This window comes from Trichosurus vulpecula (genome assembly GCF_011100635.1).
Source record: "Trichosurus vulpecula isolate mTriVul1 chromosome X unlocalized genomic scaffold, mTriVul1.pri SUPER_X_unloc_1, whole genome shotgun sequence".
Classification (NCBI taxonomy): domain Eukaryota; kingdom Metazoa; phylum Chordata; class Mammalia; order Diprotodontia; family Phalangeridae; genus Trichosurus; species Trichosurus vulpecula.
In genome coordinates this window covers 3,154,948-3,412,171 of record NW_023494377.1, presented here as the reverse complement: position 1 = coordinate 3,412,171, position 257,224 = coordinate 3,154,948, and the positions used below count along the sequence as shown (strand labels likewise).

The following is a 257,224-nucleotide window of genomic DNA, read 5'->3' as shown; positions in this document are numbered from 1 at the left end:
TGAGCTCCTTGAGGGCAGGGCCTGCCTTTTGCCTTTCTTTGTCTCTCCAGCACTTTTAAGCACCTAATAAATGCTAATTGACATAGTAAATTCCTGTTGACTGACTGTATCCATTAGGAACTTCTGCAATATGGCATAAAGTGTTGGTGTAAAACTAATTTCTGCCAGATTGCTGTCCAGTTTTCTCAACTATTCTTTCCAACTGAGGAGCACTTTCCCCAATAGCCTGTGTTCATGGCATCATTGGGCATTCTTACTACATCTCATTACTTCCAGATCTTGCTTACATAGTCTGTTCACTTGGTCCATTTGTTCGGTTTTTTCACCTGTATCATATAGTTTTGATGGTTTCTGCTTTATAACATAGCTTCAGAACTGATACTGCTCTGACTCCTTTGTTTTTTTTTTTTCATCATTTCTCTTTAGATTTTTGGCCTTTGCTTCCTCCAAATGGATTTTGTTGTTGTTTTTGTCAGTTTCTATAAAGAATGCTTTATAGTTTTATTCATTTGAGTCTTGAGTATGCATTGATTGGTAGGCTAACTTCCAGATATTTTTATCTTTTTCTGCATTGTATAGTAATTTTGAAGGGAATTTCTTTCCTCCTGCTGGGTTTTGTTAATCAGCCTTTTTTTGTATATTATCATTTTGGGGGAGGATATTTTATATCTTGTTACTTTACTGTTTCCATTTTTTGTTTTTACAAAAAAGATCTTTATAGACCTTTTCTATTTCTTCCTTCCAGTTTAATATTTAAATGTCTTCAGAGTGAATTGGTTTAATTGGTTTTCTCATCAACTTTGTGTTGGGTTGTTTTTTCCCCGCTGCTGCTTCTAGCTGGTTTTAGAGGTAACACTGCTCATAATCTTTTACCATCTCTGTCCTTAAGATTTTATAAAAGAGTGTATATACTAAACAGGTTTTGCCCTTGACTGCTAGATTTCTCCTCATGACAAAGAGACAATGTGTTTGCTGGCTGAGGCTGCGTCTAGGTTCATTTGAGCTCCTTGTTGTGGCAGTTGACTCCAATTGCTTAAACTTCCTTTGGAAATGGTGATAGTCTGTGTCATTGTCTGTCCTTTTATTCATTTCCTATTTTGGCATCAGCTGCTTCTTTAAGTCAGTTTGGAGATGCTTCAGTTAGATACCACATCTTTTGATTTTTGTTCTCATTCTTATTGATTTTTATCCTTGTTGTACCAATTTGATGGTCTAGCTGTACACACATTTGATTCAGACATGGCTACTGAGTCTGTAACCAGTCATATTCTGTCTGAATATAATGAATTAAAGCTTTTTGCATTGTTTGGCACTCTGTCCAGAGACTTCCAATTCTCTCTTTAAAGAAAATATGCATGATATATAGACATGAATCTTCTCTGTGGTCTGGATGATAGAAGCTACCAGTTTTCCAGCTTTATGAAATAATGGCCCCATTTTCTGCAAAAAAGTTTTGCTTCTCTACTTATTATAATTTTTGCTACTCCACAAATCTTAAACGTACAAGAAAAATAACCCTACACAAACTTTATAGTTTTCATGGTTATGGCCTATAAAATTGTAACTGTAATCATGTTATTATTAATGCGATGAGTGGACTTGGGTTTTGGGAGAAAACATTTCTCAAAACTTAGTATCTTGGGTATTATCACTCATAATTCTTTTCCAGCTCTAATATCAATATGATTGCACATGTGTAACCTCTAATTGCTTAACATCTCAGGAAGGGGGGAAAGGAAGATGGAAAAGGGAGAAAATTTGGAACTGAAAAACTTTAAAAAGAATGTTAAAATTGTTTTTGTAATGTAAAATGTAATTGAGGAAAAATAAAATATTATTAATATATATTGTAATATAAAATACATTATATAATATATTATCTATGTTAATATATAATAAAGATAAATAATAAAATAAAATATTATTAAGAAAAAGAAAAATAATTAATAATAATAATTAATAATTAATTACCACATTATATCATTTTCATTAAAAAATTAATCAACTGTAGTGAAATTTTCCCCTGAGGTGACATTACTGTCAACAAGTTTGCAAAGTAACAAATCTTCTTTAACATCAGTTCCAATGATGCGTCAAACATATGTAATCAACTAAGTATTTTTAACTATATCTGTTGCTTCATCCATTTTGAATGTAAAGCAGGATGATTTTTAGTTTTTGAGTCGATTGCTAAGGTTTTCAAACGTGGACAGTTCTCACCATTTATCTGCAAGTGGAACCATTTGCGTCTGCTTTGTACTGTTTCAACTATAACATTAGCTGCAGCTAATATTAATAATCTCTCTACTATGGACTGAAACTTTTTTACACTGTGCCTTCTATAAACAACCTTTTATGATGCAGTCTTTTAGAGTCATAAATGTGGTATTTGAAAAAAAGTTTCTTTTTGCTGATTAAAAGCATCTAATTTTCCCTGGAAAAATTCTTGTGTTGCCAATATAGTCTGCATTTTCTTTCAAGATTTCATTACAATTTAATTGGCTTCATTTATTTTCCTTAATTTAGTGGATTTAATGCTACTTCTGCTAAAGCATTGGTCCAAGCAAACACCACTGTCATTCTTCCCCATCAGTAACAGTACTTGTGAGTTCCAGTGATAGAAATTGTAGCAGATCATGCTTTCTGGATTTGGGCTTTTTATTTCTGCTATGTATTGCCACCTTTGTCTTTGCTTAGACTAGTTTTTGTACCTTCGTTGGGTTGTCCTTTCCAAGCAAGTTATGTGTTTATCCTCGTTAAAGGATATTTCCTTTTAAAAAAAATTAGAGACAGCAAAGTAAAGGCAATTACATTTAATTGTTGAAAATTTCAGATGATTAACCATTCTTGAGCTCTTCTGATTTTCTTAAAAGAAGTTGCAGTTTTGGAGGCGGCCAGTTTATGATGATGTACTTGCCAAAGTTAACAGTATTGAGAAATATAACAGCTCTTATAGCACTTTTGACTTCTGCACACAGATTGTTTAACTTGAGGGTCACACTCTTCCTATTGAAATGCAGCAGGCACCTGTTAATAAAAGGATGGGCACTGGGGCCCATCACACCCACTTTGATTGGACAGAAACTGACTTAAATATGACCTCATTTGTTCATACTGTATAATGGTTGCTCTGGGTTCCCCATCAGTTGGAGGCAATTCCCTCTTGTTAACTTTGATTTGAACTTTGTTTTCATTGAATAAAAATTGATGTATTTGGATAGGAGTACTCAAGTCCCTAATCACTTGAACCATTGGTTTGTAGCCTGCCCCCTAGAGGAGGGAGGACTGTGCCTCCCAGTTTAGATAAACACTAAGTCTTACTTCTGAACTGCATTTTCTATTGTATTTTGGTCATCTTCTTCTCCCTGTCATTGTATTGAAGTCATTGAATATCAGACTAGATGTCGACTTAAATTGGGGGGCCAGGTGGGAGCGGAGTGTTTTATCAAGCTTCCACGTCCTCTTCATCCTCTGTCACATGTTGGCCCGTAGTCTGCAATTGTCTTCGCTGAGATCTTTTTGTACTCGCTTTTTGCAGGGCTTTGTGATTGATAGGAGATGACCATGTGTTCCACGAAATGATGATTTTTGTTGCTTTTGGATGCATAATAAAATTACCTCGCCCATTTCAGAGTACCAGGGTTGTAAGGGACTTCAGAGGTCATCTAGTCCAACTACTACATGAACAGAACTTCCCTTTTACCCTGCTGCTAACAAGAGGGAGCCTACTATTTCCTGATGGAGCCCATCCTGTTTGGAGACAGCTCTAATCTTTAGGAAATTTGTCCTCACGACAAACCTAAGTCTGTCGGTGGAACTTGTACCCATTGCTCCTATTTCAGGGGCCAAATAGAACAAGGCTGCTCCCTCTTCCTGATGATTCCCTTTTCAAAAGCTTAATGCCCCTGAATCTTCTCTTTTAAAGGTTAAACATTCTTTCCTTAAACTATGACATGACTTTGAGCCCCTTTGGTATCCCTCCTTGGTCTTCCTAAAATGTGGTGACCAAATCTGAATATAATATTTAACATTTGTCCTGACCAAAGAGGAGTATAGGAGTAATTATGATAATGATAATAGTAATGGTGATGATGATGGTGATGGTGATGGTGATGGTGATGATGATGGTGATGATGATGGTGATGGTGATGGTGATGGGGATGATGATGATGATGATAGTGATGATGATGATGGGGATGGGGATGATGATGATGATGGTGATGATGATGATGGTGATGATGATGATGGTGATGATGATGATGATGGTGATGGTGATGGGGATGGTGATGATGATGGTGATGGTGATGATGATGGTGATGATGATGGTGGTGATGATGATGGGGATGGTGATGGGGATGATGATGGTGGTGATGATGATGATGATGGTGATGGTGATGGGGATGATGATGGTGATGGTGATGGGGATGATGATGATGATGGTGATGATGATGATGATGGTGATGATGATGGTGATGGTGATGATGATGGTGATGGTGATGGTGATGGGGATGATGATGATGATGGTGATGATGATGATGATGGTGATGGTGATGATGATGGTAATGGTGATGGTGATGATGATGATGGTTAGCATTTCTGTAGCACCTTAAGGTTTGCAAATTGCTTTACATCTACTATCCCATTTGAACAAGAGCCCTGGGAGGTAGGTGCTATTATTATTTCCATTGTACTGATGAGGAAACTGAAGCAGAGAGTGACTCACCCAGAGCCACACAGCTACTAAGTATCTGGGCTGGGATTCACACTTGGGTCTTACAGACTCCCAAGACCAGTGCTCTATCCACTACACCACTTAACTTCTGAGCCCAGCTCTAGATCGAGAGATATCAAACCAGCCCTATCCATATTCCTTAGATCTGAAGCTAGACTCTGTTGGGAATATACAGGCCCTCAGCAATATAGGAAATGAAGAGGATCTTTTGTCGGGGGGACTTTTTGGGAACTCCTATTGAGGAAACTTTCTGGCTATACAGCTTGGCACCTGTCCTATAACTTAGAGAGGTTGCAAAGTTTCACAGAGCAATGAGAAGTTAAATGAGTTGGCCAAGGTCATACAGCTAGTATATGTCAGAGATCAGGCTTGAGCCCAGCTCTTCCTGATCCCAAGTCCTCTCTCCGTTATTCTACATGGCCTCTCAGGCTACCTCATCTTCTGAAAAGTCTCTTCTGTTCTCTGCAATACAAAGGAGCTCACAAGGAGCACAGTTCCTGGTACCTAGTAGGTACTTAATAAATGCTTGCTGTTTGATGGATTAATGAATGGTTCCATAAAATCAGCTCGGACCCAGATTACAGGTTATGTGTCAATGGCAGGAGCTGTCTGAACAACAAACACAGGAATGGAGGGTAAGCAGGATTTCATAGGTGTCAGAGGTCACCCTCTTCAGGTCATCAGTCAGCCTGGCTTTTAAGGGCTGCCTGGCCCACCCTGGCTCCTAGAAGGGAAAGGGCTTGTTTGAGCCAGACCACAGCATTCTTTTCCTTGGTTCCTTGGTCCATAATATACAAAGATGCAGCTATTTAGTCTCCTTAAAGTACATTTCAATCAGCAGTCATTTATTGAGTTCCTACTGTGTGCCAGACTGTGGTAGGCACCAAAAATAGATACAATGACAAAAAATAGTATTAGTTCTTAAGGAGCTCATATTTCTAATGGGGAAGACAACATGCACATATCTAAGTATATGCAAAATAAATACCAGGTTGTTAGAGGAGGGAAGATGCTAGTAATGGGAAGGGGAAGTGGGAGGGCCATAGTGCCAAGGTAGTGCCTGAGCTACGTCATAAAGGGAAAGGGGGACCCTTAGCCTAAGGCAAGGAAGGAGTATGTTCTAGGCATTTGGGACTGTCTGTACAAAGACCTGGAGACTGTAGATGGAGGATCCTTGCGTGAGGAACAGAGAGAAGGTCAGTTTTTGTCTGGATCTCAGAGTGTAAGTCTGGAAGTAATGTCCAATGAGGTGTATTAGCAAGCCCCCTAGCATACCCAGGATGGCTGCTAGCACAGGTTCTTTGATCTGCTTTTAAAGGAAAGCAACTTTAAAGGGGTCAACAATCTTCTTTAATTACATTCACTAGTTCAGGGGAAGTCAGCACCCTGAACATGGAGAAAATACAAGCAGAGAAAATACAAATAGAGAAATTAGACCAACAGACAGGGCTCTGACTGCCTGAATCAAAGCAATATTGCTATATACTTTACATACACTACTGGATAGAGAGAGCCTTTACATCTGAGCAGTTGGGGAGCTCTGAACATATGGCTACTCAGAGTCTTGACCAGGGAATCACAAGGTCCTTCTCATAAGTGAGCCCCCAAAGCAGAGTACCAACTCAGAGTATACATACACTTCTCAGAGCCAGAAGGCATCACATCCCTGTTACTCAGTGCCTAAGCAAGCCTCTCCCAAGCAAGCTTCCCTTAATGGGCTCCACGTGAGGCCTGTCAATGGGCAGGGAAGATCTTCATACCCCATTAACATTACATGAAGCTAGAAAGATTGATTGGGGCCAGGTTGTCTAGGCCTTTTAAAAGCTAAACAACGGAGTTGGTATTTTATCCTAAAGGAAATAAGAGAAAACACCATAGTTGGTTGAGTAGAGGAGTAATGTTGTCAGATCTTCACTTAAGGAAAATTACTTTGGCAACAGGCAGAGGGTGCAGTAGAGTGGGAAGAGACTTGAGACTAGGCGAGAGACCTGAGCTAAGGTGGTGGCCGTGTGCGTGGAGAGAAGGGGTCCTATTCAAGAGATGTGAGGGGAGCAAGGGCAAGATTGGATGACTGAGTATATTTGTGGGGCAAGGGAGAGTGAAGAGTCTAGGATGACACCGAGTTTATGACCTTCTATGGTGGGCGTTCCATAGAAATAGGGAGGTTTGCAAGAGAGAAGTGTTTAGGTTGAAAGAATCATGAGTTCAGTTTTAATTTCTTGATTTCTCATAAAGTCATTAGCTTCCATTTGCTCCATTGTAATTTTTAAGGCATTATTTTCTTCAGTGATCTTTTGGAGCTCCTTTTCCATTTGGCCAATTCTGCTTTTCAAGGCATTTTTCTCCTCGTTGGCTTTTTGGAGTTCTTTTGCCATTTGGGTTAGTCTATTTTTTAAGGTATTATTTTCTTCAGTATTTTTTGGGGTCTCCTTTAGCAAGCTGGTGACTCGTTTTCATGATTTTCTTGTATCACTTTCATTTCTCTTCCCAAGTTTTCCTCTACTTCTCTTACTTGATTTTCAAAATCCTTTTTGAGCTTTTCTGTGGCTTGTGACCAACTCATATTTTTCTTGGAGGCTTTGGATGTAGGAGCTTTAATTTGCTGTCTTCTTCTGGTTGTATGTATTGATCTTCTTTGTCACCAAAGTAAGATACTATAGTCCAAGTTTTTTATGATGAGTTCAGTTTTAAATGTGAGGTTTGAGATGTTTCTAGTTTGAAATATGCAGTAGGCAATTGGTGATCCAAGACCGAAGCTCACGGGAGACCGGGGCTAGGTATATGGATCTGGGAGTCATCTGTCTAGAGATGATAATTAAAGTCATGGGAGCGGATGAGCTCAACCAAGAGATGTCATAGATCCCTTTGGCAGTCTGTCTGGGGAAAGATTCCTCAGAATAATGTCTCTAAATGTATTAAATAAAATACAGAGGATTGCGAAGGGAGCCAGTTATTCTGAAATAAAGATGTATTTTCCCTCCATACCCCTTGAAATCTGTACACAGACCTAAGAGTTAAGAACCCTTGGTGAAGAGGGTCCAGGACAGAACCCTGGGGAGTGCCCCAAGTAGGGGGCCTGATATAGGTTAGATGAGGTGCCAGCAAAGATTGTTCAGATAAGGAGGAGGAGAGCTAGGAGAGAGTAGGGTTGCCAAAACCCAGGGAGGAGAGAGTGGTTAGTAGCATCAAATGCAGTAGAGAGGTGGATAAGGATGAAGACTGAGAAAGGACCATCAGATTTGTCAATGGAATGATCATTTGTGACTCTGGAGAGAGCATTTTCAGTTGAATGATGAGGTCAAAGGCAACTTGCAGAAGGCTAAGGACGAAGTGAAAAGAAAAGAAGGGGAGGAAGGCAATGAGTTTAGACAACTTTTTCAAGGAGTTTGGCTGAGAAAGGGACATGAGAGATATGTAGTGTAATGATTTGCTGCTATGGTAGGGTCTAGTGAAGGTATTTTAAGATGGGGAAAACTTGGGTTTTTTGAAACCGGTAGGAAAGAAACCAGTTGATAGGAAGAGGTTGAAGTCAAGAGACGGGATGGTCAGGAGGGCAGTCTGCTGGAGAAGATGGGAGTGCATGGTGTAAAGTGCACGTGCAAAGAAGCTTGGCCTTGGCAAAGAGAAGGACCGCACTTCTGGCAGATACTGAGGGAAAGGGTTTTCGTGTTTGTCTTTCGTTTTCGAAGAGGACCATGACATCAGGGAAATGATGACATGACTTGCAGTTGACTTTGATTTGAGTGAGGGAGGGCTGTGCAAGGTCACTAGCCTCACTTTCTCTTCCAGAGCCATCAGGGTCCAGTGGCCAGATATTCATCAGGATGACTGAGGGAAAGGAGGAGCAAATAGGAGATGGGTTGGGAGATGAAGAGAATGGGAGATGGATCTTCCATTGAGTCACCTCAATTTTTTTCATTGACAGTTGGTATGGTCCTCAGAGAGAAAAGAGGAGAGGAGAAGAGGAAGTATAGGAAGCCTGAGGAGGGAAGAGAAGGTTTGGAAGAAGAGCAATGTAAAAGGCTAGAAAGTTAAGTTCTAATCAGGTTATGAAGGACTTAAAATCTCAAACAGAAGAGTTTGAATTTGACCCCAAATGTAGTAAGGAGCCGCTGGAATTTATTGGTCAGGGGTCTGCTATTGGTTCTGACAGAAGCTATCCACTTCCCACAAAGAGGAGGGCAGTCATTTTCCTGGTCACGGCAATTTCCTTTTGTTACCTAGTTTCATTTGTAGGGAGATTGTCATGTCAATGTCGATGTGATTCAGCTCCCCCAGAGATATGTCTATGACATGCTTGACAAGGTCACCCACTGGCCAAGGGTTTCACATTAGGAGTACCAATAGTTAAGTGAATATTTAAATGGGCTAAACCTTGGGATTCTTAGCACACTCAGTCCTATTTTCTGCTCCCCCCTGCTATTGCCGAAGTGGAAGGACGCAGAATGAGGGCCATTTTGTATTGTTCTTTGTTAAGTGAGTGGCCATGGTCAAATCCCTCAGGTGGTAACCAGCCTCTCTCCCAGTGGTGAACCTCCAGATTTAGCTAGGCTGGACCTTGAAAAGTGAACTCAATCCATTGCTAGGACTGTACCTTTCCAGCAGGGGAGACCCTGCCAGAGTTTGGACTATGCTAGCACAGCCCTTGAGAATCCAGGGTCACCTTCATGGTGTAATGAGGATTGGTAAAGGACAAGGGAAGTGACAGGGAGGAACCATACACTTCCAATTTCTAGCTCTCAGGCGGATGTACTAAGCATTTTGGGATCTCAGCAGCCATCCAGTCCCACCTGAATTGGTCAAGAATCCCCCCATGACATCGTGCAAGGTGGTCGTGCAGCCTTTGGACATTCTCAGGTTCCTTCTCTGTAATAAAATGAGAGACTTAGACTAGGTAACAGGTCCTTCGTGGCTCTAAATATATGATACCCTGAACACCCAGCGAGAGGAAACCCACCAACTCCAGGGGTAACCTCTTCTCCTTTGGACAGCTCTAATGTTAAGAAATGTCTCCAAATACTGAGCCTAAATTTGCCTCTTTGCCTCTTCTCCCCATTGCTCCCAGTTCACTAGCATAGGACCAACTGAGCTTTTTTGGGGTGCTATGTTTCACTGTTGACTCACGTAGAACTCACAGGTAGCTACAACCCCCAGATATTTTTCGGGCAAGCTACTCTCCAGCTATGCCTCCCCACCTTGTAGAATGAATTGTTTTGACTCAGTATAAGACAGTATTTGTTTCTATTAAATTTCATTGGATTCTATTAGGCCCAATTAGCTTGTCAAGATCTTGGCCTGATTTTGTCATAAACTGTTAGCTATCTCTCCTAGCTTTGTGTCATCTGAAAATGGGATTATCAGACCATCTATGCCTTTAAGTCATTAATGAAACTGTTCAGTGGCATTAGGCCAAATATTGATCCTTGTGGCCTTCTATGGAGACCTTCTGCCAAGTTGGCATTGGATCACTGGTGAAGGATTTCTCTTTGGTGCTAGTCATCCAGCCAGTCTCAAATCCACCTTATTGTAATTTCATCCAGCTTATACTTCCATGTCATTTTCCAAATATATAAAATAAGGTCTAGAAAGGGGTTTGCTTGAGGTCTCACAAGTAGTAAGTGTTAGGGTTGGAAGGCATCATAGGATGGTAGAACTGGCAAGGCCATTAGAGATATTCCAATCTAGTCTTTTAATTAATAAGGAAACTGAGGCCCAAGGCCATCTAGTGAGGTAGTAGCAAAGTCCTTAGTAGGGAATAAGCATTTAGGGGAAAGGAATAAGCATTTACTAAATGCCAACTATGTACCAGGCACTGTACTAAGGGCTTTATAAATGTCTCTTTTAGTCCTCACAACAACTGTGGGAGGTCGGTGCTATTATTATCCCCATTTTACAGTTGAGAAAACTGAGGCAAACAGAGATTAAGTGACTTGCCTAGGGTCACACAGCTACTGAGGCTGGATTTGAACTTAGAGTGAGTCCAGGGCTCTATTCACTATGTTGCCTAATTGTCTGTATATAAGGAAGTAATTCAAATTTATAAGAATAGGAGCCATTTACAATTGATAAATGGTAAAAGGATAGTAACAGGCAGAAGAAAGAATACTCCAAATCACAAATAATTAGATAAATAGAAATTAAAGCTACTCTGAGGTTCTACTTCACACTCATCCGATTAGCAAAGTTGACACAAAAATGGAAAATAAATTAGAGGGACTGCAAGAAAACAGGCACATAAATGCGTCATTTGTTGAGCTGTGAATTAGTCCAGCCATTCTAGAAAAATTTTTAACTGTGTCCCCAAAGTCACATACCATTTCACCAAGCCTGAGCCCAGGAAGGAAGAAGAGGAGCCATTTATACCTAAGTAATTAGAGCAGCAGTTTTTGTAGTATCAGAAGACTGAAAACTAAGGAGGTACCCATGAGTGGCTGAAGAAATTATGACATAGGAATGGAATGGAATACCATTGTGTCATAAGAAATGATGAAAGGGATGGTTTCAGAGAAACTGGGGAAGACTTGTATGAACTGATGCAGAAGGAAGTGGGTAGAACCAGGAGGGCAATTTACATGAAGACTGCAACAATGTGAAGGGAAACAGCATTGAAAGACTCAAGAACTTTGACTCATTGAATGACCCATCGTGTTTCTAGATATTGAAGCGTGATCCCCACCTCCTGACAGAGAGATGATGCGTCTGATGGACTTAAGGTGCACATGAGATTGAGATTTTGGAGTACAGCCAGTGTTGGAATTTGTTTTGCTTAACTACACATATTTGTCACATGGGTTTTGTTTTTCTTTGAAATTGGGGTGAGATGGAGAAAAAACTCAAAGCTTGTTAGGTTGATTTTTTTTTAAAGTAGTTACCCTCTCCAAAGTTATTAATGATCTTTTTCATTGCCAGATCTAATGGCCTTTTCTCAAACATCCTTCTTGACCTTTCTGCAACCTTTGACACCATTGATCACCTTCTGGTTACTCTCTCCTCTCCAGTGTTTGTGATACTACCATCTCCTGATTTTCCTACCTGTCTGACCACTCCTTTTCAATCTCCTTTGCTTGATCTTCATCCAGATCATGCCCACCAACTGCAGGTGTCCCTCAAGGCTCTTTCTTGGACCCTCTTCTATGCTTGGTGATCTCATCAGCTCCCACAGATTCAATTAGCTCTCTGCCTTGTGATCCCAGATCTATGCATCCAGCCTAAATCTCTCTCATCAGTAAATACACCACCTATTGGACGCATCCCACTGAATGTTCCAACAGAATTCATCATCTTCCCTCAGCTCTCCCCTTTCCTGCATTTCCCTATTCCAGACTGTCAAGGGAGCTATGTTCCTCCCACTGACGTGAGCCAGGCCAGGAACCTTGGGGTCATCTTCATCTCCTCTTACTCACCCCCATATGCCATTTGTTGGCAGATCTTGTTTCTGCCTCGGAATCATCTCTTGTATCCATCCTCTTCTCTCCTGACTGGGCCTTCATCACCTCACTCCTCTGTGGCAATGGCCTGCTGGGGAGTCCCCCAGCTTCATTCTCTCCCCACTCTGGTCCATCTTCCACTCAGCCACCCAAGTGATCTTCCTAAAGCCCAGGGCCCACCGTGTTACCTTGCTGTTTATTGAGCCTCACTGGTTCGCTCTCACCTCCAGCATCAAATACTGGTGTTCAAAGCCATTCCTGAGCAGCTCAGTCTTCTCTCTTTTTACTGCTCTGTGATCCCATGGCACCAGCCTCCTTATGTTCTTCTCACAAGACCCTCCATCTCCCAATTCTGGGCAGTCTCCCTGGATGCCTGGAATGCTCTTGCTCCTCACCTCCACCTGACTGCTTCCAGGTTCCAGCTTACATCCCACCTCCTGCAAGAAGCTTCTCCCTGCTAGTGCCTTCCCTCTGAGGTTACCTCACATTTACCCTGTAAATATCTTGTATGTACAATTGTTAGCATGTTGTCTCTCCCATTAGAATATGAGCTGTTTGAGGGCTGGGGTGGGGGAGGGAAGGGGCCAGGCACTCTGCTAAGCACTTTATAAGTGTCTTATTTGATCCTCCCAACAAGGTAGGCAATATTAGGATTCCCATTTTACAAATTAGGGAAATGAGGCAGGCAGAAATTAAGTGACTTGGCCAGGCTCACACAGGTAGTAAGTGTCTGAGGCTAGATCTGAACTCTGGTCTTCCTGACTTCCAGGTCCAGTGCTCTGTCCACTGCACCACCTAGCTACAGGTCAGACACCATGTTTTTACCTTTCTTTGTCTCCCCAGTGCTTAGCACAGAGCCTGGCCTGTAGTAAATTCTGGTGAGTGAATGACCAAGTCTAGGGCTTGAGTAGAAGGATATCCATTTTCCAGAAGAGGAAGGTGAATCTGTGAGATTACGTGACTTGCCCAAGGTCATCTAGCTCTTCCAAGTCTAGGGCCAGCCAGTGCTCTGCACTGTGCTACTTGGCTCAAGGAACCCTGGGAAGAAGAAGGCATGAGATTCATGGTGGAAGGGGTGGGGCACATGGACAGGCTTTGAGCTCTCCTGCCTAGGACACCAGACTGATTCAGAAAAGAGAGGCATTCCTAATGCCAGTAATGCTTCCCTGCTCCAGGTCATCTGTTAAGGAAGCCTGCAGCTTCCCTATCTCCAAGGAACCTCAAGCCCTTGCCTTCGCCTCAGCCCCCAGGCCCAGCCCTGCTCTAGGGTGAGCCTGAACTGTGGGGAGGAGGAGGATTTCCTGCCCCTTATCTCTGGCTGACCAGTGGCCCATCTCTGAGGAGCCTGAGATAGGATGATGCTGCAGGCCAGCCGGCCGTTTGGGGGCTTAAAGTCCATCAGAGAATGTGCCCCCTCCCACTTTTTTTCCTCATCTGGCTTCTTAATAAAAGCCTTTGGGGAGGTGGCCAAGTGTTGGGAAGAAGCCTTCATTCTCATATGGCAACCCCATGGAATGTGAAAGCTGGGAGGGGCGTTGGAAGGCTGAGGGAGCCTGTAGTCAGAGAAGCAAACTCCACACACCTCTCTGTTGTATTTCTGGCCATCCTCGGAAGCCCAGCTAAGTCCCATGCTGCCGCCGTCTCCGGTAAAGCTGCCCGGAACTTCCCGTGTCAGGAAAGGACTTCTCCCCCTGAGGGGCGGGATAGCCACCCCTCTGCGGAACTTGCCCATTTCTGCTGAGGACACACCATCCTAGCAGGCCCCCAGGTTCAGAGTGTCCATGTCCTCCCCTGGCTGTCCCTCAGCCATGAATATCCACCCAGCTGCTGACTCTCATCAATCCCGTCTTCCACACCCTTCACTGTCCTCACTCAGCAGCCACCCTTCTTCCAGCCTTATCACCTTTCACCTGGACACGCATGCGCGCACACACATACACACATAATTGATATAATAATCGTTAATATTCTTTTTTTGTAAAACCTCTTAGAGTGTCCTAATTGGTCTAGCCCCAGACCCATCCAGCTACCCCTCTACAGCCAAAATGCTCTTCCTAAAGTAAAAGCAAGTCTGAACATGCCCCCTCTCCCCCCCCAAAAAGTTGCATTTTATCTAGTTGGCTAAAATAGGGTAAATGTCCTGGCATTTAAAGGCCTTCACAGTTGGGCTCAAGCCCACCTTTCTTGGCATACATACCTGAGGACCCTTGCCATCCACCCTCCTCCATGCTGCTGCACCTGGCAACTTCTGGGTCTTTCTCTCCATTAGATGTGCTTTTCTCTGACCATGGGAGCTCCTTGGGTAGGGTCTCTGCCCACACTGATGAGGGAGCTGGCCCTTGGGTGAAGCCCCACTTCAGTGCTGTGAATTGCCATAAGCTGCCTTTGGGATCTCAAGAAAACAGGTGGGCTTGACAGGTCAGCACTGTATTAAGGCAGGGGCAAGATGTCTCTGGAGTCAAAGATCAAGGCTCTATTTATATCTGGAAGGGGCCTCAGAAGGTCCCCTAGTCCAGTCCCTTTATTTTACATATGAGGTAACCAAAGTGAAATGACTTGGCCAAAGTCATACAGGCAGTAAGAGGCAGGACCTTGGTTTAAATCCTGCTTCTGACTTAAACTCTGGGTAGGTCCTTTAACCTCCCTGGACCTCAGTTTCCCTTTCTCTAAAATGAAGGGATTCAATTAGTTGGGCTCTGGGGGCCCCTCCAGCCCTAGATCTGAGGTCCTTTGAGTCACTTTGGGTAAGTCCTTTAACCTCCCTAGACCTCAGTTTCCCTTTCTCTAAAATGAGGGCATTCAGTTAGTTGGAATGACTTTGGGTAAGTCCTTTAACCTCTCTATTCCTCGGTTTCCTTCTCTGTAAAATGAGGGGTTTGGGCTGAGTAGCTTCTGGGGTTCCCCTTTCCAATAGTCAGTGGAGGATCCTGGTCCAGCAGGGGTTCCTCTGGCCTGTGAGGCCCTGACGTCCTGCCTTGCTGCTCTATAAGGAAAAGAGAACCTTTGAGTCCTCTGACCAGTGGCGGGTTTTATGTAGTTTCATGTTGACAGCTCTGTTGATGACCGAGCTCCCGCTGACTAACCGCCTGGCCCCAGCTGCCTAATGAGGTCCTGGGCCTAAGAAAGTGGCCCTTGAGGGGTCTTCTGGGTGATAGACCCACAGTAGAGGCCATCTCTGGGCTAATAGCAAAACTGCTCTCTATTGATAGGTTAAGAAAATTGCAAAGGAATCCAGTGGCATCCTGGGATCCAGCCAGGGATGCCAGGAGTCTTGGCCCCTCCCCTCTTCCCCAGCATGGGGGGAGGGGGTGGGAGGGCAGCAGGAGCTGGTGGAGAGGAAGGGTAACTCACCCAGGCCCATTTCCTTTTTGACCAAGAGACAGTTTTCCCCAGATCGTGGGGTGTGGCCCGGCTCCTTAAAGGCATTTCCTGTCTGGGAATTTATATTTGGTTTAGCACTAAGGGAAAGGGAAGTAGAGAAGAGGCAGACTAGGGAAGTAGGGTGGAGGGATGGAGGGGGGGATCCTGGGGCAGTGGGTGGGGACAGGTGATTTCGATGTCAGCCAGCTATGCCATCTATAGGCAACCGAGGCAGAAGGAACTGTGGGGAGGGATGGGGAGAAGAGGGCCGTGCATGAAATCTACCATAGATCTGGAGGCGGAAGGGACCACGGAAGCCAGTTAGTGCAAACGGCTCTCTCTGATTTGGTGGGTGGAAGGAACTCTCAGGTGAGGACACGCCCTCCCCCAGTGTAAGGCAGCACCTGTTCTGCAGCTAGTTGGCTCAGAGAGTTGTTTAGGGAATGGATAGGTTGAAGGGCCTTGCCCAGGGTCACACAGCCAGACTCAAATCTGGCTCCTGGGATTCCAAATTGAATCCTTGGGGCCATATACCTATGTATACTTGAGTTGATCTGCCAAAGAGCTACAGAATTCCAAGGCTGGTGAGCAGGGCTTGGGGCTCAAAAGCCTTGGCCTGTTCTCTCCCCATCACTGGATGCCCCTTTTCTGGAAGCCACCCCTTTGTGTCTTCATCTGCTGTGGACACTGGCCCAGGCTGTCCTGTCCCACATCTTCTGTGTCTGATGTAACCCTGGGGTCTGGGCCTGTATGAAGTGGGAGGTCATACACACCCTGCCCCCATCCACTCTGTGGACTGGAAAACCACATGGACTAATAGAGTTTCAACTCAAAGGGGCCTTAGAGACCATGTAGTCTAATGGAAGGCAGTGTGACACAGTGAAGATTGTGCTGGGTTTGGAACCAGAGGACAGATACTTCTTACCTGTGTGGCCTTGGGCAAGTCCCTTCTCTCTGGCCTCAGTTTCCCCCTTTGTAAAATGAGGGGGTTGGACTAGATGGCCCCTGAGGTCCCTGCCAGCTCTAGACCTAGGGTCCTCTATGATGCCTTGGGCGAGTCCTTTCTTTTCCCTTGCCTCAGTTTCCTCCTGCCTCATTTCCCCCTCTGTAAAATGAGGGAGTTGGACTAGAGGGCCTCCAAAGTCCCTGCCAGCTCTAGACCTAGGATCTTCTCTGTGGCTTTGGGCAAGTCCCTTCTCCTCTGCCTCAGTTTCCCCCTCTGTAAAATGAGGGGGTTGGACTAGAGGCCCTCCAAAGTCCCATCAAGCTCTAGACCCTGGATCACATGTGTGACCTTGGGCAAGTCCCTTCCTCTCCCTGTGACTCAGTTTCCCCCTCTGTAAAGTGACAGAGTTGGACTAGAGGGCCTCCAAGGTCCCTGCCAGCTCTAGACCTAGGTTTCTCTGTGGCCTTGAGCAAGTCCTTTCTTTTCCCTTGCCTCAGTTTCCCCCACCTCAGTTTCCCCCTCTGTAAAATGAGGGAGTTCGACTAGAGGGCCTCTGAGATCCCTGCCAGCTCTAGACCTAGGATCCTCTGTGTGGCCTTGGGCCAGTCTTTTCTTTTTCCTTGCCTCAGTTTCCCCCTCTGTAAAATGAGGGTGTTGGACTAGAGGGCCCCTGAGGTCCTTTCCAGGTCTATTATCCTAACTCTAACCCCCTCATTTTGCATGGGAGTTCCCTTGTCCAAGGTTCCAGAGCGAGTGAGTGAGAGGAGCAGGAGAAAGCAGCTGCTGCCAGCCTGCTGTCTGATGAGGACCAGTTTGCCCAACCACGGGGTGGGGGGGTGGGGTGGGGGGTGGGGGTGGCATGTGAGCTTAGGAGAACACTTGGTTTTTTTCTTCTTTGCTGCTCTGACCTTCTCTGGGCACCTGGTGCTTTGAGGAAATCCAGTGACTGACCTGGGATGGGGGCTTTGGGGGGTGGGCTAGAACAACAGCGGAGGAGAACATGAGTTCAAATCCTGCCTGTTGCTTGTGATGTTGGGCCAGTGACTTCCCTTTTCTTGGCCTCAGTCACCAAGTCATTAAGTCCACTTAATAAATATGGATATAGAGAAGGGCCCAGATCCGGTCTCTCTCCCAAAGAGCTTCCGGTCTAAGGAGGGAGAGAACGTACAAATAGCTTCGTGCCAGGAAAGCTCTAGGCAGATTCGACTGGAGAAGATGGACCCAGGTAAAGCACTGGCATCATGATCAGGAAGGGGTCTGGACTTGGAGGAAGTGAGGTGGTGGGGAGAGAGAGGAGGAGAGAGAGCTTGATGAACCAAGGCAAGGCACTAGTGTCATGGGGGATCAGGAAGGGGTCTTGGACTTGAAGGAAGAGATGGGGGGAGAGACAAAGAGAGAGAGCCTGATGAACCCAGGTAAGGCATTGGCATCATGGGGGATCAGGAAGGGGTCTTGGAATTGAAGGAAGGGTGGGGGAGAGACAAGGAGAGAGAGCCTGATGAACTGAGGCACGGCACTAGCATCATGGGGGATCAGGAAGGGGTCTTGGACTTGAAGGAAGGGGGTGGGGAAGAGAGCCTGATGAACGTAGGCATGGCACTAGCATCATGGGGGATCAGGAAGGGGTCTTGGACTTGAAGGAAGTGGGGAGGGGGAAGAGATGAGGAGAGAGAGCCTGATGAACTGAGGCACGGCACTAGCGTCATGGCGGATTGGGAAGGGGTCTTGGACTTGAAGGAAGCAGGGGTGGGGGAAGATGAGGAGAGTGAGCCCTCCAGGCATGGGGGCAGCTGAAGGTGCCCCGGGCTAGGGGACAGCATGGCTTGTTGGCAGAACATGAGGAGGTGGGCTCACTGGAGCGCAGAGTACTCAGGGGAATTAGATGTAACCAGACTATAAAGGTAAAAGTAGGGGTGCCAAGTGACAAAGGGCTAAAAAAAACCAATAGAGGATTCTCTATTTGATCCTGGAGATGATAGGGAGCCAGTAGAGCTTACTGAAGAGGGCATGACGTGGCCAGATCTGGGCCTTGATGCTTGAGTGCCAAACAAACTGGAGTGGAGAGAGACTTGAAGCAGACAGAGCACTCAGGAGGTCATTGCAGTAGACCCAGCATGAGGTGATTAAGGCCTGTACTGGGGTGAGGGCCATATGGGGGAGCGATGTGAAAGCCACAGGCCTTGGCGCCATATTGGATGGAGGGGTGAGACTGAGGAGTCCAGGATGCCTCCTAGCTTGGGAGCCTGAAGGACTGGGAGGAAGGTGATGGCCTCCACGGTCAGAGGGAAATTCAGAAGCTGACACTGGATAACAATATTGACTCTGAGGTCCCTTCTTACGTGTTACCTTGAGCGAATCATTTTGCCTCCATTTCCCATTTGTAAAATGAGGAGGTTAAACTAGATGATCCTTTTATTGCTCTGAGCTCTAAGACCAGGGTGTGGATCTTAGCTCTCCTACTTACCATATGCCCTTAAACAAGTCATTTTGCTCTCTCAAGCCTGAGTTTCCTCTTCTGTAAAATGGTTGTGGTAGCTCAGAGGAAAGCACTTTGTAAGCCCTGTAGCTCCCTGTGAATAGGGGCTGTTTCTTGGTTTGTACTTGTACCCCCAGCACAGTGCCTAGCACATAGTAGGTGCTTAATAAATGCTTGGTGCTTGATTGCTGGAGAAATGGGAACCATCATCTAAATTCTGCTGAGCCCAGGGGAGCAGTTGGTGACTTCACTGAAGTGAAGGTCACTTCAGTGTTCCAGGGAAGTCCCTGCCTTGGCAGAGGGGCGGCAGCTGTCAGGATGGTCACTGCCCACGCCGCTCTACTGGCCAGGCAGCCAAGCTCAAGTTTCATCGGCCCCAGGGAACACAGCAAGGCAGGCCAAGGCCAGCAGGAATCCCAGGACCCTCCAAAGAATTGGAGAGATTCAGCGTAGGAAGGGGCCTTCGAGAGCATCTCATGCACACTCCCTGCCCCATACCTATCTTTACAGGAGAGGAAACTGAGGCCCACTTTGCCCAGGTCACAGGGCTCATGCCCAGATCCTCTGCCTGGGTCCTAGGCCAGGCCTCAGTGGGCTGAACACAGCGTGGGATGGTGGAAGTTTGGAGCCAGAGTGATGCCGTGAATGGGGGAGGGCACTAGACTTGGCATCCAAAAGGCCACCTCGGGCACTTAACACCGTCTAACCTCTGGTCCTCAGCTCTTCCGAATGAGGGGCCTTAGGTTGGGTGGCCTCTCAGAGTCCTTTAGGCTCCTGGTGTGGGGCACGCTGCAGAGAGCAGGGCCTGGAGTCAGGATGACCTGAGTTCAAATCCAGCCTCAGACACTTCACAGCTGTGTGACCCTGGGCCAGTCACTTCACCCTGTGTGCCTCAGTTTCTTCATCTGGCAGTTATCATGAGGGTTAAATGAGCTAACATTCATAAAGCACTTTGCAAATGGGAAACGCGTTCTCTGAATGCCAGAGGTTTATTAGCTCTGACCTGGGTTGGAATCCTAACTCCACTACTTGGCTAAGGCCCTTCCCTCCACTGAGCCTTAGTTTCCCCTTCTGTAAAAGGAGGAGGAACTGTTTAGTTTAGACTAAATGATCTGCACATGTGTTGGAAGGTCCTAACTTTTGTCCGCCACCCTCAGGAACCCCAGACCACAGCCAATCCTGTCAACCCACGCAGACACACCCATGGGCCTTGGAGATACACGTGGGTATGCCTGGAGGATGGGCAACACCTCCATTGACCCACTGTACTTCTGGGCAGATGGGCAAGTGTGCACCCTCAGAGCTAAGCTGCCCCACTCCCACCTGAGCAGGAGCCCTTCCATTGCCTTGCCAAGCATGGGGGGCACTGGGGCTTTGGCCCAATACTTCTGCTTCTGCCCCTGGCTTGGAAGTGAAGCTGAGGAGAGTTAAGTCAAGCTGTTCCCTTCTCCTCAGTGGAGGATGGGAGATGGGGTGGGGTGGGGGATGGGGCGGGAGCCTTGCTGTAGAGGAAGGAGTATCAGACCTGAGAGCCTAAATGTATATAGCATTTCCCATGTGCCCGGCACTACTCTAAGTGCTGTACAATCCTCACAACGACCCTGGGAGGTAGGTGCTGTTATGATCCCCATTTTAAGGATGGGGAAACTGAGGCAATTTACCCAGGATCACACAGCTAGTAAATATCTGAGGCAGGATTTGAACTCAGGGATTCCTGCTTCCAGGCCCGGCATTCTTTGCCCAACGCCATCTCTGACACTGCTCTGTGAGCCTGGGCATAACTTCTCTGAGCCTATTTGCTCGCTTGAAAGTGAGGATCCTGGTTACTGTACTTCATAGGGCTCTTGTCAAGAAAGTGCTTTGGAAGACATTAATGTCCCCTCTAAATGGGATCTGCTTTCATCTCCTGCCTCCTTCTTTCCTCTCTTCTCCTCCCTCCTTCATTCACAATGGGACCTGTAAACCAAGAGAGGCAGCTTCAGATGCCCCTTACCCCCCAGACTGTGCCATTGGAAGCTGAGTTTCTGGGGCCGTTGCTGCTGGCCGACTGCTCTGGGGAAAAAAACTGAGGGGCTTGGCCATGCCCTTCTCCTGTCCCTCATGTGGCCCAGGTTCTGGGCCCAGCAGAGTAGGGGGCATAGACGAGGCTGGAAAAGATGCCAGTCGAGGGCCCAGTGGGTTGGAGAGGTGCTGGTCTCAGACTATGGAGGCTCTGGCTAGTCTGGGGAAGCCCCTCAGAAAACCCAGCCCCCAGGGCTGGCGTTTCGCATGTCTGATTGAAGTTGTAGGCTTCTGGAATCAGGAGATCCTTTACAAGCCATCTAGTGCAACCTAGTCATTTCACTTCTGTGCCTTAGTTTCCCTCTCTGTAAAATGAGGGGGTTGGACTCGTGTGCCCTCTGAGAGTCTTTCCAGCTCTGGATCTCTGATTCTGTGATCCTCGATGTCCCCTGACATCCCATCCCTCTCTGACATTCTGTGCTTGATGACTCTTCGGTGTCCCAGTGGTCCGCACCAACCTGGTGCTTAGGAGACTGCTCCCCAAATGGCTTCTGAGGGAGTTGTTTTTCTAGGACACTTTAAAATTCCTAAGAGACAAAGAGAGCAAAGGGTTGTGTGTGTGTGTGTGTGTGTGTGTGTGTGTGTGTGTGTGTAGGGGTGTGTGTGTGTGTGTGTGTAGGGGTGTGTGTATGTTTATGTGTATATACAGGGGTATGTAGGGGTGTGTGTGTATATTTGTGTGTATGTGTATGTATAGGGGTGTGTGTATATGTGGGAGGGTGTGTATGTAGGGGTGTGTGTATGTGTATGTATGTAGGGGTGTGTGTGTTTTAGGGGAGGGTTACGTATACTCTCAATTCTCCAGCAACCTTCCTTGGCAGGAATACAGGAAATGGGATGGAATATTCCCAGGCAGGATGTCAGAGCTGCTGGCTCCCCGTAACATACCATCTCATGTGGGCCTTCGAGGTCTGGACTCTCCCTCCCAATTGGAGGAGCAAGGGACATCTGTCTGGGTAATTAAGGGTTGGGCCAGAAGGCCTGCCTCTGTTCTTCCCCCTCACACCGCCGGCCTGGGGTCTGTGTACCTGGGGCCGGTGCTGGGCTGGGCCCCCTCCTGCTGGCCTGTGGCCTGGCTTGTCCAGCAGGTAGAGCAATACTTGCACAGACAGAGGGAGGGGCAGGAATGTCCATGGCCCCTGGCCCTGCCCTGTGACCAGATGTGCAGACTCCAGGCCTCGCTTTGGCTAGGATCAAGATGTGCCTCCAGTTCAAGCCTGAAGCTGCCCTAAACTAGGTTAAACTGGTTTGCTCTAAGTAACACCCAGCTTAAAAGGGGGATCACAAGGCCCAATCTAACCAGGAGCTGAGAGGGACCCAGGGGAGAGCAGCTAGCTCCCGTGTGCTGGCTTGAGCTGGGCAAAGCCAGAGAGGCAAGGGCCAATCTGACCCTGGGATCAGAGAATGTAAGATCTGGAGGGGGCTGAGAGACCAGGGAAGGGACCTGCCCAAGGTAGTACACTCCACATTCCCTCTGTGGCCTTCTGCCAGCACCAAGATGGCAGCCAGAAACAGATTGAGCTGACAGTGGCCTCTCTCCCACCCCACAAAGTACATCTTGAAAAGGAAAACAAGGTATATTAACTGAGAAATAATACCAGGTGTGGGTACACACTCGGAATTTATATATCTGATCCAGGTTGGGGAGGGGGAGAGAATAGCCTAAGCATGTGGCTTGTGTGTGTGTGTGTGTGCGCACGCGCGTGCGTGTGCACGTGCACACACTTGCAGGCACAAGGTTGTCTGGGGAGGTTTCTGTCTTCAGCTCAGGTTGGAGGCTGAGGGTGACTGTGTGTGGGGATGGGTGGGTATGCACACATGTGTGTATGTGCATGTGTGTGTTTTATAGCTTATCTCTAGTTAGGATTCTGGTTTTAGGGGGAAAAGAGAAGTAATTTTCGAACACATCCTGGGAGGTGAGCTTCCTTGGTGATGAGTATGAATAACAGCCCCTATGCCACCCCCCGGCCCTCACCAGTAGCCTGGGCATCAAAGACAGCCGCCAGCTGAGCCCGCCCAAGCTCTCCCGAGAGCCCCCCCAGATGAGGGACCTGAGCCAGGTGGGCAGCAAGGTGCTGCTGGCAGCCCCCTGCCCACCCCGTCACCTCCCATGGACATCCACTGAATGTGACCCACTCCTCCTTCTGACAGAAGCTGGCTTGAAGGCTTGTGGATGTGGGTTGGCTGCAGATCGGTCCCCTGCTCTAATTGCTATCCCATGCTGCTGACCGTGTGCATGCATGGGCAAGCGTGTTGGGGAGGAGGGGGAGGAGGGGCATGCATTGGAAGATTATTTATTTAATCAAGAGTAGCTGCCTTTTTATTTTTAATTAAATTTTTTTTTCCAATTTAATATTTGCTTTCTGGCTTGCTTTCTACTCTGTCCAACCGCAATGCACTTTAGAATTGAGACAACAGGACCTGCTTTGGAATCAATTTTCCCACCAGCCTCTTTGCTCTCGCCACGCCGTCTGGACGGGCCAGTTTAGCACTGGCTTTCCTGCCTCTGCTAGGATAGTGTCATGGAAAACTGCTCTAAAGCGTCTCAGCTGTGTGACCCGGGCCAAGTCACCTGCCCTTTCTGAACCTTAGTTTATCACTTGCTAAAATGGGTTCTGAGCCTCAGTTTGTCACTTAAATGGAGATAATGGGGAGCTCACCTCTCCGAGCTGTGGTGAACACTGAATGGTAACTGAGCAGTGGAACCTGCTTCCCCACGAGGAGCAGAGACAGCGATCTAGAGGGTGAGTCTTCCAGTCTTAATGCTCACAGCTGCACAGGCTCTAGAAGGGGGTAGCTGAAGTCTATGCAGTTTCCCAAGGCCAACACTCCTGCATCCTTGGCCCGTATCCTGGCTGGGTGTCTCTGGGTGGGTCACTTACCCCCTTAAGGCTACAGACAGTTCATTCTCAAACACATAAAGGCAGAGGTGGTAAGAGTTTCCATTTTTATGGCTTTGATCTGGGAGTGGGGGAGAGGCTCACCTTATTAGATCCAGCACCAAGTGCTCACAGTAGCTCTAAGATGGATCCTTAACTCTTTTTGTACCCTGTGGGCCTTGGGCAGTCTAGTGCCTTCTTGGAATAATATTGTTATGTGTACAAAAATAAAATTCATAGCATTATAATGATATTGGAATACAGTTATCAAAAACACTTTTTTTAAGTTCTCAGACTCTGGTTTAAGACCCTAAGGTACAGAAAAGGAGACAGCCTGTCTTGGTAGAGGAAGTTCTCTCCATACCAAGAAATTCACCAGTCCAGTCCAAAGCATTATTATTTGGGGGGTTTGTTGCCTAGTTGTGTTGCAGAAAGGATTCTGGGGAGTTGAAGTCTTCATACAGGGACCACAGACTCTGCCTGTCTGCCATTGGAAGGCCACTCTGGTGAAGCTTAGAAAGTCAGATCACCAAGAAGTAGGCCGATGGCTGGGGGAAGTTTTTTCTTCCAGATACAGAAGCTCATAAAGACTAAGGTGTGGCCCGGCTGGGCTTGGCATCAAGGGAGGGGACCCCCACGTCGATGATTAAAATCACATGACCTTTAAGAAGGGTGTGTTGTGCTGATTTCCTCATGGCAAGCTCCCTAAGAAGACGCTCTGGCTTATACCATATTGACCCAAAGAGGTTGTACCTTTCCCCAGATAGGGCTGATGGAAAATTGGAGAGCACCTTGTAATCAGTGGGATTGTTCAGTGTGGAGGTGAAGCTTTCTTCCTTTCAAAGGGATCTCATTTTGCGTGTGACTGATAGGGTATGTCTCCACCCCACCCCCCAGACTGATGGGGTATGCCTCCTTCTCTCCCTACCTCCTCGCCGGTGTAGCAGCAAGAACAGGGCCCCAAATACTTGATCTATCCTGGTGCTGGGTAAATTGCTCTCCCAGATCTGACCATTGCACTCAGTTTCCACCACCATGCCGGGCTGGGCTCCAGGGGCTGGCGGGGCAGACTGGCTGTGTCAGGACAGGGGAAGGGGGAAAGGTTGAGACAAAACCAAGCCTCTCTAGCAACAAGCAAAACGGAGCCAGGGCCTTGGCTGGCAAACCAGGGGAACTTGAGAAAGGGCTGGCCACCTCGGTCGAGACACTGAATCTCTCTGCGTCCCCCTACATCCTCATGTATAGCTCACCTCTTGGCTGAGGCCTGGCCTTGTGTGAGGGGGGGCCCTGACTCAGAGCACCTCTGCAGGATGGAGGATCTGCTTGGACCTGGGAGGGGACCTTGGGAAATGGGACTTAGAGGCTGTAGTCCTGGCCCTGGGAAGCTGCTCAGACCAGAGCCCCCAGCGGCTTAGGGAGGGTATTAGGACAAAAAGACGTCCAGTCAGTCTCTGGCCTTTGTTTTCTGCTCTCTGCCCCTCTCATTGTTTCTGTCTGTTTCCATCTCTCTCTGTCTTTCTGTTTTTCCTTTTACCTCTGAGATTTATGAGATTTCAAGGGGCCTTAAGTATCTTCTAATCCAAGCCCCTCATTTTCCAGAGGAAGAAGAGAAGGCCTTGAGAGGTTGAATAAACATGACTGAGCAAGGGAGGGAGGTTGGGCCTGACTCAGCTGTGATCAGGGCTGGGGGTTCTGCCTTGGGAGATGAAGAGACTGCTATGGTGGGGGAGGTGGAGAAACCGAGTCTAGGAGTTTTTGAAGTGAAATGGGGTTGACTTTGAAGCCGACTTGAAGGGAAAGTAGCCAAATTTTTGACCTGGGCTGAGCTGCCAAGGCTGTCCCAGTTCCCACTGGGCTGGCTCTCACCTTCTGTTCCCCATTCCCTGGAAGCACATGCCCACCCGCCAGCCCCACCTAACAGACTATGGTTGGGAAGCCCAGGCCTTTATGGGACAGAAGGCCTAGTCTCAGGCTTCATTTGCATATCCCTTGGCTTCTCCCTCCCAGCTACCCTTTCCATTGTGGGCAAATCTGTGCCCCTCCCTGAAAGCTTGGTTGACAAACAAGGCCCAGGGTGGGACAGTAGAAACTGGGAATTGCATTTAGAGTCAGAAGACTTCAATTCGAATCCTGAAGCTTCTGTTTATCAGTTGTGTGACCTTGGGCAAGTCTCTTTCCTTTTTGAGCCTCAGCTTACCTCTGTAAATCTAGGAGGCTGGCCTAGGCTGTCTCAAAGATCCCTTTCGGCCCCAGGTCCTCCGCCTGTACTCCCTTCCAGATTTGTGGCCCTGAAGCACTTTCACACATTACCTGTTGCCCAGTGCCCCAAATTCCATGCTCTCAAGGATCAAGACCAGACTTGGGGAAAGCCCCCTACAGTCAACTCTCTGGCCCATTTCGCCCCTACCATGAGTTTCCTCTGTGAATTTCTGAACATAGGCTTCCAAAGATGTAGGTAAAAGAGCCCGGGCTCCCATGCAAGCACTTAAGGAACTTTCAGGAACGTCCACCACGTGGTTCGCCCCTCCATCTCTCAGGTTACACCACTACCTCCCCATGGTTGGGGTCCAGGAACTTTCTCAGGGTGAGAGGATGTTTAGATAGAATGGACCTCTGCCCTAGGCAGCGGCGGGTGGAGATGGTACAGATGCATGGAGTGTTTGCCCCTCCCAGCACCCAGGTGGACTTTTGGTCCTGCTGCTATTCTTTGGGCTGTGTTTAGCACTCTCAGGATCTCCCTGAAAAAGGCCTAGCCCTTTAAAAATAAATAAATATGTTTTAAGGATGCTTTTGTCTTTACATCAGTCATTTCCCCGCTCCCCCGAGATGAACCTTCCCTTCTGGCAAAGAAAAACAATTAAATTAAAACATCAGACACAGTGACTACATCTGACCAAGGATATAATGTTCTGTCCTAGCAGGCCTCCCACTCCATGTCCTAAGGGAGTAAGTTTGTTTCATTGTCTGTTAAACTGGATCATCATTGGTTTTTCCATTAACCAGAAATTACCTTCCTTTTATCGAGCTTTTCATTTAAATCATCGTAGTCATTGGCTCTTTTGCTCTCTGGGTTCTCCTCACTCTGCTCAGCATCAGTTCATATAAACCTTTTGGTGTTTCTCTAAATCCCTTGTAGGCATCATTTCTTACTGCCCAGTGATACTCCTTTGCATTCACAGATCATAGGTTTTTTCGGTCACTTCTTAATCATTGAGTGCCTTTTTGTGTCCACACGAAATACCGCTGTGAGGATTTTGAGGTATGTTAGGCCTCTGTTTCTGTCTTTGATTTCCTTGGAATATGCTGGCGTAAGGATATGGATCTATTAGTTGCTTTTCTTGCCTAATTCCAAATGGAAACCCCAATGACTGGCTGACTTCCCTGGCCCCATCGGCCCCTCCCACATCACCCGTAGCCATTTGTCAGTATCTTTGCCAGTTCGCGTATTGTCCAGTGAAAACTCAGTTGCTTTCCTCTGCATTTCTCTTGCTATAAGCCATTTGGGGCTTGTCCTATCTCCTTAATGTTCTTCAGTTGCCTCCCTTGAACTTTTTCAGGTGCAGGCAGTCGTTGGTGATAAATGATTAAAGGAGATAAACAAATAGTTTTCAAAAGAAGGATTGCAAACAATAACCAACTATTGTCATTGTCGGAGGAGTCCTGTTTAGAGCTGGGAAGTGGTCCAAGAAAAGCGACTAAATCACCCCTACCCTTTGACCCAGAAGATCCACTATGACTGGGCTTTTGTTGCAGACCAGACCCCCTGCAGGCTGGTCCAGTGGTTCAGGCTTGGGATTAGAACACAATGAGATACTCATAAACCATCCAACACTTAACTGAAAAAAGTTTACCTAACACTAGAATGATGGGGATAATAAAAGCTTGTTCGAAGAGGATGCAGTCCCCCTCTTCTCTGTGCAGAAAGAGATCTGGTTAGCAGGGATGTAAGATCAGAGGAATGTGGTGATTCTCATGGTGTCTGAGGGGCACTGACTCCTCATGGCCTGGCCAGTGGGCTACGTGATGGAGCGGTTATGTCATCCAGACCAATCAAGTCTCAGAACAGCCTTCCTGCCTCTTAGGGGAAAACTGACCCAGTCTTTGTCGCAGGGACCCTTGTAGATGTTACTTCTTCTACAGCAAGTGGGATCTCAAGTAAGTTAAAGATGGAAGCAAAGGTCCAACATGTACCACATCATTCCTAGCAGCCTTCTGTGGTACCAAAGAGCTGGAAGCAAAGTGGCTGCCCATCAGTGGGGGAATGGCTGAAAAAGCCATGGTCTATGAATGCGATGGCATATTATTCCACAGGCAGAAATGATGTGGAATTTAGAGAAACATGGGAAGATTTTTATGAGGGAGTGAAATAAGTAGAACCAAAGAGGAAAACACAAAATGAGTACAGTAATATAAGTGGAAAGATTGCTAAAAGGAAGCCGGGTCATGAAAAAAGCAGTGAGAAGAAACAATGAATAACATACCACCTCTCTCATGGTAGAGTGGTAGAGTCTGCCCTGGACAGAATGCTGTACACATTGTCAGATGAGATCACTGTAGTCTTAGTTTGTGGTTGTTTTTCACAAGGGAGGATGGGGGTGGGGTGGGGAAGGAAAGGAAAGGAATATGACATAAAAACAAAACAAAAAGGCATCAATACAGCATATTCTTTTTAAAGAAAAATTCTAAAAATAAAACGAAGGGAGATCTCTAAGGTTCATTCCAGATGCAGAGTATGAAGAAATTGGTGGAATGGAGGCTAAGAGAGGAAGTAACATGATCCTATGCCAAGCTCAGTGCCCTTTTTGAAAATCAAATTTTATTCTTTTAATTGACAAAAAGAAGTTTCTTCTTCCTCTCATTTCTTTACCCCCACCATTATAAAAAATGAAAAACAAAACTCTTGTAAACAAATATGCATAGTTGAGCAAAACAAATTCTCACATTGGCTGTGTCCAATCTGTCTCGTTCTTCACCCTGAATCCATCCCCTCTCCACCAGGAGGTAGAGAGCAGGCTTCATCATTGATTCTTTGAAATCCTGGTTGGTCATTGCATTGATCAACATTCTTAAGTCTTTCAAAGTTGTTTTTGCAGTATTATTTGTTCTCCTGGTACTGCTCACTTCAGTATGTATCAGTTCATGCAAGTTTTCTCAGGTTTCACTAAAACCATCCCTTTCATAATTTCTCATGGAACGATAGTATTCCATTACATTCATATACCATAATTTGTTCAGCCATTCCCAATTGATGGGAAACCTCTTAGTTTACAGTTCTTGGCTACCTCAAAAAGAGCTGCTATTGTTTTGCAGGAAAAGGTCCTTTTCTTGTTTCTTTGATAGTTGACTAGTAGTGGCATTGCTGGGTCAGAGGGTATGCAAAGCTTAGTGGCTTTTGGGACATAGTTCCAAATTGTTTTCCAAATGGATGGACCACAGCTCCCCATTAATGTGCCTGTTTTCTGACAGCCCCTCCAGCATCTGTCATTTTCCTTTTTTGTTGACTTTCCCAGCCTGATAGGTGTGCAGTGGAATCTCCAGGTTGTTTTCTCTAACTAAGTTTCTCTAACTATTAGTGATTTGGGGGAATCTTTTCATATGTTTTTTTTTTGTTTCCTCATTTTATTCTATTTTTTTTAGCATTTTTATTTAGTATTTTATTTTCCCCAGTTACATGTGAAAACAATTTTTAACATTCATTTCTAAAACTCTGAGTCCCAAATTCTCTCCCTTTCTTCTCCCCCCCCCCCCATTGAGAAGTCAAATAATTCGATACAGGTTGAACATGTGTAGTCATGCAAAGCACTTCCATAATAGTCATGTTGTGAAAGAAAACATAGACCAAAAAAAAAACTTCAAGAAAAATAAAGAAAAAAAATATGCTTCAATCTGCATTCAGACACCATCAGTTCTTTCTCTGGAAATGGAGAGCATTTTTCATCCTAAGTCTTTCAGAGTTGTCTTGGCTCATTGTATTGCTGAGAATCGCTAAGTCATTCACAGCTGATCATCTTCTAATATGGCTGTTACTTTGTATACAGTACATTTCACTTTGCATCAGCTCATATAAGTCTTTCCAGGTTTTTCTGAGAGCATCCTGCTCATCATTTCTTATAGTGTAATAGTATTCCGTCATAATCACATACCACAATTTGTTTAGCCTTTCCCCAATTGATGAGCATCTCCTCAATTTCTAATTCTTTGCTCCCAGAAGAGAGCTGTTATAAATATTTTTGTATATATAGATCCTGTTCTTTTTTGTTTTTTAATCTCTTTTGGACATAGACCTAGTAGTGATATTGCTGGGTCAAAGGGTATGCATGGTTTTATAGCCCTTTGGGCATAATTCCAAATTGCTCTACAGAATGGTTGAATCAATTCACAACTCCACCAACAGTGCATTAATGTCTCATTTTTTTTCCACATCCCCTCCAACATTTGTCATTTACCTTTTCTGTCCTGTTAGCCAATCTGATAGGTATGAGGCAGTACCTCAGAATTGTTTTAATTTGCATTTCTCTAATCAATACATATGGTTGTTTATAGCTTGGATTTCTTTCTTTGAAAACTGCCCTTTCATGTCCTTTGACTACTTTTTACTGTTTCCCGGAGAAAGAAAGTCAGGGTTCAGGTCATTAGCCCCTTGTTTATCTGCCAGCTAGCCCTGATTCTAGGGTTAAGCATCCTTTGCATGCAGCTGAAGGCTGGGATGAAGGAGCCCTCATACCCAAGTCCTTTTCTTGGCCCTGTGCCTTTTGCTCAGGCCCCCACCTCACCTCCTACTTCTTAAAGGAGAGGGATAGCATTGGAGAGAAGTAATATAGGCAAACAGGCTTTTCTGTTCACAGTCTCAGAGCTGGAAGGAGCCTTAGAGGGCCCCTATTTCCACCTCTACTTGGGCAGGTGTCTTTAATATGGTGACGCCTAACAGGCAACCATTGGCTTCTGGGAGGGGGACTCCACTATCTTTCAAGATAGCTCTTTATTGGAGAGTTTTTCATCACGTAGAACCAAAGTCTCCCTCTTTGTTATTTTGGTCCCACCAATCCTGGTTCTGCCCTCTAGGGCCCAAGACAGCTTGGTGGGAAGACTGAGCCTCTTCCACATGCCAGTTCTTTGAGCAGCTGAAATGCACTTCTCCTTTCCCGCTCCCTCCCATTTGCTTCTTCTCTGGGTAAACATTCCAAATTCTTTCTTCCGATCCGTGTGTAACATGGCGTCCAGCCACCCTTCTCTGGGTGCCATTCAGCCTATAAATGTCTTCCTCAAAGTATGGCACCTAGAATAGAAGACAAGCCTTAGATGTGGTCTGACCATGGACACAGGAGAGCAAAACCATCACCTTCTTTCTAGATACTCTGCTTCTATTAACAGCCTAAGGTCAAGCCTCCTGGTTGACTCAGTAAACTTTGAGCCTGCTTGGTTCACTGGGTATCCCTGGGCATTCTTTTTTGGTGAAGGGGTTTTATGACACCTATTTACCATTCATGGAAGTAAATACACATGCACGCACAGGTTAGGTACAAGTTGGACCAGATGGTTCCTTCCTCTCTGAGAGAAGAGCTGGGAGAACAGGCCTGGTAGCCATCCTCATGTATGGGAAGGACTGTGGAGGAAGGGCTAGGTTTGTTTGTCTGCCCTCTGGCCCATTAGACTGGGAGCTTCCAGAGGGCAAGGCTATTTGCTTGTTTATTTGGCTCCCTACAGCTCAGCACTGAGCTCTTCCTAAATTGAAGTCTAGGTTGGACGAGGTGGATATGCCACCCTCTGATTGTATGAGACTCTCTGGGGGGGTTTTCACATGGATTCATCATTGGCTGGCCGTGTTTTCCCAGGAAAGTTGTATTCTTATATAGTTGGTTTTTTTTAACCCAAGTGTAGGATTTTATTTAACAATCTGATAGCTACCAGTTCCTGGTGGGGCTTTTATATGGAGGGAGCTTGCTAGCTGTTTTCTGTCTCCACTGAAGACAGAACAATAGGGTTGAAATTTGGGCAGGAGAGATTGACGTTAGAACAGCTTTGGGGAGAGCCATTTGCATACGTTGGAGGGAAGGTGCAGCATTTCTTTTTTGGGGGGGGGGTAGGATTATATAACAGGACAACCACCCTCTTCAGACATGTTAGTGCAAGAACAGCCTTTTCTAGAAGGGCCTAACCAGAGTTGTGCTGGTAAATGTTTAACAACCAGCTGTGTGTGTGTGTGTGTGTGTGTGTGTGTGGTTTCATCTGCATTATTCACAGTTTCTCCATCACTTTCTTAAGTCTAGATACTCAACAAAACAATCAAGCCTTGATTGGTACCATTTCGATTTCCAAGCCATAACTACCCACACTGAAAATTTAACAATTGGCTCCATGACACCATTCTGTGATTCAGTAGTCCCTGATGTTTAGATTCCTAGAATTTCAAAGTAACAATTTTACTAAAATTTTTTTACTGATAACTTTTTATACTTTACCTTTATTTCCAACTATATCAACAGCGATGCTTATTTTATTTTGGTCTTCATTCGTTCAAGAGACACAGAATTCTGGATTTCGAGTCAGATGGCCTGGGTTCGGATCTTAACCTCTTGCTACTTGTGTGACTGAAAACCGGTTTCTCTCCCTGAGTCTCACTGCCCAACGAGGGGCCTCGAAATTCCTTTACAGCGCTAGCTAGATCTGTGACCAGCAATCAGGAGACGTGGTTTCCAGCCGTGTGACTGTGGAAGAGTCTCTGGTTTAGGTGGCCTCAGGTTCCTCGCCTAATGCTATCTAATCTCTAAGGCTCTATCTGGGCTCTTTCTTGTTCTAGTAGTCCACATGCTAAGAGCTGGAAAGGACCTTAGAACGTAAGCCATGGAATGTTGTTGTTTTAAAATGTGTTTCTTTATTTTCTCTCAATTGCATGTAATAGCAATTTATAATATTCATTTTTAAAACATTTTGTTTATTCTAAGGTAACCCCAAGCTCAGATGTTCTGTGTTCTAAAGTCCTTCCAAGCATTGGCATTTTATGTTCTAAGGGCCTTTCCAGCTTGGCTCTTCCACATCCTAAGGTCCCTCTCAGCTCTGCCAGTGTCAGGTCTTCATCAGAAACTCTAGGCACCATCTCTGGATCTGGGCATCCCTGGTGAAGTTTTATGATGCCTATTTACCAATCATGGAAGTAAATACACGCATGCACATGCATCTCCTTATCTGCTCTGATACCCACGCCATCTAAGAGTAGGCGCTGAACCCAAGGGCCAGACTTGAGGAACGGTTTCCTTCCTGTTGATGCCATCTGCAAGGGCCCCTACTTTGGAAGCTGAATCAATGAATGACAAGAAAGGAAGGAAGGAAGGAAGGGAGGAAGCATGAAAACATTTTATTAAATACATAGAAAAGAAAGAATTTTATTAAATATAGAGAAAGAAAGAAGGAAAGGAAGAATTTCTTTTATTACATACTTAGAATGTTGCACATATGGTGCTAAGCCTGGGGATAGAAATATTATTTTAAAAAACCCCAGGCAAACCACAAAACCTGCCCTGGGCCTGTCCAAGTGTCCTCCTTCCGACCTGGAGATCACATCTGTCTGTGACCTCTGCCTCAATGTCTTTGTTGCTCTTTTCCGATCCATTTCCTGACCTTGTCCTCCTCCTGCCCCCATCTACCCTCCGCCCCCCAGCAATTCCCTCCTCCATGGCTGCTGCCCAACTTCTCAGAAATACTGTCTTGTCTTGTCTGTTAGGCCTGGCTGCCAAGATCCCATCCTGGATTTCCTTTGGAGGGAGGGTATGGAAGGCAACGTTCTTCCGGTCTTGGAAAAAGTGATCTTTTCTCTTTGGGAGGCCACGCCTGACCCACCAGAAGGGCCTTGACCTTCGCAGTGGTGGGGCCAGCATAGCAAGGCTAGGCTCTGGGGGTGGGGAGAAGAGGAAAGGAAGTGCTTTGGGATGGATAGGGCCTCCATCCCCAGTGGGGATGTGTGGCTAGCAGGGGAGAAGCAATCTTCTGGCTGAGGGTTCTATTGTCAGGGCCCAGCTAAGGAGACCAGAGATTTCTATAACAATAGTGAGCAGTATATGGTTGTATATGTAATCAAAGGCTAATTTCTGCTGTCTAAACTAAATGCTAGAAAAAGAAGAAACCACCATGGGCCGAGGTGGGCAGGAAAGGCCACCTAGGGTGGATAGGGTTTGAGCAGGACCTTGGAGGATGGGGAAAATTTGAGGGGGGTGAGTGGGAACAGGGATAGGACAGTATCCCCAGACCAAAGGTATAGCCATGGTCATGGTATATATAGTAGACAGCAAGGAGATCAACCTGACCAGGGCAGGGGGAGAGAGACACAGAGACAGAGAAAGACTGTGTGGTGAGGTGGGAAGGGGGTGGGACAGTGGGGAAGGAGTCATAGGAGATAAAGTTAGACCCAATTAGAGAAGGCTTTGAAAGACTTGGAAAAGAGCTGAAACTTGATTCCCTAGGAAATACGGAGCCATTGATAGTTCTTGAGCAAAGGGAGTGATAATGAAAGTTTTATCCAAGGTCCTGGACTATCTATCGTGAAGGCCACATTCACTTCCATCTGTTCTCAGCTGTCCTCAATTTCTAATGACCTTGGAAGTCAGGCCCAGGATGCTTTGGGCCTCGACCAGACCTCAGATACTGTGTCATATGGTCCACATGATCATTAGGGGTCTAGCTTTCCTGTCCCCCAAATCCTCTCTATCCTTGCTTCATTGGTCAGCATCATAGATGTTGGCCTGAGATAGGAGAAACCAGGAGAAATCTAATGCTAGCGTATTTTCCATTCTTGGTTATTTTTTTTCCTTTTTGCTTGTTGGGTGATTTTGTTTTTAAAGAGGTCAGACCTGTGGGTGAATCCTACTCTCCATGCCAGTTTTGCTGTTTCCTTCACTGCAGGGAAGCGTATGGCCTAAGGGAAAGGACATACATAGGCATTGGAGTCAGAGGTCCTGGGTTCAATTCTACTGCTACTTGTATGACCAAGCAAGTCATTTCCTCTCTCTGGGCCTCAGTTTTCCCGATCTGTAAAATGATGGGATTTGACTAAATAGAGGCCAGCGTTCATTTTGCAGGGGGTGCTTTTCGGAGGCCCAGGCCCAAGATCACATGGGTATTTAGTGCCAGAGTCAGGGTTTGAATCTCGTTCCTATTTCTTTCTGTGGGCTTGAATTTGCCCTCTCAGCTCACCTGCTGAAGGGGCACAGGCTTGACCCTGCCAACATTGACCTTCTGTTTTCTTTCTTTCAGAAATTGAGGCTAAGAAGGCTTGTGACTGGCTGCGTGCAGCGGGTTTTCCCCAATATGCCCAGCTCTATGAAGGTAAGGGCACCTCTGGGGGCCCACTGAAAACCACCTCCTTTCCAGCCCTAATTTTCCACTGCTTGAGTACAAGAGGGCCCAGAGCTCAGGGAGAAAGCTGAGGGGCCAGTGCCTGGGGAATGGGTGCCAACTTGGACCACATTAGAAAGTGGCCCGAGAAGTCCCACCTCATATGTAACTGTGACCGTGGAAGGCTGAGGCAGGTGACATGAGGCTCTCTACCATCCCCTGTGCAAAGTGGTGGAGACCTAGAGCCCAGGTGGCTGACTCTAGAACTTGGATAGGCTGAGGGTCCAGGCTTCCAAGCTCCCATGCTCCAGGTGTAGTGACATCTGGGACCAAAGCCTCATCTCTCACTTGTGCTTCTGGGGCCAAGGGGAAGCCCAGGGCACAAGAGGGTTCCCTCCCCACAGAGCCTCCAAGGGGCAAGGGAGAGAGCTGATGAATAGCATGGATCAGTTTCACATTCCCACCCTGAAATTCCTTAAGGAATTCCTAGAAAAGTAAGCAGATACCAGGGACTGTTTGTCTGAAGGGTTCACTGACCACGTTGGGGGTCCCCCCCAGGCTCTGACACAGTACACGTTCTGGGGTCCCCCCCCAGGCTCTGACGCAGCCCACATTCTGGGATCCCTTCCCCCTGGCTCTAACACAGTCCATGTTCTGGGATCCCCCTCCTCCCTAAGCTCTAACACAGCCTATGTTCTAGGATCCCCCTCTTCCCCAGGCTCTAACACAATCTATCCCCCCCTCCCCAGGTGTTGACACAGCCCACATTCTGGGATCCCTTCCCCCTGGCTCTAACACAGTCCACATTCTGGGATCCCCCTCCTCCCCAGGCTCTAACACTGTCTATGTTCTGGGATCCCCCTTCCCCCCTGGCTCTAACACTGTCTGTTCTGGGATCCCCCTTCCCCCTGGCTCTAACACAGTCCACATTCTGGGATCCCCCTCCTCCCTAGGCTCTAACACTGTCTATGTTCTGGGATCCCCCTTCCCCCCCAGCTCTAACACAGTCTATGTTCTGGGATCCCCCCGCCCACCAAGGCTCATTCTGGGATCTCCCTCCTCCCTAAGCTCTAACACAGTCTATGTTCTGGGATCCCCCTCCTCCCCAGGCTCTAACACAGTCTATCCCCCCTCCCCAGGTGTTGACACAGTCCTCATTCTGGGATCCCTTCCTCGGGGCTCTAACACAGTCTGTGTTCTGGGATCCCCCTCCTCCCTGGGCTCTGACACAGCCCGCATTCTGGGATCCTTTCCCCCCAGCTCTAACACAGTCCACATTCTGGGATCCCCCTCCTCCCTAGGCTCTAACACTGTCTATGTTCTGGGATCCCCCTTCCCCCCCGGCTCTAATACAGTCTACGTTCTAGAATCCCCCAACCCACCAAGGCTCATTCTGGGATCTCCCTCCTCCCTAAGCCCTAACACAGTCTATGTTCTGGGATCCCCCTCCTCCCCAGGCTCTAACACAGTCTATCCCCCCTCCCCAGGCATTGACACAGTCCTCATTCTGGGATCCCTTCCTCCCGGCTCTAACACAGTCTGTGTTCTGGGATCCCCACCCCGCCACCAAGGGTCGTTCTGGGATCCCCCTCCTCCCTAGGCTCTAACATAGTCTATGTTCTGGGATCCCTCTCTTCCTGGTATCTTGCAGAGTCTGCTTTCTGTGGTTCTCCCTTGCCCCCAAGCTAGTCCTGAAAGTTCTTTTCTTACTGTGGCTTGTCTTCCCCCAGATTCCCTTTTCCCCCTGGACATCACCTCTGTGAAGAAGGACCATGGCTTTCTGGACCAGGATTCCCTGCGTGCCCTCTGCCGGTAAGGACAGGTGGAGAAAAGGCACCAGTTCTCATGGGGAAAACACCTTCTGAACTGAGAGGTGCTGAGGGTGTCAGTGCCAATGAAGGGGGGTTGGCATCAGAGAAGGGCTGGGTGGGTGAGTGCTTGTCCCTCTTACTCCTCCTTTGTAGGAGACTGATGACCCTGAACGCCTGCGCCTCGATGAAACTGGAGGTTCGCAGTCAGCGCAAACCGGTGAGGCTGGGCCCCTGCCACAGGGCCCGTGGGCAAGGTGGGGAGTGCCTAGCAAACGTGCTGCTTTTGGGAATCCTGCTTGGGTGTGGGGGGGCCTGGGTAGGGATGGGAAGTGGCTCCCTTTTCTGGCTAGGTGGGCAGCCTCTTTGAATGGGGCAGGGCCTGGGAGAATCTCAGGGGAAGAGACTGGTGAGCCTCAGTGGGCCACAACCAGAGCAGCTCACTCATTGTTGGCCCTCATGAGCAGATTCATTTTCCAGAGGAGACTGACCCCTACAGGGGAGGGGACTTGTCCAAGGTTACGCCACCAGTTGGTGGCATTCAGTCAATCAACAACATTCACTGAGTGCCTGCTGGGTGCCAGGCACTGTGCGTCAGAACTAAAGCACCCAGGCCTCCTGACTTCCACTGCTTTTTCCAGCAAAACCCAAGAGAGGGAATCCTTTATTCAGAGGGGTCTTGCCCCTCAGACAAGGGATTTCCCAAGCTAGACTTTGGGGATGGCAGAGGTGGCCTTGTCCCCAGGCTGGACCATTGAGCCAACTCCTGGGATCCTCTGCTCCTGGCTGGCCGTGGTGCTGTGGGTTAGCCCTATTTTAGTCTGTCTCTTCTAGAGGGTTGGTGGAGGCATGAAAAGGGCTTGGGGTCTTGGCCCCAAGCTCCCTGGGAGAGGGGGAAGGGCTAGTGGGGTTGGATTTGACCTAAGAGGCCCATAGACCTGGGCCTCCTCTGACTCGTGGGAGTCTTGTGCAGAATGAAGATCCTGAGGAGGAAGACTTGTGTGCCATTAGCAACAACTGGACCTTCCAACGGGATAGTCGGCGGTGGTCCCGCCTGGGCTCCCCAGACCTGGCAGTCTCCTCCGGAGCGGGCCTGTGGGCAGCTTCCAGCCACGAGAGCATACTCACCAACATCAGTGCCACATCCCAGACCAGCCAGGCTGGCAACATGGCTCGGGACACACTGGCTATTGTGGTGTCTCCCCCACCAGAGCCCCCAGACCAGGCTGTGGCCCAGCTTGAATCGCCCACTTGGGCCACCAGCCCCAGCTCCCTCCTCGGTCTTCCCCCAGATAAGCCCAGGAAACGCCGTACCCGAAGCTTTCTCCGGCACCTCGACTCTCTGCGAAGGAGGGAGAAGTCGGGAAGCCCTGAGGCCAGGCCAGCCTTGGGGGAACCAAGTACTCCCACCAAGGCCACCACCCCTGAAAAGCTTGGGAAGGCTTTCTCCTTCCACAGCCGCCGAAGCTTCCTCTCAGCTGGCTTCTATTCATCCAAGAGCCAGGATCCAGATGCAGAGGCTGAGGGGGCTAGGCCTCAGGGCTCAGGGCCCACACAAGAGTCAAGATGGCAGCAGCAGCAGCAGGGACGCTGGCAGGCCTGCTTGGTGCACGTGCCAGGTGACCACAAGCCTGGGACCTTCCCCCGGTCTTTGTCCATTGAGAGCCTGTGCCCCAAGGAGGGGCACCGCCTAGTGGACTGGCAGAAGCCAGGGAGCTGGGGCCCAGAGAAACGGCGGGGATCGTGCAGCTCGATGGACAGCCGCCTCAGCATCTATGACAATATGCCCGAGCTGGTGGGCAATGGGGAGGAGCCGAGAGACTCTGAGGCTGAGGCCAACTGTGCCCAACTTGATGACATCCTACAGGACATGTGGGGCCTACAGAAACACGTGGAGCTCTGGTCCCAGGCCGTGTGCCCAGACATGGGGCAGCCTAGACAGGAAGAGGAGGACGAAGAAGAAGAAGAAGAAGAGGAAGACACAGATTCAGTTGGAGAGCAGGCCTTCCCCTTCGGCCTACACCTGGAAGAGGAGCACTCCATGTCTGACATGGGCACTTCTGCCAGTGACTTCGACAGTACCGGAAACTCCCTGAACGAAACTGAGGAAACTGAAATACGAGAACGCCGGGACTCTGGTGTGGGAGCCTCGCTCACTAGGCCCTGCAGGTGGGTTACCTGAAGAACCATGGGAATTGGGTGTCAGAAGATGTCAGAACCCAGAATGTCAGAGCTGGGAGGAGCCTTAGAACAGGGAATGTCAGGGCTGGGAGGGCCCTTAGAACAGGGAATGACAGACCTGGGAGGGGCCTTAGAACAGGGAAGGTCAGGGCTGGGAGGGGCCTTAGAACAGGGAAGGTCAGGGCTGGAAGCAATAACATTGTCCACTCCCCTCATTTTATGGGTGTGAGAACTGAGAAGAAGTGATCAGTTGTGCAGGTAGCCAGTGGTAATAGAACTGGCAGCCAGGTGCCTTGGTTCTCTTAGCCAGAGGCTTGGAACCTTAGGGCCCTAGAGGGCTAGACTATCACCCTAGGCACAGGAAGTAGGGGGACCCCCCAGACATCTTCTGACCTCCCCCTTGCCCCCTCTACCCCGTCACACGGAGCGAGGTTCCCAGTCCCATGCAGACTCTGCACTCTCAGTGTGGGCTCTTCTAGCGCTTTGTTGAAAGTTTGGGGCAGGGGGAGTCAGATGGGCCATCCCAGTGTGTTTAGCCTTTCTCCCACACCTCAGGGGGCCTGAGCCAGTACCACTCAAATAGCCACTGAACAGTGGACTCTGATGCCCTCTAGTGGCTGCAGCCCAAGACGCCTCTGCAGGCTCATTGAATTTTTATTGACATGGGCCAAGGGAAGTTGGTATGGGAGCTGGGGGAAGACTTTTGAGCCTTACTTTGCTAAACCCTGGGAATCTGGGCTTGGGAATTGAAAGTGGAAAGCAGGTAGTGAGTCTGTAACACCTTTACCTTGTTGGAAAGTAGGGGCTTAGCCAAGTTTCTACACGGTAGGTGGGAAGCAGCAGGACAGGGAAAGAGCACTGAATTTGGAGTCCAAGGACCAGGTTCAAATCCCAGCTTTTCCACTTGTAGGAAACTTGGGTAGCTTACTTCCCCTCTGTGGGCCTCAGTTCCCTCTTCTGTAAAATGAGGGGATTGGACTTAAAAGGCCCCTGAGGTTTCCAGCTCAACATTATAGATGAGTCACTAAGGAAGGTGGTGTTGACCTTTGACCTTAGGGATGACAGATCACCTTCTCCAGCATGGCCCCATCAGAGCCAATATCCTGGATTAGAAAGGACAACCACATGACCCCAGGGGACATTCAGGTGTCAGTCAGTTATTTAAGCAGGTACTGTGTTTGAGGGCTGGGGAGCCCAAGAAAGACAAAAACACAGCCCCTGTCTTGAGGGTGGTCACAGTCTAAGGTGAGCAAGATAAGCATGGTACAAATGGGATGGGTGCCATTGGAGAGGAATCCAGGCAGGCAGTGCCTACCTCCACCCCTGAGCCCCACTTTTCTCTCTCCCTGCCAGGAAACTCCGCTGGCACAGCTTCCAGAACTCCCACCGGCCCAGCCTCAACTCGGCTTCCCTCGAGCTCAACCGCCAGTCTGTGGCTCAGCTCAACCTCCTCCACAAGGGTTCTCTTCTCCGGCTCACGGCCCTAATGGAGAAATACTCTGTGCCCCACAAGCAGACCTGGGCCTGGTGAGCCTCAGGGAGGGATGACCCCACAATACTGGTTTCAGGGGCACCAGGGGAGGCGTCTCAGGAAGGTGCCCAGCCCATGATGTACTTCTGGGGAGGAAAGTAGGGCCAAGACCTGTGTACTTGTCTTTTATGTGGGCAAAGTGGGTAAAAGACGTGTGTCAATGCATGACAGAACTGGTGTTAGCCACAGGACACTGGGCTTCTCCCTCAGTTACAGGCAGGTAGTTCCTCCAGATACCAGGCCCCAGCTTTGCCTGACCTCTAAGTGTGGCCTCCCCTCCCCTGACAGGTCAGTCCCCAAGTTCATGAAAAGGAGCAAAACTCCCAGTTACCAGGGCAAGAGCGTCTTTGGAGTGCCCCTCCTGATCCACATGCAGCGGACAGGCCAGCCTCTGCCTCAGAGCATCCAGCAGGCCATGCGTTATCTCCGGAGCCAGTGCCTGGACCAGGTGAGACATTGGATCTGGACCCACCTGGGGGGCGGGGCGTGCCTGAGGCTGAACCTGCATGGAGTTCCCGATGCCCTCTGTGTGGGAAGGGAGTTAGCCAAGTGCAAGGGAAGGGGCTGCTCTTGACCCTGGAGGCCGAGCCCAGCAGAGCCAAAGCCCCTCATTCTTCTGGGATTGCCCATGACTTGGGATGCCCATGGCTTGGAATGCCCATAGCTCTTCCCACTCTTCACTGTCTAGTCTCAGAATCCATTTTCTTCCTTGCCTCACTCCTCTCCTGGGCTCTTGTTTATAGTTTGATGCTTTCCTTAGCCTCTGTCATCTGCCCAAGTCCTCACTTTCTCTGCTCCCCTTCGCTCCCCGCCCCAGCATGCCCCAGGTCTGAGCCTTTTGGACTTTGCTGGGCCCCTACTGACCTCACATGCATCTCCTTCACCCATGTGTTGCCTGTTTTTATCATGTCCAGATGCTTTCCTTCTTCCCGCGATGTGGCTAGCACCCCAGTCTGAGCCCGTAGGATGGGGTGGCTGGCCCCCATCAGCCTGAAAGGGGGGCTGGTAGTCCTGCTCCGAGTAGCTGAGGCAAGCAAGGGCCTGCCTAGAGCAGCTTAGGCTGTTGGAGAAGCCCTCCTGAGGCTCAAAGTGGGACTTCTCACCCCTTGCCTCCTCTCCTCTGGCTGGGCCAGGTGGGCATTTTCCGCAAGTCTGGGGTGAAGTCCCGGATCCAGACCCTGAGGCAGATGAACGAGGCATCCCCAGAGCATGTGGTCTATGAAGGCCAGTCAGCCTATGATGTGGCAGACCTCCTGAAGCAGTACTTCAGGGACCTACCAGAGCCCATCTTCACCAGCAAGCTGACCACCACCTTTTTACGCCTCTACCAGTGTGAGTGAGCCTGCCTTGACTTACTGCTAGGGGAAGGGCCTCAGCATAGCTGGGTGCTCTGTGCTCTTGGCCAAGGTACTTGCCCATTTCCTCACTTGAAAAAGGAGGAGAATGATACTGACAGATAGGTCATACAAATATGATTAGCCCCATTTTACAGATAGGCAAACTTAAGCTCTGAGGGAAGTAGCATGGCTCTAGGGGAGGGAGAGTCGACTGTGAAGATCCCATTTGATGGGCTTCCAGACAGGGCACGGAAGAGGAGCAGCCCAAAGCTCAGATCTGCTCTTGTAACTTTGGGTGTCCATTTCCTCATCCGAAAAATGAAGTGTATGGAGTGTGGGATAGTAGAAAGAGAGCTGGATTTGGAATCAGCTACTTCTCCTTCCTGGGCCTCAGTTCCCTCCTCTGTGAAATGGGCAAGTTGGATATGATGGTCCCTTCCATCTTGAGATCTCGGAGCCAATGGATTCTCAGGCCCCTCCATCCAGATCCAGCCGTTGAGCACGAAATGGGGATGGGAAGGGGTCTTCAGACAAAGGCTGGGGCAGGGGCCGGGGGGAGCAGTGAAGGGAGGGAAGAGCCTTGGGGGCCAGGCCAGTGGCTCTGGGGAGGGTCACTTGGCTCCTCTTGCCCATCCCAGCAGTTGTCCCAAAGGACCAGCAGCTGTTGGCTGCTCAGGCAGCTGTGATCCTGCTGCCTGATGAGAACCGGGAGGTGCTTCAGACCTTGCTTTACTTCCTGAGCGACATTGCTGCTGCCCAAGAAAACCAAATGACCGCTGGGAACCTGGCCGTCTGCCTGGCACCCTCCATCTTCCACCTCAATGTCTCGAAGGATAGCACTTCACCCAGGTTGGGAATTAGGGCTGGGCTAGGGTGGGCTGCGGCATAGAGCGGTGACCAAATAATGAATGAATGCAGTCTGTGGGGCAGGAGGGGAGCAGGGAGAGGGGATGGTAGGGCAAGGGCCAACATGCACAGGATGGGTGGTGCCATACCGGCCGTGGAGCTGAGTCTAGGGCTTCGAAATCCAAGTTAAAGCCACCAGGGTGGGGGCATGTGCAGGGTGTCCCCAGGACTGAAAGGGGTACCCTTCCTGATACAAGAATGACAGCATCGGCAGGGAAGCTGAGGTTACTGTTTGGTGATGAGGTGAACCAAGATCTGGGGCTGGCTGGCTCCCATGAGCTCCCTCGGTCACCAGTCAAGGCAGCCCAGCTCAGCTCAAGCCAGCTCCCTGGGTGCCAGAGCTGAGTGGGTTAGGTCCCCCAGAGGAGAGGGGGAGGCCTGGTCTCTGCCGGACCAGGTGAGAAGCAGGGGAGAGCTGGGGCAGGGCAGATGCTAAGATTGCCAGAGTGGATGGCTGGATGGGATGTGCAAAGCAGGAGGAGTGCAGGAGAAGGGAGGGGGATCAGCTATTGGAGGGGGGAGGAGGAGGGGAGGCAGGTTCTTAGTCTTGTAGCCAAGCTCTAAGGGACCTTGAGCCTGACCTAGAAAGGAATCAGCTGTAGTTTCCGGGCTCACCACAAGGGGTCAGCCTGGCTATGTATGGCACCTATGCACCATGCCTGGATATCTCTCAGCAGATTTGGGGAGGGGGGTGAGGCCCTGCAAGCCCCCCAGAGCAGACTGTTTGACATATCCATACTGGGGGATCTTGGTCAAGGCTTCCTCTGAGCCTCAGCCTCCTCGTCTATAAAATGAGGATAATATGGCTGGGGAGAGCTAGGAACTATTATTTGTTTCTTTGCTTGTTTGTTTATCTCTCTACTCATTTGTTTATTCATTCCTTTGTTTTATCTCAGCCAGTCCTCTGACTGGGAAAACTCCCTTTCCCCATGTTGATTGGCACATTTTCCACAACTTGGGCTTTTAGAATTGTTTTGGGAACAGGGGGAAACCAAACTTGAGCCCAAGGCTATGAAGAGGTAGGAGGGCAGTGTCAGGCTAGGAGCCTCAGCCATTTTCCCTTCTGTTTCCTTCTCCAGAGTCATTCCCAGACGTGGCCAGTCAGGCAAGCCAGCACCAAGAGACCTGAGTGAGAACATGGCTGCCACCCAGGGCCTGTCCCACATGATCACTGACTGCAAGAAGCTCTTTCAGGTGGGGGGCTCGGCCCTGAGAACCCGGGTACTGGATGGGGGAAGGAAGCTCTCATGGTAGGCAGTGGCAAAGCTGGAGTGTTCCCACACTAATTCTAGAGTTGTGTGATCCCAGATAAGGACATCTTTCCCTCTTGGAGTCTGTTTCCTCGTCTGTAAAATGGGCACCTCACAGTGCTGATTTGAAGAAAGCATAGAAAACTGGAGTTATTCCCACATTTCTGGGGGGAGAGCAACACATACCCTCCCCCAGCATGGGCTGTCTTCATGGATCCCTACCTAGCCTCTTTCCTGAGTATCCTTACTCTCCACCCTTCTCCTTTCTTTTTTTAATAAGTTAATTTATTTATTTTTAGTTTTCAACATTCACTTCCATAAGTTTTAAATTTTCTCCGCCTCTCTTCCCAAGGCAGCATGCAATCCAGTATATACATACACATATGTATATACTCTACGTCTAATATTTTCACATTAGTCATGTTGTATAGAAGAATTAGAATGAGTAGGAGGAGCCATGAGAAAGAAAAACAAAACAAAACAAAAAAAGAGAACAAATAATCTGCTTCTATCTGTATTCAGACTCCATATTTCTTTTCCTGGATGTAGATGGCATTTTCCATCATGAGTCTTTTGGAATTGTTTTAGGTCCTTGCATTGCTGAGAAGAGCTAAGTCTATCAAAGTCAGTCATCGCACACTGTGGCTGTTACTATATACAGTGTTCTCCTGGTTCTGCTCACTTCACTCAGCATCAGTTCATATAAGTCTCTATAGGTTTTTCTGAAATCTGCCTGCTCATCATTTCTTATAGCACAATAGTATTCCATTACCTCCATATACCACAACTTGTTCAGCCATTCCCAATTGATGGGCACCCTTCTGCTTTCCAGAGACTTCTTGGTGCCGATCCTAGAGAGAGGGCCTTCAGGGGAAGAGCTCCTCACCAAATAAAGGTTAGAGAGGCTTGATTATAGGAGATAAAATGGACAATTTTGACAACATAAAATTGAAAAGATTTTGCACAAACAAAATCAATGCACTTAGAATTAGAAGGGAAACAATGAACTGGGGAAAAATTTTTGTAGCAAGTTTGATAAAGGTCTGATATCTATAATGCATAAATATATTAGAACAGAGCCATTCCACAATAGATAGATGGTCATAGGATGTGAACAGCCAGTTCTTCAAAGAGAGAAGGCCCTCCTCCCAAAGAGGGTACTGCCAGTGCTTCCTGCTCACAGGATGGGGGGCCCTTCCTTGGCTACTCTCACTTCCACCCTGATGGCCTTCTTCAGTTTTCTCCTTTTCCCCATGAGAACCCCTTTCTTTTTTCCTTTCTCCACCAAACGGGGCTACCAGAGTGGTTGTGGGATCCACTGATGTTTTGGCTGTCTCCAGGTGCCCCAGGACATGATGCTGCAGCTGTGTAACTCTTATGTGGTAACCAAGCCCAGCTCCCCTCCCCTGGCTCTTTCTGAGCTTCGGGACAAGCCTGGGGACTACTTGGAGGAGAGCGTGCAGAGCTTGCTTCAGGAGGCTGCTGAACGATTCAAGGGCTGGCTTAACATGCCTGGACCGCAGCACACAGAGCTAGCCAGTAAGAAGGTCAGTGGAGCCATGGTACCAGCAGGAGCAGGGAGGGAAGGACTTCCCTGGCCAGGCCAACCCACCAGCCTTGGGGCCAGGCCAGGGCCCATTCCCTAGTGGTCAGATCAGCTTGGGGCTAGCCCCATCAGTGAACCAGTACCTCCAGCCCCAGGGACACAGTAATAATGATGACAGGGATAGGAAGTGGGTCTGCTAGTTCAGTTTCATTGACATGGGGAACTCCCAGATGGGGAAACTCTGTCCACCCCTGCAGGTCAGTATCTTCTCTGGAACTTGTGGTCTTAAAGAGTTCCCTGAGGCATTATAAGAGGGTAAATGACATGCCACAGCCACTGTGTGTCAAGGGTGGGACTTGAACCCAGGACTTCCTGGTTTAGAGGTTGGCTCTCTTATCCACTTTGTCACACCGACTCTCAATAAGAACAATAAGCCTCTCTTCAGTGCTTTCAGGTTTGCTATATATCATGTGGTATCTCACTTGGTCCTTGAAACCCTGTGAGGTGGATGCTGTTATTATCCCCATTGCACAAATGTGGAGACTGAGGCTGAGAGGGGTTAGTGACTTACTCAGGGTCACACAGCTAGTAGGTGTCCAAGGTAGGATTCAAACTCAGGTCTTCCTTACTCCCAAGTCCTGTGCTTTCTCCATTAGTCCCCAAGAAATAGAACAGTAGGGGTGACTCAGGAAATCAGTGGGAATCAGAGAAAAAATGTCCCAGCTAGTCCCCTAATAGAACATTGCAGATATAGGAGATCTTAGAGAGAGTATAACCACCTACCCACTCATGCTACAGCTGAGGAAACTGAGGCCCAAGGAGGGGAAGGAGCCTAGGTCATACAAGCTAAGATGTAGAGTATCCTGAGTATGGGTCAGAGGTTGGGGGGAGAGGGAGGAGGGCTGGAAGAGAATGGGCAGCAAGGAGAGGAGGGCAGAGAGATCAGGTTTGAATTGGCATGGGAGAGGGGGCTTTGGGGGATCCTAGGGTGGTGACCGCTATGGGCAGGACAAGCTTTAGCCAGTCCCTGGCCAGGCTTGGGGGCCAGGGGAGGAGGGCAGCATTTCTTCAGGCCCAAGGTGAGTGGGTGGTGAGAGCTGAGCCCTGCAAGTGGGGACAGAGAGCGCTGGGACTCCTCAGAGTATCCCCGTAGGTTCGGGATGGCCACCCCCTGCGCCTGTGGAAAGTGACAACAGAGGTGGCGGCTCCACCTGTGGCTGTCCTGCATCGGGTGTTACGTGAAAGGGCCATGTGGGATGAAGACCTGCTGCGGGCTCATGTGCTGAAGTCCCTGGCCCCTGGTGTAGACGTCTACCACTATGTCACGGATAGCATGGCGCCTCAGCCCTCCCGAGACTTCGTGGTGCTCCGGTGAGCTTCTGGCCTGTGGTAGGGGGCAGGGGCGGGGGGGGCCTCCACCAACCAGGCTGCCTTTGGCTTATTGCCCCTTTCTCTTCCAGGATGTGGCGCTCAGATCTACCCCGAGGGGGCTGCCTGCTTGTGTCTCAGTCTTTGGAGCCTGAGGAGCCAATTCCAGAGTCTGGGGTCCGAGCCATGCTGCTCACTTCTCAGTACCTCATAGAACCCTATGGCCCAGGGCACTCCCGGCTCATCCACATTTGCAGGGCCGACCTCCGGTAAGAGTCCCATCTGTGGCTGCTCCCCCAGATCCCCTGGCCCTGGGATCCTCCAGCTCCCCTCCCTTCTTCTCCCCTGGCCCTGGGATTCTCTCTTCTGTACGTCCCTGGCTCCTTGTCGGAGTCAAGGCTTCTCCCTCAGGCCAAACTGAGCATCCTGGGGAGAAGCTGGAACATTCTGCCTGCTCAGACTTGCTGCTTTTACTTCTCCAGGGGCCATTCTCCTGACTGGTATAACAAGGTGTTTGGGCACCTGTGTGCCATGGAGGTGGCAAGGATCCGAGACTCCTTCGCCACCATGCGGCCTATCCCTGAGACGAAGCTGTGAACAGGTGGGACCGGTCAGGGCCCAGGGATGCTCTCTTTTGGGTCTTCCCAGCAAACAAATGTGGGCCCTGACCTTGGCCTACCAAGGGCCTCGCCACCCAGTGCGGCTATGTGTGACTTGGCACCCCCCCCCCCCGCTTTTCCTTTACCCCATCCCCCACCCCGTGACTGCCTCATCTTGAGGTGTAGAGAAGGGATGGGCTGGAGTGACCATGACAACTGCAGAGTTCTGGGATTCAGCCTTCACCCTATTTACCAGCCAGAAAATGCCAAGCACCCTTTGGAGGAGGTCACTGAAAGAGAGACAGAGAGAGAGAGAGAGAGGGGGAGAGAGAGAGAGAGAGAGAGAGAGAGAGAGAGAGAGCGAGCAAGTGAGATCAAGTGAGAGAGAGCAAGAGAGAGTGGGAACGAGAGAGAGCAAGAAGGAGAGAGAGTATGAGAGGGAGAGCGAGCAAGAATGAGAGTGAGCAAGAGAGACAGTGTGTGTGTGTGTGTGTGTGTGAGAGAGAGAGAGAGAGAGAGAGAGAGAGAGAGAGAGAGAGGAAGAGAGGAAGAGAAGATTGCAGGGAGCGAGGCGGGAGGTCTGCCTGGACTGGGCTAGACTGGGGGCTTTTGACTTTATCTGAATCAGCACAGGGCCAGCTCAGACTGGCTTAAGAGTCCCAGGGTCACTCTGTGGCAGGCAACACGCCAACCCCAGCCTGGGAAGGGTTGAGGGGGAGCCTCCCTGTGGCCTTCTCCCTCCCTCCAGTGCCCCACCCTATTGCCTGAAGCTTTCTCCCCACAGGGCTGGGCCCTCACCACCAGGACCTGGGTGGATGTCTCCTCCTAGAGTGGAGCCAGGCTATCATAAAGGACGGCAGAGGGCATTTTGTCCAGTGTTTGCCTGACATCCCTGACAAATGGTTATTCAACCTCTCTAGGAAGGCACCCCTTTCCCATAGGCCTGTGGAACCTACTATCCTGTGAGGCCACCCATCGACTTCCTTTGGTACAGTTCAGCTTGTTAGCAAGGTTTTCCTTGATATCAAGCTCAAATCAAGAGGCAGACAGAGAGTCAGGCCTTGGAGCCAGGAAGGCCTAGATTCCAGTCCTGCATCTGATCCATCCTGACTTTGTGACCCTGGGCAAGTCATTTGACCTCTAACTGAGACAGGTGGCAATCTGCCCTAGTGGAGGGACTTTTCTCAACTGGAAGGACCTTCCCCTCTGCCAGTGACATTACAGATCTAGTGCCAGTCACCTGGCCACGAGGACTATTGATTTCCTCCTAAGTACCAATCTAAGTTAACTGCCACCAGGTGAGCAATGGTGTCCAGGCTGCTCACCCAGCCCCAGATGGTATCACCTGGCAGCAGCTCATTCCACTTGCTACCCCAGTGGCTAGCTGGAAAATAACATCCAGCTTTCCATGCCATAGCAAAAGCAGAGGAGACGTAGGATCCCCCATGCCTCAGCTCCAGCCCCAGCATCCACCCTGCCCCTGGCTCCCATTGCAGCTAATTGTAGCAGGCTAGCATTCCCAGAACCCCAAGCAGTAGCACCATCACGCAGGTAACCCGACAAACCAGCTTAGCCAGCATTGTTGGAGCGCTTACTGTATACAAGACACTGCCTGTGCTGATCAGCTGGGACTTCACCTCCAAGTTCGTTAGTGCTAGAAAGGACCTTGAGGATAGGCCAGATGGGGGGAGGGGGCGGCCTTGCCCAAGATCATAAACAGCTAGTTAGGGGCAGAGCTGGGGCTCGAACTCAGGTCTCCCAAGTCTCAGGCCAGTGCTCTCTCTTGCCTTTCTTCTGATCTAGCCCTAACCACTCTTATCTATCTTTGGCATTTCAAATCCCACACCTTGGGTTTTGCTGCCTTTTTTCTAGAAGTAATTGGGATGGGGGGGAGGGGGAGGGGGGAGGGGAGCTATTAATCTAATAATTAATTACAGTTTTTAAGCCTGTCTCTTTTGTACCTATAAATACTGTACAGTCGGGATATATATTAATATATACATATGTATATGCATATCTCTATACATATATACACATATATATTGTGTATATATATCACGATATGTATTTGTGGTCTTGGGGGGGCAGTGGCATGAGGTGCTTAGGACAGGCAGGTATGGAGAGTGCAAAGATCCTTCACCCGGCAAATAAAGTATTCATGAGCATTATTTGTGTGTGGCTGTCCTCTTGTCGGCGAAGGGGATGGGGAAGGGCCAGAGTGCATGGTGGGGGTGGCTCGACGTTGGAATGGGCTGTCCCCATGTGCGTGCTGGACGGCATTTCATGTTTCAGCACCATAGGATAAGGGTTGGACTGGGCTGGCCTGTGTGCCTGTGGATGTGCAGGCTGCCCTTCCTCCCTTCTGGGGGAGAAGAGATGGTCTGGGGACGGTGGCCTATGTATGTGTGATTGGGACTTGGGGAAAAGGATGAGAGTTTGAATGGAATCCGGACGGTGGAGCTGAGGCCTGGACTTCTCTGTTAGGAGAAGCCAGCCCACTCCACTGTTCTCTTTCAGCATCCCCTAACCCAGGGGTGGGGAACCTGCAGCCTCAAGGCCACACGTGGCCATCTTGGTCCTCGGCTGTGGCCTTTTGACTGAGTCCAAGTCTGATAGAACAAATCCTTTAATTAAAGGGGTTCTGTGAAGTTTGGATCCAGTTCATTGGGCCACCCTTGAGGACCTAGAGGGGATTTGTTCTGTGACATTTGGGTTTAGTTCATAGGGTTGCACTTGAGGACCTAGAGGGCCACATGTGGCTTTGAGGCCACAGGTTCCCCACCCCTGCCCTAACCTCAGGGCAGTCGAGATGCTTCTTCCACTCATTCTTCTGTGGCCCGTGAACACCCTTCCCACCACTGACCATTGGTCTCACCAGTTCAACTCCTGGTACCAGTTTATGGTACCTCAGGGCAAACCCTATTGTTTAAATCACAGTTTTTGGAATTGAAGTTATTTTAATTGAAGGTGCTAGAAATGGTTAAATGGATAACACTAGACTAAAGTGGTTATTGAAGGGGGGGATGTCAAATGAGCAGGTTCCGTCAGAGCCTGGGCTGACCCCCTGTACCCTAGCTCACCCAGGATGGCCTGCCAGCACAGGTTCTTTGATCTGCTTTTCTAAAGGAAAGATAGCTTCAAAGGGGTTAAGAGCCTTACTTTAATTCAAGATATATAAGTAAAGAAGGTAAAAGTCATTCACTAGTTCAAGGGAAATGTTAGTACCCCGAACGTGGAGAAAATACAAGCAGAGAGAAATTAGCACAGAGATCCAATGGATGTAGCTCCAGCTGTCTAAACAAAGTAATAGATACACAGTCCCCAGACAGGGAGTGCCAGCATCTGGGTTCACAAAGCTGGGGGGCTCCTTAACAACAGCTACCCAGAGTCTCATCTGGCCAAATCACAAAGACCTCAGGTAAACATTCTTCCCATGAGTGAGCCCCAAAGCAAAATCTCACCTCAGAATATATATACTCTTTCGGCTAATAGACTCAGAGCCAGAAGGCATCACAACCCTCATGGCTCAGTGCCTAATTAGCTTAGTACCAACAGGTGTGAAAGTCTTCCTGCAAGCAAGCCTCCTCATAAGCAAGCTTCCTCTTCAGCAAGTTCCTCCCCCAGTGGGCTCTATGTGACTCAGGATATATCACAGCTGTGAACTGGATCAGAGCTCAAAGCAGCAAGACATCCGTGGTTGAAATACCTGTTTACCTTTAGGCCTGGGAATGTGGCCCCTGTTCCGAGATAAAAAGGAAATGCATGTGGTCACGTAGGCCTATTAGTGGACAGGGAAGATCTTATATTCCATTAACCTTGCACCTCTGGCCTCAGATTGTCACATTCAGGAGATGGGCTACAGGTCTCACTAATCAGAGGTTTGTGGTGACTCCCAGGACATTGCCCCAAGACTGAGCTGGCCTCATCACCCCAGCTCCCCACTCTCTAAGTAGATTCTGCAGACACACCCTCATGACCCCAGTTATATCCTTCAGAACTACCTGGGCCAGGCCCAAGCTAGCCTTTCTTAGCCCTCCCTAGTCTCCAGGGACTTTTCTTTCCTGCCCTCCATGTTTCCATTCTCATGTTTCCACACTTTCCCAGGAGGTCCAAAAAGGAATCAGGCTGGAGGGTAATGAGGATAGAGGAGGCCCCTCTGCCCCCAGGTCTGCTGAAGGGATCAGGTGTGGAAGGAGCAAAAATAAAGGTGATGGGTGAGGAATGGTAGTGGAGGAGATGGGACTGGACAGGAGGCCCCTAGCCTTAACCTGGGATCTCTAGCTGCAGTTTCAGAAGGAAGGTGGGCCAGTGGGAAGAAGGTGGTAATGAAGGGATTGAGGAAGAATCCCTGGGAAATAGAGGCTTCTATGGAGAAGGCACTGAGCTTACAGGGGACCCCATGGGGATATGGAGGGCTTAGAATATGTGGTGTAGGTGGCCTAAAGGGCACACTACAGGGGAACACAACAGTCCCTCCCACCCCAGACTGGATGGACAAGTTGACATGCTGGAAAAGTGTCAGAGCTGGCAGGGACCTTGGAGATTACCTAGTTCAACCCTTTCATTTTACAGAAGGGGAAACAGAGGCACAAAGAGGGAAAATCTTAAGGTCACATAGTGTGGTGGGGAGGGAGCCACAGAGTAAGAGCTATAGAGAAGGTAGTATGTGTCTACTTCCTAAAAGGTACAGACTTCACTTGGGGGAAGGATTTATTAAGTGCCTGCCATGTGCCAGGCAGGCAGCTAGGTGGCGCTGCAGTGGATAGAGCACTGGGCCTAGTGTCGGAAAGACTCAAATTCCTGAGTTCAAATCTCATCTCAGATACTTCCTAGCCATATGACCCTGGGCAAGTCACTTCACCCCGTTGGCCTCAGTTTCCTCATCTGTAAAATGAGCTGGAGAAGGAAATGGCAAAACCACTCCAGTATCTCTGCCGAGAAAACCCCAAATGGGGTCACAGAGAGTCAGACATGACTGAAACAACAAGAAGAAGGATAATATGAATGAAAAACAAACAAAAAATAAAAACAACAGTGATAGACAGCTGCATGCTGATTCCGTGATTGATCTCCGTTCCAGAGGCCCAATGATCAAACCTATTTCCTTCCTCTCAGAAGAGATGTGGGGGAGGCCAGGCATAGAATGTTGCATATGCCATCAGAACTTGCACTGTTGGTTTTGATGAACTATCTTTCACTGATGCAAGGGAAGGTTCAGCGGGATGGTGGGAAGGTCATATTGGGATTGTGTGAAAAAACAAAAGGCCTCAATAATTGTAAAAAAATATACAGAGGATCCCAGAAGCCATCTAGTCAAAATTCCCCCATGTTGAGAAGCATTTATTAAGCACCTACTATGTGCTAGGCACTGCTAAGCACTGGGGATACACAGAAAGGCAAGCATCAGTCCCTTCCCTCAAGGAGCTTATAGTCCAATGGGGAAGATGTATACAACTCAGTACATACACAGAGTAGGTAAAAGGTGGCTTTTGGGCGGGGGGCCCTAGCAGCTGGAGGGAACCAGGAAAGGCCTCCTTCAGGAAGTGGCCCTTGAGCTATTTCTAGGGATTCTAACCTGCCTGACAATCTTATCGGGTCCCATGGATTCCAATTGTCATATCTCTCAGATGGTTCTCATCTATTCATCCAGCCCTAACTTCCAGTTCACATCTCCAACTGCCTTCGGACAGCTCCAACTGAATGCTTTAATCTCAACATATCCAAAGCAGAACACATTATCTTTTCCCCGAAACCTTTTCTGAAGTATTACCATCAAGGCTACCACCATCTTCTCGGTGACTCAGGCTCCCAACTCGGCTCCTGGCTCTTCGCCCACGTGTCCAATCTGTTCTAGTCTTGTATCTACCTTTACCAGTGCTCTTTCCACTCACATAACTGCCATCCCTGGTTCAGGCCCTCGTCACCTCGTACCTGGCCTATAGAAGTAGGTTTCTGGTTGGCCTCCCTGCCTCAAGACTCTCCCCATTTCAGTAAATCCTCCACTTGGCTGCCAAAGGGATCTTCCTAAAGCACCATACTGACCATGTCACCCTCCCGACGCAAACTCCAATGGCTCCCTATTATCTCCAGAATCGAATATCAAATCCTCTGTTTGGCTTTGAAAGCCCTTCACAACCTGGTCTCTTCCTACCTTTCTTTTATGAAGGCAGGCAGAAGGATGAAGGAGGCCTTCCAAAAGGATATTCTATAGCAGACTGCCTTTTACAATTACACCATTGAAAGGGGCAGGGAATGAATACAAGATTCCATTTTGCTAATTGTTTGTTGTCTCCAAAAGAGCATTTGATTTGATAGACATGAACACCCCCTTAAAAAGCTGTCTGCTGACAAATTGTTTCCCATGCGTATGTTCGAATCATATACTACAGCTGGTGGTGGGTGGTGAGTGTTAGAGGTTGACGTGATAATAAATTCAACCGCCCCAGCCTCATTCCCTCCATCCATCTCCTGTTTATCTTGTATGTTTGCATTTCGATATGTAGTCTCTCTCCGTAGAGGGAGCTCCACGAGGACGGGGAGCTGTCTTTGTACTGCCAGCTTGGCATACAGTAAGTGATTAATAAATGCTCGTTGGTTGTCTCTCTCCGTAGAGGGAGCTCCACGAGGTCGGGGACTGGTTTTTGCCTGTCTTTGTACTGCCAGCTTGGCATACAGTAAGTGATTAATAAATGCTCGTTGGTTGTCTCTCTCCGTAGAGGGAGCTCCATGAGGACAGGGACTGGTTTTTGCCTGTCTTTGTATCACCAGATTGCCATACAGTAAGTGAATAATAAATGCTTGTTGGTTGATCGATTGATGCTATCACAAAGCTGTTTCCATGTAACAAGTATTCAACCAGCTCCAGAGGAGAGGGTGTAGTATGCTATTTTGCCGCTAGATGGCAGTTTGGCTACACAGGAATGGCCTACCTGCCCCTCCCCTCCCCTGACTCCTCCTCATTTAGGCTCTATTCTGAATACTTGTATATGTCTTGCCGCTGGACACAGAAGTCTCTGGAGGAGAAAAGTGCGGCTGGTGACCACGAACAGCCCTCCCTCACTTAAATCCAATTCACTTGCATGTCATGGCATCACCTTCCTGATGTCATGGTCCTCTTTGAGAATGAAGGACAAACAACAACTTGTAAATAGCAGGCTTGGGTTCAGGAGGCCACGAGCAAGGGACCTGAAATATGCTTCAGTTAGCAAATATGAAATCCCTCCCATCTTGTCCTTAGTGCCTTCTCAATTACAGCGTTCAATGAAGAGGCTGAGATGGTTCACTGTTTGTCAATTGGTAGGATGCCAGGTCTAAAGCTAGAAGGGCCCTCAGAGGCTGAATCCCACCCTCTCATTTTACAGAGGGGGAAACTGAGGCCCTGGGAGAGGAAGGGATGGGACTGGCCCAAGGTCACATGTAAGATCCTACATCTAGAACGGGAAGAGACCTCAGAGGCCAAGTCCAACCCTCTCATTTTACAGAGGGGGAAACTGAGGCCCAGTGAAGGGAAGAGACCAATCCAAGGTCACATGGAAGATTTTAGATCTGGAACTGGAAGGTACTTTGGAAGTTGTTTGGTCCAACACTCTTATTTTACTGGGGAAGAAACAGGCCTAGGCAGATGAAGGGACTTGTCCAAGGCTCCCACCCTCTCATTTTACAGAGCAGAAAGTAAGGCTCAGAGAGGGGCTAATGACCTGCCCAATGTCACAAGTATCTTTGTTCTAGAGCTCCAGGTGACCTCAGAAGGCATCTAGAACAAACTTATTACAGAGGAGGAAACTGAGTCCCAAGGAGTTCAACTCACTCGCCTTGGGTCACACCCACCCTAGATCTAGCACTAGAAGATACCTATATATAGTATCAAAAGTCAGTCCCAACCTCCTCATTTTACAAATGAGGAAACTGAGGCCCAGAGAGGGAAAATGATTTGACTAAAGTCCTTCACTTGTATAGAATCCATGATCCAGTGCTGAGAAGAACCTCAAAGGCCACCCAGGCCAACTCTCTCATTTTAATGAGGAGGGAAGTGAGTCTTGGAGGGGGGAAGTAACTTGTACAAGGTCTCATATATGGTCCTAAATTTAGACCTGGATGGGACCATGGGTCATCTAAGGGCAACTCCCACATTTTACAGATGGGGAAACTGAGGCCCATAGAAAGTGAAATGAGGTGCCTAAGGTTACACATAGGCTCTTAGATCTAGATCTGACAGGAACCACAAAGGGCAGTTCATTCAACCCCCTCATTTTAATGGCCAAGCGATCCGTTGACACAATCTGGTAGCTTAGACACTCAAGCAAATAGCAAATAAAGGTGTTCAGATGGCAAGCCGCTATCCGAAGTGACCTTGAGCTTGGCTAATGCTCTGCTTTCCCCTAACCCCTCCTCTGAGCAGATGTCTCAGTGGGCCGTGTTCCTGCCTAGGCCAGTCTTGCCCTTAATTTGTCCATAAAACAATAGTGGTTCATCTGTTTTGGGTCTTATATCTACCCCTATGGTTCTCTGCTCTTCGCCCCTCCATTTCTGCTCTAGTGAACTTCTCACTGCTTCAGCCTTGCTCTTCTGGGGTCTACGTAGCACATAAGGAGCCTTCCCTACTTCCAGCCACTAAGAAGGGGAAAAAACCAATTATAACCCAACATGGAATTCAAGAATAGGTTTCTCTCCCTCCCTCCTTCCCTGTCTTCCTCCTCCTTCTCTCTCTCTCTGTCTCGGTCTGTCTCTGTCTCTCCCTCCTCCCCCTTCTCCCTCCTCTCTGTCTGTGTCTTCTCTTCTCTCCATCTCTTTCTCTATCTCTCTCTGTCTCTCTCTCCTCCCCCTCCCCCCTCCCCTCCCCTCACCTCCCCTTCCCTCCACTGCCCTCCCCTCCCCTCCCTTCCCCTCCTCTCTCTCTGCCTCTCTCTCTCTCTGTCTCTCTCTCTCTCTGTCTCTCTCTCTCTCTCTCTGTCTCTCCATCTCTCTCTATATATGTCTCTCTCTGTCTCTCTGCCTCTCCTCTCCTCTCCCCTCCCCTCCTGTCCCCTCACCTCCCCCCCATCTCTGTCCATCTCTGTCTCCCTCCTCTTTCTCTCTCTGTTTCTCTGTCTCCATGTCTCTCTCTCTCTCTCTCTCTCTCTCTGTCTCTCTCTCTCTCTCCTCCTCCTCCTCCTCCTCCTCCTCCTCCTCCTCCTTCTCCTCCTTCTCCTCCTTCTCCTTCTTCTTCTTCTTCTTCTTCTTCTTCTTCTTCTTCTTCTTCTTCTTCTTCTTCTTCTTCTTCTTCTTCTTCTTCTTCTTCTTCTTCTTCTTCTTCTTCTTCTTCTTCTCTCTCTGTCTCCCCTCTGTCTCTTTTTTGCTCCCTTTATCTTTCTGTCTCTCAGTCTCTGTCTGTCCATCTGTCTTTCTCTCCTAAAGCCTGCAAAAAAAGTCCCAGGGTGGAAATTTTTTCAAGGACAAAGGAAATAACCTCAAGGACTCTGGGAAATTTATACTTGCACACATTTTGTAGCTTGCTCGAGCTTCTGTGCTCCTTCCCCCAGGCCATTTCTGGAGGTCTTAGAAAACTGGGTATTTAGTATAGATCTCTAAATCTCTTTTATTTTGCCATCTGTAAGGTGTATGTGTACTGCCCATGTGTCCCCTGCTACGTGAGTAGGAACACTCTCCATTGGCTGAGTGCTGGAACATGCTGTATCTTGAAAATGACCAGACTCTTCCTGGCGGTATCTGGGAGGGCAAAGGTCAGTCTTATACAAAGAAAAGCCCCAAACAATCTCTGCACTAACTCCCCATTTCTCTTTTTGACTGACCCTATGACCCAAACCAAGCAACATCTACAGCATTAGAACAAAACAAAAAGCATTTATTTTAAAATAAGAAAACAAAGTCACTGATCAATTTCGAGTTAAATTAATCAAGAGAATTCCTGCCTGTTCCCACACGTCTCCTGAAAGCACCAGTTTGAATCCCCATCCTGGTGGGAGTCACGCCAGTTCTACTGAGGGACTGTTCATATTAAGAAGGTTGGCATTTCCTAGCCCAGTGGATGTTTCCAGTTGCGTGGGGCCAGACCAATGCTGCCTACTTCTCTGTGGCTCACACCTACATGTTCAGCCTGGCCTAGTTAACCTGACTGATAGCCCCAGCCTGGCACACAGTTGCCTGAAAGGAGGAGTCACCTTAATATCTGAAAATTTAACAGCACATGGGGCACAGTGCCTTCAATGACCAGAAGAGGGCAGCACGTCAGTGTCCAGAAACTGATAGATGCCCTTTTGAGGGGGGAAGTGGAGGGAAACGTAGAGCTGTACATCCCTTCCTCAAACAGTCAGGGTCAGGGGCTGGTGTCCATTCTATACCATCTCTCCTGCCCTCCATGATGTATAAAAAGTTTGAGAGACAGTTTCTGGGTAATTAGTCATTTTATTAGTCATCCCACCAATAATTAATAAAAGGGGTCAGTGGCACTCTCAAATGCAAAAGACCCCTTATGGAACCCACTCAATGCTTATATGCCCTTGGAAGAGTGGATGTTCCTGTGGGTTGCAATCAACTCTGATTGGTTAACAATTAATGAGAAGAAGGAATATTATAATAAGAGGTGGATCAGTGCTAATGAGGGGCTGGGGGACTTGACTCTGATCACTCAGTCTTGGTCGAAGAGACTTATCTATACCCTATCACCCTGTCTGGGGTAATCTAGACCAGACCTACACAACTTGGCAGTAAGTACAGGCCAAAATTAAAATAGGCTAAACTTCTTTGGGCCTCAGATAGGTTTTTAGCAGCTCACTTTCTAAGTAAAAGTATAATTAATGATTAAACTATTTTTCAAAAACCCTTTTTATTGGGACATAATCCAGAAACTGAAATCAGCAAACACTTCTTTATGAAGTCACCTTCAGTAAATGACTTCCCAGCAGCAGCAATTTCTTTAGAAATCTGAAAACTAACCTTAGTAGCCACCTCATTTTCTGAGTTTACTTTCTTGAAAAACCATCATTCCCCACTGAGATTTTTCAACAATTTGGGCACTTTAATTTGTTTTTCATTGGTGTCCAATTTGCTTAAGATGTTTTGATTCGAAATGGCGACGAAGATTCTATTCCTTCAGAACAGCTATTACTTCTGGGCAAACAAGGAGCAATATTTTATTTCTCATATAAGTAAACAAGTATCTATTTGTTCACTCCAGATTAAACACTCTACGTTCCAATTAGATCTTCCATTTCTTTTTATCACCCATTTTACCAAATTGCCCCCAAAACTTTAATGTTAGAACCAAAAAATCTCCACAGCAACTGCTCACATACAAAGTAATACTGAACTGAGTGTCTGACCTTGGAGAGAGCACCAGACACTCAGGTAACTTGGAGGGTGGCTGCACAGTGAGGGAGGGAAAGAAGCCCTCGCATTGCTGCTACTCATCACGTAGCAGGCATCGGCTATGTTGACGTGTGGCTGCACTCACTTTTGGCCATGTTCAATGCCACTAACAACTGAAAACACAGCACAAAGATATGACTCTTGCTTCTCTCAGACTAGACAGACTGACCATGGTTGGTTGCTGTGGGTCAGGTGACAAACAGGAGAGTGTGCACAGTGGCAGCCCACCTGCCAAGTTACATGATGGGCACAATAGTGACTAGTGGAAAGAGGGTTAAGCGGGCTACATCTTTACTTTCTTTTACATCCTCTACATTTTCGCGGGCTGTCCGAAATCTTTTGGTGGACGGCAGGCAGCCTATAGGCTGTGCGTTGTGCAGGCCTGATCTAGACAAAAGGATCTACCCCCTGGCCAAACCTGCCTGAATTCACCTTAGATTAAATTCTTTGTAAGGTTTTCTAGTTGGGTAGGGATCAAAAGGCATGTACCCCAGGGATCTGGGTAATCTCATACATCAACAATGCCCTTCAGAGACTGAATAACCCATAGGCTTCTGAAAAAAATCCTGGTCCCAATTCAATAATTGAGTACTAATATGAGAGAGAAATAATCATTCCTCTCACGTCTAAGTCTCCTCTGTTCAGCTCCAGATATCCCAAAGCCCTGTTGATTGTTGTTGTTCAGTCATTTCAGTTGTTCTGACTCTTCATGACCCCATTTGAGGCTTTCTTGACAGAGATATTGGAAGGGTTTGCTGTTTCCTTTTCCAGCTCATTTTACAAGTGAGGAAACTGAGGTAAACACGGTGAAGTGACATGCCCAAAGTCACACAGCCAGGAAGTGTCTGAGGCTGGATTTGAACTCAGGTCTTCTTCACTCCAGGCCTGGAGCTCTATCCACTGCCATGCCACCTAGCAGCTTAAGCCCTAAAGGGGCCCAAATATTGCTCTAATAATTTCTGGGGGCCATCTCTAACCATGTTACACATAAAAGAATCCTTAAAAGATAGATCAATAAAACACTGTTTCTAGTCTTGCAGGTCTAGAACTTTGGCATTATTTTGGTGGGGAAGAACACTGGATTTGGAGTCAGGAGACCTGGGTCCAAATCTGGACTCAGCTTACTACTTGTCTGTCTCTCTTACCTTCCCAAAGCCTGCAAAAAAAACCCAAACCAAACCAAACCAAAACGAAAACGAAAACCAAAAAAGCTCAGGGTGGAAATTCCTCCAAGGACAAAGGAAACAGAAATTCAAAGACTCTGGGAAATCTAATCTTGGACAAACCTTTTAATATCTCTGGATCTCAGTTTCTTCTGTAAAATGAAGGGGTTAGAGTAGGTGGACCCTAAGGCCCTCCTATCTCTTTCTTTATGACTCTCACTCTCCCTCAGCCCATACAACCAATCAGTTGCCAAATTTTGCTATTTCTCTCTCTGGGCCTCTCTTACACCTGCCCCTTACTCTCTACTTACAGAGGCATTACCTTAGTTAAAGCTGTCCTTACTCTAGCCTAGATTATTGCAATAGGTTTTTTTGAATTAAGTGACTTGCCCAGGGTCACACAAATAGTAAGTGTCAAATATCTGAAGCTGGCTTTGAAATCAGGTCCTCCTGACTGCAGGGCTGGTGCTCTATCCACTGCGCCACATTGCTGGCCTGCAACAAGTTTTTAATGTTATTTTTTGTTTTGGGGGGTCTATGTCTCCTCATCTCACCCAAGCTGAAAGGACAGTGGCCACTCCTGGGCCTTATCCCAGTGATGATCAGTCCAGATGCTTTGGCCTGTTCCCTTTCTGATCCGGGCTGCTTCCCCTCTCTTTAAAGTAGCTTTCTCTCTACTCCTCTCCTTCCCTTCTGCTCTCAAGGTCTCACCATACTGATACCAGACTTAATGCAGACACCGTTTAGCCTTAGTTCAGAGCTCCTGTGCTCAAGGGACCCACCAGCCTCAGACTACCCTAGTCTGTACCCAAGTGTACCACCATATTCAGTTCTCTCTTTTCCTTCCTTCTTTCCTCCCTTCCTCCCTTCCTCCCTCCCTCCCTTCCTTCCTTCCTTCTTTCCTTCCTTCCCCAGCTGGAGATCTATTTTTTGGAGGCAATTGGGGTTAAGTGACTTGCCCAGGGTCGCACAGCTAGTAAATGTCTGAGAATGGATTTGAACTCAGGTCCTCCTGACTCCGGGGCCAGCACTCCATCCACTGCAGTGCCACCTAGCTGCTCCACACTGACTTTTAATAAGGCTCTCCTCATTCTAGTCTCTCCTCCTTTACTCAATAGACTCCATTGTCTCTGTATTGCCTCTAGGATAGAACAGAAACTTTTTAGCTTTTGAAGCCCTTGCTGACCACAACCTAGCCTATCTCTCTACTTGCATTGTAACCTACTCTCCCTCTTATATTCCATGATCCAGACAACTGACTTTTTCCTCTATTCCTCACACATGGCAATTCATCTCCTATCTCCATGCCATTGCACTGGCTGTCTCTCATGCCTAGAATGCCCTCTCTCCTCATCTCCACTTCATAGAGTCCATCTCTTCCTTCAAGCTACAGCTTAAGCACCATCTTCTATATGAAGCCTGTTTTGATTCCTCTCCCCAAAACTGCTAATGTCCTCCCTCGCTAATTACTATGGCACAGTGGATTCAGAAAGACCTGAATTCAAATCCAGCCTCAGGCACTTAGTAGTTGTGTGACCCTGGGCAAGTCACTTAATTTTGTTTCCCTCAGTTCCTCATCTGTCAAATGAGCTGGAGAAGGAAATGGCAAACCATGCCAGTACCTTTGCCAAGAAAACTCCAAATGGGGTCAAGAATGGTTGGATATGACTGAAGAAAAATAGGGCAGCTATGTGGTGCAGTGGATAGAGTGCCAGACCTGGAATCAAGAAAACTCCTCTTCCTGAATTCAAATCTATCCTCAGACACTCACTAGCTGTGTGACCCGGAGCAAGTCACTTAACCTTATTTGCCTCAGTTTCCTCATCTGTAAAATGAGCGGGAGAAGGAAATGGCAAACCAAGCCAGTATCTCTGCCAAGAAAACCCCAAACAGGGTCACTTAGAGTCAGACACAGCTGAAGAAATGGAACAACAAAACTTATATGTGTACTTCTTTTCTCTTCTATCAGAATATAAATGCCTTGAGAGTGGTTACTTTAAGGCACTTACATTCTGATAGAAGAGAAAACAAGTACACACACACTTACATTCACTCACAAGTCTTCTTCCAGTTTGTGAAATCTGAAATTCCTTTATCTGATCATAAACATTTATCATTCCATTTTCCCTTATGCTTTGCAATCCCTAATTCTTTTCTTCATCCTCACTGTGACCTCTCTACCTCTAGCACTCAATTCTTTCCTAGGCCATCACTGCTGCACTGTTTACATTCTTCCCCCTTTCCTCAATTTCTTCATGAATGAATGAATGAACTTCACTCTACGCCATCCTCTACTTTTGAATTACTTGCTCCTTTGTCCCACTATTGATCACACCTCAACTCTGAATTACTCCCACCATCCACTTCCTTTGATGCTATTCATGTGCTGTTGAACATGGAAGAAACCACGAAATTGTCTTGGTTGGGCCCACTACGCATTTATGTTATCTAATCTAAACTGGGCCCTCACTGCAGCAAGGCAAACAATCTAATTCCTCTAACTGATTCACTATCCCATTCTTCAGGGGAGCTGTCCCAAACTTCATCTCTCCTCAAGCCTCCCATGCCACATCCAATCTGTTGTTGTTGTCCAGTTGTTTTCTGCCATATCTGACTCTTTGTGACCCCATTTGGGGTTTTCTTGGAAAAGATACTGGGATGGTTTGCCATTTCCTTCTCCAGCTCATTTTACGGATGAGGAAACTGAGGCAAACAGACTTAAGTGACTTCCCTAAGTCACAAACCTAGTAAGTGTCTGAGGCTAGATTTGAACTCATGAAGAGGAGTCTTCCTGATTCCAAGCCTAGTGCTCTATCCACTGAGCCACCAAATTATCTCACAACATATCTCATATAAGTCCCATTCTGTCCATTTATACAGCTACAAGCCTGGTTCAGGCCCTCATTTCTTCTTGCTTGGACTACCGCAATCCATTTCTTAAAAAAAATTATATATACATATATACACACACATATGCACATATGTACTATGTATGTGTAAATATATGCATATATGGGTTTTTTTTCAATCAGCCCAAAAATATGCCTTCTGACTCTGCCCTCTCAACTGAGAACAAAAGGAAAACAAAACATACACAAACATGCCCCCCCACCCCAAATCATGTTTCATTCTGTGCTCTGAGTCCTTCTCTTCTACATCTCTGATAGTGAATAGCATGTTTCATTATGATGCCTCTGGAATTGTGGTTGGTTATTACACCAGTAAGAATTCCTCCTCAAGTTTTCAAAGTTGCTGGTTTTTACCATCTTGTTATTGTATTAATTTTTCTCATGGACTTTTTCCCTTTTGTGTTAAAATGTTATCTCATTCTATCCTCCTGACTCCCCCTTGCCTTCCAGCCAGCATAGTAAGTTGATAAGCAGCCCGTTTAAAGTAACAGGATGGAAAATGTTAAAGGGAGGAACCTAGAAGTCACTTACAAACTGTCCCAAAGATCAGAGGAGCATATTGCAAACTGCAGCATTTATTAACCTCAGATTGTATCCTAGTAATATAGGCTGAATCAGGGGACTCCATCTCTTCATATTTGCACACAAGCAGTTTATCCTTGTTTAGTCCTTATCATTGTTCATTTCTGTTAACTCCTATATTTGACCTTCAAAGTTCCTGTGCAGCTCTGGTCTTTTCATCAGGAATACTTGCAAACCTGTTTAATTAAAGATCCATTTCCCTGACATGGCATTATACTCAGTTTTGCTGGGTAACTTATTCTTGCATATAAGCCCAGACCCTTTGCATTCTGTAATATCATATTCTGAGCTCTCTGCTCCTTTAAGGTAGTGGCTATTAAATCATGTGTGATTATGACTATGGCTCATTGGTACTTGAATCTTTCCTTTCTGGATGCTTGAATCCTCTCTTTCTGGATGCTTGAAGTATTTTTTCTTTGACCTGGAACCTTTGGATTTTGCCTGCGATATTTCTGAGAGTTTTCATTTTGAGGTTTCTTTCTATTTCTACTTTGCCTGCTAGTTCTAAGACATATGGGCAGTTTTCTTTTAAGATTTTGTAGCTTGTGCAAGATTGTATACCTCTTATGCCTGTAATAGCAATTTAGATTTGAAGATCTTTCCTACCCATTAATAGGCCATGTGACCTGTTTACGTCACAGGAAGCCTAAGTCACATGTGGTGGGAGGAGCTTACTGAGAGGAAAAGGAAGTTATGTCACAGGACATGCTGAGAGAGAGCTGTCATGGCTGTTAATGGCCATAGTGATAGCTAGAGCTGAGGTAAAGAAAGTCGGCCTGTGATAGCTGAGCAGACTGTGATAGTTGTACTGTGAGTTTGTTTTTGGGAAGACCCTAGCAGGGAGTCAGAGAGGTTTGGGATGGTGAGGCTCCATGTTGTGATATTGTGTTTTAAGTTCCTTGCTGTTATGATAAAGTGGACTGACTGGTTGTGGGAGCTGAACATTTGGTTATGGGATATGGTTATCTGGTGCCTGAATAAATGTTTTACTTCTACCTTCTATATGGAGAGTCTCTCATACTTTGTGATACAGAACTACATAGGCATATTCACGATTATCATTGATGTTGTGTTTATTGCCTTACTGATACAATGCCAAGCTGTTGATTCCCTTTCCAATTCTTTCTTCTATAGCTCTCGTTTTTTTAAAAATTTTTTCCCCAGCACTTTCATTCCATTTATAAAAAAATCATAAAAAATCTTTTGCTTCATCTCTTTCAGGAATTCTCACTTAATTTGTGCTCAAGCTGTGTTTTTCTCTGAGGTATTGCTTGTAGATGTTTTGGAGTCATTCTCTTCTAGGTTTGTGTCTTAAGTGTCCCTGTCATCATAATAGCTCATTATAGTGGGATTCGTTTCTGTTTGCTCATTCTTCTAGCCTATGTCTTGACTTTGGACTTGATGTTAGGACCAGGTTCTAGACACTGCTGGAGGAAAGAGCTGAGCTGGTTCTGTTTCTCTTTCTTGGAGTATTGAGTGTTGTATTATTCCAGGATCTCAGGAACAGCTCATGTTGGAGACATGGAAGCTCTCAGTGCTCCCCAACTGGTTTGATCCAAGGCAGAGTCTGATGATCACTGTCTTGCTCGTCTGAACTCTGTAAGTGCCTGACCTGGATTTGGGTCTGAGAAAGGGCTGTTTGCTGCTGGACTCAGCCACTCTCAGCCTGCTAGAAAGCTCTACTGGTTCAGAAGGACAGAACCATAAGTTTCCCTCTGATCAGAGAATCCTGCCCCGGTTATTCCTCTGCAGGCTTCAGGCTGTGCTAGAAGTTGGAACTGAGACCTTGCTCTGCTCCTGGGGGTCTGAGCCATGCCACTGCTACCTGCTTCTAAGCTTCTTTCTTTTTGTACTCCACCCAGAGCCTCTCTATCAGGGAATGCCACCCCTGAGTTCAGCTTGTTTCTCAATCTGTCCTGGGTTTGGGACCCTGAACTTGGTAGTGGGCACCAAAGCTACCAATCAGTACCTATTCCGCTCCCTATATGCAATGCTCCAGTGTGGGTCTGGGACCTCTTCTTGGGCTGGTATATAGCCTCTCTCAGGGTGTTGGAATGCTCTGCCCAGCACATTGTTAGCCAGGTCATGTCTGGAGTGTCTATAAATCTCTCCATCTGCCTTGCTATGCCAACCTGGGCTAGACAAATGAACCACTTGACTTTTTCTAGAACTGTCCCATCAGGATTTGGTCTGGTGGCTTTTCTAGATCTGTTTGGAGGAGTGTTTTTGAAGGGGGTATTTGGAGGGGACCTGGCTGACTGCTTCCTGCGATTCCATTATCTTGGCTTCACCTCGGCATTAGCCTTCCAACTGGTCTCCCTGCCTCAAATCCCTGCCTCCCTCCCATCCATCTTCCAATCAGCTGCCAAAGGGATTTTCTGAAAGTGTGTCTGACTGTGTTACCCCCTGCTCATTGAGCTCCAGGATCAAAGAGAAACTTTTATTTTGGCATTTAAAGCCCTGACCTGGCTACTTCCTAACTTTTCTTTTTTCTTTTTAAAATTCAATTTTATTTTATTGTCAGCTCTGACTCCTCTCATTCCAATCCACTTTGAAAAAACAAGAAAAACAAAATTCATTACAAACATGTATAGTCAAGCAAGGCAAATTCCCTCATTAGCTATGTCCAAAATCTATATCTATATCTACAAATATATATACATTTGGATCTTTACCTAGCTCTATCTCTATTTCTATCTACATCTCTCTCTCTCTGTCTCTCTCTGTCTTTATCTCTCTCTCTCTCTCTCTCTCTCTCTCTCCCCCCCCTCTCTCTTTCTGTGTCTGTCTATCTCTATATCTCTCTCTCTCTCTGTCTCTTTGTCTTTGGCTCACTCTGGCTCTCTCTATCTCCGTCTTTCTCCCTTTCTCCTTTCCTCCCTCTCTCTCTGTCTCTGTTTCTCTCTCTATCTCTGTCTGTCTGTCTGTCTGTCTGTCTCTGGCTCTCCTCTGGTTCTCTCCTTCCTTCTTTCCCTCCCTCTCTCTCTGTCTCTATTTCTTTCTCTGTATCTATCTCTCTCTGTCTCTGTTTCTCTCCCTGTCTCTGGCTCTCTCTCTGTCTCTGTCTCTCTCCCTTTTGCCTTCCCTCCCCCTCTCTCTGTCTCTGTTTCTCTCTCTCTGCCTGTGTCTCTCTGTCTCTGTTTGTCTCTGTCTCTCTCTGTCCCTCCTTCCCTCTCTCCGTCTCTGTCTGTTTCTCTCTCTGTCTCTAGCTCTCTCTGTCTCTCTCTCTCCCTCCCTCCTTCTCTACCTCTCTCTGTCTCTGTCTCCATCTCTCCCTCTCTGTCTCTTTTTCTCTGCCTCTGTCTGTCTGTCTGTGTCTCTCCTCTGTCTGTGTCTCTGTCTCTGTCTGTGTCTCTCTGTCTCCTTCTCTCTCCCTCCCTCCTTCTCTCTCTCTGTCTCTCTCTGTCTCTCTCTCTCTCTCTCTCTCTGTCTGTGTCTCTCTTTCTCCATCTCTCTTTCTCCTTCCCTACCTCTCTCTGTCTCTGTATCTGTTTTTCTCTGTCTCTGTCTCTCTCTCTGCCTCAATCTACCCTCTGAATTCATGAGCTCTCTTTCTGGATGTGAGTAGCACCTTTCATGACAAACCCTCTGTAATGGCTGTTGCTGATCAGAGTTCCAAACTCTTTCCGAGTTGTTTGTCTATGACCTCATCTTTCAGAGGAGGCTTCAGCCTCTGTTGATAGAGGGATTTTCCTCGCCTGAGAGTTCCCTAGACTAATGAAAGTACAGACTCAGTTCCCTTCCCTATCCTCACGTTTCCTACATTCTGCCAGGGCAGGCCTTCTTTTTGCATGTCATGTATCTTTTGAGTAATCTGTGGAAGCCTCTGGACTCTTTGGAATCATGTTTTTAAATACATAAAATACATAGGGCTACAAAGAAAGTCAATTAGTTGAAATTTTGTTTTAAAACATATTAAAAACCCCAAGTTTATGGGCTAAGACTAAGGGTCGTGAACCCCTATGCTAGGGTGAAAAGCTTTAGAGATAAATTTATGTAGACTGCTTACATACCTCTTTTGCCTGGGGACTCACTACCTCAGAGGCAGCTCGTTCCACTTTCTGGACAGTACCCATTATTAGAACGTACCTCCTTATCGAGTGCTTGTGCGAGGTGGCACCATGGTATACTGGAAAAGACCTTGAAGTTGGACACGGGAGAGACCTGGATTCCAATCCTATTTCCAACATTGTGTGGCCACCGGTGAATGAAAGTGACTATGGATTGTTTACATATGCTCTCTCAGCTTCAGTTTTGTCATCTATAAAATAGGATAACAGTGCTTGCCTCACAGGGCTATGGTGAGGATTATGAAAAGCCCTTTGTGGGGGCAGCTAGGTGGTGCAGTGAATAGAGCACTGGCCCTAGAGTCAGGAGGACCTGAGTTCAAATTGGGCCTCAGACACTTGACACTTACTAGCTGTGTGACCTTGGGCAAGTCACTTAACCCCCATTGCCTTGCCTTCCCCCCTCCAAAAAAAAGAACAGCCCTTTGTAAACCTTTAAAATGCTACATAAATGTAGGCTGTCCCTCTCTGTCTCTGTCTATTTCTCTCTGGTTCTCTCCCTCTCTCCTTCCCTCTGTCTCTGTCTCTGTCTCTGTCTCTCTCTCTCTGTGTGTCTCTGGTCTCTCTCTGTCTCTGGCAGATGTTCAAATCAGCTAACCATCCTAAACTGTATACAGGAAGTACCTACTTGCTGAGAATCCCTCAGCTTGTTAAGAGTTAAACATCCATGCAGCTCTGGTCTATTTGAATAATAGATAATTAGCCAGAATAAGAGTTGGAGGGCCAAGCCTGCCTGATTCCTCCATCAGCAGAAAGACTGATAGCTCTATAATCAATAGAAGGTAAGATGACTCAGAGATAGCATGGTCTACTAGTGAACAGAGAGCTAGCCTCCAAGTCAAGAAGACTTGAGTTCGAATTCTTTTTCTGACATATCCAGATTGAATGACCCTGGGCAAGTCACTTGACTCCTCAGTGTTCTAGGAAACTCTCTAAGACTGTGAGTTGCTGAGAACATGCTCCCCTGTAGTAGCGAAGTTCCTCCCTGGAAGCTCCCTATACCGATAAGATCACAGAACCTCTATAATTCCTCCCAACCTGCTCCCTCCACTCCCACTTTGGAGCCCAGAGAAGAGAAGAAAGGCTTAAAATTAAAATGCACCTCAGATGTAGGGTTTAGAACTTGAAGAAGGGGGATGGAGCCAAGATGGCAGACTAAAGGCAGAGACTCGCCTGAGCTCTCTCCCAAACTCCTCCAAATACCTTTAAAATGACTCTAACCAAATTCTAGAGCAGCAGAACCCACTAAAAGACAGAGTGAAACAAATTTCCAGCCCAAGACAACTTGGAAGGTTGACTGGAAAGGTCTGTTGCACCAGGGTGAGAGAGGAGAACAGTCTAGCACAGGCCAGACCAGCACAGACTGGGCCCCAGCAAACCAAGAACAGGACTTGGGGCAGCTGAATCAGCAGCAGCAGCAGTTGCTTCTAGAGCTCGAAGGCCACAGATGGTAAGGGGGTGGAAAAACTGGTCAGAAGGAGATTACAGGGGTCTTTTTGCTAGCACTGAGGTAGAACTCTGTTGCTTTGCCCATACTTGGATCTGGGTCACATTCCTGGGTGGCTCTCCCAGGGCGAGGAGGATCACTACCACACCAGAGCTTGCAGCCACAGTGAAGGGGGGCACCCTCCTTACAGTTTCAGGGCAGAAAAGAGTGCTTGTGGTCACCCACAGATCAGAGCACAGTCCAGGAGAGGAGTAGACACCTCTTCTTAGATCATACCACTTTGGAAGAACTAAAAACTTACTGGTCCCTAGAAGTATCTCTGAAAACAGGTGCACAAAACCCTCTGAGGCTTGGGACAGAGCAATCTCCACCCTGGAAGCAGAGCCCTACTTTAACAAAGAGTTAAAAAGTCAAATAATAGTCTGGGAAAATGAGCAAACAATGGGAAAAAACTCGGACTATAGAAAGTTACTAGGGTGACAAGGATGATCAAAACACACACTTAGAAGAAGACAACAAAGTCAAAGCTCCGACGTCCAAAGCCTCCAAGAAAAATATGAATTGGTCTCAGACCATGGAAGAGCTCAAAAAGGATTTGGAAAATCAAGTAAGAGAAGTAGAGGAAAAATTGGGAAGAGAAGAGAATAAGAAAATAAAAAGAAAATAAAGAAAAACAAGTCAATAGCTTGGTGAAGGAGATACAAAAAATTCTGAAGAAAATAACACCTTAAAAACCAGACTAGGCCAAATGGTCCAAAAAGCCAATGAGGAGAAGAATGCCTTAAAAAGCAGAATTAGCCAAATGGAAAAGGAGGTCCAAAAGCACTGAAGAAAATAATGCCTTGAAAATTAGAATCGAGCAAATGGAAGCTGATGACCTTATGAGAAACAATAAAACAAAACCAAAAGAATGAAAAAAATAGACGACAACGTGAAATATCTCATTGGAAAAACAGCTGACCTGGAAAATAGATCCAGAAGAGACAATTTAAAATTATTAGACTCCTTGAAAGTCATGATCAAAAAGAGAGCCTAGACTTCATCTTTCGAGAAACTATCTGGGGCAGCTAGGTGGCGCAGTGAGTAGAGCACCAGCCCTGGAATCAGGAGGACCTGATTTCAAATCCAGCCTCAGACCCTTGACACACTTACTAGCTGTGTGATCTTAAGCAAGTCACTTAACCCCAATTGCCTTGCCTTCTCCCCTTCAAAAAAATAAAATAAAAAAACCAAATATTAAAAAAAGAAGTTGTCAAGAGAAATTGCCCCGGTTTTAGAACCAGAGGTTAAAATAGAAATTGAAAGAATCCACATATCACCTCCTAGATGAGATCCCAAAATGAAAACTGCCAGGATTATTACAGCCAAATTCCAGAGTTCCCAGGTCAAGGAAAAAATGTTACAAGCAGCCGGAAAGAAACAATTCAAGTATGGTGGAGCCACAGTCAGGATAACACAAAAGTTAGCAGCTTCTATATTACAGGATCCGAGGGCTTGGAATGTGATATTCTAGGGGGCAAAGGAGCTAGGATTACAACCAAGAATCACCTACCCAGCAAAACTGAGTATAATCCATGAGGGGAGGGATGAAGGAAGAGAATTTGGAACTCAAAGGTTTTAAAATGAATGTTTTTACATGTAACTGGGGAAAATAATATACTAAATAAATTTTTAAAAAAAAAAACTTGAAGTAAATGGTCATCTAGTCCCTCCTTCACATTTTACAGATGAAGAAACCTAAGCTAAGAGAGTTTAAGTAACTTACCCAAGGCCACAATAAGTAATTAGTGCCAGAGCCTCGATTCAGATCCAAGTCTTTTGATTCTTTGTGTTCTTTGTAGTACATTCTGTGGCCCTAGTGAGGAAAGGGAAAAACCATTTTTATCAAATTATCTTTTTTTGTGCCCTGGTGACAGGTACACTAATTATACTCAATTCATTGGAAGTTTCCTGTCAGTCTTGAAACTAACTGAAATAGCTCATTCTGGTACCACACTCCCAAGGGCTGTTACTTGGTTCTCCCCATTCACTGTCTGGCTCACCTCGAGCCCAAGCTGTATAGGATGACTCCTAGACAGTAGTGTTCTGTTAAGGATGGTCATTGTTTGGGGAATGGGAAACATCAGGCAGGTGGTGCTATTTCTGAGAATTCACTCATTCATTATTATAATCCAAATATTTTGGTCTACTGGCCATTTTTTGAACGACATTCCCTCTCCCATCTCTATCCCTTTGGGTTGGCTGTTTCCTATGCCTGAAATGCTCTGGCCCCTCACTTCTTGGCCTCTCTGTCTTTCTTCAAGATTCAGCTCCTTCTATAGCAAGCCTCTCCTGGTCCCACCAGCTGCTAACACCTCCTCCTTCAAACTACCCTCCATTTACTCTGTATATATTTGGTTCTTTACATGTTATCTCCCCTATTAGAATGTACACTCCTCAAGGGCAGGGAGTGTTTTTTAAAAATCTTTCTTTGTAGCCCTCAAACTTAGCATGGTGCCTGGCACATAGTAAGTACTTAATAAATGCTTCTTGACTACTTATTAATTTATGACTGATAACTTTGATGACCCTGTGACTGTCCATATCAAGAAAGGAGTAAAACAGGGAGATGTATGCAAAGAAAAAATTTTGCCACCATCATGGGAGATGTCCAACACAAATCAGAACCAAGATTTCCAGAATTCAAATCAAAGTTAGATTCCTTACAAATGGTGACACCCTCCAGATGCTCCAATTTGCAGATGACATTGTGCTAATTGCACCAGTCCCCAAAACATTGCACAGCCTTCTAAATGAAAACATAATAATTCAAAAGATTCTGCCTAACCATCAACACAGGAAAAACTAGTTAGGATGAAGAATGTCTTTTGTCTAGACTATAACATACAATTGAATTATAGAAATGATCCATATCTTGGACAGATGGTCTGAATGGACAATGAGCTAAGTCAAGGTATTGAATGGGCAGAAAAGAATGGTCTAATTTTTCTTTGGATATTACATGCTCCTCTTTACAAAATCACAGAATTTCAGAGTTGGAAGGGGCCTCAGTCCCTACTAGAACCAAAGTGGCCACCACTTCTTTGCTTGAAGACCTTTAGTGAGAGAGAACCCACTACCTCTTGATTCAATGCATTCCACTTTAGGATGGTTCTTGTTCTTAGGAAATTTTTTCTCATGTAACCAGGTTTTCACTCAAGCTTGGCATGTTTTTTTTTCATACTGCTGTGTATGGGATATGACTCCAGATTGGTTGAGAGAATGCTGAGTGCATTGTGACTCTCAGTACCTGTGTTAGGGTTGGAGAGCTTCCTAAGAGAGAGACATATGGGTTTTGAGACAGAATCCAGGGAAGAGAGAGACTTCAAAAGTGGAAGACATGTAGGGGACTTTCCCTTTTCATTCTGGAAACCCTATTTGGTTATGGACTTTTCCCCCTTTTTCATAGTGAAGAGTTTTTTTAAGGCACAGACAATTTCATTTACTTCCTGGTTATAGCCTAGAATTATTTATTTTATACTTTTAATGTTTTTAATTTTTGGAGGTGGAAAGTGCTTATCCAAACTAGCTTGGCTTCATTCCTACTGGATGCTAACATGTAAATATTGTTATGTGATTGCTGAATTTTTTGACGTGTTATGTCTCTCTAAGCAAGTTTAGAATGCTGCTATATGCACATGTAATTGCTATATATTGATACACGATAAGGTCATAGGTACTGTTTTCATGATGTGCATTTATGTCTATTGCTGTTATTTAAACTCAGTATGTTAACAGAGCATTGTTGCTATAATATTGCAAATCGGTTATTTCTATTAATATCTGTATATTAATGTGCGTAAACATGGAAGGGAAGAGAATTTATTAAGTGCCTACTATGTGCCAAGCACTGTTAAGTGCTTTACAAATATCTCATCTGATCTACACAACAACCCTGGGAGATTTTTTTGCATTTTACAGTTGAGTAAACTGAGGCAGACGGAGGTTAAATGGCTTGCCCAGGGTCACACAGCTAGGAAGTATCTGAATCCAGTTTTGAACTCAGGGCTTCCTGACTCCAGGTCTAGCACTCTGTGCACGATGGCACCCCCAGATGCCTCTAAAAAAGATGGGAACTGAGGCAATAGTATTGTCTTCCGTTTGCAGTTGAAGAGTACAGAGATCTCCTGATGTTTGGAGTAGACCCCGACCTTAACAATTAGAACATTTTAAGGGTATTGAGCAGAAAAGTGAAAGCAAAAGCATATTGTAAAGATCACCAATGGCAAGGAAGGTGAGACAATTCAGGAAGGGTTTCTAGTCCCACCTGAGAATTATGACCATTGTCATAATGGTCATAGTGTTGTAATGACAATTCACAATGAAGAGTTCCCCCTGAGCATTTCACACTGGTCTGCCCTCTGAGAAAGAATAGAGGAAAAGGGCAGGCATCTTCTAATCAAATTCCTACAGAGAGACTGAATTTCACAGTTAAATACAGAAATATTTCTTCATCTGTGAGGAAGACAGAGGCCAAAGCCCCTGCGGTAGACAGATCCCCATAGGTCCCAAGATGTCATTTTCTTTGGACAGGAAGGCCTGTATTCAGGGGTATTCTGGGAAATGTTTGACAATAGACTCTCTGGAATAAAATGTTTATGTGACGTACTTTTAAGTATAATCTTCATTAACTTTTTCCCCATCTCTATTAAGTTTAGACAATCAATAAAATGAATTAATCAAGCAAGCCCTCATTTCTGAGATGTAAAATCTCACACTGAAAATTTAAGTCTTCTCTCTGGCCCATAGGACCTAGCTCCAGAATACTCTTACCTTTACCCCAGGAAAACAATGCTGGGAGGCTTGGGTTGGATAGGCACCAGTGGACCTAAGACACTGGAAGGCCAGACAAAGTGATGGCATTGACGGCATGGCAGAGGGAGACAGCCTCAATGGTGGTGAACACAGGTACACAGCCAGATGTCACCTGGCTCACTCAAATGTATCCAAACTTTAGCTAAGATGTTTAAGGAGGGGGGATCAAAAGAAGCCTATGCTAATTAAGCTCTATACCAGGGGTGGGGAACTTGTGGCCTCGAGGCTACACATGGACATCTAGATCCTCAAGTGCAGCCCTTTGAGTTCAAAGGGCTGCACTTGAGGACCTAGAGGGCCACATGGAGTCTGGAGCTTATCACAGTGCCTGGCACATAGTAGGAGCTTAGTAAATGTTTATTGACTGATTGGCCTTGACTGTTCAACCTCTGAGCTGGATCCTGTGGTATTTGACTTTAAGAACTCTCCAGTACCAGAAGAGTAGAAAGATAGATCGAGGCACTAAGTGTGAGCACTTAGTCAGTCAATAGGCATTTATTAAGTACCTGCTGTGTTCCAGGCACTGTGCCTTTAAGCACTGGGGATACAAAGAAAGGTAAATGACAGTCCTTGCTCTCAAGGATGTCACAGTCTAATAGGGGAGACAACATGCGAACATATCTGCACAAACAAGGATCAATTAGAGATAATCTCATGGGGAAGGCACTAGAATTAAGAGGGGGTTGGGAAAGGCTCCCTAGTTGGAACTTGAAGGAAGCCAGGGAAGCCAGGAGTCAGAGATGAGGAGTGAGAGCATTCCAGACATGGGGAATAGGAAGTGAAAATACCTTGAGCTGAGAGATATGGTATCTTGTGGAACAGCCAGGAGGCCACTGTCACTGGATAGAAGAGTATGTGTAGGGGAGTAAGACGTAAGAATACTGGAAAGGTAGGAGGGGGTTAGATGATGAGGGACTTTGAATGACAGAGCATTTTGTGTTTGATCCTGGAGGTGATAGGGAACCACTGGAGTTTATTGAATGGAGTAGAAGTGGTGGAGCCACATGGCCAGATCTATGCTTTAGGAAAATTAATTTCATAGCTGAGTGGAGGATGGATTGGAGTGGGGAGTGACTTGAGGAATGCAGACCCATCAGCAGACTCCTGCAATATAGCCCAGGTGTGAGGTGATGGGGGCCTGCACCAGGGTGGTGGCAGTGTCAGAGGAGGGAAGGGGGCGTATAGAAGAAATGTTGAGAAGGTAGGATTCTACCAATGTTTTGTTTCTGACCACCACTTCCTCAATCTGCCCTTCCTTCTGTCATCCCCTCCTTCCCTTTTCTGTCTTCTTCCCCCTCCCACTTACTTAGAGAGTAAGATAAATTTCTATAACAAACTGAGTATGTATGTTATTCCCTCTTTGATCCAAATCTGGTGAGAGTAAGGTTCAAACAACACTCATTCCCTCCCTTCTTTCCCTCTACTGTAATAAGTCTTTTTTATCTCTTCATGTGGTGTAATTTACCCTATTCTTCCTCCCTCTTTCCTCTTCTCCCAGTATAATCCTTTTTCACCCTTAATTTTTTTATATCATCACAACCCCCACACCCTCTGTCTAAGCATACTTCTTCTAACTGCCCTAATGGAGATGCAGTTCTCAAGAGTTACAGGTATCATCTTCCCATGTAGGGACGTAAACAGTATAATCTTATTGAGTAGCATGGTTTTTCTTTCCTGTTTACCTTTTTATACTTCTCTTCAGTCTTTTATTTGAAGATCAAATTTTCTGTTAAGCTCTGGTCTTTTCATCAGGAAAGTTTCAAAGTCCCCTCTTTTATTGAATGTCCATCCTTTAACCTGAAAGATTATGCTCAATCTCGCTGGGTGATTGATTCTTGGTTGTAATCCAAGTTTTTTTGCCTTCCAGAATATCATATCCCAAGCCATCTGATCCTTTAATGTAGAAGCTGCTAAGTTCTGTGTAATCCTGACTGTGGCTCCTTGATATTTGAATTCTTTCTGGCTACTTGCAGTATGATAATTCTGGAATTTAGCTCCAATATTCCTTGGAGTTTTCATTTTGAGATCTCTTTCAGAAGGTGATCAGTGGATTCTTTCAATGACTATTTCACCCTCTGGTTCTAGGATATCATGGCAATTTTCCTTGATAAGTTCTTGAAAGATGCTATCCAGGCTCTTTTTTTGATTGTACCTTTCAGGCAGTCCGGTAATTCTTAAATGATCTCTCCTGGATCTCTTTCCCAGGTCAGTTGTTTTTCCAATGAGGAATTTTACATTTTCTTCTATTTTTTCATTCTTTTGATTTCATTTGACTTATTCTCGATGTCTCACAGAGTCATTAGCTTCCACTTGCCCAGTTCTAATTTTTAAGGAATTAGTTTCTTCAGTTAGCCTTTGTACCTCCTTTTCCATTTGGCCAATTCTATTTTTCTTGAGCATTTTTGTGCCTCCTTTACCAAGCTGTTGACTCTTTTTTCATAATTCTCCTGCATAACTCCCATTTCTTTTGCCAACTTTTCTTCTACCTCTCTTACTTGATTTTTAAAATCTTTTTTGAGCTCTTACAAGAGGATTTTTTGAGATTGAGACCAATTAATATTCCCCTTTGAGACTTCACATGTAGGCATACTGACATTACGGTCTTTTTCTGAGTTTGTCTTTGGATCTTCCCTGTTACCACAGTAGCTTTCTATGGTCAGGACTCTTTTTGGCTTTTTGCTCATTTTAAAAAGTTGAGCTCTGATCCTGGGGCACAGGGGACACTGTCCCAAGCTTCTTGTGCTGGAGGCCAGGGGCCTGCTCACTGGCTTTCCACACTGGGGCCTCAGGTGCTCGCAGCTTACCCACTGCTCTGAAGTAGCCTGGTATAATCACACCTGTTGTGCTGGGAGTCCAGGGCTGGTAATTTGCCTTCTGCACTGGGGCTGGAGGCCTCATAGCTAGTCTGCTCTGCTACTAGCCTGCTCAGCCAGGATTGAGAGGCCTCAATTGCTGATCTGTGCTGTGGCTAAGAGCCTCCCACTGGCTTTCCCAGACACCATCTGCACTGGGCTGCGCTCACCTTTTGCCCACATGAGACAGACCTTTCCTGAAGTCCTTCTAAGTTATTTTAAGCTGGAAAATAATTTTCCTTCATCTTTTTTGTTGGACCTGTAACTCCAGAATCCCTTTAGAGGCTTGATTTAATATTATTTCTGAGAGAAACTGGGGAGAGGTCAGGCAACTTCCTGACTTCTCTCCACCATCTTGGCTCTGCCTACTTATACAAAGACTTTTTGACCCAGCTACAGGCACTAGAAATTATGTTTCCAGTGAAGGAGACTATACTATTACAGGGCAGGAGAAATGAACCTAGATGCAACTCTTTTCTTGTTTAGAAATGCTGCAGAGACTCCTAGGATATGATTTCAATCCATGGAGCACAAACACTGATAGCCAATCTGCCTCTGCTGCTAGTCCAGATATGGATAACCAAGTCTATAATGAACCTGTTGTTGTTCAGTCATTCAGTTGTGTCCCACTATTCATGATTCTGTAGACCATAGCATGCCAGGCCATTCTGTGCTCCACTATCTCCCGAAGTCTGTCCAAGTTCATGTTCATTGTTCCCATAACACTATCTCTCCATCTCATCCTCTGCCAGCCCCTTTTCCTTTTGCCTTCAGTCTTTTCCAGCATCAAGGTCTTTTCCAATGAATTCTGGCTTCTCATTATGTGGCCAAAGTATTTAAGCCTAAGCTTCAGTATTTGAACTTCTAGTGAACAGTCTGAATTAATTTCTTTAAGTATTGACCGATTTGGTCTCTTTGCTGTCCAAGGGACTCTCAAAAGTCTTCTCCAGCACCACAATTCAAAAATCGTTGATTCTGTGGTGCTCAGCTTTCCTTACAATCCTACTCTCACAGCCATACACTGCGATTGGAAAAACCATACCTTTGACTATATGGACCTTTGTCAGCAAAGTGGTGTCTCTGCTTTTTGGGATGCTGTCCAGATTTGCCATTGCTTTCCTTCCAGGGAGCAGGCGTCTTTTAATTTCATGGCTGCAATCACTGCCTGCAGTGATCTTTGAATCCAAGAATATAAAATCAGATACTGCTTCCATTTCTTTCTCTCTCTGTTTGCCAGAAAGTGATGGGACCAGTCACCAATATTTTAGTTTTTTTCTGTTAAACTTCAAGACAGCTTTTACACTCTCTTATTTTACCCTCATCAAGAGGCTTCTTAATTCTACTTCTCTTTCCACCATAAGAATGATATTGTCTGTATATCTGACATTATTGATATTTCTCTTGGCAACCTTAATACCAGCTTTTGATTTATCTAACCTGGCATTTTGCATAATATACTCTGCATGTAAGTTAAATAAATAATGTGACAACATACAGCCTTCTCATACTCCTTTTTCAATCTTAAACTAATCAGTTGTTCCATGTTTGGTTCTAACTGTTGATCCTGCTAGCTCAGATATAAGAGCTGAGAGATCAGTTAGTAACAAGGGAACTAGCTCTATCGGACCAGTCATGAGATTGATTCATGATATTATACATGCATCTGAAATAATATTTATATATTTTAATGATCCATTCTTGGATTTTTCTTAGGAGCAATCCTCTGTTAACTGCCATTGCTTTCATCTTTTGTACATAGCATTTAACATCTAAATTATTTGATGAGTTCCCTATGTGTCCATGTTGGTCTTCCCCCCACCCCAATTCTGTTTTCCTCCTTGCTTAACTTATTTCCCTTTGTGTCTCCAGAAGATGAAAGGCCAGCAATGTGGCTGGTAGACTAGATAATGACCTTTCTCCTGGCAAAGGCAAGGGGGAGGGTGGTATGAAGCTTTGGCTTAAGCAAATATTAGCTTTGCTTCTTTCCTCCCCCACTTAGCCACATGGAAGAGTAGAAGGGGCTTTGGAGTTGAGAAATGGGGAACTTCAAACTCCATAGCTTTGGGACAGTTGTTGAGAAAGTGACCACTACTTGAATCATGGCTAGGCGGAGCCTTCAGAGATGAAAACCAGAAGTTTTATGGAATGTTCACCATGAGGTAGAGTGAGACTATAACAGAGACTTGAGCACCTAGACCACAGAAAAGATCAAAACTGATAGCCCACGCTAATGGGGAGAGCCTTCCTCTATGTCATTATGGGCTGAGTACCTAGGGCAAAGAATCTCTTCTTGGTGAGGGAATGCCTTTTGATTGAAAATATGGAAAGGAATGGACTGGCCACTTCATGAAGAGAAAAAAAAAACCTGAGGACTGTTTTCCTCTATGCAGAGTTTCTTCTGGAACTATGGCCGAGGGCAGGGCCGATGATTTTCTAGAAGACTTTTTAAGAAAAAAAATCTTTTAATTGAATCTTTGAAAGAACATGGCCAAGTCCACTTTGCTCAAGGGGAAGATGCAGCACTATAATCAAGGATTTCAGCTGAAGCCAGAAGCTAGCAGCAGAAAGCTGCTCCACAGCCATGTTCCCAGTGAAGTCATGCCTGGCAGCATCCAATGGAGATAACACCTCTAGAAGAAATTGTGTATCCTGACTTATATGAACTGATGCTGAGTGAAGTGAGTAGAACATTGTACACAGTAACAGCCACAGTGTGTGATGACTGACTTTGATAGACTCAGCTCTTCTCAGCAATGCAAGGACCTAAAACAATTCCAAAAGACTCATGATGGAAAATGCCATCTGCATCCAGAGAAAGAACTATGGAGTCTGAATGCAGATCAAAGCAGACTGTTTGCTCTCTTTTTTGTTTTTGTTTTTTTCTTTCTCATGGTTCTTCCCATTCATTCTAATTCTTCTATACAACATGACTAATGTGAAAATATGTTTAATAGGAATGTATTTGTGGAGCCTGTATCAGATTACATGCTGTCTTGGGGAGGGGGAGGAGAGGGAGAGGGAGAAAATTTAAAACTTATGGAAATGAATGTTGAAAACTAAAAATAAACTTATTAAAAAAAGAAATTATGTATCCAGTGCAGTAGAATCTGGTAGAAACTAGTGCCCATTAGAACAGTGCCTTTCATTTTGTTTACTAGTTCTTGTCTTATGGAGTAATAGTTTCTTGTTTGGCTCATTCTAATTTTCCAGTAGTAATTCTTAGATAAGGCTTACCACCTTCAGTTCTAAACTGTACATTCTCTCTCCTATTCTTTCTACCATAGCAGGCATTTCATTGAACATTACACTGAGGCAGCTCCTATTTTATTTTTCCTACATATTCTTGTAATTCTTGTGTCCAGGTCTCTGTTTTCTCTGAGGTTTTTTTTTTGGATTTATTCTAGAGTTACTCTCTTCTGGGTTTATCTCTTGAGTTTCTCTCAATCTGCAGTATTTATTCATTGTGTTTGGTGTTTTCTTCTGTTTACTCATATCTGTAGCCTCAGTTTATGGCTTTGTGTTTCTGTCAGACTCTACTCTTAGGTACTCTTGGATAACATAGATAGGTCCTGGATGTGGTAGCTAAGATTAGGCCCTGCCTTTTGCAGGAGTTCCCGTGATTTTGGCCTCTAACTTCTCCTTGCATAGTCCCAGACCTGGAGTTAGCACTATCTTTTGTTGTGACCCAGATAGACTCCAGCTAGATCTTGTTGATTGTCCTCCTTGTTGATCAGGCCTTCTGTGAGGCCTCAGGTTATATGATAATATCATAATAGACATTAGTGACCCTGAAGCACAGTAACCACATATTCTCCCTGTTTATCCCTTCATTTATATGCAAGGAGTCACATATATTCTCTCTTCGTGTACCACTCCATGTATTACCTCCACATGCCTACTTTTTTCATTAATGGTATGTTATATATAGGAAAGGCAGTTAGGTCGCACTGCAGTGGTTAGAGTGCCAGGTCTGAAGTCAGGAAGACTCATCTTCCTGAGTTCAAATCTGGCCTTAGACCCTTGCTAGCTGTGTGATCTTGGGCAAATTACTTCACTCTGCTTGCCTCAGTTTCCTCATCTGTAAAATGGGCTGGAGAAGGAAATGGCAAAGCACTCCAGTATTTCTACCAAGAAAACCCTAAATGGGGTCAGGAAGAGTTGGACACAGCTGAACAACAACAACATACATATGGGAGACTGTGTCCCAGGTTTATGGGGAAGATGAGTTGTTGCTATTTTCCTACTAGACTGTTTCATCAGATGCCTTTGTTTTGAACTAATTATATTCTCTGACAATCAAAGGTGAAGACATTTAATGCAGCCATGCTGGTGTGGAACAGGAGGGTATAGGACTAAGGCAGAGAAATGGTGATGAACAGTAGAGGCTTGGAGTATCTGCTTATGACATTGTACATAAATCAGAAATGCAACACCACAATGTTATGCCATTTTTATGTATGTGGAGGCTCAAGAGTCAATTGGATTTTTAAGCCATATGAAAGAAGTCCCTACTTTCACTCCAGAAAGAGGGAGCAAAAAGCTTTGACTTTGTGCCAAGGCTCTGAAAGCTTCTGCAAAATACCATGAGCTGGGGTGTGGCTCCTATGGAATACAGGGACCTTTCTAGCATGATCCAAGTTCTCAAGGGGACCATGTATTATGTCTTGTTATTAATGCAGCTATCACCGTGTGAACAAAAAGGGACAGCATCTCCCTCTGCCCCAACAAGCTCCTCTCTTCTTCCTCCCCCATCCCAAACCACTCAGATCTAACAGATAGAAGAAGAATTTATGATCAGCAAGAGCCTGCTGAAAATGGCCCCCTGGGTTTCAGAACATCTTTCCAGGTATGGACCTCTCAGGTCAAATGGGAGGCCTCCTGGATCGCTGTGCTCGAGGTGGGTCTGCTGAGAATTGGCACAGCAGGCAGAGTTCAGGACCAGAGGTCAAAAGAGGTGTATGCAAGGGCAGCACTATCTGTTCTTACAAATGTAGCCTAGATGGTCCCATGTGTGCTGGGAGTATTCAAGGGAAAAACCAGGCATTAGCTGATCAAAAGCAGAATTCTGATGAACTGCCATTAAGAAACAGCAAAGGGATTAGAAGGAGAGGGGGGAAAGGGGTCTGCTCCAATTACTGAAGAACCTCGGCCTTGTTTTACCTTCCTGGATCCTTTCCAATTAAACTCCTAGAACCTCACATAGCAGTACCTGTGTGGATTAAAGGATGTCTAATGCCCTGCTGTACAGGTTTTCCAGATTCCAAGAGATGAATGCCTTCCAGTCACTCTGTGGGAGACAATCTACAAAACATACCTCTATGGTGGGGATTCATGAACTGGGGTTCATAAACTCGAATTTTTTTTAAAAAATATTTTGATAACTGTATTCTAATAGATTTCCTTTGTGATCTTCTGTATTTTATTTTATTTCTTCAAAAACATGATTCTGAGAAGGGGTCCATAGGTTTCTTCAGACTGTGCAAGGGGTCTATGGCTCAAAAAAAGTTTAGAACCCCTGTTTTACAACCTAGGTGAGAACTCACAGGATAGTTTATTTAGAGCTAAAAGAGTCCTCAGAGACCATCCAATCTAATCCCCTCATTTTAGAGATGTGGAAACTGAGACTTGAGGGGTGGATTAACTTGACCAGGGTCATTATAGGGTTCTAGATTAAGATCTAGAAGGGACTTTAGAGTCCTTCTATTTCAATACCCTCATTTTACAGCTAAAGAAACAAAGGTCCAGCAATTTGAACTTGCCCCAGGTCACCTAGGTAAGCAAGCATCACGGGTGGAATGTGGGCCTAGGTCCTCTGACTCTGAAGCCAGTGGGCTTTCTCTCCCCACTGCCCCAAACCATGGTGCCTCTGCATAAGAGGGGCTACACATATCTGGCCTATATCAATGTCACCTGGAAGTTCCCTAAAGGAACTGTGGGTGTAAGTAGGACAGTGAACAGCATGGCTCTGGTTTGGCCAGCTCTGGCTGCCATCTTTTGGGTGGCAGCATTGGGATCCCTTCCAGCCTATTCAAAGTACTAAGAACCAGAAGAAGATACGGACAAGCAGGGTAGTATTGGAACTACTGTTAATTGTTAAAAACAGCAGCAGCAGCAACAGCAACAACAAACCTATCCATAACAGAATTGCAAAGCTTTCTATATAACCTCCCCTTTTTGTTTTGATTTGTCTATTGAAATGGTCATATTTGTTCATGCTTATAATGAAAATAATGAAATTTTCCATAATGAAATTAAGAAAAAACCAACTAAGGTTTTAAAAGAATACTGCCAGGAGCACAAGGGGGCTCAATTCCTGGATGCCCTGATAATTAATACTTCCTATGTTGAAACTTGCAAAAGATGGCAGCCAGGAGTATGCTGGAGCCAGTCTGAACTGGTTCATAAGAGCTGAGTGTTAAATTTTCAGTGTGAGAATTTATACCTCAGAAATTGGCAAACACTGCCAGTCAGGGCTTGTTTTATTGGTTTGTTGATTGTCTAGAATTAAGAAAGTGATGGAGAGAAGATGGTGGAGAAAAGGCAGGGACTTGCCTGAGCTCTCCCCCAAACCCCTCCAAATACCTTTAAATAATGCCTCAAAACAAATTCTGGAGTGACAGAATCTACAAAAGGATGGGCTGAAACAATTTTCCAGCCCCAAACAGTCCAGCACAGGCCACCCCAGCAAAATTGCCACAAATCTTGGGGGTGATTGAGTCAGTGGCAGCAGGCATGGATTCTAAACTATTCAGCCCATAGACAGTAAGGGGATCAGGTAGCTGATCAGAAGGAGATTATAGGGATCTCTTTGCTGGCACAGGAGGCAGGACTCTGTTGCATTGTACATACTTGAATCTGAGCCACAGTCCTGAGTTTCAGTCCCAGGGTGAGGAGAAGCACTAGCACACCAGAGCTGCAGCTATAGGGGAGCTGAGATCCTAGGCACAGTTCCAGGGTGGAAAAGAGTGGTTGTGATTGTTCACAGACCAGAGCACAGGCCAAGAGAGTAGCAAACACATTTCTTCCTAGATCATACTACCTTGGAAGAACCACAAACTTATGGGTCCTCAGAATTATCTCTGAAAACAACTGCACAATACATCTGAAACTTGGGACAGTGGCCCCTCCACTCCACAAACAGAACCTCACTTGAGCATGAGTTAAAAGTCAAGAAATAGGCTGGCAAAATGAGCAAATAGCAGAAAAAATTCTGACTATATAAATTTTTTATGGTGACAGGGCAGATCAAAAAACAAACTCAGGAGAAGACAACAAAGTGAAAACTGCTACATCCAAAGCCTCAAAGAAAAATGTGAATTGGTCTCAGACCATGAAAGAACTCAAAAAGAATTTTAAAAATCAAGGAAGAGAGGTAGAGGAAGAATGGGAAGAGAAATCAGAGTGATACAAGAAAATCATGAAAAGGGAGTAAAGGAGGCACAAAAAACTGAAGAAAATAACATCTAAGGAAACAGAATAGGCCAAATGGTAAAAGAGGCACAAAATCCAATGAAGAGAATGCCTTGAAAAACAAAATTGGCCAAATGGAAAAAGAAATACAAAATTTCACTGAAAAACTCCTTAAAAAGTGGAATTGGCCAAATGGAAAAGGAAGTACAAAAACCCAGTGAAAAAAATAATTCCTTAAAAATAGAATTGGGCAAGTGGAAGCTAATGACTTTATAAGACATCAAGAAACAATAAAACAAAATCAAAAGAATGAAAAAATAGAAGAGAATACAAAATATCTTATTGGAAAAACAACTGACATGGAAAATAGATCCAGGAGAGATAATTTAAGAACTGTCGAACTACCTGAAAGCCATGATCAAAAAAGAGCTTAGACATCATCTTTCAAGAAATTATCAAGGAAAACTGCCTTGATATTCTAGAACCAGAGGATAAAATAGAAATTGAACAAATCCACCAATCACCTCCTGAACGAGATCCCCTAATGAAAACTCCAAAGAATATTATAGCCAAATTCCAGAACTCCCAGGTCAAGGAGAAAATACTGCAAGCAGCCAGAAAGAAACAATCCAAATATTGTGAAGCCACAGTCAAGATCACACAAGATTTAGCATTTTCTACATTAAAGAATCAGAGAGCTTGGAATATGATATTCTGGAGGGCAAAAGAGCTAGACATGAGTGGGGAACCTGTGACCTCAAAGCCATAGTTTCCCCACCCCTGAGCTAGAATGACAACCAAGAGTCACCTACCCAGCAAAACTGAGTATAATCTTTCAGGAGAAAAATAGACATTGAATGAAATAGAAGATTTTCAAGCATTCCTGATGAAAAGCCCAGAACTGAATAGAAAATTTGACTTTCAAATACAAGACTCAAGAGAAGCATAAAAAGGTAAACAGGAAAGAGAAATCACAAGAGATTCAATAAGGTTAAACTGTTTACATTCTTACATAGAAAAATGATACTTGTGACTCCTAAAAACTTTTTCTTTATTGGGGCAATTAGAAGACATATACATAGACAGAGGGCATGGCTGTAGCTTAAATATGATGAGATAATTATGTTAAAAAATAAAATTAAGGGGTGAGAAAGGAATACACTGGGAGGAGAAAGGTGGGAGGTAGAATGTCCACTGACATAGAAAAAGCATTAAAGAGCTTTTACACTGGAGGGGAATATAGGGGAGGTTGTGGTGGGGAGCAAGTGAACCTTACTCTCATTGGACTTGTCTCAAAAAGGGAATAACATACACACTCAGTTGGGTATAGAAATCTATCTTACCCTATGGGAAAGTAGGAGGGGAAGGGGATAAGAGAAGGAGGGGGACTGATAGAAGGGAGAGTGGATTGAGGGAGGTAAAACTCAGAAACAAAACACTTTTGAGGACTGACAGGGTGAAAGGAGAGAGAGGGGGGAAAATAGGATGGAGGGAAGTACATAGTTTGTAATCATAGCTGTGAAAAAAATTTACAGCAAGTTTCTCTGGTAAAACTTCATTTCTTAATTACATAGAGAACTGAGTCAAATTGATAGAAATAAGAGCCATTCCTCAATTGATAAATGGTCAAAGGATATGAACAGGCAGTTTTCAGATGAAGAGTCAAAGCTATCTATAATTATACGAAAAATGCTTTAAATCACTGTTGATTAGATAAATACAAATTAAAACAACTCTGAGCTACTACTCCATATCTATCAGATTGGCTAATATGACAGAAAAGAAAAATGACAAATGTTGGAGGGGATATGGGAAAATTGAGACACTAATGTATTGTTGGTGAAGTAGTATACTGATTCAACCATTCTGTATAGTAATTTGAAACTATGCCCAAAGGACTATAAAACCTTGCATACCCTTTGACCCAGCAAAACCATTACTAGGTTTGTAGCCCAAAGAGATAAAAAACAAAATATCTACAAAAATATTTATAGCAGCTCTTTTAGTGCTGGCAAAGAATTGGAAATTGAGGGAATGTCTATCAATTGGGGAATGGCTGAACAAGTTGTTGTATATGACTGTGAGGGAATACTATTGTGCTTTAAGAAATGAAGAGCAAGATGCTCTCAGAAAAACCTAGAAAGACTTAAACGAACTGATGCAAAGTGAAATGAGCAGAACCAGGAGAACATTGTATGTAGTAACAGCAATATTATATGATGATCGGATGTGAATAACTTAGGTATCCTTAGCAATGCAATGATTCAAGACAATTCTGAAGGACTTATGAAAAATGCTATCTATCTCCAAATTAAAATGGGTGTCCTCTAGAGGTATTAAAAGAAAAATTAATGTCTCCCCCTTAATGAGAAGGCAAGCAATTTGACATAGGTTATACATGTGTAGTCATGCAAAACATATTTGCATGTTAGTTGTGTTGTAAAACACAGACAAAAAAACCAAGAAAAATAAAATAAGTAAAGAAAAAGTGTGCTTTGACCTGCATTATTTGTTTTTACATGTAATTGGGAAAAATAAAATATTAAATTAGAAAAAGAAAGTTATGGAGGAAATATCAATAATGCAGATTAAACTTAAAAGTGTATCATGCAGGCATATTTTCTTTTTGGAGAGCTGATTGTTAAACGTTTACCAGCACATCCCGGACAGAGGCCAATGGTGACAGAGCATCTGAGTAGCTCTAAGGCCTCTACCCCTAGAGGATACCCAGGCAAGTTTGACTTTGGTGATTCTCCAGTGCCCAAGGAATGAAAGGATTGCTTGAGGTAGAAATTCAGTGCAAGGACTGACATTCTCATTCTCACTGAATGAGTCTGCCTGTGGAACAACAACCTCCTACCTTTGGATGACTGCCTTCTCTGAGATGCCTCAGGAACCATATGAAGGCATTTCAGTCAATGCATCATCATAGAGTCCCACAGTGCCTGTGGAAAAAGACTGGGAAGATCCAGATGTCTATACCAACACATGTTAAACAAGAGAGCCAAAGTGGAGTAGTGTACTATTCCATGAGGTCAAGATGCCCTGGCTTGTTTGCTAGGAAGCCGGTGATCAGTGCTGTATAGATTAATTGATTCCTCATGGTGGATGAGTACAAGAACACAGCCTTCATCTGGGCTGCAGAATACCACCACTTTTAAATGGATGCCCCAAGGAATTTCAGGAGCATCTGTCACATTTCAACTCACGGAAAACATGATGTAGCTAGAGGTATTGGTGTGTCTAAATGATCTCAATTATCTTTGAAACGATACCATAAGAGCACAAGGCAAAGCCGCTGAAAGTACTAGATTAGCTAAAAGACGCTTGTCTGAAGCTGCCAGGTGCTGAGTCTCTGCCCAATAAATGGGCCAGCTGCAGCCTCAGCAGAGAGTGAGCTCTGACCCCTTCTGACACAAGCTCTTATCAGTTAGCTACAGCCAAAAGTGTCTTTGAAAGTGAAAGAATCAATCACTCCCAGACAATTCTAGCCAGGTTATCTCTAGGTCCTTGGGTGCGGCCTTTTGACTGAATCAAAGTTTTACAGACAAATCCTTTTATGAAGGGGATTTGTTCTGTGAAGTTTGGATTCAGTCAAAGGGATGCACTTGAGGACCTAGAGGGGGTTTGTTCTGTAAAATTTGGATTCAGTCAAAGGAATACACTGGAGGACCTAGAGGGGATCTGTTCTGTGAAGTTTGGATTCAGTCAAAGGGCTACACTGGAGGACCTAGAGGGGATTTGTTCTGTGAATTTTAGATTCAGTCAAAGGGACCTAGAGGGTCACATGTGGCCTTGAGGCTGCAGGTTCCCCACCCTCGACTCAGGCCATCACTCACCAGAAAATTGGACTTCCATGAGGTTGGATCTTGAGGCAGGACTTTGAACCATTTAATCACGTGCTTCTCTCAAAGGACATCTCTCAATCCATGGATACTCTTACTGGACTCAGCCTTCAGTAGTGAGCACACTCCCACCCACCTCATACTCTCCTCATCCCAGTGATTAAGGAACCTCTAGCTCCCATGAACAAACCTCATTCTCCATCCCCAATTTACCCTACCCAGCTATACTGAGGATATCTGTGTGGGCTGGTGTTGGTGTGTGAGCTTCGTACAAGAGACACATGTACTACATAGCACCCTGGAGACAGACTCCAGGGAAGAGAGAGGAAAACACTGGAAGCTATGGACATGAAGGGGACTTTACTTTCACATTCTGGAAGTCATATTTCCTGCATTTCTTTTTTTCACAGTGAGCAGATTTTATTTTGAAGTATAGATAATTTGTTTATTTCTGGTTGTCTATTGGAATAATTTCTTTTGTAGTTTTAAACATTTTTTTAAAAAGTTTGAGTTGTAAGGTGTTTACCTAAACTAGTTTGGCTTTATTCCTACCTGATGCTAGCATGAAAATATTAAGTAATTGCTGGATTTGATATACTGTGTCTCTAAGTAAGCTTAGAATGCTGCTGCGTTGATACACAGTTTCCATGTAATGATCCATGGAAAATTCATTGATACTGTTTTCATGATTTATATTCATGCCTTGTTGTGATGTTGGATTTGTAACCCAGGGCTCAGTTTGGATTATTTGCATAAGACTTCTCTCGTTGGCAGAGAGGATGATGCTATGAGACTACATGCCTGGGTAAGTAGTGGAGTTGGTGTGAGAGCTAGGGGGACTGGAAATCTTTTTCTTCCTATCTGCTTCAAGGGACTAAGAGACCATCAATTTTGGAGAGAGAGAGAGACAGAGAGAGAGAGAGAGAGAAAGAGAGAGAGAGCGAGAGAGAGAGAGACAGAGAGAGAGAGAGAGACAGACAGAGACAGAGATAGAGAGGAGAGACTTTGAAAGCCAGAAATATAGGGAAAATCTAGTCCCCCAATATGATCTAGACTTCCAGTTTGCCTCCCTGGACACTGTGGGGAATTGTCCATTGGGTGAGGTAGTGAATTCTTTCTCTTGGTTGAGCTGAGCTATCTCAATTCCAGCAGGAGAGTTCATTCACTCTGTGTGTTGTACAACTGTCTTATTCTTGTTTTCTATCTGCTTGGATAAATGGGTTTACTTGACATTCACTATTTGCAGTGTTTTGTTTGTTTGTTTGTTTTTGTTGCATAAATAGCATTTGGTGGGGAGGGATCCAGCCTCTGGATATAAGTTTGGGGCATCCTTACTCTTTGAAGGAATAATGAGCAGGAAAGCAGCTCCACCAGAGCATGTTCCGACTATACTGCACATTGGTTGCATGAAGATTTGTGTATTAAGACAGGTGCACATGGAGCAATCTCTAAAATAGATGGTGACTGAGGCAATTGAAAGCAAATGGTCTCCTAACATAAAGAGCAGAACCAGACGACGAGGACAAGGGCATTTTAAGGGTATTGTGCAGAAGAATGAAAGGCTTCGAAGAGTATACAATTAAGGCCACTAATGCTGAGTCCACAAGTTAACGAGCATTTATTAAGTGCCTACTATGTGCCAGGCACTGCTCTAAGCACTGAAGATACAAAGACAAAGACACACATACACATATACACAGACACATACCACACATACATACACAGATACACACCCATACACATATACATATAGAGACACATACAGATACACAGACACATACACATATGCATATGCATACACATACACAAAAACCAGATCCTGCTCTCAAGGAACATCTAATGGAGGAGACAACATGCCAACAACTATGTAGAAAAAAGACATATACAGGATGCTTTGGAGATAATCTGAGAGGGAAGGCAAAAAAACTTCAAGAAAAATGAAGTGAAAAACAAGTATGCTTCAATCTGATTCAGACACCATCAGTTCTTTCTCTGCGAATGGAGAACATTTTTCATCCTAAGTCCTTCAGAATTGTCTTGGATCATTATATTGCTGAGAATAGCTAAGTCATTCACAGCTGATCAACTTACAACGTTACTGTTACATTGTACACAGTACATTTCACTTTGCATCAGTCCATGTAAATCTTCCCAGGTTTTTCTGAGAGCATTCAGCTCATCATTTCTTGTACTATGATAGTATTCCATCATAACATATACCACATCTCGTTCAGCCATTCCCCAACTGACGGGCATCCCCTCAACTTCTAATTCTGTATCCCCTGGAAAAAAGCTGCTATAAATATTTTTGTACATATAGATCCTCTTCCTTTTTAAAAACCTCTTTTGGGATACAGACCTAGTAGTGGTATTGCTGGGTCAAAGGGTATTCATGGTTTTATAGCCCTTTGGGCACAGTTCCAGATTGCTCTACAGAATGATTGAATCAGTTCACAACTTCACCAACAGTGCATTAATATCTCATTTTTCCTCACATCTCCTCCAACATTTGTCATTTACCTTTTCTGTCCTATTAGCCAATCTGATAGGTATGAGGTAGTACCTCAGAATTGTTTTAATTTGCGTTTCTCCAACCAATAGTGAGACTAAACAATCTCTTAATTGCCAAATCTAGTGATCGTTTTGGTTGTTCAATAATTTCAGTCATATCTGATTCTTCATGAAACTTCACTGACAAAGGCCCATATAGTCAAAAGTATGGTTTTTCCAGTAGCAATGTATGACTGTGAGAGTTGGACTGTAAGGAAATAGAATGAATCAATGTTTTTTGAACTGTGGTGCTGGAGAAGACTTTTTTGTTAGTAAATTTATTTATTTTTAGTTTTCAATATTCACTTTCATAAGTTTTAAATTTTCTCCCCCTCCCCAAGATGGCATGCAATCTGATACAGGCTGTACACATACATTCCTATTAAACATGTTTTCACATTAGTCATGTTGTATAGAAGAATTATAATGAATGGGAGAAGCCATGAGAAAGAAAAAAAAACAAAACAAAACAAAAAAAGAAAATAGTCTGCTTCAATCTGCATTCAGACTCCTTATTTCTTTCTCTGGATGTGGGTAGCATTTTCCATCATGAGTCCTTTGGAATTGTTTTAAATCCTTGGATTGCTGAGAAGGGCTAAGTCTATCAAAAATCAGTCATCACACACTGTGGCTGTTACTGGGTACAGTGTCCTCCTGGTTCTGCTCACTTCACTCAGCATCAGTTCATATGTGTCTTTCCAGGTTTTTCTGAAGTCCACCTGCTCATCATTTCTTATGGCATAATAATATTCCATTACATTAATATACCACAACTTGTTCAGCCATTCCCCAATTGATGGGCATTCCCTCAATTTCCAGTTCTTGGCCACCACAAAGAGAGCTGCTATAAATATTTTTGTACATGTGGGTCCTTTTCCCATTTTTATGATCTCTTTGGGATACAGCCCTAGAAGCAGTAGTGCAAAGGGTATACACACTTTTATAGCCCTTTGGGCACAGTGCTGGAGAAGACCTTTGAGAGTCCCTTAGACAGCAAAGAGATCAAATCAGTCAATTCTTAAAGAAATTAATTCAGGCTATTCGCTGGAAGGTCAAATACTGAAGCTGAAGCTTAAATAATTTGGATGCATGAGAAACCAGGACTCATTAGAAAAGACCCTGATGTTGGGAAAGATTGAAGGCAAAAGAAAAAGGGGCTGGCAGAGGATGAGATGGAGAGATAGTGTCATGGAAGCAATGACCATGAGCTTGGACAGATTTCAGGAGAAGTAGAGGATACAAAGGCCTGGCGTGCTATGGTTCATGGGGTCCCAATTATCCTTCTTAATTTCTCTGTAGCCTTTGACCCTGTCAACCACCCTCTTCTCCTCGATACCTTCTCCTCTAAGTTTTGGTGATGTTGCTCTCTCCTGGTTCTCCTCCTACCTGTCTGACTATTCTTCTCAGTCTTTTTTGTTGGATCTCCATTCAAGTCATGAGTACCAACCTGGATCCTCTTCTCTTTTCTCTCTAGACCATTTCACTTGGTGAACCCAGTAGCTCCTATGGACTCAACAATCAACTCGATGATAATGGTTCTTGGATCTACTTATCCAGCCCCTAACCTTTCTCCTAATCTCCAGACTTGCATCTCCAACTGCCTTTAGGACATCTCAAACTAAATACATACTCATCTTAAATTCAACATGTCTAAGTTAGAACTGATTATCTTTCCCCCTAAATCCTTCCCATCTCCAAACTTCCCTATTGTTGTTGGGTGTACCACGAGCCTCCCATTCACCCAGGCTCATAACCTAGTTTCATTCTCAACTCCTCACTCTCTCTCATCTACTCAGTTCCCAAAGCCTTTATTCAGAACATGTCTCATATATGCCCTGTTCTCTCCTCTGACACAGCCACCACCTTGATACGGGTTCTCATAACCTTATCATCTCATCACCTGTGATACTGAGGAGCTTTTTGGTTTATCTCTCTGCCTCAAGACTCTCCCCACTCCATTCTCTATCCTCCAATCAGCTATCAAATTAATCGAGCTAAAGCACATATCTGACCATATCAGTCCCTTACTCAATCAATGCCAGTGCCTCCATATATTGTCCAGGATTAAATAAAAACTCCTCTATTTGGCATTCAAAGCCCTTCACAATCTGGCCCCTTCCTATCTTTCCAGTCTTCTTACAGATTATTCTTCTTCCACCTTTACTCCGCCGTATGATCCAAAGATACTGGCCTCTTTATTATTCCTCCTACAAGACCCTCCATCTCCCATGTCTGGGAATTTTCACCAGCTAGCCCTCACGCCTAGAATGCACTCTCTCCTTTGTCTCCTGGCTTCAAGTCCCAGCTAAAATCCCACATTCTATGAGTAGCTATTTCTTAATTCTGGCACCTTCTCCTTTTTATCTCCAATTTATCCTGTATATAGCTTGTATATAGTTGTTTCCCCCATTATATTGTGAGCTCCCTGAGGTCAAGGACTGACTTTTGCTTTTCTTTGTATCCCCAGCTCTTAGCACAGTGCCTGGCACATAGACGGTGCATAATAAACGCTTATGGACTGACTTCTGCCTCCTGGCATCCTTGACTGTCTTCAAGACTCAGCTCCTATCTCACTTTCTACAAGAGACCTTTTCCAGTCTTCCTCCCCTCCCCCACCCCCACCCTCAGCTGGTGCCTTCTCTCTCAGATTATCTGCCATTTGTGCTGTATAGATCTTGTATGTACATAGTTCTTTGCATATTGTCTCCCCCATTGGTTTTCTTTGCATCTCTAATCTTTAGCATTGTGCCTGGCCCATATTAGGCACTTGATACATGATTGTTGGCTGATAACTTACTGTGTAACCCAAAAGTGTCCTTGGATTTGCACAACTGCCAGTGCATATCAACCAATTCCTTAAGAACTTGTTCCTTGTTCTCATCTCAATGATTTCCAAATGACACCAAAGAGGTTGGTCAAAGCTGATTGCCCATTCTGACCCTCCTATTTTTCTTTCTTCTCAATGATAAACATACAAATGAGATCACTGAGGGCCTTAGCAATGATGGAATGGATATTTTCCTCCTTCCTTTTGTTTAGATATTTTATAAATGTTCTTTTTTATGTATCACCATTAATTCCCAATGACCACCATCAAGAGAACCTTCCCTTGTAATAAGTCAAGCAAAACAAATGAACACATTGATCATGTCTGACTATGTGCACACCTCATTCCATACCTATATTCCATCAGTCCTCTGCTGAGAGGCAAGAGGCCAACTTTGCCATTTGTCTTCTGAAGTCGATCCACATTCTCAAGTCTTCCGGTGTTGTTTCCAGTCATCATGCAAGTTGTTTGTCAGATTCCGTTCACCTCACTCTGCATCATTTCGTGTAAGTCTTCCCAAGTTTCTCTGAATTCAAGTTAGTCATCTCTTACCGTATAATAATAAACTATTCTTTTTATTGTCAGTTTGTTCAACCATTTCCCAATTGATGGACACCCATTTTCCTTCCAGTTTTTTGCAGGGAAGACTAGCACCCCTGGTGTGAGGGCTTGCTGAACACTTTTCAGGTCTGCTTATCCACCTTTGGTGTCTACCTGTCACCCAACTCTCACCTGTGGCTCCAAGAAACTGTAGGATGCACAGCTAGGTAAAACCATCTCAGCAGATGGGCTCAACCAGATTGAGGGTAACCCAAGAGCCTAGAACCCCTCGGTGAGTTAGGAGTATGTTTGTCCCATGCATGTGAAGACTTCCACCAGCAGAAGGGAAGGATGAGAACAATTTATTCCAATGGGCATGAAGGTGACTGAGGCAAGCACTGTGGAGCACTTAGAGCTTGGTCAGACACCAAAGACACCAAAGTCATCTCCTGCATCCCAGGCCATCACCAGTCATCTTGACTTTTGTCTTGCCATTGGACTTTGATGACTCTGGAAGAGAGAGAGAGAGAGAGTGAGGCTGATGACTTTATGCCACTCTGCCTCACTTAAACCCAATTCACGAGAGAGTCAAAACGTCAATCCATGATGTCATTGGTCCTCTTCAAAAATGAAGGACAAACAACAACTGCAAAAAGTGCTGCTATAAATATTCTTGCATAGTTAGCACCTTATTCTTTGTCACTGACATTTTTGGGAATACTCTCCAAGCTTCTGGTGGATGCTTACCAGTAGTATTGCTGGGGCAAAGAGTGTACATAGTTTAGTGAAATTTTTTAGGGGGAATGTATGGCAGAATTCTTCACACATTTTCTATAGTAGCCACCAAATCAGTTAACAGTTAATTCAACAAGCATTTATTTGTTAAGTGCCTACTATGCACCAGGCACAATGTCAAGCCCTGGGGATATAAAGAAAGGCAAAAGCATGGTTCCTGCTCTCAAGGAGTTCACAGTCTAGTGGGAGAGACAACATGTAAATAACTATGTGCAAACAAGCTTTATACAGGACAAATTGGTGATAATGAATAGCAGGAAGGCACTAGAATTAAAGGGGATCAGAAAAAGGCTTCCTGTGATTTTTACCTGGGGCTTGAAGGAAGCCTTGGAAGCCAGGAGGAGGAGATGAGGAGGGAGAGCATTCCAGGTGTGGGGAACAGCCAGGGAAAATGCCCAGAGTCAGGAGATGGAGTGTCCTGGAGTGAAGAACGAGGAGGCCAGTGTCAGTGAATCACAGAGTACGTAGAGGGGAGGAAGGTCTAAGACTTGAACGGTAGGAGGGGACCGGGTTGTGAAAGGCTTTGAATACCAAATAGAATCCTGGAGGCAATAGGGAGCCATTGGAGCTTATTGAGTAGAGGGGGAGCGTAACATGGGCAGACCTGTGTATTAGGAAGATTAATTTGTCAGCTGAGTGAAGGATGGACTGCAATGGGGAGAGATCAGAGGCAGGAAGACCCAACAGCTGCATTCCCCTAAAGAGGTGTATTAAAATTCTTTCACAATCCATAGGAAATCCCCCAAATCAACAGTCCTTGGTATTGGTCTACACCCATCACTATGTACCAGCACTTCCCCCAAACACACACTTTTACACTGTGCCTCTAGGTTCGCACTCACCCTTATGTTTGCACTTAACCACAACAGAAACTTGTTCAAGGCTCCTCTGTTCTTACCTTGGGTCTTGCACAGATGCTTTCACAATTTGGTCACTGATAGTGCAGAAAGCTGATGCCCAAAATAACAAGAACAGAGTCACTGATCCTGATAAGTGGGAGAAATGATATTCGTGTCATTGGTGTCCCAGTCCCTGATAGAACAGATTAACCTCGAGGACTTGGGGGCCTCTGTCTGTAGTGATCGCTCTGGCTTCTTTTCCTCCCACCTAAGAGGCTCTTGTGGGAACCATAGAATTGGGCTCCCATCTAACACCCCCCCCCAGCTTCTCTTTACTCACCTAAGCTATTGAGACATTAAATATAAGACTGGTTTTATTTAGCCTGACCAAAAAGACAGAATGGGCTAGTACCCAAGCTACTTGATGGCCAGGAAAAATGTCCCCCCTTTTCTGGTGGGCATAATGCAACCTGCCCCTCTCATGGGTCCTGCCTCCTCTCTGTGCCTATACAGTTCTCATGACTCACAGTACCTGATACCTGGGGAAGAGAAGACTCAGGGGGGGATGTGATAGCTAGGACCAAGTATTGGAAGGGCTGTCTTGTGGACTCCTGCCTGGCCCCAGAGGACAGAACCAGTAGCAGTGGGTAGAAGTTACAAAGAGGCCAATTTAAGCTATGCCAGGGCAATCTTCTTAGCAATGCCCACTGTCCAAAAGCTGGATGAACTGCTTTGGGAGGTAGTTGCTTCTCTGCCCATTGGAGGTCTTCAGGCAGAGGGTGGATGATTCGTTTAGGATTTGGGTTGGACTAGGTCACCACTGAGGTCCCTTCCATCTCTCATGTTCTGTGACCTGAAATGGCCCATGGACCTCTCTCCAGGTCAGAGGGAGGCTGGACAATGCTTTTCATCTCTTTCACCAAGACCATTTCCCTTCTTCCATGTCTGTCTGGCATGGGCACCTAGATGCTTGTGTGGGTCCCTGCAGAGATGGAATGAATATACAGGCCTCCCTCCAGGTCTCTGGCTTGACTGACTTTTTAAGGGCAAGTCCAAGAGACAGCTCAGACATGCAGATTATATCACTGCCAAAGTGTCAGTTTGATGACCCTCTCATTGGGCCCATCATTGGGATGATGAAGACCCAAGCCAAGAATAATTCACATCTTGTTCAGTAGATAGCAAAGGGACCAAATCCTACATGTGATTCCATGATTTTAATCCTCTTCTTCAGTATCCCCTGAAGAAACCCTAGAGCCCAGCCCTGTCCCAATCCACAGCTTACATTTTTCTTTTTAATAAGTTCTTCTTGATATTTTCTGTTTCTTACTTCACTATACTACCTCATGTATCCTTCCTCCCAGAGAGCCACCTTGTATGACAAATAGTGTTTTTTTGGAGAGGAAAAAAAAGACAGCACAGCTGATCAATGCATTGAAAAAGTCCAAAAACATGTGCAATGTGTAACACCTGTGCATGTCCCACCTTTAACAAGGGGTAAGGTCAGGGAGTCTTCTTGCACCTTTTCATTTGAGTCCTACTTGATCTTTATAATTTTGTTATATTTTCTTTTTCTCTTTTGGCCTATTATATTGTTGTTGTCACTGTGTATATTGTTTCCTTGGCTCTGCTTTACTTTACCCTGCATCAGTTCATGTAGTTCTTTTCATGCTTCTCTGTATTCATCGCATTCATCATTTCTTATAGCATAGTAAGATTCCACCACATTTGTGGACCACAATTTGTTTAGCCCAACCGATTGGCATCAACTTTGTTTCCAGTTCTTAGCTAATCACAAAAAGTGGTGCTATGAATATTTTGGAATATATGGGGATTATTTTCTTTTTTCTTATTGATGATTTCTTTGGAGGATTTCCTTGGAGTCCCTAGTTCTAATAGTACAAACATTTTGTTTTATTTTATTTTTTTGGGCAGGGCAATTGGGGTTAAGTTTCAGACATCTATGAATAAATACCAAAAAATAAAGAGAAATGACCCAATAAAATGATCAAGATTACTGGATGATCCAGAGGACTCTGGGGAATTTGAAGAGAACGCATAACCACAACACACTGTCCCTGATTAGTTTAACAGAGAAATGAGAATTATGAGGGCAAAATTTATGTCCTGTATAACTAACTGACCTTGAAAACACTCAGAATTCCACCCCCACCTCCCCCACCAGCAACAATGCTGCATAACAGATCCAAGGACAGGAAACAGGCTTACACCAAAATCTGCCCCCTGCACTCTGGTCTCCCCTCCTCTGGACACAGCAAGGAGATTTCTAGGCAAATGTAGAAAAAAAGATCAGCAAAAGAATATGGTGGGCTACATAATCAGAATCTTTTTTTGTTTTGTTTTTTTTTTCTTTCTCATGGCTTCTCCCATTCATTATAATTCTTCTATACAACACAGCTAGCACATGTGTCAAGTGTCTGAGGTCAGATTTGAACTCAGGTCCTCCTGACTCCAGGGCTGGTGCTCTACTCACTGCGCCACCTAGCTGCCCACCTTTTTTATAAACTTTATTTTATTTTATTTTAAATCTATCTATCTATCTATCTATCTATCTATCTATCTATCTATCTGGTTTTTGGCAGGGCAATTGGGGTTAAGTGACTTGCCCAAGGTCACACAGCTAGTCAGTGTGTCAAGTGTCTGAGGCTGGATTTGAACTCAGGTCCTCCTGACTCCAGGGCCGGTGCTCTACTCACTGCACCATCTGGCTGCCCCAAGTACAAACATTTTAGTCACTTTATTTATATATTTCCAAATTGTTTTCCTTTGTGCCGTTTCACAGCTCCACCAACAATGCATCAGTAAACCAGTCATTCTACAGCTCCTCCAACATTAACTGTTGTCATTTTGGTTATTTTTTGTCAGTTTTCAGGGTGTGAGGTGAAGTCTCAGGGTTGTTTTGATGTGCATTACTCTTGTGGAGATGTGGGGCATTTTTTCATGAGGATATGAATACTTTGCAGTTTTTTTGAAACCTATTTATTCATCTGACCATTTATTTGTCAGGGAATGGCTAGTAGTCATATGTATGTATATGTATATACCTAAATCTATATATATATGTGTGTATGTATCCACACACATGTGCACATGTACATATATGCTATGCACATGCATCTATACATATATACATGCCTGTGTGTACACATGTATCTATACATGTATATACATTATGTTTATGTGTATCTGTGTATGTATGTATACACACATACATTGTTTATGTATCTTGGATGCCAAACCTTTATCAGAGAAATATATGCCTTTTTTTCTCATTCATCTGCTTCCTTTCTTATCCTATGTTTATTAATGTTTCCTGTTCAGAAACTTTTCCATTTCTAGTCCCTTCTTGTACTGTAGACACAGTATTCTGTTCCTTCGGTTACTTCATTTTCATTTTTTTGGAAGGTGGCCCTGGCCCTCCTGGCCCTCTTCCCCTCACCCCTGATCTTCTCTTCTCATTTGATATTGCTCCTTCTTCTCATGCCTTAGCTTTTCAATTTCGTTTTTGTACCCCTTTCTGAAAAGGATTTCTCTCACTCGATCTATATTCTCTTTTGGTTTTCTCTAGACCTTCATTCTGTGATTCCTGATCCCCTCTCCTTTCTCTGGATTCTTCATACAACCCAAACGTCCAAGGGATCCACTCTTGGCATTCCCCTCAAGGGAATTTCTGCCACGGCCTTGTAGGCCTTGCCTCATGAATTTCCCTTCTCCACTGTTCCTCTCTCCCAGAACAATGCCAATTATTTCATACGTCAGAGAGGACAGTGCTCCCCAGCATCACGTCCCTGATTATGTAGCCCACCATATTCTTTTGCTGATCTTTTTTTCTACATTTGCCTAGAAATCTCCTTGCTGTGTCCAGAGGAGGGGAGACCAGAGTGCAGGGGGCAGATTTTGGTGTAAGCCTGTTCCTTGGATCTGTTATGCAGCATTGTTGCTGGTGGGGGAGGTGGGGGTGGAATTCTGAGTGTTTTCAAGGTCAGTTAGTTATACAGGACATAAGTTTTGCCCTCATAATTCTCATTTCTCTGTTAAACTAATCAGGGACAGTGTGTTGTGGTTATGCGTTCTCTTCAAATTCCCCAGAGTCCTCTGGGTCATCCAGTAATCTTGATCATTTTATTGGGTCATTTCTCTTTATTTTTCGGTATTTATTCATAGATGTCTGAACCTGTTTCCAAGATCTGGAGGCCATATTTCCTTCTGTCATTACTGTTTTCCCTACTGATGTATCTGTTTATATGCAAAGTTTTTGAAATTTTTTCCTCCTTTGGTATTTTCAGTCTTTTTCCTCTCCTTATTTTCCTTATCACTCACTTCCCGACTCCCTCCCCTATGATGAGTGGCTTCTTTGGGCGCTGAATCTCATTGCATCTCAGCCTCCCCCCACACTGGGCGATTTACAGTATACCTGCTTAGGTCTCTGCCCCAAGTGACTTTCAGGTGGCAGAACTGGCCCTAACTGGATGCTGTGCTCTTTCTCTCAGGCTTGGTAGAGTGCTCCCCCCTCCCTGCACATACACACACAGTATCCCATCCTGGAGACCTGTCCCACTCCTTCTGTTCCTTAGTACTCTGGCCCAGCACAGGCAGTTCATAGGTTGTTTTTCCCAAGAGAACTTTGTGTCTTTCCCTGATAGTTTTTCATCCTGAAGGCCTGTGGCCAGATTGGCAGTGGAAGCCCAAGCAAACTAGAAAAAAAGAGCCAGGCCAGAGTGCAGGGGTGTGGTCTGGCGTAAGCCTCTGTCCTTGGGTCTGTTAGTGAAGCCTTGATGCTAGAACGTGGGGGAAGGGTGCCGAGTGAGCTCAGGGTGAGTGAACATCAGCTCCTGGGTTTGGGTAGATTTTTTCTTCACCTTGTGTTGGATTCTATGTATCCTAGGCCCTGGAGACAGATGAAGGTGCTTTATCTTTGGCACATAATTTCTTCTTTGGAGAGGTTTGAGAGGTTATGGGGGATCAGAGAAAATATCAAGTACTTCATCTCATTGTTCATGCGACCTCATACTTTACATGTATGTATGTGTGTGTCTGTGGGTGTATATGTATGTATGCATGTGTATATCTCTGTCTGTCTGTCTACCTATCTGTCTATCTATCTTTATATTTATCTATCTCTATATCTATCATCTATCTATCATCTAGTTGTCTATCTATCTATCTATCTCTGTCTATCTACCTGTCTGTTTATCTATCTGTTTATCTATCTTTATATTTATTTATCTATCTCTATATCTATCATCTAGCTGTCTGTCTATCTATCTATCCATCTATCATCTCTATATGTATCTATCCATCTATCTATCTAATTTCCCAAACAAGTCACTTCCAGAGGCTAAGCAGTCTCCTCCAGAGCCCTCTCAAGACCTAGACCCCCCCCTCCCCTTCCTGCCTCCCCCCAGACCCCTGTAACAGCATAGGAAGGGATGAATTGAGGTAAAGGCCAGAGGGGAGGGAATGGTTGGAACTTGGAAGGACTCATTAACCACCATTAAACACAACAAAGAAACACAAATGGAATTATAAAGGGAAAAGGAGGGGGTGGCTGGCTAGTGCCAGTGAAATATACTTCATGCCTCTCGAAGTGGGGGAGGAGGGTTGAATAAAGCAATGTAAGGCTAAATGAAAAGAGAACTGGGGAGGGGGGACCAGGGTGGAGAAAGGGATAAATAATAAAAGCATAGTATAGATGAATTAGAGAAAAATAAGTGGGTTGGGGAGTGGGGGAGAAGATAAGAGAAGGTTGTCTGAACACTCACTGTATATTGCATCAGGACAGAGTGTTCAAAGCTCTCCTAATGTGTTGTTCAGTGTGTGAAAAGGAAGAGACTTTCAGGGAAAAAAGGGATGAAGGAAACCAAAAGTGAACTGGCCTCCAATAATAACTCCCAGAACCCATTTCCGGAGGGTAAACTTTTACATGAGGGCTGGGACTCACTTTCCATCCATGATGTGGTTGGAACCTCCTGGTCCCCTTGTGAGGTCCACGTTGCCAGAGGGAGTCCCAAACTTGATGTGAGGAGGCCTGGGTTCCAGTCCTGACTCTGCGACTGACTAGTTAGGTGACTCTGGCCAAGCCACATCACTTCGATGAGTCTCCATTTCTTCATCTTTAAAATGAGGATCCTATCAACACAAGCCAGGGTCGTTGTGAGGAAAGAGCTGTACCGTGCCGGGCATACAGTTGGCATGTAATAAATGCTTGGTGGTTGATGCCATTGTTTGCAAAAATAAGTAGAGCTCCTTCTAGGTCACAGGATCCCCCAGATTTAGAGCTGGGAGGACTGAGTCTCCAGCCCAGAGATTCTGAACCTGGAGGTCTGTGAACTTCTTGTGGGTTTTTCCAACATGTTGGTAACTATATTTCAATATCGTTGGCTTCCTTTGTAATCCTATGGATTTTGCTTTGCACATTTAAAACCATGATTCTGAGGAGTCCAGAGGCTTCTGCAGACTGCCAAGAAGGTCCAAGGCACAAAAAAGATGAAAAACCCCTGGTCTGGTTGGACCCCTTCATCTTACAGATGAGAAAGACTGAATAGCGTGCCCAAGGTCATATAAAGAGCTCTCAGGGCCATAGATATAGACCTGAAGGGGCCTTAGGGATCATTAGGTTCAATCTCCCCATTTTGTAGATGAAGAAACTGAGGTTCAGAGAGGCTGAGTGACTTGTAGGAGGTCACATGGGTGGAATATGAACCTTCTCTAACTCCACATCCAGCACCCTTTCCATAAGGGCAGACCTGGGATTTAGGCTTGAAAGGGCCCTTAGGGCCTAACCAAGGGATCCATTTACAGAATGAATCGGAGAGCAAGTGACTTGTCCAAGGTCACACAGGCTAGTAAGTGACCAGACCGAGATTCCAGATCCAGCACCCTGTCCTCAGCACCAGGCTCTTTGTAAGCACATGCTTAAAAAGCAAAGCTTTGGACACAAGGGGGAAAATCCAAGGTTAGATTTAGATATTACACATCAGAATCTCTCCACTTTTGGGGACCAGACTTGTGTTTTTACTGGTATAGGCAACTCCCATGGAGGAAAGGCCTTCTACTCATGCAGGTCAATAACTTCTTTGCAGCTTACAAAGAGTTGGATATGACTGAAAACGACCGAACTGGGAACTAAAGGAAGTTAAAATCACTTAGGTGGTAAGTGTCAGTGACTGGATTTGAACCCACATTTTTCTGCTTTTCCATTGTCTCTGTGTCTGCGCCTGTATTGCTGTGCGCTTCTTAGCCTCCCAACTGGATTGTGAAGTCCTGCGGAACAGGGCCTGAGCGCCTGTTTTGAGAGGCTGCAAAGTGGCTTCACACACATACACACGCACATGCACACACACACATACACACACGTACTCACACAAGTTCATTCAGCCTTACTCTAAATGGATGCGCTAGCTTTGGGCAGGGAGTCAGGTGGTCCAGAGTCACATAGCACTGTGTCAAAGGAGGGACTGGAGTCCAGGCCTTCCTCAGTCTGAAGTTCACTCACTCTCTCTCTGTCTTTCTCTTTGTCTCTCTGTCTCTCTCTGTCTCTGTTTCTGTCTCTGTCTCTCTCTACCTCTTTCTGTCTCTGTTTCTGTCTCTCTTTGTCTCTGTCTCTCTTTTTCTGTCTCTGTCTCTCTGTCTCTCTGTGTCTCTGTCTCCCTCTCTCTGTGTCTCTCTGTCTTTGTCTCTCTCTTTGCCTCTCTGTCTCTGTCTCTCTGTCTCTCTCTGTGTCTCTGTTTCTGTCTCTCTGTCTCTCTGTCTTTGTCTCTGTCTCTCTGTTTCTCTCTGTCTCTGCTTCTGTATCTCTGTCTCTGCTTCTATCGCTGTCTCTTTCTGTATCTCTCTGTTTCTGTCTCTCTGTCTCCCTGTTTCTGCCTGTTTCTGTCTCTCTTTCTATCTCTGTCTCTATTTCTCTCTGTCTCTCTGTTTCTGTCTCTCTCTCTGTCTTTGTCTCTCTCTGTGTCTCTCTCTATCTCTGATTGTCTGTCTCTTTCTTTCTGTCTCTATCTCTCTCTGTCTCTGTTTCTGCCTCTCTCTGTCTCTTTCTCTTTCTGTCTCTGTCTCTGTTTCTCTCTGTCTCTTCCTGTCTCTGTTTCTGTCTCTCTGTCTCTCTCTGTCTCTGTCTCCCTCTGTGTCTCTCTCTGTCACTGTCTCTGTCTGTCTCTGTCTGTGTTTCTCTCTATCTCTCTGTCTCTATCTCTCTGTCTGTCTCTGCCTGTCTCTGTTTCTGTCCCTCTGTCTCTGTCTCTCTCTGTGTTTCTGTCTGTCTCTGTCTCTCTGTGTCTCTCTATCTCTGACTCTGTCTGTTTCTATCTCTCTGTCTTTGTCTCTCTCTGTCTCTATGTCTTTGTCTTTGTCTCTCAGTCTCTGTGTCTCTTTCTGCTTCTGTCTTTCTGTCTCTTTCTCTCTGTCTCTGTTTCTCTCTCTCTCTCCTACACCACACTTTCTCTCTCTTGGCCTCCTCCGTTTCATGCGTGTGCCCTCCTGCTCTGAGCGCCAATCCTGATTTCCTAGGCAGTTTTCATGCTTTAGTCACACAAAGCATTCCAGCCCTCATCTCCACCCCTTTGCAGGGCTGTCTCTCATGCTATCCCCCCATATCCTCCAGAGGGAATGGGTGCCTCTTCTCCTTTGCCTTTTAGACCCCAAATTGGAGCTCCGTTCAGGGCCAATTTTTACATGAGACCCCCCCCCCCAACCTTCCCCACTCTCAGTGCCCTTCTGGCTCTTGGGTAAATACTTGGCATCTATTTCTTTGGGAGTTATGGGTGTGTGTACATGGGATTCCCCCAGTTAGAACACCAGATTCTTGAAGGGAGGGACTGATCCAGTTTTGTCTTTGGATGGTCAATGCCCAGCACAAGGTGTGGCCCATGTTTGATCCTTGGAGCCAAGAAGATCTGAATTCAAATCGTGCCTCAGACACTGACTGGCTAGACAACTCAGAGCAAATCACTTCACAGCTGTCTGCCTCAGTTTCTTCATCTGTAAAATGGAGATGATAATCACAGCACCTACCTGACAGGATTGTTGTGAGTCCCAAGTGAATTAACATACATAAAGTGCTTTATAAACTTTAGAACTCGATATCAGTGCTAGTTATCGTTTTTAATAAGTTAATTTATTTTTAGTTTTGAACATTCACTTCCATAAGTTTTAAATTTTCTCCCCCTCCTTCCTCTCCCTCCTCACCAAGAGAGCAAGCAATCTATTTCTATTAAACATATTTTCACATTCGCCATTATCAGTCTCTCTCTGTTTCTATGTCTGTCTCTGTCTCTCTGTCTGTCTGTCTGAGAGAGAGATGCGTTATTACTCAGAATTAGATGTATGGGAGGAATCATGAGAAAGAAAAAAAAACAAAACAAAAAAAGAAAATAGTCTGCTTCGCTCTGCATTCAGATTCCATAGTTCTTTCTCTGGATGTGGGTGGCATTTTCCATCTTGAGTCCTTTGGAATTGTTTTAGGTCCTTGCATTGCTGAGAAGGGCTAAGTCTGTCAAAGTCAGTCCTCACACTGTGGCTGTTACTGTATCTAATGCTCTCCTGGTTCTGCTCACTTCACTCCGCATCAGTTCATAGAAGGCTTTCCAGGTTTTTCTGAAGTCTGCCTGCTCAGCATTTCTTAGAGGACAATAGTATTCCATTACCTCCATATACCACAACTTGTTCAGCCATTCCCCTATGGTTGGGTGCTGTTGTTAATGAGTGTTTGTTGATTGAGAGATGGGCTGCAGGCTGTGCGCCAAGGTCTATAGACCCTCGTTCCCCTTGCAGCACCCCATCCCCAAACCCTCTCTTCAATACACCAGACCCTCTTGCCCCTGGATCCTGAAGCACAGGGAGAAGGAAAGGACTTGTCCAAGGTCACACCTAGGCTCTAAGATCTAGAGTTGGGAGAGACCTCATTTAACAGAGCAGGAAACTGAGGCCTAGGGAAGGGAAGTGCCTTACATGAGAGGGAAGCATTAGAGTCAGGATTTGACCACAGGTTCGAGGACCAATGTCCTTTCCCTCGGACCATGCTCAAACCTCTAGTCAGCTATTTTACTGATGTGTCATCTCCCCCTTTCCCATCTTGTCCTTTCACCTTCTTGCCTTCTGTGTTGCTCCTAACACCCCCCTTCTCTGCTTCTCTTTTCAAGCAGCCAAGGACTGATGCTGGAAGTCAAGAGACTTTACTACTGATGAGGCCACTGTAGATTCAGGGTGTCTGATCCCCCTGGTCCTCACTGATATTTTCTCAGCAGCTAGGTTACCTGTGGAGAGAGCACAGGAACACCTGAATTCAAATCCAGCCTCAGATACCTACTAGCAATGTGACTGTTCAGGGCCAATCACTTAACCTCTGCCTGCCTCAGTTCCTTCAACTGTAAAATGGGGATAATAATAGGATTTACCTACTAGGGCTATTATGAGCATCATATGAGATCATATTTGTAACTCAGCACAGTGACTGGGATGTAGTAGGTGCTTAATAAATGCTTGTTTCCTTCTTCTTCTTGATTACCTGTTACCCTCCCCATAAGGGCTGTTCCAAGTCTTCATTTCTTACCTTAACCGATTCTATCCCCTATCCTCTTCTCCCTGGGGCAGATAGCCATGCCCATTGAACTGAGAGCAATGCATCTTACTCTTCCTCAGGTATCTCCTGCCTCCCTGACTTTGTCCAGGCTGTGTCCCCTGCCTCAAATGCCCTTGCTCCTCACCTCTGTCTGATACCACTAGTTTCCTTCAAGGCTCAGTTCAAGTGCCCCTTCTACATAAAACCTTTCCTCCCCTTGTTTTGTTGGTGAACCTTCCCGCCCCCAGTCACCCCAGGCACCAAGATTCAAAACCTCAATGTTTTTGCCTCCACAATATCTCTTGCATTTGCCCCCTTCTGTTCACTCACATAGGCTCATAGGTTGCTAGACCTAGAACTGGAAAGGAATTCAGAGATCATCAAGTCCAATCTCCTCATTTTACAGATGAGGAAACTGAGGCCCAATTTAAGTTACTCATCCAAGGTCACATAGCTAGCGAGACAGGAGTCGAGCCCCATTATCAAAAATAGAGACAAGTCTGTAAACTGGGGGCCAGTCAGCCTCACTTTGATTCCTCACAAAATTCTAGGATGTATTATTAAAGGGATGGTCAGTGACCATCTAGAAAAGAAAGCAGTAGTCATCACAAAGAACCCATTGGATTTCTTCAAGAATGGGCCATGCCCTCCCTGTAACTAATATATACAATTATTTGTACATATTAAACAGGTCCCTATTTGTGCACAACTTCCCAGAAGTAATTGCATTATTTGAATCTGCCCTGCTAATTTCTATTGGGCTACAGCCAATTTCCATATTTTATGTAATCATAATTTCGAATAGTGAGAATTTGAATGTATGTGACCACTTCAGGGGATCTACCATTCTCACTAATTGGGACCTGGCTGTATGCTTGAGCAAAACAAGTCAACGTATTGACCATGTCAAAAAATGCATGTCTCATTCTTGAGATACTCGGACGTGCATTTCCAGACACAGCCAGTGTGCTAATGTGTTTTGCTTGGTTTTATGTGTTTGTTACAGGAAGGGCTTCTATTTGGAGAGAGGACTGTGCTAGTGGACAGTGATGGATAGGCAAACAGAAAGATCATCAATAGAACATTTTTTAAATGCACAGAGGAAATCGAAAATAAGTTCAGAAGGAGAAACAAACAAAGCAATTCTGTTACTACCTTGTTAAATTATATATATACATATAGCTATGTATATATATACACACATGCATAAAACATACATATATATTTCTTTTTAAAAAATTGTAAATAGAACTTCCCAGTTTCTTATACAATCTTCTCACTTGAACTTTGGTGTATATAGTGTTTCCTGATGATTAATTCACAATGAAAAACAAACCAATTTTAGCTTCGTTTTGCCTCAGATGGTAGAACCAAGAATGATGGGGGAACATTACAAAGAGGTCTTCAGGCTTGATGTCCAAGAGCGGGACAGGTCACCTCCAGAGGTGGCATTTTCACCCTCATTGGAGGTATTCAAACAAAGGCTGGATGACCACTTGTCAGATATGACATAGAGGGCAATCCTTTTCAGGTATGGAATGGACCGGGTAGATAGCCATGGAGGTCTCTTCCAATTCTGAAATTCCATGATTCTGTGATTTATTTTAAAGCTCTCAGAAACTTTGTGAGAGATAGTCTGGGATAGTGGATAGAGAGAGAGCCTTGGGGTCAGAAAGATTTGGGTCCTGCTTCTAATATTTCCTGGGTACGTTACTATGTTCAAATCAGCTAACTTCCGAAGAACTAGAAATTACAGATGAACTATTGGTATCCATGATTGGGGGAAATGCTGTCTCTGGAGTCAGAGGAGCTGGGTTCAAACCCCACCTTTGATACTTGCTACTTGTGTGACAAGTCACTTAGCTTCCCTGGGCCTCAGTTTCCACAATGATAAAATAAAGAAGTTGGTCTAACTGTCCTCTGAGATTCCTTCGAGCTTTAGATCTGTGCTCCAATGGTCCACCTCGATGACCAGACAGAAATATAAAACCCAAGCAAGAATATGATATACATATCAGAAGCTTTCTGGGCACCAACATCTCCATTTCCCCCTCCCCCCGAAAACCAAACACCTTTCCTCCTTATGTGGCAGGCCATATGAGACCATGCACCATTTGCCTTGTGGATTTCCTAAAACGTTCAGTAGTGTTTGCCATGCTGACAATAATAACCCCCATTTATGTAGTACTTCAAAGTTCACAAAGTCATACTTCTGCTTCTACTCAGGGTTTTCCAACATTCATTTGGACAAGGACCAAATTCAGTAACAACTTGAATACCAAAAGAAGGCTATAGATAATTAAAAACATAAGGGTATATATAATAAAGCCTATTTTCCAAGCACCACAAAAGCAGATATAGTCATACTTGATGCAGCATATAAAATGTCACAAGAGCAAAGGTCCCACTTACATTAATGGAATCTTTTGGGAGGCTAATCGCCACCTCTGTAATGCACACTCTTCCTGATAACCAAAGGTTCTCAAGAGGATTTGTACAAAACTCGGCCATCGTAATCCGAGAACAGACAATGGTGGGGACAGTGGTGAGCACCCCATTGCCAATGTTCAATAAGCCCAAATCCAAAACAACATTGAAATTCAAACAAGAGGTGAGGAAATTATGCAGGGGATGGAAAGAGGAACATTAAACAAGAGCAGAACAATGCTCTTTGCTCACCAATATAAGGTGTATTTTTCTAAAATAGATTCTGTCATTATGAGTAAGGAGACTATAATTGAAATAAATTAAAGCAATTCATAGACTAGGTATTATCAGTTAGATAGAATGCATCACGACAGGTCAGGCCCTCTAACTGAAAGAGACCCAGATCCTGTGGGCTCAGCCATCAAGCTTGTCAGTCACTGGTGGCTCTGGCGGCTGCTGTCCAGCTCCTGAACTGAGATATTACTTAGCTAGATGCCACACCCTATTCTTTTTTTAGATTATTTATGTTTTTAGTTTTCAACATTCACTTCTATAAGATTTTGAGTTCTAAATTTTCTGCCTTTCCTTCTGCTCCCTCCTCCCCAAGATGGCATGCAATCTGATATAGGCTATGCATGTAAAAACCATATTAAACATATTTCCACATTAGTCATGTTGTAAAGAAGAATTAGAACCAAAGGAGAACACCGTGAGAAAGAAGAAGCAAAAAAAGAGAGAAAACAGTATGTTTCGATCTGCATTCAGACTCCATAGTTCTTTCTCCAGATGTGGAGAGCATTTTCTATCATGAGCCTTTTGGAATTGTCTTCGGTCCTTATATTGCCGAGAAGAGTAAAGTCTATCAAAGTTGTTCATTGCACAATTGATGTTACTCTGTACAATGTTTTCCTGGTTCTGATCACTTCACTCAGCATCAGTTCATGTAAGTCTTTCCAGGTTTTTCTGAAATCCACTTGCTCATTATTTCTTACTGAAAAATAGTATTCCACCACATTCACATACCACAACTTGTTCAGCCATTCCCCAATTGATGGGTACACATTCAATTTCCAATTCTTTGCCACCACACAAAGAGCTGCTATACATATTTTTGTAATTTGGGAACTTTCCCCATATTTATGATCTCTTTGGGATACAGACTTAGAAGTGGCATTGCTGGGTCAAAGGGTATGTCCAGTTTTATAGCCCTTTTGGGCATAGTTCCAAGTTGCTCTCCAGAATGGTTGGATCAGTTCACAACTCCACCAACAATGCATTAGTGTTCCAATTTTCCCACATCTTCTCCAACATTATTATCATTTTCCTGTCTTGTCACGTTAGCCAATCTGATAGTTGTGATCTGGTATCTCAGAGTTGTTTTAATTTGTATTTCTCCAATCAATAGTGACTTAGAGCCTTTTTCATATGACTATAGATAGCTTTAATTTCTTCATCTGAAAACTGCCTGTTCATATCCTTTGACCATGTATCAATTGGGGGATGACTTGTATTTTTCTAAATTTGACTCAGTTCTCTATATATTTGAGAAATGAGGCCTTTATCAGAGACACTGGCTGTAAAACTGTTTCCCAGCTTTCTGCTTCCCTTCTGATCTTGGTTGCACTGGCTTTTTTGTGAACAACTTTTTAATTTAATGTAATCAAAATTATCCATTTTGCATTTCATAATGTTCTCTATCTCTTGTTTGGTCATAAATTCTTCCATTCTCCATAGATCTGACAGGTAAACTATTCCTTGCTCTCCTAATTGGCTTATAGTATCAGCTTTTATATCTAAATCGTGTCCCCCTTTTGAGCTTATCTTGGTATATGGTGTAAGATACCAGTCTATGCCCAGTTTCTGCCATACTATTTTCTGGTGTTCTCAGAAGTTTTTGTCAAGTGGTGAATTCTTATCCCAGAAGCTGGGGTCTTTGGGTTTATCAAACAGTAGATTACTATAGTCATTGACTACTGTACCTTGTGTACCTAACCTATTCCACTGATCCACTAATCTATTTCTTACCAAGTAATTTTGATGATTGCTGCTTTATAATACAGTTTTAGATCTGGAACAGCTATGCCACCTTCCCTTGCATTTCTTTTCATGAATTCCCTTCATATTCTGGACCTTTTGTTCTTACAGATAAATTTTGTTATTATTTTATCTAACTCTATAAAATAATTTTTGGTAGTTTGATTGGTATGGCACTGAATAAGTAAATTAATTTAGGTAGAATTGTCATTTTTGTTGTGTTAGCTCGACCTATCCATGAGCAACTGATATTTTCCCAATTATTTAGATCTGACTTTATTTGCCATACCCCTATTCTTAAAAAAACATTAGATGGAACTTCAGAGGCACCAGTTAGTGTCATGGCCTAGGTGCAGAGAAGAGAGAATAATGGACAAAGTATGGGTCAAGGTGTCAGGAACCCTGGGCTCTTGTCTTTTGCCAATTGCTTTCTATGTGAGCTGAGGTACATGACTTCTCTTCTCTGGTCCTCCAATTAATTCCTGCTCTGGAAAATGAGGGGAGTGAGCTAGATGATCTCTAAGTGGCAGGAGATAAGGGCATCAGAAGTCTAGGAGATAGCAGATGGGCATTGGGACTACCAGGACCAACTTTCTGTCTTGTCCCCAGGAGAGCACAGGGACTTTGTCAAGTGCTTTGCTAAAATCTTGGCAGAACATGTCCACAGCATTCCCTTGGGCCTGCTGGTCTTCTAGTCCTGTTGAGAAAGGCGACAAAATGAGTCCAGCAGGACCTTATCTGATGAAACCATGCCGACTCTTAGTAATCACTGCTTCCCTTTCTAAGTACTCACACACCACATAGACACAGGCACACACTCACTCAAACCCACCTTGGCAAACACTGTCAGGAATTGAAATCAAGATCACTGGCCTATAGTGTGAAGAATCCGCACTTTTCTTTTTTTTGGAAGATTAGGATAACTGATCTTCTACAGTCATGTCTCCTAAACCAAGGCAGGGTCTCAGCATATCTGACAGCTCTTTCAATTGGTAGATAATTTGTCTGCACCTTGAACTCACTCGGGGCAGCCAGGTGCCCTTTTAACTATCTCCCATACCTTTGACTTCAGTTCCCTGATCACCATTTTATTCTATCCTCCTCAGATGAGTGATCCTCATCCTTAGCAAAGAAAACAGAAACACAATAAGAGTTGACATAGTGGCTGTTTTATTGTTTCTCAGAATCCCAAAATTTGAAAGAGAAGGGCTTTCAATGACCATCTAATCCAACTGATAGACCAGAGGTGGGGAATCTTGGGCTTGAGGCCACATGTGGCCCTCTAGATCCTCAAGTTTGGCCCTTTGCATGAATCCAAACTTCACAGAACAAATCCCCTCTAGGTCCTCAAGTGCAACCCTTTGACTGAATCCAAACTTCACAGAACAAATCCTCTTAATAAAAGGATTTGTACTGTAAAACCTGGACTCAGTCAAAAGGCCACACCCAAGGACCTAGAAGGCCACATGTGGCCTTGAGGCCGAAGGTTCCCCACCCCTGTGATAGACCAAAGAAATCCCCACTATAACATTGGGCCAGATAAGCGGTCATCTAGCCTCTGCTCCAAGACCTCAAATGGAGGGGGAACTCCCTACCTCCCGTGGCTGAATATTCCACTCTGAGAGCTCTAATTGTTAGGAAGTTTTTCCTGACATCAAGCCTGAATCGCCATCTTTGAAACTTCCTCACTGCTCTCCTCCCCCCATCCTCCATTGCTCCTGATTCTGCCCTCTGGGACCAAATGGAAGAATTCTCTTCTAGGGCGTAAACCTTAGGAGGTAATCTCTGAAGGTAGGTGCTGGGAAGAGGGGTGGGGGTCATTAAAGGTCTCTTACAATAGGTACAATTTGAACCTGGTCTTGAAGGAAGGTGGAGAAATCAGTAGTTGGAAAGGAGGAGGATCCAGGCATGGAGGACAGCCAGTGAAAATGTAGAACTGGGAGCTAGTGTCATGTCTAAGGAAGGACGAGAAGGATGATGTTGCTGGATTGTAGGCAGGGAGGGGAGTGAAGTATAAGATTTGAAAGGTAGGAAGTGGCCAGATTGAGAAGGGCTTTAAATGCCAAACAGAGGACTTTCTAGTTGATCCTAGATGTGCTAGGGAGTTTATTGAGTAGGGTGTATATGATATGTATGTGTGTGGGGGTTGTGATGTGTGTGTGTGTGTGTGGCATGTGTGTATATGTGCTGTGTGTATATGTGTGGTATGTGTGTGTGGGGTGTGTGTGGTGTGTGCTTGTGTGGTATGTGTATGTGTGGGTATGTGGTGTATCTGTGGTGTGGTGTGTGTGTGTGTGTGTGGTGTGTGATGTATGTGTGTGTATATGTGCTGTGTGTATATGTGTGGTATGGGTGTGTGTGTGTGTGGTATGTGGTATATATATGTATGGCATGTATGTGGGTATGTGGTATGTGTGTGGTATAGTGTATGTGTGTGGCGTGTGGTGTATGTGCATGTGGTGTGTGGTGTGTGCTTGTGTGGTGTGTGTATGTGGTATGTGTGGTGTGTGTGGTGTGTGTGGTATGTGTGGTGTGTGGCGTGTGTATTTGTAGTATGTATGTGGGTATGTGGTGTGTGTGTGTGGTGTGTGTGGTATATGTGTGTGTATGTGTGGTGTGTGGTGTATGTGGCATGGTGTGTGTGTGGTATGTGTGTGTGTGGTATATGTGTATGTGTGTGGTATTTTTGTGTTTGTGGTATATGGTGTGTATATATGTGTGGTATGTGGTGTGTGTGGTGTGTGTTGTGTCTGTGTGTGGTGTGTGTATGTGGCAAGTGTAGCATTGTGTGGTGTGTGGTATTGTGGTGTGTATGTATGTATGGTGTGTGTCTGTGTTGTATGTGGTGTATGTGTGGTGTGTGGTGTGGGGGTGGTACATGTGGGGTGTATGTGTTATATGTGTGTGTGCTGTGTATGTGGTATGTGTGGTGTGTGTGTGGTGTGTGGTGTGGGGGTGGTACATGTGTGGTGTATATGTGTGTGTGTGGTGTGGGGGGTGTATGTGGTATGTGTGGAATATGTGTGGTATGTGTATGTGTGTTGTGCATGTGGGATGTATAAGTTGTGTGTGTGGCTTGTATGTGGTGTGTGGTGCATGTGGGGTACATATGGTATATGTGTGTGTGTGTGTGTGTGTGTGTGTGTGTGTGAGACATGGTAGGACTTGTACTTTTGGAAAATCACTCTGGTAACTTAGAAGAGGAAAGATTGCAGTGGGGAAAGACTTGAGACAGAAACCAACGGCCAGGCAATAGTATGAGTCCAGTTGAGGGTCTGCACTGCCATGGTGGCTGTGTGAGTGGGATGTATGTGAAGAGGATGTATGTGAGAGATATTGGGATGGTAGAAACTACAGGGTTTGGCAATAGACAAGATGCATGGGATGAGCAGAAGTGAGGAGCTGAAGAGGACACTAAGGGTATGAGCCTGGGTCACTGGGAAAATGATGTGGTCCTCAAAGATAATAGGAATGTTTGGAAGAAAGGAAGTTTTTTGGGAAAACCTAATGAGTCCTGTATTGTTATGTAGAGTCTGGGGTGCTTACAAGTTCACAGGCCTCATGTTGAGAGCTTCTGCTTTACAGGGGAAGAAAAGAGGGCCCAGGACAGACCAGTGGGCTCCTGGAAGAAGACCCCATGAAAGAAACTGAGAAGAATCATTGGAACAGGCAGAAGAATCAGGAGAAGGTTGTATCACGGAAAACCTAGAGAGGAGAGAGCGTCAAGGAGAAGAGGGTGATTCATGGCCTCAAAGGCAGGAGATGAGTCAAGAAGGGTGAGGACCAAGAAAAAGGGATCAGATTTGGCAGTTAAGAGATTGTTGGCAAGCACCAAGTTTCAGTTGAATGATGATGTCACAAGCCAGACTGCAGAGGGTTTAGCAGGGAAGGTGAAGAGGGGAGAGAAAGCCAAGGGGACCTAGGGTAGACAGCCTTCTCAGGAGTTTAGCTGACAAAGGGAGGCAAGATATAGCATGCTACCTAGAGGGGATGGTCAGATCAAATTAAGGATAAGGGAAATATGATAACATTTGTCAGCAGCATGGAAGGAGAGATTGAAGATTAGAGAAATGGTAGGGACAATAAAAGGGACAATCTGCTGGAGAAATCATACGGGGATGGGATCACGGGTGCATATAGAGGAGTTTGGCTTGAAGAGGCAAAGGGCCACTTCTTTGCATGAGTCAGGGGTGGAGAAGCATGTGTAGGGACATGTCAGAGTAATAGTAAAGAAGGGCGAGGGGAGAAAAGGGAGCTCTTGACAAATGGCCTGCTTTTGTTTTTAGTGAAATAGGAAGTTAGAGTCTCAGTTGAGAGGATGGAGAGGGAGGTTTGGAAAAACCTGGGTGGTGAGTGGGATAACAAATGTACTAGGCAGGTGGAAAAGGATTGCCTTACCACAGTGAGGGCCCAGTAGAGATTATTTACCATAAATTTGTAGTGAACTCAGTTAACATCATTCTGCGATTCGTAAGTAGGAGCAAAAAGGGGGCTGTCCAACCTTAGGTTTTTATTGAAACAACAGACAATATATTTTGATTTGCCATTTTAGTGAGAGCTCTGTGGTAGCTCGGCTTCATTTACTAAAGCATTTATGTAAATTTCTATGCTTGTAGGCAGGAGCATAAATCACACTGTGGGCTGCATGTGGCCTGCGGGCCACGTTTTGAACAGCCCTGGTCTAAGGAAAGGTGTAATTGATGACAGGATGAAGGGTCAAGGAATTGAATGTAGAGCTGCACTGATTCACCGAGAGGTTGAGACAGGGAAGGGAGGACAGTATAGGTGGTGCAGAATTAAGAGTTTGGGAAAAAAACAGAAGTAGAGAGATTGGTGGTCTTGGTAAAGACACAGAACAGTCAGGGATTGTAAAGCAGAGAGAATGATGGAATTGATAACAGTTTATCTCGGGGCAGCTAGGTGGCACAGTGAGTAGAGCACCGGCCCTGGAGTCAGGAGGACCTGAGTTCAAATTCGGCCTCAGACATTTGACACACTTACTAGCTGTGTGACCTTGGGCAAGTCACTTAACCCCAATTGCCCTGCCTACCCCCCTACAAAAAAAGGTTATGTCAGTCAACAAACATTTATTAAGTACTTACTTAAGTACTTACATGGACCATACAAAGCCAGCTTCTGGAGCTCTGAGGGCGCTCCCAGTCTGAGGGAGGAAACAGTATGCAAAAAATAACATACATACAGGCTCTAAACTGGAGAAATGCTCAGCAGAGGGAAGGCACTAGTATTAAGAGGGATCAGGAAGGCGGGATTTTAGCTGAGACTTGAAGGAAGCCAGGAGGAAGAGAGGAGGGAGAGAATTTCAGGCACGAGGGACAGAGTTAGGAGTCAGAAGATGGGATGTCTAGTTCTAAGAGCAGTAAGGAAGTCAGCGGCACTGGATGGGCTTGGGAGGAGGGTGGGTGTAAGGTATATGAAGACTAGGAAGACTTTGGAAGCCAAACAGAGGGTTTCATATTTGATCTTGGAAATGATAAGGAGCCACTGGGGTTGATAGAACATGGTCAGACTTTCACTTTAGGAAGGTTCATCTGATAGCTGAGTGGAGGATGGACTGGAGTAGGGAGAGACCAATCAGGAATACCAACCAGCAGGCTATTCAAATAGTTGAGGTGGGAGGTGTTCAGGGCCTGCAGAGGGGAGAAGGGGACATCTGGGAGAGACATTGGAAAGGCAGAAACAACAGGACATTGTAACTGATTGGATATGGGGGATCAGAGAGCGTGAGGAGTCAAGAATTGGGTGTGAGCCCAATGAGTGAGAGGATACTTTCATCAGAAAGAAGGGAGAGTTTGAGGGCGGGGAAGATAATGAGTTCAGTTTTGGACATGTTGAGCTTAAGATCTCTACAAGATATCTAGTTTGAGATATCCAAAAGGCAATTGAGAGACTGGAGGTGAGGAGAGTCAATCAACAAGCATTTATTAAGGGCCTACTACCGTGTGCCAGGCACCACGCTAAGAGCAGAGGATACGAAGAGCCAAAGACAGTATCTCTTCTCAAGGAGCTCCCAGGCTAATGGGAGAAATAATAGGCAAATAACTGTACAACAAGCTCTATACAGGACAAATTGGAGCTAAGCAATGGAGGAAAGGCATTAGCATTAAGGGGGATAAGGAAAGGCTTCCTGTAGAAGCAGGGATTTTGGCTAGGACTCCGAAGAAAGCCAGAGAAGCTGGAGATGATGACGGATAGCATTCCGGTCATGGAAGACAGTCAGTTAAAGTGCATAGAGTTGGGAAATAGAATGTCTTGTTCAAGGACTGGCAAAAAAGGACTAGCAATAAAGCCAGCGTCATGGGATTGAAGGGTATGTGATAGTGGGTGGGGGCAACGATGTACGGGGTAAGACTGGAAAGGTGGGGGTTGGGACACAGGTAATGAAGGACTTGGAAAGCCAAATAAGAGGGATTTATACTTGATCCTGAAGGTGATAGAGAGTGTATCGAGTAGGGAGGTGACGTGTTCAGACCTGTGTTTTTAGAAAGATCACTTTGACAGCTTAATGGAAGATGAATTAGAGGAGGGAGAGCCTTGTGGTAGGCAGACCCACCTGCAGTTATTACAACAATCCAGGTGGGAGGTGATAAGAGTCTGTACCAGGGTGGTGGCAGTGAGAGACAAGGTAGATAGAGGGGCAAACTGTTAGAGGAGATTGGATGGAATGGGATCACTTGTGGAGGTAGCAGGGTGTGCCTTGGGAAGGAGAACGACCACTTCATTCATTATGTGAGACCCCGGTGAAGGAAGAGATAATGGCAGGAGGCATCTGGGTGACATGAGATAAGGAGTGGAAAAGAAGAGACTCGGAGAATGGCCTCAGCCTTTTCACTAAAATGTGAGACCAGCTTCGTAGCTGATGGGAGTGGCAGGGAGAGGGAGCCATGGGAGGTTTGAGGAGGTATGAAAAGTTTTAGAAGAATCATTGTGATTGGGACTATGCTGAGTCAATTGTGGAGATGTAGTAGGATTCCCAGCAGCAGTGAGGGCCCAGTTGAGATTGTATAACAAATTTGTAATGGACCCAGTCAGCACAATTTTGTGATTTTCTCCAGTTTCTTCCAGCAGCAAAAGTACTGGATGGTCTAGTTTAGGGACAGCCTCCTGAGAACTTGAGAAAGCCTTTGGGTAAAGATAGAAACCAGGGTGCTGGGGCTGACACAGGGTTACCTGGGAAGATTCTATAGTGAAGAGGTGATCATCAGAATGGAGCCACTATGTCTGGAGATGTCCAAGAAGGGTTTTAAAGACCTGGCACTAAGAAAGCTAAGGCCAAAGCTAGCCTAAGGAGGTTCTAGGTGAGGAGTCCGAGAGGAGGTAGAGGTGATGGCCTGAGGAGAGATGGCCTGACCGTAAATGTCCATGGAGAAATGCCCCCTCCCCAAGTCCTCAGAAAATCTCTAACTCTTAAAGATGCTTTGGATGAAGGGGTGGAACTCATTCCTTGCTTATCAACTAAGTAGTCACTTTCCTATTGACATCAAAAACTTCCTGAGGGAAACTCAATTTCACCCTGATCTCTTTTAGGTATTTCTAGGTCTTTATCACTTAAAACATCAAGTCCTAACACCTGAAATTGAGGGTAACACTGTTCAGGAAAGTCTTGCATTCTCAGTTTTAACCATCACATCTGCATAAGGTCCTTTGACATTTTAATTTTAATTTTTTTTAGTCTAAGCCTGCTTTAATGAATCTGATATTGAAATTACAGTTAAGCAGAGTGCTTATTACTTCATTGGATATGGTCATTGTTTTCAAAGGCAAAGAAGACTTGACAACGTCAGTGATCAAAGTACATCTGTTTGGTTTGGTAAGTTGACATGTGCAGTAAGCATCCACTTTCCGCCTTATGGTGGAATAGGCCCGTACGATATTGTGTGACTGTCCTAAGAATCAAGGATGACCTCTTTCCCTGGTGTCACCTCAGTTTCCCCAAGCCAGAAAAGAAGACATCAGCTCTTGTATGACCAACTCTGCATTTCTAGTACTGGTACAGCCAAGGTGGCTATGGACCTCAGATCCACAATATAACAGATGGTCGATTTGTTACTCTGGTGATTACCTGATAGAGGCATGCTTGGGTCAGGTCTTTGTACCCCCCATTCACTTGGTCCCCTTTCTCTCCTGAGTGTCTCCAGGCTGGTGCTTGTAGCTCAGCCTTGCTGGTACTACTCCCCTGCTTTGCTTCTGAGGCCCACACTACAGAAGTGAGGCCAGGGCCCTCTATGACTGAGTCCTTAAGGTCAAGAGTACCAGTCTCACCTGAGGGATTGTTGGCGGTGATTTCTGTGGCTATAATCAGGAGGCATGCCCCAAGAGCTGGCTCAGTCTTCACAGTCCCATTTCTCCTGAGTTTTCAGGGTCCACCGGGTCTCTCTGCATCAGTTTCTGTAAGCATTGCCCTACCCTCAGGAGGAACTCAACAGGCTTTTTTCCTTCCTGCTGCACAGTATAGAGCAGGGGTAGGGAACTTGTGGCCTCGAGGTCACATACGGCCCTCTAGATCCTCAAGTGCAGCCCTTTGACAAAGGGCTGCACTTGAGGACCTGGAGTGCCACATGTAGCCTCAAGGCTGCAAATTTCCCACTCCTGGTATAGAGCCTAATTAAACATCTTAGCTAAAGTTTGGATACATTTGAGTGAGCCAGGTGACATCTGACTGTGTACCTGTGTTCACTGCCATTGAGGCTGTCTCCCTTAGCTGCTCTGTCAGTGTCATTGCTTTGTCTGGCTCAGGGGCCTTTCAGTGTCTTTGGTCCCACTGGTGCCTATTCAACCCACCCTCCTAGCATTGTTCTCCTGGGGTACAGGGTTCATATCCTGAGAAAATGATCATTTGGGGCCTATCTACTGCAGGGGCTCTGGTCTCAGCCTTACTCACAGATGAAGAAATATTTCTGGATTTAACTGGGCCATTCAGTTTCTCTATAGGAATGCCTCCTTTGATTAGAAGACCTCATATATCTCTAAGTCATTTTTCCTCAGAAGGTGGATTAGTATAACATTTCCAGGAGAATCCTTTACTGTCAATTCATTGGGTGTATATCTTCATGGCCATAATTCTCAGGTAGGATGAGAAAAGCTTCCTGAGTGGTCTCACCTGCCACAGACTTGCTTTCATCTGAAAGCTTTTTCTTTCTCACTCCTTCATCTTCTGGCTCTCTCCCAATGCCACAGTAGATGGATCTGGCCACCTTTTCCATCATTGGCTGCACTCACACTTAGTCCCCATTACTTGACATGGTTGAGCTGGAGGAGATGAAATCCTTCTTACTCCCTGTTCTTACTTTCAGGTTCTCCTTCTACCACCATCACTCGGTAACCTCTCCTCCTTTGTGATTCATCCAGTTCACATCTACTACCCAATCAAAATTCCGATATCTGTTGTGTACTGGTATCCAAGACACCCTCCTTCTTTCCTTAGTGAGTTCAGTTCCCTTAAACACTTTACCCCCTCAATTCCTTAACTCACTCATTTCCCATGACCTACTCCTCCACCCCACCATAGCCACATACAGAGATGGTCATACCCTTGGTCTTGCCATCACTCACAAGTGTGGCGCGTCTTTTATTCATGAGTGATGAAACTACCTTATCCAATCACAGTCTATTGTCATCCCCCCTCTCCTTCTTTGCAACCCTAAACCTTGTTCTTTTTTTAATTTATTTTTTATTTTTGGTTTACAACACTCAGTTCCACAAGTTTTTGAGTTCCAAACTTTCCACCCTTCCCTCCCCTCTCCCCTCCCCCCCAAGACTGCATGTAAGCCAATATAGGTTCTACATATACCTTCGCATTAAACTTATTTACACAATAGTCAAGGTGTAAAGAAGAATTATAAGCAATGGAATGCACCGTGAGAAAAAAGAAACAAAACCGAAAAAGAAGAAAAAAAGAGAGAGCAAATAGTTTTCCTCACTCTGCATTCAGATTCTGTAATTCTTTCTCTGGATGTGCATAGCTTTTTCCATCATGAGTCTTTTGGAGCTGTCTTTGAACCTTGTATTGCTGCGAAGAGCCAAGTCTATCAAAGTTAGTCTGTAATCCCAAACCTTGTTTTTAGTTCACACCATCACCTCCAATCTTTCAACCCTTCAGTTCTTTCCAAGGCCATCATCCCTGACACCAGTTATACTCTTTTCCCTTCCCTATCTTGACCCCTTAGTGAACGGGTTCGACTCTGCTCTGTCCTCTTCCCTGGAGTCCCTTGCCCCCTTTTTATATTTCCACCATTACCCTACAAAGCCTCGGTCTTGGATCACTTCCAGCATCACCTTTACAATATGTCTCAAACACACTCTCTTTGATCTCCTCTGATATCACCCCCCCCCACCTTGGTGCAGACCCTCATCACCTCATGCCTGGACTATTGCAGTAGCTCCTGGGGTGGGGGGAGTCTGTCTGCCTCAAGTCTCTCTTCACTGCAGTCCATCCTCCACTCAGCTTTCAAAGTTATCTTCCTAAAGCACAGATCTGACAATGTCACTTCTCTATTCAGTCAACTCCAGTGGTTCTCTGTCACTTTTGGGCTCAAATATGAAATATTTTATGTGGCATTCATAGCCCTTCATAACCTGTCCCCACGCCCACCCCACACCTTTCCAGTCTTCTTATACCTTACTCCCTGCCATATATTCTTCCATCCAGTGACACTGGCCTCCTGGCTATTCCACAAACAAGACACTCCATCTCTTGATTCTGGACACTTTCCCTGGCTGTCATCCATGCCTGGAAGGCTCTCCTGCCATCTTGTCTCTTGGCCTTGTTGGCTTCCTTCAAATCTTAGTTAAAGTCTCACCTTCTACAGGAAGCCTTTCCTGATTGCTCTTAATTCTAGTGCCTTCCCTCTCCAATTCATCCTGCATATAGCTTGTCTGCACACAAATGTTAGCATGTTGTCTCCCTGTTAGATGGAGAGTTCCTTGACAGGAAAGACGAGATTTGATCTTTTCTTTATATCTCAGTTCTGTGACTATCTGACTATTGAGAGAAAGGCAGAAGTTAGAGCTATACTGGGGGTGGGGAACCTGGGGCCTCAAGGCCACGTGTGACCCTCTAGGTCCTCAAGTGTGTTCCTTTGACTGAATTCAAACTTCACAGAACAAATCCCCTCTAGGTCCTCAAGTGTGTTCCTTTGACTGAATTCAAACTTCACAGAACAAATCCCCTCTAGGTCCTCAAGTATGTCCCTTTGACTGAATTCAAACTTCACAGAACAAATCCTCTCTAGGTCCTCAAGTGTGGCCCTTGACTGAATTCAAACTTCACAGAACAAATCCCCTCTAAGGCCTCAAGTGCAGCCCCTTGACTGAATCCAAACTTCACAGAATGAATCTCCTTAATAAAAGGATTTGTTCTGTAAAACTTGGACTCAGTCAGAAGGCTGCACCCAAGGATCTAGAAGGCGACAGGTTCCCTACCCCTGATATAATGGAGTACTGTACAGATGGCAACCTATGCCCTATATAGTAGTAGAAAGCAATTGGTGCTACCCAAGGCATTCTGTCCCATGGCTCTGAAACATGATGATTTCAGACACTTGGGTCAAGAGAGAACCCTAGAGCAGGTATAGAACAGATTCTGCTGGCCCAAGATAGTAGTAGATGTTGGCAAGAATTACCAAGACTTGTGCTTGATGTATTCATTGGCCAATGGCACCAAATCATTTTGGATAATAAAATTTTAGAGTGGGCAAGAACTTTGAGATCACCTGTTTCAACCCTTCATAAGATAAAGGAACTGAGTCTTGGAGTAGTAAAGTGATATGTGTGAGGTTTTATAGTTCCTTGTAGAATTGTACATATAGAATCAGGATTCGAACTCAGGTCTCTGGAATTTGGTTCCATTTTGTCTATACCCTGCTGACTTCTGAAACACTTATTCAAAGAAGCAAAGAGAAGCAGCACACTCCTGCTCTGTCTTCTACTCTGCTCCAACTACATGTGGAACCTGGTATTAAGTTCTGGGCATTGGAGTTTGAGAAGAACATCGATCAACTAGGAGGCATCCAGGAGAGGGTGAGGACAATGGTGAAGGGCCTTGTATCTGTGTCATGAGGAACAGTCGAAGGAATTGGAGATGTTCTCTTTAGAGGAAAGAAGATTCAAGGAGAACGTGATAGTTGTGTGTTTGGCCTCAGAGATCAGAACCAGGAATCTTGCAAGGTAGACCTTTGCAAAGAGGTGAATTTAGGCTCAATGTCAAGAAAACCTTCCCAAAGTGCAATGGGGCACCCCTCCTTGGAGGTATCCCAACAGGGCTGGACAACCACAGTCAAGTATGTTCTAGTGGGAATTCCTCATGTGTATAGGTTGGCTGCTGAGGCCTCTTCCAACTCTGAAATTCTGTGACTTTGTGATTGTGTAAAAGTTTAATTAGCCACAAATGATGGAAGGAGATATGAATAGTATGAAGAGTGTCTTAGTACTGATAGACCATTTCACCTGGTATCAGTGAGTCAACAAGCTAATATATTAAGTGCCTACTGTGTGCCAGGCACTGTGTTAAGTGTTGAGAATACAGGCAAAAAGCAAGACAGTCACTGCCCTCAGGGGCAGCTAGGTGGATCAGTGGATAGAACATTGAGCCTGGAGTCAGGAAGACCTGAGTTTAAATCCAGATTCAGACACCTACTAGCTGTGTGACCCTGGGCAAGTCACTTAACCCTGTTTGCCTCAGTTTCCTCATCTATAAAATGAGCTGGAGAAGGAAATGGCAAAGCACTCCAGGATCTGTGCCCAGAAAATCACAAATGGGGCCATGAAGAGTTGGATATGACTGACAAACAACCAAACAACATCGCCCTCAAGGTTTCTACATTCTAATGGGGAAGACGCATACACAAATACTGTAAGTATATGTTTGTTATATACAGAGTAGATGGAAATAATCTTATTGAAGAAGCCACTAGCAGATAGGTGACCAGGAAAGGCCTCTCGCAAAAGACATCCTACTTAGGTATATTAAACCATGAATCAGAAAGTTTTTACAGTTGCCAAAAGGTGTAATCCTTTCTCTGTGTTTGGCTTCCTTGTAAGGATTTGGTCTGACCGAAGTAGAGACATTGAGAGGTCAATGCAGTCTGCAATGCATTCCTAGTACATGCACATAATGATACCCAAAAATGATCCCACAGGCTTTGACTCCATGTTTGTGGATGTGTGGGCCAAATCTCCATTTGCCTATTGCTTTCTGCTTTGGAGACTGGGATGATGGGGAAGACAGAAGTACCAGGGGTCAGGTCTGTTACTTGGCTGGAAGATCCTCTGAAAGAAGCTTGCTTCCTCATTATGGCCTCAGCTACAAGGAGCTCTAAGAGGAACAAGTGCCATGAGGATGCTTGAATTCATAGCCAACAAGGGGATAGAACACTGCTCAGAAATCTTGGAGTACAGGGAACACACAGGATAGAGAATGGATAGAAAGCTCTCCTATACCTAGAAATTGAAAGATCGGGCAAGAAAATAGCCCCAGAGAGTGGTGAGGCCTTGTAAAGACAATATGTCGGAACTACCCTTTCGCCCATTGGGGGTGGGGTTAGCTGGACCCCCTGGTGATGGATGAGGAAGAAAGTGGGTGTTGGCACTCACTCAGGGGGGAGGGGCACTCTGGTGAGACAGAGCAGTGTCAGTCAGGAGGTCCTAGAGCTGGTCAGTCAATCCTCAAAGAGCATTTATTAAGCCCTTAGTTACTATGTGCCAGGGAATGTGCTAAGTGTTGGTGATAACATAGAAAAGGCAAAAATGCTGTCTCTGTCTTCAAGGATCTCAGTTTGCATGGGGGAGACAACATGTAAATAACTTTGCATTTAAAATATATGGAGTAGAGGAGAAGGAATCTCCTGGGGGAAGGTATTAGCAGTGGGGGAAGTGAAAAATTGAATTGCGTCTTGGAGGAAGCCAGGGAAGGTAAGAGGCAGAGATTAGGGGGTAGATTGTTGAAGGCATGGGGGATGGCCAGTCAAAAGACCATCTTTCATGCAGTTTGGAGGTGGCATTTCATGTGCATGGAACAGCCAGGAGGCCAGCATAGCCGGATCAGTGCATGGAGGTGAAAAAGACTGGAAAGATGGGGGGGGGGGCGCGGGGAGGGCAGGATTCGGAGGGCTTTAAATTCTAGATAGAGGACTTTGTCTATGTAACGGTGACCCCAGGAACTGTGAGTGTTCCTACAACAATTCTCGGGAAGCTGTGAAGTCAGGCCTGTGCTATCCTTGGGACACCGAAGAGGGAGGAATTGGCGTCCAGACTGGGAGGACTTTGCCTTGGAGAGTCAAAGTTTGCAAGTGAGTGGATCAGCACATTTTATATGTGGGCATTGTTTTTTGGATTTTTACCATGCTTTTTACCAATGTAATTAAACTGTTTAACCATGGCCTTGGGGTCTGAGTGACTGAAAGATGCTGCCTTTGGAAAGAACAGGTGTGGCACTGAATAAGAAGTCAGGATTGAGGTGAGGAGCCCAATCATGACAGGAAGGGATAGTGTTCGTGATTGACAAAGACTTGTCCCAAGCACTGTGGTAGGTGGAGAACGGCTGGTCCCAGATTTAGATTTAGACCTGGAAGACAATTTAGTCCTCAGAGGCAATGTTTCAACTGCCTCAACATTCTCCATTTTACAGATGAGGAAACTGAGACCCAGGGAGGGAGAGTGAGTTGCATAAGGTTACATCAGTAGTGCTGGGTGGTGTTTGAACTTGGGGGTGGGGAAGAGGTCCTCTGAGCCAGGGATCTTGACACTGTTATCAGCCTGTATCGGACACCTGTTACACCTGAATATCTAGCTGCACCTGCCCAGGTGTACCCATGGTAACAGCTCTGTCGGTTTCAAGGTGGAAGACAGCGATTTCCCTTGTGTGGCTTCGTTCCCTGTCCACCAGCTCGGCCCCGGGCCAACAGTCCACTCAGTACCATTCTCCCTTTGTGCAAAGATAACGACGGGCCTGGGTTGGGTTTCCTCCCATTCTTTGCCCCTGTCTGCGCAGTCCACGATTTCTGTTTTGCTCCGGGGCTGTGGACGTGGGTGGCCCCGGAGAGCCGGCCTTTCTTTGGGCAGACAACAAGTGTCGCCGGCTGTTGTGGTTGGTCTGTTTGTGCTGGGAACAGGCGGGGCGGCGGGGGAGCAGGAGGAGGGGACGGCGGAGTGGGGCGGGGGGGACCGTGGAACAGGAAGGAGTTTGCACACATTTCGGCCTCCCTCCGCATTTCGCCCACTGCCGGGGCTGTCTAGGACTGTCTCTTTCCAGAGCCTGCAGAGGCGCGCGCGCGCGCACGCACGCTCTCCTCCGCCCTCCCCCGGGCCGGTGCGCGCGCACAGACACCCGCACGCTCCCTCTCCCTCCACCCGGCTCAGTGGGTCTCTTCTTCCAAGATGACAGGACGGAGGAGGCCAGGCTGCTGGAATCAGCTGGTACGTAGGGGAGCACTGTGGCCGGGCCGGCCTCACCCAGCGGCTCTCGGTGCCCGGGTAGGCTGCTCCGCTGCCGGGCTGCCCTTCGCGCTTTGCGGCGGCTCTGCGCTGCTAGGCTGCTCTCCGCGCCCTGGCTCGCCCTGGGCTGGCCGAGCGCTCCCGCTCCTGCTCTCGCTCCCGGCTGGGAAGGAAGGGAGCCAGGGGCGCCCAGGGGATGGGAGAGGGGGGGAAGGCAAGGAGAGGCGCTGTAGCGGCTGCAGGTGAGCCCCGTGGGTGGGCGGCCGGCTGGAAAGGCGCTCTGGCCCGCCTGGGGACGGGGGCGCCCTTGCCCAACTTCGCCCCGATGGGCGGCGGCGGCGGCGGGAGCTTTGGCCGTGGCGGCCGCCGGGCCAGCCAGCAGGAAGGAGAGGGAAGGAGGCCAGTGTGCGCCCAGCGTGCCCGCTTGTGCCCGGCTCCTGCTTCCATTCCTTAGGGCGGCCAACGCGGCCGGCAGAGGGCACGCCCCCTCGGGGCTTGCTTGGGCGCGTTCGCTTTGACATTTCCCCTTCACTCTCACCCCTACCCCTACCCCGCACCTTGTCCTGCCGGCCGCCCTGCCTGTCCTGCCGTCCCGGCCCTGCCCTGCCCTGCCCTGCCCATCCCAGCATCAGGCGATGGCGCACTGGGTGGTGATGGTGGGGGTTGAGGGGGGCGGCCCGGGGAAGGGGGGCGCTCTGAGGCTGGCCAGGAAGGGGACCTTGAAGATGGCGGGGTAGGAGGGGGGCGGGAGTGGCCGGGCCTGGCCCTTTGGGCCTGGCCACTTGAGCTCTAATTCCCGCGGATGGCCCTCTCTGAGACTGAAGTTTTTGCTCTTCCACTCATCCAGAGTTTTCCCCTCTCCGCCTAGCCCATTTATCCTTCCCCTCCCATTCTACGTTCTCTTTTGAGTGTCTTTCCTTGGTTCGTGTGTGGATGGGTGTATTTGTGAGGGGGAAGGTGTGTGTGTTGGGGGGGGTGGAGAAGATCTGTATGAAAGCTGCGTGATTATGTATGTATGTATGCATGTATGTATGCATGCATGCATTCTGTTGGCTCTTATTCCAATGGTGACCCAGCTGAGCTGGGAAGGCTACCTTTTCCACCTTTTCCTCTAACCAGTGTTCCCATATGGAGGAGGGGGGGAACTGTCCCAGGGAGGGTTCTTTTATTGCTTTGTCCCCCTGCTGGGGGCTGGGGGTGGGTAAGGGTGAGGGGGGTAGGAGCAGTGTCTTTCCTGCAGCTGGGTATTCCAGCCTTCAATCTTCCTTTCCCTCCCCCACCCTAAGCCTCTGCTGCCCGATTCCTTAGCAAATTTCTAAGGGGGATCAGCAGTTATTGGCTCCCCTATGACTCAGGCTGACCAATTAGTTTATTAGAAAAATATGATGTAAAGTGCCCCCTATTTGTTACCTGGAGTCTGTTTTCCAGGTTGTCATTCAGGTCTGAAAGCCAAGAAAATAAGAGATTTCATCCCACTCGGATGCCATTTTTGCTTTGTGACCTCGGGGCAATTGTCAAGGACCTGTCATCTCTAGGGTATCCATTTATGTAATGGGATAATCATTTCTCCCCAAATATTGTGAAATTTAACTTTATTCTTGAAGAGATAGTCTGGCTCAAAGGACAGAAAATCGGTTTTCCACTCAGGATCCTTAATCTCAAGCTGAAAGGGGCCTTAGGGCCCATCTAGTACAACCCTTTTGTTTTACAGAAGAAGAAACTGAGACCCAAAGAGATGAAGTGACTTTGTTCAAGGTCTTAAGTAATAAACCTCAGAGGTATGATTTGAATCCAAGTCTTCTGACTCCAGAATCAGTGTGTCGATTCCTTCACAAGATGGAGGACCTGGGATCAAATCCTTACTCTAATGTCTTATTACCTGTGTGACCTTGGGCCAGTCCCTTCCCCTCCCTGGGCCTCAGTTTCCCCCTCTGTAAAAATGAGGAGGTTGGACTCTATGGCCTCTGAGATACCTCCACGTTTGAATTCAAGGACCCTCTGGGTCACCTTGAGCCAGTCCCTTCCCCTCTCTGGATCTCAGTTTCCCTCTCTGTAAAATGAGGAGGTTGGACTCGATAGCCTCTGGAGCCAGAAGTCTGAGTCCAGAGCCAGTTCTGTACGTAGGGAAAGAAAGCTGGTTATATAATGAGGAAAGCCGGGACACTGGCAAGAGAAAAGCCTTCACTTGCCGTTATTGGTCTTCTAGATGCCAAATATACTCGTTACCTTGCTCTTGTTATAAGCCTGGTTTTCTTCAAGGTAACAGGAGAGGGGGAAAGCAGGACTCGGGAACCTTAGGATTCACCCTGGTGAATGCTAATCAGGTTCAGTCCTAGCCTAAATGATTTTAAGGTGCTCTACCATGGCTTATCTGAGTCAGTCATCTGGAAATGGAGCCTCGCCCATTTTTAACCTATGTGGGGGCAGCTACCTCATTTGTATTGGGAAGCAACATAAGTAGTTTCTGGCATGCACATTGTAGGCATCTTTAGCATGTAGTTATAATGAGTCACGTTTGTCGAGCCCCAAACTGACTCGTCTGCAGCTTCGGTCTTAGGTTTTGGTGGTGTTGGGGGTGGGGGGAGGGTATCTATCTTATCTGTTCTGGACAGCAGAGGCCGGGAATGGGAAAAGGGAGAGGACAGTGTCCCTTGTACTTGCTCTTCTGGCTGGGTTCCTCATACAAGTCTTGCCTCGGGCCTATGTATCACACGAGTCCACCTCTGGAAAGTCCTGACACTAAGTCAGAGTGACTCAGTTGCTTCGTTAATATGAGCAGTATAAATTGATTTAGATGAAATTGGTTTAGTGAAGCCTTCTTCCAAGTACACAGCAGCTTGTCCCAACTTGCAGGTCCTAAAGCGCTGCCAGTGGAGTTTGTTAATTGCATCAAAGAATCGCCCTGGGTACTGAACAGGTCCACTCCTCCCTCAAAATTTGCTGACATCAAAACCATCAAGGCAGGGAAGGAAAATGAGGGGGTTGGACTCGATGGTCCAGTTTGCAATCCTCTGTTTTGGAGTACCACTGGCAACACCGAAAGCGTTCTAGCCTTACCACTCGATGGCTCTCTGTGGCTCGAGGGGGCTGCTGTTGTATCTTATCCCTTCTGTCCCGTTGAGGGGAACCCAAGTGCAAACCCATCCAGGGTCGGGGCTGAGACAAAGATCTGCCCTTAAAAACTATTCCTTTCAATTTCTTAGTCACCTCTCCTGAATATATAGAATATTGGTATGCCCTGGAACATTTGTATATGTCATTCAATACACTGGTTAGCTAGCGAGGGTCAAATAGATGTTGTCAAGTCGAAGTTGCTAATGTCTTCCTTAATCTGAAAGGGAGTATTTGCCAAGGACCCAGGTGCCCTGGATGCCTAGGGACTCCACCCCATCAAGATATGGGTTGCAACATGTTCTCAGGATACATCATGGTTCAGTAGAGTTCAAAGCTGTTTACTTTTTGTCAAATGAAAATTTGGTACCATGGCGAAGTTGGCTCATCAGTCATCCAAATGGCCCTGCTATTTGTACTTTGAGTCTCTTAAAAGCAATGATGAGTTTCATCACTGGTTATTGGGTAGAGAGATAGCTGGCTCAGTTTTTTTTCTAACTGGGGGGTAGCCTTGATTTCTATGTTTATGCTGGAAAACCTTCTAGTACTTCTTCGCAAAAAATGCCAGCTCTTCTTGGTTTTGAAATTGTTCGGTAAACGGTGACTGCTACTGCTGCTCTTTTCCAGGGAGTAATACATTTTTCTCTAACTTCCTGAAATAGAACCCTGCTCAGGGTTTGCTTTGGAAATGTATATGGGAGATCTATAGCTTTTAATCCCAGCACTTCTACAGCAGCCTAATGGCTATTTCTCTCTCTCTCTCTCTCCCTCTCCCTCTCCCTCTCCCTTTCTCTCTCTCTCTCTCTCTCCCTCTCCCTCTCCCTCTCTCTCTCCCCTTCCCTCTCTCCCCTTCCCTCTCTCTCCCTCTCCCTCCTCCTCTCTCCCTCTCTCTCTCCGTCCCACTCCCCCTTCTCTCTCCCTCTCCCCCTCTCTCTTATCTCTCTCTTTCTTTCCCCCCCTCTCTCCCCTTCTCCCTCCCTCCCTCTCCCCTACCTCTCTTCTCTTCTTCTTCTTCTTCTTCTTCTTCTTCTTCTTCTTCTTCTTCTTCTTCTTCTCTCTCTCTCTCTCTCTCTCTCTCTCTCTCTCTCTCTCTTTCTATCTCCTTCTCTCCCTCCCTCCCTCTCCCCCTATCTTATCTCTCTTACTCTCTCCCTCTCCCTCTCTCCTATCTCCTTCTCTCCCTCCCTCCCCCATCCCTTATCTCTCTTTCTCTCTCCATCCCCCTCTCTCCTCTCTTTCTCTCCCTCTCTTTCTCTGTCTCTCTCTTCTTTCTGTCTCTCCTCTCTCTGTCACTCTCTTTCACTCTCTCCCTCTCCCCCTTCTTTCTCTTCATTATCATGGTCAATGTAACTTGATTTGAAAAAAGCGTATATTAATTTTAATATAGTAATGACAAAGTTCACATCTGTATTCCCTTTGCAACTTCTTTTTGTTTTCTTCTGTGTACCTTCTAATTGCTTTATTGATGCTCTTTTTTATTCCTTTCTCATATTTTCATCAAGGATAGGAGAGTATTCTTGTAAAGATCAAGGAAATAGGCATATGAGAAAGTTGATATTGAAAGCCTTTAGATTGCCTTTTTTAGTAGTAGTCAAATTTGTGATTTTTTTCCCAATTGTTTAATGTTCTCCCTTTAAGATGATATCAGTCATCTAATTTATTTTCTTTGCTGGCTCTCTGGGGTTTTCTAAGCATGCCATTGTGTTGTCTGCAAGTGGTTATAATTTTGCCTCTCTTTTGCCATTGTTTATGCCTTTGGTTTTCTCTCTTGTTTTATTGCTCTAAGTTAATTTTTCTAGAACTATGTTATGTAATATGGGGGAAGGGGAGTATTCTTATTTTACCTGTTTATACCAGGAAAGCTTCTAGTGGTCCTCCATTGTAATTCTAGGATCAATATAAACTTCTCTATTTAACATTCAGTGCCCTTCATAACATGGCCATTTCTGTATTTCCAGTCTTCTTACACTTTACTCCCCTCCATGTTCTTTATGATCACGGTAAGCTGGTCTCCTGGCTGTTCTGCACACCTGACATTCCATGTCTTTGCAATAGCTGTCTCACATGCTTAGATACTCTACCTCCTCACCTCTGCCTTGTAGTTTCCCTAACTTTCTTCAAGATTCATTTCAAAACCCACCTTCTGCACTGGCAGCTTCCCTCCTCCCCCTATGCCTTCTCCTTTCAAATAACCTTCCATTTACTCTTTCTCTCTATTTTGTATGTGCCTAGTTTACATATGGGCTCCCCTATTAGAATCGAGCCCCCTGAGGGCAGGCATTGTGTTTTTGCTATTCTTTGTATCCCCAGTGCTTGACTAGATGACTGGCACATAGCAAATGCTTCATAAATACTTATTGACTGACTCACTCTTGATTTTAAATATATGCTTTTGATGATAATTAAATATGGCTTTTTCTATACTCATGCTTCCTTTTCCCTTTTTGGGTTGGTTTTGAACCTATGATTTCATCAATGTAGGGAGCTTTTCTGGCATTGAATCTCCCTCAGCCAGTTCATATGGGCAACTCACCAGTAACTAACAGTCTTAGGGAGGAACTGAGAAGCTCTAAGTAAGTTGCCCAGGGTCCCACAACAAGTATATGCCAGAGCCAAGTCTTACACCCAGTCTTTCTGTCCCCAAGGCTAACTCTCTGTCTCCTCTACCAGGCTGCTTCTCCATGTCTCTGCTTTTTAAGATTTTTAACACAAACAAGACCTGAATTTTGTCAAAGGCTTTTTATTGCTTCTATTGAAATAATCATATACATTTTGTTTTATAGGGTTAATTATGTTAGTTGTTTTTCCTAATGGCAAACCATTCTTTCATACCTGGTATGAATCCAAGTTGGTCACAGTAAATTCATTTTTGGATACGATTCTGTAGTCTCCTTGTGAGGATTTTATTTAAAACTGTTACATCATTCTTCTTTTGTGAGATTTGTCTGTTTGGTCTCCTTTTTTGCTTAGTCTCACCTTAATTTGGGCATTGGAACTATATTTGTTTCATAAAAGAAGTTTGCTGGCCTGCTTTTTGTTTTGGAGTCATTTTGGTAGCATGGATATTAGTTGCTTTTCCAGTGCTTGTTAGAATTCATTTGTTAATCCATCTGGACTGGGAGTTGTTTTCTTTGGCAATTCATTTGTGGCTTGCTCAATTTCTTTTTCCAAGATTGGTTTGTTCAAAACCTCTGTTTCTTGTTTTGTTAGTCTGGATATTTATATTTTTTGGAGATTTTAATCAGTTTCCTTTGAATTCCCAGTTTTGCTGACATCTCATTGTCTGTTATAATTTTTGATAATGGGTTTTATTTCCTTTCTGTTTAAATGTGAATTCATCTTTTCATTTTTTTGGTTTGGTAATTGGATTTTCCTCTCTTTCACTAGATCGAGTTGGCTAATATTAATCAGTTTTGTTTGTTTTAAACAAAATTAGCTCTTGGTTTTACTGATCAGTTCTGTGGTCTCTATTTTTAAGTTTCTCTATTCTCTAATTTTCAAGATTTCTTTTGTGTATGTTTGAAGGCCGCTAACTTATTTTCTGATCTTTTAAGTTACATTATCATTTCATCGATCTTTTTTTCTATTTTGTTAACATAAGTTTTCAGACAGAAATTTTCCTCTGTGCACTGCTTTTTAACTGTGTCCTAAAAGTTTTGATTCCTTGTTTCATTTTTTTAGCATTGCTGTTAACATAATTACTTACTGTTTCTTTTACTCAGTCATTCAGGATGACATTACTTTGTCTTCATTTAGGTCTGTATTTTTTCCTTTTATTTCCTTTGTTCATTATAAATTTTATTGTCTCAATCTATAAAACATGTGTTTATTATTTCTTCCTCTTTATGTATGTTTATGATTCCTTTACATTCTAGCACGTGATGACTCTTTGTAAAGGTACTGTAGCATGCTGAGAAATAGGAATATTCTTTAATATTCCTTGCAGAAGGTACCATAGGCCAGTCAAGTCTAGTCAATATATCTTTCTATTTTCCTTCTTGCTTATATTTCTGTTGGATTTATCTAGGTCTGAAAGGAACACTAAAATATCTGACTATTATTTTGCTACTATAAAATTCTTCTTGCCTTTTTGCTGCCAAGCTTTTAGAACATGGCTACTATGCCATTTGGTGCCCACGCACTGAAGATTGCTAATTTCTTGTTGTCTTTGGTGCCTTTAAGTGGAATGTAGTTTTGTTATTTTTCTCTTTTCACTTTATTGATTTTTGGTTTCTTTATCTAAGATTGTGATGCTAATCCTTGCTTTCTTAGAGTTGCCTCAGGCACAATAGATTTTTTTGCATCCTTTTATCTTCATTCTGTATGTTTAAAATGAGTTTCTTCTATACAGCAAATTATTGGATTTTTTTCTTATTTTGATGTTCATTTTCTCTTTGTTGCAGAATTTAATCTATTCACATTTGAGGTTGTAATTATTCAGTTTGAATTTTCTTTCATCAACTATTTATATGAATATGTACATCTATATATGATATATGGGATATCATGGGACCTGTGATTTCGTTGGCATAGAGAACTCCTCAGTGAGGAGACTCCCTCTACTAATGCAGATAGAGTTGTCTAAAGCACTGAGAGGTTAAGTAACTGGGGTCACTCAGCCAGAATGTGAGAGTCCAGACTTGAGCTCAGGTCTTCCTTACTCTGAGGCCAACTCTCCATTTTTTACACCAAACTGCTTAAATGTGTATTATATACACATAATGTAAATGTGTCACCTATTATGTTTGTCTTGCTACTGCAAACCTACACCCAGTCTCCCCTCCCAGTTCCTTGCCCAATCCCAAACTTTTAGGTTTCCTTTTATCATTGCTCTCCCTTGCTCTTGTTTAAGCCTTCATTTTCCCAGCTCAGGTAAGTATATGGTACCTAATAGTCCTTCCCACCACTTCCATTTTTATGTGTCAGTGTTATTAATTTATAATGCCCCTTTCCAAGAAGCGCTCTCTTCCTCCTGCCCTCTTTCATACCCCTCACTCCTTCTAGGATTCTCTAGGAGTTCTTAACTTTTCTTTGTTTCAAGGGGCTCTTTGAGAGTTTGGTGAAGCCAGACTGGTGAAGCCCTTCTCAGAATTATGTTTTTAAGGAACTGAAGGGAATGCTAAATTTTAATTAGAACATAAAGATATAATTTCCGCCCCCATCCAAGTTTCTGGACCTCCTGAAATCTATCCATGGACTGGGTTAAAACCCCTACTCAACTCTATTCTAGGATAAGTTGCTAAGAATGCTAATCCTTGATGGAAGTAGGATACTGTGGCTAGTGTTCTAAGAGGCTAGTCTTGAGCTGGGGGGTGGGGTGGTCTCACTGTTCTTTCCCTCATCAGTCAGCCTTTTTGATGTTACACCTCCCTCCCTTTGAACCTCTAAAATCCTGTTCTTCCCTGTCTGAGTCATGCCTCCTCAAATACCCAACTACTGCCTACCCCACCCCCACCTGCTACCCCCAGTGGGAATTAGCACTGAGTGTTTATAACCACATGTTGTATAAGCTGATTGGGTCCAACTCCCACCCTCCCAAAGTAGGATTCATTACAAGACGCTTGTCTCACTCTCTCTGGCTTCTGAGGGCCGACTGCATGCTGCCCCTCCTCTGTTCACCATACTGTTTCCACTGTATTCTGTCCCCCCACCAATGTTCCATCCCTGTTATCCCAGCCTCCACTCCCAATGACAGGGGGAGAAACTGAAAGCCTCTTGTCTATTTCTTGAGTGATGACCACTCATTATGGCCACCCCCCCCCATTCTCTCCTCTTCCTGGCTGAGATACATTCCTCTTTTTTCCCTTCCACCTATAATATTGATTTATTAATGAGGGGCTAAGAATTTTTCCCCTGAAATATTAATACATTCTGTCTACCTAGTCTCTCGATTTTTCCTGTTACATGTTTTGTTCTTTAGCTTAGCATTTTTCTTTTTTCTTTTGAACTTAGCAAACATCAACAAGCAGCTTTTCAATAAACAGGGAACAGAAAAGAATGTATGTGAAATTATGAACTTCTTTTAGGTAAAGTTTTTTTACATTTAATGTGGTAGTAACAAAACTGCCCTGTGTCTTCTTTTGAACTCCGTCTGTTCTCTTTGTATTTTTTGGGTTCACTAATGCTCTTTTCTTCTTTTTGTTTTTTAAATTTAGTATTTTATTTTTCCCCAATTACATCTAAAAACATTCTTCTTTTTGAATCTCTATAACTACTCACCAGGCTTCATTATCGCCCCCCACCTCCAACAGAAACTTTTGCAACAAATACATTCAAGGACAAGAACTAATACTTCGGCTCCGACTGAAAATGTAGTCCTGGTCTGTGCCTCAGTCTGTCACCTTTCTGCCCAGAAAGAGTGGGAAACAGGCTTTATCATTGTTTTTCCCAAGTCAAAATTGGCCACTGCTTTGATCAATGTTCTGTAGTCTTGCATTATTCTGTAGTCTTTTACATTATTTTGATCATCAAGTAAATTGTCCTTTTATTCTGCTCCTTTTTCTTGGCTTTAGCTCATACACATCCTCTCTCAATCCATTATATCTTTTCTTTTCATGAAATGATACCCCATTACATTCATAGACCATTATTTGTTCTACCATCCCTCAGTCAGGCACCCCTTTGTTTTCAGTTCCTTGCTACAACAAAACATGATGCTATACATATTTTTGGTACCTGTAGGACCTTTGCCTCTTCTCTTTGATCTCCTTTGGACTATATGCCTAGCAGTGGACCAGTTTAGTGACTTGGGGGATAGAATTCCAAATTGCTTTACCAAATGGCTGGAGCAATTCCTAGCTTCACCAACAGTGGATTCTTGTGCCTGTCCTCCCACAGCCCCTCCAACAATTGCCATTTTTCTCTTTTGTCATTGTGGCCCACTGATCTGATGGGGCAGTGGTAGAACCTTGGTTGTTTTCATTTATATTTCTCCTGGAGCATTTTTCATGTGATTGAGTTGGCATTTCTTCATTTGGAAAATGCCTCTTCTTATTTTTGACCATTTATTTGTTAGAAAATGAATTTTTGTTTTGCTTTGAATAAATTTCCTATATGTTTTAGATGTCAGACCTTTATCAGAGGGATTTTTTCTCATTTTTTTCTCTGATTTTCTTCTTCATTGGATTATAGTTTTAGAGTTGTAAGGGACCATAAAGATTATTAAGTCCAACCTTCTCATTTTATAGATGAAGAAACTGAATCTCAGAGAGTTTGACTTGCCCAGGGTCACACAACTAGTAAGTGTCTGGTAGGATTTGAACTCAAGATTTCTGTTTATAGGTCCATCACTCTACCATACCATACCAAGAGCCTTGTCACTAGCCTGGCCCCATCAGGACACTGCTTAGAGGGGTGCTCCAAGAATGCCATGCACTGAAGCCACCTTTCTGTCCTTCCTTCTATTGGCTGCCCATTTTCCTCCTGTGCTATTGTTATTATTTTTAATCAGTAGTTAGTTTCTGATCTCTCTCTCTCTCCCTCTCCCCTCTCCTTCCCCCTTTCTGCTTTCTTGTTTCCCAGGCCCCATATCTGCACTACTCCCTCTTTTCCTTCTTAGGACTCTAGGGGTGGGTGGTCTGATTTACTGTTGGAACAGAGGAGGGAATCTAGAATCCATGGTTGCACCCTGGAGTGATAGGACCTCCACCCTTCCCTGAACAGGGACAACCATTCCGCCTAAACTGAGAGTTGACTTCAAAGGATGAGTACTTCAAAGCCATGAGGGTCATGGGGGTTATAGAGGTGGTCTATGGGGTAATGGGGCAGTGCATGTGGGTTGTTGGAGCTCTCTAAAGGGTAGGCCAGTCGATTGGGTTTGGGTTACTTTTTTCTGCAAGAATTACCTTGAGGAAGGTTTTCTCACTCATCTTCTTGTTCTTGGTGAGCCTTCTAAATTGTGAGGTTCTTTGTTGTGGGTGAAAGTTTCCCTTAAAAAGCCATATTCACACAGTGGTCATTTCTCATAAATACTAGGGCAAGATGACCTAGTGTCTCATAAATCTTCTTACCCTTTCATCATGCAATGTGACCAACTCTCTTAACATCTTTATTTGCATAAACTCCCACTCCTACCCCCCCAAGCCATCCTTCCAAAGCCCAAAGGCTAGTGGACTTCATCCTGGGGTACTTATGTGTTCATTCTTGAAGAGGACCATGACATCAGGGAAATGGTGACGTGACTTGGCAGTTGACTTTGATTTGAGTGAGGGTGGGCTGTGCAAGGTCACCAGCCTCACTTTCTCCTCCGGAGCCATCTGAGTTGAGTGGCCAGATATTCATCAGGATGACTGGAGATGGCCCAGGATACATTGGGAGACCCTGGCCCTTTCAGGCTAAGGCCTTTTCAGGTTTTCACTTTGAGTGAGGTAGGTGAATATGTCTCTTTAGGTAGTTACTCAAGGGATGGCCCCTTTAATTAGAAAAAAAATCAAATGGGGAGGAGAAGATCCTCAGGGTTGGGAAGGACCTTAAAAGAGAGCTGGTCCAAACCCTGAATCTGATAGATGACAGAACTGGGATCAAGAGAGGTTCAGTGATTTGTTTAAGGAGGAGTAGAACAGAGCTGGGATTCAACCCGCTTCTTCTCACTCCAAATCCAGCCCTCTTTTCACTGTACTGCATCATTTTCCATGTAGCTGTAACTTTCTTTCATCTTCTGGCTTCATTTATAGTGCGAATGTCAATATTGGCATGATTCAGTTCCTCCAATAGTATGTTGACTCAGTGATCGCTGAACAAAGATTGCACAGTTAGAGTACCAACAGTTAGGTTACTGTTGATCGACTCTCGAAAAGTTCAGCCCACCACCACCATCACTGTGGAACCAGAAGGGGACCACCCAAGACTGAGGACCATTTGTGGCTTGCCCAGCTAAAGAATTCCTTACCTGGTGGTTAGCCAGCTGGTGACAAGCCTCTCTGTACTCAGCTGGGCTGGTCCTCAGAAAGCAGACACAGTCTGTCACCAGGCTCAAAGTCAAAGCTTTTCCAGTATGTTAGAATATGCCAGAGTTTACGCCCTGCTGGCATGGCCTCTGAAGTTACCACTGTGTCACAATGCGGCATCAGAGAAGGAGAAATTCCTTCATGGGGGAATAGACCTCCTCTATTACCAAAAAATCCCATTCAACATAAAATCTCATGGGTCTACAATTTCCCCTGACAGGAGCACACTATATCAGTGTGGTAGAAAAAGATGGTTTAGACCAGTTTGAGTTTTCAAATTTCCCCTTTGATACCTAGAGCCCATGTGACCTTGGGCCAGGTTCTTCATCTCCTTGGGCCTCAGTTTCCTCTTTTGTCAAATGAGAGGATTGGGCTAGATGCCTCTAAAGTGTTTTCCAGTTCTAAATCTAGGACCCTATATGCCACCTTAAGACAGTCACTTAGAATCTCTGGGACTCAGTTTCCTTCTGTGGAAGCATTTGAAATTGTTGACCACTTTCTCCTCCTGGATTCTCTCTCCTCCCTGGTCTCTCTTGGTTCTCCTCCTGCCCCAACCTCTGACCACTCCTCAGTCTCCTTTGCTAGAGAATCATCTTTGTTCTGTCTTGTTTGCAAAAGTACACCCTAGGGTTCTGGCCTGGTTTGTTTTTCTTTTCTCTCGACTTCAACTACCATCTCTATATAGATGACACTGAGATCTGTCTATCTGCCCCTCATGTCTTCTGAGCTCCGGCCTGTTGGACATCTCCACTTGCATAATCTCAGAGAGTTTGACTTGTCCAGGGTCACACAACTAGTAAGTGTCTGGTAGGATTTGAACTCAGGATTTCTGTTTATAGGTCCATCACTCTACCATACCATTCCAAGAACCTTGTTACTACTTGTCAAGAGCCTCACCCTACTCAACAGATCTCATATGAAACTTCTATTTCCCCCAAACCCACCTTTCTTCTTGACATCCCTATTCTGTTGAGTGAAAAACCACCATTCTGGTGTTCACCTCTTGCCAGGGCCATTGCAGTAACCTCTGAATTGGTCTCCCTGCCTCTTGCCACCCTCCTCTCCAATCCAGAGGCCACACCGTTGCCAAATTGATATTCTAGAAGCATAGGTGTGACCATGTCACTTCTGATTAGGAGCTTCATTTGCCTCACCATTACCTCTGGGACAAAATACAAGCTTCACTGTCTGTCTTTGACTTCTTTTCCTAGGTTGATTTCACTTTAGTCTTCATGTTCTTGTCAAACTGTCCCCTTGTTGTTCCTCTCTCCCCCACCCCCACCCCAAACAGGATCCCATCACCTGTCTCTGTGTCCTTCTTCTACCCTCTTCAAGTTTTCCATCTTCTACTTCCAAACCTCACCCCTTCTTCACAAAGCCCTGCTTCCATTATTTTGAAAGGAATATTCAATTATCCTTGATAACCTGGATTCTGGTGAGATCACCTTGTCCTCTAAATGGGAGATGGCCTTCACTTGGAGCCTCCGGTAGTCATTTGACTGTGAAAGAAAAAACAAATATTGAACACTCCCTGTGTTCTATACAAATTGGGATCTTTGGCCTAGTTTTTTGAATTCATTGTGTTTGCATCTCACACCTAAGCACCTAAGATCTTTACAATCTAGTATTGCCTTTTAGTTACTTTATAGCAGAATCCAAGATCCTTTGATTAATCTCTACTGCACTCTACCTTCTCTACCTCCTCTTCTCTCCTCTCTGTTTTGTCAACTTGCCCTACTCCCTAATCCTTTTTGCTTTACCCATCTATTTGTCCCATTACCTTTTTTTTACTTGCCTTGCCAACTACCTTCCCCTTTCCTTTCAGGTCCTTATTATTTAATCTTGTTCCTTTGCTTTCAACCTCCTGTCACACAAGGTCAAAGTGAGATTGTTGTCCTTCCCATTTCCTTCAATTTCCCCTCCCTAAACCATAAGTCAAAAGCCCTCTATTTCATCTTCACAATTTGCTATTTCTTATTCAGCTCAGTCATCTCTTCTCCTGTTCCTTCTCCTATAACCTTCTCTCACAGCAGCTGAAAGTCAAGTAGACCTAGGCATTTTAGAAAGATTGTTAAAATTAAAGAAGTGGGGTATCAAAGATTTTCTGTTTAACTTTCAACTAATGGGGCATTTCAGCTTTTGAACATGAATGTTCAAAAAAGAGTCTTAGCTTCAGATTATGATACTAGGACATCATTTCCTTAGAAAATTCTTACTAAGCCCTCCTTTGTGTTACAGGTGAATGACCAGCCTCCATGGTTCTTAATGGACCAACAAGATTATTTTCATTAAAGATGGAAACATTGGAGTCAGAATTGACCTGCCCAATCTGCCTAGAGTTGTTTGAAGACCCCCTCCTGCTTCCGTGTGCCCATAGCCTCTGCTTCAGCTGTGCCCACCGAATCCTCGTGTCCAGCTGTAGCTCTGGGGAGTCAGTTGAACCCATCGCCGCCTTCCAGTGTCCTACTTGCCGATATGTCATCTCCTTGACCCATCGTGGCCTAGATGGCCTCAAGAGGAATGTGACCCTACAGAACATTATTGATCGGTTCCAGAAGGCTTCTCTGAGTGGGCCCAATTCCCCAGGCGAGAGCTGCCGGGAGCGGACTTATAGGCCTAGCCCCACCATGTCTAGTGAGCGAATTGCATGCCAGTTCTGTGAACAGGCCCCACCACGTGATGCAGTCAAAACCTGCATAACCTGTGAGGTGTCTTACTGTGACCGCTGCCTCCGAGCCACCCACCCAAACAAGAAGCCCTTCACCAGCCACCGATTGGTGGAGCCAGTACCAGACACGCACCTGCGAGGGCTCATGTGCCTGGAGCATGAGAATGAGAAAGTGAACATGTACTGTGTGGCCGATGACCAACTGATCTGTGCCTTATGCAAACTAGTGGGGCGCCACAGAGACCACCAAGTGGCATCTCTAAGTGATCGATTTGAGAAACTCAAGGTAAGAGATCTGGAAGTGTTCTGACAGTCTGTTCTCCCTGCTCAGGGCCATGCAGTCCTTGAGTTTCCCTGGGCATGGGTGACTTTTCTCACATGACCAGGCAGTTTTTTCCACTTTGCATTCGAAGGGAACACCCATTTTTAAGAAATAGCTCTGCTCCTATAATTTATCCACTCATGCAAACTCTTGCTGGATTTGGCATCAGAGGACCCGGGTTCAGGCCCTGTCTCACCAGTGTGACTCTGGGCAATTCACTCAGGGGTCTTGAGGCCACACATGTTCTGTGAAGTTTGGATTCAGTCAAAGGTTCTTGAGAGCCACTCATGTCCTCAAGGCCATAGGTTTCCCACCCCTGACTAACCTCTCATTTCTTCTGTTTTAAAAGGAGCGAGGTATACTACATGACCTCAAAGCTCTCTTCTCCTTGGATCAATGATACTAGTAACTCTGTTAATATATAGTCAGGGAACGTGTAGGTAACCAGTGGCCTATTACATCTAGAGCCTAGTCAAATTATCTGATGGCATCTAGCTATAGCTAAGGTAATATAGGCAATAGCTAGTAATAATAGCTAGCATTTGTGGAGTGCTTTAAAGTTTACAAAGCACTTTTCATATGTTAATCCATTTCATCCTCACAATAATGCTGGGAGCTAGGTGATTTTTCTTATTCCCATTTTACAAATGAGGAAACTGAAGCACATAGTGGTTAAATGACTTGCCCAGGGTCACACAGCTAGTAAATGTTTGGGGCTGGATTCAAACTCAGTACTTTCTGACTCCCAAGTCCCAAGTTATATGCACTGCTGCCTGGTACCTTCCTAGGTCCTGGGAAACACTGCATGATACATATGTCTTCTCACCCATCCATTAGCTGTTAAAATTTTTTTTTGTTGCTTTCTGCTTGACAAATGCCATGAAAGTCAAGCATTTTCATGTTCATAGAAGAGGATTTGATTTGAAGCCATACGTCTCTGTTGCATACTGTTTGCATTTTTATAAACAACATAAAATCAACATGTTAGTTTCAAAGCTGTCGTCCTTATCTGTGTCTCCTTTTGAATCTCTTTGTTTTCTTGTACATTTCCCCCAAATGCTACAATGTCCTTCTTTTCTTTCTTTTCTTTTCAGCCTTTCTACTGCTGTTCCCCCCTTCTTCCTAAGTCCTGCTCCCTCCCCTCTACCATTAAAACCAATTCTCCCGCATAGGGATGGGGATAGGGGCTGGACCTGTGATCTCATTGATATAGGAAACTCCCGTATAAGGAAACTCCTTCTTTCAGTGTAGATCAGCTGCTGCTTTATAACTTAGAGTCTTAGAGAGGTACCTGGGGCGTTGAGGAGGTCCAGCTTGTTATACAGCTAGTACATGGTCAGAGGTAAGACTTGAACCTAGAGCTTCCTGTCTCCAAGCCAACTCTCTGTCCACCATGCCATAGCAAGCTTATCTACACATTGGCCATATCCAAAAATGTATCACTCTGTCCCATGAGTCCCCGACCTCCCTGCCAGTCCACCTCCTCTTTGGAGTGTGTCCATGCCTGCGTGTCTATGTTTGCTGTGTCCACCTTTATGTACCTATGTGTATGTGGGGGGTGGAGAGGTGTCGGGGCAGCTTTGGGTGTGTACAGCTATGTGGGTGATGGAGTTTGTGGGCAGTGTATATGAAAAAGCCATGAGACCTCACTAATCAACCAGGGAGGCAAGAGGGGCCCCTAAGTGCCTGACCGAATTGCAGTGGTAACAGAGGCCACAGGTCTGTTTGGGAACCCCAGGCCCAGACATTGCTGGGGTTTCATTGGCGCTCATTGCTCCCGCCTGATGCCAGCCCAAAGTGGTTTTGGGTGCCCTGTTACCTCACTCTGGGATTGCCAAGCATCAGGTTAGTAGATGAATTTCAGAGGTGACCGTTGATCCTTCTCAATGTCCTTCCTGTGTGGGTATAAATGCCTGCAGAAGAATCCAGAAAATGTGTTGGTGTGTGGTTTGTTTGGGAAGTGAGAGTATGGGACACCCAAAAAGGCCTGATTGTATAAGCTTGGATGGAGGGGGTAATCCAGGAAGGGAGGAGGAAGGGAGAGAGAAGGAGGAAATGAAGGCTCTCTCCCTTTTCTCCTGGCAGGCCAGCACTTGATCTCAGTCTGCCCTTGAGAATCCTGCCCTTTTATTTTTATTTTCTTTTACTTTTAATATTTTCTTTTTTGTTATCTCTTATTAATATCACCTGCATGCCTCTTCCATCCCCCTCCCCCCACCGCCGTGAGCCAACCCTGGTAATAATGAATTGTTTTTAAGAGGGGGGAAAAGAGCTCAGCAAAACCAACATATACATTAACTGAGCCTAAGAGTATATGCAATAGAACCCCATCTTTTTATTGTGTTTTTTTTTAGTATGGCAATTGGGGTTAAGTGACTTGCTCAAGGTCACACAGCCAATAAGTGTCAAGTGTCTGAGGCTGTATTTGAACTCAGGTTCTCCTGACTCTAGGTCCAGTGCTCTATTCACTGTGACATCTAACTGCCCCTAGATGCCCCTTTTAAAGGTATGGATCTGCTCAAGTATTTTGTTTACTCCTGTGGATTCTCAGCAGAAGCTATAGAACATACTTTGTAGACTGCATCCATCTGTATGTCCGTCTCTGTAGGAAAGGTAACCCCAAAGGGGAAGGCACCAGCATCTTGGGGCACCAGAAAAGAGTAGAAAATGGGATTTAAGCTGAGTCTCCAAGGAAGCTAAAGAAAGTGGGAGGGGAGGAGGGAGACCATTCCAAGGGTGGGAGCCAGCTCAGGCATTAGTGTATTCTAGAGCAAGAACAATGAGGGACCATTTTTGCTGGATTGGGGAGTATATGGAGAGGAGGAAAGTGTATGAAATTTGGAGAGATGAGAAGGAGTCAGGCCTGACCTGTGTGACCATGGGCAGATTATTTTATCTCCTTGGGTCTGTTTCCTCATCTCTCAAATGCGAGAGTGGGATTAGGTGGCCCCAAAAGTCCCTTCCAGAGCCAGCTGGATCAGTGATCCTTGGAGCAAGTGTGACCGTAGGCAATTAATTTAACCTCACAGGGGCTTCAATTTTCTCATTTGTCAAATGGAGGGATTAGGCCAGATGGCCTCTGGGTTCCCTTTCAGTTAAGATCAAGGAGGAAGAGCTTAGGTGCCTGGGACTGTGGAGTAAACAGTTCTAGGGAAATGTAGTGACTTACCCAAGGTTAGGCAGAGCATCTGTTCTTGGGGGGCTAGGTCTTTTGTCTCTCTGGCCGCTGGCACTATATGCAATTATCCTTCTATGGGGCTGCTTTACCCTGTGTTCTCTGCCGCTAAGACTGGTGCCAGATGCTTTATGCGCCAGTACAAACACATTACCCAAGTCATCAGTTGATCACTAACACAAGCAAATAAAGGCCACCTAATAGCTCCCACTTTATAGGGCTGCAAGGATTCCAACAACTTGGTGACGTAAGGGTGTAGCAAGTGTGATTTCCATTTTGTGGATGTGGAAACTGAGGCTTTCTGAGGGTAAGTGAAGTCAGGATTAGAATCAGGTTTCTTCCATCTCCAAGACCAGTGCTCTTCCATTTATACCACAGTTTGCCTTGAGTAGATACTTACTGTTTCAAAATGGAAGACACGATGGAAAGACAGAAACTAAAGGGTTTGGAGGAATCTGGAGTTGGGAGAGTGAAGGGAGGGAAATAGGGCAATGGAACAACCACTGCTAAAGACTTGCAGGTGTTGGGACTAGAACAAGGCAGTGATCCTGAGAAACACTGGAAGGAGAAAACTCTGTATCCATGTGTATCCTTAAGATAATAAAAAGCTTGGAGAAAATTAGGCTTGATGTTAGGAAAAACTTCCTAACAGTCAAAGCTATCCAAAAAGAAAATCAAGTAAAACAAATTGCCTTGGAAGGTGACGCACTCCACCCCCCGCCCCATCAGAGACCATGGGTGGGTTTCAGTGGGGATTTTGGGGGAGGGAATACCAGTTGGACTAGATGGACACTGAGCTCCCTTTCCATCACTGAAATGCTGTGATTCTGTGATTAAGCTATGTCTCCATGGTACCAATTACTTGACAACCTACAGATGATTGACTGAATTTTCAAAATTTTGATGAATAGAATACAGTCATCAGATAATGCTTTGGTAAAGTCTGAGACCGAGCTGCGATTTCGGTAGGAAAGACCAAAAGAAGACCCTCTTTCAAACTTTGCCTTTTTTGTTGTTGAGGAAATGGTATAACCTTCAGATTATAAACTGGGTGGAAATGAGAGCCAGTGTGGTATTATTGTGGTTAAAGAGCTGCTCTTGGAGCCAGGAAGGTTTGGCTTCAGATCCTGCCTCTGAGACCTTCTAACTGTGTGACCCTGGTCAAGTCACTTTAGCTTCCTATGCCTTGGTCTTCTCCATAGCCCAAGGAGGCTGTGCTGGATGGCCTCTAAGGCCCTTTTCAGCTCTAAGTCTTAGGCATCGATCAGCACTGCCACCCTGGCAGCACGGGCTGATCGTTTAACTTGTCAGCACTGGAGACAATTCTCTCTAGTTCTGACTTGTGGAAAGGGAGCTCCCTCCCAAACTGCAGGGCTGGACCAAAGGGGAAAAGTTTTTCTGCTCAGGTAGAAGCATATAAATTGTTCCCAGTGCTATGGTGTGTTGTGTCTAGTAAAGGATTATTTCTTTGTTCTATTTGTATCCCTAGCGCTTAGCATGGTGCCTGGCAATGGGAAATGCTCAATGCCCAATGCTTGTTTGTTGAATGATTGATTAGGAGGTCTTCCGGACCATCCTGAAGGGGGGCGGGGGGGGGGGCGGAAATGGAGGTTGGAGGTGAGCTGTGTGAGGAGATCTCCTTTGGAATGAAAGAATATTAACTTCTCCACGTTAGGAGAGAGAAAGCTTGACTTCGATTTCACTATCGGTTATATCCAATTGGGATGAATTTGAAATTGGAAAAGCACTCCTGATTATCGCCTTAATCTCTTGGATACTTCCCTAAGGAGAGAAGGATTGTTGAAAGTAAAATAGCAAGAGAAATATCTCTGGTCTTCTGTGAAGGAAAAGACAAAAACTCAAAATAGAAACACCAGAAAAAAAAGAGATAATGCTTACAATAAATATAACTATACAAGCATAACATGATACAACATAATGCAAAATAACAACGTAACACAAAATAACAGAATAACATAACACAAAATGATATAACGTAACATAACATAACATAACATAACAAAACAAACATAATATAACATAACATAACGTAATGTAACATAACATAGTATAACATATAACATAACATAACACAACACAACGTAACACAACATAACATAACGCAACACAGCATAACATAACATAACATAACATAACATAACATAACATAACATAACATAACATAACATAACATAACATGTCTAGTGATTTATAGTGACTAAATGTTTTCCCTGGGCATGATCTCATTTGATGCTGACAACAGCCCTTGGAGGTAGGTAGGACAGAGGTCTTAGATTTGTACATAGAGTTGGAAGGGCCCTCTCACCCCCTCATTTTTGTTGTTTGTTGGTTTGTTTGTTTTTTGGAGGCAATCAGAGTTAAGTGACTTGCCCAGGGTCACACAGCTAGTAAGCGTCTGAGGCCAGATTTGAACTCAGGTCCTCCTGATTCCAGGGCCAATGCTGTATTTACTGTACCACCTAACTGGCCCTCCAACTCCCTCATTTTACAGAGGAGGAAACTAAGGCCCAGGGACAGAAAGCTACTTGTGTGAAATCACACACAGGATCCTAGGTCTAGAGCTAGAAGGGGGCTCAAAGGCCAGCTCACTTTACAGCAGAGGAAATAGGCCCAGGGAGGGCAAGGGAATGACCCAAGGTGACACATACAATCTTTGATCTAGAGCTAGATTTAGAAATTTACAAATGAGGAAACTGAGGCTTAGAGAGGTTAGTCACTTGTCTGAGGTCACACTGGCAATAAGCAGAGCAGGTGGGATTTGAATCCCAGTTCCTTGACTCAAGATCCAGGGCTCGCTCTTCTATAGTCTGCTGATTATTCACATTTCCTAGATGAAGAGCCTTTTGCTCAAAGAGTTTGTGATTTGCCAATGGGAGTATAACTAGGATTTGAAAGCAGGTCTTCTGATTTTCCATTACACCGTGAAGGTTCCAGGCTGAGGAGTCCCTCCACCAATGTAGATCTTACCTTCAGCGATTTTGGTAGAAGATCTTCATGAGTTGCTGTGGCCAAAAGATTTCCACCTTTGTAGTAAACCTATTGATGGTCCTCTCTAGGCTTAGCTGGGCTGGTACTTCTGTGTTGGTCTCAGAGTCAAAGGCCTGGACTTGAAGCCTTTAAGAACCCACAGTCACCTCCATGACAAGATGAGGCATTGGCAGAGGATCTGGGTTCAAATCCTACTCTGACACTTATTCCATGTATGACCTTGGTCAAGGCACTTCATTTCCTCTTCTGAGGAGAAAGAGAGGATTGGGCTTAACGACCTCCGAGGTCCTTTTCAGCTCTATGTTACCATGAGCCTGTGACCTTGACTTCAGTGGAGGGCATGGGAAAGCAGAGCTGATATGTTTTGTTGTTGTCTGGTCATTTCAGTCATGTCTGACTCTTTGAGACCCCATTTGGGGTTTTCTTGGCACAGATACTGGAGTGGTTTGTCATTTTCTTCTCCAGCTCATTTTACAGATGAGGAAACTGAGGCAAATGGGCGAAGTGACTTGTCTAGGGTCACACAGCTAGTAAATGTCTGAGGCTGGATTTGAACTCAGGTCTTCCTGACTCCTGGCCCAGCACTTTATCCACTGCAACACCACCTAGCCAATATGTACCAGCTGTCTGTCTTGACTTTCTGATCTGCGACCCATAAATTATATATATATTAATTCTTCCAGAGCTTCAGTGCTGGTTTTTAATCATTTTTGATATAATATCCCCCTAAATAGGACTTATAGTCCCTAATGTTGAATTGTGTAATGAATAGAACACTAGATTCTGAAAAGGAAGGTCTGAAGAAGCAGAAAGCACCATAGTCCCTTAAGATACGTGCTCCAATGCAATTCTATAATCCAGCCTCAGTTGTCACATCTGCCAGTGGGGGTCAGTGCACATTTCAACCCAGAAACTCCCAGTGGCTCAATTAATTCTTCAATATCTAAAAATGCTTGTGTTTTTGATAGTTTTTTCTATAGCCCTGTTATTTCACTTATTGGAGGCATCTGGGTACAGTGGACAGAGACCTGGCTTTGGAGTCAGGGAACCTAGTCAGATCCTGGCTCTTCTGCTCACTGCCTGTGTGACTTTGGTCAAGTGTCTTCCCTTTCTGATCCTCAGTTTCCCTGACTGTGAAATGAAAGAGTGTAACTATCTGACCTCTGAGGCCTTTTCCAGCTCTATTAGCTCTATCCTCATATGCTCTACTAGCTCTATGAACCAATGAGATGGGCCATATTTCTTGCATGTGGGTGTGTGTATGTATATTTCAGACTTGTAAGTTACAAACACTCCTACTCCCTCCCCCTTCCTTAGCAAATGATGATGTTAATGTGAAAATACATTTTGATCTCTACAATTCTACTGCTTTTTAAACTAGCAAAACTGTCCCCCATTGCTTCCAATTCAAACTCTTCAAGTGGATGTTCGAGCCCTCCAAAGTCTGGTCTCACCCACCCTGCTGTTTAACCTCAGCTCCCCACTTCTCTTCACTGCAGATCCTTCAGTCTAGCCAGTTGGTCTCCTCAGTGTTACCCCACACAGTTATTGATTTTTGACCCTAGCTTTTATTTAGGATACAGCCAGCCTACCTGGAATTTCTGCTCCCTCTGTCCAGATCCTGCCTGTTCTTCTATGCCTCTGTGTCCCAATTCTGCCACCCAACCATCTTTGACTACTCCAGCCCATACTAGCTAGAATGTAAACCCCTTGAAGGCAAGGACAAAGCCTTTCACTTTATCTTTACTTGAGATGTATTCGTAGATTTGACAATTGTTCCAGATGAAGCAAGTCTTCACGGTGGTTTTCCAGAAGTCGGTAGAGCTTGCTACAGCTCTCACCCTGTGGGGTATGCATTTATCTTACCCCTCTGATTATTTCAGGAGCCTGAAAGAATTACTGACAACATTATGAGCCAGGGTATGAGCAAAAGTGTTAGCATGGCCTTAATTTTAAGTACTTATTCATTTTGATTGCAGGATTTTCCTACTGCCTAACCCGACAATGACGTCTGTATAAATCAGACATGATTATCGTAATTCTCTTGGAGAGTGGTGTTGTCCCATTTCCATGCCTCTAGCCTGCCAAAAATATGGCGGATGAAAACCAGTGGGAATAGAGGAATTTCCTGAAAGGAATAAACAAGCATATTTTCATTTTCTCATTATGTTTCCACAATTTTCATAAAGTATGCTCAAACCGAGCCACGTTTACACGTTTTGAAGTTCTTGTTATAAAATATTACCTGGCAATAAAGGATATTGGCAGTTATATAGGGAGAAAGTTGAAGAGAGAGAAAAGGGAAGAGAGAAACAGAAGAATAGAAGGGGAGAGGGAGATTGAGAGCTGGGAAGAATGGAACAAGACTGAGCAAATTTAGAGGAAATTCAAAAGGATGTTAGCAGGTTGGAAAATCAGATAAAGCAGAATCCTTTTATCTCTTTGCTGGCTGGCCACTAGGCCTTTTTCCTCTTCATTGTCTCTTTCCCCACCCAGCTACCTACCCCAGGCCCCATCTTTTCCCATTCAACCTTCTAGTTAACCAGACAGCCTTCTTTTTCAAATTCAATGCTGATCAGCGTGACCAACTCTATAAATCTTGTGTATGTAAGAATATGTCTCTGTGTGTATAATATACATTATATATATGTGTGTGTGTATACATATATACACACACACATATATATAAACACATGCATATATCAATCATTTTACATATGAGGAAATTGAAGTTTAGAAAGTTTAGTAACCTTCCTGAAGTTACATAGATTGTAATTTATCACAGTGCCACACGCATAAGGTTGTAAGATCTTCAATCTAGACCTAGAAAGGACCTCTGAGGCCATCTATTCCAACTCCCTCATTTTACAAAGTAGGAAACTGGGGTGTGAGGAGGAGGAAAAGTGATGTGTCCAAAGCCACAGAGGTCACATGCTGCAGTCTCACATCTGTACCTGCTTCTGAAGATCTTCGTGGAACTCTACCAAGGTGTTATGTGTGAAAGTGCTTTGAAAAGTGTAGAGACTATGTAAATACTAGAGATGGTTCATTGATGCTCCAAGGCATGTTGAATTGTGTCTTGGCTTCTAGCTATTGTGCATTTGGGCTCCTAGGAAATGGCCACTGTTGGAGCCTGGAGCTGTTGGGGGAGCGAAGGAGGCCTTTTATAGGATTTCATTGGAGAAAGTCTAAGTGGGCCATTAAATGGAAATGGTGGTTTTTCTCAGCACCTGTAGGGAGGAGAACAGGATCAGGCTATTTTGTGTTACCTTCAAACTGGAGAAATAAACAAAGAGTGATGGTTTAGCTCCTAGCTGTGAGTAGCCACTAAACCAGGGCTTCTATTAAGCAGGGCTCCTGACTTGGGATCTGTCACCTTGTTTTGTTTAATATTTTGATAACTATTTCAACATCTATAATTCAGCATGTTGTGATCCGACATATTTTCTTCTATGCATTGAATGCCATCATTCTGAGAGGAGAGCCATTGACTTGCCCAGATACAAAAAAGGGTCCATGACCCCAAAAAGTCTAAGATCCCTTGGATAGCAGGATAGTTTCAGGGCCTCATGAAACCAAGCTGCATGGCCTCCCAGCTGGCTTCAAGTCTTGACTAACCCAGGGGCAGGGCTTGGCCAAGCCTCCCTGCCTCCATCTGGCCTAGTCCTTTGGGTTTTGCTGCTGCCTGAACTCACAGCTGAGTACTTGGGCAGCTGATCCTTTGTCTTCTGCTCTTCCTGTGGGGGCAGACTGCTGCAGAGCTCCTTCCTTCTGCCCAAGGAGCCTCTTCTTTGCTTTCTTCCTTCATTCTGGCCAATGCTGTTATCATTACTTCCTCTTAGCTCCTCAAATGGGGAAGATTAACTGGAGTTCCAGATGGTCAGGGCGAAGGTCCTAGAGTAGGCATCACATCATTGCTTCTCCTTGTGGGACTTAGCTTGTGTCAGCCCAAGAGGAAATACACATATTTTGGGAAGGCATCAAATGTGACATAAGGCTGTGGCCTTCGGTTTCTGAACCAGATGGCCAGTTCGACTGCTAGAGAATCCATATGTCTTTGATGAACACAGGGGCAGACAAAAGCAAAAGATCATATCCAGATTTGAAAATTTACTTTTAAAGAGAAGACAAGGTGGGTCCCTAAAAAGCCCAGGAGGGTCCTTTCTGTCGCTAGGAAGCCTGTGAGATCAAAGGTTCCTAGCTCTAGAACAGGAAAGGACCTCAAGGGCTGTTCATATTGCAGATGGGGAAATTTAAGCCCAGAGAAATGAAGAAGCGTGACCAAGGTCACACTCATGCTCCATGTTCATCATTGAGACTGAATTCTAACTTAAAACATTTTTATATGAATGAATTAAGGTTGAAATTAGGCTTATCTTCTCAGGCCTGCTTCTGCTGTTCAAAGGGGTTGGCATTTTGTAAATTGCTAGGTAGGGCTTAGGCAAAGGAACCATTTGCCTCCATTTTGTGATAGTAACTCAAATCCCACAACCCAGCAAGACCTCAAATTGTGTGTGTACAGGTCTAATTTCTTTTTTTCCAGTGGCTTCTTGGAGGCTCTGAGTCTCAGATCTGAGCCACAAATGCATAAAGCCCAACAGTGTTCTTACTTCTTCTTTGAATTATGAATTATTTATAAGTGTTTCCAGCATCTAACATAAGCCTTGTACATAGTAAGCATTTCATAAATGCTTGTCAGGTGATTGATGACATTTATGAAACGCTTTTTCAAAAACATATCATCCTTGAGGATTGCCATGTTTCGAGAGAAATACATTTTCTTTTGAATTATTGATTCCTCACATGACATGTTTGAGAAGCAAGGTTGTCCAGAGCAAGTGTATCCAGAGTCAAGAAGACTTAAGTTCAAGTCCCAAACTGGCTGTATGACCTCAGTGCCCCCAAGCAACCCTCTCAAATCTGAAGTTTAAGTGAAGGTGCCGGTCTGGATTGGTAGAGCTGATTTCTTCATCCTTCTGCATATCTACCCTGGGATCTCCATTCTGTGTTATGTTTCTCTAAGATACTCTAATTTGTGCCTTTGTGACATATGGGAATAATCTCCAAACTGAAATTCCTGTCCTCCTCTCCACCCCTTCCTACTATGGGAATGATCTGTCCTCTAATGTACCCTAAAGTATACACAGGGGAACTTTTTTTTTTAACTGGATCTGTGAATTTATTAATGTGGGAATTCCCTCAGCCAACAAAGGTTGGTACCTTCTCTTCCATTTCTTCTCTTAGATAGTTACCTGGAGACTTGAGAAGTTAAGTGACCCACCCAAGGTCACAGAGCCAGGAGGTGTCAGAGTTGGGACTTTACCTCACCAGGTCTTCCTGACTCTGAGGCTGGTTTCTTAGCCACAGTTCCAGCCTTCTACAAGGTAAATTAAGCATCCACAACTTCTTAGGAGATTGAAGAGAAGTGCCATGCTTGAACCTCTCTGAGCAGACTTCCTGAAGCCTGGCTGCAATGATGAGAGAATTTCATCTCTGGAGCTTTCATAGAGCTGGGAAAAAGCTGAGATTGAGAGGTTTCAGAAAATCACAGTTGGGAATGTTTTAGGAGTAAGGAACCAAGATAAGAGTATGGTGCAGGGGTGGGGAACCTGCAAACTTGAGGCCACATGTAACCCCCTAGGTCCTCAAGTGCGGCCCTTAGACTGAATCCAAACTTCACAGAACAAATCCCCTTAATAGAATGATTTGTTTTATAAAACCTGGACTCAGTCAGAAGGCCACACCCGAGGATGTAGAAGGCCAGCTGTGGCTTTGAGGCCGCAGGTTCCCCACCCCTGGTATAGTGTCTCTGAATAAGTTCTTGAGCAGGGAGAGAAGAAGCTGAAGTTTAGAGTTTGAGAAAAGGAGGTGGAAGTAGGGATATGAGTGAGAGGGAAGATCTAGAGATAGAAGGTATCCCAGATGCTATCTAGTCTAACCACCTCATTTAACAGAAGAGGAAACTGAGTCCTGGGAAGAAATGATTTGCTCAAGGCTGCAGATAGGATCCTAAATATATAACTGGAAGGGACCTCGAAGGCTGCGTAGTCTAACCTCCCTCATTTTACAGAGGAGGAAACCAAGACCCGTTGAGAGAATGTGACTTGTTCAAGGTGACTCAAGGTAAATGTCAGAGTCAAGATTTGAACCCGCATGTTCTGCCTTAAAATCTAGTGCTTTCCCCCACTTCAGTTATGGGACAAAACATCATTGTGTTTGGGAGTTGGAGGGGGCAGATTTGCTCATCTCAAGCTTGTGGTTCTCAGTACTGCAGTTAGGTCACATGAGGCCCTTCGTGGGGATGGGAGCTGCTTACAACACGTGCCTGAAAGAACATGAGTGACATCATCTAAGGCTCTATCTTGATCCAAGCAACCTGTCCATCTAGCTCCTGCATGGGCCACTCCTTAATGCTGAAGAAGGAAAGCTATTAGCCTAGATGAATGGATGGATGGATGAATGAAGATTTATTCATTCATTTGGCTTGTTCTTGCTCAAGCACCATTCTTTTGTTGGTTTTTTTTTTTGAGGGGTAGATACAGCTTTAGTCCTATTAGTGAGAATAATGAATCCTCCTGAAGTGATTGCCTTATTTGAATTTGCCCTGCATATTTCCCTTGGGCTGGAAGCAGTTAGTATATTTTTACGTAATTATAGTTTCAAACAGTGTGAATTCAGATAACATGTAACCAGGGCATTTGCTATTCGTACTAATCCAGACCTCACTCAAATCAAAGTCAACTCCAAGTCACGTCATCCTTTCCCTGATGCTGTGATACAAATACAATCAGGACCTATCCGTGTTGCACCAATACTAAAGAGATATTCCAGAAATCCAATGGTGAGTTTTAAAAGGCTGGAGAGGCCTAGAAAACCTGGTACTGCTATAGCAGTGAACTCGAGACTGGGAATTGTAATACTTGGGTTTAAACACTAGTTCTGCTGCTACTTACTATAAAACCTTTGTTGTTATTCAATCTAAGACTCTATATGTGACCTTGGGCAAGTCCCTCCTCATTCTGTGCCTCAGTTTCCTCCTCTGTAAAATGAGGCAGTTGGACTGGGTAACCTCTGAGGTCCCTTCCAGCTCTGGAACTTTCCAGCTTCTGGGATTTTCTGGATCTTTCCAATGGAGGCTACTCTTAAGTCTGATCAAATTCTGGTGCGTAAAGTCATTGGAAATGAATGTCTAGAGTTCTTGGCCACCACACCAAGCGTGTCGATGCCTAACTCTGTTGGTTTTCTCTCCATTTTCTCCCCTGTGCTGCCGCTTTGTCCTACTCCATGATGACAGCAAGCTCTGGAAATGAACCTGACGAATCTGGTTAAGCGTAATAGTGAGCTAGAGAATCAGATGGCCAAACTGATCCAGATATGTCAGCAAGTCGAGGTAGGTGCTGCTGATGTTTCTGACTCTCCCAGAGTGCTTGAGACTTCCTTTTCTTTCTAGGGTATATGACTTCCTTTTCTGGCTAACCTTGGCATTGGTGGGGAGGTGGATGGAAAAGTGTCACAAACTCATCACCAGCCACTTCTTAAGTACCTACTATGCACGTGCTGGGTACTGGGGATACAGAGACAAATTCAAAATTGCCCCCACCTTTAATTAGCAAGCACTTATTAAGCACCTACTATGTGCCAGGCACTGTGCTAAGTGCCCAGGATACAAAGACAAAATCATAATTGTCTCCACCTTTAATTAGTAAGCAATTGCCAGGCACTATGCTAAATGCCAAGGATACAAAAACAGAATCATAATTGTCCCTGCCTTTAATCGACCAGAACTTATTAAGCACCTACTATGTGCCAGGCACTGTGCTAAGTGCCCATGATACAAAGACAGAATCATAATTGTCCCTGCCTTTAATTAGCAAGCACTTATTAAGCACCTGCTATGTGTCAGGCACTGGGCTGAGCACCCATGATACAAAGACAGAATTATAATTGTCCGTGCCTTTAATCAACAAGCGCTAATTGTTACCTACTGTGTGCTAATGCCAAGGATACAAAGACAGAAGTGGAAGCAATCTCTTCCTTCAAGGAGCTTACATTCTCTCAAGCATGTTCATACTAAGACACAATGAACAAGGTGGGGAGGCTGCCCCTTTGGAAGAGACAAGCGATGTGGGGATCAGCCCTGAGGTCTGAGAAATGGGGTTCCATTTGGAGAGGTGGTTGGGCTGCAACAGGGGAGCTGGGGCGAGGTCTGTTGGCTCAGTTGGAAAGATCCTCTTTGCAAGCACCGCAGGTAGCGCTCTCCTCTCCGCCTTTCACCTCCACCCATTACCTGTCCTACTTCTGGCCTCTGCCCATCCTCATGGTGGTTCTTGCCTTGTCATCACTTCTTTCCTTACCCCCACCCAGCTCTGCCGAGGATTGTTTCTGAAATAGAAAAAACAAAGCAAGAGATGAATGGCCTGCTCTTTCCCCCCTTCCCAATGGTACAGAAAAAACCTCGCTAGGCTATTTTTCTCTCTTCGTTTTGATCTTATGGGAGGGGTGAGACCAGGTATGAAAGGTCATAGGAAGCCTCAGGGCAAGTGCCAGGATAAAAAGGTTTGTAGGCCTGTTCGTCAAGTTCTGATGGATGAGCCAGGTAAATGCAACCGGACAGGTGTACTTGGTTTTACACAATAGGTATTTCAAAGCGCCTCCAAAGTTCAAGGCCAAATGCATTTTTGTACATCAGCTAATATCTTAAACCCACAAGAGAGGGATTCCTGTTTCCAAGAGCCCTGCCAGGACTTCTTAGGGAAGGCAAAGAATCCTTCTGTTAGGCGAGTAATTAATTACCGGCTCTTAGCTTGGAGTGTAGATTTTGCTGGCTTGGGGTTCTGTGTAACAGAGAGTGCCTGGGTGGTGAGTTGCCAGGGGAATGAGATCCTGGGAGCCTAGATCTAGAACCAACAATGGTGGAAGAAACCTTGGAAGCCATGGAATACAACCCTTACAGGTGAGAAAACTGAGGCCCAGAGAGGGGAAGGGACTTGTTCAAGGTGGCTCCTAGAATCCTAGACAGAGAGCCAGGAGGCACCTTAGAGGCCACCCTTCTTGTTTAACAGAAAAGGTAACTGGCTCCCAGGGAGTTGAATGACTTACCCAAGGTCACACATAAGAACATAACTCTAAGAGTTGGAAGGGGTCTCAGAAGCCATCTAATCCAATCCCCTGGTTTAACAGATAAAGAAATTGAGGCCAAGAGAGATAAAGTAACTTGCCCAAGGTCATATAGGCCAAGCTAGAATTTGAACCCAGGGCTTCCTAACTTTTTCTACTTGCAACCCCTTCAGCACTTCTTAAATTATGGTTGCAACCCACAGTTTCAGAAACACTGCATAGAGCCAGGAGGGACATTAAATGCCTTCTAGTGGAAGCCCCTCATTTTACAGATGAGGAAACCGAAGGCCCAGGGAGGTTAAGGGACTTCCCTAAGGTCACACAGCCACCAAGCCAAAATGGAAACCCATGTCCTCTATAACTGGAAGGGACCTTGGAGGCTATCTAATTCAGCCTTCTCACTTTACACAAAGGAGAAACTGAGGCCCAGGGAGGTACAATAACTGGCCAAGATCACACAAAGGCAGAATTTCAATCCAGATCTACTAATTCCAGAGCCAGTGTCTTTTCTACATTGGTTGTAGTTAGAGCTAGAGATGATTAAAGAAGGGATAGGTACCACTTCTTTCTTTCCTACTCTTTCTTTCTTCATGTTTAACTCCCATTCTCTCTAGCCCCCCCCCCAAAATCAAAGAAATAGAGAGACACACAGCAGAGGGTTCATGAAGAAGAAGGAATTCTAGAGCAGATTTCACCTCTTCAGAAGTCATAGAATGAAACAAAATTAGCTCAAAGAACAAGAAGGCTGTTGTTCCCTCTAGCCCCTTGACCGAACAAGAGCTTGGATTGTGCCAGTGGGTATCACTGAAAACGGGAGGCAGAATGATCAGGACAGATGGCTTAGGTTCATTCTTTACATGTGTGCTTGGGGATCAGAGGAGGGCTGATACTGATTTCGATGGAAACCTGGAATATAGAAACCATATTCTTGATCATTGAAAAGCTGTTATTAGGTCTCTAATAAAATGCAAAGCAGTTAGGCGGTCTTTGGTGCCCACCTACCTTGCCATGCTGTTATGCCCACCCTGCCCTTCTTCAGGGTTGCCCGGGTTCACTCATATTTTAATAGAAGAAAGAACACTGCATTTGGAGGCAGAGAAATGGGGTTCGTGACCTTTAACAAGTCACCTAACCTGCCTGACTTTCTTCATCCGTAAAATGAGAGGACTAGATAATCCTGTCTAAAGTCTCCTGAAGCTCTAAATCTGTGATCTTCCCATCAAATTAGCCGGATAGATGCACATTCCCATGGCCCACCTTTCCTTACCCAGCTCTCCAATGAAAGCCTGTATTCTCTTTACTCAGGGCCGTGCTATTCTCTGATGTCAAGGGAACAAGTCGTTAATACATTTTTCTTTTTGACCAGATGACCTCATTGCTATAGGGAACTACAGGTAAGGACTCTCCCTCTATCAATATGGTTCCTCCATTCTTCTGCACCTCATGGTCTTGGAGAGTTGTTTGGGGACCTCAAGAGATGAAGTCACTTGCCCAGAGATAGATAGCCAGTATGGTCAGAGGCCGGATTTGAACGTAGGTCTTCTTGATTCCAAAGCCAGCTCTCAGTATACTTTTCCACACTGTCCCTCTGTTAACTAACATGCATTAAATGCTTTCATGGCAGAGGAATGACTAACTCTGCCCCTCCCAGGCAATGCATGTGTATTCTGACTATGGCTTCTGGAGAAAAGAAGTAACTCATATCATGGGAATTTCAAGCCAGGGAGGAGAGAGTGACTCCATTGACAAGCTAGTGAGAGATCACTTTGGGGGAAGTTCTCCATAGGGGTGATACATCTGACCATGTGGGTCGCCACCTACTCTGTCTATGCATAGGGCTACCTCTTTAAGAATTGACTTTTGTATGTCACTGTACAAAATAAAACTAGAGACACAGTCCTTGTTTCTTGAAAGTTTATGGCAAAACAGACACGCAGATCTGCATGTACAGAAAATACCGACATCAGAATAAAAGGTGAAAAAATGTAATATAGGGTGTCCCAAAAGTCTTAGTGCAGTTTTAAGTTTTATTAAGGCCTAAACTGCACTAAGACTTTTGAGACAATCTGTATAATATATTACATCAAAATGTTATAAGTCATGGGTCAATATGTTTTAGACATTTGCTTGGTTATGGTCTTCCATGATGTAATCATCAAAAGTTAGGAATGTGCCCAGGATAGCCCAAGAATTGGATTTGGACTAGGATTTCATTGGTACAGGGAACTTTGGAGGGTGGAAAGTCCTTTTAGCAATGCCGATCAACAACTTCTGTGCGGGTTATCGACTGTGAGAGTTGCCTAGAGCATCTCAGTGCTGTATCAGGCAGGGACTTGCCCAGGGTCTCATGGCTAGTGTGTATCAGAGTTAGACTTCGAACCCAGGTTATTATGTCTTTGAGCCTAACTCTCTATGCATTATGTCCTATTACCTCTCTTGCGTCAAACTGCTTAATGTAAGTCAGGACATTTACTAAATAGTATATTAGAGCTGGAAAGGACCCCAGAGACTCGTTAATTCAACTTCCTTATTTAGCATGGGGAAACTGAGGCTCAGAGAAGAAATGAATGGCCCAAGGTCACTGGGTTTAGCTCAGGTCTTCGGTCGACCAGTGCAGGGAGAGTACCTAAAAAGAACAGTTTAAAAATGCCCCCAAGACTGGTAAACCTGTACAACTGAGACTGGAAGGAGAGGGAGGAATTAGCGCAGTTTGCCAACCATCTCTATGGCGTCTCTGTTGGGCAGTCTCCATTGGGCAAAGCTCTGTGCCAAGCATGGGAGATCTTAAGAGAATGATACTAGCTCTTATCTTTCAGTAGCTTGCATTCTGCTGGGGCAAGCCAAGGTGGACACAGAGTAGGAAATGCAAGGTAACCTGAGGAAGGAGAGAGTGCCCTCAAGTAAGGGAGGGACCAGGCAAGGCTTGGCATTGGGGGCCATGTCTCAGTGGAGCCTAGAAGGGAGCCAGGGAGTCTTAAGAGGTACAAGTGAGGAAGCAAGGCATTCCATGCATAGAGAACACAGTCTGTGCAAAGGTATGCAGATGAGGAATGGGCTGTCCAGTTCTGGGAGAGCTAATAGACCAGTTTGGCTGGAATATAGAGAGTATAAAGGAAAGTAATAGGAAATAAACCTGGGAAAGTGGGTAGAAGCTGGATCGTGGAAGACTTTAAATGCCAACTGAAAGGCGGCTGCCCCAAAAGGAAGACACTGAAGAGTTTTGAAATGGGAAGGCATAGGGCTAAGCCTCAGTCTTAGGAAGATTAATTTGGCAGCTTTATGGACAATAGATTGGAGAGAGGGGAGACTGGAAGCCAGGAGACCGTTGGGATATGATTAGGGTTAGAGATGAGAGTGGTCACATGTATGGAGAGAAGGTGGTGGACGAGAGAAATGTCACACAAGGGAAATTGATGAGAGTTAGTAACTGATTAGATATGGGTGATAAGGAAGAGGAATGAGTTAAAGATGACACCAGGGTAGGTTGCGAACCTGGGTGACTAGAAAAATGGTGGTTCCCTCTACAGAAATAGAGAACCTTGGAAGAGGGGTGAATTTGGGAAGAGAATAGAGTTCTTTTTTTGGCTAATAAATGAGAGATCTTAATGCAAGAAGGTAAATTCAGCCTCTCCAGTATCCCTGGGATTTGATAGGATGTGCACTGTTATGGAATTATTAAGAATATAGAGGTTCTTTGATTCTTCATTGGGTTTATGATTTCTGCAGTATGGGTACTTCTCTCTGCCAATGCAGGTCACAGCCCATTCAGATCCTTTTCCAACATGTGACTCTTGTCCACGTTCTCCCATGGATCTCCCATTGAGAGGCCACCCAGGGTGCTGTAGGCCTTCCTCTAGAGTTCTTGGCATTGCAGTGGAGTACTCAGCAGACTCTTGGTTACCCCGCCCCCCCCCCCAGGCTCACCACATGATGAGCCCTCCCTTTTCCTGTCAGATGATGTCTTTTATGCCTCTTGTGCCATCCCAGACTTTCTGTAAACTTCTTTTCCCCTCTACTGCTTCTCACTGTTTTCTGAGCTAATGTCTCAGGATCATCCAGCATCCTCCTACGGTTCTGCATAGGAGTTATAGTCTAAAACTGTGCTGTCTTTGGCCGCCATCACTCTCGACTTGGCAATACAAGTAAGAATTGGCTGGCGGAGTTGGTTCCCAGGCTCTTTTGATCTTCTCGTGGGGATTGATTTATATTTATTTTTCGAAATTCTCTTTTTTTGTCATTATTCTGAACTCCACAAATGCCATCAAGCCATGAACATTTCCCTATTCTTCCACAGAAGAACAGAAAAAGAGGATTGTGCGTGAAACCATGAATCTATTAGGTTCAGCTTGCACTTTTGAAAAATGACTATAATAAATTCAACAAACCGGTTCTGAGCTGTCCTCCTTGTCTTTTTCTCCTTTGGAGCCTCCTTTTATTCTCTTCTGTACATTTTAAAATGCTACAATGACTTTTTTTATTTTTATCACTATCTCTGATAACTCCCTGTCCTTCCAAATCCTCCTCCTCCATGGGAGAAAAAAATAAAAACTCTTCTTTTGAAACAAATAACCATAGTTGGCTGTTTCTAAAAAGCTTTATCTCAGTTTGCTTCTCAAGGCCCCCATCCCTGCCAGGTTGAGGCAGGGTGTAGGGAAAAGCTAGTATTCCTTATTCTTGGTCCTCTGGAGATGTGATTGGTCATTGCGTCGTTGACAGTTAAGTCTATGAAAGAAAAGAAAATCACCAAGAGATCCCTGTTCTCCCATCTTCCTACTCAAGGCTCCTTCGTGTAACAGTGCCCTGGCTATCTCCCCCTTCTCCTTACCAAGGCAAAGCCCTCTATGTGTGCCCTTGATTCTGTGCCCTCCCATCTTCTCCAGCAGATCGTCCCCATCAGCATCTCCACTCTCTCTCCAATCTTTAGTCTCTCCCTATCTACCATCTCCTTCCCTGCTGCCTACAAACATGCCCAGATCACCCCCATCACCAAAAAACACTCAGTAGATCCTAGCATGCCCACGAGCTATAATCCCATGACTTCCTGCTCTGCAGCTCAGCTTCTTTTTATTTATTTATTTATTTTACTTTTTTTTTTTTTGCAGGGGAGAAGGCAGGGCAATTGGGGTTAAGTGACTTGCCCAAGGTCACACAGCTAGTAAGTGTGCCAAGTGTCTGAGGCCTAGTTTGAACTCAGGTCCTCCTGACTCCAGGGCTGGTACTCTACTCACTGTGCTACCTAGCTACCCCTGCAGCTCAGCTTCTTGAAGAAGCTTGGTGCCTCTCTACTTCTTTTCCTTACTCCATTCTAACCCTTTTCAGTTGAACTTCTGACCTCCTCATTCAATGGAAGCTATTCTCTCCAAAGATAGGAATCATCTCTTAACTACCTGATCAAATGGCCTGTTTTTGCTTCTGATCTTTCTTGACCTCTCTACAGTATCTGATACTGTCAATCATTTTCTCCTCTTGAATATTCTCTCCTCTCTGGGTTTCTGTGATTCTGCTGTCTCTTCTCTTCTCTCTTCTCTTTCTTGATCTCTTTTGCTATATCTTCATCCATGTCACAAACGCTGAGTGTTGATGTCCCGTGAGACTCTGTCCAGGGCCCTCTTCTGTTTATATTCTCTTGCTTGTTGATCTCATTGGTTCCCATGGATTTCATTTTATCTCTATGCAGGTGATTCACAGATCTAGTTATCTAGCCCTAGTATTTCTCTTGAGTTCCAGCAGCTAAGCATTGGATATCTTGGAACTAGCTACCCTATTGACACCTCAGACTCAACAGAACTCATCAACCACCATCCTTGTGTGAATCACTGCAAAAGCCAAATTAAGCTGTCTGCCCTAAACCTCTCCAAACTCCAGCCTCAGCTGCCAAGGATATTTTCCCAAAGATCATCTACGATTATGTCACCCTTTGCTCAGTAAACTCTCTTGGCTCCCTATTAGCTGTAGGATCAAACATAATGTCCTTCGGAGTTTAAAATTCTTCACAACTTAATCCTGCCCTGATTTTGTTCTGGTCTCTCCTGCCACCATTTATTTGTGTAAGCTGTATTCCATGCTTGAAATATACTCCTTCCATGTCTTTTTGGAGCCCAGTTCAGGTACCTCCTTTTCCGTGAAGCCTTGCTTAATCTCCTAGGTAGAAGTGATCTCTCCATGGTCTCTGGAGCTCTATTTGATCTCTCCTTGAGGGTTAAGATCAGAGAATCCTAGATCTACAGCTGGATGGTACCTCAGAGGCCATCTTAGTTCAACCCCCTCATTTTACAGAGATGGAAACCAAAGCCCCTGGGAGGAATGACTTGCCCAAGGTCACACAAGTAGTAAGCTTCAGTGGTAGGATTTATCACACTCTTACTTCTATTACAGTTATTTATGGACCTGTATTTTTCTTCCTGCCACAAGATTGAAAAGTTCCTTAAGAGTAAGCACTCAGTCTTTGTTCATTATTGAATCTCCCCAGAGCCCAGCACAGTTCACTTAATAAATGTTTGTGGAGTTGAGCTGAGTGATGGCCAAACATTGTGCTAAACAGAGGACAGAATACACAGGTGACTTGAAAAGGGATCTGGGGGCCATTTTCTAATCCCTAATTAAAAACGCCGAAACTTAGCTGAATGAAGATTTGTCTTCAGCGTAATTCTATTCAGCAAGTAAGCCTTGCCTGGCTTTCTCAGTGGTGGGCCCCATTATTGGCATGCCAGCCCAGGTACTTCTGAGAGAGCTCTACTTGTTTCTCTTCATGCCAAACCTGTTTCCCTTCCTTGTTGTCTTAGATTGCTCTTGTCAGAGATTGACTTTCCAAAGGGGACCCTAAATACTCTCTCCTTTCCCTTTTCTTGTCCTTTTTCCCAGCCTTCTATTCTCCTGAGAAAGGAAACACAGCTACATTCTTCCCATTATTACAGGAATAGAGATTAGAATCACCTCTTGTTTGTTAGCTGAATCCTGTGGTGGATTAGCCTGCAGCTGATAGCCGCTACCCAGCTCTTAGAAGCTGACAGTCTGACCTGGTGTTTGGAAAATATTTTCTGTTAGGGCTAGGGATCATGGGAATGAGGCCAAGGAAGCCCCAACACTCCCTTTCATCTCTGTGTTGACCTTGCTACTCCAACAACTTGATCTCTTTATATAGTTCTTTGTCCTGTTTTTGTTTACATTTTCAAAGGAAATCCTTGTATCGTCCCTATCTAGTGGAAAATGTATACCCAGATGAATGCTTCCTCTTGGCTTCCAAGATGCCTTGGAAGTGAATGCTCCAGAAAAACAAGTGAGAAGAAGAGAGATGGGCAGTGCCTAGTTAGGCAGTCAACAACATATATTTGGATAGCCCACCATGGTAGGTATTGTAGATGATAAAAAAACCCAAAAAACAAAAACTAGCCACTGCATGACAGATACAGTAGTGGAGAAAAAGTAAATAAGTATACATGGTTGATGCCATTAAGAAACTTAGTCTTGTTAGGGAAACACAACTTATAAACGTGTGTAGCACCTTGCATGTAGTAGGTACTTAATAAATGTGTTAAATAGAAAAGTTAAAAAAACTCATCGATCCCATGGAGCATCAAGAGAGGTCCTTTCCCCTTTATGGTAGACTGTCCCCTTCTCCCTACCCCAGTGAAAGCCCATACCATCCATGTGATTTGTAGTATTGCCATCAGACAGGTCTTCATGGAGGGTTCACCATCAAGGCACTTCTTCCCGTTGCTTGCTGCTGTGACTCTTCCCAGTTATTCACCATCCTGACACTTTTGAGTCATTGCTGTTTGGTTATCCTTCACATATACAGTTGCTCTTTCTAATCCATTCTGCTATCCTCTTCTGTTTTGTGAGTGAATTCATCCCATTCATGTTTATAGTTATGGCTATTAGTTGTGTATTTCCCTCCCTCCTACTCTTCTGTACTTCCCCCCCCCCTTTGTTTCCCCCTTCCCCCTTCTACAAAGAAGAAGGCAGTGAAAGAGGAGTTGAAGCTGTTCCTACTTTTATTCTCCTCATTCTGTCCCCTATTGTGGATTTTTACCTTTTTTCCCCTTTTAATCCCCGCTCATTCCCCACCCTCTGACATTAAAGTTTGTTTTGCTTATGAGTCATCCTTCACCAATTAGACTCTCCTTCTTAAACCCCACTTCTACCCTCTCCCTGTCCCCAGCTATTTCCCTGTTGAGTTTAGTATTTTTCTACATGAAAATCTGTGTCTGTTAAACCCCCCTTTGTCTAGTTCACATAAAAATGAGGTTCACATGAACCCCATTCCCCCACCACTTCCTCCTCATTTATAGACTCTTTATCTCATGAGCTCCACTTCTGTGAGATCATAAATTCTCTCTTCTTTCTTTCCTAGCACGTTCCGTATTCTCTTCCTTTTCTTTCTTCCCTTAAGACCATCAACACAGAACAAAACTACCCCTTGGTCTTAGTTAATTCTACCAAATTTGAAGAGATTAGTATTTTGAGGGACACTTGTTTCTTCTTTTCCTTATTAGAATGTAAGCACTTCACAATCCTTTTAGATGTTCAAATGTATCTTCCTTTCCAGATTTTTCTTGGCTACCATGTTTGCATTTCAAAGTTTCTCCACAGCTCTGATCTCTTTATAAGGAATGCTTGAATATCCTTTGTTATATTAAAAGCCCATTTCCACCCCTCTACCCTCTCCCTCTTTCCTCCCATACCCTAGGATTATACTCATTTTCTCAGAGTAAGTTATTCTTAACTGGAAGTCTTGATTGTGTGCCCTTTAGAATGTCATTCCAAGAGCTCTTCTCTTTTATAGTAGTAATTGTCAAGTCTTGTGTGATCCTGACTGTGGTCCCTTGGTACTTGAACTCTTTCTAAGGGCTGTTTTGAGTGTGTTCTTTTACCTGGATGCTCTGGATTTTGCCTATGAAATTCCAGGGAATTTTCATTTGGGGGTTTCTTTCAAGCTACAGTGAGATCAAGCAGAATCCAAATCCACTGATTTCCCTTACCCGTGTCCACTCGGGGGATCTTACTGAGGAAGTCTCTATGAGTTCTAAAACTTGTCCAATTCACTCCTTTTCATCACTGTCTCCTTTTACTGACTGGGAGGAATTATAGGGCAGGGGGAGGGGAGGAGGGGAGTTTGTAAAAGTTGTAATGGATCCTAGAGCTTGCTGTTTGAGAGACTTTTTACCATTTGGGTTTATATGCTGTCTGTTTGAATAAATTACATTTGTTGAATCCTAGGAATTGAGGGTCATGAATGAGGAGGGAGGATGAAACCAAGCCTGAGATGAAATCTTGAAGAGTAGATGAGAGGGGGCGATTCCATATTTTTGGTAATTTAGGGGCATACTCCATGCCATATCTCTGGACCTCTTGAAACTAGGGTCCAACTCAGCCATATACAGATTCCAGGAAAAAAACATGAGTGGTTAATAGAGGGGAGTAAGGTGGGTACTTATGAGTAGGCAGAATAATTGTTGGTTGCCAAACAATATACTGTACTCATTCAGTTGGTAAATTAATTAAATTATCAGGTGACAAGCGGTGATAACAGCTATAGCTCTGACAGCACCACTATTCTCTTGCCTCCTAGAACCACCATCTATACCAGCTCTAATGCTTGGACCTGTTTTGATTTTTTTTAACCACTTTCTTAAGATAAGGCAATCCTTGGGAATTCATCAGGTGGCTTAATCTTCTTAACTTCAAATGCCCTCCAGAAGCTACCATGCTTTTTGAAATGTTTCTTGCTAGTGATTTAAGTACTGAGTGCTGGGCCTGGAGTCAGGAAGATCTGAGTTCAAATGTGACCTCAGGTACTTACTAGCTGTGTGACCCTGGGCAAGTCACTCAGCCCTGTTTGCCTCAGTTCTCTCATCTGTAAAAAGAGCTGGAGAAGGAAATGGCAAAGCACTTCAGGATCTCTGCCAAGAAAACTCCAAATGGAGTCATGAAGAGTCGGACACAACTTAAAGACTAAACAACAAACAACAACAACCCTATGGGGTATGCTGGAGCCAGGTTTGACCAGTTAATTATTCAATTATGAGTGTGAACATTTACCTTAGAAGTCAGCAATGGCTATAAATCTGAGCTTGATTTATTGTTTTCTTTATTGACTAGACTACAAAGTATTAATAATGCAGTGTGTATACATTGACTAGATTAGAAAGTATTAATAATGCGGTGTCTATACAGTTTTTCTCTCCTTCCCAGAGAGCTGGTTGTTAAATGTTTACCAGCATACCCCTATATTCCTCTACAAAAATTGCTTGAGTTCAATAGGAGTACACTGTTTGCCTCATTTTCCTCGTCTGTAAAATGGGGGTGATAATAGCACCTACCTTCCAGCGTTGTTATGAGAGTCAAATGAGATCATCTTTATAAAAGTGCTTAGCTCAGTGCCTGACATATAGTAGGCACTATACAAATGCTTATGCCCTTCCCTTCAGTCAGAGGTGGCAGGTGCGGTGGCCAGATCTCACTTTGTCTCACCCTCTCCTTGTTCTCTCCTGAAATCAAGTTAAAAATGAACTTGAGGATAACTAACTGTGAGGGGAAGTAGGTTGCCTGAAGGAAAGCTACAGGGTTTCCTGCTGTATTCTTAGAGGTGGAGGGGACAGCAGTCATTCATCCAACTGGTTGCTTATTGTTGCTGTTCAGTCAATTAATCGTGTCTGACTCTCCCTGACCCCATGGGACATAGCGAGCCAATATTGTCCATGAAGATTTCTTGGCAAAGATACTGGAATGGTTTGCCATTTTCTTCTCCAGCTCATTTTACAAATGAAGAAACTAAGGTCAAATTGGGCTAAGTGACTTGCCCACGTAGCCAGTTAGTGTCTGAGGCTGGATTTGATTCTAGGCCTGGTGCTCTATCCACTGAGCCACCTGGCTGTTAACAAATATTTGTTGTGAGTCCCAGGAGGGAAGGTTCTAGACTAGGTGATGGGAGTATGGATAATAGCACCTCCCATTGATCTATTAGTTTAACAAATAAATGAGGCCTGACTGTAGAGGCAGAGGCCCTGGGTTCGAATTATGTCTTTGTTACTTAATACCTATGTGACCTTGGGCAAGATGTTGAATCTTCCTAGGTTCATTTTCTTCCTCTGTGAAGTGAGGGAATTAGATGAGATGGTCTCTGTGGTTGCTTCCAGCTCTAAAGCTGTGACCCTATGTGTGGCAAGTTAATTTCTCTCTGGGTCTCAGTTTCCTCCTTTGTTAATGATGATGCTCATTACAATAGCTAACATATAGCACTTACTGTGTACTTTACAATTATTTACTAAGTACTTTCTAATTATCTAATTTGATCCTCACAACAATCCTGGGAGGTAGGTGCTGTTTTTTTGTTCCCATTTTACAGATGAGAAAACTGAGGCAACCAGAATAACTTGTCTAGTGTCACACACCTCTCAGACTTCAGGACTGGTGCTGTGGGAATGGGTGACCTCCAAAGTCCCTTTTATGGCTGGTTCTATGATCCTATGTATGACCTTGGGCATATCCCTTCCCCTCCCTGGGCCTCGGTTTCTCTTCTATAAAGTGGGGGGTTGGATTCAGTGGCCTTTTGGGGCCTTCCAGCTTTAGCTCTAGGAGCCTAGGATCCCTGTCCACAGAGGAGGACTAGAAGAAGAAAGGCCAAACCAACCCTAAAATCATATCATTTTTTTTCTGTGAGGGAACATGTTAAAATAGCTGGATAGTTTGCACACTGGCTTCCTGAAGATTCGACTTCATCCATTTTGGGTGAGACCAGAGCAGAAAAGCAAGGAGGGGGGCGCGGGTAACAAGTCCAGACAAAGACATGTAATGTAATCAGGACTTTGTCAGGGATAAACAAGAAAGAAGAGTTCCCTCCCTTTGTGTTCAGAGGGTAGTTTATAAACATGCTAGCCTTGAATGTCAAGGGACTTGGTGATGGATGGGCTGCTGGGAACAGCAGAGCCAGGACTTACTTTATCTGAAGACTCATTGCTGACCTCTCCAGGTAACTGCATTTGGGAATATGTGGGTGAAAACCAGAGGAGGCTGGCTCAGAGAGGTGGAGGAAGGGGAGGAAGAAGAGGAGGAGGAAGAAGAGAGGGAGGAAGAAGAAAGGGAAGGGTAAGAGGAGGAAAGGGAGGAGGAGGAAGGGGAGGGGGAAGAGGAAGAGGAGGAATGGGAAGAAGGGAAGAAAGAGGAGGAGGAGGAAGAGGAGGAAGAGGCCAAAGGAGCTCCAGAAAGTCAAGCCCATGCAGTATCCTAGGTGAATTAACAAAAACCAAATGAAAGACGAGTGTCTGTTTGACCTTTGTTGCTAGAAACACCAACCAGATTGTGTGAAAGTGGATGAGCCAGAGTAATTTGGCACTTTTAATTCTTTTTTGTTCCATGTTTTCACTTTTATTATATTTTCATAAGAGACCATCATATGAGATCCAAAGCATTTCTGAGCCAGAATAAAATTGAACGCATAAAACAGCTATGTCTGAGAAAGAACAGGGCAATCACTGAAAGGCCAGACTTAAGTATGAGCCAGTCAGAGGGGATGATACCCATGCAAATAAGCCTTAGGGACAGTGTCTTCTTGGACCCTAGGAGGAAGTGCACTGGTTACTTGCATAGTACTTTCTAGTAGTGGTTACCATTTGTTAGTCCAGCCCCTTGGATATTGCAAGTGCTTATCAAGAGATAGGATAGACAGCCTCACAGATGGAAGAGACTTTAGGGGACATATCCTTTCATTGTACAGAGGAGGAAACTGAGGCTCAGGAAGGGGAAGAGACTTACTCTAGGCCATCCATAAATTGAAGATAAAGAGTTGAAGTGATGTCAAGGCCAACTAGTCCCCTCTCCTTTTATAGAGGAGGAAACTGAGACCCAAGGAAGAGATGGGACTTGTCCAGAAATCACAGAGGCAGGCAGCATTTGAACCCAGGTCCTCTGCCTCCAGACTCAATGTTTCTATCACATTGACTCACTATCCCATAAATACTTGCAATTGACCCTTTGTCCCCCGGGGGTCCCTGAAGCCACAAAAACTACCACCCTGCTTCAGTTTGTTACTTCTTAGTCAATCCAGCAGGACCATTTTTTGAAATGTAGTTATTTTTCCTTTATGAAACAAAAGATACAATGTTTTTTGTCGGTTTCTTTCTCTCTTCGCTGATATTCAGCTTTAGATTTCACACATAGGCTTGTGGTATCATAACAAGGACATTGCCTCTTGGATCAGAGAAATGATGACTTTTCTGCCTCATGTATATGTTACCTAATATATGACCTGGGCTAACCCCTTAGCTTTGACCTTCATCATTCATGCGTCAGGCAGCCCTGATTCTGCTACATTAAACATTCTATCCTTTCTCTATCACAAAGTCAGGAACTTGTTCTACTTTTTGCAGTGACAAAGTGGTCATTTTGTAGCTCTTTGATAGTCTGCAAACCTAATTTACCCCTCTCTCCCTTTTTCTTTAGTGTCCTTTCTCAAAGAGGTGCCAGCATATTGAAGGCCAGTCAGCTCAGATCCTTCTCTGATTTCATCACATTTGAGAAGGTGGGAGAGGATATTGCTGGGCCGGCCTTGGGCAAAATTGAGAAATGGGCAGTGTGTGTCCTTGGGCAAGTCACTACTTACTTTGTTCCCAAGGTTGTTGGGAGGAGAACCATAGCATTATATAAATGGGAATCATTTCTATTTCAGCAGCTCTCCTCCCCACATCTTCCTGTTGCTAGTTTGTCGGCTGATTCCCCCTAAAGTAGTAACTGATAATGGTTTAGGAGGCTACCGCTCTCAGAGGTATTTGTACTTTTGAAAAATTCTTTTTTGTTATTATGAATTTGGCTAATACCAACTAATAGGAGTATTTCCATCGACAGACAAGAACAGAAAAAGAAGATTATGTATGAAACTGTAAGACATATATATGTATATATATACATATATATATATATATATATATATATACACACAGAGGGTGGGAAGGGAGGGAGGGAGGGAGGGCAGAGAGAGAGAGAAAGAGAGAGAGAGAGAGAGAGAGAGAGAGAGAGAGAGAGAGAGAGAGAGATTGAGGGGGAGAGAGAGCTTATTTTTATTTTAAGTCTGACAATTTAACACTGTAGTTCCTAAAACGTCCTACTTGGCTGTCTTTTGCTGAATTTCCTTCTGTTTTCTTCTGTGTATTTTTTGAAATGTTTCCTTGATACTCTTTCCTTTCCTTTCTTCTCTTTTTTTTAGCATCACTGTCACTTCTTCTTCTTTCCTATCCTATAACTTGACCTCCCCCTCAAATTAAATTCCTCTCTTTTGGTAAATAACTAATACTTGATAAAAACAAATCCACACATTGGCTCTGTCTGTAACTGTTTATGTTGTCAGTCTGCACTCCCAGTCCATCACTTCTGTGTCTTCTGGAGGGAGTCCTTCTGGGGTGGAGATGGTTAGATAGTAGGGCCATAGTGAGGAGATGACTACAAATACAGTTGTTGATAAACTTGCTTTTTCTTTTTTTTTTTTTTTTTTGAGAACTGCCTGTTCATATACTTTGACTATTTCTTATACATTTGAATCATTTTTTATATATCTTGTATATGAGACAAGTTTGCTGCAAGTATTTCCCCCTCCCCTTCCCCATTTAACTGTTTGCATTCTAATGTTAACTACATTGATTTTGTTTGTGCAAAAAATTTTCAATTTTATGTAATCAAAAGTTTTGCCAATTATTATCTCCAGTGATCTTCTCTATCCCTCGTTGGTCAAGAATTCTTCCCCTATTCCTAGCTGTGAAAGAATTTTCTTCCATGTTCCTTTAATTTGTTTATGATGTGACCTTTTGCATCCAGGTTATGTATCTGTTTAGAGTTTGTTATGATATATTGTGTGAAATGTTGGTCTAAACCTAACTTCTTTCTAGTTTTCCCAGCATGTTTTGTCAAATAATGAGTCCCCTACTCCAGTAGCTGGTATCAATGTTTTTACTGAACACTGTAGTACTATGGTCATTTGCTTCTGCATGTTGTATATCTTCCTTGTTCTATTGACCAAATTTTGTATTTTTTAAGCAGGATCAAATAGATAGCATCATTATTGCTTTGTAGCATAACTAGGCCCCTTTCCTTCCTTTTTTTCCCCCATTATTCCCTTGACCTTTTATTCTTCCGGATGAATCATTATTTATTCTAGTATTATAAAGGAGCCCTTTTGATGGCTATGGCATTGAATCTGTAAGCTAATTCATGTAGTATTATCATCTTTAATCTCTCCAGTTTTTAAGTCTGTCTTTATTTGTGTAAAGATCATGTCGTAGTTCTTGTCGTATAATTTCTGTGTGTTTCTTGGTAGGTGGTTTCCCCAAGGCAGAATGTCCTCAAAGCTTAAAACTGCTCTCAGACATTTGGGGCACCCTGGTTTTTATGTAATCTGTAGTTATTTTGAATAGAATTTCTTTCTCTCTCTTTTTGTGGCATTAATTGATAATATAAAGAAAGGCTGATGACTTGTGTGGATTTGTTTTATAGCCTGCTACTTTGTTGAAATTATCATTTCAATTAATTTTTAGTCAACTCTTTAGCGTTGTCGAAGTGAACCGTTGGTTCATCTGCAAAAATCAATAGATGATTTTGTATTTATACTTTAATAGTGGCTTCTTAGAGGACTCTCAAAGTCTTTAAGACTCAAAGAATTTAATTCCCACACTACTGAACATGTATCCCAAAGAGATCCGTGACAAAGAAAAGGCTTCTATATAACAAAGTATTCTTAACAATACTCTCTGGAAATTTAAGAAACAAACAAACAAACGTGGAACAAAGTGGGCCACCTTCAACTAGGGGGTGGCCAAACAAATGTGGCCTCCTACAGTAATGCAATGGTATTGTTTCTCCCTTGAGAACGGAGGACTGGGGCCATGTGGTTGAGTGGGGCCTGAGAGAAAGTGGCCATTTTGTAGGGCGCCCCCTCAAAACCAAACCTGCGTAAATCCACACACCATAGCTCATTCTCTTGGTGTTGTTTATTGAGCTGTTTCAGTCATGTCTGACCCTCTGTGACTCCATTTGGGGTTTTCTTGGCAAAGGTACTGAAGTGGTTTGCCATTTTCTTCTCCAGTTCATTTTCCTTTTTTTTTGAGGAGGCAATTGAGGTTAAGTGACTTGCCCAAGGTCACGCGGTAAGTGTGTCAAGTGTCTGAGGTCAGATTTGAACTCAGGTCCTCCTGACTCCAGGGCTGGTGCTCTACTCACTGAGCCACCTAGCTGCCCCTAGTTCATTTTCCAGATGAAGAAACAGGCCAACAGGGTGAAGTGACTTGCTCAGGGTCCCACAGCTAGTAAGTCTGAGGCCAGATTGGATCTCACAAAGATGAGTCTTCCTGACTCCACGCCCAGCACTCTCTCCATTGCAGGGCCACCTAGCTGTCCCTATTCTCTTATGAGGCTCTCTATCTCTCAGAATTCAAAAGGAAAAGATATAGGTATGACCTGAACTTAGACATATTCTAGAAAATTATGATAATAACATATCTGCTCTCATCAGCTCTGCTCCAACCTCAACTTTCACTTCTCTCGTCCTTTTTTTTGGATTAAGTTCCTGTCTCTTAATCCCATTCCACACATTCATAGTGAGACAAACTCATAGTAAATGGCCTTATGGTTTTAATACCAGTTTAAAATAACACAGCAATGTGAATAACCAATTAAAAAAATAAAACCTCAAAATGCCAAAGTGCTTTGGCTGCCGCCAATGGGGAACAAATAGCTTTTCTTCACTCTCCTCCTCCTCCCCCTAGGTCTGAGGGGAAACAGGAAGTGAGTGGTCAGACAGGTAAACAGACAGTGGCTTCCCCCATCTAGGGAATAACAAGCCTGCTGTTCTGCTTGCTCTCCTCACTACCTCACTGTACTCTCAATTTCCACTGTTCCCTGTCCTCAACTCGTGGCTCCCAAATGAGCAAAGGCAGCCGGCCATCACATCATTCCTGCTCTGTCAGCCATGATAGAGTCCAAAATCCTCATCTGCCTCTCCTCATGGCTGCCTCCGAGTCACTAAGGGAAGTCCTTTGCAAAGCTGTCTGTTTTCAGAGTGGCCCACGTTCTCTCTAGCCATCTCTAGCCTGTCTCAGGGGCAATGTCTCTGAGGGCAGGATTATAATTTCAACTTAATAAATAATGAATCTGAGGAAGGCAGAGAAATATGGGGAAACTTAAGTGAACTTCCCTGGGCTCTGGTTTTCTCCTCTGTAGAAGGAGGGGTTTGTATTTCATGGCCTCCAAGGACCCTTCCAACCCTAGATCTATGAGCTTAAGGCCTGAAGTAAAAGCAAAGACAGTGATGATAATAACATAGAGTAAAAACTCCCTAAAAGGCTTACATGAGATACAGTGAACAATTTTGGTTCCAGAGAACAGAGCCTACAATCCACATCCCTCCTCTCAGTCGGGATGTTGGGGGACCGTGGGTACAGGAGCTAGCCGACGTTGTCAGACTTAATTGCTTCCTTGGTTGATTATGCTTAACTGTTTCTCTTTGTTACAAGAGAGGATTTAGTGATTTGGAGAGGGAGTGTATTGGGAAATGATGAATTTAAAAAAAACAACAACCATAAAAATGGTGGAGAAACCTCCAGTGGTAGAATTCCAGGCATCTATTAAGCAGATTCATAAATTTAAACCTAACTTGCTAGGGCCACCCGCCCCCACTCCCCACCCCCAAGTCATTAGCCATCAGAATGTTTCATAAGAGAAAAATCTGGACGACTTCATTTGGGTCTACTTGGTCTGAGTCCTGGCTGCTCCATTTATTAACTATGTGACTTTGAGTAAGTCACTTTACCTTCCTGAGCCTCAGTTTCTTCATCTGTAAAATGAGAGGGTTGGTCCCTTTCAGTTCTAGATCTATGACTTTAGACAAATCCCTTCCCCTTCCTGGACCTCAGTTTCCTCCTTTGTAAAATGGAGGGGCTGGAATAGATGGCCTCTGAGGTCCCTTCCAGCTCTAGATCTGTGATCCTTCTGTGACCTTCCCCTTTCTGGGCCTCAGTTCCCAGATGGCCTCTGAGATCCCTTCCAGCTCTACTAGCCCTGACCTTATGATGCTAGGATTTTGTTTTTTTTCAAGTAGATTTACACAAAGCCGGGATGATTCTGGTAGTACTTTCAGGGAGGATAGATTTCATGAGGCTGCTTAGCTGTACTGGCTATATCCAGATGTAAAAGGGACAGGTAAGACTCTGGGGCCCTCTGACAAACCAGCTATCAAAGAAGAGATAAAAAATTATCAAGGTAAAGCTGGGCTGCTCTTTAGCCAGCAGGTGAAACATCTGTGTAAACAAAGAAACTGTAGCCCCGTAAAATCTGGCAGCTTATCTGTACCTAGAAATGTTTTATTCATGCCATGGAAACAACCTTTCCCTTGATAATCTCTCTATCGGAAAACATCGTGGATTAATCTCAAGGTCCCTGGGCCTTTAGGCTATCTTATCATTTGGGGAGGTTTTGAATCTTTTTAATTATTATCATGAACTTGGCACACATCAACAAATTTGTACATTTCCATAAACAAAGAACAGAAAAAGTGTATGTGAAATGATGAATCTCTATTATGTATAGCTTTTTTTAAAGTGCCTTTAAAAATTTAACACAGTAGTACCAGTACAGTCCTGCTTGACTCTGACTTCTTCTGAAATCTGGGAGGAAGTTTTAATTTCAAGGTGTATCTTTGGTTTACAATTTTATCTTTTCCAACTCTACTAAATTTGTGTAATTTGTTTCTTTCCTCACCTCCATCACCACCTCATATGAATTTAACAGTGGCCCAAAATGCTACCCAAGAAACTTCCCAGCTTTGGGTTCAAAACTATTCATAGTATTACTCTAGAGCCCTGACCCACTGAATCTGAAATCTCATGATCTGAAATCATGGTGAAAGCAAAAATGATTTACTTAAAATAGAACATGTAATATGGGATGAAAAGGTGGATAGCCAGGGTACTCTACTGGTATCCCTGAAATGTCAGGAGAAAGCAAGGAAGGCCTTCGGTGCATTGAGTGGAACCACTGTAATGAACTTTTGGAGAGATACAGACAAATGTCACAAAGGATGGACAAGCATGGCTGAATTAGATTCGACATCACTTGGAAGACCTTCCAAATGGACGGGATCACAGATCCATTTGGGTATTTTAGTTATGTGAAGAAGTACCCAAAGGATCTGTGATTTCGTAAGTTTGGGAAACTCTACATGTGGAGCCCTCTTCTATGAACGCCTGTGTCTCTGGAAGCTCCTTAGGAGGTAAGTGACTTGATCAGGGTTATGAAGCTTTCTCTTAAGTATCAGAAGCAATATTTGAGCCCAGAGGCTTCCTGACTCCCAAGACCAGCAATCCATGCACTGTGCCAGGGTGCCTCTAGAATGCCAAGTAAATATTTTACCAGTTCATTGACAGAAACCAACTTTGAACATGAATGTTTCCAAAGCAAAACCTCATAGACGGGAAGTATTAGTCTCAGTACACAGTGTGTTGAAAGCACTCTAGGGTTCTCCATTAACATAGTAACCATGCAAAGAGGACACCGGGGTCATCTCTTCTCTGGTCTTTCTTCTCAATCAGATCTTTCTCCTTGGTCATGGAAAGCCACTGGTCCCTATAGCAGCTACCAACTAGAATCTCCCCAGCACAGAAGGGGGTGAAGACCTCACAGGGTTACTAAAGTCCAACTGTGCCAGAGTTCTTATTCCAAAATAGCTTGAGGGGAAGAATATCAATAATGGCATGACCTTGGGACATGGTTTGTGAAGCGCCCCTGTGTGGTGCCCATTTTTTTTAAATCTCTGCTGCTCCCATATTCCCTTCCTGCTAAATTTTAAGTTGGTGCTTCTCCTCTTGAATCTTCTGCCCTTGCTCCCTTTATTTGGACTTTAAGGTGGACTTGGGACTTTAAGATGGACTTTGGACTTTAAGATAAGGACATCAACCTTCTAGCTAAACCCTCCCCAATTATAGTGTGAGTTTACTGAGAGCAGACTGGCTGCTGCTTCTTTTTTTTTTCTAATTAGATCCCCATCAGTTAGCACAATGCTTGGCACATAGCAAATGTTTAATAAATGCTTTCTTACTCACTGATTCATTCTTCCAGGAGTTTGGCCAGTAGGCCAATACTGAGGCTATGAACACCGAGGCTGCATTAGAAGCATCCAATTAGTGATGGTAACTGCTAGAACTCGTAACTCTGAGCTACCCAGGGGCTGCTCTGTTTGGGGATGCCTTCTTTTTCTCACATCATCTTATCAGAGTGGAAACTTAAATAAATGTCAAGTATGTTTTATATAGGCTCCCTCCCCCAACTTCGGGGGCTGCGATGTTGATTTTTCCACTGCTATTTGGAAAATTATTCATCCGGCACTTCTTGATGTGCAATAGGATAGAGTAGGGGAGCAATTATTAAGCATTTTCTATGTACTAAGCCTTGGGGATAATACCTGCTCCCTTGGAGGGGAGAAAGCAGATGTAATAGGAAGATTTCACTGAAGGGTGGTTGTGGGGGCAATCTTGAGTCGCCACGCTAATGGCAAGGGCTATTGGGAAGGAGAGATCCTGGTTGGATTTGGAGAGATGGTAGAATTCAAGGCGGGGCCACTGGGGAAGATCCCCCTGCTTGGCCAGTAGGCTCTGCCATTCACTACTTCATGTTGGTCATGAGTGGGTGGGCAGGGTTCAGGGTAGGCCAATGGGAGACACCTAACTAGGTACTATGAAAAACACATGGCCTCAATGAATCTATTTGGAAAACCAAAGGATGCATATATAAAAAGTTAGTGAACAATATAGTGTATGCCCAGGTGTCAGTTAAGTAGTGCGGAAATGCTCTAGGAATTCTGAGTGAGGAGTTCTCTGTGCGAGGTGGGAGTGCGGATCGCCTTCCAGGGTAGGTGAGACTTGAGCTGAGTCTTGAAGGACATAGAGGATACAAGTAGGCAGAGGTTTGGTGGGGGTTTGGGGGGCGGAATTGAGGAATTCCAAGTGAGAAGAATGTAGGAATGGTTTGGAGGTAGAGATGTGTGCCATCAGTGGCGCAAGTACATGATGAAGTAATTAACACAAAAAGACACAAACATGGGGCTAGGCGGGTCGTATATTCGGGCTATAGACTGATTTTAATGGGGACATAGACAATCTTTTATACAGATTAATTGCTGAGTCATTCTGACTTCTCAGAAAAGTACAATGAAGTAATGGTTAATATATTTTTTATCTCCTTGTTCCTGGGAATGAGATGCTAGTCTCCTAACTGCCACCCAGATTGAAACATTTTTGTTCTTTCCCATGTGGAATAGCAGCTATGAAGGTGGGTTTTCTCTGCCACATCTTCTTATCCTTAGATAGCCTTTGCCTTGCATAGACCCATCCTCAATTGACCCTGCCTTGCAGAGGTCTAAGAGGCCTAAACACTAACCAGGATATAGCTGGCTCCCCACAGAGATGCACCAGGAATGTTCTAGAGAGTTATCAGAAATTTGATTTAGATGTTCTGTGGGAGGTAAGGTTGGAAAGGTAAGTTGGGGCCTGAAGGTAATAGAGAACCCTTGAGTTTGTGCATTGTGATGCTGCTCTGCTGAATCAAATGATTTTTATGCCCAATAAACCAGCACAGTGGGATCTTGTATTTACACCTTTGGTCAGTTGCGTGATTATGCAGATGCCTGCTGTAAAATATAATCTGCAAAAGCCAAATGTTCCCTGCTCATTGGCGTTAAAGGTGCCCTTGGTACACATGTAGATCATTCTTATAAATATTTTATAGAGATGATAAAATTAGGCATATAAATTGATAGTTTTTAATATCTTCTTAATCATATTTTGTGGTAGCAGTAACATTCCCCCCCATCATTTCATATCTTCCCAAAGGGTAATAGAGAGACAAATGGCAGATGTAGATGGGCTATAGCTCATTACCAACCAAGAACTGTACCCCAGAAGCATCGTAAAAGAGATTATCCAAGAAAAGCAAAACCCTAAGAAGTGGGCTATTTGTGTGGTAATGGACTCCTCCTCATTCGAAGTATTCTAGCCAAGGTTGAAGGACCACTTGTTGGCATAGTAGAGAGAAGAGATTATCCAGGAGGAGGTGGTCAGTGGAGTCGGTAGGTTCAAAAGGGTGAGGACTGAAAAAAGACCAACAGATTTGGCAATTAGGAGATCATCAGTGACTTTGGAGAGATCAGTTTCAATCGAGTGATGAGATCAGAAGCCAGATTGAAAACGATTAATGAGCGAAAGGAGAAGTAAAGGTAACAATTATAGATGACTTTTTCTAGGAATTTGACTGAAAAGGGAGGAAAGAGAGATGTAGGCTCTTGGCCAGATGGGAGTTGAGTTAGATGGACTGGATTATAAATTCAGGTTGTCCAATTTCCACTTCCCTCACTGCAGCAAGGTAGTCTTTTCATTCCTCCCTCATCGATTCCCTTTATGACTCTCCACAGAGACTATTCCAAGCCTTCCCTTCTCTCCTCAAGCTTCTCACACCTCTCCCTACCTTCTGCCTCCTATTGTGAGCGCCCTCTTCTCTCCTCTTATCAAAACTCCTAGATACCCCCCATCCCTCATTCTCTCCTTTCCCTCAATCTTTGACAGTGAGCTGGCCAAGGTCAAACCTTCTAGATGTGTTCTTGATCGCATCATCTCCTGTCTCCATTAGCAGATTGAATCCCCATCTGTTCCTATCTTCTCTACCATGATCTCTGTCCCCTAATATTCTTTCTTTCTCTATCTACTCATTCTTCCCCTGCTGTCTACAAACAAGCCCATATCTCCCACATCCTTAAAAAACTTTCACTCAGCCCAACCATCGAGGATTCTATATCTCTTTTCCCTTTCTCAGCCAAACTCCTAGAAAAAGCTGTCTTTTCATCATGTTCCTTAATCTTTTTCACTCTGGCTTCTCACCTCATCACTCATTTGAAACTGATCTCTCCAGAATGACTGATGATCTCCTAGTTGCCAAATCTGTTGGTCCATTTTCAGTCTGGTCCCCACCTTCTCCTCCTGGGTGCTCTTTTGTCTCTGGGTTTTCATGATGCTACTCTCTCCTTTTTCTCTTCCTTCCAGCCTGGTGGCTCCTTCTCAATCCCCTTGGCTGGTCAAACTACCATATCATGGCCCTAACTGTGAGTGCTCCCCAAGGTTCTGTGTAAGCCCTTCTGTGCTCTCTCTTGGAAATTCATCAGCTCCTATGGGCTTAGCTATCATTTCTGTGAAGGTGATCCACACATCTATATATCCAGCCCCAGTCTCTCTACTAAGCTTTAATCCTCTTTCACTAATTGCTTATTGGATATTTCAAACCAGATGTTTCAGAAACGTCTCAGACTCAACGTTATCGAAAACTGAACTCATAATCATTTCCCCCTAAATCTTCCCTCTTCCAAATTTCTCAGTTCCAGTCAAAGGTAACACCATCCTTCTAGTCTCCTGGGCTTATAATCATAGCATTGACCTCAGTTCCTCACTCACCCTTACCTCACATATCCAATGCCTTGCCAAATCTTGTCATTCCCACCTCCATAACATCTCTTGCATCTGAGCCCCTCTCTCCACTCACACAGCTATCATACAAGCCTACACAATCTTGGGGAGCACCCACAGTTAGGGCCATGATATGGTAGCAGCCAGCTTATAACCTTATTTCAGGTCTTCATCATTCTTGCTTAGATTATCGCTGCAACCTCCTGAATGGCCTCCCCATCTCAAGTCTATCCACATTCCAATCCATCACATATATTGTTGCCAAAGTAATTTTCCTGTAACTCTCCTACTCAGTCAACTACAGTGGCTCCCTATTGCTCTAGGATCAGATATAAACTCCTCTGTTTAGTTTTTAGGCCCTTTATGATCTATCCCCAGCCTATCTCTCCAGCCTCTTTAGATGTTACTCCCCATTTTGTGCCAACCTTTTCCATATGCTTTACACATGACCCTCCATCTCCCTTCTCTCTGCCTTTGCACTGGCTCTCTCCTATACTTGATGTGCCTTCCTTCTCACCTTGATTCCATAGAATTATTCTTCTTTCAAGACACCTTAAGTACCACTTTCAACATGAAGCTTTCCCTGACCCCCCCCCATTAGTGGTACTCTCCCTCCCAAACTACCTTATATTTAATTGTTTTGTTATTTATTTGTGTTTATACTTTGTATTAATTTGTCTTTATTCTTTGTATGTATTCTGTATATATTTATAAGTGTACTTGTCGCCCACATTAGAATATACATTCTGTGAAATATTATTTCATCGTTTGTCTTTGTCTCCCTGGTGCCTGGCACATAGTTGGTGTTTAATAAATGCTTATTGATTCTTTCTGGCCTCTACAATCCTTTTAGTACTGAGATTCTGTGATACGTCTGAAAAGCAGTGTGCCATGATGGAAAGATTGTTGGACCTGAAGTCAGAAAACCTGAGTTCAAGTCCCATCTTTGCCACTTAATTACCTCTGTAACCTTCAGACAGGTCACCTCACCTTTTTAGCTTTAGTTCCCCCATCCAAAAAACGAGGGGAGTGAACCTTCAAGATCGCTTCCAGGTCCCAATCTGTGATTCCAGGATAGCTGTCGATAGTGAGGGATGGCAGATGGATAACGCACATCCTGAATGAATGGCAATATAATGTAGGGCCCCCACTTTGTTGGATGGAGTCCTTGTGGTAGATTTATCTTAAAGACATGGGCAAGAGTTGCATAGGATGGGATGACATGAATGGGTTGTGACCTAATGGGCTGTTTCTTAATGAATGAAAACAGAGGTCCCCTGATATATTTCCAGCATGGTGCTACCTTATACACAGTAGGCATTTAATAAATGTTCATTGAAATGTCAAAAGAATAAGTGAATGGACTACTTTGTGAATTCTTTAGCCCATTTTTTGAAGAATATTTTATTTTCCCCCAATTATGCATAAAACAATTTATAACATTCATTTTTAAAAATTTTGAGTTCTACATTCTCTCCCTCTCTCCTTTCCCCCCTCCTTGAAACAGCAAGCAATTTATATAGGTTATACATGTATGATCATGTAAAACATATTTCCATATTAGTCATGTTGTGAAAGAAATCACAGACCAAAGAAACCCAAAAAAATAAAGTAAAAAAATGTCTACTTTGATCTGCATTCAAACTCCCATCAGTTCTTTCTCTGGAGGTGGATAGCATTTTTCATCATAAGGCCTTCAGAATTGTCTTGGATCATTGTATTGCTGAGACTAGTTAAGTTAGTCACAGTTGATCATCCTACAATATCGCTGTTACTGTGCACAATGTTCTCCTGGTTCTGCGCATTTCACTTTGCATTGGTTCATATAAATCTCCCCAAGTTTTTCTTTAGCCCATTTCTTGAGCAGAACTCTCATGAAATGTCCATACTTCCAATACAAAGTATGAGATACATATGTAAATGAGGAAGAAATGAGATAACATAAAATGAGCTCTACAAATCTTAAAGTTCTATATAAATGCTAGCTAGCATTATTATCATCCAATTTCTAGCATTTCATACATGCTAGGTCATGGTTGTAACCTCTTCTAAGCATGTGATTGATCCTTCTAAGCTGTGACAGATCCTAAAGCACATAGCCTCCCTGGACCTGTGCTTCCCTTTGCATTTTTTCATTGTTTTAACTATATTTGCACACTTTAACAATTGAGAGGTAACATGAAACCTCTAGTGAACTCTGATTTAGAAGACCCATCCAAATCCCCATTCTGCTGGTTCCTATCTGAGTGACCCTCACCAAGTCACCTGTCCTCTCTTAGCCTCAGTTTTCCCAATGATAAAATGGGAGTGATAATATTGGCACTAACTACTCTTTGGAAAGCACATTTTAGACCATTAAAGTGATATTGAGATGCGGCCTATAGTAATCAGGAGAAAACGAGCATCATGTTAGTGTTCGTTCCTACTAGTGAGAGGTATCAGCCTTTGGACGGTAAGGGTAATTAAATGTTCTGGAAACACGGGGGACATATTGAACTCTGATCCATTTTCTTGACAGCATAAAGCAGCCACGACTGAGAAAATATGAATTGCATACCCTCCCTCCCCCCGCCCCCAGCGTCAGCATACGCAGTTATAAACAGTTACAGGCACATCATTATAAATATTTACATATAGGCTCCAGCCTTCTTCAGACTTTTGACTTCAGAAGTTTGAATAAAGGACCTTACTGGTCTCATATAATATTCTAATTATATGTTTGTGCTGCTACATGGCTACTCCCCCCACGTGAGCCCACCGTTCTAACTAAACAGGTATCTACGGAAGATGGTACCTGGCACATAGCACTTAATAAATGCTTGGAATTGATAGTCTTCCCAAAGTTCCCTGAACATTGGCATCTCTGCAGCTTTGATCACTGGATTCAGCCTGCCCAGAATGCTTCCCTCCTTCCTTTCAGCTTATCTAAATTCTGCAACTCATTCAAGATTCTGCCCCACTTCTCTCTCCTCCACGAATCACAAAGCCAACCATAGAATGTTAAAGCTGAAAAAGATTACAGGGAGAGCTTGGTACAACTTCCTCTTTTTATAGATGAGCAAGCAAAAGCCTAGAGGAGGAAGTGATTTCTGCAGGGCTACATATTGATTTGTGACAGAGGACAAAATCAATGCAGTCAGGATAAGAAGAGAAATTGTCAATTGGAGGGACCGTCCCCCAAACCTTTGTACCAAATATCTCTTTGTTGCAGGCATACAGGGAAATAACACAAATATGTAAGACCAAAAGCTATCCCTTGAAAGATGTGATCAAGGAATTACCAACTAATAACTCTATGAAATCATGCTCCAAGTCACTAATAATAAAAGAAATAGAAACAAAAAGCTGTGTAATGACCTCACATACTACTAAATGAAACAGGGCCTCCTTAGCCTCTTCTTCTTTCTTCTCTCCCCTCCTTTCCACATCCCCCAGGGACTCTTCTTCTGAACCTCCTACTTCATTATCTTGAGGACCTGCTATTACCATCCCCCCCATCCTAGGGACTTTATGCCACACTGTATAGTTAATTAACATCAGAGGTGAGAGGGAGGCATTATGGTACAGTGGAAAGAGCACTGGGTTCAAACCCCATCTTTAGGTCTTACTACTTTTGTGACCCTGGGTAAATCACTTCCCCTCCTTGGGTCCCAGTTTCCTCTGCTATAATATGAGGGAGTTGGACTAGATGCCATTGAGGTCCCTTCCAGTTCTAGATTTATGATGCTGTGATTGATCCTAAAGCACTTAGCCTCCCTGAGCCTCTACTTCTTCATCTGTCAATTAGAGAGTTTGAACTAGAGTCTTTGAAGTCCTTTCCACCTCTGTGATCTTATATGTTACTTTGGCAACTGACTTGACATTCTTGTCCTCAGTTCCCTCCTTTGTAAAAGGAAGGGGATTGGACAAGATGGCCTCTGAGGTTCCTTCCAATTTTAGTATCCTGTGTGTGTGACCTTGAGCAAATAATTTCTCTTCTCTAGGTATCAGTTTCCTCATCTGTAAATGAGAGGGTGGACTAGATGGCTTCTGAGGTCCTTTGCAGCTTTGATCCTATAAGTATCCTAGGAATAAATTGAGGCAAGTCTAAAGGAGGAAGATGGGGACAAGAAATGAAAGAAAACCACCTGGATGGTTAGGAGAGTCAAAAAAGACCATGTGAGTGGAAAGGTGGCCAGATGAGTAAGCACGAGATTAGTTAGGAACAGCTCTAGGGCTATGGGATTTCCAAGGAACTCCACATGGTGAGCCACAGTGGGGCCATCAAAGAATTGGCTTGGGAGTCATTGCAGGGATGCTTCCTACCTTCAGCATGCATATGCATCCTAGAAGGGTGCTATGAAGAAATGCCCCTTCCCTTACCATTGGCAGGAGTGGTATAATTCTATTATGTGTAGTCTCAGCAACCTATATGAATATTTTCCAGCTCCCTTGAGGGCCAAAAAATACAGAAGAGGAGAAAAAGACCCTAGGTAGAATAGGATGGGGCTGGGCTCCTTTCTGCCCGAGTTCTTGTTCCCTCACTGACCTCTAGCCTACAAATTTCTCATATTATCCCCTTTCCCATCTTCTTTTCTATATGCCCCCTCCCCTGTGTTGTGCTAAAGAAAATAGAAAATGAAAGAGGAAGAGCTGGTCAAAATGTCAGCTCCTTCTTGCTACTTCCCCCTGCCCATCTCCTTGACCTTCGACCATGGGATCAGGACATTTTGCTGTCAAAAGTTTATTATATCCAAATCCTGATGTATCCAAATGAGGCTCCTCCTTCTGCAACGTGACTTCACCTAGATAAGGCTCGGAAAAGACAGATTAGCGAGAGTTGGCACTGGAAATAGCATCTCCACATTTCATCCATCCCTCTACCCAGCCATTCATGAGCTACCATGACCTAACAGTAATGTTCTAAATGCTTTGAACTCATTGGTGCCCAAATTAATGTCCCTTCCTCAAGGAGCAGAGCTCAGAAGTAAAGAAGAATGTGCCTAGCTATCAGTCCAAATTGTTCAGAGACAGCAGGGTGTCCAGTGCCGGCTCCCTGTGTTTGACAGTGTAATATCATGGACTTTCTTGGCAGGTGAATACTGCAATGCATGAGGCCAAGCTCATGGAAGAGTGTGATGAACTGATGGAGATCATCCAGCAGAGGAAGCAGGCGATTGCAGTCAAAATAAAAGAGACCAAGGTGAAGGATGGCATTTCATTGAGTTGGCGGGATGTCAACCTTTCAAGTGTCATTTGCTATAAGTAATAGGTGATGGGTTGTAGAGGTTGGGGTTCAAAAGTAGCAGTTCTTTATATGATGCCATGTCCCCAGTGGATACTCGAGCCTAGAATATATGTTCTCCACCTGTCTGTAAGGCACAGGATTCCCATAAATTGGAGAATAAGTTCCAAACTGATGATGGTACTCAAATTTCATTGGCTTACAGATTCTGGAATGGGGCAGAGAATGAAAGGGAGTGGGAGAATTTGCTAGCTGGGAGGGCCAAGAGGGTATTAACAGCACCAACCATATCTGCATTCTTCTCTGTTGTAAACGTGAAAGTGCCATAGAAATTCAAGTTAGCATAATTTTCTTGTTCTCAGTTTTTTCAGTGGTTGAGTGCATAGCATTATTGGACTTGGAATCAGGAAGACCTTGGGAAAGTCACTGTACCTGTTTGTAAAATGAAGTGGTTGGACATGACCTCTAAGGTCCATTCCTGCTCTAAATCCAGAATCCTGTGAAACAGTCTTGGGACAAATCACTATTCTGCTATTATTCTTTGAGATGTACTATTCTACAGACTACTGTAATAGAGATAATAACAGTTATTATTAACAATAGCCCATGCATCTGATGATAGAGTCTTGCTGCCACAGTGGGATAATGTGGGGTTACTTCACGAGTTGAAGGCAAACAGCACCTGCCGCCCTCCCCGCCACCCTGGCCCGATTCAATTAGACAGGCATTTATTGAGTGTCTCCTGTGAACCTAGCACTGTGATATGCACTATGGACATATATGAGAAATTTATTACCTAGTCTCTGCTCTCAAGGAGAGAAAAGACTAAACCGCAGGAAAGCTAGAATACAATGTAAGATAGCATATAGGAAAGAGACAGTGAAAGATAGCATATAATAAAGTGTTTAATTAAATGTAACCAAATGCTAAACTGTATAATCCAGCTAGTAAGAAATAGGGATAGTGACTGGGCCTGTGATTTTATGATAGGGATCTCCCAGATGAAGAAATTCTGTATCAGTACAGGTCAGTACCTTCTCAGAGAACTTCTGGGGGCCCTCACAGGTTAAGTGACTTGTACAATGTCACACAGGTAATATGTCTGAGGTAGGAGAATCAGGAAGTGAAGAGGGACCTGAAAATTGATTGGGGAAGGTTTTGTGTTGGACTTGGGAAGGACTTTGGGGCTGGTGGAAGGGAGTAAGGGAGATCGTTCTCAGCAGGGGAAACAGCATGGGCAAAGGTGAAGGGGTGGGAATGAGTATGATGTATATGGGGAACAATGAGAGACTGGCCTAACTCTAATGGAAGGAGCCAGTTGAGACACAGTGAGATTATGTTGGCTAGGTGAAGTGAGGACTCATTGTAGAGAGCTGTGAAGGACAGTTGTGGAGTTTGGACTTGATCCACTAAGCAGTGAGGAGCCATTGTGAATCCTTGAGCAGGAGAGTTGCACAATGCTTTAAAGCAATATTTCCAGAAGCATACCTTTTATAGTCTGTCTGAAAGATACTTTCATCAGGGAGACCATTTAGGAAGCTACTTTCAGGTTGTGGGCATGAGGACAAGAGGGCCTTAATTAAGCTCATGGTGCTGAGAATAGAAAGAAAAGGGGGGAAATAGATAAGAGACATAAAGATGGAGAGAGAGCAGTCAAAAGTGATTTCCAGGTGTTTAGCTTGAATAATGAGAATAATGGTGCTGACACATTATGAATATGTCAAAATGGGGCCGATGTTTTGAGCTTGAGTTTATGTGATTTTGTTTTTCTCGGTCTGACAGTAACAACATAGGTGACTCTATGCTCATACTCTGCATACAGTGAGAGAAGCCACATGCTAATGAAGTGTTCGTTATTGACATAAGATGCCTTGGGGAGTGGTTCTAACCCTCACAGGCAATGAAGTTACTAAAGCACAGATATATGAATGTACAGATATTATACATACACGCACTCACATAAAGGAGTAAATAGGTGAGAATGCATGGCATGCTGGGTGAATGCTGGACCAGATAGGTTGATGGGAGAAGCAGGGGGCTGGCTGAGAAATAAGGGGGCAAGTAGATGATGGAGAAATTGAAGAGATAGAAGTGGTGAGTGGTCAGCAATTTGATCACAGGAGTCATATTTTGGGGATTCCCCAGATATTACATTTCATTTGGGTTGCTTGAAATGGATGGCATCATGTTTTCTCTTTTTCACTTGACTCATTTTTTGAAGGTGATGAAGCTGAGGAAGTTGGCACAGCAGGTTGCCAATTGCCGCCAATGTCTAGAACGCTCAACAGTCCTCATCAACCAAGCAGAGCGTATCCTGAAAGAAAATGACCAGGCACGATTCCTACAATCTGCAAAAAACGTCGTGGAGAGGTGGGGTCTCTATGGTTCTCTTGAAGCAGATGTCTGGTCTTGTGAAAAGAGACCAGTTTGTAAGCTATTTATCCCATTCAGACATGTCTGTTAGCAGCTGCCACCTGGGCATTGCCCCAAATCCACCGAGAGTGAGGAACAGTACTGTTCCTTGTTCCCAGTTGCTTGTAACTATACAAGTAACAGTGCTGTTCCTTGTTCCCAGTGGTGAGCCCTGTGAGTCATTGGAGGCCTCTCGTCCAACACCATCTGCCATTCCTCTGCTCTCCAGCCCAGCATGCGCCTACCTCCACCAGCTACTGCCATAGCTTCCTGATGCTGCTCTGTGGCAGGAGTTGTCTGAGCTGGTGCTGGAGCAGGGACAGGGGTAACAGCTGGCTTTGACTTTACCTAACTATAAACCTCCTTACCTTCATTTAGGGAATTCCCATAACACTCCTTTCTAATGGCTCATGGTCCATTTACTTAGAGTAGCATGGTAGAGAACAATGGCCATATGTCTTGAGTGCTAGCTCCTTACTAACTGTGACTTTGGGCATGTCAGTCCTCTCTGGCCTTTATTTCCTTCATCTGTCAAACAAAGATGATGGTATTTACATTTTCTGCCTCGTAGAGGTACTGTGAAACACTGGAGAAACGTGAGCAATGATTCTTGTGCCCAAGGTTCAAAAAGACCAAAGCAACTTGTCCAATGATAAGTCAGTGGCAGAACCAGAAGAAAACATGAGATGATTTTCCAACCTAGCCACAGCATTAAGGAGAACATTTGTCTTCTTATTCTCCAGTCTTTGCTTGGAAGTTGTATTGTTTTTCCTTCATTCTCAAAGAGGATGATGACATCAGGGAGGTGATGACATGACTTGCAATTGACTTTGATTTGAGTGAGGGAGGGCTCTGCAGGGTCACCAGCCTCACTTTCTCCTCCAGAGCCATCTGGGTCCAGTGGCCAGATATCAATCCCGACAACTGGAGATGGCCCAGGATGCAGTGGGAAACCTTGGCACTTTTAAGCTAAGGCCTTTCCAGGTTCTCACTTTGGGTGAGGTAATGCCCATTCAATGAATAGGCCTTAAAAAGGCCTTTAAAAAGAATCACAGTCTTTTGTTTCAGCCCTTTATCCTGGCATTGGCTTGTACTTAGAACTGTGCCTACTTGGGGGACCAGCCCCAGGAAGCAGAGCCTTGCAGTGTTTGCTTGTCTCTGTGGAACATAGCATAGGGGTGTGAGTGTGTGAACCTCTCCATATCCTTGCTCCACTTTACCAGAATTAATGCAGTGGCATCTGAACTATTCTGTTTCCAGTTTCTTGCCACTTCAAATCAATCAACTCAGCAAGCATTTCATAAGTGCCTTTTATGTGCCAGCCATTGCCCTAGGCATGAAAAGATAACACTGTTCCTGCCCTCAAGATGTTTATGTCCTGGGGTTGGAGGGGTGATGGTGGTGGTGATAATGGTGATGTGACAGCAACAGTGGGCTGTGTGGTGACGTGACAGTGGTGTTCATGCTAGCGTGAGAGTGATGGTAGTGGCGATGTGATCATGATGGTGATGGTAATGTGGCAGTGATGGTGGTACCAACGACGCATAGTGATGGCGAGTGACAGTGATGCCATTGGTAGATGTGTTGATGTAACCGTGATGATGGGTTAGATGTAACGGTGATAGCATTGGTGGTGGTGATGGGTCACTGACAACAGTGACAATAGGGATGGTGGTGCCAGTGTTGGGGTGATGGTGTTCCCATTGACAGTGATGCTGATGTTGGAGTGAGGGCAGTGCTGACATGGTGGTTTCGGTGCTTCTGATGCCACGTGGCAGTGGTGATGTGGTAGTTGTGGTGGCAGTGATGTGGCAGGGACGGTAGTGATGGTTATGATAGTTTTAGAGCTTCTGATGTCACATAGTGGTGGCAGTCATGCCAATGATAGTTGTGTTGATGTAACAGTGAAGATGGTCCTGATGGGGCAGCTGATGTTATAGTGTTAATAGCATTGGTGGTAGTAATATGGTAGTGACAGTAGTGTTGACGTAACAGTGACAATAGTGTTGATATGACAAGGATGGTGGTGCCGGTGTTGTGGTGATGGTGTTCCCATTTAACAATGATGCTGATGTTGGAGTGAGGGCAGTGCTGACATGGTGGTTTCGGTGCTTCTGATGCCACGTGGCAGTGGTGATGTGGTAGTTGTGGTGGCGGTGATGTGGCAGGGACAGTAGTGGTGGTTATGACAGTCTTGGTGGTTCTGATGTCAAATAGATATTGTTCCTCTTGGTAGCATTATGTTATTGAGAGCGTTATGATGGTGGTGCTGATGTGGTGGTGATGGGGACATTGGTAGCAAGGGGGTGGGGGTGGGGGTGCTAGAGATATTATTGTTACAGTGGTCATGATATCACAGGGATGCTGGCACCCATGTGACCATTATTGTGGTGATGCCATGACATGATGATGCTGCTGATGGTGCAGTTGCCACTTGCTACCAGTGTCCTCATCAACCAAGCACAGGACATCCTGAAAGAAAATGGCCAGGCACGATTCCTACAATCTGCAAAAATCGTGGAGAGGTGGGCTCTCTCTGGTTCTCTTGAAGCAGATGTCTGGTCTTGTGAAAAGAGACCAGTTTGTAAGCTGTTTGATCCCATTCAGACATGTCTGTTAGCAGCTGCCACCTGGGCATTGCCCCAAATCCACCGAGAGTGAGGAACAGTACTGTTCCTTGTTCCCAGTTGCTTGTAACTATACAAGTAACAGTGCTGTTCCTTGTTCCCAGTGGTGAGCCCTGTGAGTCATTGGAGGCCTCTCATCCAACACCATCTGCCATTCCTCTCCAGCCCAGGGAAACTGAACCCTGCAGTGTTTATGTTTGTCTCTGTGGAACATGGGATAGGGGTTTGAGTGCCGGCCCTCATCCTGCTACACCAGAATTAGTGCACTAACATCCTGTTTTCTCTGTTCCATTTGCTCCCCATTTCAAATAAATCAATTCATTGAGCACTTATTAAGCACCTTTTTGTGCTAGGTATAAAAAGACAAAACCAGAACTGGCCCTGCCCTCATGGAGCTTCTATTCTATTGGTAGAAAATACATATACAGATAAGTTAATACAAAATACAAAACTTAGTAAAATTAGCTTTTGGAATGGGGAAGGTATGGACATGTGGAGAGATCAATAAGGGCCTTATGTTAGAGGTGGTGCTTGAGCTGAGCCTTAAATGAAGTTGCCAATCCAAAAGATGGAGGTGTAGATGAAATATTCCAGGCATGGGAAATGGAAATATGGATGTGAGAGACGAAATGCCATATATGACAAACAGCAGTGACTCGCAGGTCAACAAGAGGAAAGACTAGACGCTTTCTCCAATCTCAACAGCCTCTCAAATCTTTCAAAGATAGTAATTATGTGCAAGAGATAAAGGAATTGGAGCTGTTTGCATGGTCTGAGACACCAAGAATCCTAACTAGGTTACAACCAGATGAATGAACAAAAGTGAAGGCTAATCTCTGCTTACTTAGCGCTTTCTCCACCCTCCCAGCCCCTCACCCCGACCCAGCCACTACACTCTGCTCCTCGCTACCTCCATCTCCTTGCACAAGACAAATCAAAATCCAAAAGCTTGCCCTGGCTGGGACTGTAGTGTGGCAGGGCTCTATGCTGCAACAGTATTCAGCCAGAGAACTGAGGAACAGAAGGGAAATGGGGCAGGATGCCAGCATGTGTTTGGTTCCACCAGGCCTGAAGCAAAGGGGAATGGCATGCAGCTGTAGTCAGTTCTGTCTCCCTAGAAGTCACTTGTGACAGAGACCAAGGCCAGTGAAGCCTGAGTTGCCTAACATGGGAGAAAGCTGAGATACCTTTGAGGTTCAGCCCTCAGGAAAGCTGCCATCAAAGGAGTCAGAAAGGGAGCAAGAAGGGAATATAAGGGAAAAAGTCTGAAATTATCGAAGATCTCAAGATGAAGAAAACTCATTTAAAGACTTTGAGCATCAGCAGATAAACCAACAGGGAAGATATTAATAACAGAAGGAAATATGACCTCCAGATCATTTTAAGAAGTCCATACATCTGTGAATAAATCTGCCAAAAGAAATAAAAAGAAAATGAATGAAGCAGAGGACCCTGTGAATTCCTGAAAGGGCATGGAACCACAACTGGATTCTACTGAATAGTTTAAAAGAAATAAGAGTTTTGAAAGCAGAATTTGTGCCCTGCACAGTAGAAATAATCAGCATATTAGAAAAACTGGAATCCATGATGCAAACCTCACGAAAGAAACAAAAGAGACAACAAATGATGGAGAAAGCAAATACGCAGAGGTAAAGGATGGTCTGGAAAGAAGAGAAGCAAAAAGCAGTAACATTAAAAGAAAACAGTCTCTATGCAAGGAAAACATATTGATCTCGAAGACAGCATGACAAAAGGCACCTTGAGGATTATAGATATTCCAGAAGAACATGACTAGTCAAAAGACCTGAACACCATGATTCAAGAAATAATGCAAGAAAACTGCCCAGAACTTCTGAACAGAGAAAACAAAGTGCCAATTGAAAGAATACCCAGATCACCTCCCGAAAAATCCCTGTGCTGCAATCTCCAAGACTCTGAGTCATTAACTTTAATCTTTTCAATGATAAACAGCAATTTTTGCAAGCAACCAGGAGAAATACTTTCAAGTAAGAAGGAAAGAAAACTAGAATAACACAAGATTATTTTACATCCACCAGAAACCACAGAAAAAATGGAATAACGTGTTCCAGAGAGCAAAGATGCTCAAGAATCAACCCAGGGTGACCTATCCTGCAAACTGTTCAGTGAAAAAGTATTTTCAGTATACCTACAAAGAAAACAATACCTGAGCAAACTATATACTTTACCAACAGCACAGACAACAGAAACATAAGAAAGGTAAACAAATACAGTGACCAGAGAAGGCACAGGTGATGAAATAAATTACTCCAGAAAAAAAAGGAAAGACATCCATGGGGTTAGCAACGACAAGTAACAAGAGGGACCATCAAGTGATTTCTTCCTAAAAGTATAACAGGAAACATGGGTGAAGGCAGAAGACAAATAGAAGAGCTGGTGGCAAACAGAGCATTTTGACTGGATCATCTATTTTTCAAAACTTTTCCATCCTTAGGCTTCCCGTGGCTCCCCCTTTCCCCACCCTCTCAATTGAGGACCTTGCCTAAATCTTTATTGAGAAAATTAAGCCTTTACCTCCCTCTTCTCCCTTCATATTCTTCTCACATCCTTCTGATTTTATCCTCTACTATCTTCTCCTTTACTTTGATCTCTCACAAAGAGGCAGTCTTTCTCCTTACATGATCAACCATTTATGTGTTCCCTTGATCCCATCCTCTCCAGCAGATTGCCCCTATTATCATGCCCTCTTTTCCCCCTAGAAATGTGTTCCATCCCTGCTGCTTACAAACACAGCAAAGTTTCCTCTATCCTTAAAAAAATCTTCACTCAATCTGTCCATCCCTAATCAGTATCATCCAATATCTCTACTCCCCTTCTCAACCGAATTACTTGAAAAAGCCAACTACATCCAATGCCTCCACTAACTATCCTTCCACTCTCTTCTAAACCCTCTGTAGTCTGACATCCCACCTAATGACTCAACTGAAGTTAATCTCTCCAAAGTTACCTCTGGTCTCTTAATTGCCTAAATCAAATGGCTTCCTTTCAAACATCATCCATTGGGACCTCTCTGCAGAATTTAACACTGTTGATAGCCTTCTTATTTTGAATACTCTCACAGTTTTGATAACACTGCTTTCTTGCTTCTACTCTTGATCGTTTACTCTTCCTTAGTATCCTTTGCTGACTCATAATCTGTATCATAGCACCTAACTGTAGGTGTATTTCTAAGGCTATATCCTAGGCTCTCTGTTCTTTACTCTTAACATTCTCTGACTTACTAACATCATCAAATCCCATTGGTTTAATCATTATCTCTATGCAGGTCACACACATGTACATATATACACATTAAGAATTATAGAAGCTAACACTTATACAGTGATTACTATGTGACAGGCACTGTGGTAAATGCTTGACAATTATCTCATTTGATCTTCACAACAATGCTGGGAGGTAGGTACTGTTATTATCTCCATTTTACAGATGAGGAAACTGAGACAGGCAGAGGTGAAGTGACTTGCCCAGGGTCATACAGCTAGCAATTATCTGAGGAAGGATTTTAACTCAGATTAGTCTCTCAATCCTGAATCACCAGTTGGATATTTCAAATCAGATGTATCATAGGCATCTCAAAATCAACATACCCAGAACATAAGTTGATATCTCTCCACTAAACCTGTTCTTCTTCCAAGATTCCTTATTTCTGGCATGGGCTTTCTATTTCTTTTTCTATTTCTATTTCTTTCTATTTCTATTTCCATTTCTTTTTCTATTTTTTTCTATTTCTATTTCTTTCTGTTTCTGCTTTTCTATTTCTATTTCTTTCTATTTACCTCATCATCCTTGACTTCTCACCATGCCTTATCCAACATATTCAAAAAGTTGCCAGATCTTGTCATTTCTATTTCACTATAGTCTCTCCTCTACATCCTCCTCAGTTACACAGCTACCTCCCTAATTCAGGTCTTCATGCCTGGTCTATGACAGTAGCCTTATGGTTGGGCTGCCTGCCTTAAGATTCTTTCCACTCCATCTTCCACATAGATGCTATATTAATATTCTGAAAATCCAGCTATTACCATGCTTTTTTCTCACACACACACACACACACACACACACACACACACACACACACAAACACACATACTCAGAAAGCTCCAGTGACTGTTACCTCTAGAATCAGATATAAATGCCTCTATTTGACATTTGGGCAACTAGGTGGCTCAATGGATAGAGCACTGGGCTTGGAATCAGGAAGACTCATCTTCCTGAGTTCAAATCTGGCCTCAGACACTTACTAGCTGTGCGACCTTGGACAAGTCACTTCACCCAGTTTGCCTCAGTTTCCTCATCTGTAAAATGAGCTGGAAAAGAAAATGGCAAAGCACTCTAGTATCTTTGCCAAGAAAACCCCAAATGGGGTCACAAAGAATTGGACACAATTGAAATAACCAAACAAAATTTGACATTTAACTCTCTTGAAAGCCTGGCCTCTTCCTATCTACTTAACCTTTTAACACATTATTCCTCTCTCTATATCTTATAGTCTAACCCAGGGGTGGGGAACCATATATGGCCTTCTAGGTCCTTGGGTATGGCCTTTTGACTGAGTCCAAGTTTGACAGAACAGATCCTTTTATTAAAAGGGTTTGTTCTGTGAAGCTTGGATTCAGTCAAAGGGCTGCACTTGAGGACCTAGAGGGGATTTGTTCTGTGAAGTTTGGATTCAGTCAAAGGGCTACACTTGAGGACCTAGAGGGCCACAGGTGGCCTCCAGGCTGCAGGTTCCCCACCCCTGGTGTAGATAGATAGATAGATAGATAGATAGATAGATAGATAGATAGATATGTATATATACCTATATACTAATCTATATAGGGATGATAATTGAGCTCCAGGGAGCTGATAAGATCACTAAGAATGTATACAGAAAGAGAAGGGATGATAGTGCTAGACAGAGCCTTGGAGTATACTCACAGTTATATGGATGATAGTCCAGCAATAAGACTGATAAACAGTGCTCAGACAGGCAAAAGAAGAACCAAGAGAGGGCAGTGTCATGAAAACCCATGGATGAGAGGATCTGGGAGGAGAGCGAGTCAACAATATCCAAGGCTGTAGAAAGGGCCCAAAGGAGAACTGGGAAAAGGCCATTGGACTTAGCAATTACAAGATCATTGATAACCTCAAAAAGAACAGTTTCTATTTATTGATGAGGCTGGAAGCCAGATTGCAAGGAATTGAGGAAAGAGTGAGAGCCAAGAAACAATTAATTATCACCAAGTTGGATTTATACCAGGGATGGTAGGCTAGTTCCACATTAGGGAAACAATATAATGAATCATAAGAAAAATAAAGACATCCACAATTGTGATTATCTCACTAGATGCAGAAAAAAGCCTTCATCAAAATACAAAACTCATTTATGCTTAAAAACACCCCTGCAACATATAGATGTAGAAGAATCTTTTTTTTAACAATATAAACAGTGTCTAAAGCCAAAAACAAGCATAATATACAATGTCAACATACTAGAAGCTTTCACAGTAAATAAAGTAGTAAAGTAAGGATGCCCACTCTCCCCACCTTGATTTTATTCAAGAAATGCCATCAATAAGACAAGAGAAAGAAATTAAAGGTGTAAAGATAAGGAAAAAGACTATGCCTATTTACTGATGACATGTTGGTTTAGATAGAAAATCCTAGAGCAGGGGTGGGGTTTTTACTAAATCCCAACTTCACAGAACAAATCCCCTTAATAAAAGGATTTCTTCTGTCAAACTTGGACTCAGTCAAAAGGCTGCACCTGAGGACCTAGAGGGCCACCTGTGGCCTTGAGGCCACAGGTTTCCTACCCCTCTCCTAGAGAATCAATAATTATACTAGTTGAGATGATTAATAGTTTCAGCAAAGTTGCAAACTACAAATCAACAAAAATCAATAGCATTTCCATATAATAATAATAAAATCTTAAGAGGCAACAATAGAAATGTAAATACCACTGAAATTGACTACAAAATGCATAAAATATTGGAGGGGAGTGGGGTCAATTTACTAAAACACGTTCAAGACGTGTAGAGATTCCATTCCAAAGTATTCCATAAAGAACAACTTAAATAGCTAGAGCCAAATTCGGTGTCCATAGCTGGGGCATGCCAATATAATAAAAATGACAGTATGACCAAAGCTAACTTACAATTTTAATGCTATACTAACTATTAAAGTGATACTTTACAGAACTCGATAAAATAATAAAATATTCAGCTTGAGAAACAAAAGATCTAGAATATCAAGGAAAATAATGAAAAAAGACAGGGAAAGGAGAGAGAATAGTCCTTCTAGACCTCAAACTATATTGTAAAGCAACTCTCATCAAAACCATTTGGTAATGATTAAAAAAAATAGAAAATTAGATTAATGAGACAGACTAGGCAAGAGAGAATCAGAAACAATAGAACTCAGTCACCCATTGTTTGATCATTTCTGCCAGACTGCTTTCTAGTTTTCCCAACAGTTTTTTTAACCCAAATAGGGAGTTATTTCCCAAGTAATTTATATTTTCAAGTTTTCCATCCCAGATGTTCATGTAGACTGTTTGTGCCCGACCTGTGGTAGAGCCTTCTGAGCTCATATTTGTCTGATCAGCCACAGTCAGACACACTGTACGTTGACCCCAGCATCATGATATCGTTTTGTTTTTCTTCAAGTATAAAGGACAACAACCGATATTTTCAAGTTTATGGAAAATTGGAATTATGACAGTGATGATAGCAGCTATATATTCGTAATGATGCCGATGATAGAAATGTGGCAGTAATAGCTCAGTGATGATTTTGATTGTGGGTGATGGTAGCAATGTATACAAGATGATGGTACTGATGGTGGGGATGACGTGGTGCTAGTGGTGTGATGGTGCTGGTGGTAACAGTAATGTGACAGGGATGGTAGTAGTGAGGTGACATTGATGATGGTAATAACAGCTTTGTTATAATCATGATGGTGATGTAACAGTGATGAAGTTACTGATGGTAGTACCCTGGTGAGCAACTAGGTGGCACCATAGTGGATAAAGTGCTGGACCTAGACTCAGGAAGAACTGAATTCAAATGTTCCTTCAGACACTTACTAGCTGGGTGACCCTGGGCAAGTCACTTAATCTCTGTTTGCCTCAATTTCTGCATCTGTAAAATGGGGATAATAATAGCACCTACCTCCCAGGGTTGTTGTGAGGACCAAATGAGATAATAATTGTTAATCACATAGCACAGTGCCTGACACATAGTAAGAGCTATGCAAATATTAGCTATTATTATAATAATTATTGCTAATTATTATAACAGTGATGATAGTAGTCATTACACTATTCTGACAGTGATGTTGGGGATGGAACAGTGATGGTGGCAAGAGTAGTAGAGATTTGATAGTGATGGTGGTGCTGATGGAGGCAGTATTATGACAATGATGGTGGTAGGGATGGGACATGTTATTGGTAGTATTTGGTCATTAATCACTGTGCTGAAGGTAGCAGCATTGAGTTAGTATTGGGGAAGCTTCAATGTTGATGGTGCATTATGACCACTAGAACATCAGACTGGATCTACTCAGATGAAATTCAACAAGGTGCCAAAAATCAACCCCACAAATATAAGGCCTATGAAGCATGGATAGGCAACAGTTGTTCTAAAAGAAGATCTGGGGGTTTCAGTGGAATACAAGCTCAATATGAAGTAGCAATGTGATGTGGTAGCCACAAAAGCTAGTGTAATCTCTGGTTGCATTGAGGGGCATAACTTGTAGGAATAGAAATGGAGTAGCCCACTATCCTCTGCCCTCACCAAACCACATCTAAAGTTTTATGTTTGGTTCCGTACATTACTATTGAAGAAGAATATTGATAACCTGGAGAGTGACCAAAGGAGGGTAGCCATGATGGTGACAGGCCTTGAGTTCATGACATATGATGACAGGTCAAAAAGGCCAGACATGATTAGCTGGAAGAAAAGAAAACTCTGGAGGGACGTGATAGCTGTGTTTCAGTATCTGAAGGCATGTCACATGGAAGAGGAATTTAGATCTATTCTCTTTGGCCCCAGATAGCAGAGCCAGAAAGGTGCAAAGAGGAAAATATAGGCATGATGTCAAGAAAAATTTCTAAACAATGAGAGCTATCCAAAAGTAGATGTCTCTTGAGAAGTGGTGGGTTCCCTCTGCTTGGAGATCTTCAGACAGAGAGTGGACAATCATTTGTCAAATATGTAATAGTGAGGGATTGCTTCCTGGATGGATTGGACTCTATGGTCACTGAGGTCCTTTCTAATTCTTAAATCTGTGATCTCTGGGATATGACAGTGTTAATGGTATTGATAGGTGGTAGCATTATGACAGTATCAGTGGTGTTGATGGGAGAGTAATGGTGGTATTCGTGATGGTGATGTGACTATGATGATGGTGCTGTCAGTGGGGATGCAACAATGTCGGTGCTGCTAATAGTAGTTACATTGTGATGGTGTTGATGGTGCTGATATAACAGTGAAGCTGGGGATGTGGGAGCCATGGTGGTACTGATGTGACAGTGTTGGTGGTAATGATAGGACCATGCTGGGAGTGCTGATGTGAGAGTTGTTGAGTTGTTGAGAGTTGTTGGTGATGCCTCCTTAATTCTGGAAGCCTGACTTCTCTTAAAGAACGTGGCCCAGGATTGCATTAATTTTTGGGTTGCCATGTCCTACTGCTAACTTACATTGAGCTTGTAGATCACTAAAACCTTGAGAGTTTTTTTAAAACAAACCACTGCCTAGCCATGCCTCCCTCATCCTGGATCTGAAAAGTTGATTGCTTGAACCCAGGTGCAAGACTTTACATTTATCTGTATTGAACCTCATCTCATTAGATTCAGCCCAATGCTCTAGTCTGCCAATATCCCTTATCCAGACCCATTTTCTTATTATGGTTCTTATCCCACCAAATCTCACTGATACCAATGCAGTCAAATTTGCTACCTCGCATTTGGGTCTCTGGTTCATCCAACTTGTTACCTGCACCATGTGTATTTGTGTATAGACCATGTGAGGCCATGGGCTAGTTGGTTGGTTGGTTTTTACTGGCTTCTGTCTTGCATTCTGTCTCCTGTGAGCTCCTACGTATCTCTAATGCTTATCTTTTTCCTACTTTGTCTCTATGATATCTCTCTCAATGGCTTGCACAGCTAGTTTTCTCCCTGTCCCCTTCCTTTTTAAGTTTAAAACTCTTTTGATTAGATTTGCAATGCTATAGGAAAATACATTCTTATCAGTCCTTGTTAGGTACATTCCATCTCTAGTCATTTTTATATTTCATTTTATATTTTTATTTACGTTATAGTTATATTTTATATTTGTAGATTTTGAGCCATGATCTAGATACCCAAATTCAATTCTTGGACACCAAATTCTTTTCCTCTCTGCTTTATTGGTGCCTTTTGTTTTTATACCACTGTCTCTTCCCAGTAACCCCTTTCCCATAGAACCTTCTCTTGAAATATAGAAAACCAATTAAAATAAGCCATTTTAGCAACAACCTCAGACATGTCACCTGTGTGACATTCCATGCCTACAGTCTGTCATCCTTCTCCTGAGACAAGCAAAGTGTGTATCATAAATAACCCTCTGAAGCCAAGATTTGTCCTGGCATTTTATCTGAATTCTGATGGCTTTTAATGTTCTTTTCATTTGTTTTATTGTTATTGTGTATTTTGTTCCCTTGGTTCTACTTTCTTTGCTCTTATCAGTTCATACAAATCTTCTGATATTTCTCTGAATTCTTCATATCCATCATTCTTTACAATGCAATAATATTCCATTATATTTATGTACCACAGTTTAGCTTAAAAACAACCCTTTTGTTATCATTTCCTTCCCTAGACAGTGCCAGCTTATTCTGGGATTTAGTTCCTCTGAAACTAATCTTACAGAACCATGCCATATTTTTGTATCCATGCTCTGTTACCTGCTCTTGCTTTTATCCTTTGTACCTGTCATTTAAAAATCTAAATTGATTGGTGAGTTCCCTGTGCATTCACATCCATCTCTTTAGACAACTCCCCTTCTTCTTCCTCATTGAATTGTTTCTCTTTATGTCTTCCAAATTTCTTTCTTTTGAGTTTTCCATCCCTCCTAGGACTATGAAATTTTAAGCCATAGGATCCTGTCTAGCCTTTCCCTGAACACTTTAAAATCTGTTCTCCTCAAATGGTAGGGAGAGAACACGTCTGATGACCCCCAGCATTTCTTTATCCCAAATTCAAAATCAAATCTCTCCATAATGAAATACAAACTATATGCTCTACAACATAAAAGTCAGAGATCAGTATGAGCTGGATTATTGATATAATGAGAAGCCAGAGTATTGAAATAGAAAGGGCCCTTGACTTGGAGCCAGAAAATCTTTGAGTCCTGGCTTGGACATTGACTTGCTGTGTTACCTTGGGCACGTGCCTTAACATCTTTGAGCCTCTTTCCTCACCTGTAAAAGAGAGACAACATTTGATCCATTTACCTCACATAATTCTTGTGAGAAAAGTGGTTTAAGCATTAACCTTAAAGCTGGAGAGAAATGTAGGCTGCTACTTTTCCATGGGAGAGGCTTCCACTCACTATGGAAGTGTTTTTGCTTTTTTTTTTTAAACAGCATTGCTCTTATCAAACCTTCCGAGGTTTGATTGGTCTGGCAGTGTTGACAGTGGCAACCTGACAAATTAGGAAAGATGAAGAGGGAAAAAGTCTGTTTGCTTCTTAGAAGTAAAACTGGGGGAAGGGTATAGATTATCCAGAGAATCTCAGAGCTGGAAAGGACTTAACCCCATTTGGTCTAAGGACTCTCTCCAATCTCTCTGACAGGATGTCATCACTCAGTGACAATGTAAGAGGAAATATGGTGTGTGCCCTAATTGACCTCTGCTAATTAAAACAAAAATTGTTGGGCTCCATCAAGAGAACCATTTGTCTTCAGTGATATGATGGGTTAAGCAGGCACAACATCCAGCTACGAGGTTTTTTGGGGGGGGGCGGTTTGTTATTGTTTTCTACCTTGCTAAATGAAAAGTCAAATAGATGAAAGTGGCAAACCCATTTTGATGTGTGTTGATATACTTTCGTCTCTTTCAGGGTTGCCATGGCAACAGCATCCTCTCAAGTTCTCATCCCAGACATCAATTTTAATGATGCTTTTGAAAACTTTGCTTTAGATTTTTCCAGAGAAAAGAAACTGTTGGAGGGGCTAGATTACTTAACAGGTGGGAAAATATTGTTTTCTTTCCTATTTTCCTCTTGTCTTTTAGGGTTATTTTCAATGGTGGGATTCATCTGGTTTGCACTGATTCGGTAGGACCGGTACCTAATTTTAGGTTGAGTTCCACAAACCGGTTGTTAGCAGCGGTGGGGGCGGCACCTCTGCTCTGTTTGAGAAGCGGTTGTTACTTCATTTGAATCCCACCACTGCTTATTTTCCTTTGAATTCATCTGGGGGGGGAAAGGTAATGTTAAAAGTTGCACAAAAATTTGCCCTGCCCTCCCTTTTTAATGCTAGAATTGACCCTGAAGCAGAAGAGAGAGATGTTTGGAACTGTCTAGATTTAGAATATCTCCAATCAGTTGGTGAACATCTGTTTAACCCTCACTGTGTGCTAGGCACTGGGATGCGAGGGAAGGTAAAAACAGTCTTGGCTCACATTGGAATGGAAGAGACCACCTGAAAGCAGTAAAATTCTAAATTATAATGAGATTGTGTTTTCCTTGGGGTCGTCCAAAGTTGGAAGGGAGATGAGAATCTTAACGGGAAGGAAGGTGGAGTTGGGCACAAACCAAGGGTGATAAACTTCGTAAATATTGTTAAGGTAATGATTTTAGATTTTCTATTTTCGATTAAGCTTGATGGCCCCAGACGTCCTTTCTAGCGCTAAACATAGCATCCTATGTATGACCTTCGACAGGTCCCTTCTCCTCCCTGGGCCTCAGTTTCCCCCTCTGTAAAATGAGAGGGTTAGACTAGCTGGTCTCCGAAATCTCTTCCAGCTCTAGATTTAGGAGCCAAATATGGATGCCAAATATTTTTGGTCTCCTTTCTCTGTTGAACTATTGGAAGGAAAAATAACAGCTGGGGTGTCTCCTTACCAAGCTAGTGATGACATTTTGCTGTTTTCATAATGATATTTTAATTAAAGGCCTGCATGTGCAGACTGCTATATTAGACTTTGAACATAATTAGACCAAGAGTCTATTCAGGGGATAATAGATTTAGAGCCAGAAGGAACTTTGAAGGCCCTTGAGTGTAGCACCTTCGTCTCACAGATAACAAAGCTGAGACCTGGAAAAGTAACCTCTTTTGACCAGGGAAATGCAGGTGGCAGAGCTGGACTTCGAACTAGGGTCCTCTGACATCACATCCAGTTCCTTTTCTGCTGTACCATCCTGGCTTGGACCGAGGCATTTGGATGAGGATGAGGCAGTGATAAGGTTTCAGTACTAAGGAAATATTAATATAGAAGTTGGGCTTTGGATAAATCAACACATTCAGAATGTAGCTGAGAACCCAGAGGCCAGTGAGAAATAAGCTGGCTTCTTAGCAGCCAAAGTAGATGTCACAAAGCCCATGCATTATATTTGGTCCATGGTCACCCTCCATCCAGGGTCTCTTTACTCATTCATATGTTGCACCTGGTTCAAACAAGCTTGGTCATATGGTTGTCTCCATAGCCTAAAAGGGGGCTGTCCAAAGTGCGGCCCGCAGTGCGATTTTATGCATCCTGCCTGTGTTTACTACGGGTGTGGAAATTGACATAAATGCTTTAACTAAAGCATTTGTGTCGATTTCTGTGCTTGTGGTGGACACAGGTGGGCCGCATGGGGGCACGTGGGCTGTGTTTTGAACAGCCCTGGCCTAAAACAGCAAAGGGCATGGGAAAACCATCAAAGGCAGGTGCCCCACCTACTATAAGAAGTAACAGCCAACGGACAAACAGCAAAGGAGGAGATTAAAAATATTGAAAGAAGACCTCCATACTCAAAAAACGCTTCAGCGTGGAGCTGTTCTGCGTTAGAGCAGAAGCCTCATGTCCTTCAGTAGCCCAGATGAGAAATCTCGCTGTATTACAGCCCAGTATAATAGTTAAAGCTAATTAGGACAGCCCTGAGTCATCAAGAAAAGGTTAAATGATGTTCATTGTGCCCTGAGAGGGGCAACAAGCATGTAGTACATTTTGGAAAGATTTTAATTAAAAATGGCCAAACGAATTAGGAACATGCATATAGCTGAAAGGGCAAGCTGTCCTCATCTGGAAAATTCACTCGTGTCACTTTCCTCCTGGAGGATGCTCATGGTTACTCTCTAGCTGCAAATGCCATGCATCTTTGCAAGTCAGCTAGGGGGAAAGGAACCGAGAGTGGGCTTGTGTGCTTTGAAAACAAGGGGAATGGGTAGAACTACGAAATGGTTCACAAAAGTTTTTGAAACGGGAGCAGGGATGAAAAGCGAGGTAGACAGTTCATTTTGGGCCCAGAGACACTTTTGCCTGAAATTGCTAGGTAGTTGAGACAAAACCTTTGTGGGGAGGAGGCAAAGAGGGAGGAAGGAGATTGAAGAAATCTCATTTTTCAGTTTCAAGTTGTACCTTAAGCATTCTCCATAAAAAAGTATTCATCAAGAAGATGAGAAAATGAATGGTATTGAAGGAAGAGCTTTGGCTCTGACGTTAAAAGACCTGGGTTCAAATCCTGACTCTCCCAGTTACTACATGTATGACCTTGAGCAAATTACTTAGCCTCATTGGGCCTCAGTTTCTTTTTCTGTAAAATAAGGAGGTTGGACTGAATGGCTCCTGATGACCCTTCCAGCTCTAGATCTCAGATCCTATGTGTAACTTTAGATAACTTCTCCAGGCCTCAGTTTCCTCCTCTGTAAAATGAAAGGGGTCCTGAGGACCCTTCCAGCTCTAGATCTTGGATCTTATGTGTAACCTGAGATAAGTCACTTCTATTCTCCAGGCCTCAGTTTCCTTCTCTGTAAAATGAAAGGGTTGGACTGGATGGCCCCTGAGGGCCCTTCCAGCTCTAGAACCAGGATCCTATGAGTAACCTTGAGCAAGTTACTGCCTTTCTCTGGGTATCAGTTTCTCACTCTGTAAAATAAAGGGGTTGAGCTAGCCGGGCCCCAAGTTCCCTTCCAGGTCTAGATTTAGGTCCTGCGTTGGCATAGGCAGTGGGAGGCACTATCATGACAATGCCAAGCCCAGAAGCCCTCGCCCTCATTCTGTGTGTTCTTTTCCTACAGCCCCCAACCCACCGTCTATACAAGAAGAACTTTGTACTGCTTCCCATGACACTATCACCGTCCACTGGCTCTCAGAAGATGAATTCAGCATCAGTTCCTATGAGCTGCAGTATACCATATTCACTGGCCAGGCTAACTTCATCAGTAAGTCATGGTGTGGTTGGGGCCTGTGGCCAGAGATAAGAAAATGTAAGGAAGCAGTAAGCTGCTCAAGATTGGCCGGGGCTGCACGAGGCAAGTGTTTCCAAACTGTCCTGTGTTGCTGAGCCCGGTGTTTCTCAGGCAGTGTGGGCCCAGCAGTGTGCACTGAGCACTGGGAGGCTCCCACTGATGTGTCATTGCTCCAGCTCCTGCCCTCTGGTGGGTTGTCCCCAGGGACATACCTGCCTCTGTGGCCTTCACCTCCTCACCCCCTCCAATCCATATCCTGCCACCTTCCCTAACCGGGCCCCAGCTCGGAGCTTGTCTCCGAGGTAGGCAGTCTGGGACATCTAAAATCATGGGGGACATTGCTGGGTTGGGAATGCATGTGTGCCTTTCTCACTCTGACCCTTCCTTTTCATTGTTGTGGTCAAACATGCTTCGCAAAGCTCTACCTCTCCCGGGTCCCCAGTTTTCTTCAGTGGACACAACAGTATCCTTTCCCTCTGTCACTTTTCTTCCTTCCTCCCTTCCCCCTCCTTAATGAATTGGAAGAAATTTACAAGTGGGCCACAGGATGCGAAGCTATGGTTTAGCCCCAAATGTGTCATTGGTTCTTTTGAATCATGTGTCTGTTCAGACCTCAAGCTTGTTAAAACAATATGGCGCCAGGACCCATCAGCCATCAATTAGGGATGTTTGAAATAACAGCAAAGGGGAATTAAAGCGTGTGTGTTGTGGGCAGGGGGGTGGAACCCATTTCCATGCAGAGGCAGCCCCCATGGGACACAAGCATTGTTTTCACCATTGTTTCCATCTTTATGTTTCTGCCTTCTTGGCTTATGTTGAGGGGAGTTTCCCAGACAAGAGTCATTGAGTGGGCTGTCAACCTTGGGGAATCCTGCAGATCAAGCTGAAAGCACTCAGCCCAGGCAACCCCCCAAGAAGAGACCAGGCAGCTTTTATATAGGTCAAAGGTATTTTTGCTTTTGCTTTAAAGGACACATGGTGCTTTGTAGAGGAAGCTTTAGAGGTTAGTCTTTTCACTAGCAGTAAATCTAAATCTAAGTAAATCTAAAACTAAGCACCTACTATGTGCTAGGCACTGTGCTTGGCACTGGCAATACAAGTACAAAAAGTGAAGCCATTCCTACTCTCAAGGACCTCACAGTCTAATGGGGGGGTGGCGTAGACAACATGTACATATATGAATGTATTCAGACTAAATACAAAACAAATACAAGATAGTGAGGGAAGGAAGGTGCTAGCAGCTGGGATGAGGAAGGGCTTCATGTAGAGAGAGAAGCTTGAGGTGGCAGGGAGGAGGACATGGATTCCAAATGGAAGGCACAGCCAATGTAAAGGCATGGAGATGGGAGATAGAGTGCTATGTATGAGGACCATGCTGGCCTATGGCAAATTATTGTGAAAGTAGCCCCTGTGGTGTAATGGAGAGAAAGCAAAACTTGGAGTACCAGCTCTGCCACTTACTAGCTATAGGACCTTAGGCCCGATCACCTAATTTCTCTGAGTTAAAATCAGACTCATATAAGTGAGTCCTGCGCTAACCATCCAGCAAAGTCATTGTGAGAATCATAAGAGGGAACCTATATGAAAGCACTTCCAAAAGCATGTGTGGAGGGTGGTTATTGACATCTGTTCCTTCATGCCACCTCCAGTTCTCTCCTCACATCTAACCTTCTCCCAGAGCTGCCGCTAAGTGGCCCAGTGGACTGATAGAAGTTTCCCTCCCTTGCCTTGGCAATGACTAACTTTTGGTAGAGTTCGTGGCCCAAAAGACAGATGGCAGGAGAGAGGAAGGGAGACTGCCTGACCGTTCATTAGGACTTTAGCCTTTCAGTGACTCTGTGATCTTGTCAGTATAGGTACTTCCCTTCAGAGGGGCAAATGGAGACCTGTACATGCCTTCACATCCTCTTGACGAGGCACTCCTTTTCTCCATTGTCCTTAGAGGATGTACCCAATGTACTGGTGGCCTTCCCCAGCCTTCAGTCATGTCTTCACCATGTGCTTAGCCCACCTTTTCTGGTCGTACATTTCACAGAATCATTGACTCTCAGAGTTGGAAGGGACCTTGGCAGCCATCTTAGTTTACTGTGTTTCTTGAACAAGAATCTCCTCCCTGACATCCTTAATAAGTGGTCCTCCAGCTTTGCTTGAAGACCTCCAGAGAAGGGGAATCTACCACCTCCCACAGCAGTCCATTGCACCTTGGAAGATCTCTGATTGGCCCTAAGTTTTGCTTGCCATCTCATCTAAAGCCCTATCTACCCATTGCTTCTAATTCTGTCTTCTGTGTCTAAACCATAAGTTCACTTCCTCTCCTACAGGAGAATCTTTCAGATACATAAGATCGTAGATTTCGAGCTGAACAGTACCTCAGAGGTCACCTAAACCATGAGGAAACTGAGGCACAGAAAAGTTGAGTGACTTGTCCATGGTGACACAGCTAGTAAGTAAGTAGAGTCAGGCTTAAAGACATCTGCATTGTCTTCTCAAAGCTAAATATTACTATTCCCTTCCCCCAGTCCTCATATAGGAATATCTTAAGGCCCTTCCTTCACCATCCTGAATGCCTCCTCTGGACCCTTTCTAGCTTAGCAATGACCTTCCTAAAATGTAGCTTCTAGAACTGAACAGAGTACTCCAGATAAAGCCTAAACAATGCAGACTACACTGGAGCCATTGTTTCTCTCATTCCGGACACCATGGTTCTCTTAATCCAACCTAAGATAACATTCACACTTTTAGCTGACATATCCCACCATTGACTTATACCAGACATACACAACTTATAAACTTCTTCGGGCCACAGATAGGTTAGAGTAGAGACAGACTGACAGTGGTTGATTGCCGCGGGTCACGTGACAAACAGGAGAAAGTGCATAGTGGCAACCCTACATTTTCACTGACCACCCAAAATCCTTTGGCGGGCCACAAACGGCTGGTGGGTCATATGTTATGCTGGCCTGGCTTAAACTAATCTTGCAGTTTCACGAATGCCCCACCCCAATCTTTTTTATAAAAAGGATGTCCAGTCTCACCTCTCCCATATGGTACTTGTGAAATTGATTTTAAAGTGTAAGACTATATTTGCCCTTATTAAATGTCATCTTAGATTTGGGCCAATCCAGGCTTTGTGTCATCTCCAAAGGTGATCAGCATGCCATCTATCTGCTCAATGACATCTCTGATAAAAATGACTTGACAGTTTGACTTGCAGATCTCTCATGACAGCTAGGTGAGTGTAATGGATAGAGCTGGATCTGGAGTCAGGAAGACCCGAGTTCAAATCCTACCCCTCTTACTAGCTGTGTGACCCTGGACATGTCACTTAACCTCTATCAACATCAGTTTCTTCATCTATAAAAATCAGGATCAGAATTGTACCTACTTCCCAGAATTATCATAAGGATAAAATGACATAATATTTGTTAAGTGTTTAGCAAACCTTAAAGCACTATGTGTCTCTCAAGCTTATCCCCAAGAATAGCATGAGAAATTTTGGAAATTTTATGGCACTTTTTTTGTGTGAATCTCCTTTGGAACCACACTGAAGCCAAGTAGATCCACCATACATTTCTCCATCGCTATCTGGATCGTCTGCAATTTTTATTCTTCTGATTTGGTGTTGTGTGGTTTGCAGTCTTATAGCATGACTATACACTATTGGCATTAGAATTACCAGAGAGTAACAGAAAGTTTAAACTACTATGTAGTTTCCTACAATTAAATTCACCCTGCTCTCTTTCTCAACTTCAACTCTTGGCTAAATTCTCTATCTGCAATGAATATAAATTGATAGAATCACTCAGTGGGCTACTCATCCAGGAGCGTATCATAGTTTAGCCAAATAGGTATTCATCATCCACTTGGTTTTCCCTGTGTGGATAGTTAGGCTGAACTGTTTTGAGTGATTATGGACTTCATTTAAGAAAGTCTGTAGTACTTTGGGGACTGATGCAATTAGCATAATTTCATCAGCAAATGGGAGCATCTGAAGGGACTCACCATCTATAGCAAACCCTTCTATCTAGACCCTGCATTCTATAGGCTCTCTTCCATGAGAGTGGTGAACACCTTTGGTGAGTATCCATCCCTCTGTTTAATGCCTTGCTTGATATAAGTAACCAAAGAATCATTGCACAGTTTTCCCATAGTTGTCATGTTATCAAGGAATCATCTATGACCTTAACTTATGCTTGGGAGATACCCTCTTGAAGGAGGAGAACCTTTACGGTGCCATATTGTTCTACGGAGGCAACTATTTGTTTGTTTTTTAATGATCAAACAACAAACTTAGATCTTGTATTCTTGTATGACTGAAGACCTGAACATGTCATAAGAGATTCTTCTGCAAAGTTGTCCCCGTTCCCTTCTCATGTTTTCAACAAAGATATCCTTGATAGAAGCAGTAGGTATAGTGGTTAGAGAGATCTGGCCTCAAAGCCAGGAAGAGCATAGGTCGAGTCTTGTCTTTGTGAAGTCTAGGCTGTGTGATCCTGACCAAGTAACCTTTCCTCTGACTGCCCTGGGCAACTCTCAGAGACAAGAAGTTGCATAAGAGGTGATAACCTGTATTAGTAAAGAAGTTTCCTCATTTGAGAACTCTCTAAATAAACCAATGAAGTCAGAGGTCCAGCTTCTATCACTATTCTTGATACCTACATAAGCCATTCTTCTAAAAATTTCACAGATATGAGAAAGACATGTGTGTTACTAGTTGTTTCTTCTTGATCGCTCTCTCTCTTTATATAATATACTATATTAAATATAGGATATCAATATATTTACTATATTAATTTTTACATAATATACTGTATTAATACTATATGTGATTTTTTTCTACCCGTATACTATATTTCCCTTTTTTTCAGCTGTCTTGAAAATCAGTTCCCCCACGCTTTAGAATTTGTATTGTCTCTATCCCTGACTTCGTTTGGATGTACTCAGCATAGTCTAGCTGGTCTCTTTCATTTATTAATCCTGAATATTTTCCAGTTTTTTTTGCCCTCCTATCTACTGCCGCCTTCTGCATCGATGTCACTGCGTTTCAAAATAATCCATTTACCTGGAGGATCTTGTCAAAGTCTTCAGAGAATTTCTCTGCCTCATAGGTTACAGTTATTCTCATGGTAGCCTTTTTGCTTATGCTCACCATAAGCACTGCCAGATGAAATGACCAAGTATCCCAGGAGATGGTGTTTCTTGCCACCTTTGAGTGCACAATGAAATCAAGTCTGGCAAATCCTTTGCTTGTCACTCCAAGGAAGGAGGACCTGGGAACTGTCTTTCCACTTAGCCATACCTTCCTTATGTCTTCTGGTTTCATTTAGAGTGAGAACCTATCTTGCTGTGGCTCAGGTCCTCCAAGTGCTATGCCACTTTGTCTTTGGACAAAGAGTTTACATTTATAATATCAACAGGGAATTTATTTTTGAGAGATGATCCAAAACCAGTGTGATATCTAGCACATTCTGTCACCTTTTCTGCTACTCTTCCACCATCATTGAAGGAGCCAAAAGGGACTATGTGGGACCGGGGCTCCATTTTGCATTTTTTCCTCTGGATAATCCAACTAACTAAACCAATCATGGCCTAGGGCCCTCAAGGGCTCTGGGCTTACACAGATTGGGTTCTACACTAGGAGCCTAATCCCAGGGGATCCATTTCTCTCTAGGTGACAGCTAGGTGGCACAGTGGTTAATGCTGGCTCTGGAGTCAGGAAGACCCAAGTTCAAATCCAACCTCAAGCATTTACTAGCTGGGTGATCTTGGGCAAGTCACTTAACCTCTCTTTGCCTCAGTTTCCTCATCTGTAAAATGGGGATAACAAAACCTAACCTCTCAGGATTGTTGTGAGTTTCAAGTGAGATCATAATTGTAAAGCACTTAGCACAGTGCCTGGCACACAGTAAGCACTATATAAATGTTAGCGATGATGAGGAGGAGGAGGAGGAGGAAGAGAAGGGGAAAGAGGAGGAGGAGGATGCTGATGCTGCTCCCACCCCAGAGAAAAACACCATAGAAGTCTCCAAAATACAGCTTAGATATAGCTCATATCTAGGACTTCCTCACAGGTGGGTGGCAGGGTCCCTTCCCCCAAAGGGGCACAATGTACACATCAGGTATGGGACAGCATTTACTTCACCCATGATAGAAAACTCATGACATGAAGGGCACACGGTTATACACCAGAAACAAAACATTCAAGTAGCCCATCATACTCATGAAACTACCTCCCCAAAAGGTAAAGACTCTTTGTGGGACTACTAAACAAAGATTTCCCACTCCCCTCAACCTTTACCATCTGAGCCATTTACAGCAGCATCATGGAAGGTTGGCAAGGCCTAGATCACCTGCCCCACCATTGTGTAGTCCCTAAGCTGCCAAGTCCGTCTGATTAGTCATAGTACCTCTTCTCCAAGAAGCACACTGTTAAGGACATCTTCTCCTTGTAGGCAGCTGGCATCCAACTCAAGAGCTCTTGAGCTCAGGATACCCCGCCCTCTCCACCCCAGGAAGGAACGATCCATTATCAAGTTCACTTTTCTCCAATCTGTGCCCAGAAAAGGAAGCAAAAGGATAGAAGGCATCCGGGAACCAAAGGCCCAGAAACTCCAGTTTGAGATTTGCCTGGGCAAGCATTGGAGTGGGGTAGGGTGAGGTGGGGAGAGAAGACAATCCCCTTTCCTCCTTTTCTGCACTGAGGTCAGGAAGTCCAAGAGAGAGAAAACATAGAAATACAGAAAGGTGAAAGAGTAAGCCGTTTCTCAGCTTGCTTTTAAAAAACACCAAAGGGGTAGTTCTGCCAGCCAAAGTCTGTCTTCCTGAGTCTCAGACAACTAGTAATCAGGAAGCAACCCCATTCATTGGGGACCAATCAGAGAAATTCCCTGCACCCTTTCAGCAAGGCACTAGGACATGTATGTAGTTCCGTGGGAGATGCCCCCTTCTGACAAAGGTCCACACTGTGCAACCACATCAAATTGATTGGGGTGGAAGGGCCAAGAAATTCATCAGACTGATCAGAAACAACTCTCATTATACCTTCTTTGGTTCAATATTTTCTAAGTAGAGTGCTTTTGAAAACACTGGTCCATATCTCCAGTTCTCAGAATTTCTCTAGGAACAGAGGAGGCCCAACTTTGAGGTTGTCTCTCCTAGGGCAGGGGTGGGGAACCTGCAGCCTCAAGGCCACATGTGGCCCTCTAGGTTCTCAAGTGGGGCCCTTTGACTGAAGCCAATTCACACTTGAGGACCTGGAGGGGATTTGTTCTGTGAAGTTTGGATTCAGTCCAAGGGCAGCACTTGAGGACCTAGAGGGGATTTGTTCTGTGAAGTTTGGATTCAGTCAAAGGGCCACACTTGAGGACCTAGAGGGGATTTGTTCTGTGAAGTTTGGATTCAAAGGGCTGTACTTGAGGATCTAGAGGGCCACGTGTGGCTTCGAGGCTACAGGTTCCCCAACCCTCCACTTAGGGCCTTTCACTAAGGAATCTCATCAAAGTCCACAAGCCACAGTTCTTAATTGCCATTTGAGGGCCATATGAAAAGGAAAGTACATGCAGATCTTAGGCATTCCCCAAAGTATTTTGTGAGTAGCCAGGTTATCATGGGCCTGGAAGTCACACTCACCTATCAAACATGGCTATACATATGCTACAAGCAAACAATATTTTGCATTGCCTTGGTGCTTCTTAGGGGCTTGTGTTAACCCAAAACAATTAAGAAAGAACACAGAATAAAACAAACACAGAACTGTCCCTCCCCTGCCAAAAAAAGGGAGAAAAATGCTTTGGACCTCTAATCCCCTTAGAGGGGAAAGGCTAGTCTCAGATCAGCTCCCAAGGACCACAGGGTTCTCCCAGCAAAGACTGGGGATGACTGGAAATCAACCCCTCACTTAATGAAACTAAACTGTCCCAGGTGACACTTCCCCCACTGGTCTCTACAAGAATACTGGGCAACCCAGAATGGTCCCAAACAAAATTTCTCTAGTGTATTCCTACAATACAGAGAAGCAATCCAGGTGTGTGTGCATGTGTGTGTGTGTGTGTGTGAGAGAGAGACACAGAGAGAGAGAGAGAGAGAGAGAGAGAGAGAGAGAGAGAGAATGAATATAAATATATGTATAAATGAGAACATTTATTAAGTACTTATTGTGTGCCAGGCACTAGAAAGGGGTGGTGGGGAGGAAAGAGTACCTGCATGGGTTCAAGGGTGGGGAAGTAGAGATGAGTTGAGCTAGTAGTGTAGTGAGCAGCATGGAGATCTGGACCCACCAAACACAAGAGACAGAAGGCTAACTCAAACTCAGATTAACCCCAAAGATATGTGATCTATCCCAAAAAGGGATTAAGAGCTTTGGATAAATTAGCAATTAACTTCTGAAATATACCCCAGAATCCAGGGGTGGGGAACCTGAGACCTCCAGGCCGCATGTGGCCTTCTAGGTTCTCAGGTGCAGCCTTTTGACTGAGTCTAAGTTTTACGGAACAAATCCTTTTTTAAGGGGATTTGTTCTGGGAAGTTTGGATTCAGTCAAAGGGCCACACTTGAGAACCTAGAGGGCCACATGTGGCCTAGAGGCCTTGGGTTCCCCACCCTTGGTCTCAGCAATTCACGGCACTTTTATGGAGGAGTGGGGTCCTCTTCTCCTCTGAGAAACATGCTATTAAGGAAATCTCCCTTTTCATGACCTGTGCCTGACTCAGGAACTCTTGAACTCAAGATTACCCATGAGGCCTAACCTAAAGGGATAGATAACTCCTCAAGATCTTTAGTTTCTGACCAATGAAAAGCAGAAGAAAGTAGCCAGGAATGGCTTCTAGTCAGAGGCTAATATCGTGTGCTTCTTCTTGTGGAAGGCACCATTTTCTTGTGGGCATTGGGCATAGGAGCCACAGGCAGCAAAGGCCATTCCCCACCCCTTGTACTCAAGTTTAGAATTCGGAGGAAGAAAGAACATATAAAGCCTTAAAGGGGATAGACTATTTCACAGCTTGATCTTAGGGACCACATAGGGGGCAGCATCTTTCACCAAAGTCCATCCTCCCAACTCTCAGCCACTGGAGGCCAATTAGAGGAGGTCTCGGTATCCTGTCAGCAAGGGGACAGAGCTTTAGTTTAGTTACCACCTCTAGTAGTGTTTATAGAATGGTGGCATTTTTAGCACACTCTGCCTCACTCTTCCACCATCACTGATAATGTAGAAGGGAGCCACACAGGACTAGGGAGACAGTTTTGCATTTTTCTTCTGAATAATATGCTGTCAATCATCACCAAGGGCCCCCCAAAGACTGTGATTATGGGTAGGGACTCATGAAACTGATGAAGGGCTCCCTTGATGAATTCCCATTACAAGGAGAAAATCAGTCCCTGGCTCTCTGAAACTTAGCTGCACATGTTTTCTTTTCTTTCTTTTTTTTTTCCTACTTCAATTCAATAAGCATTTATTTATTTTTTCACATTTTTTCAATTATGTACATTTTCCAAAAGTCTGTTTCTGCATTGTTATTATTAGTCTATTCTATTAGTTCAGACAGTCTTAAGTTTTCTCAGGGTGGAGAATTGCTTTCCCAGAAGCTCAAAAGCGATCACTAGTCATGCAGCTCTGGGTTTCTGCACTGTACAACCCCAAATGGGACTCAGGTTCAGTATGGGGGAGGTATAGATAAAGCTAAGGTGAGGGTGAGGAATTGGCATATTGCCGTGCTAACTGGACCAACTCTTGGATTTTCCTCCAATACCTATCCTGGAGCCCATCTGTCCATGCAGGTAGGAATGAGGACGAAGTGGGTGGGAAATATATCTTGAAGACAACTAGCTCCTTATAACCCCAAAGAGTGGCTGGCCCTCCATAAATTGGCACAGCCAGAACAGACCTCTTCTTTACCCAAATAGCATGATAGAGCAGAAAGTCAGATCTGAATTCCAGTCCCAGTTATATGATGTTGGGCAAAGCATCTGGCTTTCCCGGGCTTCAGTTTTCTCTGCTGTGAAATGAGGAAGGTTGGGCTTGGGGACCTCCATGGTCTTTTCCATGCTCTGATGCTCTGTGTTTTTCCACACAGAATACTTAGGCGGGGCTACTCCACCTGCACATGGGCTAGCCCCCACAGCTTCCAAATGGGATATAACCAATGGTGGGATTCAGCTGATTCGCACCATTTCGGTAGAACAGGTACCTAATTTTAGGTTGAGTTCTGCAAACTGGTTGTTAGCAGGAGCGGGGCCTGCGCCTTGGCTCAGTTCTGTGAAGAACCCATTGTTAATTTATTTGAATCCCACCACTGGATGTAACTAGAGTGTCTTGGAGGTGGAAGCCTAGGAAGAAATACTGATTCGACCACTTGGAGAGTGGCCCCTCATGTATTCTTGGGTGAACATTTGTGAGACCAGCAGTTAGGCCACGAAGCTTTCTAGCAGCTGCATTGAGTGTTTGTAGCAAGGAGCCAGGCATAACCCAAACTCCAGGGAATAAAAAAGGAGTGCCTGGGGAGGGTGGGGGGGGATGTTCTCAGTGGGCCTTCTAGAATGCAGAGGGGAAAACTGAGCTCCCGGAACCATCTGCAAGCTTGTGATGTGTTTGCCATGTGACTGTGTTTCTTTCCCCCACCCCCCACCCATCTTGATTACCTGCTGGCTAATGTGTTTATTTCCCCCCATATCTCAGGCCTGTATAATTCTGTGGATAGTTGGATGATTGTGCCCAACATTAAACAGAACCATTACACAGTGCATGGACTCCAGAGTGGGACTCGTTACATCTTCCTCGTCAAAGCCATCAACCAGGCAGGCAGCCGGAACAGTGAACCTACCCGACTGAAAACAAACAGTATGTCCTAGGGACCTGTGGTTCCCTCCTATCCTTGGCCATCCAGTGGTCACTCTCACTAACAAACTGCCTGATTATATGCTGTTTGCCCTGCAGATGGGAGGGAAGGGGAGGTGGAGAGACTGAGAAGAAACTGAACAGTAGCCGGGCTCTAAGTTCTTTTGTTCTGCTGTAAATAACGTTTAGCATTCGACTACCCTTCTGTTTTCCTACATGAGAAATTCCAGTCTCTCTTCCCTCCCACCAAAGTATCCAGCTGCATCCCAACCCAAAGCAATGCAAGATAGAACAAAATTCAAGAAATGCTAAAAGGGGAGCAAGAAAGTGGGAATGTAACACCTCCCTCTTCCCTTTCTGGCTTCAGTTTCCTTTTTCGTTTGTCAGTTCAGTATTGAGAAACCAGTCATCACCTGGGTTTTTCATCGTTAGCTCTCAAAGACTGGCAATGTGATTTTTTTTTTAGCAATGTACTTACTATTACAGGTTGTTGGGGAGGGTCTTTTTTTGGGGGGGGTAATATCTGGACCTCTGATTTCATTGGTATAAGATCTCCACTGAGGCAATTCCCTCTATCAATGCGAGTTGGCCCCAGTTCAACAACTTTTTTTTTGGAGGGGGGAAGGCAGGGCAATTGAGGTTAAGTGACTTGCCCAAGGTCACACAGCTAGTAAGTGTGGCCAAGTGTCTGAGACTGGATTTGAACTCAGGTCCTTCTGACTCCAAGGCCAGTGCTCTACTCACTGCATCTAGCTGCCTCAACTCTGCAACTTCTAATCTTAAAGAGCTGCTTGGGATACCCTGGGAGAGGTGACTTGCTCAGTATTTCTTAGCCAGTATGTGTCAGAGGAGGGCCTTCCTGACTCCAAGGCCAGCTGCCTCTGCTAACAACTCTTTATAAAACTATAGTGGTCCATGAAGTTCATCATGACAGATATAGTGCTCTGTTTTAATGAATATAAACTCTCTAAAAGTAGAGATTGTTTCATTCTTTGTATCTGTAGCCCCAGGCCAGTGCTTGGCACATACTAGCTACATAGTAGATATTTGTTGATTCTGTACCTTCTGGCCTACTTTCATATGATAACTTAGCAATCCAAAAAATGACCAACTTATGCATTTAGTAAGGCAACATGAAATAATGGAAAGAGCTTTGAGCCTAGAGTGAGTAGAGATCTAAGTTTGAATCTCAACTCTGACACTAGCTGTGTTACCTTACGCAAAGTGCTTTATGGCTTTGGGCCTCAGTTTGCTTCTCTGTAAAATAAGGAGATTGTGCCTGATAACCTCTGAGATACCTCCCAACGCTAAATTGATGAACCCATGAATCCCACCCCTGGTACCTAGCTGGGTCACTTTACTTCTGAGTCATAGTTTCATTATCTATAAAATGCGGATATTAACACTTCCCAGGGATTTTGCCAGTGGAGTAGTGTGTATGCTCAACTCATTAACCTCAAAGAATGCGGCAACCTGACAAATCATTCCTTGCGGTTTAGGACATTGGGCGGTGACTTGGTTGGAGTCCTTAGCTGTTTGATTGTGCTTTTCTTTTTTCTCTTCCATTGACAGGCCAACCCTTTAAGCTGGACCCAAAAATGACTCACAAGAAATTGAAGATCTCCAATGATGGCTTACAAATGGAGAAAGATGAAAGCTCTTTGAAGAAGAGTCACACCCCAGAAAGATTCAGTGGCACTGGCTGCTATGGAGCCACAGGAAATGTATTCCTTGACAGTGGCTGTCATTACTGGGAAATAGTCATGGGGTCATCAACCTGGTGAGTAGCTCTGCCTTGAAGATACTCCTTCCTTCCTCTCACTTATGTCCTCATTGTCAGATTCCTGGTAGGGTGGGATAATAGCTGATGTATCCTAGAAGCACAATAGTAAAAGGTCCACGGTTAGGGCCAAGGAGGACAGAGTTACAAGAAACATTATAAAAGTTACTTCAGAAAATATTTTCCAGCTTTTTCTCAACTCTAAGAACAACATGTTATGTAAACAATGCACCAGATGGCAGCATAGTACCATTGAAAGTACCCTGGATTTGGACTCCGGGACCTGGTTAGCATCAGGTTAAAAATTCCTGCCTCCGATATTCACTACCTGTGTCAACTTGGGTACATCATTTCCCCTTCATGGGCCTCAGTTTCACTGGACTAGGTGGCCTCTGGGGTCCCTTCCAGCTCTATGATCCTAAGTCAGGAGTTCTACTCCAGCTCTGCTGTGTACTGCCTCACTGTATAATCTTAAACGAGTATCTTTCCCTCTCTGAGTTCTAGTTTCTCTTTGTAAAGTGAGTATAGAATAAGCTGCCTTACTTCTTAAGATTGTTATGAAAATCGGTAAGGTCATAGAATCTGAGAGTTGACAGGGACCTCGGAGCCAGTCTAGTTCAAATTGTACCTGAACAAGGATCCCTTCTATAGCCTGCCAAACTGATGGTCATTCAGCCTCTTCTTCAAGACCTTCAGTGAAGGGGAAACCCACCACCTCCCAAGACAGACTGTCCCACTTTAGGACAGCTGAAATTGTTAGGAAGTTTTTTTTTCCCAACATCAGTTTGCCTCCTTGCACCTTCCACCCATTCTGCTAGATTCTTTCCTCTGGGACCAAACAGAACAGTTCTGATCCCACCTCCATATGACAGTCCTTGAAATACTTGATGAAGGCCATCTGGTCAGCCAAATCCTGTTCTAAAACAGCCTCCTTTTAACCAACTGTTCACTTCCCAAATCTGTCTTTTCTGGAGCCCCTGCCTTCAATCAGCAGCAGTCATGAAAACACCACCTGTGCCCCTAATGTCTTCTTGCCAAAGACTTAATCATCTTAAACAGAGCTTTCTAGGTTCTTTTTGGCAGGATTATTTGTGTATTAATCACCAGAAGTGGGTAGGCGCCATCCAGTTAATACTGTATGTGCTGAACCAAAGCATACATTGGGGAGAAAGTGATGGCAGCTGGATTCAGAGCAGAGATGGCTAAAGGTGGGACCGGAGCAGATTCTTTGACCTTTCTGATGTTTCTTTGTCAATCTGGTGAGGCCTATGCACTCCTTCTCAGAATAACATTTTAAAATGCATAAAAGTCGTAGGATTACAAAGGAAATCAAAGACATTGAAATATGACAATCCAAATATGCTTTAAAAGAATTCACATACCTCAAGTTAAGAACATCTGGACTAGAGAATTGAATGTTAAACCCACTTTTCTGGTGGCCTGAATTAAGGCAGCTTTCAAAAAGGTAATCTCCAATTACTTTTTCATGGGCTGATATAGGCTTATAACAGGGGGGTCATATTTGGGGGTCATCTTTGTCCTTCATCTCCCAAAGAACTTTTTGGAGTCTAAACTAGCCAAAACAAGCTGGTACCTCATTCTCTGGTTTCTTGTAAGTTAGGAATGCTAACTCTCTCTACTCAAAGATCCCAGAAATCCTCTAGCAATGAATTTATGTCTTTAATTTGATCAAATAAGATAACATCCATGAAGCATTTTGTAAACCTTAAAGTGCTTTATCAATCAATCAGCAAGCATTTCTTAAGCATTTATTATGTACCAGGCACAGAACATACAAAGAAAAAGAGAAAACACAGTCTGTGCCCTCAAGGAGGTTATATTCTAATGGGAGATGAGATGGGAGTGGGGTGGGAAAACATGTAGATAAGTAAGTATATTATTCTCTCAACAAACTGAAGCCATGAGGATGATGGCTTTTGAAGCCCCTTCCAATGCTGATATTTTATAAATGAGATCAGCCATAGAATATTGAGAGAGGAAAGAACCCAGGATAGAGCCTTGAGGAATATTTGCATTAAGAGGGTGGGAGGAGGAAGAAGAGTCCATGAAGAAAACAAAGAAGGAAATGAAAAAGAAATACACTTGGGTATATTTCTTTCTTAGTGAAGGAGATAAGCTAGACACAGATAACTATGATACCAGATAATGAATTCATAAGGGAAGTACAAAATGCTGAGCATTTCCAGAAGAAGGGGAGAGATTATGTCAGTCTGGGGAAAATGAGGAAGGGGGCTACATTTATTCTGGGCTTTGAAAGATATCCAAACAACCAGTCAACCAATAGTCATTCAAAGGAATTCCCTTCATCTATGCCTTCTGGAGCCTAGGAACTGCTTCAGAACTGCTCTGGCATAACCCCTCAGAATGACTTCCCCTCACTCAGGTCTTGGAGCACCCCTGGGTGCAGGTCCATTCCTACAGTGCTTCTCCCTTGCTCCCCCCAGCCTGCCCACTGAATTCTATCTTATGTATAGATTGTATGTGTGTTTTATGTGTTGAACAGAAATGAAGTGAGAGAAGGTAGATCTTTGGCTTCTTTCCCCTTCATCATTATTCTCCAACCTCAGAGATTATTTAATAAAGACTTAGATGTTTTTTGTATGTATAGAAAAAGAGACTCTGATATGCCAGGCATCGTGTAGGATGCTATTAACAGGCAGAGATGGAGTGGGGTGGACATTGCTGGCATTTCAGGCATAGAGAATTTTGTGAGCAAAAGCACAGAGTTGGGAAAGGATGTGATTGGGGGATGGCAGATAGATAGTTTGGCTGGAACTTAGAGTCCGTGAAAAAGGAGAGATGTATGATAAGCTGAAGAGAAAAATTGGAGCCAGGCTTTGAATGGCAGACTAAGACAGATATTACTTGGTTAGAAATGGGGAGCCATTGAAAGTTTTTAAGTATAGGAGTGATAGCTATGTATTAGAATGATTACTCTTGCAAATGTATATAGGATGAATTGGAAGGGGCAGATTCTGAAAGTGGGAAGAGTGGTCAGGAAGGTATTGATATAATTCAGACAATTACGTGGTGAGAACCTGAATGAGCATGATAGCAGCAGTAGTGGAAAGGAAAGGACAGGTGTGAGAGAGAAATTGTCAAGATAGAATCTATAGGGCTTGGTGACTGATTGGATGTCAAGGGAGGACAGAGGAACCTACCATCATACCAAAGTTTTTGAGCTTAAGGTAACTGGTTAACTGTTCTCCATGAATTGGGACAGCTAGGTGGCGCAGTGAGTAGAGCACCGGCCCTGGAGTCAGGAGCACCTGAGTTCAAATCCAGCCTCAGACACTTAATACTTACTAGCTATGTGAACTTGGGCAAGTCACTTAACCCCAATTGCCCTGCCTTCCCCCCTCCAAAAAACCCCTATTCTCCATGAATGGAAATGGAGAAGTTAGTAAGAGAAACTTTGGCAAAGGAAAAGATGATGAGGTCAGTTTGGGGCATGTTGGGTTTGATGTCATCATTCATCCATCAGATGGAGATGTACACTGCGCAAATACAAATGCAAAACTGCACCTTGATAAGGAAGGAAGGAAGGAAACAAGCATTTATTAAGCACCTACACTGTGCTAAGTACATTATCTCATTTGAATCTCACAGCATCTCTGGGAGGTACAGTTAAGAAAAATGAGGCCAGTGAGATTAAGTGATTTGCCTAGAGTCACACAGCACACTGGCACACAGTCCCAGTGCTCTAGCCACTGCAGCGCCACCTAGCTGTGTCTAAGAGTCACAGTTGCAGATACAGATTTGAGAAATACATGGATAGAGGTTATAGTTGAAGCTATGGAAATTAACTTAGGGAAGAGAAGAGGGTCTAGGACAGAGCCTTGGGAAATACTTAACATTTAGGGGGTAGGCAGAAGAAGAACCATTGAAGGAGACAGAGAAGGAATGGTCAGAGAGATAGGAGGAGAACCAGGAAACTAGCAGCACGGCATCTAGGAGTTGGGAGGGACCTTATGGGTCTTCCATTCCAGTCCATACCAGACCAATAATCCCTTCTGTAACATTCCTGAAAGGTAACCATCTAGCCCTTTGCTTGAAGGGATTTCTTTGCATTGGGCTTAGGTCCTCGGTCTAGTCTATGCTGGCCTGTGAGTTCCTGAACTCAGTCTGAGGGACAGGACTCCCCATGCCCCAGTTGGCTTTCCCCAGCCTTCCAGGCCCATTGAAGTAGGGTCTCTCACTACAGCAATTGGAATGAGTGCCCTTTGAGTTGGAGTTGACAAATGAGGAGGAGATTCAATCAGTTTCATTTCTTTCATTTGGCAGCAAATTCTTCTCCAAATAAATGAGTATGTGGTAACCCTTTGACGCACTAGGAAGGGGAAAAGGAAACTCATGCCAAGACTTACATGTCCAAAGATTTATTAGAGGATATTCTGTGCAGCCAACTGAGACCTCAAGAGGGCTGGAGGGGGGAGTGGGACACTTCAGTCCTTCAAATACACATCTGAACAGGGGTGGGGTGATGTTCTAGCACTTCCCAAGATTGCTTCCTAGCTTGCTTTTTTTTGTACAGGAAAAATCCCTGCTCTGACATGTATTAATGAGTCTCTCTACTTGTCAAGGGTTCCAGCATGGCGATTGATGGGGAGCTACCTCAGCTTTCAGATCTTTGTATCAGGATTTTTGAGGGATGAGACTGTAATGTTCCCTGAGTTACTCAAGGTTGGCTAGAAAGGGGGATGTGGAGGGTCTTATCTATGATTCCAGGGGCTACAGGGCTGTCTGAATCCAGAGCGACACTTGACCTATGAGGTTATTGTGAAAAGAAGGGGAGACCTCAGCTGGTTTTAGGGATAAAAGGAAAAAAAGCAAGGAAGAGCAAAGGCTTCAGGGATACGTGCCAATTATCTGGCAGGTGCTAGCTGGGAGAGTAACCTTGGCTTTTTCTCTTGAGTGAGGAGTCAAAGCAAGGTCTTACAGAAATGCTCCTGGGTTTTCCTTCCTGGGATTTTACATGTGGAATGCTAATTCTGATACCAGAAGGGAGAGGGAATAAACTTCCCAGAACCCTAAGATACAAACAAGGCCTTGCATATTAATTGTTAGTTAAGTATCTGTGAATGTACATATGCATGTGGTTATTCTCTAGGAAGTGGTATTGATTCATTTTCGTTCTTCTGGCTAGCATTTGCAAGTACAAAATTCTTCAAAGGAAAACCTATATCCTCCCTCACATCAGGAGAGGAGGGTGAGAGAAACTCTAGAGACTAGACATTATGTTAAGCACTACAGCGGTTAAAGATTTATTGGCCCTGCCATAGCCATTTGGTGAAGGTCACATTTTCCCATTATTCACACTGCTCAATGCTGGGGGCTGGGAAAGGAGAGAGTAAGGAGAGGGTAGCTGCTCCCTCCTTCCCTCTAACCCCTCCTCACTGAATCTCTCCATTGGAAGGTGACTAAGTGCAGCCCTCCCATTCTAGAGACGAGGGAAACTAAGACCCAGAGAGGGGAAGGTACACAGTTTATAAATCTAGAGCTGGTTGGTATTCAGTCGTTTTCAGTCATGTCCAACCCTTTGTGTACCCATTTGGGATTTTCTTGGCAAAAGGTACTGGAGTGGTCTCCAGCTCATTTTACACATGAGGAAACTGAGGCTAACCCTAAAATTCAAGGGCAATCGGCTCAGGTCTTGCCTGGAATAAATTTGATTCAAGCCTTCTTTCAGCCAGAGATAAGGTTTATTAGAACACTGTTCCGGGTGGGCGAGATTTTGAAGAATTGGCACCATTGTAACACTTGTATTGACAAGCAGGCCAGATTAAATCTGAGCCATTGGCTAGACTCTTAAGGAATCTGAGCAATTTTCATTGGAGGGCAAGATGGACCTTATATACAGAAAGAGTGTGGGAAGGATCTTGGAGTTGCCAAATAGTCTGGGGTGACCGGGAGGTAACAGAGAAAGACCCGGAAGGGCTGGGTGCCCCCAGGAGAACGCCAGGGACCTGGGTCATGTGGAAGGGGTCTAGATGGAATCAAGGAGAGGTGATCTAAGGTGGGGCCAGGTGCAGACAATGAGAGCTGCAATGAAAGGATTATTAACTGGGAAGGGCCAGGTACCCCAGGAGAATGCCAGGGACCTGGGCCATGTGGGAAAGTCCAGGGGCTTTTCCTTTTCAGGGTCCAGATCCCAAAGACATGGTCTTTTCCTTTTGGGGGTTCAGATCCCATCCCCATCAAAGTGACTTGCCCCAGGATCACACAGCTAGGAAGTATCTGAGGCCGGATTTGAACTCAGGTCTTCCTTACTTCAGGCTCAGTGATCTATCCACCGCAGTGCTACCTAGCTGCCCTCTAGCTCTGGAAGGGACATCAAAAGCTATCTTTTCCAATCCCCTCATCTTTTACAGATGAGTAAACTGAGTCACTAGCATCTCCCACTCAACATCTTCATGAAGTCATGCTTCACATAACTGACCTATGATTGGGCACTGACATTTTCACACTCAAGTAAAGATTGATGTCAGTATCAGCTTCTCAAAAATTTAGATTGTAAGCCCCTTGAGGGTAATGTAGTACCTGTGTATTTCTCATAGTGCCTAGCTCATGGTTGGCCACATATTTGGAGTTTCCTGAAAGCTCCTGAGTGAATAAATGAAAGAATGAATGAATGAATATACCTCTTTCTCCCTTCCACTGCCCTTAGGTATGCTGTTGGGGTTGCCTACAAGTCAGCTCCAAAGAATGAATGGATTGGCAAAAACTCATCATCGTGGGTTTTCTCCCGCTGCAGCAGTAACTTTGTCGTCAGACACAACAACAAAGAGATGTTGGTCGACGTGCCCCCTCAGCTGAAACGGGTCGGAGTTCTCCTGGATTATGACAACAATATGCTCTCCTTCTATGACCCGGCTAACTCCCTCCACCTTCATACCTTCAACGTCTCCTTCATCCTCCCAGTTTGTCCGACCTTCACCATCTGGAACAAATCCCTCATGATCCTATCTGGCTTGCCTGTCCCAGACTTTATCGATTACCCAGAGCGACACGAATGCAACTGCAGGCCCCAAGAGTCCCCATATGTATCTGGGATGAAAGCTTGTCATTAAATTCCAAAAGAGCACGTGTTTCTGTGACCGTTCCCCGAGGCAGAGAGTAGAACGTCTTGCCAGCAAGCAATCTGTCCCCACCTCATCTTCAGCTAACCTTCAAAAACAAATAATGAAATAAAGTCCTTTCAAAACAACCAAAATAACTCGACATAATGAGTCTGATGTTTTTGCAAAATGAAGCTTGTGTGAACCTCATTGTATTACATTGATTCTCAAGACAGATCCTAACCCAGGAAGAGTCTAAGTTCAAGTCACATGGTAGAGAAATCGAGAGACGATTTTCTCCTGCCATAGAAAGTAACCAAGCAGGAATCTAACTGACGTTCCAGTGCTTTAGCGTAGGGGTGATGTTGGGAGGGCCGCCGGGACTCTGGAAGAATGTGGTAACAAAACAGCTGAAGGTGGTCAAGCCCCTTAGGATACTTGGTCTTAGATGTTTGGTCAAGTGGAAATTTGAACATGAACAAGTCATCAAACCCTAGGTATGAGTGTGGAAAGAACAGCCAAGGTCAGAATAAGGGAAAAGAAAAAAAAATGTGTAATTAATTTAATCTCCGTCTGGAAGCCAGAGACAGATTGACCTGAGAAAGAGTCAGGAAGGATTTCTTCCAGTTCTGTTGACTTTGGTGCTTTTATAAGTAAACGTGATCCTAGTTTCTTATGATAGGAAGAAGAAAACATCGGATAATTTTTACTTGCTAATCCTGTAGGGAGCCATTGTCATATCTCTCCCTCACACCTCTGTTCTCCCTCCCCCCACCCCACCTTCTCCATTTCTCTCCCTCCTTTGTATCTCTCTCCAATTTTTCTCTCCTCCATCTGCTTCTCTCTCCCCCCACTTCTCTTTTTCTGTTTGCCTCTCTTGCTCTGTTCCTCTCTCCCTGTCTCATAAACACACATGTACATGCACACGCACGCACACACATGTACACACACTGAGCACTGGGCTAAAAGAGGAGAGATTCATTGGTAAGAGCATGACAGATGCTGCCAGATCAGTAGAGAAACATAATAATTCAGTAATTAAAATTAACTGGGAAGAAGGCTAGAAGGAATTCATAAAATGATGGGCTCAGAATACTTGCAAAACATGGCAGTTCTGTGCCTTTAAGGTACGGTGACTAACTAGAATTAGGCTAACAAAGTGTTGTCTTGTAGAGGTCCTTAGGGAGCCTGCTTTAATGAATATGTAAGCACCGAATTATAATTAACAGCAGTTCTTTTCCTCAAAGGCTTTTTCATTGTGTGGAGATGAGTCTGGCCTCCCCAAGGCCTTGCCAGCCGAGAATAGGATTTGGAAGGCTGGAAAGGCTGCCTAACAATTCAGAAAAGGCTGAAATTATGTTCCCAGCAAGGGACTGCCTTTAATAAAAGCCTCCTGCCCTCAGACTCACAAGGATACTGATGGGACTAGAGATGTCGGGCGGCTGTCTGCTGTTTGATGAATGGATGCAGCAACTAAGGGAACCAGCTACGAGTTTCTGGTCTTCAGTGGTGGATTGTGAAATCCTGCAATCTTACAAAGCAATTGTTTGGGCGTAAATATGTTTACATTGTCCATTTCCGAAGTATTTGAGAACATCTGAGAAGAGTGTGCTCCCTTAAACAAGTTAGACATCAAGCAAGTAAGCAAGCATTTATTAAATGCCTACTGTGTGCCAGGCGCTGTGCTAAGGGCTCAGAATACAAATAAAAAAGTCAATACAGCCCCTGTCCTCATGGAACTTACATTCTAATGGGGAGACCACAGGTGCATATATCAGAATACTGTATATAAGAAACTTACAGACAAAATGGAAGGCAACCATGTAAAGGGGGGGCTCTAGCAGGTGGGAGGACCAGGAGCTGAGTCATGAAGGAAGCCAGGGATTCATTCTAAGAGTTAGAAGTGAGGGGAGAGGGCATTCCAGATGTCTGGGGCAGCCAGTAAGTACAAAGACACAGACTAAAGTCGATGTGTGTAAGGAAAACAGATTGATCTGTCAAATCATAGCATGCATGGAGGGGAGTAAGTATGGGAAGAGGTCAGGTTGTGAAGGGTTTGGAATGCCAGAAGATTTTGCATTTGATCCAGGAGACAATAGGGAGCCACTGGCATTGATTGAGTAGGGGAGTGACATAGTCAGACCTTGGCTTTAAGAAAATCACTTTGGTGGCTGAGTGGAGGGTGGTTCAAAGTGAAGAGAGATTAGAAGCAGGGAGACCAAACCAGAGGCTGCTGCAATAGGCCGGGAGTGGGGTGATGACCTGTTCCCCTAACAATGTTGTTGACCCTACTGATTTACTTAGCAAAGCCTCTATTTGTAGAGAAATTCCATCCATGAATCACATATTCCAAAATTCAGAGGCCCTGGTCATGTTCCTTTGACCTAGAGACTAGCTCCTCTTACTTTGTGATGTAGAGAGAGTCCTAATATGACCGGCAAGCATTTATTAAGTGCCCACTATGTGCTAGGCACTAGAGGTACAAAGAAGAAAATTATCCCTGCCCCTGAGTTTACATTCTAAAAGGTAAATAACATGTCAACACAAGTAAACAAAAGATTTGGAAAACCATTTTTGTGGGAGAAGGCATGGTAGCTGAGGAGCAGGAAATGTGTCATGGCTGATGTCTCAGGCTGAATTTTGAAGGAAGCAAGCAGGTTCTTAGATGTAGTGATTACATTCTAGGCATGGAGAACCCTCTTCAAAGGTCAAGAGGTGGGAGATGGAATGGGAAGATGTGGGAAGAAAAGAAAGGTGATCAGTTTGGAATATAGAGATAATGAAGGGGCGTCGTGTAATAAGCTGTAACGACAACCACACTGGCATACCCAGGATGGCTCCTAGTGCAGGTTCTTTTATCTGTTTTACTAAAGAAAGATAGATGTTTCAGGGGTCAACAATCTTTCTTTTTTAATTACATAAAATACAAACACAGGAATACAGAGAAGAGAAATAAAGACCAGCAGACAGGGCTCTACTGCCTGAATCAAAGCTTTGCATCCACCACTGAATCAAGAGAGCCTTTACCTCTGAGGAGTCGGGGAGCTCTGGACATATGGCCACTCAGAGTCTCAACCAGGGAATCACAACATCTTTCTCATAAGTGAGCCCCCAAAGCAAAAGCTCACCTCTCAGAATATATACTCTTTAGGCTCAGGGTCTAATTAGAAATTAACAAAAGGTGTATAAGCCTTCCTACAAGCAAGCAAGCTTCCCTTAATGGGCTCCACATGAGGTCTATTGATGGGTGGGGAAGATCTTATTCTCCATTAACCTTACATAAGCCTGGAAAGGGAGACTGAAAGCTAGATTGTGAAGGACTATTAATGCCAAATAGATGAGTGTATTTTATCCAATGGGCAGTAGGGAGCCCCTAGATGAGAGCTTTTTGAGCGAAGGTATCACATGGGCATGATATCCCTGTGCTTTAGGAATATCCCTTTGGCAGTTGTATGGTAGATGGATCTGAAAGAGGAGAGACTTGTAGCAGGAAGTCCAATTAGGAGCCTATTGCAACAATCCAGGTGAGGGAAAATGAACACCTAGAGTGGAATACCATCCTTTATGAGTGGAGAGAAGGAGACATATGAGAGGTGCTTGGAAACTGATTAGCTATATGAGATGAGAGAGAGTTAAGGATGATGCCAAATTCGTGGATTTGGGTGACTGGAAGGATGGAAGGAAGGATCCCCTCAATGGTAATAAAAAAAAATTCAGGAGAAGAGAGGGTTTGGGGAGGAAAGATAATGTGACATATAAAAAGTATGAGAAACAGTTTCTGGGTAATTAATTTTATTAATCATGCCAGCAATAATTAATAAAAAGGGGTCAGTGACATGCTCAAATGCCAAAGAATCCTCATGGAACCCACTCAACGCTTATATACCCTTGGAAGAGTGGGTGTTCCTGAGGGTGGCAATCAACTCTGATTGGTTAACAAGTAATGAGAGAATGAATATTATAATGAGAGGTGGGTTTATTCTATTGAGGGTCTGGAGTATGTGAATCTGCTCAATCAATTTTGCTCTGAGAGACATCTCTTATCCAGACTACCCCTGCCTAGGGCAATCTAGACAAAAAGGGGTTCACCTCTGCTCAGACCTCTCTGGAACACAGTGGGCTGGAATTCACCTTAGATTAAATTCTTTGGAAGGTCTTCTAGTTGGGTGGAGCAACAACTCCAGCCCAGGATCAAAAGGCACGTACCCTGGGGATTTGGGCAATCTTGTCCATCAACAATGTCCTTGAGACGCTGGCTTGGCCTAGTAGAGAATGATGATGCAGGGAGGGAAAAAATCCTGGGTTGCCCCAATACTAACGATTAGTTATTTAATCATCATTCCTCTCTGTAATGAGTTTTATTTGGGGCATGTTGAGTTTGAGATACCAGCAGGATATCCAGGTGGGCATGTCCACATGTCTGTCAGCAGTTGGCGCTGTGAGACTAGGGCTTAGGAGAGAGGTTAGGGCTGGATATCTAGAACATCTGATCTCAGCATAGAGATGGTAATTGGACCCATGGGAACTGCTGAAGTCACTGAGAGAAGTATGGAGAAAAGAGGGTCCAGGACAGAGCCTTGAGGAATACCCATCTCTGGGCAGGACATGGATGAACAGCCAGGAAACGATGCTGAGAGGGAACACTCAGCTGAGAGAACATTCAAGAGAGCAGTATTGTGAAAACCAAGAGTTTGTTGTTGGGTTGTGTCTGACTATCCTTGACTCCATTTGGGGTTTTCTTGGCAAAGATCCTAGAGTGGTTTGCTATTTCCTTCTCTAGCTCATTTGACAGATGAGGAAACTGAGACAAACAAGGTTAAGTGACTTGCTCAGGGTCACACAGCTAATAAGTATCTGAGGCCAGATTGGAACTCACAAAGACGAGTCTTCCTGGTTCCCAGCCCAGTGTTCTAGCCACTGCACCACCTGGCTACCCTGAAAACCAAGGGAGGAGAGACTAATCTAGGACAGAAGGGTCAATGGTGCCAAAGGCTGCAGAGAGGATCCTCAAGATTCAAGTTATAGCATGGGGAGTGCCTAAGTCCTGAACCTTTCCCTCCTTTTTCGGGTGTAGCTGTGGCAGCTAGTAGGGTAATATTTCCCTGCCTTTGTTGTTTAACCTGACGGGGTTGGGGATCAATTCCAGAGCAAGAGAACACAACATGAACACAAAAGAACACAAAAGCTGCTCCAACAGCAGACATCTCCCACCTTCCCCTTCTCCCTCTCCCTCCCTCACCGATCCTTGCAATCAGGCCCAAATGCCCATGAAAAGGAAAGGGAAACAAGTAATTTTTGTATTCCTTTTAGACAAGCTGCCATATTTTCTTTGGGGTTCCATCATCCCTACTCACTTTACCTGTGCTTCCCCAGCCTCATCACTGTGACCCCTCAGAGCTTCACCAATTAACTCCTTCCCCCAGCCCATGGGTTAGGACAGGCCTACACAACCTGCAGCCCACGGGTCGCTTGCGGCACCCCAAAGGATTTTGGGTGGAACACGAAAAATGTAGAGCGCCCAAGGATTTTGGGCAGCCCACAAAATACGTAGAAGAAAACATCCTCTACATTTTCTGTGGGCTGCCAGAAACCCTCTGGCATGCCACAAGCAACCCATGGGCCACAGGTTGTGCAGGCCTGGGACAATTAGAAATTCCCAGAAAGTAGCTGATGATATGGGACTGGAGTCCAGGAGAGATCACGATGAGACTTATGACAGCCCCCTACCTTTGTTCCTTAAAGTGCTGCCCACTGTTGTCTCCTTCTTCCTCAATCTGCGTGTCAGCTTTGACCCTCAACCTGTGCCCGATGCAGATAGAAAGGCCTCATCCATGTCTCTGTTGCCTGTTTTGTTTCCTTTTGGTGGTCACAGTAGCAGAGCTGGAAGGGACCTCAGAAGCCTCTTCCTCCAGCCTGACCCAGAATCCCCTCTTCAGCACTCCCAACAAAGGGTCATCCAGCCTATCCAGGTGGCCCTTTCTACTCTTAGAAAAATTTTCCTCAAACTGAGCTGAAATTTGTACCATCCACTCACTTCTGGTTTTCCGGGACCAAGAAGAGCAAATATAATCCCTTTTTCATGTGAGAGAGCATCACATATTTCGAGATTGCTTCCTACCACATCCTCTTCCAAACTAAACACTACCAGTTCTTTCAGCTAACCTGCACATAGCGGAGTCTTGACTCTCCTGGTCATCCTCTTCCAGACACACCCCAGCTTACCCTAACTAGCATTTAAGGTTTGTAAACTGCTTTGTAAATATTACCTCATACAACAACCCTGGGAGATAGGTGCTATTACAACTTCCATTTTGTTGTAGATCAGTCATTTCAGTTGTGTCTGACTCATTTGAGGTTTTCTTGGCAAAGATACTGAAGTGGTTTGCCATTTCCTTCTCCAACACATTTGACAGATGAGGAAACTGAGGCAAATAGGTTTAAGTGACTTGCTCAGAGTCACACAGCTAGTAAGTGTCTGAGGCTGGATTTGAACTCATCAAGATGAGTCTTCCAGACTCCAGGCTCAGCTTTCTATCCACTGTGCCACCTAGCTGCCTACCCCCATTTTCGAGATGTGGAAACTGAGGTTAAGTGATTTGCCCATGTTCACATAGCCAATAAGTGTCTGAGGTCACGTTTGAACCCAGGCCCTTCCTAACTCCAGGTCCAGCATTCTATCTAATGTGTACATTGTGTTACCGTCTTACTAAATCCCTTGATGGCAGGGCCCGGGTCCATGTAGTTTACTTTACATGGCAGCCAACACTGGGTCATATGAAACGATGTTACTGCTGCTACTGACTTCAGAGTTACTCCCCTCCCCCATGCCTTGCCTCCTCTCTCTCAGTGACTTTTCATTCCCCCAACTTAGTACAAATGCAAACTCTTAAGATGCATTTAGAAAAGAAGGGTCCCCATGCTATCCGCCAGACCTAATTGACAGCCTTCTGTCTAACCAACCTGTCAAAGGGCTCTGGGAAGACATATGGTAAGACATTATCCTTGGAATCAAAAGAGGCATGGAACTTGAAGGAGTTTATCCCTGTGGTGAGAAAAAGAGACAGAGACAGAGACAGATAGAGAGAGAGAGGGAAAGAGAGACAGAGACAGAGACTGAGAGACAGATGCAGAGACAGAGAGATAGAGAGATATGAAGAAATGAAAAAGTATTTATTAAGTACTTTCTATGTGTGTGGCACTCTGGGGACACAGATACAAAAGCAAGACAATGTCTGCCCCCCATAAACTTACATTCTAATGAAAGAAGACAACACATGAAGGAGAATGATGAATAGAAGGGAGAATTTTGGTCAAGGTAGTTCCAGGGACAGTGAGTAGTCATAGAGCAATTGAGTAACAAGTCCTTCCCAGAAATGGCAGTGTTGCTTTGATTTTGGTGATCATTTTGTTGGGAAGGCCAAGGGTCAAGTAATCTGATGAGGGAGACAACATGCAAACAAACAAGTGTGTGTGTGTGTGTGTGTGTGTGTGTGTGTGTGTAAAGCAAGCTCTGTACAGGATAAATAGGAAGTAATGACCAAAGGGAAAGCCTTGAAATGAAGGAGGTTGGGGAAGGCTTCCTGTAGAAGGTGGGGTTTTGTTTAAGACTTTAAGGAAGCCAGGAAGGTCAATATCAGAGGAAGAAAAGCATTCCAGGGATGAGGGCTGTCCAGAGAGAATGCTGGGAACCAAGAGATAGAGGGTCTTGTTCATGGAACAGCCAAGAGGCCAGGTTCATTGGATCTAAGAGCCTATGTTGGGGAGTAAGGTGGGAGAAGACTGGAAAGATAGGAGGGTAGGCAATGAAGGGCACACCTATAGACCTTTCATCTAGAAAAGATTGGGCAACGACCATATGAGAGAAGAGAAGGGGTGGCTAAGATCCTTTGTTTCCTTCTCCTTCCCTTCTGTTCCACAGCCTATCATATTCTTTAACCACTCATGGACTCTGCAGAAATAGCAGCGTTTCTCAGGAGGTAGCACGCAATTCTCCAAACTACTCCAATGGCTTTACAAAGATTGTGAAAGACTTTATGGGAGAATGGAAAGTGATCCCCAATTGTTTCCTCACCCTCTCCTCTCTCCTCCCTCTCTCCCTCAGCCCATGTACACCCTGGCCTGCTCACTCATTCATCTGGCCCCATACTTCACACGCATAGGCATGTTCACACATACACATACACATATCGTGGGTGTAACTGGGGGAAGTAATGGCGGCATGCTTTGTGTGTTCCTATGTGTACTTTATTACGCATCTACTTTATTGTGTGTATTTGCAATTTTATGGGAGTGCCTCTGTGTCTCCATCTCTGTTTGTATATAGGTGTAGAACAGTGGGTGGGTCTGTTAGAGTTTGCCACCAACAATGGCCTCTTGGATGTTAGCCAGTACAATTCAACAAACATTTATTAAGTGTTTACTATGTGCAAGGCCATGTACCCAACACTGGGCATACAAAGACGGAAACAATACCATCCCTGCTCTCAAGGAGCTCCCATTGTGTTGGGAGTGAATTCAGTGTGTCCACAGACAGTGTTGGGAAAATTGAGGAAGGAGCGAACATTAACAGCTGGGAGGGAGGGGGAAGGGGGAATCCAAGAAGACTTCATAGAGGAGGTAGCACATAAGCTAAGCCCTGAAGGAAGCCAAGGATTGATAGAGCCACAAGTCACCACAGTGGACAGCTTGTTCTAATGCACAAAGGAAGGCTATCCAGTACCAAGGTCAGAGAACTGGTGTGAAGTCCAGTTTGTATGGGAAGTAGTGTGAATAAGTCTAGTAATGTGGCTGGGGCCAGACTTTGGAGAGCCTTCAATGCTGCGCTTTGGACTCCGAGTTTGATCCTAGAGTCAATGGGGAGCCATTGATGGATTTTGAGCAAAGGAGTAACATGGCCTTGTGCCTTAGTGCTAAGTGCTAAGACTTGTGCCTTAGGAGGAAAATGGTTTTGGTGGCTGTGTGAAGGAGAAGCTTGGAGAAGAAAGAAATTAGAAGCGGGAAGACTATCACTGTAGTCCAGATGAGAAGGTATGAGGATCTGAACTCGAGTGGCCACTATGTGGTTAGAGAGGAGGGCCAGTATGCGGTAGACATGGAAATAGAAATGATAAGACTTAACACCTTAATACCTAACATTAGTAGCCACTATTGGGTGGAAACAACCAAGCCACCAGAAAGCAGTGATTTTAAGGTATGAATGAACTCTCAATGTCAAGGTCAAATATTTCTTATTTGACCTTCTAACTTAAATTGTTCATACCACAAGAAATGTGTGTGCGCACGTGCACGCGCGCGCGCGCGCACACACACACACACACACACACATTAGCTATAAGATGCCTTTGTAGCCAGGTGGGGTGTTGGTTGTATGCTGTGTTTGGGTGGTTACCTGAACAAACACACCAACTTCCACCTTTTATCACCACTGGCTTGTTTCCTTGTTAAGTTATCTAACATTATTCTGGATCACTCATTCCCCCTTATCCCACATGTCCAATTAGTTGCCAAATTGTGTTGTTTCTCTCTCTACAACATCTCTTCCATCTGTACCTTTCTCCACATTCCTATAGCTACCACTCTGGTCCAGGCCCTCATCACCTCTTGCCAGGACTACTACAATGGTCTCCTTACTGGCCTCCTTGCCTCTCTGCTCCAATCTATCCTCTGCACAGCTACAAAAAATGATTCGCCCTAAATGCAGATTTGACCCTATCGACTCCCAGCCCTTTAATAAACTCCAGTGGATGCCTATTACTTCTAAGATAAAATAGAAAGTCTGTTGTTTGGTTTTAAAATTCTTTACAACCTGGCCTCAACCTACCTTTCCATCCTCATTATAAATATATTGCCCCTTTTCCTGCACTCTGTGGTCCAACCAAACTGGCCTTCTCTCTCTTCCATGTGTGAGATTGCATCTCCCATCTGTCACACATATTTGCCTTAGCTGTCACACATACTTGGACTGTGCTCCTTCCCTACCTTCTCCTCATAGAATCCCTCACTTTCTTCAATACTGACTTTCCTGATTCCTCCACTGCTGATGCCCTCCCTATCCAACTGCCTTGTATTTATTTTATATTTCGTTGTATATCGTCTGCATATACATACATGTATGTGTTTGTATCTATGGCTAACTGTCTGGAGTTGGATTTGATGCATGCCCAGATCACCTAAGTTGGAGGCACCCACATGGGACATCCCAGGGACCTGCTTCTGGGACACAGGAGGACTGGCGCATGCGTGACATTCCACCTTGGCCTACCATGTGGTTGGCAGCAGCCTCTTTCCGTTGGCTGTGTAATGAGAACTGGCTATCTCTTTAACACTGCCCCACTGGGACAGTCTTGCATTCTCTTTTCTGAGTCCAGGGGTAAGGACTCCTTTGATCAGAGGTGCCATCATGTAATAAAGCAGTAGAAGGAACTGAGGGCCACACACCCCCAAGCCATGTGGCCCCAAAAAACAGGTTTGGGATTTCAATATGTTTTGTTAGTTATTTTCAGTTCTAGGTGGCTCTCACCTGGGAGTTCAAGCTGTGGGGATCTTGGAGCCTGGGATTCCAGGCTAGATGTTGCAACCAGCTTAGCCGGGCAGCCTTGAGAAGCCAAGGTCCTGGGAGCAAGCCTACAGGAACTTTGGACTTGAATTTGGCGTGTCCAATGCTATGTATGACCTGAGTTGATCTGTGGACCTATTGGTTGCTCCCTTGTGATAGGTCAATGCAGAATGTCTGTGCTCACTCCAGTCTTCCTGTCTCCTGTGAGCAGGTCCCAAAGGTCTCCTAGATGTGTGCCTCCATCTTAGGTGATCTAGACATTCACCAACCCCCTCTATCTATCTATCTATCTATCCAAATAATATTTATATAAGCTCTTAGCACAGTGCCTGGCACATAGTAGGCACTATATAAATACTTATTTGCTTCCCCCCTACTTGTTATCTCTTCTGGTAGAATATAAGTTCCCTAAGGGCAGGGTCTAATTCACTTCTGTCTAGCATAATGCCTGGCACATAGTGGGTGCTTAATAAATGTTTTGTAAATTAGTTGATGTTGTTTCCACCTAGTAGCACATGAGTTCATTGACATGATTTCACTTTTGTGTTTATATGTCCAAGGAGGATCACAATACCTGGCACCTAGCAGGTGCTTAATAAATGCTGTTGATAAATTTATTGATCAATTAAGAGTCTCCTGTGGTCACAAGTGGGGTGGTGTATAAATATCCCAGAGATTACCAAGACTGAAGAAACTCTCTCTTTAATTGGCTCAGCCCCCATCTCAGCCTGAGCTGAGGAAAACCTCTTGGTCTTAAACCATGTTCTTATAAGGCCGAATGCAAATTATTGTGAATAATCATACACATTAATAGCTGCTTCAGGAAACATAGAAAATATAAATGTAAATGTAAATAAAATGTAAAACAAAGAAAATGTAAAATTAGGGAACAGGTTCCCACTTGTAGGACATGATAACCTCTTCCCACTTAACCCCAGTCAAAGGAGAAGTGGTTAGACAGGTAGATGGAGGGTTGCCTCCCCATCCTGGGGAAGCAAGAGGGAGAAAGGCACTATGGACCAGATCTCAGTAGCTACTGGCCCACCCCAGCCATCTCTCCCCAGGTTTCAGCCCCATTTGTTCTCCCTATTTTCTGTTGCAGAGGCAACAGCCAGTTCTTTGGCTCCCTCATGGCTTGGCACAAGGAGAAGCATGGGGAGGAGGCTAGAAGCAGGTACCAGTGTAGCCCAAAGCTAAAGTCAGGACCACCTCCCTCTCCCCTGTTTCTCCACGAGGCTTCTCTTTATTATCTGTGCTGTGTGGTTTTGGGGCAGAAACAACGTCCTTCCAATGTGAAAAGTCCACCTCCCCCCAGCATGAGGAAATTTGAACAAAACGCATGCTTACTTATGGCAGGCAATGCCCTCCCCCACCCCTCCTCCCAAGTCTCCGTGGTCACTTCTCTGAGGAGGTGATGTTATTTAGATGAGTAAAAGGGCTGATTATATGTGAAAATGCCTGCACTGATAAATATCTGTATTTGTCAGTCAACAGTAGTACCAGGCTAATGGGGGACATGCAAACAACTATTTACAAGATAGCGGGGGAGGTGTGTGTGTGTGTGTGTGTGTGTGTGTACATACACATATGCACACACATATGTACATACATACTCAATTAGAGGTAATTTCAGAGAAGAAACGGTAGCATCAAGGTGGTTTAAGGGATGGGATGTAAATGCATGGGTCGGTACCAGTATATATTCTACCAATGATTTCCAAATTGGCCCCCAGATCCCATAGGCCTGCCATCCTTCTCTCCTATAGTTCTCTCAAGCTCTTGGGCTTGTGCCCATAGCAGGGGTGGAGTTCACTGTTTTTGGTTGGGAACAGCAGTTCCCGAGAATCTGTCTCAACCTGTCTCAATCTGTAGAACAAGAAATATAATGAGGAAGTATCAGGAAAATTAAGCAGTGTCCTGAAGAAGGATCTATATAGGAGAGGAAGTATGGTGTCACAATAAAAGCACTAGGTTAAGAGTGAGAAAACCAGGGCTATATTCTCAGTTCTGACACTTGGTGAACATGGTTGTGTCTCTTTACTCTCTGTGTCTCAGTTTTCTGACCTATAAAATGGGTACATCTAAATTTGAGGCACCCCTGCTTGTCCCTTAGAAGATATACATTTACTTTTCCATTAAGGGAACCCAGGGTACCAGGTTTAGACCAGGTCCAGTCTGGAGAGGAACCTGTCTTTAACAAGAGTGGTTAGGCTCTTTGTTCTCATGTTCATTTGCTCATTGTCTCCTAGCCTGGTTCCCTACAGGCTGTTTTACTTATTTGTTGACATTTATAACTTCCTCCAAAGAGGGAAGGGTAGTAAAACACGGTACTCAGTGACTCAGGTATGAGACAGGTAATTTACTCCTATGCAGTGGGAGACTGTCCCCTAAACCCAGCCCTCATGAGCAAGCTCAGATTGGAAAAGTCGCTGCCAATTTTTGCTTATTTATTTGCTATTCCAGTCTTCCTCTAAGTCCTCTTTAAATTTCTAGTGGCTCATTCTTGTTAGAACCATGAAAAGTTGTGACTCTCATTCCTGAGGTCCACTAAGCAAATTCATTCTTGATCAGGTTCCAATGAAGCTAATTGGAACGATCAGCAGTATATACTTCACAAATTCAGCACTGAACACAGCAGAAAGAAAAGCAGTGACTTGAATGGTCTTCCCCAATCCCATCTCATCCCCCGATAAACCATGGTTCCTTCTTTCTTTATCTGAGCTATAGAGAAAGGTCATAACTTCCTTCTGGTGATCAAAAAGTTGGTCATGCAGTTCTCAATACAATATCAACTCGTCATTGCTGATAAATCTATAAATTCATTATCTCCTTGTATTGCTAATTCTTCCAGTCTGTCATAGTCTGGGGATTTTGCTTAAAACCTTGTCATTGGGGAAGATTACTTGTTTCCATAACTCTTCAAGAGCACCATTCTTGGTCATTTCTTTTGCATATCTTCAGTAATTGGCCACCTACTCTGACTTTAGAGCCTGGTTGGCTGTATTTCCTGTCTCCGTGACTGTGGCCACTACCACTGATGATCACTGCTTTACTCTTGGTCTCAGTCTTAAGTATTTCTTGTCACCAGTAAACAGATGTGTTTGTCCTTCATTCTTGAAGAGGACCATGACATCAGGGAAATGATGACATGACTTTGCAGTTCACTTTGATTTGAGTGAAGGAGGGTTGTGCAAGGTCACCAGCCTCACTTTCTCCTCCAGAGCCATCTGGGTCCAGTGACCAGATATTCATCAAGATGACTGGAAACGACCCAAGATGCAATGGGAGACCCTGGCCCTCTTAGGCTCAGGCCTTTTCAGGTACTCACTTAGAGTGAGGTAACGCCCATCCAGTGAATAGGCCTCTTTAAGAAGCCAGTCGAGAGATGGCCCCTTTAATTAGAAAAAAGAAAAAAATTAAGCTGGGAGGGGAAGACCCTCAAGGTTGCTGTTCCAAAGAGAAACAGCATGCTCAGTTGGAGGTAATTTCAGAGGAGAAATGGTAACATTCTTCTTTTACAAAACTTTAAACCCACTTCACTCTGAAGCTCATAGGTTGGACCACAATAGGTCCCTGCCCAAGCTCTACTTAATGGCTGTATTTTGGGCCCTCCTGGCACCAGTAAACAGATGGAGATAGGATGGACTCACTACCATCTCAGGATGCAGCTGATTATGTCCATCTGAAGACCCGACCTCCACATCCTTATGGCCTTTTTGGGGGGTGGGTGAGGGGTTAAGGAGGGAGGGAAGAGAATAAGCATTTCTATAACACCTACTATGTGCCAGGTGCTTTACAAATATTATCTCATTTGATCCTCACAGCAACTCCGCGAAGTAGGTGCTGCTATTATCCACATTTTTCAGTTAAGGAAATTGAAGCAAAAAGGCATTAAGTGACTTGCCCAGGGTGACACAACTAGTAAGTATCTGAGGCTGGATTTGAACTCAGGTCTTCTTGACTCCAGGCCCAGCCCTCTATCCACCTAACTGCCTCTAGATGGATGGTGAGGTACATAGTCTCTGGGCTCAGCTCGGCTCTCTGTCTGAGGATGCGTTTGGTAATAAGTTTCTCTGAGAGCCTTAAGCAGTTGCGTAGGGTCAGCTGTTAATGCACTGTGGGCTCTGAGAGCTAGGGTCCCAGGTAAGAAGCATGCCAGGTGATCCATCTTGACCCTGAAATGCTCACGAACAAGTTCACGCAGAAGAGACAGCTTGCTAAGCTAAGTATTCCGAAGTAGGTACCTTTTGATACTTTCTGTGGTTTTAATATACTCACACAGCAGCTCACTATCTGTCTTCCCTCCCTAGATCCATTGATTTGGCAAATATTCATAGATAACTCAGGCTCCAAGACTATAGACTAGGTAGGAGTGTGTTGGACCCAGCTCAGACTGGCTCCAGAGAGCTGATTGTTAAATTTTTTCAGTGTGATCATTTACACCTCAGAAATCAGCAAATAGAGGTTTGATATATTAGTGTTTTCTGATTGTCTATACAAGAAAGTGATGGATAAAATGTTAAAAATGCAGATTAAATTTAAAAGTATATCATGGGATATATTTTCCCCCTAGAGAGCTGGTTGTTAAACATTTGTCAGCACATCCTTGCTTCCAGTTGAGTAAAGGAGCCAGTGTTGGTATTGATAAACATAGAAACCAGGCCATCATTCTTTCCTGCTAGAACGAACATGTTCTTTTCACTTTATCTACAGCTTTCTGGAATTTCATATCTCCAGTGAGACTAGAGACCTCTCTAGATTCTGATTGAATACTTGTCACCTCTACCACAGTGCTGTTCACTAAGGTGGGTGGGCAGTACCACTGTCAGTGTTTAAATCAGAGTATGGGATCCTCAGGACAGCTAGGTGGCTCAGTGGATAGAGTGCCAGACCTGGAGTCAGGAAGACCTAAATTCAAATCCAGTCTCAGACACTAGCTGTGTGACCCTGGGTAAGTCACTTCATCCTGTTTCCCTCAGTTTCCTTATCTGTAAAATGAGCTGGAGAAGGAAATGGCAAACCACTCCAGTATCTTTGCTAAGAAAACCCTAAAAAGGGGCCATGAAGAGTTGGCCATGACTGAAAAATGTCTGAAGAATGGGATTCTGGAGCTGGATTGAATTCTGGCATTAGCCAAATTCCAATATCTTTTGTCTTTTTTCGAGATAAATGGACTTAGAAGTCCACCCAGGACATGGATAGTACTTTCAAATAGATGTACATCTGTAGTTTTTCCAAAATGCAATTCTACCTTTATCCATGCCTTCCTTGATTTTTTCAAAGCCTGGCTCTTTCTGGATTTTCATTTCCCCCATTGAAGAAAGCATTGCTTGTCTTCCTTCCCTCACAGGGACACTGTCAGGCAAGAAGAAGCTACATAAAGAGAAGGAGCCAAGGTTGTGGTCAGCTGGTACCTTCTGAATGCATCCCCAGCTCTGATCATGCAGCTACAACCAGCCAAACATCTCCTGTTTGCCATGGGGTTGGCAGACTGAAACCAATGACAGAATGTCTATCTCTGCTCCAAAGCTCTTCCATTCCACCTCATCACAGCTTTCCTGGAAGCATGCTCCCCAGCTTCTTCTATGTAGGGCATTGTTATCAGCAGAAATCTGTACATATTCATAAAGTCTGGGCTCAGGGGCCCCTGTTACAGCTGTACACAAAACCCCCTGAGATGTGTAGTTCTACCCAGTTTGGGAAGAGAGGAAATTAATGTGAGATCAGCCTGGAGACTTCTGAAGGGCAGCTGTCCCATGGCAGTAACACAGCTGAGGCAGCAGCCAGTGTCTGCCACATCTGCCCTTCCCTTTTGTAACATCATGAGAGATGACCTTTATCTAAATGGACAAGCTAGAAGGTGTGTGTGACTGCATATCTATTTTATCTCAGGAGTCATCCTGAGAGAACCAACCAAAGCAGGGCAGGATCTCCCCTGCCCCAGTCTTGTTCCTATTTGTGTTTTTAAAAACTGTATTCTGTTAAAGAATAGATTTGCCAAATTTAACATTTTTTCTTAAACACTTGTGGTTGAGCCTGTCCATGTGTTACCCGGTGTATCTTTGTGGTATGAGGACACATTGGGAGACCCACAGGAGAGAGGGATCTTTCTAAGCACAGGGCTAGGAGCTCATCCCCCATCCCATTGTTAGGGAGTCTTACTCTCTAACTGGGGACATAAGGCCAAGCCATTTCATAAGAACCTTTGTAAGAGCAAAATTGTGATGAATTCGAGTCCAATTGTATGTCTATCTCATAGATGACGGTCAAGGTTGTGAAAGAAATACTCAACACCCAACACTTATGTGACTCCATTTGAGCCCAAATAAAACAGGATTCAGGGCCTTAACTTATGACTACTGTTAGAATCTTCCTGGAGGTTGATAAAGTCAGTCAATCAATAAACATTTATTAAGCACATCCTAGGTGCCAAGTACTGTATTAAGTATTGAGGATACAGAGAAAGGCAAAAGATAGCCCTTGCCCTCAACAGGCTTACCATCTAAGAACATAAAAGGGTTTGCAGGACTGCTAATATGTCAGTTTACCTTTCACCTCAGATCAGCACTGAGTTGTTTGGACAACATCTTATCTATCTGCTAGTAAAATAGTTAGGCTTGGGCCAATCCTCTGACCGGTGGCCATCTTCTATAAGAGCCCTGGAGCACTTTCCACGGCCTCCTTCCCTCTCTATATTCAGCTCTAATCCAGCATGAGCATCCAAGGTTGCCCCATTCTAAGACATGTCCTTCTTGGAATAGATTCTTATTCCCCCCCAAATCAGAACGAGCTAACACAGAAGAAGCAAGCCAAATGCCGGCTTGCCTAAGCAGGAAATAGACTTTAGCTGACACGCATGGTGACTGGGGTTAGGGAATGAAGCCAGTAACTTCTCCCTCACCCATCTCTTGAGAAATAGCTCTGAAAAGTCCTGCCATACTTACAGTTGGAAAGGAAGAGAGAGCTGGGGGGGCAGGCTTCCTTCCATACATTCTGAGTCACCAAATCTTCCAGCTCCATGGCCAATGGTGAGAATCTTCATCATCTCACAATGCAAGTCTCTGAGTCACAAACAGCTGGAAGTAGCCCTTCTGCCACCCCCAGAGCTGCCATATGGTTGTCTAGATCTCAACCCTAAGCATGTTCCATGAAGGTGGCTCTCAATACATGGATAGAATACTAATCCTTGCCCCACTTCCCTCACGGCATTGGTGGAAAAAAAGCACTTTGCAAACCATTCAATTCAACACACACTTATTAAAGAGAGGCAATATGGGACAGAGGAAAGGGAACTAGATTTTAAGTCATAGGTTCATTGTCATTGTTCAGTCATGTCCAACTCTCTGTGACCGCATTTGGAGTTTTCTTGGCAGAGATATTGGAGTAGTTTGCCATTGCCTTCTCCAGCTTATTTTGTAGATGAGGAAACTGAGGCAAAAAAGGGTGAAGTGACTTGCCCAGGGTCACACAGATAGTAAGTGTCTGAGGCCAGATTTGAACTCACGACGATGAGTCTTCCTGACTCCAGGCCTGGCACTCTATCCACTGCAGCACCACTTAGCTGTCCCAAAATATTTATCAATTTTGGTTTTTCTTGTTCAGTTGTTTCAGTCATGTCTCACTCTTTCTGACCCCATTGGGGTTTTCTTGGCAAAGATACTGGGCTGGCTTGCCATTTCCTTCTCTAGCTCATTTTACAGATGAGGAAACTGAAGCAAACAGGGTGAAGTGACTTGCCCAGGGTCATACAGCTAGTAAGTATCTGAGGCCAGATTTGAACTCAGATCTTCTTGACTCCAGGCCCAGCACTCTGTCCAAAGTTTAAATCTCAGCTTTACTATTTATTTACTTCTATGACCTTGAGCAACTCACATCTCCCCTCTGGGTCTCGGTTTCCTCTTCTGTAAAATGAGCACCTTCTAGAAGCAAAATGGCTCCTTTAAAAGAGTGGAAACCCCTCAACGGCTACATTTTGTTGATTGTGGCAGAAGATGGATTTGGTCTCAGTGGAAAGGGCCCAGATTCCTCACAGATGGTGGTAACATAGGGGACTTTCTAGAGCTGGGCACATAGGCAGCCGTTCCAAAGTTCATGTTGGATCGTGCAATGAGAAAGCTTTTTCGGAGCAGGTTTGACCATTCTATGTAAAAGACAAAGAAATTAGTCATGTTTCTGAGTTCAGCACTGCTGATTGAGTTTCTAAGAACCATCCTGATAAAAATAGACCAGTTCAGTCTAATTCATTCAGAAAGAAATATGGAATCATGCTTTTAGAATAACTGAGGTTCATACCCTCTGATGCACAGTTCCTACATATGCCCCAGGAGGTGAAAAACAGAAAGAATGGTACCATATTCACCAAAATGTTCCTAGTAACACTTTTTTTGTTAGCAGAGAACTGGAAACCAATAAATACCCATGCATTGGGGAATGACTGAACAAATTGTGGCAAGTGAATGTCACAGAATATAATTGCACAGTAAAAAATACCAAATATAAAAAATTCCAAGACATATGGGAAGACATATAAACCAGTAAGAAATGAAATAAGCATAAAAGAATATACACAATACTTATGACAATGGAAATGAAAAGAACACGAAACTGAAATTAAACACTGTCTAATTATTATGACCAAGCTTGGCTCCTTCTTTGCAAAGGTGGGGAACTCCAGTTGCGGACTATTGTACATGCTGGCAGACATGGTTGATGTCTTAGTTGGTTTTATTGACGTGACTTTTTTTCCTCTTCATTGTTATAAGACATTGCTTGCTGAGTAGGGAAGGGGAAGAGATATATTCTAAAATGAAGATGATGTAGATAGCGAAATTAAGGTTTTCTAAAAATAGATCACTTCAGGAAATTTGTAGGAAACCAGGAAAGTCTGCCTGCTCATTTTTGATGGACTTCCTGAGATTGTGTCTCTTGGGTAGCCAAGAAAAGGACAAGAATATTGAACCAGAGAAAAAGAAGACAGTGGTTGCTTCACACAACATCTCTACTGATAACTCTCCAGGAAATTACTTTGAGGAAACTTTGGCCCTTGTTAAAACATTCCATCTGGGCAAAATCCTTTGATTTTCAGAAGCTGACAAGCAGTCAGTAATATGGAGATGCAGATACAGCAGTGGAAATTTTCAGTATTGTTGGATGCACAGTCAATTCATCGACTTGGACTTTTAAAATGAATACTCAGAAGATGGAATTGTAATGGTGGCCATTCTGTGGCACATGCTTGGGGGGATTCTTATACCTTGGCCATTTCCAGGACGTGTCTTAGTGGGGACCAGTTCCCATGGAGTGATGTATATATACCTTGTCCACTTGAGTCTCCAGTGTGATTCCACACCTGGAATTGCACAGAGCCTGAGGATTCAGATAAACAATTCCTTTAATAAAAACACATCCAATACCCTCTTGGCAAAAGCAATCCCCAAAGTGGTTAAAAAAACAATCCCAGAAAGTAAAATCAGATAAAAGTCACCAATGAGGAGATGGAAAATGCTCACTGAGAGTTCCCTGGGGTCTTAGAATCTCTCTAATACATCCTGCAGCTGTTGTTATGTCTTCCTTGCCCAAAGGACCCACAACTGGATCCCACATAAATCCACCTGAAGGCAAAGTGAACTCAGACTGCCATAGGGTTGCTGCACAGTCTTGAGTTACACTAGTGTTGGGTAGTGCTGTGGTAGTGTGGGCTTAATCAAACCTCTCTGGTTCCACCAGTGGCCTGGCCCATCATATGCTTCCTGAGAGACATATGCTTTGGCATAAAAAGTCATGCACAACCAGAGGTTTCTAGTTTGTACCCATATGTGGTTCCCCCATCCCCACCCCATGGTATTGCATCAAGAAAGATTCACCACGAAATAGCAATACTCCTTAAAGGGAAAGACCATTCCCACTCACTCTCCTCTTCTGAATGTATGGCTTGAGACTCTAAAAGTTCTCCCTTGGAATTCTTGTGGGAGGGAGGTAGAGGATTGCCTCCATATGGCAGAAAGCACACTGCTAGCCTGGAAGAGCCTGAAATTGGACCTCAAGTCTCTACTTGCCTCTTCTGCATTGTATTTCTCTTCCTAAACTCAAGTGATTAAACAGGAATTCTGAGATCAGTATTTCTAGCCTTGGTGGCAACATTGTGAGGTGCTGGTTACCCAGTGGGAGGTGCTTCCTGTAGTTACTGTAGTGAATTTTGGAGGAGAGGATGACCAGCAACATGAGGATGAGCCATCAAGTCATGGCTCCCTAGAAGATATGAGCCTTGAGGAAGTTGTTCAGAAAGGGAAGAGCCAAGGTGAAATTGATATGCTTGTTCAACAAGGTGTTTCACATTTTAATGTTCGGAGCATCAACTTCCTGGGAAAGTAGAATGATGACAGATTATTCTATCAAGTTTCGAGTATTTGTCAAGGTGTGTTTACAACTCTTTGAGGTTTTAAGCATTTTTTTTTCTTTTGTGAGGGAAGAAATCAGTAGTTGTCCTAAATCTGATCTAGTCAGGTAGTCAGTCAACAAACATTTATTCTGTGCTTATTATGCTCCTGGCACCATGGTAAGTGCTAGGGGTGCAAAAAAAAGTCCAGAAACACGGTCCTTTCCCTCAAGGAGCTCAGGTTTTAAAGAGGGAGACAACATGTAAATAAACTCCTGTTGAATTGTTTCCGTTGTATCCTACTCTTGGTGACCCCATTTGGGGTTTTCTCGGCAAAGATACTGGAGTAGTTTGACTTTTCCTGCTCATTTTACAGATGAGGAAACTGAGGCCAACGGGGTGAAGTGACTTGCTCAAGGTCACCCAGCTAGGAAGTGTCTGAGGCCAAATTCGAACTCAGGAAGTGGATTCTTCCTGACTCCAGGCTCAGCACTGCAGCACCACCTAGCTGCCCAAAATAGCTGTTCTTGGAAGATAATCGCAGAGCAAAGCACTAGCCAGAGGAGTACAGGTGGGAAACAAGAAAGGCCTCCCACAGTAGGTGAAATTTGAGCTTAGTCTTGAGGGAAGCCAGGATGTGGAGGTAAAGAGGGAGGGCGCTCAAGGTATAGGTGTCAGGGACTAAGGACGGACACAATCTCAAGATGGAGTATCATGTGTGAAGATTCAGTAAGAAAGTCAGTGTTGCTGTATTATATAGAGTTTATGGAGGGGAGCAAAGTATAAGAAAATTGGAAAGGTGGGAAGGGGCCAGGTTGTGAAAAGCTTTAAATGCTAAATGACATTTTACATTGGATGTTGGAGGTAATAGGGAGCCGCTGGAGGTAACCAAGTGAGGGAGTTGCCTACTAAGTTACACTATCAGAAAATCACTTTAGCAGCTGAGTGGAAGGCTGAATACAGTGGGGATGGGCTTGAGGCTGAGAGACTAATCAGAAGTCAATTGCAGAGTCTATCTAGGTGGCTCTGCAATGGATAGAGCCCCAGGCCTGGAGTCAGAAAGACCTGAGTTCAAATCTGCCCTCAGATACATACTAGCTGTGTGACCCTGGGCAAGTCATTTCAATTCTGTTTGCCTCAGTTTCCTCATCTGTCAAAACCATTATCTTTGCCAAGAAAACCCCAAATGAAGAGTTGGCCATGACTGAACAACAACAACAACAGGAAAGAGGTGATGAGGACCTCAGCTAGGGTGGTGGTTGGTGTGAATGATTGGTCGGTTGTTGTTCTTCATTCTCAAAGAGGACCAAAATGACATCGCTATGCTAAAGTCAAGTTCCTGTGTGTCTGACTGTGGCTGATCAGACTAGTACAAGCTTGAAATGCTCTACCACAGATCAGGCACAAATAGTCCATGTGAACATTTGGGGTGGATTCTCTCAATTTGCACATCCTGCGTTTCCTTTGAGCTATTTCAATTCTGCTTTGCTCGTAGAGAACAGCACCTTCTCTGATGAGAGCACATGATGCTGGGTGGTCCTGTGCCAGTGTTTCCCATGTCACATGATCAGTTACAAAGTTCTTAAGAGAAACCTTGAGAGCGTCCTTGCATTGGCTGTGTGAATGGAGAGATATTGTGGAGGTAGAAATGACAAGACTTGGCAATAGATCACATTTGTGAAGTGAGCAGGAGAGTGATGTTGAAGAGAATTCTGGGTGACTGGGAAGATGCTGGTGCCCTCAGTAGTTAGAAGATTGAGATATGGGTGGGTTTAGGGAAAAAGTCACTAAGCTCTGTTTTGGACATGCCAAGTTTGAGCTGCCCACGGGATATCCAGTTTGAGATGTTCAAAAGGCGATTGGTGATGCCAGAATGGCGTTCAGAAGAGAGATAAAGGCTAAAAAGAGAGATTTAGGAATCATCTGCATAGAGGTAACAATTGAACCCAGGGGAACGGAGATCACCAGGACAGTATCGAGAGAGAAAAAAAAGGGCTGGTCCACACTAGGGCCTTAGGAGACACCAGGAATTAGTGGATAGGACCTGGATAAAGAACCAGCAAAGGGTCTACAAAGGAGTAATAATACAGATGTAAGGAAAACCAAAAGAAAGAAGAGAATATCCAGGAGAGTGATCGATCAGTAGTGTCAAAGGCTGCAGAAAGGTCATGAAGGCTGAGGATTGAGATAAGGCCATTGGATTTAATGATTAAAGAGATCGTTGGTGATTTTGGAGAGCAGTTTCGTTTGAATGATGAGGTCAGATGCCAGAATGCAGCGATATGAAAGGAGATACATGGTTATTCCTTCCAAAACAAGACTTTCCCCATTGCAGTTTCGATACATCGCAGCCAGGTCAGCATAAGAAATTATGTGGAAATTTTGGGGGAATTTTATAGAAGCCACAATGACACACGAAGTCAATATTTAACCTAAAGTTTAGAAACTCAGAAATGCATAAAATATATGTATAGTATTGTATAATACTAACATATTTTATCTTTTAACACCGTAATAATTCAGTCTTCTTCTCTGGTATGAAGGAAGGGCCAAAAAATTTTATGTAGATTTTCCAGATCAAGGGGGCATCATGCCCTACCCCCCACAATGTGGAAGGGATAACTCTGTAGAGAGATCTTGAGTAGTTTGGCTTTGAAGGGAAGGAGAGATCCCGGATGAGAGCTAACAGGAATGAGATGCCCGGGTAGGGGGTCTTGAGGATGGGAGGAGGCATGGCCATATTTGTTGCCTACAAAACAAGGATGAAGTCAGTTGATAGGGGGAGGTTGAAGTTTAATGAGAGATAGGCATGGTAGAAGGGGCAATCTGCTAGAGAAGATGGCATGAGATGGAATCAAGTTTGCGTGGAGAGGGGTTTGCCTTGGCAAAGAGAAGGGCTACCTCTTCGTGTGATGAAGGGGTGAGGGAGGAGATAGTGAGTCATGAGAGATGAGGAGGACCTTTCAGAGAACGGCCTGCACTTCTTTTTGGCCACCTATGAACCAAGTTTCTCAGCTGAGTGGATGGCATGGAGGGAGGACTGTGGGAAGTTTGAGAAGGGATGAAAAGGTTAGGAATGTCCACTGTAGTGAATGGGAGAGTTAACCAATTGCGCTGATATAAAAGATAGTCTTGCTGCAGAGAGGGCTTAATTGAGATTATGTATCATAAATTTATGGTAGATCTGGGTCATGCTTTTGTAATGTTCTCTGGATTGGCTCAGCAGCGTGGGAATAGGAGCTAAGTCATGAGTTGATAGGAAGAATCCTAAGTTAGGAAGAATCCTAATTAATCTGAGGTTGGAGCTCGGCAAGGTATAATTGTGAGAAAATGAGGGGGCAAGGGATTCAAGTGTAGTTGACAGTGTAGACCAATGTATTGATCTGCTTTATATATACATTAAGGACCTTGCTAGAAAGGACCCTAGAGATCCTTTTGGGGGAAATGCTCAACATGAGCCCGAACCTAAGCTTTATTTAAGAAATTATCCCCAGAGTTCTACTCTGTGCTGTGATATGGTCAGCCCAAGACAATGAGCAAAAAAGCCTGATCCCTTCCCTTTATAGGCCAGGATTCCTTAGGACATGAATCTAATCTGTATGAACCTAGAACTCAGACCCCTCAGTGGGAGAGGGTGACCCCTAAACACCTCACCCCCTGCCAAGCCATGGGTCTATTACAGAATCAAGAACAGAAGACAGAAGATGATAACAAAGGAGTATGTAACTCTTTCTAATGGTAGATTACATTCTTTTAGCAGTGTTGGGGTGGGAAGTGAAGGTGTTGGTCAATGGGAAAATTAGTTCCTCCCTTTTTACTATCCCCCACCTTCATGTGGGCAGGACTCTATGTTCGTAATTCCTTCTATGCGTGACTTTCTCTCTAGTCAAAGCCTTCAACTCTGTCCCTGGGGAGGGGAGGAACCAGGTTCTTTAGCCTACACTGAAGGAAAAATGATGAAAGATGCCCGGAACAACCAGACTCAGCAAAGTCAACTCCAGCTCTTCCCTCCTATAAGGCTCAGTTGTGCCTGGGGGGTGGGTTTTTTTGGTCGAAATTTACTTAATCCTTCTCTCTGTGCGAGAAGTTATAAAATATGAATCAATAAAATCTTTTTTTTCAATTTAGCCCTGAGACTTCATGCTGTGAATGTTCCCAACAGTTATGAAAATCTATCCATCTCTCTCCTGGGGTACCCTACCTGACAAGGTCACACAAAAAATTAATACAATAATAATGACCACAGTCTGAGAGAAACCAATTTCTTTTAAAGTAAATGGCAAAGAGATTCTTAATGAACAAGGACTGATAGAGCAGATTCATCTCTCCTGAGAGAATATCTGGGGGGGGGGGGAAGAGGCAGAGGATGAGGCTGCATAATTCACCAGGCTCTGTTTCCACGGCCACTGCAATCACTCAGCCTGGCTCCCATAGACCCCTGCTTCTCAGGGACAACTCTTCACATCCTCCCCCCTGCACATTTGCTCCCTCCTTGCCCCTTGCTAGGTTTCAGCTCTCCTGGTCCTTTCTGATGAGAGGCAGGGAGGCTGCCCTTTCAGAAACAGTCACAGCCCCCAGGGGACTGAGTAGACAGACGCTGGGGAATTTATGTCTGCCAGCAGGCACAGAGCTTCAGTGTCCTTCTACATGTAGTACGGTCTTGTAAGAACAGTGTCAGGAGTGTTAAAGCTCAGAACAAGCTGCCACTGACTATGAATTACAAAACAGACCTTTTTTTTCAAGCTATGTTGGGAGAAAAAGGAACATCAAAGAAAGGCTAATGATATTGGATGGTGATGAAAAGGCAGACCTACTCAACTCTCAACGTGCATCTCTTTTCACTGCCAAGGAGATAGATCTTTGGAATGGGAAGGATAGGGAAAAAATGGTTAACAGGGAATTGAAACCTATCATATGCAAAGTACTAGGCAGAGAGAACCTAGCTGATCTTCATGAATTCAAGCCATTAGACCCAGATGAACTATCCATCTTTCGGCACTGAAATAACAACTGCTGGATCCAAGTGATGAGCTACTGTTGGAGATAATTAAAAAAGGACTGGACATAGAGAAATGTCCCAATTTTGTTTTTCAGGAAAAATGGTAGAAGGTACCAACCAGAGGTCTGTGAGCCTTCACTCTGATTCCCGGCAAAATTCTAGGACATACTATTAAAAATAGATTGTGAGGGTGCAGCAAGGTGGTGCAGTGAGTAAAGCAGCGGCCCTGGAGTCAGGAGGACCTGAGTTCAAATCTGGCCTCAGACACTTGACACACTTGCTAGCCGTGTGACCTTGGGCAAGTCACTTAACCCCAATTGCCTTGCCTTTCCCCCTCAAAAAAAATAGATTGTGAGCATTTAGTAAATGTTGGGTTGAGAATGGTTGAGGTGTTTTATGGGAGCAATCCTATGAGATAGGTGCCACAAATATGACCATTTTGTGCATGAGGAAACTGAAGCTCAGAGTAGCAAGTTGACTTTCCTAAGGTTACACAGCTAGTAAATTATGGAACCAGTTCACAGATATAGTTGTCCTACCTGACAGTCTAGTGTTCTATCAAGTACACCATGCTGCCTCCTACAGGGCTCTAGGGGAGCTACAAGGATGAAAAATGGCATAGGACCAGCCCTCAAAGTGCTTAATACATAGGTAAAATACAAAGAGAAATATTACACAGCTTAAAATACTATAAGAGGAGAATTAAATGTTACGAGAGAGATAGACAGACAGAAATTACCTCTAGCTGGGGGAGAGCAGGTCAGGCCAGACTAACTTCTTTTCTGTTTTAAAAGAGTTAATAGACTGGTAGATTAGAGAGATGCTGTTAAATGCAATATGCTTAGATTTCAGCAAACCATTTGAAAAAGTTGCCCATGTTATCCTTGTAGACAAGATGGAGAGATGGGATCTGGGCAACAAAACAGCTATATGGATTCAGAAATGGCCAAATGACCAGCCCAAGTCACTAATAATGAGTCAAGTTCATCTTTGAGGGAGGTCTCTAGTGGAATACCCCAAGAAGTATGTCTTTGGTCCCTTAACTAGTCACCATTTTGAATACTATTGTGCTATAAGAAATGAGGAGCAGATGGACTTCATAATAACCTGGAAAGACTTATGTGATCTGATGCTGAGTGAGGGGAGCAGAACCAGGAGAACATTATACATGATTACAAACACAGGTATCTGTGATGACTAACTTTGATGGACTTGGCTCTTCTCAGCAATAAAAGGTTCTAAGACAGCTCCAAAAGCCATCCACATCCGGAGAAAGAATTACAGGATCTGAATGCAGATTGAGGCAAACTATTTGCTCTCTCTCTTTTTTTTTCTTTTTTGGTTTTGTTTCTTCTTTCTCATAGTTCATTCCATTGGTTATAATTCTTCTTTACAACTTGACCATTGTGAAAATAAGTTTAATGTGAAAGTATATGTAGAACCTGTATCAGATTACATGCTGTTTTGGGGGGGAGGGGGGAAGAGAAGGAGGGGGAGAAAATTTGGAACTCAAAAACTTGTGGAACAGAGTGTTGTAAACTAAAAATAAAAAATAAATTTAAAAATTTTTAAAAATTAAAAAACTAGTCACTATTTTCATCCATAACACAGGTAAAGGTGTGTATGGCCCGGATCTAACATAGCAGAATTTAATGGAGAGAATAAGGTTCTAGATCTAGACTTGTAAGGGACCTCAGAGGCCATCTAATCAAACCCCCTTATTTTATACAGAAGGAAAATAAGGCCCACAGAGGGGTAGTGACTCAACTAAGGTCACACACAGGACCCTAGAACTAGAGTTGAAAGGGACCCTACAATCCATCTAATCCATCTAGTTCATTTCACAGAGGAGGAAACTGAGGTCCAAGGAAGTGAAGGGACTTGGCCAAGGTCACTCAGGTGGTAAATGACAGAGCTGGGATTCAAAGTCAGGTATCTTGATGCCAAATCTAACATTCTCTCCACTGTACCACTGGCCTCTTCTGCTCGGGGCATCAAACGATCAACTTCACAAGTCCAAGATATGAGAGGTATAACTAGCCAATAATTTCAATGAAAAAGATCTGTGAGTCTTAGTAAGCTGCAGGCTCAATGTGACTCAACATCTAGAGATAGGTGCGGTATATTTGAAAGAGGACAGGACTTGGAGTCTGGAAAGATCTCGTTTTGAATACTCCCTTAGACATTTCCTAGTTTTATGTCTATTAACGTCTCTGGGGCTCAGTTTTCTCAACTATAAAAATGTAAATAACAATACCTGTGGTGCCTAACTCAAAGGATTGTTGTGAGGATCCAGTGAGGTAATGTATATAAAGTGCTCTGGAAACCTTAAGGTGCCATAGAAATAGCAGTTGGCATCATTAGCATTGTTAACAATGTTCTATGTTCAGAGAAAACACAAACAGAAATTACAAACAGAGAAAATATAAACAGAAGAAACACACACAGTTATCAACAGACAGGCCTCTAGCTGTCTGACCAAGGAATTACACAGTTACCAGAGAGAGAGGCACCAACATCTGGGTTTTCAGCGCCAAGGGGCTCCTTGACAACAGCTACCCAGCGTCTCGTCTGGTCAAATCACATGACACTCTTCCAGTGAGTGAGAGCCCCAAACATCTCAAGCTACATGGAGAAATGCAAAGTATCCAGGACCAGGATGGTGAGGGAACTTGAGCTGACGCCATATGAAGACTGGTTGAAGGAACTGGGAATGTCTATCCTAGAGGAGCCTCGAGAGTGACATGAGAATGGTTTGCAAGCATTTGAAGGGTTCCTTGTAAAGGAAGAGTTAGATCTGTTCATATTGGGAGATGGTGAGTCTCCCCTCATTGGAAGTCTTCAAGGAAAGACTGAATAACCAATCATGGTGGTTCTGTAGAAGGGAGTCTTCGTTGGGTTGCATGGCCTCTCAAGTCTCTTTTAATTCTGAGATTCTAGGACTTGTAACTCTCAATTTCCCTTCCTATACTACTATCTGCCATTAAGCCATAGCTCTGATTTATTATTCCAAATGATCTGACATTGGCAAATGTTAAGGATGGAATTATAGGGGCCTCTATCCCAGGAACTGCCTCCATTAGTATTTCCAAGATACAGCCTACAGTGGAATTGACATCTGAGATACCGCTCTGCCCCCCAAACCCCATCCCTTCTCAGCTTTCTGAGAAATAAGATCATGAATGGTGTGTAGGCACTAGAAAGACTTTTTCTTTTCTTTTTTTTGCCTACGCAAATGGACTAACTCCAGTGATGGTGGGTTCCCCTTCACTGGTTGTTTTCAAAAAGCAAATGGATGACTAGTTTTTAGGTATGGTTGTAAAAGGGATTTCTGTTCTGGTACAGGTTGAGCCAGATGGTACTTAAAGTACTTTCCTGCTCAAAGATTCTGTGGTTTTGTGATTATTATTCACAAAGCTTTTAACAAGGCTCACATAATGAAACTAAGGAAACGACCTCATCTTGGCATTATGCCAATAGGTGTTTGATTTAATTTTCTTATTTGAAAAAAATCAAACCTTGCCTCTGGAAATTGGAAGAAATTGGTTGTTGGGTTCTAGGCCTCTTTGGTTTAGGTGTGTGTGTGTGTGTGTGTGTGTGTGTGTGTGTGTGTGTGTGTTTCCAAAGCAGGGTCTTCCATGACAAAGATTTGTATACTACGCAAACATGAAGGAGTGGGCGTACCCAAATACTTCAGTGCACACAGTGGTGGTTGAGTCATACTATCGGTTAACATATAGTTCCTGGTACTAACCCTTTCCATCTTCTCTGCTATCATTAGGTAAGCAATCCCAGGCCCCTTAGCACAAACTGACTCATGCTTATTGCTAAAAGACATTCTACCTGAAAAGAAATTTCCCACTGGATTCTCTTCTCCAAGCCAGGAAGTAGGAAGGGATAGGAGCTAACTTTTCCTTTCCCTATATATTCCCTTCCTTGGTGCTAAGTACCAGGACTATCTCCTTATCATCCTCCCTCATCAATCCTCCGCTTTCCTGCCCCCAAGCCCATCCCTCAAAAGTTGTCTGATGGCTAGTTTGGACAGTTTGGAGTGAATCTCTGGGAAATATTTGGAAAATTTTCACAGTAAGATCACCATCGGGGAAACTGAGGCCCACGGAGGGGACTAATTTTCCCAAAGTCACACACAGTCCTAGATCTAGAATTGAAAGGGCCTTCAGAAGCCACCTAGTCTAATTCTCATTTCACGGAGGAGGAGCCTGAAGAGATGAAGTGATTGGGCTAAAGGTCATGCAAGTAGTAAACATCAGACAATGTGAACCCAAAACATCTAACTACAGAGTCAATGATGTATCCACTGCTAAGCTGAATAGTCATGGTATTGATTCAAAATCAAATAGGAAGATCCCCTTTTAACATCCTGTTTTTGGATACCCTCAGTATTATTTGTAAATTTATTTTCTTCGTATGAATTAAAACTTAACCTATTGTTCAATGTCTCAGCCGTGAGGAACAGGTCCGGGGGTTCTTGGAAGAGGAGTGGACCCAGAGGCATCTCAAAGTTGGCAGTATCTTGTCAGCGGGGGAACCGGAAAACAGCTATCACATTCAGAACTGATCGTACCTTTGAAAGGTCACAGAATAGAAAGTTCTTCTTCAGGACCAGTCAATCCATGAGATCCTAGATTTACAGCTTGAAGGGACCTTAGCAATAGACTCACTTGTTTTGCTTGCCAAAGTTACACAGGACCATAGAACCCTAACTAGAAGGGCCCCCAGATCCCTGGTTCCAACCTCACTCCACTTGCTTACTAGTTGTATGACCTTGGGCAAGTCACTACTCTGGCCCTCAGTTTCCTCATCTGGAAGGTGTTTCAACTTGCATGGCCTCTGAGACTGCTTCTCGCTATAGAACCAGGATCCTACGTTTGACCTTGGGCAAATCTCTTCACCTCAGTTTGCCTCAGTTTCTTCACCTGTAAAATAAGGGGATTGGACTAGATGGTGTTTGAGATCTCTTCCAGCTCTTAATCAAATCCCCCAGGGCTTAAGTGACTTGCCCAGTTTAGGCTTCCTAGCATTGTCTGCCAGCATCTTCTCATCTACACCAAGTGGTCCAATTCCTTCTTCATTCATCTCCTACATAGACAGAGGACATGGATGTGAGTTGGTTATGTTGGAATGATCTCCAAAAAACCCCAAAAGGATGAGAAAGAGGGATGCACTAGGAGAAGGGGGAAGGAAGAGGCAGAATGGGGAAAATTTTCTCACATAAAAGAAGCATGCAAGGAAGAGCTTTTACAGTGAAGTTCAGGAAAATAGGGAGAGGGCAATGCTTGAACCTCACTCTTATCAGAATTGGTTCAAACAGGGAAGAATACAAAGAACACATTCATACATATATATATATATATATATGTATACACACACATATATATATATATATGTATACACACACACACATTCGGTTTTGTATAGAAATGTAACTTACTCAATACGGAAATAGGAAAAGAAGGGGACAAGAGAAAGGGGGTGGGGATGATAAAAGGGAGGACAGGTTAAGATAGGCAGTGTTTAGAAGCAAAACAGACTTTTGAGGAGGGACAGGACAAAAAGAGAGAGAGAAGAAACAAAAGAGGGAAAAACACAGTTAGTAATCATAACTTTGAATGTGAATAAAATGGAAGCACATAGCAGAATGGATTAGAAACCAGAATCCGATAAATGTTGTTTACAAGACACACTTGAAACAGAAAGACACACACAGAGTCAAAATAAAGGGCTGGAGAAGAATCTAAAATACTTCAGCTGAAGTAAAAAAAGGCAGAGGTAGCAATCATGATCTCAGACAAAGCAAAAGCAAAAATAGACCTAATTAAAAGAGATAATCAGGGAAACTACATTTTGCTAAAAGGTACCATAGACAATGAAGCAATATCAAAAAAATTTATAGCAAGTTTCTCCAGTAAAGGCTTCATTTCTCAAATATATACTGATTATAGAACTGAGTCAAATTTATAAAAAATAAGGGCCATTCCCCAGTTGATAAATGGTCAAAGGATATAAATAGGTAGTTTTCAGAAGAAGAAAGCAAAGCTATCTAGAGTCATATAAAAATGCTTTAACTCAGTACTGGTTAGAGCAAGGCAAATTAAAACTGCTCTGAGGTACCATCTCACACCTATCAGAAATGACAAATGCTGGGGGTGGGGGCAGTGAGGAGAAATAGATACATTAATGAATTGTTGGTGGAGTAGTGAACTGGTCCACTCATTTTGGAGAGCAATTTGGAAGTAGGTTCAAAGGGCTATAAAACTGCACACCTAGCAATACCACTACTAGGTCTGAATCCAAAAGAGATCAAAGGAAAAGGAAAAGGAAAAGGACCGATATGTACAAAAATATTTATTGCAGCTCTTTTCTGGTGGCAAAGAATTGGAAATTGAGAGGATGTTCATCAACTGGAGAATGGCCGAGCAAGTTGTGATATATGATTGTAATGGAGTACTACTGTGCTATGAGGAATGACAAGAGGTGTGGTTTCAGAAAAACATGGCAAGACCTATGTGAACTGATGCAAATGAAGTGAGAAGAACCAGGAAATCATTATGCACAGTAACAGCAATGTTGTAATGATGATCAACTGTGAAACACTTGGCTACTCTGATCAATACAGTGATCCCAGACAATTCCAAAGGAATTGTTCAAAGATGAAACAATGCTCTCCACCTTCAGACAGAGATCTTTTGAACTCTTTTGAGTGCAAATTGAAGTATAATTTTCTCACTTTCTTTCTTTTTATTGCTTTTTTCTTGAACCATGGCTAATATGGAAAATGTT

At 44.3% G+C, this 257,224-nt stretch overlaps 2 protein-coding genes across 4 annotated transcripts; both read left to right on the top strand.

The window, feature by feature from the left end:
- The first annotated feature begins 35,124 nt into the window (after positions 1-35,124).
- STARD8 (StAR related lipid transfer domain containing 8) lies at positions 35,125-48,088 on the top strand. Of its 2 annotated transcripts, none has more exons than XM_036740413.1 (13): positions 35,125-35,197; positions 36,937-37,018; positions 37,171-37,234; positions 37,988-39,183; positions 40,549-40,722; positions 41,015-41,174; positions 41,860-42,058; positions 42,705-42,912; positions 44,049-44,163; positions 45,560-45,766; positions 46,919-47,136; positions 47,226-47,402; positions 47,616-48,088. In XM_036740413.1, exons 3-13 carry the CDS (start codon positions 37,178-37,180, stop codon positions 47,728-47,730), a joined length of 2,826 nt encoding a protein of 941 aa, XP_036596308.1. In that variant the 5' UTR covers positions 35,125-35,197; positions 36,937-37,018; positions 37,171-37,177; the 3' UTR covers positions 47,731-48,088. The 2 variants fall into 2 exon arrangements, with proteins under 2 accessions (XP_036596308.1, XP_036596307.1); XM_036740412.1 differs by having other exon boundaries at positions 42,702-42,912.
- Positions 48,089-126,076: 77,988 nt separating this feature from the next.
- Positions 126,077-224,657, top strand: MID2 (midline 2). 2 transcript variants are annotated; one of them, XM_036740502.1, is made up of 10 exons: positions 126,077-126,242; positions 140,555-141,270; positions 154,785-154,880; positions 185,165-185,272; positions 187,536-187,684; positions 201,477-201,604; positions 204,637-204,780; positions 215,477-215,638; positions 217,208-217,415; positions 224,104-224,657. In XM_036740502.1, exons 2-10 carry the CDS (start codon positions 140,572-140,574, stop codon positions 224,504-224,506), a joined length of 2,097 nt encoding a protein of 698 aa, XP_036596397.1. In that variant the 5' UTR covers positions 126,077-126,242; positions 140,555-140,571; the 3' UTR covers positions 224,507-224,657. The 2 variants fall into 2 exon arrangements, with proteins under 2 accessions (XP_036596397.1, XP_036596396.1); XM_036740501.1 differs by having other exon boundaries at positions 126,130-126,242; positions 204,637-204,870.
- The last annotated feature ends 32,567 nt before the right edge of the window (positions 224,658-257,224 follow it).

Excerpts from the sequence above, each read along its gene's own strand:
- STARD8 (XM_036740412.1), top strand. The coding sequence starts at position 37,178 with ATGACCCTGAACGCCTGCGCCTCGATGAAACTGGAGGTTCGCAGTCAG. Across the intron at positions 44,164-45,559 it reads ACTGCAAGAAGCTCTTTCAG|GTGCCCCAGGACATGATGCT; the intron begins GTGGGGGGCTCG and ends GGCTGTCTCCAG. Across the intron at positions 47,403-47,615 it reads ATTTGCAGGGCCGACCTCCG|GGGCCATTCTCCTGACTGGT; the intron begins GTAAGAGTCCCA and ends TTACTTCTCCAG.
- MID2 (XM_036740501.1), top strand. The coding sequence starts at position 140,572 with ATGGTTCTTAATGGACCAACAAGATTATTTTCATTAAAGATGGAAACA. Across the intron at positions 154,881-185,164 it reads AGATATGTCAGCAAGTCGAG|GTGAATACTGCAATGCATGA; the intron begins GTAGGTGCTGCT and ends CTTTCTTGGCAG. Across the intron at positions 204,871-215,476 it reads ATTGGCCGGGGCTGCACGAG|GCCTGTATAATTCTGTGGAT; the intron begins GCAAGTGTTTCC and ends CCCATATCTCAG.